Source organism: Gymnoscopelus microlampas, assembly GCF_963454915.1.
Source record: "Gymnoscopelus microlampas genome assembly, chromosome: 10".
Taxonomy (NCBI): Eukaryota; Metazoa; Chordata; class Actinopteri; order Myctophiformes; family Myctophidae; genus Gymnoscopelus; species Gymnoscopelus microlampas.
This window is the reverse complement of record NC_139947.1, coordinates 17351951-17640308: the sequence shown is the minus strand read 5'-3', so window position 1 is coordinate 17640308 and position 288358 is coordinate 17351951. Positions and strand designations below refer to the sequence as shown.

Genomic DNA, 288358 nt, shown 5'->3' with positions numbered 1-288358 from the left:
TGCGGCAGCTGGCGGTGAAGCTGAAGGCAGGATCATTGCCGTAAATAACTATACCATGAAAATAGCAATTGAGCTTTGATATTTTTGAAGGTTCCTCTTAAAGGGGGTTTTATTTATTTGTATTTATTTTTTACCTGGGCTGTATTTTTAGATCATTTGGACCACATGGACCATGATTGTGTTTGAAAAAAGTGATTGGAATTCTAATCAGAAACTGCAGCTTGGTAGGCTGCAGATAACCAACACACCAACATTTAGCAAGCGGAACATTGATGCAACATACGTAACGACAGATAAACATCGGCCACTGCCATCGGTGAATGTCAACTGATCTGCCGATACACCAGTGGCAGTCAACCAGATACAGTATATTGGTGCGTCCCTAATCCCTATATGTATTAAACACACGCCATGGACAAACACACCACGGACACTGGCAAATGTCACTTTGCAGCTTTTGCATAGAGATGTACACAGATATGTGTAACTAGCTCATAGCAAACATCTTCAGAATCACATTAAAACTAAGAATAAGTTAACTATAACTAAAACATATACAAAATGTAGTAACTAGAAAAGTGCGATCCCTGCCAGGTCGAGTTGTCTACCAAGGGCTGTGTTGCGACCTTTGGAAACAAGACCGCAAGGACTTTCATCAACGACCTGTTAAAAGGAATTATCCTTACCTGTCATAGTGCCACCATGAGGCCGATTTGAAACATTTGGGGTGGCAGATCTTCCTTGGCCTACTGGGAGCGTGTGAGCAAAGTTTTATGGCAATCGGACACTGCGTTCTGTTCTGGAAACCTCCCGCAAACTTTGAAAGCCAATCATGGCCAATCGGAAAGGAATTTGAAAAATCTGATCGCTGATCTACAAGCTCATTTATCTACAAGCTCATGTATCTAGATAGATAGCCAGAGCCTGCAGTCACTTGTAGATCGGCTATTTTCAAAAAGATCTTGAAAAGAAAAAGTGAAATATTTGGAATATATTTATTTTTTTAAATCAGAATGGGGTCTGCGGGGGAATATTTGGGCCTTGACATGCAAATGTTGTGACATGCAGAACTAGTTTAAACAATAAGAAAAATAGGAAGCAAGCCCAAATAACTACACTTTAAAAACAAGGCCAAAAACCTGCAACCCGCAACTATCAATATTTACAAGCAACTTTACGAAAAACAAGCCCAAAGTTGCTTATAATAAGCTGACATGGCAACACTGCTCCTTCTGTGGCGAGGAAAGTGGTGGTCACTCCTCTCCATAGACAAGTGATGATGAACCTTGTGCACATTCTCATAACACAGCAGCGAAATGCCGCTGGGAATTCAGCCTTACATGTATGATATTGTGGTTTATCTTGCACAAAGGCCAATGTTCACAGTAACCACTATAAAGACTGTATAAAGCTTTCACCAGATTAAAGTGTTTTTCATCCAGTCGTTTTGATGTTCATGTTGTGCGCCCATAAAAAAAGAAAAGTCCTTTGGTTCAGTTTGTAAAAGGTCGTAAAAAGAAAATCTGAAAATACTAGCTTAGTGTTAGTATTTTAAAGCTAGATATTACAGGTGCACAAACTGAGAATACTAAAGTGATATAACACAGGGGTTACCAATCTGTTTCATGCAAGGACCCCCAAATAGTGTTAGTTTGTGGCGGTGGCCCCCTATTACAACATTTTGAATGTAGTTGGTACAATGTAAGTTAAGAAGGGAAGGCCACGCCAGATAACAATCTCCTCCCCCTCGTAATCACCTCCAATCTGCTTGATATCAACTCCTCCCTTATCTCCTCCTCCCAAGACAATCAAGGGTTGTATTTATACCTCGCTGTGCTCACCTGCATTTGTGCTCAGTTTTCTTTTTAGAAACGCTGCACACGCTGCTTGTCAGATTACTCGCTTTAAAAAGCATTGTTCGCTCGTTCGTAGACGTACCTATTGAAGTCACAATGGAACAAGATCCCCTGTTCCATATGGCCTCTGATGATGACGAATTCTCTCCGAAAGAGAATCCTCCAGCTCTACCAGCCCCGGCGACCACCGCTCGGCCGCCATCTCAGGTCGGCCGTGGTTCCGCCATCCATCGCTCCAACTCACATCGACCAGCCAGCGATCCAGACCCTCCCGTCTCTCTGTGCGCTCTCCCCAGCCGTACCATCGCTCCCGTTCCCGTCACCGCTCCTCAGCCACAGCTCCACCACCCCAGAACACCAGGTCAGTTGATCCCCCATTCCCTCCATTTCTGCTTGGACCGTAGTCTCCAGAAAGCCCTACAGGCGTTGTTCCTGTGCAGCCTCTAAGGCAACGTATTCGAGCTTTACAAATCTGCTCTGTTGATGTACTCCTCCCCTTCCGCACTGTCATCCCAATCCTTTGCACACTCATCCACTTCCCTCCCTCCCTCCCTCTCCCCTCCCATCCAGCCTACTCAGTCCATCCCCACAGTTGGTGACCACAGTTTCTGCCATATCAAGCCATTCCTTCTGCTGCTGTTATCCAAATGCCCCCCCCCCCCCCCGCTCCCCCTTCCAGTGTCACTCTTCCATCCCTTCCCAAGCTCCCGCCTCCCTCGTTACCATCCAAGGCCCTTCCATTCCCAATCCATCCAACCCACCCGTTCCTTTTGCGTCTCCTTCCCCTTCCTTCACACTTTCCTCAGCCCTGCCAGCCCCCATGACACCTACTGCCATCGCCGCCAATCCCATTCCCGTCTCTTCATCATTCCGCCATCCTCCAGGGTATGGACATAGACTTAGCCCCATTCATTAAACCCTCTGCTTCCTCCCACCAGCCCAGGACCGTCGATTGCGGGGGAGTGTCAATTACCCTCCGTGACCTCCATTCCTCCCATCCTCCACAACTTTAACCCCAACCAAATTTGTCTTAGCCTTCTCCATTTACCGCAATGTCATCTGCTCCGTTTCTCCGACTCGCAGGCAGGAGTTGTGCGATTACCTCCAAGTTGTGATGGACCTGCCCGTCCGATTTGAAGGTTCTCTTTTCTACCAGTAACCCCTCTTCACGTCATCTCTTCGCCACCCCATCATCTCCACCCCCCACGATCTCATTCCTAGGCCCCTTCTCCCCCACCTTCCCTCACGCCCATCATCCCTCCATCCATCCGCCCCTTCATCCCTCCACACCCATCCTAATTCATCACTGTACTCTTCTCCTCCTCAGCCTAACAACCAACTAACATTCAGACCTTCATTCCTCCCACAGCTATTCATTGGTATCTATACATTAATTGCTTCCTTACATTCAAAAAATACAACCCAACTGATTCATTGTTTGAAGGTGTGGTCTTTACTAGTGAAAAAGGCATTCTGAGCTTTTCACCTTTTTTTGTTTGTTTTGAAAAAATCTGAAAATGTTTGACTGTTTGTTTTTAAACTAGCACAAGAATCTTGTTTGAAAGAATTGAGTTTGAATTTGAATTAACTGGTGCCCCCTGGTGGCTGCGGCCCCCACATTGAAAACCTGTGACATAACATCACAACAGCGGCGTTCAAGAGTTGAGCTGCCTAGCTGGTACAATGAGGTCTTACTGGTGTTGTCTGAGCAGAGTTGGGCTGTTTTGACACCTGTAACCCCGCTTGACTGGGGGCTACTATTGCCCACGTCCTTATAAGTGACAAGGTCAGGCCAATTTGTCACATTACATGGAAAACATTGTTAAGCGCAGTTGGACAGAACAGGAAGAAATATTGCAGCGCACGTAACCTGAGTGTCATTACATTCCTGACGAATGTGCACTTGTGCAGCCACACGTGCACACGCCGGCGCACGGCTGAAACCCAGAGAAAGGTCGCATAACATCTACCAATTACTGCCATTTGTTAGCTCAGAGATAAGGCGAGGAAGAGAGGGAGGAGACCAAAGGTTTGGGGGGAGACATTTACTGCTGATATGATATGATAAAATAAAACTCTCTCTCTTGCTCTCTCACTCACTTTGCTCCACTCGTTCACCCTCTCGATCTTTCGCTCTCTCAATCTCACTCGACCTCTCTGTCTGCGCCTGAGCCCTGCTCTGTTTTGTCTAGTGTTTCTCTCGCCTTTTCTGTCTTTAACCCCCCCCCCCCACCCCCACCCCAGCTCCTTCCATCACTTCGGCCCTGACCGGTGCATCAGTTGAGCATCGGCACCCCCCCCACACATTTTTCCCTCTCTCATTTATTTCAATTTGTCATGCTATGCTGTCCTCCCTCGATGCGGCTGGAACGTGGGGGTGGTGGTGGGGGTGGGGGGGATATGGGAGAGGCAGTCTGGGAGAAATTGGCGTCTCCACTCACGCCTTAATGAAACATTTAGATGCAAGCGCAGCGATGCCTCTGCATTAAGGGCTTTGGGGTGGAAGGAGGAGAGAGAGAGAGAGAGATAGAGGGTGGGGGGATAAGTGGTGGTGATGAAGGGTTGGAAGGGAAGGAGGGCGGTCTGAAGGACCTGAGAGATGGGTGGAGAGGGGCCGAGCCGGGCCGTAATAACCCTTAAATTCGGGTCAGACAGGTAAACCTGGAGATAATCAAGCCTGGCACCTTCCCTCAATGGAGCCGCTTTTATCACTTCAAAAGGATTTCTGGAGCCATTTCAAGGTGTGTGTGTGTGTGTGTGTGCGTGCGTGCGTGCGTGCGTGCGTGCGTGCGTGCGTGCGTGTGTGCGCATGTGAGATGTGTGCGGGCCTGTGTGCATGCCTGATGCTTATGTACGTTCCTTTTCATCTCCCGTGAAACCTCGGGACTCATATTTTTCCTTGACTGCAATGAATATTGACATTTCTCATCTCGGCTGAGATTGGGGACGGTTAGCAAACTTCCTTTAAATTGTCCCTCAGCTTAGAACATTCTACATATCCTCCAGTGCTAAAGTGAGGGACACATTACCTGCAAATGATGACTGACTGCTGGAATAGGATGTAGTTTGCCCCCACAGGAATTGTGTATGCGAAAGGACAGCTCATCATTTGAAACGATACATCTCTAGAATATGAAATGGAGCAGAAATTCAAAGCATGGAACACATTCCTCTGTTTCTGCCTGGTGTTGTGTTTTAAAGCAGAGGATTGTACTGAAACGTTTGGGGACCTGAACTCACTTTTCTAAAGTATATTTTACCCCTTGGGCGCTCATGGTTTTGCAGTGCATTATAACATTGCCATTCAGATCACAGCTAATCAAATTCATCCAGTATAGCTTGTTCCCTCATGAGATGCCCTCTGCTAAGTTTAGACTCTGGGTTAAATTTACAGCGAGCCCACTGGCTGTCAAACAAGTTTATTTGCAATGAATCTGCCCACAACACTTGTCACTTTAGATCTATTGGTTAATGTAGGCTGCTGGAGCCCCTGGGCTTTGTGCTATTATTTATCTCTGCCCAATAAGTGAATATGACACGCAAAGATAAACGCCTGTATGCGTGCATGCAACAGCACACGAAGGCATACAGTACATAGTGCAAAGGTAACCATCTGGAATGCAAAACCAGGTCTCTCACGTGAGAAACCAGATAGAGATATTAGGTTTCTTGTCTGCAGGAAAGATTACTATGCTACATTCTTCCACCTTTAAGCGAGCCCCCAGTGTAACCATCTGTAATACTTCCTTGGCCAAGGCAGGCTACACAATCACACAAACGTGAACGCGTGCATGCTCGCCCCCATCTGCACTCATACGTATGCGAAACATTTGCACGTTTGCAGTTGTGCACACGCAAAGAAAGACACACACATCACAGAGAAAGTCTGTAGTCACAGTTACTTTGGCAGATTCTTACTGGGGCAATAGCAACAGTGACTTCCTAAACTCCTAAAGACAGGAGCGCCCCGGCGTGGCTCATTGAACTTGATTTATGACGACTCATGACTCATCAGAAATGCAGCAGCGAAGAGCGGCGCGAGATAAGAGCAGGATCCCGCAGACATCGAACGGCTCGGAGTGAAAAGTGTCATTACGAGCCGCGGCGCGTCAGCATCGGCTTGTTATATTTATATTCTTTTAATGAATGCCTTCTTAACTCGTTCCGCTTGTTCTTTTGTCATCCACAGATACACAGTATCTGTGAGCTAATGGCCGCCGGAGCCTGGCAGCCTGCATAACTCTCATCGGTTTGACACGGTACTGTCACATCCGGACTGGGATTCATTAATTCACACGACCACAATCAATGACTAATCTTTGTAACAGATTTGCAGTCTTGGGCACTTCATTTTTTTCCTTCACTTTTTGTCGCACCCCTCTGTCTGTCTGTCTGTCTGTCTGTCTGTCTGTCTGTCTGTACTTTTGTAGCTCAAAGGAGGAGAGGTGGACAGTTATGATAGCAGGTCACTTATACTGGCAAGAAAGAGCAGTAAGAGCGAGATGCCGTCGCAACGCTGCCATGGCAGCGTCGGGGTCGGTTTGGGATCTCGCTGTCTCTCAGAAAGAGTGTGTGTGTGTGTGTGTGTGTGTGTGTGTGTGTGTGTGTGTGTGTGTGTGTGTGTGTGTGTGTGTGTGTGTGTGTGTGTGTGTGTGTGTGTGTGTGTGTGACACAGAGGGTCCCAGACTTTGTGAAAGTGCTGCCCAGCTTTGATGAGTAACCTAATGCAATATATCAGGGCAAGATGGAATGCCTTCAAACACTTGGGGTTGGGTCATGTCGATCATGCATCCATGTACAAGCATACATACACACACACACACACACACACACACACACACACACACACACACACACACACACACACACACACACGCACACACATGGACTACCTCCAGTCTGCTACCATTATGGGACACGATTCAAATGGTGCAGTGGGGATGTTCATTTGATTTTGAGCGGGTAGAAATTAAAGCAAAATGCAATTAAAGTGAAATTAACACTTAGGATTTGTGTAGGCAGGTCTTCCATCACCCAGTCTTGGTGTTCTTACGTCGCACCTGCGACATCTAGGCCACCACAATTAATGACATGAAATGTCATCATGTCTATACTCTTCATTTCTCCCACCACAGATTCCAACTCCCTCTGTCTCACTTCATAGCTTATTGCCATCTAAGAGCAGCATGGAAGATAACAGCATCGCTTTAACAACTTATCAGTCACTGTAATGAGACCAGAGAGAGAGAGAGAGAGAGAGAGGGGGGGGGGGGGGAGAAGGAGAGATGTACAGAGAGAGAGAGAGAGAGAGGAGAGAGATGAAGAGATAAATGGAGAGAGAGGGATGGAGAGAAAAACAGATACAAAGAGAGATGGATGGAGGGAGGGAGAGAAAGAGTGAGACAGATAGATAGACAGACAGACAGACATATACAGAGAGTGAGAGTGAGAGAGAGAGAGAGAGAGAGAGAGAGATGGACAGGGAGAATCAGAGTGAAGGGCTCTTGCCTTTTAGTTGCCTCTTCTATCTGTCAGGGGGCTCAATCAATGTGTAATTACCTTGGATGGATATCATAAATAACATGATGCCAAGGGGCCTCTCAAGGTTATCCACCTAATTGTCTTATTTATAAATATGAAGCAATGGGTGAACGTGTCTGCCACAGTGAATAGCGCTAACAGCTGATTAACATGATATATTTCCAATTTACAGTCTAATATCTAATTTATGCTCCGTCATGCAACGGTGCCATGCACCGAAAATAGCAGATCCACAGAGCTTGCGGATCGACAATTTTCACCGTCATACGACTAAGCTTAAATCCAGCTCAAGAATCAAAGAGGGACAGGGTCAATGGGAGTAATATATGTCTGACTTTGCCTAATAAAACTGATAGTAAAATTCAGATAGTTCTAGTCACAATGATACAGTAAGCTGTGGGTTGCAATCAGGCGGCAAGGAATCTCCGCTGGAATTGAAGATCACTTCCGGGTTCTTTTTCAGCTTGCTGTTCCTATTAATGGCCCAGCAGTCGCTACTTCACCACAATACATTATAATCTCAATACAAGTCAATGAGGGTTTGGGCGAACTTTACACTTGATTTTATTACCTTAGTAAACCTTTTCATAAACACTTTATGTTTTCAATCGCTAGTTTAAAGTATTTTTAAATCATCATGTTATGTGTTTAGTAAATTATGGTTCCATTAATTTTAAATTAATGATAAAGTAGGGTGTGTTTCTAGTGTTTGAAGTGAAGTGAAGAACCTCACGGCGGTTGCAGCCAATAGCAGTCGTTTCCGGTAGCATATGGGACCGGATATAGAATGATGGCGGATTTGAAATCGCTGAAAAACAGGCTTCAAAACGGGTCTGTAGAAACCAATGACGTCACTTTGTCCATTCTTTTTTACAGTCTATGCCTGCAATGCTAGGTTTGAGTAGAGCGGAGATGTCCATGGTGCTGAGTACTGCTAAGGTGAGCTCTGTCCATGGTTCTAAACCACCGGAGCTGTGAGCTGTCCATGATGCTGAGTAGTGCTGAACAGGTGAGCTCTGTCCATGGTTCTAAACCATACAGCTCCCTTATCCATGGAACAAATCATTGTTTATCATGCTTTTAATGTCATACCAGGAGAGACAGTCTTTTTTCCAATCCTCATTTCAACATTTAATGTTCACTTCAGCTCAGAAATAACCAGACCATTAATTATCCATTTTCCATTTATTAACCATTACCATATATGCAATGATATTGCATTCAAGTTTGGCGGTGTGACTCTGCTCTTGTGATATTAAAGATTCCTTGTGCAAATGACCCAGGTCCAGAAATGGGTTAAAATAGACTGAATCACCCTTTTCAATAAATAGATACATAGTGAGTTAAAATGGATTAAATCATATTTCAATATGAATAAATAAATAACTGTTAAAAAGTCATCAGGTGACAATTCATTCAGTCATTCCCTCACTACAGTAAAAGATACACAGAAACCCCCTCAGATCAGATCATTGTATCAGCTTGATTGGCATTAAGCTGTGGCCCAATGAGATGAGAGACAACGCCCTGTCTGAACAAGGGCCTGTTGCCTGTGTGTGCAGAGACACCAGGTGGAACGAATTCCAGCTAATCAGAGAGAGAGCAGAGAGGAGTCACTTCAGCAAACTTTTGCTTGGGAACAGTCTCCTTGTCTCTTGCACCAGAAAAACGTCAGTTTAAGAACATATAGAATAATAATACCAGTTGTGTACATCAAAGCACAACATTAATGACTTGAACTCTTTGTGAGAAGAAACATTGAGTCATCTAGACAGCACTGGTGTGCTGATGCTGATTTCATTTGCAAACCTTGGTGAGTGACAAACAGTGTTTGGATGGATGCATGAGCTGCTAGGTAGCTAACATGTTAAGAGTGAAGTCCCAGCACTGCTGGTGACTAGGCTGTTTGTTTAATGAACAGTCAATTTAAAGTTTATTTTGTGTTCAGTTAACAAACGTTTTGCACCAAGTGTATTATAATTTCATTCAATCAAAAGAATGTGTTCTCAATGTCACTCATTTTTGATTTATAGTGTCTCACTCACATGGTATTTTGCTGGACCCTGCTGTTACTAATTTGAGTGTAAGGAATACACCACCAGGAGAGGAAGTTTATTTTGTTTTGTTTGGACTATTGTTGAATTGTTATATGAATGTGAATTTGAAAGGTTTAATGTATTTATTTCCAATAAGTATTTTGAAGTGAAACCGTATATGCAGTATTGTGTTTATGGTACATTAACACAGAGATGCCTCTGGCCTTGCTTTATGCAGGTCAGGTTTTTTGTTTGGATACATTTGTTCTGATTCAGCCCGACTCTGGTCCACCAAGGATGGCGAGCTAACCTAACCCAAGAAGATTGGAAGAACCCAGAACGTGATAGATATCTCCTTGGACAGACCCAGAGCCGTAGCCCTGGTCCCCAGTGTGGTAGGAATTTGTCACACACACACTGCCCTGCAAGGAGCAGTGCGGTATTTAGCGGTGATACACACTATCTTCTGCCCTGCCAGTAGTGCAGAACTGGACATTGACACACGCATACTCACCACACCCTCTGCCCTGTGAGGAACAGTGCAGGTCTTGACAGTGGACACACACACACACACACACACACACACACACACACACACACACACACACACACACACACACACACACACACACACACACACACTAAGGTTCAGACACTTTGTGTCTTGGGACTATTCTGTAGCCACTTAGTGGTGTATAAGTTAATTGTCAGTGGATGTGTTTTTGTTTTATTGTCCTGGTTAATTGTGAAGTGTGATATTTTTGGATTCACATCCTAATTGTATATTTGATTGTGAAATATTGGAAACTGAACTGGTTTAATACTGCAACTAAGTTGCATAAGGTATAGTCAGTCAGGAAGTTGGGTGCACCCTCAGATTAGAAAATCCTAAAGATTGAGAGATCCATTGATACCTCATTTATTGCCTATTGTCTATGTTTGTGCGCATTGTTATATGTTTGTCTTTTATTCTCTACTTCATTCAATATATAAAATTGAGCCGGCCAACTCAAAGTGATCTGCATCTGGTCTCATCATTTACCCTTCTGGCTCCAGTAGACGAACCTATAGTAACTATAAACCCTCCATTGTAATTAGGTAATTGTATTACACTACCTTTTCGACACAGGTGTTACACAAACATGACACAGATCTTCAATCACAAAACCCCCAGAGCAGAGCATAAATACAGTTTTACATAAACATTGAACCTTCAATGCCTAATTAAACTACCACATACTGTATCATAGTACAATCCATAGAACCACAGTACAACACAGAATCATAGTATAATCCATAGAACCACAGTACAATACACAGAATCAATCTATAACAATATGAACTAAGTGCCACAGGGAGGAGGCCGGGGAGGTGGAGGGAATTTGAAACCTACAGCTGTACAACCTGCAATGACAGCTAAGCATGTAGAATGAACAGAGAGCAGAAGCTGCTTAAATGACCCGCCAGTGTTGCACTGTGGGTATGAGGGTGTGAGTGAGTTGGCTTGTAGCGAATGAGAATGCCGAGAGGTTGAACGTTCTGCCTTAAAGGAGTACAAGTGTATAAGTGACTGGGGGGGGGTCCGGGGAGTGTGAATGAAGTATATAAACATTCTGCCTTCCGTGTCTACATGAACTATCGTTACACTGAATTTGTAGTATGTTATCTGGTAGACTTCTCTCATCCCTTCCCCTTCCATCATTAGTTATAGTTACAGTATGCTAAACTGATTGATGACAGCTAACTTTTAGTTAGTTGGCAGACGATAATATGAATCAACCAACAGCTGTTCCAAGGCTATTGGCTAGTTCATCCATCCATCCATCTTCAACTGCTTATCCGAAGTCGGGTCATGGGGGCAACAGTTCCAGCAGAGAGCTCCAGCCTTCCCTCTCCTGCGCAACATTAGCCACTTCCTCCTGGGGGATCCAGAGGCGTTTACAGGCCAGTGTGGAGACATGCTGGGCTAGAGATTGACTGTTTTCACATCAGGTAAAATACAGCTCAATTACATTGCAGTGTGTCTCTTCCCAGTGGGACGTGGAGCGAGGACCTCCCTAGGGGAGACGCTCATCCGTACTAGATGCCCGAACCACCTAAGCTGTCTCCTTTCCAAGTGAAGGAGCAGCGGCTTTACTCCTAGTCTCTCCCGGGTGACTGCACTTCTCTCACCCTATCTCTAAGAGAGATGCTGGCCACCCGTCTGAGAAAACTCATTTTGGCCGCTTGTATCCGCGACCTTATGCTTTCGGTCATGACCCCACACTTCATGACCTGGTTGATTTGAATTAATGTACAGTATCATTGCTTGTTGTAAGCCCCCGCAGTTACACAGACATACAATAATGCATGCATACAGCTATGGCATGAATTAAAAATGGGTTGTGGCCCCCCAAAAATGTGGTAAGATTCTTGATCTCACCAACAGTAATGCAAGAGTAGATTCGTAACGGAACCAGCAGACTTCCGGGTCATGGCTTGACTACACACAAGGCAGCCCAGGCAGGTACAGCATGCTACTATAAAGAGGAGAGCACAGCAATTGGAAACACCTACCAATCAATTAACCATGGCACTGCTGAGTCACTCCCACCTGTTCCACCCACAGCAGTACTGACCATGTGAGAGTGCAAAAAAGCTAATGAACAGCTTAAATATGGGAAGATTTGAGAGAAGTGAAAAATCAATCAATTCTTAATGCTCAATGCCCATGTGCAAATTCAGATTGAGTGGTCAAGCCACTGAGGAGACAAATGGATGAGGACAGAGTTGTCATCGTTTTATTGTAAAGGTAAGATAGAATTATAGTAGGATTAATACAAAAGTTGCAAACAAACTTTTATACTCTCAAAAATGTTCCTGTCGGTTACAATGCCATCATAAACTTCCCAAGAATGACAACTAATTAATTATGTAAGTAAACCTTTTTTTTTTTTAAACACACCACCAAAGGCACTTTAAACCACTGACTGCTGGCTATTGATGAGGAAACATATTGCTTGTGCTCTCTTGGGAAGTAAAATGCCTATATTATTTATACTTTTGTTTCTGATAATTTGGTTAGTAATATGTTAAGCTGTGAAGTTAACTTAATTGTGCTGCTCTCCCTCTGCTTGGGGAAAAACATCTAATGTTTCTCTTGGTGTGGGGAAATTTTTAATTGGGTAGTATATTCTGGTGTGTGTGTGTGTGTGTGTGTGTGCGCGTGCGCGCGTGCGTGCGTGCGTGTGTGTGTGTGTGTATGTGTGTCAAAATATTCCCCACAGATCAGCTCAGACAACTGCATTTAAGAGTAATACTAGGCAGAGGAAAATAAACTAACAAGGTTCCCTCAGTAGCTTTGAGCGAAGAAGGAAGAGCCCAGAGAAATGTGGTGTATAGGTGACATTGAGTAAACTGTGTCTGCCTCCAACATCATACAACCAGAGGAATAACCAGCAAAAACTGTCCAAAGCTAACACAGTTCTTTAGCTCAGTTTTTACTTGGAGCCAGGTCTGGTAACTATTCAACCCTACCCCCTCATACACCAAAACAGACATTCACTTAACTCCAAAGTATTAATATCAGACCCCCACTTAGTCAATCAGTGACTCAGTGGGTGAGTCAGGCCGTTGCTCTCCTCACACCCGTCCTAGCTGATCCAGTCTGCAATCACCCCACCCCATCCCCTGGGGGAACCGTGGCGGTCCAATGCCTATACGAGTGGGCTATACGCTGGCCGCAGTGAACAGCCAGCTCTCTTTTTGCTCCGCTGTTCACTGGAGAGTGAAATTAGCCTATGGAGGACCATCCGTATCGCTGGGTCAGTCCAGGCAAATATTGCCTGGTGCCCCCCCCCCCAAAAAAAGAACTCACACAGAGCTCCTTGCTTGTGCAGCCCACCCCCCAATGACCCTCGAGTTACCCCACGCCCGGCCTGCTGTTTTGCCCCCCAAGGGAAAGCCATTTAACCCCCAGCATGGGGGGTGGGGGGCAAAGGCAACATGCTGGGCTAGAGATTGGCTGTTTCACATCAGGTAACTCGGTTGAAAAACTCTGTTTAAATTAAACCCTGTTTGGTAAGCCTCGTAAAGCTCTTCTGGAATGGTTTCATCTCTGTACTGTATATGCTCTCAGATGCATGGATTTACTCTGTTCAACAGGGGTAAATACCCCTCAATTACATTGCAGTGTGTCATGACTGCAATGATGACACAAAGTCCTTTGAAAGTAATGCAATGTATTCAATATCCATTACTGTAGTGGTTGTGGCAGCTCCTGCATTATCAGGATTCGCTCCATATGCAAACCAATGAATGTCTCCCACAGCAGGTTAGCTTATGATGCATGTTGAAAGATTGGCTTGAATAGTTTCTAGGAGTTATCCTGGGATTGGCTTCAGTATAAAACGCTTAGATTTAAATATTGCCAGCTGCACGAGACACAAATGAAAAACATGCAGTGTAGTACACTGTATGTATACCATAGACAATTTCAAATCATTACTGAAGACATATTTATTTTCTCTGGCCTTTGAGCACAGCTAAATCTGGCACCCCAAGACCATAGATTCCACCTCACTGTTTTCTGCTGTGTGTATTTTAACTTGTATTCAATTGCTGCATGTATTTGTTGTATATTTTTGCTGTGTCATTGTTGTTCTCTTGCTGTGTTGTATAGCACTTTGGTTGGCTTCGGTCATTTTAAATGTGCTTTATAAATAACATTTGAGTTGAGTTGAGTGTAGGACATATCCAAACATTGGAGGACCATCCGTATCGCTGGGTCAGTCCAGGCAAATATTGCCCGGTGCCCCCCCCCCCCCCAAAAAAAAAGAACTCACACAGAGCTCCTTGCTTGTGCGCGTGTTGTATAGCTCTTTGGTTGGCTTCGGTCATTTTAAATGTGCTTTATAAATAACATTTGAGTTGAGTTGAGTGTAGGACAAATCCAAACATTTCCATGCCAAGGACCCGCAAATAGCCTCTGGCTGTGGCCCCTTCTTGCAAAATGACTTTAATTAAAAAACGAGGAGATGCGCTGTGAGCTTGTACTGTACATCAATTATTTCAGCTATTAATTGAATGTTATTGAAACTTCTTGACAATAATGACATATTATATATGGTGACCCCTGACAGCCCCCGAAGGAAGACATACAGCATGGTTCATGCCACGTTCTGGTGCTTTGGTGGAGGCCAGTGTTAATCACACTATCCAATCTCATTCAATCCCCCAAAAATACATGTTGGGTCCCTCCCAGTCACCACTGTCTGTGCCAGAAATCCCCAATGTTAACGGCGCAATTACCATGAGTGTCTATTAAAGGGGATATAAAAGATGGCTGAGTGTGATTCACCGCCACACGTAAAAGACCCAATGCTGGAGGTAGCGGTGTTAACTAACATCTTCGAGCAAAGCAGGACAATTAAGCTGAGGTTTTAGAGTACGGGATAAGAGCCTGTCTTTAGAGCCTATTTGTCCCAGAGTGGCTTATAGGATGCAGCGAAAGAACAAAGGGTTTCTGTTGTATGGTCACCATGGTTGAATCAAAAACGACATCTAATATTACATTATTTCTGTTGTGTCTGACATCAGTGCATTTTAAAAATCAAATCTCCATATCTGTGCATTTGTTTATGTTTTGTATGCCATCAGTGCATGTTGATCTCCATTATGTGCATTTGACGTGACATCAGTGCATGTTGATCTCCATATAATGTGCATTTGACGTGACATCAGTGCATGTTGACCTCCATATACTGTATGTGCATTTGACAGGGGCTATATGTGCATTTGACTCAAATGTGCATTTTGACGCTCGATGGTGGGCTTTCACGTAATCTGCTGTAGGGTTGACCACGTTAGATCGTCATGGTAACTCAAGAGGTTAGAGTGAACGACTTCATGCACTCCATATTCGGACATAACGGTCAACCCAGAACTCCATATATGGTCATGGTTGACGTGGAGCTCCTTATATGGATCCTAAGCCCACAGTGGTCCACCGACCTACTGCATTAGATATTAGGCAATTTCAATACAGAATGATAGATAATGTATATCATGTCTTATTTTGGTTAGGTCAGTCATGCTGTGCAGTTAAGTTAAGAATTATTGTTTGATACATTTTTGCTGAAAAAGCTAAACAAAACATTTTTAATTTTAAAGAAACTACCCCTCGCCTCCCTTTGTCTCTCTCACCAACCAACTCGGTCCTTGACATATTGTCTATTGCCGTCGGTGTGGGGATTTTGCATAGACAATAGGGGCGGATGTTCTGACGTGTGCCATTCGCAGCCATTGTCTTTAGCCTTTACACCTCACAACCATTTTATCCTTATATCTCAACTTAACCATCTCTAGCCTCATGTCTTAACACAACCATTTGAACATTATACTTCAACTTAACTATCTCTAAGCTACGACTAAAAACAACCATTTGAACATGCACCTGTCTGTCCCTCCGTTCGCTCGTCTGTCAATCTTCGTCCCCACATTGTGAGCATGAGATCTCAGGAACGTCTTGAAGGAAATTTCATGACATTTTTTGGCACAAAATGTCCACTTGGATTCAAGGAAGAACTGCTTATAAGTAAGTTGTCAAAGGTCAAGTCTCAATTCACTACATACTGTATAGTGGTATGTCTGAACAGATATGGATGTACTGTAACATGGAGGCATACAACCTTGATGCAGCATGTATAGTGTATTCTGTTATAAATAAAATTGTATCATTGCTAATGGCTAGCGAGTGCCTCACAAGAATCTTAAGGATTCACTAATTAGCAAATTAGAATAATTCTCATGTGCAGTTATCAACAAAACTGTTGACAGCTTATCAAATACAGCAGTCTTAAACTTCTGCTCAGAAGCTATTCTGTGTTTACTTGAAAATGGGACCCTATTTTGTCATTCTGGCAGCGTGTTTGTTAAAGGCACAAGACGACTCAATTCCCACATTTCTTTCTGTCTTTGTAAAGCCTTTCTTTGTGACAGCGCAGCATTCATAACTGGCTCTAAGGTCAGGGCTGGAGAGAACAATCAAAAGCACAGATATATTTTGACTCTGCACAGGCAATTAGGCGAGACTTATTAGGTGAGAAGGCTGAATGTTCAAGGTTGCCAGTAATGGATGTAGCACCTTGCCACAAAATGAGGCAATGGGTGGCTAGTCTGTACACAAAAATCAGTTCATTAACATAATGTTTTTTAGTTTTTTCTTGTTTGTATTTTTTTGTTATGACATATCAAATTTTTGGCACCATGTTATTCATGCTTTCGCAAAATAATGTTTGTTGTAAACATGAAGCAAATCTGAATTGAATTGGGGAGAGAGAGAGAGAGAGAGAGAGAGAGAGAGAGAGAACAGAAGAGAATGAGCTGTTGTTGTCCGTTTCAATAGCACCTCAGAAATAAAGAATCCACCTTTCGTGGAATGTTCCCTGCAAATGTCAGGGCCATCCTCCGGGAGCCTTGAAGGACGCCGCCTCTTTAGAAGCAATACTGGCAGTAAACATACAAGTGGAGCCGCCTATCTGCTTCTGCCATCGGAGTGTACCACAGGGTGATAATAATGTGAAATGGCACAGGAAGTAGATGAATGTAATTTTTTTCCTTTCCTCTCTTTCTTAGAAGGCTTGGCGCCTGTGAGGTGTCACGGTATCGTAGCCTTAACCCTCGCTTTCTACCCTGAGATAGGATCCTGATCCTTAATTTATGTTCCGTCGATGATGCAAAGCACCAAAATGTGCAGAGCTGCAGTACAAGCTGACAGTACGTCGCAGCACGTTGTGAGCTTGTAGATCTGCTATTTTTGGCACAGACCGCGGTACGACAAAGTATAAACAGGCTCTACGTTCCCTTTCATGAACCCCCTGCCACCCACACACACACACACACACACCATTTTATGCACAATTTATCATTCTGAATCCCCCCTCTCCCTCCCCAGTCTCTCTCTCTCTCTCTCTCTCTCTCTCTCTCTCTCTCTCTCTCTCTCTCTCTCAAAAGTGTGTGTGTGTGTGTGTGGGGGGGGGCCTGCATCGCGAGCTTATCTCATTCAACCTTTTTAAAGCTGCTTCAGAGATTGGAACGCCCTAGCCTGTCCTCAAATATGTTTTTGACTCGCAAAGTCGATTTGAGTTACTCCCAGATGTTTTTCTTCCTTCTTTCTTTCTCCCCCCTCCCCTCCCCCCCAGTGCTGTTTTTATATTCTCTCTTTGTCATCGGCCACAAATTATTCATGAAACTTATTATGAAGACACGGTTGTGTAGTAGTGCAGCTCAGGTCAACCGCATGAACCCTAGCGTTCCTATTCTGGGGCCAAACATTTGGTGAAAATAGATCGTTGTGAGCTTTCAGATCGGCTATTTTCGGTAAAGAGATTTGGTGTTGAGGGAAATACTAGTGGACTTAGTATAGATCCCTGGGGGACCATGGGCAACTAAGCATACTGTATAGGGTTTAAGTTTACAGTAACTATAGTGTCTGGGGCTCAACGCCAGTCTCAGCATACATACTTCTCCATATTTAATACATTTTATGATTATGGCGTGGCGAGGGTCTGTCTCCCTCTGTGTTACTTGGGAGCAAATCTCACGATCCGCTGGACCGATCAGAGACACATTTTTGTGCACACTGCCAGTAGGCCACAGAAGTACTTCCACTATTCTTTTTTCTTCACATATTTCACTTTAATTGGCCGCATTTTTCACATATTTAACTTGGCCACATGAAGTCTGACATCCACACTGGAGCCAAGCCGTTCCCATGTGGATTCGGAGATCCACATGATTAGTTTTTTTCATAAATGAATGCCCTACTTTATACTTCGTCTGATAGTGTTGCACAAAAGTAGCTGAAATAAAATAGCAGAACTACAAGCACATAATGTGTCACAACGCGTTGTGAGCTTATAGTTCTGCTACAGGGACGGCAGGTTGAAAGTGGTTAAGTCTGTCTGTGGGTTTAATATTGTATTTAACAAATTAAATGTATCAACAAGAGCTTGTGACTAAATCATAACAACATTTTATTTATTGGAACTCAGGTTATTTGATCAATTTCCTGATAAGTAACCGTTTTGGACATACTAGTTTCCCACTTGACAGCGATGATATATTGTCTTCTATACTCTGTGTGAAATTCATTGCTTTCTTCATATGGGGGGATAAACAGCATTCAGTGTGTGGGCAGGACCAAGGTATATAGGCTAATTGTTTTCTCTAGTTTCTGTTCTATCAAACAAAACACAGCTGAATATATTGAACTGTGGCAAAATCGTTGATAGACAATTACAGTGTCAAAGTAACGCATCTAAATTTCTTTGTACTTAGACCTATTTTAGCATGCAAGGGCAAAGTGAGTTTCCATGGATACTATTCTAATTAGACACAATTAACTGTGTGTGTGTGTGTGTGTGTGTGTGTGTGTGTGTGTGTGTGTGTGTGTGTGTGTGTGTGTGTGCGTGTGTGCGTGCGTGCGTGCGTGCGTGCGTGCGTGCGTGCCAATGAGTTGGTCGTACGCACCTATCCCTCTCTTGGAACTCGTTCCCATACGCACCTACCCTCTCCAGGCATAGGCAAAACCAGTGGTTCTTACAGTGGGGTCCAGGGACCCTCAGGGTTCCAGATGAGGGGGTTCAAGATGGACCCTTAGAGGTCTGTAACTCTGAGAGCTTAGCAATGGATCCATTTGGTTCCATTTATATGCTCTCCGAGTGAAGGGGGTCCTGGAAATAAAAAATAGTGTGATAACCGCACTGAGCTAACCTACAGGGTCACCAGTCCCATTGTCATAATTATCATCATCTCAATTGCAATTATCTTAATTGTCGTCATCTCCTCGTTAGCTGCTTGTTAGCTAATTGACTCAGAGAATAACTGTGGCTCCCCCTGCGCACGACAAAAGCAACAGCCGGAGATGAAGAGCAGACATCTGCCTGTTGAGAGAAGGGAGGATGACAAGCTGCGGTCGGCTCGTCCGTCAGCATAGCTATCGTCTTGACAACTGTACAGTCATCTGCATGAAAGACACTGCATAACGCTAGATAGATACACACAAATGGGTGTACACACGCACACACGCACAGACGGACGTGTGCGTGTGTGTGTGTGTGTGTGTGTGTGTGTGTGTGTGTGTGTTTGTGTGTACCCTCAATACCCTCATACCTGTCAAACTACTTCTCCAAAGTGAGTGACACCCACAACACCAGAGGGTACCTTGATCTGGTACCACCCAAATTTAGAACAAACTTGGGAAAGTTCTCATTCTACTGCCCTGCCACCATCCATTAAAGGACAATGTGTAACACTGGTTTCTTTCTTGGCAGGACAACCGTAATCCTTTTGTTAGGACACGTGAGCTTGTAGAGCTGCTATTTTATTTTCTGTGCACAACTAATTATAGGCATAGGCATTACTCTCTAACACTAACACCTAAACCTCACCTCTAAATGCCCAATCCTGACCCTAACCAAAACCTGAATATTTCCCTAACTGTAAGCCTAACTTGTTTGTGTTGTGAGGACCAGGAAGATGGTCCTCACAATGTCTATTTCTCAGATTCTACTATACCTGTGAGGACAATTGTTCCTGACAAGGATAGTAATACAAGTACACACACACACACACACACACACACACACACACACACACACACACACACACACACACACACACACACACACACACACACACACACACACACACACACACACACACACACACACACACACACACACACAAAGCTAAATATATGACAATGAAGGGGACAGTGTTAGAAGAACAGTAATTACAGCTATCAGATCTGTGTTGAAATTCAGTTGAATATGAATATGACAAATGTCATCAATTAAAACACAGAAGAGGTCACAGCCATCCATTTAATGACATGACAATGCCTTTGTGGTCATTTACTTTAAGTTTCCATATGGGGCTGCAACTATATCGATAATTCTCTTTTCGATGAGTCAAATAATCGAGAAGCGAAACTTTTTTATATCAACAAATCGATAAACCGTTGTTTAATACGTAACCGACCGTACAGCGGTGTCGTGTAAATGTTTTATTTTTTATTAGCAGCTCACAATGTGTCGTGATATATGGCAATTTACATTTTGTTTTTGCCTATAACAGCAAAATAGGGATAGACTTTTAATTGTTTTTTTTAATTGAATGATCAATTATCAATACATTTTTTATAATCGATTAAATTGATTTATTTCATTAACTGTTGCACCATCAATAGCAGATCTACAAGCTCACGTGTTGTAATGAGACCATCATAAAATATCTCCCATATGTAAAAACAAAATGTCTGCCATCCCTATGTTGGGCATGTAATCCAGAAACTGCAGAAAGTGCAGGAATTGCAAAAATTGCAGATCCACAAACATCGCGATGTGACTCGTTGTGAGCTTGTAGATCAACTGTTTTTTTTGTGCTATTTTGTCGTACAACAAACTATACAATAGGGCTTTAAGTGGTTAATGTAGTGTAACTGGTAGCTCAAGCTGAATATACCATACTCCAAGCAGCTTACACTAACCTGCTGCTCTTCATTGTTTCATGGAGTCTTGTCCAATGCTGCCACTGTTTACAATGTTGTAATTAGTCGTTGGACAGTTAGGGGAAGTTATTTCTAAACACATGATCATTCTTGACTATAAGCACCACTCACAGAAGAACAAAGTCAAATGCCAGCTTTCTTTATTTTCATTCTGGTGTGAGCAAAGATGGACATATCTGGTGTATATGGTGTATCTGTGCAGGAGAGACAGAAAGCTGTGGATGACACTGCTGTTTCCGTGTGTTGTTGAAGGCTTGTTTAAGAATAGATTTGAGTTATTACAGAACTATTACAGCAATGAACATTGTGCATTGCTGTGTTGTGGATGATGTACTGAGATGATTTGGATTCCGCAAATCTTGTTTTACTGACTGCGTTGGTTTGTATCCTGTTTATTACTGTTGGTTTGTAACATCTTGAAATTTTGATAAAGTATTCAATTCTCTCTTTCCCTCCCCCCCCCCCCCCCCCCCCCCCCCCCCTCTCTCTCTCTCTCTCTCTCTCTCTCTCTCTCTCTCTCTCTCTCTCTCTCTCTCTCTCTCTCTCCTCCTCCTCCCTCTCTCCCTCTCTCTCTGCTGCAGTCTGGCTGTATATCTGTGGTAATAAGGCCTCGTGGGAGTTCAGTATATCTGGGGTCTGGGAGCTGTCTGTATGAAATGAAAAGGACCCTCACAACTCTTACTGCCCTACTTTCTGAAAGACAACCCTGCTAGCGTGTGTGTGTGTGTGTGTGTGTGTGTGTGTGTGTGTGTGTGTGTGTGTGTGTGTGTGTGTGTGTGTGTGTGTGTGTGTGTGTGTGTGTGTGTGTGTGTGTGTGTGTGTGTGTGTGTGTGTGTGTGTGTGTGTGTGTGTGTGTGTGTGTGTGTGTGCCTTTGGATGTGCACGGGTGTGTGCATGTAGGGAGTGTGAATGCAAATGTGTGGGCAAATATACAGTAGGCCTACTCGTGAACTTGGGCACATATTTGGTGTGTGTGCGTGTGCGTGTGCGTGTGCGTGTGCGTGTGCGTGTGCGTGTGCGTGTGCGTGTCTGTGTGTGTGTGTGTGTGTGTGTGTGTGTCCACAGCTAATCTCTCAACCTACTAGGCTGATGGCAAATTCCCCTTTCAGGCTGCCATTAGGCCATGGATCTCAATTCCAAAATAGTTTCATGGGTCAACAATGTTATCTTTGTGAATTAATAATAACAGAGCAATCAGTCCTTCAGGCTATTGGATAGGCGTCCTGCGAGGCTATGTATGGACTAATCATTCAGGCATAATCTGAATGATATACACCAGTAGCCAATTCCAATGCTCTTGTACCTCAGCTCAAGAGATGTAGCAATACCAGTCGCAGGCACGCAATGCGCTGGCACAAGCCAAAAGACTGCAGACTAAAATTACACTTTGCAGTTGATAATATATGCTTGTCCAATATATATTTTTCAGCAAATCCCTGAATTAGTCACACCAACATTGTTTTTTTTTTGGTTCATAGGTTCTGTATTTCTAAAATAAATAGGAAATAGAAAAGAGACAGAAAGAACAACAAACAACTAACTACAGTAGGACCACATCCAAACCAATCATTCGCAACAAGAGAGGGTCCTGCTCTTCGTGTGAAACAGTTTTCCTTTTAGTCGGGGACTCTGGGAGTGAATGTTGGGCAAACCCTGACTCACATTTCAAACCGTAAACTGTGATTGACCGGTGATACAAACAGATACGTAAAATACGGACTCAGTGTGCAGGGTGATGATTTTTTACGGATGACAGATAAAACGAAACACAACAAAACAGATACAGTGTGCAAGAGCCACACAAGACCAAGTCTCTCTCTCTCTCTGTCTTCCCCACACATGCAGCTTTTCTGTCGTGAACTTCTCTTTCCCTCTCTCCTTTTCACCCTATCTCCCTTTTGATCGTACACATTTTCCGTCTCGTTCACTCTCTTTCACTCTCTCCGCCTCTTTTCCACACGTTTATCTCAACACAGTGTTCTGCCATCCGTCTGTGAGCTGCTTCATTTTCACATCTGTCAATGTCTTATCTACAGTAGCAGAGTGACGCCCACGCTTGCCATTTTAAGACAAACCTCATCCTCGCCCACGCGCTCACAATCAGTGCATTTGTCAAATGTAAGGCCTACATATGGATTTGATTGGGTGATCACTGATCAGCACAAGAACGAACACCAATAAGACCACACACTGCCATGATCTGTCTCCTACTTGTGACATTTTATTTTGTTGTGACAGGTAGCTGTTCCCTGTCTTGTCTGTTCACGCTGCGCTTATTCTTAATATCCTTCACCTGTGTCCTGTTGGCTCCAGCCAATCATGTGTTGATTGTGTGTATACATACTGTAATACTGTATACAGTGTAGCCTCTGTTTCCAGTGTTTTCCAACCAGTTTGTAAAACTAAGTTCCTGTGAGTACCAGTTTTGTCTCCGTCTAGTTTGAGTGTGCTTTTTCTAAGCAGTTCCTCGGATTCTGTTTTTTTGTTTTGTTTATTTATTTATTTTGCCTGTTCTTTGTTAAAGGTAGGATAAGTGCATTTAAGTGTTAAATAGCTCTATATTCTGAGTGGGCCATGTTTTTTTAGTAAATGAGAGGCAGTTCCGCGTTCGTCACAGAAGCGGGCGTGGTTATAGCACAATATACATATACATACATACATACAGTAGCAGTAGTGTGTGATCCTCAAACCTGGTCTGGATCTTTTATGTGAACTTGGGAAGCAATTTCTGGTTAGTTCCAACCTTAAATTGACTTTCTTCCTGAACTGCACCCCGACCAGACATGTTTCCCTCATTTATCAGCTTCAATTTAGAATATTCAGGCTCCCATTTTGCCAACTCGTCATCACTTCCATCACTTCCAATTTCACATGGTTCTGCTGTGTAATTTTGTCATGTTCCAATTTATACATCAACAGCTCCCTTTGCAAAGTCTCTGGGATCACACAGCAGGTGAAATCACCATATTTTTACCCACATTTTCAATTGACAAACCTTTTCAGAAGAGTTTTTACATAAAAAAAAAGGTTATCAGTCACCTCCTCAATATCAAAGTTCTCAGCAATCTAATAATTGTTCCTTCGTACACTGCATACAATCTCCACAATTGAGCCTGTTATCTATAAATAAAGGACAATCAATATTGCAATAGATTTAAGTTTGAGAATGGTAAAAGATAAACACAAAAAAAACATATTCCAACCGATTCCCATATGGGTACTGCAACTCAAACGAAGCTAAATTGTAACTGGGGGGAAAAAAATGCTGATAAATGCTCTTCGTGAAGTTCTCTCATCTGATAAAATTGGTATCCCAACCTGAACATTTAAATGTATTTTCTGTTTACTAAAAAGTTGGAAGAGGAGGAGATCCCTCACTCTATACTATATAGAGATTTACCTTTTTTTAAAACATTATCCAAACTGCATAACTCTTGCAGTCATCACATTTTATTGTCCTGGATGACAATGACGATCATAAAATCCCAATAATCAACAAACAGTATACCTTACAGTATACCCATAACTCAATTACTCTCCCTCACTCCCTCACAACCATGATACCTCTTGGAGCGATTTAGAGAGCAGATCAGAACAGGCAGACACAGAAACAGGCACAAACATAGACAATGTTAACCATTGTAATATAATATATAAACAAATTCTGGATAATGACCTGTCTTCTGACTCGATCCCACCCAGTGGGATATCGGGCATCAGAGGGACACTCCGTTAGGAGCCCCAGCTGGGCTGAACAAACAACCAGGGCAGCCATTTAATTAACTTGCACACTACCTATAACTTTTGCCTTTCATCTACTAGCAAGATTTTCATTTTTCCAGTGCCCTTTAAAAATTCATTCACTGCCAGAGTAAATAAATAAATAAAAAGCCACTGCCAGCGATTCTTCGTTTTCCTTACCTTTTCAACTAGTCACAGAATATTTATCTCCAGTATGATCGATCCCCTGATCGTTGCTAAACACAGAGGCTTTCTCTCTGCTTCCGTGAGAAAAAAATAAATGTCATCGCGACCCCCGTTCGCTTGTTATAGGCCGTTGAATATAGCATGTCTCATCAAAAATGCAGAGTGAAACCAGGGAGGCGAGAAAAAGGCGTTTTTCCAAATCGAATAACAAGGAAGTGAATGGTGGAGGAAATCTTGCGATCACGTGATCTCCTGGATCTGTGTGTGACTGAGGATGAAATGGTCACTCATATCATAGCGAAGATACCATCTAGTGTAAAAACTAAAAACACACAGCAGGCGTCAAAAGACGTCTTTGGCGGTCTGGGCTTTTGATTTACAAACGTTAAAAGATGTCTTTGCCAGGGAATGAGTTATGCCTGATTTAAACAGTACTTAGTTGTGCAGTGGTGTCGCACAACGCAAATACAGTTGAAGATCCACAAGCTCACAACATGGCGTGTTGTGAAGCGTTGTAAGTGTGTGGGTCTGCTATTTGCTGTGCGTGACACTGGCGCGCAACTAAGTATAACTCAGGATTTACACTGGTGGTAATTAGACTGACTGGAATAGTTCTTCTTCCAAGTAATACACTCAGGCCTGGAAGAACAACACTTCACCTGTGACCCAAAATGTTCACCCGTGTTTGTTGAATAACTACACTGCTGTGCATTACCACCAGCTTCGCAAATTAGTTTTTTTATGAGTCACAATTCACTCAACGGCCAAAACTGCTGCTGCTTCAGGCGTTTGAATTTTTGGTTCATTTATATATGTAGCAATACTATCTGGCACACAGTTTTTAAGTTGTTCGAGTGCTATTATCACACTGTTCTTTAAAAGTTTGAACTTATGAAAACACCAGCAATTGAACTGAACAACCAAATCCTGTACAGCATTGGGGAATGTGCAGGATATGAGGAGAGAATAATAATTTAGTATCTGGATTATATTTAATGTACAATAAAGGTATGCATGTATATAAATATATTTGCATATGTATATTAGTGACTTAACTGTGAGGACACAACAGTAGCAGTAGTGTGTGCTCCCAGCCCCAGGACTCTGTCGACGTCTCAAACGGAGAGAAAACCAGGTCTGGATCTTTGCTGTGAATTTGGGAAGCAATTTCTGGTTAGTTCCAACATTAAATGGACTTTCTTCCTGAACAGCACCCGACCAGACATCTTTCCCTCTTTTATCAGCTTCAATTTAGAGTATTCAGGTTCCAATTCTGCCTCCTCATCACTTCCGTGATCACTTCCCATTTCACTTGGTTCTGCTGTATCATTTTGTCATGTTCCAATTTAAACATCAACAGCTCCTTTTGCCAAGTCTCTGGGGCAACTGCAGGTGAAATCACCATATTTTACCCACATTTTCAACTGACAAAAGCCAATATTCCACAACTTTACTTTTCAGACGTTTTCAAATGGTCATCATTCACCTCCTCAATATCAAAGTTTACATCAATCTTTAAAAATTGTTCCTTCGTACATTGATCCAGTGAACTCCTCTGAACGCGTCTGAATAAAATTTCCACGATAGAGCCTGTATTCAAAGCCACTTATCTATAAGTAAAGAATGTTCAAGAAGAATGGTACAAAACTGGATTCCAATCCCCCAAGTTACCTTATATTGCTACCTAACTCAACCCTAGTCCTCAAGTGGTTCAACCTGTTCTCATGCTGCGTACCATACTGCGCTCTCATGGTGGCTCAAGCCCTCTTCTGACGGCGAACCTGCCTTGTCAATGTATTTTACTGCCAAAACTAAACTGAAAAACTGGACATATGCCCCCCACCCAGAGCCAACACAGGCTGGGTCTGTGATAAAGAGGACGTCACATACAACATAAAATCCCAGTGTTAGTCGAACTTCAAAGAGTGTGCAGATGCAACCAAATGGACCTGTACGGGTCCATTTGGTTTCATACCGTGTGCGTCTGTTGAGTTAAATTAATATACGTAAAATGGAGTGTAAGAAAATTAAAGACACGATAGAAAGACTTTTAAAGACTTGAATACGCATACCTATGTGTGCAGGCCTACAGTAGCCTAAGTTTCATCTATGTGTGCTTTATTGGTGATGTACTGTGTATACGCATTACGCACGTATGTGTACGCACACGCATGCATGCACTTGTGTGTGCATGCACGTTTGCACACCTGTGCGTTCGCTGTGTTTCTGCATTCACAGATGACCTTGTGTGGACGAGGCCGTGCATACTTTGTGTGTTTATGCGAGTGCATCCAAGTGCACCACATGTGTGGTGAGTGGTGATTAGGCAGTAATGGCAGGCCTGTCACACAGCCAGCAGGCAGTCTGCTGCTTTTCCTCACAGTAGGAGGCAGCAGTGGACAGTAACAAAGTACATTTACTCGAGTACTGATGTACTTAAGTAAGTACTTCACTTGAGTATTTTTTGGATACTTGGGAATTTCACTCCACTACATCACATGCTTGTAGATCAACTATTTTCCCTAGTATTGATATGTTTTGTACTTTGTAATTTATACTTTTGAATACTTAATACTTTTTTAAAAGCAAGTACTCCAGTACTTTAGCTGAAGTTAAAATTTGACTGAGAAACATTCACTTGTATTTGAGTAATATTTGACCAGGAGTATCTAGGCTTTACTTTGACTCAACTGGGGTTGAGTACTACTACTCCACTACTTTTTTTTCCTCACAGCAGGAGGTGGAACCATGACTAGCATTACACTGTACCAGCCTCATCCCCCAACCTAGAGCTCACCAGAAAGCCAGGCTTAAATCGCCTTCTTACTGTATACACTTCACCCTCCATGGATTATTGGCTCAACAAAGTGGTCATGTTGCTGAAAGAAAAAAGATAAACGGTGTGGTTGTGTGCAGTGGGTTTAAAAGGAGAAATTCAAGGAGATGCCTAAATTATGGCCAAAGCGAAAGGCTACACAACACTTTTGTGGTATTCTAGTCATTGTCCTCCAAAGTCTCCATTCATGTAACTTGGAATGGCACATGAAAGGGGTTTATGTACAATCTAGACAAGCAGACAAAGTGCATATTTTCCATCAGTCAGACATTGACTGATGGAGCACAGTGGTTTTCAAACGTTTTGTGCCCGAGGCAAACCAAAGGTCAAGTCAAGCCTCTATAACACGTGTCAGATCGTCTCTTATCACTATGTAAACCTTTATTATTTTTACTACATGTTTATACTTTTTTAGGATATACAGTTTGTCTCTATCTGTTTTGGGAAATTAATGTATTTGATGTAGATAAATAGAGAAAAGAGTAGGGGCCCTATTTTTATCCTATACTTCTTTGTAATTTTTTACTATTTTTAAAATCATAGTCAAATAGTTCAACTAGCCGATCTACATCGACACATTGTGAGCTTGTAGATTGGCTATTTCAACTATTTGAAAATGTTTTTAAAAATTGTAAAAAATGGTAAAAGAAGTAAAGAAGTCTAGGGATAATGGGTAAGGCACTGGCGAAAATAGGGCCCCAGATCTACAACCTCAAAATGTGTCACATTATGGGGTTGTACATATGACTTGTTTAGCTTTTTTAAATAATATTTTGAATGATTAATATAACAATTACTGAAATTCTTAAAAAAAAAAAGATTTCCTTCCCCACCTGACATACCCAAAATAAGGACGCCAGGTTGAAAGTGGATACAAATGAACCGTTGTTGAAGACATTCATCTGCCTACAAGCCGTGCAGAGCGTTCAGGGCATGAAAGCTAATGATCAGTACTAGGGTTGATGAGTCATCTCCTCCCAGCATTCTTTCGCCCTCGGTGATTCTTCATCACCTGTCTTAACAACAGAGCAAAAGCATGAGAGGAGACAAAAGTTTAGCCCTGTTTTACGATTTGTCATTATCCGCTCCATCGGAGCCGGCTGCAGTGTCTCGTCAGAGTCTGTGCTCGCTGGCTAGAGAACAAAACAGAGAGGGTCATCTACCCAAAGACCTCTAAATTGCGAACTGCAAAATAAGATTGGTTTAAGATTAAGATTAAGATACGCTGTTTTGCCTTTAAAAAAAAGTTTGGTTCAAAACTTTTCTGAGCATGACTTTGATTCAGGTGGGGTTCAGACAGGGTTGTTGGCATCATAGGTTTCTGCAAATCACAATTTAGATACGCAGAAGATGGACGTATTTTTTCTTACTCTTAAAACATTGCATGTCAACGTAACTACATGACTCCATGACGGCCTGAGACGACAGCTGACAGCCTGCCTGCCTTGAAACATAGAAATGCTACCCATCAATGGTTTGCAGAAACGTACAACTACGATGTTTCTTATCTGGCGAATGAGCTGGGTTGAAAGGTGTGCTATGGGGGTGCTGACTGAAGAATGACAGGTGGGGAGAAGTTCTCTGAACTTTATGAGGGAGAGGAGAGGAGAGGAGAGGAGAGGAGAGGAGGACGCTAGCTGAAGAGGGGAATAGGATGTAGTTGGTCATTAACCACTTGGACCCTCACGTCCCTATTCTGGGCTTGTCATAATAGGAGAACATGCAATGAAAATAGGCAAAGAGTTGGTGAAAATATGCGAACATTCGGAAAGATCAGCTAATTTCTCAATTTGATGTACAACAACAACGTATATGGAGTTTAAGTGGTTAATAGTCAACCAGGAGACACTGCAGGGGATTGCAGACAACGGAGACAGTTTGATAATTCAATCTGTCAAGCACCCGCTACAAGCAGGACCAATTAACTGGAGAGGAGGCATTCTTGACCGCCAGAACCCCCCCCCCCCTCCCATCACCGTTGTAACATCCATGCTGTGTTAAGCCAATATCTACACCAGTTAAACTGTCACTCCCAAAGAGGTCGGTGGAAAGATGAAAGAAGAAAGAGAGAGAGAGAGAGTGTGTGTGTGTGTGTGTGTGTGTGTGTGTGTGTGTGTGTGTGTGTGTGTGTGTGTGTGTGTGTGTGTGTGCGTGCGTGCGTGCGTGCGTGCGTGCGTGCGTGCGTGCGTGCGTGTGAAATTACCAACTCGGCAATGTCAATGCCTGCTCTAATAATGGGGTGGTTATAGACAGATGCCCAAACAACAACAAGAACAAGTAATTGACAGCTAATTGCAAACGCTTGACAGGTGTACAAGCTTTCCAACAAATGAGTCTTGAGTGATTTCTTTCTCTATCTTATCTACCCCCCTCCCCTCCCCTCCTCTCTCTCTCTCTCTCTCTCTCTCTCTCTCTCTCTCTCTCTCTCTCTCTCTCTCTCTCTCTTCTCGCTCTCTCTCTCTCTCTCTCTCTCTCTCTCTCTCTCTCTCTCTCTCGCTCTCTCTCGCTCTCTCTATCTCACGTTTTAAGTTGCTCTCTATAGAGGGCCCCTAAGTATGCGATTGGGGGTTGATGGATGGATGTTGTGTTCATGATTACATATGTTTTTTTGTATGAAATTGACCCCTCCCACTCATTTCAGAAATCAATTACAGACAAATAGTATAGAGAATATCAAACCCTGTTTGATGCTCATTGTCACCTGACTCACATATCATTTGCAGTTAAATTGGTGGAACATTCATGTTTCTGCATTCTGCAACAAACCATGACATTTGTAGCATTTGTCGGAGTGAAATTGCTTTTATTTCTGCATTGTTTAGAGACCCTTCAATGTGTGAGCACTATGAAAGTACTGTATGAGCTATGGTTCAAGAGTTATACGCCAAAGCATAAAGCGGCCTGTATAGTGCCACCATGAGGCAGATTAATTAGAAATATATATTTTGATTTGACACACCTTTTAATTCTTATCTTAGGATGAAACAAAAATGGAAATGGAACAAAATGATGACTGCTTTGCAGCACATACTCAACCATTTACCCTGTTGCTGGTTGACAAGGCCACTTACTCTGATCTGGCACTTTTTAAGTCGCTCTGTATAAAAACGTCTGCAAAGTGCCTAAATTGTAAATTGTATTCATAGTGACTAATAAATGCTGCGTGTATGTTGTACAGATGGGATTTATAAATGCTGTATTTTTTATGTCATCAATATGACATTATAACACATTTGATTACATGGAGTCATCAGTTTGACGTCAGAGATTCACAGGGAAGCCACACTGTTATTTAAAACTTAATGTGTTGGTCGCTCTGCCAGGTCAACCGTAACATAGCTTGGAATAATAGATGTATCAACGACTCTGACCTCTAATGACACTTTTAGAGTATGGTTATTGTACTGATTGCACTGTGAACACTGTCCCTTTTCTTTCGCATTGCACTGATTGAAATGGACACTTTATTCGATTGGCATTGCACTGATTGTAATGGACACTTTATTTGTGTTGAGGCGGGATACGGTGAGACACTGTAACCTTGTGTTGTTGTTTTTCTGCATTCTGTATTGACAGTGCTTCTTGTTTTTCTTGCCTTGTATTGCTGTATACGACAGTACTTTCCTTATACTCTGTACCTGTAACTCTGTAACTCTTAACTGCTGTGCTGCCTCTATCTATCTAATGTGAATTACATTGCGTTTACTTGTGTATGAAATGTAATATATTTGACGTGACTATAAAACATACAGTAACACACCGTCACACTCTTTTAATCAGTGTTTCTCAATGTCAGGTACAGGGACCACCAGGGGTCCAACTTGAACCCTTATGGGTCTGTAACTCCTGAGAGTTAAACTGTCAGGATCCTTGTATCTTGTGTATAATTTCCTGTTATCCTTGTACTTTTATTGTGTAGTATTGTTCCTAGTGTTTCCTGTCTGCCCTAGTGTTTGCTACCTGTCTTGTCTCTCCTCCCTGTGATTACTTGTTTCTCCACCTGTGTCCTGTTAGTCTCCCAGCCAATCCCTGTGTTGATTGTAGTTATGTTTCACCTGTGTCTTGTTAGTCCTGTGTCTATTTAAACCTCCCTGTGTTCAGTGTTCTTTTGTCAGATTATAGTTGTTGTGTCCTGCCATGTATGTCCTGCTGTATTGACAACTAATAAATCATCTTTGAACTTGATCTGCCTGCCTGCCTGCCTGCCTGGTGCTGCACTTGGGTCCAAACACTTGTCTCACATCGTGACATAATCAGATTTTACAGTGCAGGTCCCAGAGATACATTTCTTTGTCAAACAAGGGTCTGTGGCCTAATGCATGTAGATACTGTCAGGTGGAAACCTCATATGTCCAAAACTTTACTTTTCAAATGCAACACACTTTGAGCTTGGAGATTGGCTATTTTACACTGTAGTATGACAAAGTACGGTATTCATTTACAACAAAATATTAGAGGTTTCTACCTGACGGCAACAATATCAAACTAGGGGTCCTTTGAACAGAAAAAGGTTGAGAATCACTCTTTTAACTCATCTCCTTGGCTTTTACATCCATCTGCTTTCCTGGCAGAGCAAAGAAAGCAGGGGGAGGAAGCGGAGCTGCCCCCCACACACACACACACACACACCAATTACCTTGGCCCTACATTCAGCTGCATCCAGAGGCCTCTCGCAAACACACAAAAGACGCTAATTAAATACTTAAAGTGGCAATGTATGACTGAGCAGCCAAACGCACGCGGTGGCACGGGGGCGTGTGTGGGGGAAGTAGACATGCCGCGAGCAACAGAAAGACATCTTTTCATGCTCAAAAGAGAGGGAGAAAAGAAATATGTGTACCTTGTCAGTGGAATTGCGTTGCTAGGAAACAGCTTGTGTCCAAGTTTATTTCCCCGTCAGTTACTGATATTCACAAACACTTTACCGGGAAATATACTTGGACTAATTTTAAATGTTTATGTCGTCAAGTGTGAAAGGGTCCATAGAGCACCCTTATTGGGCAAGGAAAAATGCAAGTTCTCTGCTCAATATATATTTTTTATATTATACTTTATTATTATTCTTGATTGAGCAACCAGCAAATTATATCACATTAAATTGTGTGGCTCAAAAATAACAACAACAAAAACAAACCTAATTCTTTGGACATTTTTATGGAGTAACTTCCACTGACTGACAATCATTTCTTAAGAAGTGATGTATTCAGCTTGTAGTCAGCTCCCCTAACAACAATCAAATATGCTTTAAAAGTATTTATTCTAGTTTTTGTCACAGGTATTCCAGTTAGACACTAGTGAGCAACATACATTGACTCCAGGCAGTGTTTCTATTTCTCTACTTATGCTCTAGGTCAAATTATCGAGATAAAAAGGTTAGCATAGAATTGGATGCATATAGCAGAACTCAGTAAAGAATGAACTGAACACTGGGAGTGTTTTTACCTAATGTGACTCTGGCCTGACTCTGGACTGCATCGCCAACCCGTTCTCACTCCCAAGGCGTCACATTTTGCAGCTCTGTCAGTAGCCCTGAAACGTCAAGTTTTGACATGACGGGCACCCTGAAAGTCAAGTTTTGACATGACGGGCACCCTGAAAGTCTTGACATGACGGGACGCCATGGCGACATTGCATGTTGACAAAACTATGCCTGAACCTAACCCTAATCCTAACCCTAAACACACAAAAATATACCTAAACCTAACCCTAATCCTAACCCTAACCACACAAAAATATGCCTAAACCTAACCTTAATCCTAACCCTAACCTCACAAAAACTATGCGGAGAGAGAAAAAGGAAAGTCATTCCGTCGGTGGATTTTGATCACTGGAAGTTGAGGTTACTAGCCAAGCAATTCTAACTGATAAGCCACCAAAAGTAGTTGGCCAACATCCCGTTTTGAGTAGTATTTGAGGCTTCAATGCGTGCCGTTTAGTTTTTGTAGTCCTCTAGTCACGCATTAGGGAGTGAAAATGATAGAGCGGCAATAACTGATGCCTATCTGTGAGAATAGGCACACTAGCATGACTCTGGATGCATTGCATACTAATGTGACTGCATGGCATACCAATGTGACTCTGGACTGCATGCCTCTTACAGAGCCACACTATTCAAAAAAAAATGTGGATAATACCTAGGCCTCTAATAGGTACAGGGTATGGAGGAACCCAGGGTATGTGTACCCTGTGCCTACTGGCACAGGGTACACAGGTGGCATTAGCCACATTAACTTTTTTACACTATTACACAGAATTGAATTAACACTTGCTTTGAACTTCCTTTCGAACTACAGAAAGCTTCTTAATAATGAGTTGTACAGTACTTGACTGCAGGAGAAGGGATGCACATGGAAAATGCCTCAACAAGACGCAAAATGGATTGGCTTTGCTATGAACTCTCATGTGAGACAGAGCTTGGGAAAGAAAAGAGGAGTATTATAGAGGAGCCTTGATAGAGGTGGAGCAGGAAAAGAAAGGCGGTATAGACATGGACTGGGGGTTACTAAAGAGCTGGAGCTTTAGAATGTGGAAGCACGAGTGAGAGAGGGTGTCATTGTGGAGCAAGATCTGGCAGCAACAGAGTCTTAGTGAAGCTGACTTTTTTGGGTTAGCTGGGAAAGGACCCTAACCCCCTCCTCCTCCCCCCCCCCCCCCCCCCCCCCCACACACACACACACACACACACACACACACACACACACACACACACACACGTTAGATTTGCAAACTTTTGGGGGGGACGCGCATTCCTTCTATATCCCCTTATACCCACCCATTACCATGGCCAATCTATACTAGATCGATAAGAGATACAGTACATGCCTAATCATTACAATTTATAATTTAAACAGACGTAAAAGTGTGAGATCAGAGTAAAATGGCATGAACCATGGTGTTTATTATGCTTGGTTATGTACACATTATATTTGTGTTTGGAACTGGCTATTTTTCCTGGGAATACTGCAATGGATGTGATGTGTTTAATGGGTCCAAGTGGCACAACTGAGATACTGCTTTGTAAAGAAAACAAACATTGTGAAGAATCCGTTAGTGTTCTAGCTGAATGGCATTATGGTTGTTTCATACCTGAAGCATGACTGGAGCATTTGAGAATAAATCCTGCAGTGAAACAGTCACTATAAACACAGCCTGTTATACAATACAGATTACCCCTAGCGTAGGCAGGCAACAAATAACTATACTGTTAGACTTCACAAAGTAGAACACTAATAATACTTCTCACAGATCCAAGTGATTTGATATGAACAAAATGAATTAAACCATCCTTGAATGAAACTTGCCCTGGGATTGTAGTATGCACATTATGTACGGGCCTTCCACAAAAATGATGTAAATAACAATATACATCCACTCAAGTCACTCACATACAGTAACTTTGATAGAATTACAATGGAAACACTTCTAAAATGCCTCACCCTGAAGATTTATATTCAGTAGATTTGTACTAATAACAGCTCCATCCAAACTTCTTCTATCCACGCCTGGACTAAACATCAAACAGGAGATTTAGTGATTTTCAATGCAATGATAATCAATTATAACATGCAACGCAGCACATTAACAAGTATGGAGAAGAATAGGAGTGTGCTACCAGCAGGCACACTAATAAACTCTAATGGGTTGTTTGAGACAATTACACTGTAGTAAAACCGCTTACAGTTTTACTATTTTTTACAACATTGTTTTTATGGGTCCAAGTCACACAACTGAGATATATATCTTTTTTGTAAACTACTGTACATAAACTGCAACCGGAGTGATGCAGTTTATGTATACCGCGTTGTCCTTATTCATTGGCTGGAATCTGACTGTATAATTACAGTCAGATTCCACACTGTATCAAGTGCAAAGATAATCAACGAAATGGTTGAAAAATAAGAGTTCACAACATTTTGTATTAATGGAAGTGATTGAAATTCCTTCAGAAAAAAAGCATAAAACAGTGGCTCAGGAGGTTAGTGGCCACTTGGGTATAGGAAGGTTCCCGGGTTCCCAGTTCAGGTCCCCCTGGGTTAGTGTTGAAGTGTCCTTGAGCAAGACTCTGGAAACCTTAACTACTCCTGATGAGCCGGTTGGTGCCTTGCATAGTTGACTCTGCCATCGGTGAGTGAAAGTGTGAGTGGAATGGATGAATGTAATGCACATCGTAAAGCACTTTAGATAAAGGCATGAATGCACCATTTACTAGTCAACTAGAAAAGTCTTGGTTGACTAAAAACAAACTGACAGATTAATTGATTATTCGACAGAGAGGACATCCCTATTTTTGTTACAATCTGACATTAGATTTGTGGTCCCCACCCCCACTCATATTACATTTTGCCCGAATCTCCTGAATCTTATCACCTGGGGAGCTTTGACATCAAACAAGTATCAGACCCTAACCCAAGCTGTCACGGACTGTCTCCCTGTATCTCCCCTCTGGCCTCATCTCCTGTCTCTACATTTCCTCTCCTATTTCATTGTCTCTCTGGGTCTCCCCTTTGGCCACTTTCCTGTCCCACATTCCTAAACACCTGTGGCCTGACCTGTTAGCCCTTGTGTATAAAAGCCCTGTCCTCTGTCAGTCAGTTGTCCATTCGTCTGATGTCAGCCTGTTTATATCCTGTGAGTAAATCGTCGTAAATCTGTCAGGTGGAAACCTTGTAGGCCTACTGTATGTCCAAAACTTTTCAAGAAAATGAAAAGAAAAAAACCTGCAATGGATCCAATTAAGTTATTATTTAGTTATAAATATAACAGATCTACAAGCTTACAATGTGCGCATCACACATAATATCGGCTATTTTTACTACTTTTGTGTGACAATGTTATGACAAAGTGAGGCATTCAATTTATGGGGGGAAAAACGTTTAAATAAGTATAGATAAGGTACAAGGGTTCTGCACGACAGTAATGCTTTCTGCTACTTGTTATACTCTCTTTGAGTATCCCTGATGCTTTTTATTATGTGCCTGTTGATATTACTGCTGTAACCTGTCTGTACCTGTTTTACCTGGGTGTTCCTGTGTTTCTGGGTGACTGGAGCAATAAACGTGGATTACCTACTCTCAGTGGTGGACAGTAGTAACAAAGTGCCTGTACTTGAGTACAGTACTTAAGTACATTTGTTTAGTAAATGTACAAATATTCTACTTTTCTCCGCTACATTTGTAGTCACTTTTAGGTCAGCTATTGGACACATGGCACATGCTTCTTCACAGAAGGAAACCAATCACAGTACCCACTCTCAACTGGTGTGTGCTGTAAAAGTGGAAATATGTCTGCACAGAAGGTAATCCAGAGTAAAAGAGGCTGTCCCTCTTTCACTCGAACAAAAGGCGATAATGGCGGTGGCAACGTGCTGAGTCTGACCGGCTCAATGAGTCTGACAAAACGGTCAAACTAGAACACCCACAGCCATATGTCCCAAGGCAATGTTTGACATTCTGGAATGAAATAGAATTCATATGTAGTGTTTTCAAATGTTTACTGTGTTTTCTGTCGTTTTTCATCCGCCCCTGGTTACTGCCTACCTGCACTTGGGTCCAGCTAAAAACAGTGACGCAAACCCTAACCTTATTAAACCAATTGTGTCCCCAATTAGACATGCATCCCCAATCACCAGCTTTAATGTCCAAAGATTCATCCCGAATTGTGATCCATGTTGCACGCACGCACGTACGCACACACCGGAACAGAGGAACCATGTCTTCCAGTAAAAGGACCAAAGAAGAGTTGGCCCACCGATACACATCCCAGAGGGACGGGATTGAAGTTGCAAGTTCACAGACATCCTCCCTTTGTGTGTGCGTGCGCGAGTAGGCACACACGCACACGCACACGCACGCGCACGCGCGCGCGCGCGCGCTCACACACACACACACACACACACACACACACACACACACACACACACACACACACACACACACACTGTGTGTGTGCCATAGACTGTATAAATGAATGGACAATGCCACTCCCCTGCTTTCTACAGAACGAAAATGAAGTCGATAGTTCAGGAACATGCATTCCTCCATCGTCAATATATACAGTTGGCCACGCCGGAACTCAAACGCTTGAGACCAGACACGTGACCAGCGAACCGGAAAACAACCCCCAAAAATGCTATTGGTTGGGTAGCTTGTCAATCAAGAGCGGGGGCGGGGAATGAATGCTATTGGTTGTGTAGGTTGTCAATCAAATCATCCCGCCCCTCCTGGAGCATAGCCTACTTTATCGTCAATTTTAGAATAAATGGGACCATAATTTAGCAAAACGCATATCATGATGATTGAAAGGAGACTTTAAACTAGCGACTGGAAGCATATAGAATTTATGACAATTTTTATTACGATACGAAAATCTAGTCTAAAGTTTGTCAAAAACCCATTCACTTGCGTTAAAATAAATTCTTTCTGACACTGCAGGTCGGCGCAGGGTAAAACAGTGCCTCACTCTGGCCATTCATAAGCTTCCGTGTTGGCCTCATCGTAAATATCCAAGCCTTGCCCCTTGGTGTGTGCGCAGAGAGTCTCTGTGTGTGTGTGTGTGTGTGTGTGTGTGTGTGTGTGTGTGTGTGTGTGTGTGTGTGTGTGTGTGTGTGTGTGTGTGTGTGTGTGTGTGTGTGTGTGTGTAACAAGAGGATTTAGCCTCTTGAAGCAATACTGTCAAAACCATAAACATTCATTATAAGGTGTCATGAGTCCTGTAATGATGATCAGCACCTCCCAGTACAGACCTTGTTTCACCACCGCAAACAGTCAGACACTGCTTGATTAGAAGAGTTTTACAATATCGTCGGTGTCGGGTGGAAACCTTGTATGTCCAAAACGTTCACTTTTCAGGAGATGGGATAAAAAGAACCTGTCTTCCAATGAATCCAATGTAGTTCTTATTTAGTCACAAGCTCTTGTTAATACTTTTCATTGGTTTGATATGTATAAAACCCACAGACAGACTATAATCACGTTCACTTCACTTTAAGAAATCAGAAATAGCTGATCTATTTCTGCTACTTTTGTGTGATAGTGTAGTATGACGGAGTAGGACAAAAACAGAAGTTGAACTGGAGATACAAGGTTTCTACCCGACAGCAACGGTTCGCTTTGCCTCTGACTTGACCAAAGCTTAGTGATAATTAGCAACTCCAAGAAATATGCTACAAACGTGTGAAAGACTAGAACAAACGCACTAATGTTCGATAGCTGCCTATGTTTGCTGGTTGATAGGTAAGCACTCAGACACTGGAATACTGGTGAGAGTAGGCTAGTATTAGGACCAGGCTTATAATAATGTAGATTCAACATCATTATTTAATATACTTCACAGTACAGATGAAACAGATGCATAATGATGGAATGGAACTCATGGCTGTATGATGGAAATGGGTGCAGTACGTTAGTCCGACAGCGCATTCCTCCGACAGCGCAGCGCTCCGACGTTTCAATACTAAACCCGAACCAAACCCGCACCCTAACCCTAACCGCACGCGGATGCCACATAGTCGGAGAAAAGGTCTGTCGGATTATCGCATGCCTCCCGATGGAAATGATGATGGTAATGATGATGATTTTATAAGGTCAAACTAAGCATCAAAGCAGGAACACAAAGGTAACAACTAAACTCAAACTAGAACACCAGACTCCTCAGCATGCCTGCAATCTCAGCATGTACTTGCATTAGGTGCAGGTGGTGCTAACCAACTCTACCCAATTCAGGTGTGTCTATCGAGTGACCAGTCTCAGGCTCCACCCACCCAGTACTGGGCAGGAGGGGGATGTAAATGCAGTCCATTTACCAGTCCATCCCTTTTCTTTTTTCATTCACACAGTTTCTAACTGAGTTAGGTGTATCTTTGTACAATAGGCAGCTGTATGGATGGATGGGTATATTTATGTATATGTATGCTATTTCTACACTTTTGAGGAAGCTTTGGCACTACAGGCAACCAGGCTTACGAACAATAGACACTAAAGTCTTGTTGCATGTCTTCCTACTACACACACACACACACACACACACACACACACACACACACACACACACACAGGCAGCTGTGCACGTACGGGCGAACACCTTCACAAACATGACCGTTATTAAGGCTGCACCTACAAACACAGCACCTTAAACACGCAAGCAAGCACGCACACACACATACTACTAAACGCATCCCAAACACACTTTATCATTTACACATCAACAAATACAAACACGTCCTCTCTCTCTCGCGCGCGTGCACGCACACACACACACACACACACACACACACACACACACACACACAGTCACTATCTGCTGGATGAACATAAGTCTTACCCATAGAATTCCTATGACAGTCATTTTAGACCGGGAACACCAAAGGCGTAACAAAGTTGAATAAACCACTCAAAATTCTATGAAAATGGTGATCAGCAATTTTATGTCTTAAAATAAATAGTGTGGAGGAACTCATAAGGTCTTAAGTCAATCCGATGAAACACATGAATATTTATGATTCATGACATTCGTAAATCGGTACGAATTTGACCCGAACACTGGCAGAATATTCAATATATGTTCATTTCTTAACAAGCTATTTCAAGAATCCTTTTGTACCTAAGCATCTGGAAAAAGCTATAGAGAATTTGGAGTGTGTAACCTGAGGTGAGTAATGATTTTGGGGTCAATAGCTGCTGATATTGTTTGCTTGTGTGGCTCTGTAGTCTACTCTTTTGCTTAACTTTAATCTACATCGACATTCAGGTGTAGTATTATGCCAATTGTTTCCCCCAAATTGATCCCAAAGTTTCTATTATAGTGAATAACAAACAGGCCGAGACATTATTTCTTTAGAAATAATTTTTGCTCGAGTGTATCAGTTGAGATTCTAATATTCCATCACTGAGCCAGAGTGGTGCAGTCGTGCGTCGCTTACCAAGCCTAACCCTCTCCCATGGCAGCGGGAATTAGCACGACTTGTCCCCTATTGTCCTCAATGACCCATCGAGTACACAACCATCTGATCTGTTAACCATCTACTTTTGCTCTTTAAAAGCAAAATGTTTAAATAAATATAAAAATAAACACACACACATACAGTACACACACACACGCACGCACACAGACACACAGACACACACACACACACACACACACACACACACACACACACACACACACACACACACACACACACACACACACACACACACACACACACACACACACACACGAAAATTAAATGAGTCTGCAGTTCTGACTGCAAGTTTTGGTCATCACAACTGTATATACACTGATCTAAAAGACTAGAAGTCTGTCTGTCTGTCTGTCTGTCTGTCTGTCTGTGTCCTGAGCTAACCTTGCATACCGCTGGACCGATCAGCGCCAAATTTCTTGTGTGTGCTGCCAATTTCTTTAACGAAAGTCGTCTGAGTGCTAACTGGCGTCCCAGTTCTCAATATCCCGACTGGTCGTCAGTTAGGCGTGTTGTACAGAAATGAGAGATGGTTTTAATTTAAAGCAGAGGAAAGGAAAAGAGGACAGCGGAGGCTTTGAGGTGTCATCATGGCGTCCGTTGTCTTGTGGGGCCTTACATAATGAGCTGTGCAGTCCCAGCCTCAACCGAGCGAAAGTAGAGGATGTGTACATGCGCACACACGCACATGCACGCACACAAGCACGCACACGCGTGTGCGCACACATTATTGCTATACTTGTGAGGGCCAAATGTCCCCACAAGTATAGTAGAATTTGAGTAACAGTAAGAAAAAGATTCGTGTTTGGGTTAGTGGTTAAGATTAGTAGAGGTTAGGTTAGGGTTAGAGTTATGCCTGATTTATACTTAGTTGCGTGCTGGTGTCATGCATCGAAAATAGCCTACAAGCTCTCAACACATCGAGCTGCGAGGCGTTGTGAGCTTGCTAAAGGGTTAGTGTTAAAAATGACCCAAATAATTGTTAAATTGGCATTCATAAAATCGCCGTCGATGTTGATGTCCTCACGAGTATAGTATTACAAACGTGTGTGTGCATGTACATGCACTGTGTGCACATGCACTGTGCGCAAATATGCACAGTCAGGCGTACACACACAATTCTGTGTTTCTTTATTGGTTTAATAACGGTGGATTGGGGACATTGGTGGAAATACAGTCTTCTTTGTGATAGCTGGAGCCAGCGGATCACAACAACACACATATACAGTACTGTGCCAAACATGCACAAGTGTGTGTGTGTGTGTGTGTGTGTGTGTGTGTGTGTGTGTGTGTGTGTGTGTGTGTGTGTGTGTGTGTGTGTGTGTTTGTGTGCACGCTCGCGTGTGCGTGCGCGCGCACGTGCATGTGTGTGTGAGAGAGAGAGAGAGAGAGAGAGATGAGGGGGGGGGGTTGCAAGTACTGCAAACACAGGCACACACACACACCACAGCCAACAAGCGCACGTATAAGCAGCAACCTGTTATAATTCTCCTTCCTTTGAAGTTAAGAGGGCAAACATGACTTACCCAGGATTCCGTGTAATCTAATAATAAACTCGAGCATTGACATGCACTCATCTGTGTCACTGCTGAGCTGCCGTGCCCAAAACCTAACCCCAAACATCTGAAGGACGAGGCGAACACACTCCCCAGAACACATTAAGGACAGAGACTCTCACTATCTCCCTCTCTACAGACCGGGGGACGGCTGTAGGTAACAAATCAAACAAGGAAGTCGAAACCCCAAAACATTTAAATGGAAGTGAGGACGCCTCCTCACAATGCCGGCCCCCTTATCTCCCCTCAAACACCTGCCATGTCGGCTGCGACTTAGCCTCTGATTACAGCTGCAGCCATTATGCTGTAATTCGGCGAAAAATTATTTCCAAAATAAATAAATATAGGCATAAATAACATGCGCAGAGAGACAGCCATACAGAGGGGGTGGGGAGAGAGAGAGAGAGAGAGCATAAATAGTGAAATATTCAAGAGAAATATTCACTGGGAACATGGTGTGCTGAAACTGGAATGAATAAGGAGACAAGCAGGTGAGAATGGAAGTCAAAGGAAGCTCTCTCTCTCTCTCTCTCTCTCTCTCTCTCTCTCTCTCTCTCTCTCTCTCTCTCTCTCTCTCTCTCTCTCTCTCTCTCTCTCTCTCCTCTCTCTCTCTCTCTCTCTCTCTCTCTCTCTCTCTCTCTGCATTCAGTCTAGATCTACACTTCTACAGAGCCTAGCCTGGTAAACCATCCCGATCACGTGAATTCACATAATCGTGTGTCTCCTGCAGACCGGTCTGGCCCCAAACACAGGATGGGTGTTTCGCTGAAACCAATAAGTGCAAGAGCCAATCAGGCTGCGCTCAGGGGTTTCCATTTGAGCACTGTCAGGGTTACAGACCTATAAGGGTTCATTTGGTTCCTAACTATCAATCAGGTTGAATATCAGATATCAAATATCTGAATACTGAAACCAAGAAACTAAAAACTGTCTGGGGTGCTCACAAAAGCCTGACTAGACGTTGAAATAACCCCAAACATGTTTGAAAGTGAAATATCCCTTTAATGAGAGCTAATATCTCACAATAACAGCTCCCCGAACGCACCCACCTTATTTACCTTACCTGTAACCTAGCAACAGCCAGCTGTTAGTATCAAAGCAGCTTTTGTTTGCTTTGCTTTCTAATCACACATTTTAATAATAAACTGTGGTGTAATTGCAATACATGAGAGGGACTGATGTGACCTTTTGAATGCACTTCAGTTATTCTGGGGAGGTTAAAATGGAGAGAACTGATTAGGTCAGAGGGATTTTAAAGGATGCTGCCGGTGTTTTTTCTTTTTTATTATTATTACTTTCTTTTCCCCCCATTTGGATCCTTAGACATAATCCATCATTGTCAAAATGTGGATGAGTAAAAACAATAAATAAAAAAGTGCTTCCTAATGTCTAAAACGACATACACTGCATTAGATTACACAATACAGTATACTGTATGTTTTCAGACTAACATTACTCTGCATATTCACAATTGCACCCCACTTACATCATGCACCCCACTTACATCATGTACAATGTTAAAATAGTGAATACAAAGAGCGATACTAGTCTTGACAACAAATGGAAAATTTCATAAGAATCGTTCACTTTGTGATACAAGCATTTAGCACAAAATACTCCGTAAGGGCCACTCATATGGAAAAAAGTGCTGGCCACTCAAGAATCCAAGATGGCGACCATTATTTCAAGATGGCCAACACCTTAACGTAGCATAGTGCTATAATCTTTCAGGTTGTGATACAAAGATGAAATTTGGCACAAATACTCTGTAAGGACCACTCGTATGGATAAAGGCACTGGCCTCTCAAAAATCCAACATAAAAGTAGCTTCTATACCACCACTTTGCTGGGTCCAGGATCATTGGCACTTGATTGATCTCATGAAAGAGTGGAACATTGGTGTCAAGCATGGTGTAGCCATCATGTTGAGGAACATGATGGGTTGGAGGTGATACTAGGGAATAAAAAATTGTCTTTCTGAAGAAGACCACATTTCTTCCAATCAGTTTGTCTGATGACTAACATTGGCGTTTGCTATTTTGGGGGGATTGATTTCTGATTAAGGCTGAGGGACTATCCTTTTACCAACTTCATCAAGGTATACTGCACATTCAGGTATGAGATATAACTAGGTTTGGGTGACTTACACCTAGTCCGATCATTCATCCAGTGCCTTTTAAGACCTGTGTGATCTGTACACTTCCGGGGAAGTATACATGAACAGTTAAAATATATACTTCATACAGTATTTGTGAGATGTCATCAAACCTCATTGAATGGAATATGATTTGTACAGGCGCTGAGCGTGCAGGAATCAGTTATTATATGATCCCTTATTATCAATATACATGACTTTGTTTTGAATTTATCTAATCCAAATGTGATTAACATGTTAGGGTTGATTGAGGGAAACTGTTCCTAAAAGTATCACTTCCTTGTATCACCACTAAAATATACTGTATAGGAGCAGAGGATGGATGCAGTTGAGCATGATATAGCACGATATTGAAGCAGTGACTGTGAGTGCAGAGGAAATTGGACTCACTGTCAAAACAATCCTACCACAAAAGGGATTCATGAAAATGCTTCATGTGTTTTTAGTTTTTTTTCCCCAGGTGTTTGTCATCCACCTTTCTCTCTGTGTCTTTGCCTTCTCCCAGCATTGCCCATTCAAACTAACTCCAGTACAGCCATGAGCAGAGTCTACTTCCACAGAGATTGGCCTCCTATCCCTAGCGCTGACTGGTGTCATACGGATAGCAATGCTGCCCTCTGCTGGCCATGTAGGCCTACAGTCAAATCCAGCAATAAGCGATTTCTGACCATTAGAAGCAAGTAGACCCTGAAACACAAAAGTTTAGTTATGACTTATGAGCTGTGCAGTTCATGAAAGAAGCTGCATGAACCACTTTCAACCAGGCGCTCCTATTTTTAGGGACAATTATTCATTATATAGTAAAAAAAACAGAAAATAAAATAAAAAATAGCAGATCTACAAGCTCCCAGCGTGTCACGATGCGACGCGCTCTGAGCTCTTTTTCTCAATTCACTGCACAACAAAGTAGTACTTAAAGTTGTAGTTCACACATCCGAACTTTGTCAGAAATATAAATGTTTGATCAATAATGAACCCTGTCAAGCCTGAAGTAATGCGCTGTGAGCTTGTAGATCTGGATTTTCCCCCCAAAAAATGATAAACTTGTTAAAAACAAACAAAAACATGATTTTGTGTGGAGTGCGGGATGGCATCTTCCCTGCTGTGACAAACTAGCTGTGCGGGCATTGTGGTCAACTAGCACTGTGACCGTCTATCTACTTTGACCAAATGGAAATAGTGATTTCCTTTATAAACAGTATAAGTAGCCTTGGGAACTAACAGTTCCCGAGCCGTGTGGCCCATAGGTCAGGAGCCTATCTTCTGTTTCCTTAGCGTGAGTCAGCTTGATGTAGCCCACAAGTACACCCCCTGGACATGCCGCTAGTATGTCGCAGGCACTTACCCCCAATACAACCCTTGATGCTGAGCACCAAGCAGGGAGACATTGGGTTTTATATTATTTTTATAGTCTTTGGTATGACTCGGCTGGGGATTAAACCCTGACCTCCCAGTCTCAGTGTAGACAATAACCACAAGGCCACTGAGGTGATCTTTATGAATACTTATAAGTAAAAGAGTGCTTCACAAGAATATTCACTTAAAAATATATACCGGTAATTATTTTGCATAGATAATCAAGGAGAGCTACTATACAATGTTGACATTCATTTCACGTTTGTGCCTCAGCACTGGCCCATCTACCTTACAATTTGAATCCACTGTCGAATGTTTGCCGGAGTGTAAGTTCCATCACTGTTGCCAGATTGCGCGCGAGCAACAAGCAACCAGCTTGATGCAAAAACACCGCCCTGCGCATGCGTCGCCGCACTTTTCCCAACCAATTACACGCCACTTCACGCTTACAACTCCTGGACATGGCAACCCCGGCAACCCGGCCCCCCATCCAAATACTGTCTGTCTGACTCTTTGGGAGGGTTGAACGCAGCACGCGCCGTCTCGCTGGGCTGAGCGTGCTGCTTCATCAATCTGTGCCGCACATTCTGCTCCTGCAAGAGCCTGTGTGAATACATAGATAGATGAACGGGTGAAATGTGTCCGTCTCTCAGTTTGCTTTCGTTTTCGGTTTGCGTCTGGAAACACTGTTGCTCTCGCTTTTGGTTTGCGTCTCCAAAACATCTACAGCCCACTTCACGAGAGCCTCGCGCCAGCGACTAGACGGAAGGGTCGCGTAGCGACCCGCACCTCTATTTTTTTTACACTCAGAGATAAACTGACACTGAGGATTTTGCTGATGTGAGAGATGTGATTACATGAACAAAGACAGTTCTCTCCTCCGCGTCATCAGTGCCCACACCCTAGGTGGGGTTGGTGAAAGGGCCTTTCTGTGTGGAGTTTGCATGTTCTCCCCGTGTCTCCTAGGGTAGGTACCCTCACAAAAAACATGCAGTAATCCTGGTCACTATACTGCCTCCCCCTGGCCAGCCGGGGCGCCTGATGGAGGGGAAGGGAACTGGTTGGAATAACGTGTTCCTTCCACGCGCTACGTCCAACCAGGGAAACTCTCCCCTGTCTGGTGATAAGAAGGTCAGTTGGCTCTCATGCATTGAAGGAGGCATGAGCTCGGCCCTGGCCTCCCTAGGTTGGCAGAGGGAAGGTAGTGCCCAGGATTACACGCTTAGGCATTGGCACTGGGTGAAAAAATAGGGGTTACAAAATCGTGGGATAAAAATGTAAGGAAAAGAAAAACAAAGACAGTTAAAGCCATTCACTTGCACATCCCTCTGTGGTTCAACTGAACACAGGGAACATTTGATTAGTTATGTCATGATATGGCATTGTTGTGCATCAGTCAGACAGTTTTCAAGCATCATGAGTCCTTGGTCTTTGACTAAGATCTTTTGAATCCTGAACTGACATTATTGAGCAGACGTTTTGCACATTATAGAGTTGTAAATGAGAACTTGTCTATTGTGCCACATCCAATGTATTATGTATTAAGATTGACTGAGCAGGAGAAAGTAGGAAAGACAGACAGTACGAGAGGTGAGATGGAGACAGTGTGGGAGAGACAGACAGAAGGAGGGCTGAGAGGGATACAGTGTAGGAGAGACAGACAGTAGGAGGGCTGAGAGACAGACAGTGTAGGCGAGACAGACAGTAGGAGAGCTGAGAGGGAGACAGTGTATGAGAGACACAGCAGAGAAGGCAGTATATAATCTAACCAACCACCTGGTGGTTGTGTAATTCTGTGTCTTAATCACTACACCATCAAATCGTATTCACTGTGCTAGTCTTCCTTTGTAGTAGTGAGATGAAATAAAAAATCATGTTGGCTTTATTGTTTTTTTCTGAAGAGAACAAAGATGGCTCCATTTCAATCCACGATGAATTAATGATGGACGTACAGTATACTGTGTTTGTAGCTATACAGTAATGCCAGATGCGTAGGGGGAATGTCGACTACAATAGCCTGTGATATGACCACACTGACCGTTAAGAGAAATTCACAAATGTATTCTTGTTGTTTTTGCCATAAAACGCTGTCTCTCTCCGTTTCATAGATGAGCTACTTGCAGCAGACTTTTATCTGATGCCTGGGGGGGTGCAGAGGGGGATGTTTGTCGTTGGGTTTGTCAAGAGGTGGAGGGTGGCATTTCCTCAACTGAGTGGCTTCCTAATCACACATTACTAATCTGGCCCCTGAAAACAGTCACTCACGTTCGCTAGTTTCCTCCTTTTATTTGCCAACCAGCCTAGCGAGCATGGGGATAATAACGCAACCACGTCTCTGGTCACAATGAAGGAACAAATCCAAACTCAAATCTCATAACCTGAAAGCAGCGACTCGCTATTGATTTCTTTCATAAACCTTGCTCGACCTTCTCTCTCTCTCTCTCTCTCTCTCTCTCTCTCTCTCTCTCTCTCTCTCTCTCTCTCTCTCTCTCTCTCTCTCTCTCTCTCTCTCTCTCTCTCTATCTCACCCTCCCTCCTGTGTCTCGACCTAGCATGTTTGCCTCGCCCACGAACTCTCTTTCGCTCTCTCTGAAGAGTAATTACTCACTCTTTTATTTTCTCCCGCGTCTCTCCGTATCGGCCTACTCATCTCTGACAGCGGTGCAGCTCAAATTAAATTCCCCCATCTGATAATGAAAGTCATTAGGTCCCACTGGAACTCTCTAGAAGGCCAAACAAAGCCTCACTGTGGCTTGTGTAATATAACCCCCCCAGGAAGGAACAATGGACAGCTGAGCAGACAGACGGGGAGAAAAGAAAAAAAAACACTTGATGTACTCTCTGGGATCACACACCTGATCCCTCTTTCTCTTGCTGATCCACTTTCAACCTGCATCCCTATTTTGGGCATGTCATAGGTGTATATTGAATATTTTATTAGACAGAAAACGTAAAACAGCACAAGTACAGTCAAACACTTTGTCTAAAAGGATAACACCAAAAAAGTCCTTGCGGTCCTGTTTACACTGGGGTTCTATCTCACAAACACGTCACATCGGCTATTTTCACTGTGCAACAACAGTGGTCAATCAAATTCACCCATTTGCACAAAATGATGTTCCTGACTGCACATGTGTTGCATTGGAATAAGCCATTATTTATTAGTTATTAACACATTAGAACCGGGAAAGCATCTTCGATTTTTTGCGTTGGCTATTCTAAAATAGCAGACATACAAGCTCGCATGGCTCGCATTGAGAGCCATGCGAGCTGCTATTTTTTTACATTTTTGAAAAATCTTGAAAGTGCAGTACTACTAATTTTGAAGGCATTTGTAGAATTGCCATCAGGTCTTAGGTATCTACATTGAGAGAGAAAGAGTTGCATCAACGAGGGGTCTGAAACACTACAGGTCACATGGCAAGTGTTACTTTTGCAATCGTCTTGTTCTTGTTATCTCTGAGCACACTGAAACAAATTCCAAATCAAATGTAAATTGGTTTTGGCCATCAATTATTGATTATATTGAATGTTAGCCTTTATGAATATTCCTTGTTTACACGATCCGCCTTTGCCCAATGGAGTGAACAGAGATGATGCAACGCAAAACTCTTTCCATCTTAATGGCTCTGGGTTGGTGCAGTTACAGTATTCTCTTTGATGTCACGTGATCTTATGAACAGCCTCCATTTTAGTGTTTACCACATGAGGCCAGGCCAGTAGCAAGACCACCACTTGTTTGTGTTGTCTGTCTGATGCAATATTAAACAGCTGACCATGGTAAATATCATCATTCACTGTTGGGCCAGAGCACTTGACATTAACGGCGATGTTGAACTCTTGGGTAGTAGTCTGTATAGCTACCTGGCCGTGATATACAGTAAGTCCAGATACTGTTGATCATCTTTATCTGTTGTTTCTGTGCTCTGTGGAAGAATGGAATGGCTACTTCGGGTTCCTCCATCACAGAGAACAAAGTTCAACATTGATTTAACAGGCTAAAACAGTGTGGGAGAGGAAGAAGCTGGATTCTTTTTAGGGCGTCGTTCCTAGTGGCCAAGCCATATGGAGAGGCTCTGTGAGTGGGGCTGATCAATCTGGGGCCAATCTCACAAACCAAGCCAAATGTCTTGCGCACACTACCAGAAGGCCAAGGAAGTAAATACCCAAATATTCGTAAAATACTGTATTGTGAATATATATATCTTATTTTTTGTGTGTGAATATTTTCCACATTTTGTGCTTTCTTAATCTCAGATCCTGTCCCTCCATATTTGGGCAAGACTGATGTCATCAATATGATGTCATCGACACAGGACGTCAGAGATCCAGATGGATTATTAGACCTTGTTTAATATTATTTTATACTTAATTGACCAAATTCGCAAGGCCCCTCCTATCTTCACTCTACACTAAACGTTTTTGCCGAAAATAGTCGATCTACAAGCTCACAGCGCATGTTAGCCCCATAATAGGGACGCTAGGGTTCAAGTGCAAAACAAAGCTCACTGCTTGAAAACTAGTTACAGAACTCCAGAGTCAAAGTAGGTGAAACACACACCTGTGTTAATAATGAGGTTCCAGACAAATAAATGATGGTGATCCTTTCCTGCACTGTATCAGCACTAGGAAGCAGCCTGCCACCCTACTTAGTTTTCCCAAGAGCAAACTACAGGGCAGTGATGGAAGTAAAAGTATCAATACAACAATGTAGAAATTCTCTGTTAGAAGTAAAAGCCTATATACAAGACTGAATGTGGTTAATGTATGTTTTGTAATAATCATAAGAATCTGCAAAGTAGAAAGTAACTTGAGTTTTCAAATAATTGTAGTGGAGTAAAAATACAATATTTGCCTCTGAGATGTAGTACAGTACGACAGTACAGTACTTGAGTAAATGTACTTACAAGTTACTGTACACCACTGCTACAGAGCTCATGCTGTTGCTGGAAGCCACCCTTGAAATATGGTCTGTGTGTGCGTGCGTGCGTGCGTGCGTGCGTGCGTGCGTGTCTGCATGGAACCAGCTTGTTTCCCGATAGGGCCCCCTCAATGTAGCACACCTGTGGTGTTTCAGGGTGGCCGTAGTTTAGTGGGTAGAGAAGGCGTCTGGTAATCAGAAGGCCACCGGTTCCACCTCCCAGTCCACCCAGTATATGTGTCGAATTGTACCTGAGCAAGACACTTAACCCCCCACCCTGGTTGTCATAGCCATGGCCAACCCTCTGCGTGGGAGAGTGCTAAAGTTAAATACAATGCTGTCTGGAGACTATCTCTAACCTCTACAGTTCAACAAAAAACTGTTGTGGTGGTAGCATTTTAGTTGAGAAATAGGCCGTTTCATATTTCAACATCTATAGTTTAAAAGTTTGTTGACAATATTCAGAAGCTTCTGTGTTGTAGTAGTATAAGTCTGTCATGACGCAATGAAGCTAGTCAAAATGTGCAAATGTACTGTGGCAAATATCACAACAACTACAGTAAATGGAAAACAATTATCATATAAAACAAAGTCGAGGTTGATACAAAAAAAATGTGGAAAATCAACCTGAGTAAACTCACTGTTAATTTGTTGCAGCGAATTTACAGTTTTCATTGGTGTTGAAATCAATACTGTATTAACTTATGTTGAGATATCAAAGAGAAAGCAAACCCATAATCATGTTTTTTTCTTTCAACATGTTTTTGTTTCCTCCATCTCAATATAAAACCACAGAATCACAGAAGAAACCCTTGTGTATAGCAGCCTACAATGTGTGTGACAGTGTATAAGAGAGGCCGGTTTTGTTTATGCTTGTGAGCTCAGTAATTTCCTTTAAGTGCAAATCCCTCACCAGTTCTAAGGGTGTGTGGCTGCGCATGTGATCGATGGCCTTGCCAAGTTCCAACATTCAAGCTCATTTAAATGTGCGGTTAAATGAGATGACATTTGGTATTTTCACCACTACTCAGTTTAACCTATTTATTCAACACAGTTACACATGCGGGTATTTTGACCTATGTCATTTAGGTTGAGTTATTGCCGGAGGGTTGCACGTGAATTCATCCCAGCTTGGGGAAAACTGTTAGCACATGCAGAAAATGAACTTTAGTTGTTGACAGAGGGAACAAGGGATTTATGGCTGTTGTGGTTTGCAGCTATATATGGCTAAATCAGGTGTTCTCAAAGTAGGGTCCCGGGACCCCCAAGGGGTCCTTGAAGGGGTTCCGGGGGGGTCCCCAGCTAAATTAGTTAAAACAGCATTAAAATCAACCCTTTTTTATACTTTGGCTATAATTCAAAAATAGCCAATCAACAAGCTCACGCATCGCAATGAGACATATTGTGAGCTTATAGATCTTCTAATTTTGAAAGATTATTATTATTTTTATTTTTTTTTAATTACTTTTGGAATAATCTAGAATTGTTTTAACATAAATCTTCTCTTATGATGGTCTCTGGCACAAAAACTTTCAAATAGGGGTCTGCGGCCAAATACATATCAATTTGGGGGTCCGAGACATGAAAATGTCCACTGGTAGAATTTTGCAGCTTTCTATTCTGATTCATCATGCCTAAATGTGCCTTCAGACCAAATGTGACAAAAATAATCGTGTTGCAGGAACCATGTCGCTCTATTCAAGTGACATTTTGCTAATTTGGTCACGCCAGCATTGGATGTTGCTCTATTCGCCTCTGTGCTTGGTTTGAACATTGTTTAACTTGTGCAATCGTGCATAATACGGTTCTATTCTATTGCTTGGGGCGAAGATGTGAAATGTCACGCTATACTGCGTCTTTACATTACATCACGTTCAGTCTGAACACACCTTAAAGTCCCCCTCCAGACATGTTTTGTATGTAAAGTAAAAAGAAACCTCTGCTACTCATTAATATGTTGTTTTCCCAGGAAAGAAAAAGTAGAGAAAGGTGTTAAGTTCTGAACATAACAATCTGCATACAAACAGAAAAAATAGGGTGCCAACTGGAACCGAAACGGGTTATTAAGGGCTATGCCATATATGAACCATTTTTGGTTCCAGAAAAAAACTTTCAGATCAAGGTTATTACGACTCAAAGAGGAGATGAAACAAAGTTGTATGTGGAGGGGGACTTTAAAGAAGGCAACACATGATAAGCGCAAAACCGCTGTGTTGTTGCGTACTGCCTGCATTTTCCTCATTGCTGTGCACGCAGGCAAAACAACAGTAAACACAAACCTAATCTGCATCACCCGCTCATCATCTCATCATTTGCTGCCTTGCCATTTGGCTTTACACCCAAACTAGCATTTTAGCGAGCAGTTTACTGCTCATTATGTGTTGCCTGCTGAAGGAAGCATGAGCCATACGAGACATATTACCAGTATGCAAGCATGCTGTTCTGTACTACACACTACAGTTGTGTACTTAATGCAGCTCTGTCTGTGTTAATAAAAAACACAGTCTTCCTATAGCCTACTTAAAGCTGCAATCTGTACTTTTTATGTCCTACCCGGGATTTGAAATCCCATGGGGAGACGGAGACCAAACATCAACCACTCATCCAAGAGGCAATCCCGGATTTTCAAGGGGGACACATTGTATATGGTGCTCATGAGCTTGGAGCAGTACAGCCTGACTGTCTACCTGACGCCAGGGTCTAAATGTCTTAATGAAAGAATAGGGAGACCACATCCAACCACTTCAGATGTGCTAGATATGTTGTATTAACATACTCTACAATACAGACGTTTTATTTATTCAGAGTTCCGGATTGCAGCTTTAAAGAAGGATATGACGAACTAAACCTGTTCAACTAATAATCCCACTCAAAAACTAATTTGCATCTGGCCTTTCCCAGCAACAGAATGATCAGGCTTAATGAATAAAAACAAGGGAGACGGCTACGTGTAAGTGCTTGCGTGCGTGTGTATGTGTATGCGCGCATTCATGCATGTGTGTGTGTGTGTGTGTGTGTGTGTGTGTGTGTGTGTGTGTGTGTGTGTGTGTGTGTGTGTGTGTGTGTGTGTGTGTGTGTGTGTTTGTAATACAATACTTGTGAGGGCCAAATGTCCCCACAAACACAAAAAAATATTAATTGTGTGGACCATTTTCATGTTCCTCACAAGAGAAATGGTTGTTTTATGGTTTAGGCTTACAATTAGGAAGAGTTTCCCGGTTGGGGTTAAGATTCGGCATTTAGATGCTAGGTTTAGGGGTCAGGGTTGGAGTTATGCCTGATTTATACATAGTTGTGTGCTGGTGTTGTGCGCTGAAAGTAATAGCAGATCTCTCAGATCGCTTTAGGATTAGGGTTAAAATGGTTAAAAATGGCATTTATAAAATTGTGACACAAGCATGTGTGTGTGTGTGTGTGTGTGTGTGTGTGTGTGTGTGTGTGTGTGTGTGTGTGTGTGTGTGTGTGTGTGTGTGTGTGTGTGTGTGTGTGTGTGTGTGTGGCTCTGCATCAGTGGATTGTTTGTGGGGCGTTGTGTGGGGGAGCAGTGCACCTCACACCTTCAGGTTCATTAAGCCCGACGATTACACATTCATGAATTTGCCTCTAAAATGGCATTTGCCAGGCTGAGTGCACCGGCTCCTGTCAACCTTAAGTGCTGGGTAAAATACTTTTAATTGGTCTAAGTCTTTCGCCTGGTCGATTACAGGGTCTGGCTTACTGGCAGCTTCGGCACAGAGAGGAGAGGGACCCCCCCTCTCTAAGGCCGATCGCGTAGCGGAAACAGCCGACCTACAAGCTCACAGCACCTTGCGTCGGCGGCTCGTTGTGAGCTTGTAGGTTAGTCCTTTTTTTGACACGCACGGCCGTCATTTGACGGAGAATAAATTAAGCATTAAAGGCCTTGGAGATGGCAGGCTGGCAGAGTGGAGGTCTGGCTGTGGAGGAAAAGGTCATGGTAATCACCAGAAAGGTTGGCTCACGAAATAATTAAAAGGGAGAATAATTGGTTGGGAGTTGAGGATCTGCACGTGCATGTACAATCCTGAGTGTTAGTTTAACTCAGGGAGTGTACAAATGTAGAATAGTGGATCAGGGGGTTACGGGCGTTGACCTTGTAGTACATGCTGAGAAATACCATTGGATAATTTTCTCCCATCTTTTAGTCATGTATACAGGTTAGATAGATCCTACAGACAGACGGGCGGACGGACGGACGGACGGACGGACGGACAGACAGACAGAGACTTGACCAACAACCGACTGACCTTTACTGGTCAATATTCTGTATTGCTGCACTGACTTCAGTGACGATGAAACAAAGATACAGGTTAAGGGTAAAGAATAACCATCTTCTTAGTCATGTAACACTAGTAAAATAGGGTGACAATATAATATAAAAGACAGTATAAAGATGAAGATGAATAATGGATTGCCTCATGTTCTCCGATACTAGCATTCATTTACACTCCATGTAACACCATTAAAAACTTCATCAGCACCTACAGCCACCAGCATCTTGGCAAGAATTCAGTGGCAGATGACGAAATTATGTGGATGTAATGCTTGTAAAAAACCCACGCATTATTGAATAGACTAAATGAAATGGCTAATGTCTGCAAAACTACCACTCCACTCCGCAAAAGAGAATCATTTAGAAAAGTTGACGTTTGTTCTTTTGCCGGGGATTGGAAAATGCGAGGTGATATGGCAATAGTTGTGGCAGAAATTACCATAGAGTCCCGCTACGCTCACATTACGAACAAGAAACTGAACTGATGGTTGTTGTGACAGCCCTGTAAATATAGCATTCTCCTATGGTTACCAAAGAGGTAGCACTTTACCATCAGAGATAAAGCTGCAACCCACAACATACAAAGAGTATGTTATTAAAACATATGATCAGATGTGCTAGATTCAAGCACATCTGTAACTGCTCATGGGGACTGAATTGAAATTCGTGGGATCAATAAAGGTCTGCCTGCCTGTCTGTCTGTCTATCTGTCTGTCTGTCTGTCTGTCTGTCTGTCTGTCTGTCTGTCTGTCTGTCTGTCTGTCTGTCTGGTCTCCCTACTCTTCCATTGAGAAATTCAGACCCTAGTGTTGGGTGGGACACTAGTAGTAGTGTATACGACAAGTAGTAACTGACAAGTAGTAGTAGTGTCTGAAGCTCAGACATTTACTACTACTTTTGAGTGGTAGAAACATGGTCTCCAATAACAGGTGTAATTAAACACTCTGGATTTTACTGTGTAACCACCACACTATCACACATCAAGGCAAATCACATTATCGTATCTGCTTTAACAAATGGCAAGAGCGTTGACTGTGAACATGATATAACCAGAGTTATGAGATGAGAACTGCAGGCATGCTAATGGTTGGGAGGGTCGATACAGCATGGCATTTAGTCAATGTCTAACAAAGGAATACAGCGAACACCAAATGCCATAGGAGCACGACGGCTGAGTTAATTGTGGGATACTTTTATCCTACTGTATGTTGAAGGCCTAATTAGGTTGCGGCTGACGGGGATAAAAGGATAGGTGGCTGAATCAATGTTTACCAATAAGAAGAAAGGAAGGAGACACAGCAAACAGTGTTTTTCTTTTCCGTTTTGATCGATTCGGCTGGAGTGACAGCTATACGGGTTTCATCAGGCAAAACAAGCTGCCACAGATAACTGTGTGGGTATGCTTTTAATTCATCACTGTCTGGATAGGATGCTGCAAGTAAGCACAGACCTGTGTGTCACTGTTCGGAGGCAACAATGGGCTCAAATGCATCAAGATGTATTCTTATAGGGGGGACCTGAATGTAAATATAATAAACCAGAATATATATATTTTTTTAAATGTTTCTAAAATAAAGTAAAATACATGTTCTGGGGAGCATTAGATCAGTGCTACACAAACTTCCCCTCCATACATTAAATGTACCCTATTTGAGAGTTGTTGCATTGTCAGGTAGTGTGTGGCAGAAATGTAATACCGTATGTGACCGTAACCGCTGCACTACTTCCAACATGGCTCTATCTGCTAAACCAGGGGTTCCCAACCACCGGACATGTACCACCGGTCCGCGAGAAGGTGGCCGTGAATTCCAAGTTTTCCTGGCCGTGAATCTATAACCTTGTGTCACCAGGATTTTCCAAAGAGCGGAGAAAAGTTGAGAATGAAGATACCAAGGATTCGTCAGTGATGTCACTGTGGTTTATAAACAGCTTTGTCCGTGCTACTTCCTGTTTCATAACATTATTATTATTCTATGTCAACATTCAAATACAACTATCGAAGATGTAACCCAGGTAAAGAAATGCGTTACAAGTTGACAAGTTACGTTAAGTTTTTCACCTGTCCAAAGTAATTTCTGATACAGACATAACCTTTTTTTAATCGTTGTTAAAGCTGCACTGATTCAGCATGTCAGAGCCTGGGAAACTTACTGGACCCATCTTGCAGATGCCAGTAAAACTTGTGCCATCCTCATCCACTGTGGCTGCAAAAGTCATAGTGGACACAGAAAATGCAGCTTGATATATAGATGTTGTCTGATAAAACATAAAACAACAGTCATCACCCTGAGGAATCAAAAGGACTAAGCACATGCAATTCTGTGTGTGTGTGTGTGTGTGTGTGTGTGTGTGTGTGTGTGTGTGTGTGTGTGTGTGTGTGTGTGTGTGTGTGTGTGTGTGTGTGTGTGTGTGTGTGTGTGTGTGTGTGTGTGTCAGTCTTTACAGTGCTGTTCTGTTGTTGTAGTAACACCAAGACAAATTCCTAGTAACCATTTAAATATATTGTTCAAATTCCATACACCTTTGACTATTATGATCGTATTTGGTAGCACTTTGTAATAACTATACACTATTAAGCATTAGTAAATATTCATGCTGAGCATTGCTGTTGGTGTATACTGTACTTTGGGTTCTATAGTTATATTATTATATTGTTTCAATTAAATTACATCTGTACACATTGTTTGTTTTCTCCAGTTTTATCTTAACTCATTCCTACAACTTTACACTCAATCTGGATGAAACTTTGTTAGATAACATGTTTGGTATAGTGGCCATATTTGTAATAAGCAAGTCTGAGTGCTCTGGATGGATTCAATCATAAATATGAGCTTTCCAATGTGTTTCTAATGCTAAAAAAGAATAAACTAGACACTAAGTTTGCCAAAAATGACAAAGATTAAGGTAAGTAAAACACATTTTCAGATAGTTGCCATCTTTAAAATAATATGCAACATAGAGGTCCAGCCACACCCAGTCATAAAGATAAGCATTCCAACATGTTTCTAATTGTCTATAAACATGATTTAGGCACCACGTTTGCATTTATAGCTTATCTGGTTAAAAAGTTATAGCCAAAACCTTTTTCAGGTTGCGGCCATATTGGTTTTGGCCACTATAATGACCCGGAGCATTATTAAAATATCCATATGGCCCTGGTCTGTAATACATTGTCATTTTTTGGGGTGTTTTTTTTGCTGTCATAAAATATCAAATTAGAAATTTTACACTTTGCTGTTTTCCTAAACATTAGTATTCTGAACATTTTGAGCACCTCCGAAAATCTGTAGCTCCAAGAACAGTTGAGATATTCTCTCCTAAATTAAGGCATACATATCTTAGCCAGGTCCTCTACAATTTTTTAATTAAGTTTCATTTCCATGACCCTCTACCATTACGCTTTCGTAAAAGTTTCGTAAAAAACGATTAGGCCAGAACTGCAGAAAACGGCGGAAGAATAATAATAAGTAGAGAAACAAGAGGGGACCATTGCATTACGTGCTTGTCCCCCTAATTACAAATTTGTACTCGAATAGATACTTAAAAAACACCCATCCCTGTTTGGAGGCAAACATTTCGTAAACGCAGCCACTGACAAAAGCATGAAACTCCAATCGAGAGCGAAGAACGCCACGCCGTTTTGTTACTCACAAACGTGGACAGAATCAGTTTAAGGCCCTATCACAGGAACAGCTCACATCTGTTGTCACAATGGGTGGCACTTACACATAATGTCTATAATCAGCCTATTTAATGCCTTCATTTAGGGAGCAACACAGCAGCAGATATGAAACAGATGGTGGATCCGCAGGCGCATTCTAAACATAACTACCCCTGGTATTATGGAGATCAGAGCGTGCTGGAAAGCTCCGTGTGTATGGATACTTTGACTTATAGAAGCAAACATTGGCGGGCGTGGCAAGAGGGCCCAGAGAGAGAGAGAGAGAGGGGGGGGAGAGAGAGAGAGAGAGAGAGAGAGAGAGAGAGAGAGAGAGACAGAGAGAGAGAGAGAGAGAGAGAGAGAGAGAGAGAGAGAGAGAGAGAGAGAGACTAACTGGAGGTTGTGTACAATAAATCATGGCTAACAGGAAGGTCTGGACTAACTGCCCATGGAAAGGCCTTACTCACGTTCATCCATATAAATTGAGTCGACATTTTCGAGCGCAGTCAAAGCAGTGATCTTTGCTCCGCTCGTGACCTTGGTGCTTCAGAAGAGACCTGTTTAGTGTTATCGTGTTATATCTAGTGTTATTCTTATTTAGGAAGTACACCGTAAAACACTGTGGATAAATGGATAGATTAACACTGTGTTAATCTATCCATTTATAGTTATATCCATTTACCATTACAGGTCCATTTGTTTACATGTGTAGCTTCTTAACCACTTAGTCCCTATATACTTTGTTGTACGACAACTAGCAAAAATAGCCAACGTGCAAGCTTGAATTGTTTTGAAATTGTTTTGCCTTTTTTTTTATCTTAAAAAATGTTCACCCATAATGACAAGCCCAAAATATAGGGACACCAGGTTGAAAGTGGTTAAAATGACACAGTGTCTGTTCTGTTGTTGCTCTCTCACTCTGCCCCCCCCCCTGTATTTTTGTTATGTACTCAGCTACTGCAGCTGTGTAGAGATGACCACCCTCTTCCATAAGCGACGCACGCGCACGCGCACGCACACGCACACGCACGCACTCGCACTCACACTCTCTCACACACACACACACACACACACACACACTTACTTGCTTATGGCTGTCCATCGATTTCGATGATGACGTTGCTCCAGGAATGGGTTATTGAGGGGGATTGCGGTTGTGCCATTGCATGTGACTGTGCAGGCCAATGCGTGACCCGCATGGTTTGCCACATGTGGGGCAGATGAAGTCCACACATGAGAGGGGGGCCCCTGCAGCACGCTGGTGTCGCTGCACACGTTGCTGCTTTCTCCTCTCTGTGGTCTGCTCCTGGAGGTGTGCGATCCCCTCGTGACTGGTGGTGCGCCAGGTATGGCGATCAGCAGCCAGGTCTTCTAGTGCCGAGGGTTGGATAGCACAGCGCTTCAGGAGGGTTTTTATGTGGTCCTTGTAGCGTTTCCGCTGTCCCCCGGGAGACCTACAGCCTTCCTGGAGTTGGCCGTAGAGGATCTGTCGGGGGAGCCTCTGGGTGGGCATGCGGATTACATGCCCCACCCAGCGCAGATGTCTTTGCGCAAGGAACACTTGAATGCTGGGTGTTTGGGTCCGGTCATAGATATCCACATATGGGACCCTGTCCTCCCAGGTCAGACCCAGGATCCGTTGTAGGCAGCGGATGTGGAATCTCTCCAGGATTCTGACGTGCCTTTGGTACAGGGTCCAGGCTTCCGAGCCATATAGCAGTGTGGACAAACAGACTGCTCTGTATACAGCTGCCTTGGTGGAAACTGTCAGGTTTCTACTGAGGAAGACCCTGGTTTTGAGCCTGCCGAATGCAGCAGAGGCTAAGCCAACACGGACCTGGATGTCATGGTCGATGTTACATGTGGGGGACAGGACGCTTCCGAGGTAAGTGAAGTGTGGAACGATGGTGAGCTGCTGGCCATCAATGTTGAAGACAGGCACTTCTGACTGGTGGGTAGAGTGTTGCATAATGACCTGGGTTTTTGATATGTTGACCTTGAGTCCTAAGGCACTGTATATGGATGAGACCACGTTAAGTGCACGTTGCAGAGAATCTGGCGTGTGGGCAAGGAGAGCACAATCGTCAGCATACTGAAGTTCAAGGATGGTTTGTTTTGTGGTTTTGGTGAAGGCCTGGAGGCGCCGGATGTTGAAGAGACTGCCGTCCAGCCGGAACTGTATGTGAATGCCGTCTGTGGGTCCCAGAGCTTTGTGGGAGAGGAGAGTGACTGCTGAGAGGAAGAGGTTGAAAATGACAGGGGCTAGGACACACCCTTGCCTGACCCCCACTTTCACGTTAAAAGAGGGGGATAGCTGGCCTCCGACGCGAACACAAGCTTGCATTCCTTCGTGCAGTTGTCTCAAGGTGTTGAGGAACTTTGGCGGGATCCCCAGCCTTCCCAGTAAGTCCCAAAGGAGATTCCGGTTGACGGTGTCAAACGCCTTGGACAGATCGTTAAAGGCGATGTACAGATCCTGGTGGTGCTCCCGGCACTTTTCTTGTACCTGCCTGGCTACAAAGATCATGTCACTAGTGCTGCGATCTCTTCTGAACCCACACTGGGACTCAGGCAGGATGTTCTCGGAGATGTGAGCAACTAAGCGAGAGAGCATGACCCGGGCAAGTACCTTTCCAGCAACCGCAAGCAGGGAGATTCCTCTGCTGTTTCCAACGTCGGCTCTGTCACCTTTCCTCTTGTAGATGGTAATGATGGTGGCATCCTTCCATTCCTGGGGGATGGTTTCAGAGGACCAGATGATGTTCATCAGTTGGTGGAGCCGACGGGTGAGGAGGTAGCCACCATGCTTCAGGACCTCAGCTGGGATTCCGTCGGGGCCTGGGCTTTTGTTATTTTTCAGGCCCTTGATGGCTTTGTGTACCTCAGTGAAGCTAGGCGGGGAGTCCATATGTTCAACAGGGGGAATTGTTGGGAAATTGGCAAAAATGTCTTGGTCAGAGGGGTTTTCGGAGTTGAGAAGAGTGTTAAAGTGCTCAGCCCATCTATTTAGGATCTGGTGTGTGTCCTTGTAGAGGGTGACTCCGTCTGCCGATCTGACTGGGGTTATGTTTTTCCTCTGTGGACCATATATGGATTTGATGGCATCATAGAATCCATGGGAGTTGTTGGTGTCAGCATAAAGTTGGATCTCGCTGGCTTTCATGATCCACCAGTCATTTTCCATGGCTCTGAGGGTACGCTGGACTTCGGCTCTGATGGAGGAGAGTCGAGTCTTTAGTGTGATGGATTGTGGATTGGCCAGGTAAGCAGCGTGGGCTTTGTGTTTTGCCTGGAGGAGTTTATGGATATCCGGTGCACTGTTGTCAAACCAGTCTTGGTGTTTACGCCTGGTGAACCCTAGGGATTCCTCTGCTGCCTGTTGGATGGCAGTCCTTATGGTGTTCCAGCAGGTGTTGATGTCAGCGTCCAAGTGGGTATCAGGGATTGCAGACAAGTTTGCTGCAAGCTGTGCCCTAAGCTGGTCTACAGAGTGCCTGGATTTGAGTGCTTCACAATTGAGTCTTTTGTTTGGTGGTGTTTTCTTCAGTTGGGGACGGATTTCAATCTGAAATTTGGCTCTGATCATTCGGTGGTCAGTCCAGCAGTCCGCTCCACGCATGGCTCTGGAGATTAGCACCTCTTTCCTGTCTCTACGACGGGTGATGATGTAGTCGAGGAGGTGCCAATGTTTGGAGCGAGGATGTTGCCAGGAGGTCTTGAATTTATCCTTGAGCTGGAACAGGGTGTTGGTGATTGTTTTGCCTTTTTTTTTATCTTAAAAAATGTTCACCCATAATGACAAGCCCAAAATATAGGGACACCAGGTTGAAAGTGGTTAAAATGACACAGTGTCTGTTCTGTTGTTGCTCTCTCACTCTGCCCCCCCCCCCTGTATTTTTGTTATGTACTCAGCTACTGCAGCTGTGTAGAGATGACCACCCTCTTCCATAAGCGACGCACGCGCACGCGCACGCACACGCACACGCACACGCACACGCACGCACTCGCACTCACACTCTCTCACACACACACACACACACACACACACACACACACACACACACACACACACACACACACACTCGAGCACCACTCTCCACTCCACCTCTCCAGTGCACACGATCAAAGTCTCTTTACAGAGGCTGGACAAAAGCAAAAAGCCATAATAGAAAATAACAGCCGCTGTAGGATGACGGCTGCATTCGGAGGGAACGTTATTGTCGCCAGTTTGTCAAATAAAGTGCACATCAGGGAGCTGACAAACAGACGCACACTGAGGGGTTATGGCTGCAATCAAAGCCATTGATAGAGATTGAAATAAAGCACATATTTGGGAGCGCGGAAAAATTGCAACATGCACTTGCACACACGCACACACGCACACACACACACACACACACACACACACACACACACACACACACACACACACACACACACACACACACACACACACACACACACACACACACACACACAAACGAGGCTATGGCATTATAGAGGTGTGCAATTATTCAGCATGCATGAATACTTTGTAAATGACCGCTATTAACATCCACATATGGCTGTGGGCATGTGTGTGATTTTTCCATCTGTTTTGTGGCCTGAAACAAGTTGACAGAGGACATAATGTACTGCAGCAATAGTATGCATAATGTACTGCAGTAATAGTATGCATAATATACTGCAGTAATAGTATGCATAATATACTGCAGTAATAGTATAGTATAAAGTTTGCTGCTAAACAGTGTATAGCTGTACTATCAGGGAATGTTCTACTAGTATCTAGGCATACAAGTTGCAAAGCAATTTAAGTATGGCATTGGACGATGGATGGACACAGACAAACAACACACAAACCAAGGGGAGAATGAGAGGGGAAAAGATAAAGGACTGCTTTTAAAGCCCTGAGAGCACTGGACCCAGGTGCTCCAGATCAGAGCTGATGGCTCTCCCAGCTCCACCTAGATACCTGCAACACAAACCAAACAGTACAGTGACAAGTAGCCTACTGGCAGACATATGGGAGGGCTGTCAGAATAGTATGTTGGTACACAAAAGTCAGTGTGCTACTATTGCATTTAGTTTACTAAGGCCAATGCAGTGATTCTCAACCTTTTTTAATTTTATTTCAAGGACCCTCAGTTTGTTTTGCATTAGGCCACAGACCCTGCTTTTGACTTTTGTACACTGTAAGTTCCTGGGGGCCTCCAGAAGTTAAAAAGAACCAGTGGACTAGTGCAGTAGGGAGACCCGCCCCACATATACATACGAACTTGTGTTTTTCAGACATTTCTTTTTAAAACAATAGACCCCTTAACAGACGACGTCACACTGATAAGAACCTGTATGCACACGCAGGCCGGCACCAAAAGAAACCCATTCTGTCATGTCTCCCTTGGATGTGCGTCACGCGCCTCACTAGCCAACACACAAGGAGGTTGAATGTACTGAAACCAGCGCACCCCGAAACAATATGTTGGGAATTGATTGCATGAAACAATCACCTGTGCGTCCAGTCTCAATGTTGGTAAACAAATAATTGGTCGATACCGTGCAGCATTCACCCCAGTGGTCTAATTTGGTGACATCTGCTGGTAGCTCTGTGTCATTACAACGTTTGTCGATAGGGAAGGACTGGTGAAAAATGAATGCAGCAGGGTCCTGGTACCTCGGGATACTTTGGAATGCAACCTGTCGTCAGAAACTGTATTTTTTAATGGTAAAATACATAATTACATTTCCGGTTCCTGCGTCATTTTGCGCGAGTGTCACAGTGGATGAAATCAAGTTATTAGTTTGTGTAACAAACTAATAACTCATGAATTTAAGTAGACATTGGGTTGTCTTTATGGGATTTTTAACAAATGCAGAGAGTTATATAAATGCAGATAGTGATGGATCTCCTCGCACAAGCTATCCACATACACCTTTCTCTTCTAGCGCATGCGCAGTCAGCATACAAGTTGCACCGGGCACCACCCTTCGTGGTGCCCGGTGCTTGGACCTGGTTCTGTGGCGTTTTGTCAACAGGGGGGGGGAGCAGCGCGTGCCCTGCTTCTAAATGTTGTCGTTTTTCGTCGTTTATTTTTTTTCCCACGCCGTTTGGTGTGTCCCCCCCAAGGTTGGTGCCCTGTGCTTCAGCACCTCAGGCCCGTTGGATAAGCCACCACTGATCCTGGCAGGTTTTTAAAAATATTATTCTGTGTTGAATGTTTTGTGTGTTGCAGGTACTCAAAGACAGCCTGTGCCAGGAAACCAATTCTTGATTGAGATTAAATGACGTGCTGGTCTGCAATTAATTACTGGTTAGCTCGGATACGTAAAGCAATATCTACTGGATCGCCATACTGTATACGTGGTAAAAATCTGTCATTGTACGCTGTAGGACTACAGATTAATAACACTGCAGTCACTTCTCCTCGAGGCCATCAGGTATGTAGATGTGATCTTCAGAGGAACAGGCAAGCTGTTGTCGAAAATGTCCTTTAAGTTGACGAGCCGTCATTTACAACGCATCAGAGGCAGGCCGTGTGGCTGGCAATTTCCTTCAGCTCCGAGTCCTGCTGCTGCTCATGCTCAGTAGTAGAAAAAAATGCTATTCTAATTAACATCCCCAGTGACCCGAAAATAAACATTTATTTTCCCATCTCTACCGCGCACAGTGGAGGATTTCTTGACATTGTCCCTTTGATAGCTTCTGATTTCCATTTTCATGTTTTTTCACCCTTTGCTCAACACTCCCCCCCCCCCCTTAATCTATGCATAGAATTCATGCATAATTAATTTTGAATTTACCACTGTATAAGTCTTAAAACACCAAAACAAATCCTGTGATAATGGAGCTGGGTGAGGTCTCCCTCATTTGAAATTAATAATCAGTCCCTCCCCCCTTTCCCTGGCTTTCTATCAGTCTTCCTCTCTCTATCGCTCTGTTTCTCTCTCTGGATGCGTCAAATGAAAGCGTAACATATGAGGGCAGGAGGACAACAAAGCTAGTTACGATGAAGCGCTACATGGTTCACTAAACACATTGATAATGATTGTATTTTCATACATTAAACTTATAGACAGCTATAGATCCATAGAGAGACAGGCAAGAGAAAGATTGGTCATCAACCGATCCATATATTGATTAAACATAGATAGATAGATAGATAGATAGATAGATAGATAGATAGATAGATAGATAGATAGATAGATAGATAATCTGTTAAGACATATGTAAGGCATATAAAGGTGCAATAAGGCAAAATCCATTTTCTGCTGAAAACGCTTGTATATTTCATTATGGTTGTGTGTTTACTGTTTATCAGATGAATTGATTGGCAAAAATACATCTACAATACAAATTATTATCTTGAGCCCTAAATAAACCTTACTTTACTTGGTTCGGGCCAAGGTCGGGCCAGGCAGCCATGAGAAAGCAATCTCTGCTCGGCCTTCTTCAACTGGTGGCGATGTAGCTCTCACCTTGGGAACCTTGGTTCCCGGGATATGTGGCCAATAGGTCAGCACCCCTTAAGATGCTGAGTGCAAGGCAGAGAGGCATTGATGGGGATTTTTTTTTTTAAAGTCATTGTTATGACTCCCCTGTGGATTGAGCCCCGACCTCCCCATTCTCAGGGTGGCACTCCAACCTCAAGGCCACTAGTGCTGGGTGAATACACACATTCACTTTGTTCACATTTATTCCAAGGAGGAGGTAAGCAGACGTCTACCTGCAGCAGACCACCATCAGCTCCACAGACTGAGTTGTGAGTGAGCCCCAGCTAAGTCTGTTTGGACTTATAGAAACCAGGCTCTGTGTGTCAAGAGGGTTCTTATATGAGAACAAATAGGCCTAGCATCATTGTACAATAGGCATATAATGAATGCGATTTAGTCTGCGTGAAAGTTTTAACACTCCAGTCAGACAAAGCTTTCTATGTTTTCCTTCTAGTTTCTCCCACAGGCATTCCTCGGAGTGGAAAGGCAGAAGACTGACTAATATTCTAAACAGAGCACAGAAAATTACCCACATGTTGAAAGGGGAAAAAAGGAGAAGAAAAAGGAGAAAATAACTTGGAACTGAAATTAGTGCAGTCAAGTGTCAAGCGAGCAATTAACAAGGCTCTCCGTGCCTATAGCTTTAATGGAGTGGATGATTTATCAGGCGTATTAAAAGCTTAAGACTTCCCACACCAGGGCAGGGGCTATTTGTCAATCAATGCTGGCCCTGGCTCCTGTCAACACAGGTCGCTTTAGCTGTCGTTCTTTAAATGTTTGGTTTCTTTCTCGCTTGAATCCTCAAATGCCATTGTGGGTTGGATTTTGAATAGGAGATGCACAAGAGTGTGGGTCCGAGTGATCCTAAATCGATCCTAAATCGTTGTAGGTCGATCACACAGGTATCCTTTTTGTCCAATCCTCCTATAGCAGGGAGAGGTTAGGCCACATACACGCTGTGACACACCAAAAAGGCATGACTATACACACTACGGGAGATTGGGAGACACATTGGGAGAGCATTATATTAATGATGTCACATGCACACTCATATGTACATGTGTGCTGTGCTGTGCGCACACACACACACACACACACACACACACACACACACACACACACAGACACACACACGCGTTGACTTTTAAAATACTGATGATAGGACATTATCCTGTTTCATAATATGAAACAGGATAATGTGCTATCATCAGTATTTTAAAAGTCAAATTCAACAAAATTAGGCCTACTGACGGACAAAATATTCACCCAACTCACTACCACCCACACAATACCCACAGAATAAAGATTTCCCAAAAGTGGTGGGACGCACACACTCGCGAGTATATGCACACATGTGCACTTGCAAGGCAGTTGTCCTCAGTGAACCTACTCAAAGCGCTGAGGGGTCACCGCCCTCATTCACCCTACACCCTGTTAGCATGCCAGAAGTGGGTGCATGCCATAAAATAACTGCTAAAACTCTAAAAACTACTAAAACTACTGTATAAAAGTCTATACTTTTTTCTCTCTTACGCACGCACGCACGCACGCACGCACACACGCACACACGCACGCACGCACACACGCACACACACACACACACACACACACACACACACACACACACACACACACACACACACACACACACACACACACATGCATGACCCTACTTGGCAGCTTTAACTTGTAATATCAGTGAATAAAGTTGATTCTGAGTGAGCCAACACTCCAACGTACAGTAAGTCAAACAAACTACACACTGGAAAACGGCGGCACTGCCCACAACCTGTAAATCGATGCGCCTGGAGTATCGATTTGCGTAGGCTACGGCGCGTATGAAGCACAGGTGTGAGAGAGTGAGGGTAAAGGCAGAGAGAGAGAAGGTAGACTGAGAGAGAATAAAGTTAGACTAAGAGAGAGTGAAGGTACATTGAGAGAGATAGAGAGAAGGTAGAGTAAGAAAGGGTAAAGGTGAATTGTAAAGCTTATATTTCGTACTGTCGTACATCATAGGACAGCACGTCGCATCCGTGATGCGTTGTGAGCTTGTAGATCATCTATTTTCGGCATGCAACACCGCCGTTCGATGGAGTATAAGTTAAGCATAAGAAGGTGGCGGGGAGGGCATACTGTAGATCAGTGGGTAGAGAGGACATCTGGGAATCGGAAGATAACTATGCGTGGAAGTGTCCCTGCACAAAACACTTAGCAGCTCCCCTGTGCACTAATCAAAGACCATGTGAGCCGTCATCAGCTGGGTGAAGCTGTAAAAGCCATTGCTCCTCCCCTGGGGACCAGAACATACTCCCTTTCCCCCCAGAGGAAAACAGTTAAAGCATAGTGAAACCCTGAGCATTCATTTAACTCAATTCTTTTTTTACTGTGTGGAGTGGGGGGAGGACGAGCGCAGAGGAGGCAGAGAAAAAGGATTACAGGAAGTCGTTGTGGCGGGCAGATTAAAGAGTAGATTGAACATCACTTGTAATATAACTGCTCTTCACTTGGCCTCTGACAACCATAAAAGTTGTGAGAGGGAGCTCCATCAAGAGAGGTCGACTTATATTAGAGGTGAGAGTAAAATGTGTCTGCAGATTCCAACGCAATATCCAACGGAGAAAAGTGCTGACAAGAACGGTCTTTAGAATGAAAGATCGGGCCTCTTTTCCTCGGACCTTTATGATTCTAATGAGACAGAGTTGGAGCGGTGACGGCTGTCGAGAACGGCGTGGTAATGTGTGTGCTTGCAGCAGGTTGGGGAAAAAATAATACATAGGCAAACGTAGAGAAGGCATTTTCTTTCTTCCCCTTTGCATTTTCAGCGCCTTCTACTTCCCATTAATGTGGGCATCTCCAGTCAGCACACAGCACAGAGCGAATGGAAAACGGACGCGGAGCATCTCGTTATATGCTTCGACTGGCGTCAGCATTGCCAAGCGGCTTCCAAACAACCATCGCTGACAGACGGGGACCATTTTTAGGTCTGCCATTTGGGCCAAAGCAGCAGGTGTTCGTCTATTGTTTGGCTACATTACATGGTGGCGTCCTGTTAAGTTGTGGGGGGGGGGGTTTATTGATAGTTTCACACCGGATCGATGAACAGTGTTTAGAGGAAAATGAAGGAATGAGGAACAACTGCAGCAGCTAATGAAGGACATATAAGTATTTATCCCATTAAGACCTGAGGCCGATTCTACAAAACTCTTCAAACTGTTTTCTGAAAAACAGATGCTTCTATATTGGTGGTTCTCAAACTTTTTCATGTCAAGGATCACCCAAAAATATATGTTTTTGGCCATGGACCCCCATCTTAAAATATATTTTTCCAGGGACCAACAGAAGCAACGATTTGAGTTAAAAATGTTCGCTTTTGAAAATATATACATTCAAAGATTTGCAAAAATGTTCTCAGATCTACAAGCTGGGCCGAGTACAACTTGTTACAGCCAAACTTCATTTGCAAGCATGACCTTATAAGGAAGTTCCGTGGAACATTCAGTTAGTCTGGCATCGATAGATAGGACAGCTCCGTCCAGTTACGGGCATGCTTAGGTACTGCGTAGCCTGTGTGGAGAGAGGCTCTTACGTGCGCTTTCGGGAAACACCTAGGACTATTTGGGGGGCTTTGGAATAGAAAAGGTTGGGAACCCCTGATATATACTACTATAGTAAAATACACTTTACACATAAAAAGATTGCCCATATGTTGCATGTGTATCACTTCCTCATCCTTAGTCACAGGATTCATTATCAGAGGTATATTTGTCAGCCACAGACCCCTGTGGATGATTATTTTCCACGTGACAAATCTTCACAAAGTGAACGAAATGAGCTTTGAAGGGAGTTTTGAAGGAGGCAGAAAGCAAGCTAAAAAGTGCATAGAGGGATCATAATTAAAGAAAAAAAAAAGCTTGAAATGTCGGTTCCGCTAGCTTAAAGTTCTCCCACCACCACGTCATGCAATCTGCCTTTCTAATTCCCCAAAGGCCTCCAGGCCAATTTTCTGCTATGCTGGCACTAGGCTTCCAAGGAATTGCTTATGTTAATATGCCGGATAAAATAACCTCAGCAATTAAGCAATTAATGTGTTTGGAATTCATTGTGGGTTTTTTTTTCTTGTCAGATATTGGCATTTTCGTGCCTCCTCGACCGAGACAGAGACGGGAAAATAAACAAAAAACTCCTGCTTTAGTTGACTTTCTTCTCTTCAGAGCCTTTGATGGAGCCATACTTCACTCAGTACACACTCACTCGTTTGGTTTGTTTTTTATTATTTGCAGAGTGATTTAAAAAAGGGAAAAAGAAAACACGTCAACATGATTAAATATACAGTGATAGAATGATTGAAAAACACAATCAAGCGACAAATTTATGCAGGTGGGATAAATATAAATATGTGTGAAGCCCCGGAAATTACACACAGGACATCAAATTGTAATTGTGGGGTTGTTGTTTGTTCATGTTTCTTTGTCTTTGTTTTCTTTCTCTGAGTTCTGAGTTCATGAAAAACTTTGAAAAAGATCAGATCCAGAAGAACACAAAATAAATCTTCCGCTAATAGGCTACTGTAGAAAGTAAACAATACTAAAACTGAATTCAGATAATGATGGTTAATTTATAACATTTTTGAAAATCACCAGTTTTACTATCCATTGCCTTTTATCCCTGCATTTTAGTTATACCACTAGGAGGCACTGTGGTTAAACAGGAGCACTAGTTGCACATGGCAAAATGCACAGGTTATTTTGCTTAAAGGTCCGTTCTCACACTATTAGATTAGATTAGATTTATTGGTCCCCGTGGGGAAATTCGTCTTCACTGACTGTACATTACATAAAAAGACCATTACACATCACACAAGACAGACAACAAGCAACAAGACAACTGGTGTCAATAGGACAGATTTTTCAGCGGGGCCTTTTGTTCAGGACCTCGATAGCTGCAGGGACCAGGCTTTTCCTAAAGCGGGCCCTGTTAAACGTGAGTGTTCTGTACCTGCGCCCTGAGGGTAGGAGATTGATGAATTTGTTGAGTGGGTGGGTGGTGTCTTGAACTATGGAGTTAGCTATGCGTGTGATGGATCTATTGTTCAGTTCTGTGAGGTTGGGTGTAGGGAGACCGATGATTTTAGCAGCTGTATTTGTGATGCGTGTAAGTTTGGCCTACAGAAAGCATTGTGAAGAAACATGTAGAACAGTACAGAAGGATGGGTTGAATCATACTTTGATATAGCAATAGCAGGAGGTGTGGGGCAACATATAGTCCTTTAAGTTTACGGATGGCTGACAGGCGTTGTTGACTTCTTTTTTGAATGTCTGTGGTGTGCTGATCAAAGGAGAGTTTATTGTCCAGGGTAATTCCTAAATATTTAAAAGTGTCCACTGTTTCAACTGTTTGGGTGTTTATGATGGTGGGGGGCTGGGGGGAGGGGGGGCTGATCAGTAGTTCCTTTGTTTTATTTACATTGATTTGAAGATGGTTGTCTGAGCACCACTTGGTGAAAACGGAAACAGTGTTATGATAGTCCAGAGTAGATTGATTTCCATCGGAGAGGAGTGAGAGGATGGCTGTGTGGTCAGAGTATTTTATGTATGATGTTATGGGTGAGTTGCTGATGCAGTCATTGGTGTAGAGAATGTACAGGAATGGGCTCAACACACATCCCTGTGGCACCCCGGTGTTGGTGGTGAGCATAGGGGATGTGGTCGAGCCCACCCTTACTGCTTGCAGTCTGTCTGTGAGGAAGTTGTGGATGAGGTGGATCAGCTGGGGGGGTGTTGAGATGATGTAGCTTCTGGATCAGCAGGTGTTTCTGTAGGGAGTTGAAGGCAGAGCTGAAGTCCACGAAGAGAATCCTGGCGAAGTTGTAGGTGTATTCCTTGCCTTTTTTTCCTGTTCCGTGTCAACTATGTCCATTACTATAATGACATAGTTTAAAAAAATGTTCTAAGTCAAGTGAACGGCAGAGTTCACACCACACCTATAATAAAGACAATGGTGAACGATATAGTTAATGTTATAGTTATAGCGCTCAGTGTGAACGGCCCGTTACACAGAGAACAAGCTGCTACATCAGGCATCTCATATTATGCATCTCATGCCATAACCGTAACATTGGGCAATGGTTCTCAAACTTTTTAAATTTCAACGACCCTCATTCTTTTACCGTAGGCCTATGTATTAGACCCCCATAACTTTGAGAGTGTACACATAGAACCAAATGGACCATTGTCACATCAATTTGATTCCATTTTGTACACTCTCAGAGTTATGGGGGTCCACAAAAATGACAATATCGGGAGGCAGAAAAAGGCCAATATCTGACCAAAAAATATATACACAATGATTTTCAAACAAATGAATTGCTTAACTGCTGAGGTAGATTTGATTCCTTAGCTATCAATTTAGATGGGTACCACCTTTAACACCCTCCCCGGACCCCACTTTGAGAACCACTGACATGGGGAGCAGTGTTTACACCCAGAGGTTCACCTGGCATGCCAGGAAAGTCAGTAGTGTTTGTCAGAGATGCAGGTGGGATCTCTAAGGGCAGATTCAGACTGGGTCCGATTGATTCAAATCGGTCCCGAGTACGATTGCCCTCTCCCCGCTGGCCAGCATTCACATTGGCCATGATTCTTACGTACCCAAGTACACTTAACGCTGTGGACTATGGATCTTTGGAAGCTAGGCTAGAGAATGTCATGTGACAGAAGAAGAGTCACAGTCAGAAGTTATGCCGAATAATAAAGTTTGACTGTGTTCCTGACGTTGTCTTGAGTTAACAGAGCAACAATACACAACCAACGCAGTGTGCGCTGACGGTCTTTGGAAACATCGCAATGTAACGTCGTCTGTAATTAATTATCGCCAGACAGTGACATCACTGACGCATCCTTGGTATATTATAAGTAGCATATGCCATCAAATGTACCATCTAACAGTGATGTCACGCAGTAATCCTTGGTATCTTTAAACAGCAAAGCGCAGTCAATGGGGAGAATGCTGGCACCCACGGTAAGTTGTTATGAAAAAATCACACCCTGTGTGAAGGTAGCGGCGCCTTTGAATACATTATGTCATCGATATGTGTTTATAATGTGTTTATAGCCATGTGTCATGTGAAGCTTGACCAATCACTTTGTTGACGGGTCTGACCAATCAGAGCGTCGACGACAGATAAAGTTAAATTGAGGATCTAACTTTAAATAACTTACCTAGAAGGAGACTTTAGCCAAATAAAAATATATACAAAAAAAAACATGAGGAAATAAAAAATAAACCTTGACATCATAGTGATGTCATGAATAGTCCCCTTGCCTGACAAATCACAACCTTGACGGGCCTGACCAATCAGAACCTTGACGGGCCTCTTTCTATTCGTCATATTAACTTTAAATAACTTACCTAGACGGAGACTTTAGCCAAATGAATAATAAGATGAAGTCATTGTCATCGTTTATATAGACATCGAATTCTATATTCATGACATCATAGTGATGTCATGAATAGTGACCAATCACAACTTTGGCGCACCTGACCAATCAGAACGTTGACGCACCTGACCAATCAGAACGTTGACGCACCTGACCAATCAGAACGTTGGCGCACCTGACCAATCAGAACGTTGACGCAAAAGCCAGGCATAGAGGGCTAATATCCGCTCTATACCTAAAGGTATAGAGCGGCTAGCGCCGCTAAAAATCCAGGCACCCAATGTGTTAATAACGGCGTTGCTTTCATGTTGATCTCTGCCGTCGTGGAGATGATGTCATATTGATTATCAGTCTTGCCCAGATATGGAAAGGTGGTGGCTTGCACACATGGGTGTCGGTAAGGCATGCATGGCTACGGTTTGTGTTGTTGAGTGAGGTAAGAGCAGAGCTCTGCTCGGTCTGTATAAAGTGTTGAGCTACTGCAGACTTCCAGAGATAGAGCGATAGAGACCATACGAAGATAGAGAGAGTATAAAGACACATTTGCAAGCTCCTTCAGAACCTGCAACTTCGGTCTTCATCACAGTCCAAAAGGAGCAGCTTTGACGATACACCGCCACTCCTGGAAGGAGCGAGTCCGAAATGACGACTGGACAGATCCCCTCTGAAGCCGATCAGCAGATCACCACCAGCTGTGTCATCGGCCATGAACATGGACACGCTGACACACCGACATCCTACGGTCATCCACAGTTCACCAAGACGGTCACTCAACCAGGCGTAAAGGCCCATCGGAGGACTCACACAAGAAAGACATCTCACATCTGTCAACTGTGTGACAAGAGTTTCAGTCTGTTATCTCTCCTGAAGATACACCAGAGTGTTCACACTGGAGAAAAGCCATACCACTGTCAACTGTGCGACAAGAGTTTCAGTCAGTTAGGTGGCCTGAAGTCACACCAGAATGTCCACACTGGAGAAAAGCCATACCACTGTCAACTGTGCGACAAGAGTTTCAGTCGGTTTAGTAGCCTGAAGTCACACCAGAATGTCCACACTGGAGAAAAGCCATACCACTGTCAACTGTGCGACAAGAGTTTCAGTCAGCCTGAAGTCACACCAGAATGTCCACACTGGAGAAAAGCCATACCACTGTCAACAGTGCGACAAGAGTTTCAGTCAGTTTAGTAGCCTGAAGTCACACCTGAGTATCCACACTGGAGAAAGACCTTTCATCTGTAAAGAGTGCAACAAGGCTTTCCGTCGGGCAGGTTACCTGAAGTCACACCTCGTTATCCACACTGGAGAAAAGCCTTTCCTCTGTAAGCAGTGCGACAGGAGTTTCAGTCAGTTGGCTCACCTGACGTCACACCTGCATATTCACACTGGAGAAAAGCCCTACCACTGTAAGCAGTGCGACAGGAGTTTCAGTCAGTTATGTGAACTGAACACACACCTGCGTGTCCACACCGGAGAAAAACCCTACCTCTGTAAACAGTGCAACAAGAGTTTCAGTGTATTAGGTAACCTGAAGATACACCTGCGCATCCACACTGGAGAAAAACCATACCACTGTAAACAGTGTAACAAGAGTTTCAGTCAGTTAGGTCACCTGAGGAGTCACAAGCATACAACCTTTCCAATTTAACTCTTTCACTGCCAAGAACAACTTTTACGATTTTTTTCCAAAGGTCCAGCCTGCCAAATACTACTTTTACTGTGTTTTTTGTTTTGGTTTTCAGTGGTTCTCCACCAGATGGCGCTGTTCTCTAACACGCGAGTGACCATTTTTATCCTCTAGTAACACAGATCCAGGAGATCACGTGATCGAAAGATCCCCACCACCATTCCCGTCCTGCTTAGCGTATTTGGGGAAATGTCTGTAACTTTATTTTTTTTTCCTCCCTGCATTTTTGACGGGACACGCTATATTCAAACGGCCGGTAACTTGCAATGACTTTTTTTTTTCTCGCGGAAGCACAGTTAAACTCTCCGTGTGTAGCAACCGTCAGGGGATCGATCATACTGGATATAAATATTTCTGGGACCAGTTAAAAGGTAAAGGAAAACCAAAAATCGCTGGCAGCGATAAAGTATTTAATCTGGCAGTGAAAGAGTTAATCCTAGACACCAGATTGCCTTTTTTTGTTTCCTTCTTAATTTTTCACACTCGTGCTACTAAAACACTAGCAAGATTATTATTTCATGCATTCAAGTAGAACTATCAGAAGGTATCTCAGGTACAATAATGCGTCACTCACATGATATAATGATATATAATGATATATGAATAGCAGTCCACTTCCTTCTTTTGGTACACATTGCAGCGTACCGTACCCGAGTACTCATCAATCGGACTCCAGACTACCTCCCCCAGGCGTTCCCGGGAACAGTACGCAGCGTTCACACTAATCACAACATCTGGCAGGTGGTCCCGAGTGTGCACCCGGCACCATAGTCTGAATCGGCCCTAATAGGCCAGTAATGTACAAAGCACACATCACATTGTGAGCTTGTAGATCTGCTATTTTTGCTTTTTCATTTATGTTTGGAAAGAAAGGAGAAAGTAAAAATATCACCTACTGTATGACAGGCCCTAAATAGGGACCCAGGTAGAATGTGGTTAAAATATATTAGGGTATATAATTTCCCTCTGTATTGGAAAGTGAGTGTGCACAAAGTACGGATGTAGTACTGCAAAAACTAGATTAGTATAGATAATCGCTAAGAAAATATTTGATATTTGCAGCCAAACTGAGAGTGAAAGGGAAGACGGAGGGAAAAGAGTGGCATACGTTTCAGAATAATGTAGTACAAAGTGAGGCAAGGAGAGAGATGGGAAATTGCAGAGAGACTCTTGAGTGCACTTTGTGAGCTGAAAGAGCAGGTGAGGGTGGTTGAAAGTGTTTCATCATGTCGTGGAGCTGAGCCACACCAACATGAACAAAAAACACCTGCAACACTCAGCTACAACATGACCCAACTAGCAATTTATTTTTGTTATAAGGTACAAAAGTATTGGCATCAAAATATACCTACTTAATACAAAAAGTAGTCATAATGCAGAATGTCCCATTCCACAAGTTATTTAAAAAGTTGTGAGTTTGTATATTGGCTATTCTCAAGAAGCCAGAAGCCAAAAGTATAAAAATAGGGCTCAATTGGTCAATGTATGTTTTTTTTATCTAAATCTTTAAAGTAACTAGATAATTGTAGTGGAATAAAAAGTACAATATTTGCCTCTGTGATGCAGCGGAGTAACTGGAAATGTTCATTACTTTCCACACCACTGCCAATTAGAAAGGGGCGCTTCGCAGAGAGCAGATCTCCAGGGTAGCATACAACGGGAGGCATACGATAATCCGACATCCCATTTCTCCGACTATGTGGCATCCGCGTGCGGTTAGGGTTAGGGTTCGGGTTTGGTATAGGGTTAGTATTGGAAACGTCGGAGGCATGCGCTGTCGGAGGAATGCGCTGTCGGACTAACGTATAGCACGCGCATACAACATGCATACACAAGGGAACATACTGTATGCATTTATATTTTTCTATACAGTGCAATGTAGAACGTAGTGTGGCTCATTAACCACTTACCCACATGAACCCAAGCATCCCTATGCTGGAGCAAACATTCTGAAAAAATCCCACCCTGTGTGAAGGAAGCGGTGCCTTTGATGAGTGGCCTCCTGGTGGCGCTATAATAGGGCGGGCGGGGCTTTAGCAATTAATGCTCGTCCCTATTGGTGGTGTAAGTCCACATACCAAATTTGGACTTGGTGGCATGCTGCAAACTGGAGTTATGGCTGTTTGTAGCCCAGCCAATGACAATATAGAGGGGGCGGGGCTTCAGCAATTACAGCTTGTCCCTATTGGTGGTCTAAGTTCACGTGGTAAATGTGTATTTGGTAGCATGCTGCAAAGTGGACTTATGGTTGTTTAAAGCCCAGCCAATAGGAAGACAGAGGGGGCGGGGCTTACTACATTTCAGTTCGTCCCTATTGGTGGTCTGAGTCCACGTACCAAATTTGTACTCAGTAGCATGCTGTGAACTGGAGTTATGGCTGTTTAAAGCCCAGCCAATGGGAAGACAGAGGGGGCGGGGCTTATGTAATTACAGTTGGTCCCTATTGGTGGTATTAGTTGGACTTGGTGGCATATGCTGCAAGCTGGAGTTATAGCTGTTTAAAGCCAGTGGCCTCCTGGTGGCGCTATAATAGGGTGGGGCGGGGCTTCAGCAATCAATGCTCGTCCCTATTGGTGGTCTAAGTCCACATACCAAATTGGGACTTGCTGGCATGCTGCGAACTGGAGTTATAGCTGTGTAAAGCGCTGTTTAAAGCCAGTGGCCTCCTGGTGGCGCTATAATAGGGCGGGCGGGGCTGCAGCAATTAATGCTCGTCCCTATTGGTGGTGTAAGTCCACATACCAAATTTGGACTTGGTGGCATGCTGCAAACTGGAGTTATGGCTGTTTGTAGCCCAGCCAATGACAATATAGAGGGGGCGGGGCTTCAGCAATTACAGCTTGTCCCTATTGGTGGTCTAAGTTCACGTGGTAAATGTGTATTTGGTAGCATGCTGCAAAGTGGACTTATGGCTGTTTAAAGCCCAGCCAATAGGAAGACAGAGGGGGCGGGGCTTACTACATTTCAGTTCGTCCCTATTGGTGGTCTGAGTCCACGTACCAAATTTGTACTCAGTAGCATGCTGTGAACTGGAGTCATGGCTGTTTAAAGCCCAGCCAATGGGAAGACAGAGGGGGCGGGGCTTATGTAATTACAGTTGGTCCCTATTGGTGGTATTAGTTGGACTTGGTGGCATATGCTGCAAGCTGGAGTTATAGCTGTTTAAAGCCAGTGGCCTCCTGGTGGCGCTATAATAGGGCGGGGCGGGGCTTCAGCAATCAATGCTCGTCCCTATTGGTGGTCTAAGTCCACATACCAAATTGGGACTTGCTGGCATGCTGCGAACTGGAGTTATAGCTGTGTAAAGCGCTGTTTAAAGCCAGTGGCCTCCTGGTGGCGCTATAATAGGGCGGGGCGGGGCTTCAGCAATCAATGCTTGTCCCAATTGGTGGTGTAAGTCCACATACCAAATTTGGACTTGCTGGCATGCTGCCAACTGGAGTTATAGCTGTTTAAAGCCCGTGCTCAAACGGACACAGTGGCCTCCTGGTGGCGCTATAATAGGGCGGGGCGGGGCTTCAGCAATCAATGCTCGTCCCAATTGGTGGTGTAAGTCCACATACCAAATTTGGACTTGCTGGCATGCTGCTAACTGGAGTTATAGCTGTTTGAAGCCCGTGCTCAAACGGACATCCGGGCTCAGACGGACATAACGGACAAACGGACATACGGACGGACATAGTCAAGAGTAGAGCGGCTGGCACCGCTAAAAATAGCAGATCTACAAGCTCACAATGCATGGCATTGCAACAGGTTGTAAACTTGTAGCGGACCTACAGTCTATATTCACCTTTTTCCTAGGCTGTGTTTTCCACTTCCTGTCGATTTGATCCAATGAAATCCAATGAAACTGGTCAGATGACCAATGATATCCAATGGAATCGACAGGAAGTGGAACACACACAGCCTAGGAAACAGGTGAATAGGATGGTTTGGCTGATTTATGCTCCATCGCGCGATGGTGTTGCACGGCAAAAATAGCCACCATGTGTTGTGACCAATTATTATTATTGTCTTTCCCTGGTGTCCCTATTTTTACAAAACAGCAATGTGTCTTAATGTGTCACATGGTGATATGATGAAGTAAGCCTATAGGGCTTAACAGTGGTGTAAAATAACGAAGTACATTTACTCAAGTACTGTACTTTATACACTTTTGAGGAATTTTTACTTTAATGGAGAATTTCCCATTTTCAATAGTTTTGCTTCTACTCCACTACATCTCAGATGCAAAACCTTAGTTACTACTTTGCAGATAAAAATTATTAAATTATAAAACATACATTAACCACTTTAGCCCTATTTTATACATAGGATATTTGAAAATAGCCGATCTACAAGCTCACAACGCGACACGTTGTGAGCATATGTAGATCTGCTATTTTTAAACATTTTAGTGCTTTTACTTTTGGTAATTTAAGTATAATTTGATTAGCCTGGTAAACCCTCCCTCCAGAAATCTCATTTCGATTTGATTTCTGGAGTGAGTCTGGCCTGAACGCCCATTGTGGGGGTTTCTAGTGCATTACCAAATAACCGAGCCTATCAGCGTCGTCGCTCATCGTTCTGTGATTGACAGCGACAGATGGCCAATCAGGTGGCGAGTTCGAGTGACCCCTAATGAGGCCGAGTGCAGCCTGAGTGCAGCCGACAAAAGACGAACGGCAGCCATTGTTGTTGTCCGAGTGCCTTCACGTCTTACTTTTGTTTTTAAAACGGTCTCAAACTTCTTTTTTGAGGCACGGAATTTACTATTAAGATAGATAGAATTTAGTTGTTTAACTTCATATATGTGGTCAATTAATCATGACAGAGCCTATTTAAAAATATAAATTTAGAGAACCGGCAGGGGCGGGGAGTGACACGCATGTATCCCAATAAGGCAACCTATTTTGGGCATGGCCGTCTCAAAAGTCCCGTTGCGTCACATAGTCTGGAGGTGGTAAAAATGAACTGCTGATTGGCTGAAGGGGAAAAACGATCATTGGCTGAAGGGGTTGTCAGTCAGCGGTATTACTCCCGCCCAACTCCAGCCCACAGCCAATATTGCAGAATGGGCGATCAGGCCAGACTCACTCCAGAAATGAAATGGAAATGAGATTTCTGGAGGGAGGGTTTACCAGGCTATAATTTGATACCAATACTTTTGTACTTTTACTCAAATAACATTTTGAACACAGGCCTTTTACTTGTAATAGAATACTTCTACATTGTGGTATTGAGACTTTTACTTAAAGACGGGGTGCCGTGATTTTCAGTGAACCCCCCCCCCCCCCCCCCCCCTAAAACATAATCATCAGGTATTATGGTTAAAATTAGGTTTTTATGTGGACACGCCTCCAGTTCATTAAGTATACCTGGTTCTCACCTTAGCACCTCCTCCACCACCTTAGCACCACCCACCTGTCCTAGTCCCTCCTCCTCCTCATGCCCACACCTGTTGTGTTATGATAATGAGGGGGAGGGTATGTTTTTACTATGTCACTGTTTTTCTATTTGCACGTTTGACCCTCAAGGTTTCAGCCTCCAGGAAGAAACTCCAAATAGTCAGAGAAGACATAAAACACCATGAAACCACCACCAGCTTAATGAAGTTCTATCAACCTCATAGACACATGAAAAACAGAAAAAGTGCAAAAACATGGCACCAGCTCTTTAAGTAAAAAAAAAACAGTACTTTTTCCACCACTGGGGCTTAAGGAGTTAAGGAAATGCCCTCCCCCTCTGTTTTTCTTTAATTTCTTTTTTTTTTCTATACAAATCAAACCCTGGTCATCTCGTATAGGAGCTTCCGTCTCCTCCTCAAATTCATTATGACAATACTGTCCATCTATCCCTCTCTTTCTCTCACCTCCCTCCCACTCTCATCCCACTATATCTTTCTCTCCTCCCATCCCCCCGTCTCTCCTGACGTTCTCTCTCCATCTCCCTCCCTCCCTCTCACTCTGTCCTTTTATCTCTCTGACACACACCACTTGTAATGTCCTCTTTTTTTCCATGTCACCTTTCCTCTCCCCTCATCCATCCATCCATCCATCATAGTGGCTCTTTTCCTCGTCTCAATTCCTCCTCATCTTCCCCAGTGGGGTGGAATGTAACTCAAGTACTGTACTGAAGTACAAGTTTGAGGTAGTTTTACTTTACTTGAGAATTTCCCTTTTTCAATGCTTCATACTTCTACTCCTTTGTCTCAGTGGCAAATATTGTTACTGCACTACAATTATCTATGTGACATATTTACGTAGTTCCTAGTTACTTTGTAGATTTATATTATTATTACAAAACATACATTACAGTTTTTCACAATTGTTAACACACAAAAAGCGAAAATTCTGCACAATTTTCACAACCTTAACTTCATGTACTAATCGCTCCACCCAATTTGGCACTACTTCACACTCCCTTATCTGCATTAGACTCTGACTTTCCTTCTTTACACTCTGATGTCAATTACATTATCACCTTGTTGTCCAAACACTACACACAATGTTCATTTGTTGCACACACTTCTCACATAAAATCTCAAAGCATCAATCTACAACACACCTTGTTGTCCAAACACTACACACATGTTCAGTTGTTGCACACACTTCTCACGTAAAATCTCAAAGCATCAACCTACAACACACAAATAGTCAAATCTCTAAACATTCAGGTCTGGTGAGCAATTTGCACCACCGGGCTGCTCCAGTGCGTGAGTGCTTCCAGGACCACCCACATTTTTCCGTTCTGTACCTTCGACCTTATTCTCCTTTCCTGAATCCCATTGAGGAGTTCTTCTGAGCTTGGAGGTGGAAGGTAAATGAACGGAACCCACAGAGCCGGGTCCCACTTCTCCAGGCCATGGAGGAGGCTTGTGGCGACGTCACTGTTAGGGTGTGAATCTTCTGCTATCTCACGATTCGATTCGATTCCGATTGTTGGGGTCACGATTCCGATTCTTTTCCGATTTTTTCAAAACAAACGATTCTCGATTAGTAAAATATGTTTTTTTCCAATTCAAAATCGAAAAATGTCATTATACAAAAATCGTGAAAATCGATTGCAGCCCTAGTCACTGTTGAGGTCTGTCAGGGCTTCATGCGCCACTCGAGGCGTTTCTTCCAACACTGCTTGGACAGGGAGAACATTGCCTATGATGTGGATGGCCCTCTGGCCAGACATGAACCGGAGGCATGATGCCTAAATCATGTAGAGAAATAAAACGTTTTTGGCTGCATATTTGTGTTTTGTTTTATGTTTCACTATGAAAAAAGTAGGCCTACACTGAGTCATTTTACAAAAGAAATTGTCAATGTCATTCATATGGTGTGTTCCATTTCTATGATTGTGTTTTCAATTTTGCCCTGCAGTGTGCTGTAAATGTTTGGTAGTGTGCAGCACATGCTTAGTTGTGTGTACTCAATGAATGGTATGTGTGTGTCATTTGAAAATATGGCTGTGTGTACCAAATGAAAACACGAGTTCCATTTTGTGAACAGTTAAATGGCAGTTAGATGGCAAAGAGTCATCTTGCAAAGGGAGTGTAGGGTTTAGCATTAATGTATGAGGTTTGCAGTTTTGTGTGTGTAGTTTTGAGAAAGCCGTTATTGTTTTGAGAAACGTGTGTTAACAATTGTGAAAAACTGTAACTGCTTATGTCCTATTTTATACTTTGCCTTTTTGAAAAAAGCCAACGTAGAAAGGCTGATCTACAAACTCATGGCATCGCAAGTTCGCAACGCGATTCTGTATTCTATTTTCAGAAACTTTGGGTACTTTAACTTTGGTACTTCAAGAATATTTTGATGCCAATACCTTTGTACTAATAAAGGCCCTTTGCTTTGTGACAGAGCGTTTCTTTGTGGTATAGCTATACAGTACTTCTACTTGAGTAAAACATCTGAGTACTTCCTCCACCATTGATCTTCTCCGTCCCCTCCACCTTCCCCCTCGTGGATCCGGCCTTCCTTCACTGCCCCGCTGCCTCCACCCCCCCCCCCCAGCAGACGTACAGAAGGATGGAGAGATGAATCAAAGGGGGGGGGGCAGAGGAGGAAGCTCCACCTCTGCGCTGTTGTGATATCGAACGCCCCTCGCCCGCCGTCGGCACCACGCTAATTGATTGCGGTTACACTGGGCCACTTGTCGGGTCTGCCTCGCTTTCATTCTCCTTCATTCCCCTCAAGCTCCTCACACACATCACGCACACATACACACGTTTGTATTACTATTCTTTTTTTTGTGCCATTTTTAACCCTAACCCTAAGCCTGTATTATATTTAGTTGCGTGTTACGCGCTGAAAATAGTTCATCTACAAGCTCACAACACATCGCATTGTTGTGAGCTTCTAGGTCTGCAATTTGCGGAGCGCAACTAAATATCAAGCATAACTCCAACCCCAATCCTAACCCTAGAACCTGAAACTTTTCCTAAATGTAAGCCTCACTTTTCTTTCTTTTTTTTGCAAAGAGAGAACCATTTCTATTGTGAAGACCAGGAAAGTTGTCCTCACAATGTCTATATCTCAAATTACTATTCTCATGTGGAAATGTGGCCCTCACCAGCCTAGTAACACGCTCACTCACGCACGCACGCACGCATATTCACATGCACTGTCTCGCTCTCTCTCGCGCGCTCTCTCTCTCTCTCTGCTTACATTTTTCTTTCTATCTGTGGCGATAGAAGAGCTACAGCGAGCTTGACGTTAATGATCAATTTAACAAATACATATTGAGCACAGTTCCCGGGAGAAATTTGTAATCAAGAAGCACATCGATCCCCGGCGCATTATTCTGTACTTGGCCATGATTGCCACTAAGAAGACGTGCAGTGGCGCTTGATTGTAGCACGATACATCACAGAATAAAAGAGTTTGGATTGGGATAAAGGGGGAGACAATGAGTAAGGCTTGGTTTGAATTGAGTTTCTTGGAGGAAAACTAAGAGCGAGGCTCTGAGTGAGACATTTGTCATAGGCTACTGATAAACCTGAAGCTGAGACACAAAGTTCTGATGGGGTTTGGTGCAATGTGATGTATCACTGTGTTATTTGTGTAGTGTGGGTGTGGCAAGAAAACGCAAAATAAATACAAAATCTTGTGATGTTTACCACGTATAGTGGTGCGAATACAAAAAAGCTTGCCCCAAAACACGCTCAACCCGGGTCAAATCCGGCGACCTCGGAGCAGTCCACCAGATGCACCAGGTACTCCTAAACTTAACCTCGGTAAAACTAAAACTAAAATGGGGGCGAGTGTGTTTTGGGGCGAGCTTTCCAGTTACCAGTGGTGCTAGCTGCAAAGACATGGGTTTCCAGTTCACAATCATCCACTGTCTCCTCTCTCTGTCCTGTCTTTCTCCACTAGCAAGTAAAAAAACTGTGCACGTATGCACGACCGCACGCGCACAAACACACACACACACACACACACACACACGCACACGCACACAGCAGATGTGCCACACGCAGACACACACACACACACACACACACACACACACACACACACACACACACACACACACACACACACACACACACACACACTCACGCGCACATGTTTTGTGCATGACGCAAGATGGCCAAGGAAGACACAAACAACACCATAGCCTATCAATCATGAAAGCAAAATACAATCAACCCCAATTTGGAATTGCATGTTGAGGAGCCTCTATACTGCACCTCCAAAATAACTTTAATTTCTGACCATAAGGGGCAACACAAATGCAAAAAGTTGCACGTTGTATAAATGTTATTTCCCCAGCAGCTTCCTTGAGTCCTGACGGCTGCAACCCACAACTTACACAGGCCCGGCTAGGGAACCCAGCCTGGCAGAGATATGCACTCTGTGGAGGGCACCTTTCTAGTTAGTTAGTTAGGCCTATTATGAGAATAATGCAACATAAATTAAACGCTAAACAGTCCAGACTTGAAATATGACCATTGAAACAAATATGAATATTGAATCGGATGATAAGCAATTCCATCCAGCCAACTCGGACGGCCCCTGCCTTGTTTTCAAAGTGATGTAAAAAGTAATGCATGTAAAACCATTGTTTAGTGAGTTGAAAGTGAAACAAAACAAGTGCTCTCTCTGGTCCATCCAGTATAGCACTATAACCGCCTCAGAGCAATTCTGACAGACTGCTCTCTAGTGGGTGTCAGTGTATCAGCCTTCTTATTTTCTCTTTTTGTTCACCCAATTCTCCAGCCCACTCAGGACTTTGCAAACGCAAATTGAAAATCTTTTTCTTCTTTTTTTTTCACTATGACATACTGTATAATAGCATTTTCAAAATGACCTATAACCTTTTCCCCATGCATGTTTATACCGAGTGTATTGATAAATTCAACACTGGTTCTTGAGGGGGTTCCAGGGGGTCTGAGGATTAAACTGTGTTGATTGAGGCCCCATAGATTAAAACAAACAAAAAATCAATTGTATGCACACTCCGCTACAGTGATTCTAAACTTTTTTAATTCCAAGGACCCCCTGTTTGATATGCATTAGGCCACAAGTCATCATTTGATATTGTCTTTATCATCATGAGTGTTAATTTAACTTGAGAGTGTACAAATGTACACTCTCTGAGTTAATTGAGTCATTATTACACGCCAGAAGCGATGCGTATAAACAATACGAAAAAGCGACACGATTATTTCACATGAAATGTTTATTTTGGTGAAGCCTCCATTCATACGGGTTGATGATTTTTATTTGCGCTGAAAAATCAACCTCTTTTCGGAAAAGTAACTATGTTGGTTCATCGCCTCGTTACAATCGCGCTCAGTGTAGGCCATAGCCGCGGGAAGACCTTTTAGGTTAGGGGTGCGGTATGCGCGCCTCATGCACGCGCGCTGTGCGCGCGTGCATGAGGACCCCCGTGCGCGCAATTTTTTTACGCGGTTCTGGGCGGGTTCGGTTCGTTTTTCCCACAGTTTTTGGTGTCTTTACTTCGGTTTTAGGGTTAGGATTAGGGTTAGGTTAGAGTTATGTTATTTAATTCATATTTTTGCCTGATTTTACCGATTTATTATCAAAAAAATATATATATTTTTTTTTTGATGGGGGGGCGGGTACCTGGGGGGAGGGGGGGCGGCCGCCCCCCCCCGCACCCCTACTTCCCGCGGTACTGGTGTAGGCTACTCATAATACACAGCATGTTTCAATTAATGCAAATTAATCGCACAAAATAATCAATTTCTTTCGAACTCTCAATCATTTAACTGGGGATCTCCTGGAGCCACTCAAGGACCCCTGGGGGACCCCATGATGAGAACCAGTGGTATACTACATACTAGATGTGTATTTGTTCCATTGTATGTGTTGTTTTGTGGGTAAAGCATTGTGTAGTGTGTGTGTGTGTGTGTGTGTGTGTGTGTGTGTGCGTGTGCGTGTGCGTGTGCGCGTGCGCGTGCGCGTGCGCGTGCGCGTGCGCGTGCGCGTGCGTGCGTGCGTGTGGTGTCACTGTGTGTGCATCTCTATGCAGCATCTGCATATGTGGATATCTGCATCCCTCTGCGGGCTTCCTTCCACTAAACAGCCCCTCCGCCGGCGCTACGGAGAAGCAGACCGCATCTGTCATCTCCACCACAGCCAGCTCCGCCGCCAGCTGTGGTTTCACAGCTAATACAGCAGCGTGCCGGGAGCCGCCGCTAAATCGGGACCCCTGCTGTCGAGGCTGGATCAACAGGGGCCCCTGAGGGCCCCTGCTTTTTTTTTAAAAAGAAGAAGGAGAGAGGGGGGGGGGGGGGGGGGGGGGTGGTAGAACTGAACAAATACGAATAGCAGGCCTCAACTCAGCAGAGAGCGCATCACAAAGCTAATGGAGCGTTCGCACTGTTTAGACTTACATAAGGGATTTTCTACTTCTTTGTTTAAAGAGGCGTGTGTACTCATGTATGTCTGTGAGTGTGTGTGACTGACTGACTGTGTGTGTAAGTGTACGTGAATGTGTGCGTGTGCGTGTGTGTTTGGGCGCTACATGGACTTACATTTTTGGGTCTACTACTCGCACATACGTATATTTTGTGCAGCACACCATGTAGCTTGTACTGTATATCTATGTGTGAGTGTGCACTGGTACTGAAGCCCTGGATGTCACCTCACTCTGTCTGCATGAGTGTACGTCACTCTGTTTGTTACCCCCCCACCCCCCATCTCAAATCACAGAGGAGGACACAATGCTTACTCCAGCAGTCATCACTGCCCCCCCCCTCCTTCCCCCTCCCTGGCAGGAGTGGACCCCATCCACTCGCGCCCTTAGACCAGATGTTCCCAAACACACTAGTGTGCATGAGATCTAGGTGTGCCTTGGGATATAGTAACAATCACACAGTATTACTGCAATGTATACAATTATACAAGAAGTTGTGAATAATTTGTATAGCTTGTTTCCCGTGACATGCAGCAAATTGTCATGGCCAGACAGGAATAGGACAGAGGACTCGTTGCCAGGCATTAGAGCCCATGTGGTATGCGTCTTAACACATCGGGTCACCCGTTTTCCTTGCATTTTTTATGAGATAACACATGAAAGATTTATAAATAGTCTGTAATAGCTTTGACTACATACAGTACAAATGTACCTGAATTTTAAGGGCGTAAAATTGTAAGACGCCCACATTTATTTGTGTGCTCTTCACAGTCACACAATTACATACGTTTAAGCCCTATAGAGCGTGCCAACGCGTCGTCACCATGGGGGGCGTTGGCATTGGGCGTGGCATTGGGCAATGTTAAGTCAACCTGGTTTTTACCCCTCAAAGATGTCCGCAGCTACTAAAAGACACTTGTTGACGCCCCTTTCCGGAATTTTGGCACGCTCTATACTTCCTCACATGACGAATAGCAAAAATAACCAATCTACAAGCAAAAATATTCAAACGTTCTCCTATAATGACTTGCCCAAAATACACCAGGTTGAAAGTGGTTAAACGAGTAATTCATCCAAAAAATGAGTTATTTTCCATCAATTACACACCCCATGAAGCCTTGAATCCATGGAGATTTTTTTGGTTTTATTGCATTCCTGAGCCAGTCATTTGAACAACAGTGGAGTTTCCGGTAAGAGACTCAGTTGAGTCGCCTACTGACCATGCCACCTGGTCATCATCGAATTATTGTCTCAGGACAAAAACAAAATAAACTCCAAGAATTCAAGGCTTCATGGGGTGTGTAATTGATAGAAAATAATAATTTTGGGTGAACTACTCCTTTAAGAGAGAAATATATGTCTTTCCATTCTCGTTTTGAAAGGGGGAAAAAAGGATAGCCTGACCACTTCACCGGACTACTGTACTGTGTCTGGTATCCACTCAAAATATTAATCACTTGAGGTTTAATATGTTTTTCAACTTTTAGCATAAGGTTGAAACCAGTTCAAGTGTCATATATATATATTTTTTTTTATGGAATAAAGAGCTGCCTGGATGCAGAGGAATGCTGTATAATTTGTTATAACAGTTGAGGTTCTATCACATGCGCTCCTGTGAAAAACTGCAACACAGTGAGAAGACTTGCCATAATGTGTCAACTCATCACTTCGTCTCTGCTAACCTGTTTATGTAGCGAGGTGTCAGAAGCTCAACGATGTCAGGAACAGAATGCAAGTGTGTGTGAATATTTATATGCCAGACATTTGTTCTTATCAAACTCCTGTCCCAGCATAGAGTTTCACCTGGCAGTGAGGAGAAGATGAAAGAGGTTTTTGGATAGATGGCTGCTGTTGCTGTCATTCTCTCTATTTTTCATCACCCAGTTGTGTAATCTCCTTAATGCATAATCATACACCCCGTTATCACAGAAGAGACCACAGCAGCTCCATAGGTTGGTTTTGCAATGAGACAAAAATGACACATTCCATGCCGTCGTGTGTGTGTGTGTGTGTGTGTGTGTGTGTGTGTGTGTGTGTGTGTGTGTGTGTGTGTGTGTGTGTGTGTGTGTGTGTGTGTGTGTGTGTGTGTGTGTTTACGTGGTGGGGGGGGATTCTTTTGTCCCACAGCGCTTAGCCAGTTAGGCACACTGTCTCTGAATAATTACTACAATAATAAATACTCTGGATTAAACTTACGTTATTCATCTCTTCTCTTTCATCCTTGTCACCTGTTCTTTTATTGACTTGACGTTGTTTTCTTGTTTTGTTTTGTGTGTGTGTGTGTGTGTGTGTCTGTGTGTGTGTGTGTGTGTGTGTGTGTGTGTGTGTGTGTGTGTGTGTGTGTGTGTGTGTGTGTGTGTGTGTGTGTGTGTGTGTGTGTGTGTGTGTGTGTGTGTGTGTTGTTTTGTTTGTTGTTCAAACCCAGAGGGATTTAGCGGTGCACTGACACCGTGCTTTGCCTGTGGAACTGAACTGTTTGACTCAAGGCAAACTGAGTCGTTCCTTTTTTCTCTTTTCTCTGTGCTGAGTGTAATCCTCACAGATAAAGCATCCTTGTCCAACACAGCCAAGTGTAGCAGTTGCTTAGGCAACAGACTATCCCATCTAATCCAAGCAGTTCTTGTGCTCCAGAGGGAGTTTGAATACCTGTCTGACTGCAAGGCTTCCACATAGCTCTCAAGTTATTAGCCTTAAATGTTGTGAATGTAATTTTACACAATGTTCTGTGAAAATCATTTACTGACATTTTGAAGTGTCCAACTACCTAAAACTGCAGATAGCTTATCACTATAAATTCAGTTCAGAATCAACTTTACATTCTTAACGTTACTCCCAATTATCTATACAAAAGTTTTATCGACTGCATTACAACCCTATAGGACATAACAATTTTTTGTCTTCGGTGACGTTCTCGTTGCCCACCTCGGATTGAAATTATGGGGCTTGATTATCTGGCCCAGTGCTGTACAATCTTCCCTAGGGTGCTGGGAGCAGCAAAGGGTTGTGGACATTGTATTGATTTATATAAAACTCAATGTTCCCTCCGTTACCTAGACCTCAGTGTGTCACGACCATGAGAGTGATAGGAGATTGTACTAATGTGAAAGGGAGAGAAAGGGCCTTGTTGCCAAATAAGATGAGAGTCAACGACCTGAAAGTCTTCACACTCAGTCTTCTTCACATACAGTTTTGGAGCATCAAGAGCCAGGTTCTGAACTACAGTACATTGGCAGCTAGATTTAAAACAGTGTAATATGTCATTGTATGTGCTAGAGTTACGATTGAAAGTAATTTGGACACAGCTTTGCCATTTTCCATTTACAGTATGCATAATACAGAAATCACACACCAAAAAAACCTCAGTTTGAGATTTTCTCTTTCTAAGGGACAGATGGATCTTTGACAATATTGCTGGAGAGGCAGCTGGGATGCCTGATTAGTTCCAGAAAGCACAATCATAACCTAAATACAGTGACACCACCCTTTTTCAGACAAATGAAATATTGCATTACAATTTGGAATAAAGTAATTTACACAACTTGAAATGTAAAATATCAAGTCAGTCCACTTTCCCTGCTGTAGATCAACCTACAGGCAGGGCTGGCCTGATCTGCTAAACAAACATTTATTTGTTTGTTTGTTTGTTCGTTTACTTATTGATTTATTGCCAATCAATTCATCTAATAAACAGCACACACAACCATAACAATTTATGTAGTATGGTTCACTCCTCCCGGATATTATTAACTTCCTAAAGTTTTTCAATCCTACAGTTATAATACTGTAGGATGTTTGAGTCATGGGGTCCTTGAATTTAAATAAAGTTTCAGAACCACTGTGCTACATTAATTGGAACAGAGCCTTCATTAGAATCATTGGTAACACCTGTGAAGCAAGTAAGTGTGGGAATCTAGGTGACTGGTGCACCCACTGCACCTGACCTGGTCATATGACCAGGAAGTATAAAAGCCAGCTCCTCCCATTAGAGAGCCATTTGTCTCTGCTGTAGGCAGCATGGTTCATGCAGGGAGAAGGAGAACACATGGTAGGCCAAAAACTGAACCTTGTAGATCTGCTACTTTGTGCGACCCTTTTGTTTGTTGTAGCTCATGCTAATGTTTAGCTTATTGTTTGAGCACATGTTACTACTGGCTTTTGTTTGTTTGGTTGCCTATTTTCTGTTGAGCACATGGAGGCTTCCCATGCTCTTTAGCACTTTAATTTAGCCAACATCATTGTGTTTTATTATCTTATTTTAATGCATTTATTTATTATTTCAGTTTTACAAATGAAGTGACCTCCTGGTGGTGTCTGTTCTGTTTTGTCTGCCCTACCTGGAGACACGGGTAAAGCAGTATACATTTTATGCATTGCCTCTTTGTGGATTTTAATGTATTTTAGTTTGCAACACAAAGTAGGTTTTAAGCTGTTTTGTTCTTTTAATGATTTGAATATAATGTTTTATAGTGTGATACTAGGGCTGGCAACTAATGCGTTTTGTTTGTCTCCTTAAAGGGACCACACCGGCCACTGTTTTCCACTATTAATTTACTCTTTTTGTTTTGTTTATTTGAGCCATCTAGCCAAGGTATACTGTAGGCATAGGTTTTAACATTTACCCATATTGGCATATTTTAACTGTTTCTCTCCTGTTTTGTTACAGTTTAATTCGTGTAACCCTGTTCAAGGCCGGGTCTGCCCTTCTGCACACGGCTTTTCCTCTCAGCTTGGGACTGCACTGGGGACCCTTTAGTTTTATTGGTGTGTATTGATATAACCTGGCACTGCATGTTTTGTATTTGAATTTTGTATTTATATTGCATGATTTCTTTGAGGCCAGGCCTGTCCCCTTTTCTTTTCCCCTAGTTATTTTGGTATTCACTGTGTGCACGGGCCGACCCGCCCTTCCTTATAATGTGAGAGGTAACTGTTAGATTGCCATTTTTATACTAAATACCTTGCCTTAAGGACCTTAATTGTCGTGCTAGTTTGTAATAGACAGTGATGTGTTTTGTAATTTTATGGTAATAAAGTTGTTATATTTGTCCACAAACTGCCTCTAGTAAAATAATTGTTCCTGTTTAAGGGAAGTTGAACAGTATAAGGTTTAGGGGTTCCTCCTGCCCCCTCCACAAGCGGGAGGTGGCGTAGTCAGGCATATTACAGTGGTATTACTCAGTTACTACATAAGGAAGGGGCCGAACTTATTTCCAATATGGCTGCTGTGCATAGAGTGTTTAATATTGTGACACATTTGAATATATCGGTGCCAAATCTTACTGGCTGGGGCTTGGGGGTAGTTTTTGACCAAAACAGAGGGCCCCATATAGACTTTTTGTTTCGGGTCCCCAAACATCTTGGCCCATGCAGTCAGCACTGCCTACAAGTGTGCATGTTGAGCAAAGAGACAACGTTGTATTTTGACCACTAAATTGCAAATTGTGTAATGATTTCATTATAATACAGTGTATTGAATCATTCTTGACAGAGTGACATATAAACACACAGGCAGTGTCATTTCAATAGTTTTGCAATAACTTTGTATTTCATACGCTTTATATACCCCATAACCTGCAAGCAGGTTTAAACATTCACTCCACTAAATAGTGAATATATGCAAAAACATCACCAGTTTTATCCAATCTTGGCAGTACACCTGGTCTGTCTAATTTGTGGAAAGATCACATTGTCCTAATTCTACTCCAGTACTACTGTAGGCTCACAGATTGCACTTAGCTTTCATGAGTTTGGTTGCAAATGGGTGCACTGCCTCATGTGTCTCATATGCACTTGTTCTCTCATATGACCATAATATAGTGCTACAGCAGACATACAGAGGTTCCATTACAAAGACTGGCCTGACATGCTTTGATGGAAGATGCTCTCCTCCCTTATGAATTCCCTGCTTTCAACCATTTTTACGAGACATCAAAGGATCAAGTAGCCTAAGCGTTCATGCCACGGTGTAACAGTATATCAAACAACATATAGCCTATTTGAAATCTCCTGTTATTATTCATGTAAAGGGAGCTATACTTTTGCGCATATATGATGAAAGGGTGGTCTTAGGGAAGCACAAACTCACTTGTGAGAAAATAGTGCATCCTTAATGTGGAGCTATGGTGCCATCATATGGCTATCGGAGGTACTGTAGTAAGGGAGAACATTCAGGAGCAGTGTTTTACTTACATTAAAAAATTAAAAAATATAATATCTGAAACCACAGGAGATGGCTCAGTAGATATATGTAATGGATGAGAAGAGGATCATAATCAGCGGTGCTCTCAAATGAACACTAGATCTAATTAGTTCCTTAAAATATCTCAAATAGCCTTTAGCATAATATTTTGGGGGTGAATTGAGGGGCTGGAGAATGGGAGAGATGTCTGTTCAAATTGGTGTCTGGAATGAAGCTGCCCCAACCTTTTAAAAATAGCCAAAATAGAGGGAATATGGCATATGAACTTCTCCCCATCGCCCTCTACACTTGAGCTTGTAACAGGTTTCATTAAATTATCTGAAGAGCGCTAACCTATTTACTTTCTGTTTAACTTGTCACAAAGTGATGAGCTGAACAAATCTTACAACAACATCTGCTGTTGGGGAATGAATATGGATTGCTGCATATGTTGCTATGGAAACCACTTTCTTTTTTCATTTTTGCACGGGACCAGCTGAATTATCATCTGGGCCTTACCTTCTCATTTGAAAATAGGCCTAATGTACTGTTCTCACTGCACACTAAATAGTATGATTCAACAGTCAGAAGAACGCCTTTCTTCAACCATGACTCAGGAGACGTTGTTTGTAGTCAACAGGTTTTATGGCTTCAGAAGGGTGAAACTACAACACAACAAACACATACAAAACAGTGCTTAAACTCCTTTCCTTCAAAAATAGCAATGCAATAAAAGAATACAGTATATTATAGCAACTATAATAATTAGACATTATATCAACAGCCAGAATGACTACACAGGCATTATATCAACAGCTACACAGAATACAATACACACAGTGTTAGAGGCCAATCACATGTTATGCAGTTGAATTAAACAAACTACACCCAAATGTGCAAATTCACAATTATCAAAATACCAATGAAGATATCTCTACACACAAAGTATCATATATACAGTACATACCAACGATGCTCTTGAAAAGAACAAAATATAAGTAGTACACTTGGAGGACTTCTGACAAGTAGCTGTGCATTCAGCAGACTGACTGGCATCTGACTGACTGAGCTCTGTGTGTTGATGAGTACCACCTGATTTTGGTTGAGTTGATTGCTTTGCTTAGAAGGACACTGGAAATACAACATCAAAATAAAAGCTCTCCTTTTTAAACATCAGCCACTAGGGGTCTTCAAATGCAAATAGACTTAACAAAACAAACCATTACTACAAATTAAAGTTACAGTACATCTGTAACAGAACACCTAAAAATAGGCCTGTGTGTTGATAGCATACCCCTTTATTATTATTATTATTATTATTATTATGTTGCAGCATTAGTAGTAGTAGTAGTAGTAATAGTAGTATTAGTCATTATAGTGGTAGTAGTATAGGCTCTCTTTATCAATACCAGACTAGGCTGCAAGGAACAGAACTTTAAAGAGCAACACACAGGTTCAGTTTGTTAATGTTACACTTTTGGCCTCACAATGAGTATGTTGAAGGGAAAAAAGGGGGCGGAAATGAATGAATGAAAAACAAACAAGCAAACAAACAAACAAACAAACAAACAGAAAAAAGGCCTTTATACTAGCAAGTGAGGAGTAGTGTAGGGGGACATGTCACCTTGCCATAGCACAGTAGGTTGGAACTGTACACTTACTAGTCAGATTAGTCATCAGTCTGTCTGTTGCAATCAGACAGAAAAAGAGGTCCAAGTACAGAGACAACTCAGGTCCAGTTTACTAAGTCTGGAGGTTTATTACATGCCGTTTGAACTAGTAAGATGAGTGTCATTGATTGATTCCCAAAAAAAAGGAGCAAAGTGTGTCCCTATCAGTTCAATAAGGGACTGGTCTTTTAGTTTCCAGATAAGGGACGATTCCTTATTTCAAGGGAATCAGAATCAGCTTTATTGTCACATCACAGGTTTACAGAAGTAAGATAGTGGGTGAAATTTGTTTTCGTGCCTAGTTCCCATCATATCGTTATTTCCATAGAAAAAAAGAAAGGGAAGAAGAAGGGGGGGGGAACCCTAAGTGACCGTGTCCTAAAATAAGTGTGTTCAGAATCTCTCTCTCTCTCACACACGTACACTTGCACAGGCACTCTCGATCCATCTTTATCTTCCTCTCTCGGGTGCTGCTCTCCAGAGGTAATATGCAATTACAACTATCCAACCCGTTGACAATAATTGTTTGGGGATTTGCTTGAGATTATGAAAAGGCATGGGGCTTTTGTGGGGTGTTAACAATGGATTCTGATTAAATAAAAGTTCAATTTACTGAGAAAAAAATCTCTTTTACGTTGTATTCATTGAAATTTGATTTTAGGAAAAGGTGACAGACCTACTACAGACATTGCAGCATGCAGGTGTCATGACTACCAACATAATGCACTCAGTGTTTGAAAGCAGATCAAGAATCAATGAAGCTGTACAGAGCTTCACCATTAGGTGGCAGCCTCAAATCACTGCTAAGATTCCGTCTTTACAGCCTGACCTGACATGTGCAAAATGTCATGGAATGGGAATGTATCCGGTTTTGACATTGGAGGAGGAAACAGCAGTCTCAAATAGGGATACGGCAGAAGATTTACAGAGATGATGAGAGCAATAAATAGAGCAAACCCTTCCTCGCCAGGAGACGATCAGATATGTAATGTTAAAGCATCTAGGGGAAGTTATTTCACCTATGTGTGGGAGGAGGAAAGATCACCAAATGCATGGAAAGAGTCTGCAGTGATTCCTATCTAAACCCTCTAGCAATTAGGCCAACAGCATATGAACTTGAGAAGAGAGGCATGTTGGCAAGTTATCAGAGTGGTTTTAGAAAAGGAAATAACATCATGGATTCGGTGCTAAGGCTAGAGACTGAAATAAGACAGGCCCAGGCAAATAAAGAGTCGAGTAATTGTTGATTGTTTACACTGAAAAAGCATGACATGATGTGGAAGGAAGGGCTGTTAATTTAGCTGCAGAAGATGGGTGTTGGTATCAGGGTTTTTAACTGGATGTATTGTCCTTGGGTCAGACATGTCAAATAAGTATATGGTGGTACTCCTCAATGCAGTGTAATAATTAGTCCATTAATGTTGATCATTATGATTAATCATTTATTTTTAAAAGGTACCAGTAGATATAGCTATAGTGACCTACAGTATACCAGTAGATATAGGTCACTGTTTGCAGATGATGGGGCCTTTTGGAAAAGAGGAAGGAGCATGTAATCAGTAGTACAAATAACATGAGGTGGTGGAGTGGGGTTATAATTTGGGGTGTATAGGTTCTCAGTTGATAAAACACGAACAGCATTTTTCACCAGGAAAATAATCTAGGAATATAGTACATTTTCAGGTAGGTGACAAAATTTCAGGAGAGAGCACTGAAAATGCATTTTCTGTTCAATAAAGAGCTGGAGAGTCCGGGGAGACTCTTTTTACTGAACAAATACTCTATAGCAATGAGTACTATCAGAATATAGAGCTATGTAACACTTATTTTAACACAAATAAATCACTTACCCTACCTTAAGTACGGAAAAAAAAATCTGTACATATTTTTAAGAGAAGGAAAATGAGGGCAGTCGAGCAGTACACATCCCCGAAAGTCGAATGTTTGCCAAGAGGCTACGCTATCTACTAGCCCAGGGCTTCTCAAACCTTTTTTATATATAAATCAAGTGTGGCGACCTCACACTTGATTTATAGTAGAATTTTAAAGTTGAAATAAAGCATATTTAAACATAAAGCATACATTGGTAGCCTTGATAAGGAATATTTATTCAAAAATATACTTACAACACTGTGATTCCTGCTGATATTGTGTCCTATCAACGCAGTTTAAACGTTACAGTACAAAAAGGTTGTAAATGTAAGCATATAGCCTATATTTGTAGCCAGATCATAACGAAAGAAAATAGAAAAATAAATGCATTTACAGGCTATGTTTTCTTTTTTTTAAAGACTTAATGGCAAGGATGTGTTTTTTCTTTTTTCAGTTGTCAATGTGTGACCCCACATTCACTGTCCCTAAACCTTACTTGGTGTCCTGCATGGCCCATAGTATGAGAAAGAAGAAAAGAAAGAAGAAAACTTGCGTAATGTAGTCTAATAGTTCTGTAAGCATGTAATACACATACATATATGCTACATATACACAAAAAAAGAAAGGGTATTAACAACATGTAAGGCACACAAATCCCTCTGTAGTTATGAATCATGTTACTTCTTTTTTTTCAATCGCTAGTTCGTTTAGGCTACAGCATTTTACAGCATGACAATTTAGCCTAGATTTGGGTAAATTCCTGTACATCAAACAGAAGCACTCAACAGGCCAATTTAATTTCAACTGTGGAAACACTGCTATGGTCAATGATCAGTGGTCAATGGTGTATCAAGCATCACTGTAGTGTGGATGTAGGGAGAGGGATCTGGGCTTTGTAGTAAATACATTCTGAATCAGAACCACGTGGGAGCTGGGACTCAGAGACTGTAACTGCATCAATATGATGTGAGGACCGGTACTCTGAACTGCTCAGCTGGATTTCCTCATACTGAAACACAAAGTCAGAAAGATATTGCAGTAGCAGCAACATTTGTAGCAATTAGAAGCAGTTGTGGTAGTAGAAGCAGTAGTAGAAGTAGTCGTAGTAGTTGATGTATGAGGTTGCAGGCTACATGTATTAACATTTGACAAGGCAGGTTAAACGGTATACATAAAATGTCTAAGACAATGAATCCTGAAATGCATCAAACCTAAAATCACCATCATAAAATATAATTAAAAAACGTACATCAACCAACAGCAGGTAACTCCAATGAGCATGCGTTTCTAGTAGTAGTAGTAGTAGTAGTAGTAATGGTGGTATTGGTTATATTCAGGCTTAAATGGCTCCACACAGAAATCACAGAGCTCCTAGTATTAATAACATATGTATGGAAGACAAAAAATTCCACTGACCACAGCGGGCATGGGGTTTCCAGGTGACTCAGTGGTGCCAGATGAAGGGTCACTGTCAGGGTGAATAGGTCTGTTGTTGTGACATCGAGCTGATAAATAAACACCTTCAAACACATAACAGGCAGCTATTAATAATTACATGCAGCATTGCTGCTCCACCGCATTTACTGTGGTCAATACGTAATGTCTTGACCACAAATTTGTTCTAAGCTCCATCTTCAAGGTTCATTGTCAATCATACTGATAAATATCTTAACATTAATAATATACTTTAAGTTAACAATAAATGATATACCATATAGGCTACATGCATAACAGTGTGTCAAATATTAGAGTGACATCAAAATAATAATCTGCACTCTCAGAATAGATTTCAGAACTTATGCTAAAGCAGCAGTCATTGAAATAGACCCCTCAGGCCTCCGTCAGGGGCCGAAGCAATGACTGCTGCTGTGGCTTATTAAATGCTCCGCATTTTTAGCTGATAGATCGGCTTCTTTTAGCTCACGACACTGGCACGCAACTAGGTATGAATCAGGATTGAGGCACATTTAACAGGTTTGATTATTGTTGGAATTAAATGCAGTGGTGGAAGAAGTACTTGTCTTTTTTACTTAAGTAAATGTACCAATAGCGCAATGTAGAAATAGAAAAAGTCTTGTATTTAGAATTTTACATGAGTAGTCAAAAAAAATGAGTAGTCATTTTTTTCTCTCAAAATATTACAAAATGTGTCAAATGTTCAAATATAGCCAATATAAGTCACATTGTGACACGTGAGCTTATAGAGCGGCTAACCAAAGTATAATTGGCTTAAGTGGTTAATGTATGTTTTATGGAATAATAGATTATTGAAAAATTTGAAAACACTCAAGTAAAGTAAATGTACCTCAAAATTGTACTTACAGTACAATGTAGTTACTGTAGTTACCAAATCTAAACCCTACTCATGACACTAGTGTTCAAAAGTTCCACTGACCTGCTATTACAGTGATTAGAATGCAGTTGAGAGCCAGAGACATGAATGTGAGCAGACTGTTTGACCACAGAGTGAAATCCGCCTGAGATTTCAGCTTGTCAGCTGAAAAGTTATTTCCTCCTAACAAAAGAATGAGAAAATTACTGTTTTATATGTGTTACTGACAAATAACAATCCTCTTTGATTTTGTGGACCACTTTTCAGAAGCTTTGTTTGCAATCAATGATGATCATTGTCAATTATTTTGAGATTCTTCAGAACTGTATTAATCAGGGGTGAAGTCTACTGGATTGAGCTGTGTTTTAAAATAACAAGTACTGGTTGGAGATAAAACAATGTTTAAGTCAAAAGTTTCATTTCATTTTGTTTCGCAAATGGTATCACAGTACAATACAATTCCTAATTCACTCAGTCAGGACGCTTGGCATGCTTACCAGAGACAAGATGGAAGGTTTCCTTCAAAAAGGTGGTGTCATTTCGGCGGGCAGTGCAGTAGTACAACCTCATCTCTTCCACAGTCACGTTATGAATGAGCAAACGGTTCCCCAGCTTCAGAGAGTACCTGCCTTTGAAAATCTGGTTGAAATAAAAAGGGTCCTCCACATTTTTATTGAATGATTTCAGGATTGGAACAGAGGACTCTCCCAGTAGTTGTGTGTGCCACACAACATTTGATTGATCCAGAGAACAGTTCAAAATGGTGTCTTGTCCTAGTTCCACAGGGACATTGGTCAACCCCTGAGTGTGGACAGAGGTCATAAAAAGACCAAAGAAAAACAACGGAATATACTGTATATGTTTCTGCATGTTATTCAGCATAGAAACCAGATCTTAGCAGGGGGTGGTGTGATTTCCACCCAGAGCACAGCTGTCCTACTGTCTGTCTCTCCTAAACTGTCTCCCTCTAATATGTTCTTCAGTCTCTCTCCTACACTGCCTCCCTCTCAGCTATGGTCTGTCTATCTGTTCCTGTTCCATGTGATGCAATCACAAACAGCCCACTAACTCTCTTTGAAAGTGAAGTGAAAGCAGCTTCTTATTCAGAGATTTGAATATTATGTTTTTGCCCCTGTCTGTCTGTCTGTCTGTCTGTCTGTCTGTCTGTCTGTCTGTCTGTCTGTCTGTCTGTCTGTCTGTCTGTCTGTCTGTCTGTGTCCGAAGATAATCTTGCAAACCGCTGTATTGATCACCGTCAATCATTTTGTATACACACACAGAAATAATTTACAAGACATTCAAATAATTTAATTACATTTCAAAATCACATTTCACATGCACAATCACATACTTTACTTAAGCCCTGGCCACATACCCAGAGCTGGATCCTCAAACGGGCGTGTCGAGCCCAGGACCAAATTTGGCCGACTGTTGGGCATTTTTCCAGAGCTCAACATTTAAAGCATTCTAATCTAATTTAAAATGATCAGTGTGATCAGCGGAATGTGTTTGGGGGGGCCCAGAGGTGGTCTCAGGCCCAGGGGTGCACAGACTCTGGATGCGGCCATGCACATACCCACATTGCCCATACGGCAATCTCTCAAAAAAGGACTCCAGCACGATAGTCAATACAATCAGTCCTAGTGTCCGCTTTACAATATACTGCACAAGATATGAAAATGTTTGTGGAACTATCTCATAAGTAGACACTACTTGCAGTTTTGCAATCTATGATGGGAAACTGATGACAAAAGCATAAAAAGAGAGAAGTATGTATAGCTTACAGAAGCAGTCTGCTGACAGGCAAGCGTTTGGAGTGTCACAAGGAATCTGTGTCCACAGAGAGACACATCACAAGGTTGTTGGTTTTCTTTCCCTGAGGCTATCAGTTCCCTGAGCAATGACAATAAAACAAAACAAAACAAAACAAAAAACAGCCATGTCAAACACTTTCAATCTGTAAACACCCCTTCTTGCTCACAACGGAACACGTGTGGAACATCTGTGTTTAACCTCTTTCTTTTTGGGACAAAACCCCCTCCATATGTACTTGCACTATATACTATACTATATATTCTGTATATCCCGGTAGCTAAATCATACTCCCATCATTTCTGTACATTCAATTGCTGTTAAATGTTTTACCTTTACTTGTCTTATCTTAACCTGTATTATATTTTATAACCAGTATTATCTTGTTATATATTGTTTTTGTTAACACGGTTTGTGGAACATGTAACAACATTTTGCTGAAAACGTATTTTTCAGGTCATTACACTAATACAATATAGTTAATATGATGTTTCTGATGGTGATGATGATGACTGGTTAAATGAGTTCCATTGTATGACATTATTTGTTCAAATCAACGGCTACTGTGGTGGAACAGTGACTAAGCTACCACTTGGGAAGGGTTATCTTGTTTAAGTATCTAGAGTTGTAGATTGGTACCAATTAGTTTGCAGCGGCCCATCCACTATAGGGGGTGATGTGGAGTCTGAAGAGGTGAGTTTTCAGACAGAAAATGGGTTGCGAGTTTGCATTCCTGACTGTGAGAGCACATGCATGTTGGAGTGAGCCTGCAGGGAGACCAGCAAGGAGGGAGTTACAATAGTTAAGCAGACAGACTCCTTGAGGAATATACAGTATAGGTCTGATCCTTCGGATGCACAATAACATTAACTTTGGATGAAATATACTGTACAATCTAACTGGCAATCACAAATAAAATGCAGTCGGGACCTTTGCAGCTCTTTAGTCATGAAGCACCATAAAATAAGAAATATTAGCCTGTATCCTAGGATGCAGTGGAACAGCTATTTTATCAAGGGATGTTGATATACTGATCATTGCACAATTCCATTGTTAAAAAACATGAAAATCCCCACACATGCGCGAGCGCGCACAGGCACGCACGCGCACATGCACACACACACACACACACACACACACACACACACACACACACACACACACACACACACACACACACACACACACACACACACACACACTTAAAATGACGTCTGTCATCATGTTAGGTCATAAATTACCAGGTTTTCAAACAAACCATGCGACATGGGGAGTAAATCCCTTTTCCTTAATCCCAAAGTCACAGAGCAATGAGGTGTAAAAGTCATGGCAAGTGGAATCTGCGACATAAACACATCAATGTAGGCATTTTTAGCAGACAAACAGCAAAGCTCTCTTCTTCCCAGAATGCATATGGTTCAGGAAGTGTTTAGTTCCACAGAGCGATGGGAAGGGAAAGTAGGTACAGGAGGGAGTTGTATTCTATAGACGCGCTGCCTCCAGGGGTTGTCGTCTTTACTTCTGGTGTGGGTTTCTCTGTGGATACCACTGCTGGTTTCACTGTTGGTTCCTCTGTCGTGGGTTTTTCTGGAAAAATAAGTCCAGTAAATGACTCAAAAAGCAGTGTGATACAGAAACACTTCCGTTTAAACAGAGGATATCAATCTGGTTCTCAATTTAAACAAACATACTGAAAATGCAGTTTTAGTATTTTGTTAGAATTAATTTAAACATTTGTTCTATGAATATGTGTTGCTAATTAGATTTTTTTAAATGTAATTCTTATATGTATTTTGTTGATTGTTTGTCTGCATGTAAACAAACACACACACACACACACACACACACACACACACACACACACACACACACACACACACACACACACACACACACACACACACACACACACACACACACACACACACACACACACACACACACACCTGTGACAATGAGGTTTAATACCCAAGGCAGGACTTCAGCCTTGGGTATATTACAGTCGTAGAGCCCGGTGTCATTCAGACTGACGTTCGTCAGAACCACAGAGAAGTTCCCCTCTGTGTAGAACTGAGGAAATGTACAGGTTCGGTTACTGAAGCGCGGGTCCTGAAGAGATAGATCAGGGTTCCCTTTGATGATGTCATAGAGGTTATGGGTTTCGTTGTAGCGCCAGAACACGTTGAGGTCTGATGAAGGCTTGTAGGAACAGGCACAGGGCAGCAGAATGTCTTCACCTGCATGTACTATCTTCCTTTCACAGTGGACTACGCACGCACGCGCGCACATCAAGAACAACACACACACACACACACACACACACACACACACACACACACACACACACACACACACACACACACACACACACACACACACACACACACACACACACACACACACACCAAGAACAACAGGTTTACAACAGAAATAATGACTGTATAGCAGACTATACAGTACTGTACTGGAATATGTACTGTTTTGTTGTTAACCACTTGAATCCCAGCATCCCTATTCTGGGGGGAACATTTGCCAAAAATAACAGATATACAAGCACAGGAGGAAGCTCGTTAGCTTGTATATTGGCTATTTTCAGAGAAGAGAAGTGTTTGTTACCTGAGTTCAACAGCAGGAAGAACAGAACCCAGACACGGTCAGTGCTGTGAGATGAACATATATGTCAGTCACATCCAAATCAAGGTTATTATATCAATATTGTTTCTTGTCGTCTATCTATTGCCTACAGTGTGTCTAAACATGTTTAATTAAAAAAATCATGCAGTTTCTTTCCATGGAATCTGAGCACAATTTTGTTTTGTTTTGGCACTGACCTCATGGTTCCATTTATGTTTTTATGCTTTTGTGTTTTTATGACTGTTGTCCTGTTGTATGATGTATTTTAATACCCTATGATCCTTGCCAAAAAACAATGTCTGTAACTGTCCAGTAATTATGAAGTATTATAATACTTAACCGTATAAGTAATTTTAAAATGCTTTACAATGTTTTATGATTATTGTCATAAAGTATTACAAGTATTTATGAGTTCTTACAACTATAATTATACTGTGTTATAAGCAGATTATAATGCATATAAGTATGTTTATAATGCATTATAGACATATGGACGCATAGTAAGTGTTAAAACTCTTTTATGCACCATTTCCATTAATCATCAACTGTACGTCAACATCCAAACACTTAAATAAATGTAAGACGATTAGAATTGTTTAACTTATAGCCATTGCATCGCATTTGCTACTGAGACCTCTTGAATGGCATTTTCGTTTTATAACCAAATGTATAACCAAAGATGCCAATACTGGTATGGCAGGTATCTGTAACACTGTTTGGCATTTAGAAAATGCCTCTTTCATTTACAGTGATAGAAGAAGTCCATCATAGACTCATCCATTTCGACCACATCATCATTGAACTGACGAAGACGGGCTGAAGAAGGTTAAAGATGGAGAGGAGCGAGTCACAGAAGAGGACCCATTCCGGGTTGTTAACCCAAACTATACAGTTATAAGTTCACCAGTAGAGTAAGCTCATTTCCAACTTCACAAGCAATCAAGAAGTGCAAGAAACAAGTAGAAAGGTGTGCTCAGTAGAGCGCAAATGTATGCTGTTAAATTTCCATTTTGAGGCCTGAAAGAGTAGCACGGCATATGATTAGCAGTTGTACATCGTCTCTAATGTCTTCCTCCCTCTCTCTGATACACATTCATTGTCTATCTCCATCTTTCTCCCTGGTCTGGGGCATGCGATGAGGTGAATGAATGTTTTGGGGTGGTGTGGGAGTAGCAAACATACATTATCACAGTGCAACCAGAGTAGACACTAGACGGAACATATCAAAATGGATAAACATAAAGTTACAATGTTATAGACCAGTGGTTCCCAGCCCGCATCAGAACCCACTTGAACATCTCAAAAGCGTTCACAGCCCTCTCATCTGATCACTTAACATGGCAGTGATGTGCAAATTTCAATATTGATAATAATAAAATATTTAATTGTATTTAGATGAGCAATATTATTCACTATGCATTTTTCTAAGTTTTGTTTAGATTATATTTAACATACTGTAGTGTATAACATTGTCATTTAACCTTTAATAATCACTCTAAATATACTGTTGTGTTGATTTAATGATCCATTTCCATGCTTTACATGTTCTGTTGTTTTATGTGTTCTGTTCTGTTCTGTTCTGTTGTCTTGTCTTGTCTTGTCTTGTCTTGTTTGTTCTGTTGTGTATCCTGCCTTGTTGTTTACTTGTTTTGTCATATCTGATATTGTTTGTTGAATTGGTTGTTGTAATTGCTTTTTGTTGTAATGTTTATTTTTCCCCTCTGTTTTTTATTTATTTTGTTTTGTTTTTTTTAGAAAATGTGTATACAGTGTATCATGTACTTAGGATCCCCTCGAAAACGAGATGCTACATCTCAAGGGGCTATTCCTAATAAAGAATTTCAATAAACAATATTTATATTATGAATATTGGTATTTTTATATTATTCTCAATACTATTCAGGAGCTGGATCTACCATAATTTTGTTCTGCTGTGTATATCATTTGTATGACATTAAACTTAACCTAAAATTTGAACTTGAACCTTGATAAGTCTCAGACTTACCCAGCAATGGTTGGGACCTCCATCTTGTCAACCTGGTAAAGTTCACTGTAGTTTGCACACAGTAAAAGACAGGAATGAGATTCACAGGTTCTGTAAAACCTTCTATCCCACACTGCACGTGCAATATAGGAACAGAACATTGCTATGACATGTGATTGATATCATGTCTTTTATCATGTGCCTTTTGACCACACAGAATTTCCCTATGATGGTTATGACTGGTTTGCCTCCTACCTTACAGGTAGTCGGTTCTCAGTAGCTGTGGGCCCACATGTGTCAGATTCTGTTCCCCTTTCCTGTGGTGTCCCCCAGGGCTCGGTCCTTGGACCAACTTTATTTACACTTTATATGCTACCACTAGGACACATTATTAGTACTTCTAAAGGCATGTCTTACCATTTTATGCAGATGGTATCCAATTGTATTATTCTTTTAACACAAAGAGCCCTCCTGATTTTAATTTTAACTTTTTACTAGAGTGTATGTGTGTCATTAAGGCCTGGATGTCAAAGTTCCTAAGGTGGTTGATGTTATTGGTTCCCTCAGAGACAATGTGCGCCCCAACCGCAGAAACCTTGGTGTTAACTTTGATCAGTCCATGCATCTTGACAGACACATCAAATCAGTTACCCGGACATGTTTCTTCGACCTTATGAACATTGCGAAACTCAGGTCAATTGTCTCCCTCCCAGAACTTGAGATGATTATCCATGCATTTGTCTCCTCACGCTTGGATTATTGCACTCTTCACCTGCCTCAATAAATCAACCATGGACCGCCTCCAGCTAATTCAGAATGCTGCTGCCAGACTGTTGACCAGGTCCAGCAGAAGGTGCCACATCATCCCAGTCCTGGCCTCTTTACACTGGCTTCCTGTACATTTTAGGGTCCATTTCAAGGTCCTGGTGCTCACCTACAGAGCTTTGCATGGTCAGGCCCCGGAATACCTAACCGACCTGGTCCCACGTTATGTGCCAGGGAGGGCCCTTAGGTCTGCTGAACAGGGTCTGTTAACAGTTCCCAACACTCATTTAATTACAGAAAGTGACAGAGCCTTTCAGGCTGTAGCTCCCAAGCTTTGGAATGCTCTTCCACATGTCATGAGAACTTGCAGCCTCTGTGGACATTTTTAAGAACAACCTTAAAACGCTATTATTTGAACAAGCTTTTGCAGATGTTACATGATTGTATTTTCACGTTTGTGTTGTTATTTGCCGTACTGCTTGAGATGAATTGTACAGGCTTTTTTCTGTTCTACCTATTTTAATACCTTGTTTTGTTTTTAATCTCTATGTATGTGAAGCACTTTGTGAGTCCTCTCTGTGAGAAGTGCTATATAAATAAAATGTACTTACTTATTTACTATGAATGGTAATAGTCAGTAACATGTCTGTCAACCTGAATGAAGTACAGACTTTGTACAGATTGTAACTTTAGTCTCCCACCTGCCGGGAAGTCGGCAAGAGATGCTGTGGTTTAAACAAAGCCCTCGTTCTTAAAATCTACTTATCAAAAAAGAAAAATAACTTGAAAATGCTCCAATTATTTCATATATTTTAGTTGTCGGAAATATGATCAAAACAAAAATTGGATAGAGATGTCAAGGTCAAATTCAATGGCTTACAATGGGGAGAATTCCCCCAAAAGGGGGCAAATTGGCGGTGACGCACTTACTAAGAGAAACGATTCGCAGATAGTAAAAACAATTAAAAGAATGCTTTTCGAAACGCTTCCGCCTTCCGGTGAAAACAAATGGAATTCTGGGTAATGCAGGACTACGCAAAATACATGCAGTGACGGTAGTGACCAGCAGAGGTTGCTAAAAATCCTTATTTGTGGACCTGCCTTGTTTTGCTTTAACCTGCAATGTCACAGAGAAATACTTGATTACCCACAGCGCTAAAGCGTAACCAGTAACTTAAACATATCTGATTGGTGGAGCTTGTGTTACTATGGAAATGTTGGATGGTGTTTCACCGGGAGCCTGGTTGGCATGATTCCAGGCTCAAAATCTTAATATAAAGATTTTCTGAAATGTCTATGCACAAATGAATGGGCTTTCTATCTGTAGAATCAGTCGGGAATGCCCCTCGTATACGAATGCCTCCTCTCTAGGAACGCCTCCTCTTTTTTACCCTTGTGCAGCCCTGTTATGGCGCAAGTGACTTGTCTTCCTTGTGCTTCATCAATATGCCTAACCCTAACCTTAACCTCACAGAAACTATGCCTAAACCTAACCATAACCCAAACCTTAACCGCACAAAAGCAATGCCTAAATAAACTTTAACCTCACAAAAACTACACCTAACTTTCCCAACAAAAGAGTTACGACGACTCTTAATTTTTAATCTTCATAATTGCTCCTCACTAATGCTCATGATAATATATATACTTGGTCAGAGTCTCAGTATTAACGCGAGAACAATGGCTTTTATTTCAGCACGCTAACTTTCCAGGAATAGAAAGCCTACAGTTTAGCTTGGATTCCCCATCGATGATGTCACTGGTAGGCGAGTTTCTGAACTGTCCACAGCCCTCCTCTGAGACACAAACCAAGTAGACAAAAATGGTATCACATTACCATGAGCCAATTGTGGACCAATTTACATGAAGATAAGTTGAAAAACGATTAGGTCCTCCTTTAACCGATTTTAATCACAGGGCAATCTGGGAACCCAGACCTAACTGAAAATGAAAAACAGCGACCTCTGCTGTTTGTTCTAGCTCAGAAACGTAGAGCAGAATCTGTTCTTGAGAGATTAATCACAGGGTGGTTCCTCGGTGATAAATCTATGTGTGGTCCTATGAGGCCGTCTTATGGCCAAATGAACGTGGTACACATTTGCTGATGTGGTAATGTTTAAAGAGAAGTCTCTCTCTCCCTCTCTCTCAGAGACTCTCACGCAGTGTTGCCATGTCGGCTCACAATAAGCGACTTTGGCCTCCTTTTTCTGTAAAGGTGCTTGTAAATATTGGTGTTTTTTCTAGGGTCTTGTTTCTTGTGTAGTTTCTTATCTAGGCTAGCTTCTAATTGCTTTTGGTTATTATTATAAACTGTGGTTCTCAAATATTTTCATGAAAATGTTTTGTGCCAGCCAGGCCAGGAAGCATTGTGTTGTTGGAATGTTTCCAAAAAAATATTCCAAATCTTCCAAATTTTATTGCAAGAGTTATTGAAAATAGCAGATTGGCTATTTTCAAATGCGATGTTTAACGTGCTCGTGTGGCCTAGTTGCTTCTTTTGTGCTTGTTTTCATAGACCTGGTTGCTTATTTCTCTCACAAAATATGGCAACGCTGCTCGCACGGCGCCCATGTTGCCCAGAACACACACTCTCACACAGCACATCGACTACAGCAAACTCTATCTAGTACAGACCACAGGGAGCACGCTATACCTCTCTTCTTTGCTGTTTTGTTGCAATTTTACAGTTATTATGCCGCGAATAAACCGGAAACGACGGTGGACGACAGGAAAACGACGGAAAAAAAAACGCGTGGCAGCAGGTAATGTGTTGATGTCCAAACTTCAACCATGTGTGTGTGTGTGTGTGTGTGTGTGTGTGTGTGTGTGTGTGTGCGCGTGTGCGCGCGCGCGCGTGCACTCCAGTGAACAGCATTTATCTATTAACCCTTCCATTGTGTTAGGGTCTTTTTTGACCCGTTTTCAAGTTTGGATAGGTAAAAAGTACCCTTTACATTTCTTTATTGGAACGAGGCTTCATGATATCCTCAGAAATAGCCATTTTAACGCAACAAAATTATTTATCATCATTTTAATTAATTCTGATGGTCTCAAAACAAAAAAGTGACACTTGTGGTGTTAGGGTCCGGAAAGAAGTGTGGCTCAATTCCCCCCCAAATTGTCAATATTCAATGTTTACATGTTTGAGAGTGAGAGAGACTTGTCCTCAATTAGCATTTGCTATCAGGAGTAAAATAAAGTTTGAGTTTATGAAAAATAACTTACTTTTTAACCTTCTATGGTATACGGGTCATTTCGGACCCTAACACCACTAGTGTCACTATTTTTTATAATTTTAACATTTTTTTAAAGTTAAAAAACAAAAACAAGTATTTTTTTTATTTTCATTTTTTGGAAGTGTGTTCTAATTATTATTCTTAATTATTATATTATAGCTAGATAACAGCATTATACATTGTCTTCATTATACAAAAACCTGTCAAGTGAATTTTAACATTTTTATAATAGAAAACGAAATATATTGAAAGGTGAAACCCTAGCCCTAACCCAACATAATATTTTAAAAAGTGTTTACATGGATATGAATGCATTACAAGTCAGCTATGAGGTGGGAGAAAAAAAAAAGAAAACACATATTCTTTGAGTATTTTGGGCTGATTTAAATCACGGGTCAAATTTGACCCGCTAACACCACAAGTGGATGCAGTTTTCTAACACAATGCAAGGGTTAAGATACATTCTTAATGTTATTAAAACAGTTAAAAACGTTTTTTATTACACAAACATAATTTGTGTTGTCTAGCTTCGTTTAAATGCTTAATTTATAGTTTTAATGTGCAAATGAATAGTTTTTCAATGGCTTCTTTTTACTCTAGAGGGTACTCTATTGCTGCTCACGGAACACAACTACACAGGTTTGTTTTCTACAGTTTGATCTTAACTCATTCCTACAACTCTACACTCAATCTGGATGAAACTGTGTTACACATGTTTGGTATAGTGGCCATATTTGTAATAAGCAAGTCTGAGTGCTCTGGATGGATTCAAACATAAATATGAGCTTTCCAATGTGTTACTATAAACTATACCCCAAGTTTGCCAAAAATGACAAAGATTAAGGTAAGTAAAACACATGTTCAGATGGTTGCCATCTTTAAAATATGCAACATAGAGGTCCAGGACTCCAGCCACACCCAGTCATACAGACATCTGGTCCTAAAGTTATAGCCAAATCCTTTTTCAGGTGGCGGCCATATTGGAGTTGGAGTTTTTTAGCAGTTTTGTCATAAAATAAGAAATAACATACATTTTCGTTACGCAACATAAATGTTAAGTGACGAGGGTCTCATTAATAATATAATGTTTGATGATGATTTAATGATGATGATGATTTAACTATACTGAAATGGGCTATAAATATGAAGTAATGAGTCTCACAACACCGTGAAGAATCCAAAGATATAAATATGAAGTGCATTTTTTATGTTGTTTTTTTTGGTTAAAGTAAAGTCTGTGGGTTTTATGAATATATAACTAATAAAAAACTAGCTTGTGCCTAAATAATAACTCTATTGGAAGCTTATTCTTTCCATTTCCTGAAAAGTAACGGTTTTGGACATACAAAGTTTCCACCTGACAGCGACAATATATACTGTATATAATTACTTGTAACTAAAGATAAACATATCCAACTATCTTCACTTCTCAGCTCGGCGCCTTGAGGACAATCGGCAGAGAATAAGACGGAAGCAGTTATTAGAGAACCGCCAGACCTCAGGTATATACTCTCTAAAAATACTACCCTTCCATTAACAAATGTGTACAGAAATACTTTTCTGCCTACTGTATTTAAACTATGTTGATAAGACACACAATCAACAGAAATCACAGTCTCGTAAATGTATTGTATTTTCTAAATTAATTCCTATACAAGCCTACCATCGTATGCTTTAATTTTTAAATATGCTTTATTTCAACTTTGAAACCCTAACCCCTGATCTAATCTAACCACAAAAGCCATTTTATTTTCATCATAACACTATTCTGGGATGGTACAGTGGTAAAGTGCCTGGCCTGAGAAAAAGATATGGCTCGCAACTCACTTTTGTGCTCCAGGTTTTATTCAAACAAAACAGCTCATGATACGACGTATCATGAGCTGTTTTGTTTGAATAAAACCTGGAGCACAAAAGTGAGTTGCGAGCCATATCTTTTTCTCATTATTACTGTTTTTACAGTTAAAGCTCAGCACCAAAAGAACGGAGGATGTGCGTTATTTGTTTTTTCTGAAAGTGCCTGGCCTGCCCACCACCACGGAGGTTGTTAGTTTTAATCCACCGTGGTGCATCCGGCTTGGTCAAGCGTCTATACGAACAACATCATTGGCTCTTGTTTTTCTAATACATTCATTTGTCATCTGCTATTTATGCTTCGGGCAAGTGACCTTATACTTGTCCAAAGGGCTTTTGAGGCCTTAGTGTCATCCCATGAATATTTCCTACAAAATAGTTTATTTTGTATAGAGTTTGTGAGATATGCTGCCAACAGACACAAAAACAAACATAACCTCCGCCCTGCCTTTGTCCTGGTACTGTTAAATATCAGAAGAAGACTTTACACCCTCTACAGTTTACAGTTTAGGCATTTAGCAGACGCTCTTAATCCAGAGCGATTTACAGTAAGGCAAGCTCTGAAAGTATATTTTCACATGGATATTTTCTATGATTAATTGGGTATATGATAAAAACACAACTATCCCCAATACACCATCATTGAAACTGTCCAGTTAAATAATTTAAGGTTATATATATATTAGGGCTGGGACTCGATAAAAAAAAAAATCTAATTAATTAGAGGCTTTGTAATTAATTAATCGCAATTAATCGCATTTTAATCGCATATCAATATTTGACCTGAGAACAGTGAAAAGCATTGTCGCTGCAAACCGACAATCACAACAAATGAGGTTGTGTGTCTGTCTGTCTGACTGTGCTTATATGTTGTGCGTTGCATCGCGTTTAGGCCTCATAGCGGCCCGAACATCTAGTTAATTACATTTTCTCCAGTTACAGATGTTATCAAATGTAACTCAATATCAAACAACACAATCACATACCTAAAAGAATCGCCGGGTTGATGTGTTTATTTTTGGCTTATGACGCAATGCTAAGATGACCCTATGGTATTTTCATGCTCCGAATGACACTTTGAATCGTCAAATGTCAAGGGGCAGCCCTACTGCAGTATTTACATAGCCTGGTTCCAGACCATAGACCCCGCCCACTCTCTGAGTGGACTGCTTCTCTTGGTCTGGTGTCATAATGTGAGCCTATGGCTTTTCACGTCGAAGAAAAACCTGTCAAATCAGAGTCGGAGGTGGGAGTGGTCTAACGACAAGCCAATCAGCAAATATCTGTTAAAACAAGCTGTGCGATGACATCAGATGTAAAATGGTGCATTTATATAGCGCTTTTGTCCAAAGCGCTTTACATTGATTGTGCCATTCACACACACATTCATACACCGATGGCGGAGGAAACCATGCAAGGCACCAACCTACTCATCGGGAGCAATTAGTGGTTCAGCGTGTTGCTCAAGGACACTTCGACACTAACTCTGGGGTAGCGCCCCATCGAACTGGGAACCTTGCGGTTTCCAGTTCACTCTACCCGGCCACTCTACCCCTGAGCCACTGCTGCAAGATGTAGGCGGATCCGTGGATCTCTTGTGATTGGTTTAGGGAAATTTGAATCCCCTCCCCCTGGTAATCGCGGACACTGCAGCCAATGTCAGACTGAGGCTCCACGTAGCTTCAGGCTGATAATCAGGCTAGTATTTACAGTAAACGCGTACATGCCATTTACTGATTTTGCACTTGTAATTTATTCTGGATATGAGCATCTGAAAAATGCCTAAATTGTAATTTGAACATTGTAATCAGCAGGACAAGTCAGTTACCAGGCAGGCTGGGAATCGGCTTGAATCTCCTGATGGCCAAACTGGACCTGGCAGTTGCTGTTGATGCCCTGCATAACAAATATATAGTGTATTAGAGGTTCGGGCCGCACACCTACGTCACACAGATCTCTGTATCTGTCATCAGAACATGCCCATATATGGGAATGCCCCCTTTTGTGCCATTTATACAGTATGGAGCTGGCTGATTTGTTTGCGCCTGATCCCATGATGACACAACTGAGGTTAGACAACGCACTCCATATTTGGGCGGAGCTGCACTCGGAACTCCTTATATGGCTATGGATGAGTCACGGTGACACGAGCATGACGTCAGAGGTCCGTCACTGGGGTGTGAACCCCAGACAACTATTCAATTCAATTCAATCTTTATTTCAGATCCAAAGGATAGTCTAAAAGCACACCAGATGCGAATTGATGCAGGAGTGAGCCCCTACCAATGTGACCAGTGTGGGAAAGGATTCGGCATGAAGTCTTCTCTCAGAATCCACCAGAGAAGTCATACAGGAGAGAAACCCTACCAGTGTGATCAATGTGGTAAAATGTACAGTCAAATGGGTAACTTAAATGCACACCTAAGATTTCACACGGGAGAGAAACCGTACCTCTGTGACCAATGTGGAAAGTGTTTCCGTGATGCTGGGAGCTTGGAGAGTCACAACAGAATTCACACAGGAGAGAAACCTTACCACTGTGACCAGTGTGATAAGAGTTTCAGTACTTTTGGGAGCTTAAGGCATCATCGCCAAGGTCACACTGGAGAGAAGCCATTTAAATGTGTATGTGGAAAGAGTTTTAGATGCCGTTCAGAATTAAAACTTCATCAGCGTATCCACACAGGAGAGAAACCTTTTGATTGCAAAAGATGTAAAAAAACGTTTAGATGGAAACAAAATTTTAGGACTCATCAGTGCAACTAAACAGGACAAACCTTACAACCATGAACCATATTGGGAAAAGCTTTCATGCAAAGTCCCACATCAAACTATGCCATACTGTAAGATACTTAACACAATGTATTAGACACACACTCCCTGATGCTACACAATACAAATTTAATTCTGTCCCTTAATAAAAAATGTATCTTGGAATTCCTTGAAAATGTAAGCAGACCAATTATTACAATCAAAGTAAATGTCATCATCTTCATTATGAAGGGGCCTGCAATCACGATCCATGGACGCCCGAACTGAATTTGTTCTGGTTAAGATGCCACTGGAGACAAAAATATTACTCTTTTATTGGTGAAACAAATTGCTGAATTTGATGCATCTTTTCTAGGTTCATTTTGCCTTGGTAAATACAGCTTAAGTCTCTCTATAGTGGTGCCTTTATCTTTTCATTACATGAGAAACACTTCCACTTAATTCCATGTCATGCCAGGAGTGCTGGACTCTCATCTGCATCACATGTAACATGTAGCAGCAAACAACTAATTCATTATCAGTACATGCATGTGCTCAAACATTGAAATCATACATGAACTTTGATAAATTGACTGCTTTTAATGTTTACAATGTTACAAAACCCACTAATCCATCATGCCACTGTCTACAACACTTACAATAGCACCTAGCTGGAAGGGGAACAAGGTATATGTCTCTGTTTAATGCTTTTGTTGGACTGTTTTCATGGTCTTATTGTTATCTGAGTGATCTTATTGTTGCCTTTTATTATCTGAGGGTTATTGCTATGGTTGGTACTTTTTGTCCAGCATTTTTCTGATAAGATGGTTTATGTATTATGTAGGTTAGTTTTGTAATGTAGGCCCATGGATTGTGTGGGAAAACATATTGAGCCATTTGAGATTTGATGACATTGATGGATTATTGTATTGATTTATGTTATGTATTTTATGTTTTCTTTTGTAGTTTCTACGTTGATTTAATAAAGTGCGACAGGGGGGAAAACAGGGTATTATTATTATTTTCTGTTATTTAATTATTATATATTTTTTCATCTCTTAACCCCTTTTTAAGCCTTGTATGATGATCTGAAATGTAGTGGGTGCATTTTATTGTTGGACAATGTTTTCCTCCGGTCCCCAAGCCACTTAGCAGGCAATAGAGCGTCGCAGTTCCGCCACTTCCTGGTGCCGGAAGTAAATACTCGATGCATTTTTCCCATTGACTTTTCCAAAAATATTTATATCAATCAATTTAAGCCTAGAATCAAGCCATCCAGGATACTGGTGAATCATGACCATAAAACCTTTTTTTCTGTGATTTTTTAAATTTTATATTTAATGATATGATATACTTTATTTAATAAATACCCTTTGTTTTGCCGTTTTCAAAAAGGTTTTTTCACAGAATCAAACGTTTTATGGTCATGATTCACCAGTATCCTGGATAGCTTGATTCTAGGCTTAAATTAATTTATATAAATATCTTTGTAAAAGTCAATGGGAAAAATGCATCGAGTATTCACTTCCGGCACCAGGAAGTGGGCGTGAACTGCGACGCTCTATTGAGGGACATTGACAGTTATCAGCTGTGGGCTGACGGACACTCGGGCGTGGCCCCCACGACCCAATACCTGAGCGAACGACGTCATCAACGGCCAACGACAGAAGGAACCGAGGGCGAGCACTCACACGATAGAGACATCAGTCAGACTTCACCCTTTTAATGGCCAGCCGGGACCGCTACACGTATATATACTTGTGCGCCACTACATATTTATATATATTCTATTTATTTATTCCATAAATATATTTCATAACAATTGGGTTTGTGGTCAGGGGGGGCTTAGGGGGAGCAGCATGTAACATGTAGCAGCTAACAACGAATTCATTATGCTCAAACATTGAAATCATACATGAACTTTGATAAATGGACTGCTTTTAATGTTTACAATGTCACAAAACCCACTAATCCATCATGCCAAGTCCAAACGTGCAAAACATATAATTCCACTCCATGCAAGGACTGCTGGGTTTCCTGTCAGCATCACATGTATCTGTCAACATCAAATTCATAATTAGTACATGGTGTGGTCAAACATAGACCTTACCCAGATTGCTATTAATGTGTTTACAGTGTTACAAGACCCACTAATAAATCACACCACTCCAAACTCGTCTGTAGGGACAATAAAAAATCTATACCCTGTATAATTATGTAGGCATGTAGTTAGTGGGTATGTTTGTATTTATTTCTCTTGATAGTTTTCTGGACTAGAAGCCGAAGAGTTTGGGCAGCGTAGCAGTGAACCTACTTCGCACTACTGAGCCGAGCCAACCGATATGCCTTTATATGTGTGTGTGTGTATGTGTATATGTATATGTATATGTGTATTTATGTCTGTCTGTCTGTCTGTCTGTGATTGTTTGTTTGTCCCTTTAATGCCCCATACATGGAGATGCCTGGTGTCATCAGTATATTTGGGCATTCCCCCTTTTGTGCCCATATATATTGAGGTTGTTCTAGAGCTCCATGATTCTGACTGATTTGTTTGCGCCTGATGTCATGACGACACATTGAGGTTAGACAACACACCATATTTGGGCATAGCTGCATTGGGAACTCCTTATAGCTGAGTCATAGTGACATGAGCGTGAAGACATATATATGGAGCTGACTGATTTGTTTGTGCCTGATACACATTGAGGTTAGACAACACACTCCATATTTGGGTGTAGTTGCATTTGGAACTCCTTATATGGTTATGGCTGAGTCCTAGTGACACAAGCGTGATGACGTGGTCTGTCTGTCCACACACCCCCACATTAGCCAATCCTAATATAGGATACACATTTTTCACATTATTTTGATTCTATGTATAACCATAGGTGAAGTATGTACAAGCCTTTGGGCTTCTAAACGTCTGAAGAATAATGTTTGAGTAATCTTTTCAGCCACCATAGTTGTTTTGTCTGTTGGACAAAAAGCAACATTAAAAAATATTTCCATTTGTAAATTATTATGTATCTTGTGATTTGTTTCACCTGTGTATGAAATGTGCTATACAACATAGTTACATACCCCCCGCATCATATTTTCAGCCATCATAGTTATTTTGTTTTATATCTGTTTAATATCAAAATCCTGTATACTTGTATATATCCTGTGATCCCCCCCTTCTATGAAATGTGCTATAAAATACTACGGTTGGACTTGCCTTGGCTTTGGTTGTAAACCTAATTCTATCCTGTTGCTACTGACTCAAAGATACATCATTTTGTTGACTTTTAACTGCAATGTCATTCAAATGGGAATATTCAGTGACTTAACTGATATGGGAAGGTGTTGAGATTAGATTAGATTTTTTTATGTAATGCTTATAATCTGCATTTGTCTGCATGTAAACAGCTTAGTTAACTTTTAGTTTGTTTTGAATTGTTTCCCCTTCTAATTCAGTTATCGTTTTTTAATGCATTATTTTCTAGTTTATTTATTTCAGAAATGTTAGTTTACGTTATTTTGTTAGTTTTCGTTAACTATAATAACCTTGCTCTATAGTAGACTATACAGTACTGTACTGTAATATGTACTGGAGACTGTTTTGTTGTTAACCACTTGAATCCCAGCATCCCTATTCAGGGGGGAACATTTTCCAAAAATAACAGATCTTCAAGCATAGGAGCAAGCTCGTGAGCCTGTATATTGGCTATTTTCAGAGAAGAGATTTGGTGTAGATCAAAAAAAGAGTGCGACAAGTACAGTGCAGTAAGTGGTTAATATGAATTGAGTAGTTTCTAATCAAGTGTCTGAGTTCTTATCTGAGTTCAACAGCAGGAAGAACAGAACCCAGACAAAGTCAGTGCTGTGGGATGAACATAATGTCAGTCACATAATACATCCAAATCACTGCTCAGGGTTATTAAGACTATAGAAATATGGTTTATTGTCATTATCTATTACAGTGTGCCTAAAACAACAGTTTTTTCCCATGGAATCTGAGCATTATTTCCAAGAGGTTTGCTTTGGCACTGACCTCTGTCATAGTTCCATTAATGTTTTTATGCTTTTGTGTCTGTTGTCCTGTTGTATGAATATTCTAATACACTATGATCCGTCCGACTCAACGCTGGGCACTGCACTCCCTCGGGTTGTTGTCTGTGACACGCGTGCCAAATTGTATTACATGGATTACAGACGTACGGTACGTACTGAGATTCCATGCATTTATTGTAATAAGATCAGGAGAAAGAACAAAAATATACTGGAAAACTATCAAATTGAAGCTGATACATTTGTACTCCTGATTGAATGAAATTGGCAACACACCTGTAATGTGTTTTTAAAAGACCTGGAGAGACGGGGAGACCCCTGTTACTGAACAAACACTAGTTTATAGACAGGTTTCACACACAGAGAGAGAGAGAGAGAGAGAGAGAGAGAGAGAGAGAGAGAGAGAGAGAGAGAGAGATTAGTGCACAGTGCGCACGCGCCGGCCTCGTATTTGGACAACACAACACAGACAGCTAATCGGCTAGTAGCACTAGCTGCTACCTCTTTCTTTTCTTCCTCTTCTTTGCAAGGCATCCTGCAACAATTATGCGAAAAAAAGGACATCATTGACGAATGACGAGACGGAAAAGGCATAGGCATGTGGCAGGTAATGTGTTAGCCTCTGACTGAGACTGTTTTAAGACGTTTTAGACCAGGGTTCCTCAGCATGCCATCTCTCTGTGTGTTGTGTAGCCCATGGGTTCTCAAAGTGAGAACAAAGTCCTTGAGGGAGTTCCAGGGGGTCCCCAGCTAAATGATAGATTAGGCACCAAATGGAGCCTTATGGGTCTACTCTGTAAACTCTGAGTGTAGGCTACAAATGGAACCAACGGGTCCATTTGGTTCCATTTGTACACTCTGAGTTAAATTGACATAGATTTTACGATATAAATTGGGGTCCAAGAGAGAGAAATGCCATTGAATGGGGGTCCGTAGCCCCTAATGCATATCAAACTGGGGGTCCTTGACATTTAAATGGTTGAGAATCACTGCTAGAGCCGTAAAAAATCTTCTCTTATGGGGGTCCATGGCATATCTTTTCTAATGGGGGTCCGTCCGTGGGCTAATAAGTCTCAATTTGGGGGTCCGACATGAAAACGTTTGAGAACCACTGGTGTAGCCTGAGTGTGTGTGTGGGGAGGGAGGGAGGGAGGGGGCAGGGGGGGATTACTGCCGCTACAAAGTCTTTGCAGATCACAGCTGACAATTGACAAAACAAATATTATCTATTATCGGAGGTATTATTAATGTTATTGGTTTCATCGGGATGACGTATATAGACTCCGGGCATAGCGACGTAACATGGTCGCCACGCCCTTAAATCGTGCCACTTCCGCCGCCATGTTGAGGGAGTAGATTGACAGCTGCCACAAGTGTAGAGTAGTGTAGTCCTGTAGTCCTGTGTTTGTTGTCCAGCAAGTAGACGGTGTACATTATTATCTATCTCTAACTTGTCTGTTGCTCTAATTTAGCAATGGTACGACAGTGCTGCATTATCGGATGCAATGCCAAGGTTTCAGACGTTAAATTAAAAAAGTTAAATTGCACACATTTCCAACCTGGAGGAAAAGCTGTTGGAGATCAGATGTCGAGATATCAAAGAAACGGCTTGGCATGGGTATCTTAAATACAATGAGATTGAGCTATCAGCTAAATTGTGTTTCTCTATGTGTCCAGTCTGAGAAACGTAGTGTAACGTGGGTGCAGGCTCACGGTCACGGTGGCTGAGTAAACAGCTGTCTGTCTGTCAGCAAGAGTTAAGACGTCGGAGATATCAAATAAATGTAGTATGGCTTGGGTGTCAGCTGACCAAATAACATAACCTTCAACAACATTCCCAAACACATATAAGCTCAAACGAGCATGACAGCACACAATCAAACATGTAAACATCTGTTGGAGGCGAGAGGATCAGCATCAGCGTTGCCATGTCGGCTTATTATAAGCGACTTTGGGCTTCTTTTTCTGTGAAGTTGCTTGTAAAATTAGTAGTTTTGTATGGCTTATTTATAAAGTGTACTTGCTTATTTAGGCTTATTTAGGTACTTGCTTATTTAGGCTTATTTAGGTGCTTGATTATTTAGGCTTTTTAAAAAAAACAAAAAAAATTAAACCAGTGGTTCTCAAATCTTTTCATGAAAATGTTTTGTGCCAGGGAGCATTTGTGTTGTTAGAATGTTTTAAAAAATATTCCAAATATTCTTTATTTTATTGCAAGAGTTTTTTTTAATAACCTATGTACAAGCTCACGTGAGCTTGTAGATCGGCTATTTTCAAGTAGTCTATGTATCTAAGCCACTTCTTTTGGGCTTGTTTTCATAGACCTGGTTGCTTATTTCTCTCGCAAAACATGGCAACACTGATCGCAGGTAGCGTGCCTTTGCGTCTGCATTCAGCTTCTCTCTGTATGGTAACTCTCTGTCACGCATTGCCAGGTCCATCTTCTGTCCTTTACCAATAAATTCGCTGTAGTTCAGGACACGTCGTGACTCGTGGGTAACTGTCAATGTTGTTGATACGAGCTGTTGTTATGGAGCTCCCTTAATATGGCCACCGGAACTACTTCAGCCTAAGCTTGGCCACGCCTTTTGCCCGGAGTCTATACTTATTGTGCGCCACTACATATTTATATTTTATTATTTATTCCATAAGCCTTCACCAGGGGGTGCTGACGACCCCCCTGGCGCCGTCACTGGCCTTGGATCAAAACGAGGGGGAAGTGCGACGCTACCACCACACATTCTTACTCACATATTTACATATGGATAATTAATGCTCATTACAGGCCTATATATTTATTTTACTACTCGAGCACTATCCTATCCTATATTACATTAGCTCCGTTCCGTGAGCAGAAATAGGACATCCGGCTTTCAAGCTAGCAGAAATAAGGTTTCCGGTTGCCTTCAAAATAAGATGGTGCATTTTTTATGTTTTTTAAAAGACACAAATCTATTTTAAAAATACATTTATGATGTATGCCTTTTAAATGACTCATACTAAAACACTTCTAAGTGGCAAAAAAAAAAAAAAAAAAAGACACTTGTATTTAGAAAATACATTTATGATGTACAGTATGTCTTTTTAAATGACATACCGTTGACTTTAGTGGTGGAGGTGTAATAACTCCGAAAAAGAACGACTGTCCGTATCGGTGGGGAATGGACCCTTGGGTTTGCATGGGCCCGTTTTAAGGATATATCTTTTGGTGTTGGCGTCCTCAACATTTTCACAGAAATTGGCCCGATCAGTCGGAAAGCACTCCAGGGGAGTGCTGTCATCATCCATGGTCTCAATTTCACCCATGGCATGAGGAGAAGATCTGCTGCTTTCACTCCCAGTGTCCACTTCTTCCACTTGCAGTGTGGGTGAGGGGAGGGGGAGCTGCTGGTCCAACACCGGGCCCGCATCCTCTCCTAAGGAGCAGCTAGCATCTGCCGAGTCCCTATCATCATCATCATCATCGTCACTAAGAGACAGAGAGAAGGACTCTCAAGTAGGGCTCGGCGGCTACTATAAGAACCATAAACAATTTAATAAATCATTTTCTTGTAGACAGTGAGTGACACCGACAGTCATACCTGTTAATCTGGCTCCTGTGTTCCCTTGACCCAGATGCTGGTATGCAATGATGTCGGGTTCAGGCTCATCTACAGGTGGACGAGGAGTAGGTCGAACAAAATAGCCATCTAATTTGGGAAGTTTAGCATTTGCTTGTTCCCTTTTTTCCTTTTCCTTGCGCTTTTTATTACCACTTTTGTGTTTATATGCATTTCCACTCATGATTAGGCCGTGCCGTAAACAATGCTGAAGGCTACCTGTCCTGGCTTGTGTTGACAAGTGATTGATGATGACGTACAGGTCACGGGTGGCAATATACATACATTTGGAGATAAGATAATGAAAGCGATTGTGATTCATTTGTATATTTGCATTACTGTGAGTGAAAATAAACCGACAACACGCAACATAACATTTCAATATTATTTTAATGATGATAATGCTTTAAATGAGAGGCGTAGAGGCGGAGCACGTCCATGTGAGATCTGACGGCCCGGGCCCTCCAGGGTCGCGGGCCCGTAGGCGGCCGCCTCCCCGGACGCTCCGCCACTGTCATGAGGTGTCAACGATGATGAGTGATTAAATTGTATTTGTCTCTGCCACTGATCAACGAGGCCATAATCAAGTCCAGAATGAATTAGCATTGCTCAGGTGCCACACCCAATAATGGGTGTGGCTTAGCCTACAGTTGGCTTAAATAGTTCACCTTGCTCTCTGACAATTCATTTATTTTCAAAACTGTTGCTGGTAACTTGTCTGTGATATGTATCATGGTGTTTTATGGCAAGCGTGTAGAGGGGGTCTCCCCGAACGCGTGCGTATGTCACAAGTGTTGGCATCCCCAGCCGTCTCCGGTCCAGTGTCCACTATTGTCTGAAAACGGCACTTTTCTGACCTCTGACCTCACTGGACGGTCCGCCACACTTTTTTCTACACCTCTCCCGCTTAGCGGATAGTGTGGCGGTGTAGAGGGGATCTCCCCGAACGCGTGCGTATGTCACAAGTGTTGGCATCCCCAGCCGTCTCCGGTCCAGTGTCCAATTTCTATAGGCTATGCACTCCTTTGAACAGCATTTATCCATTTAGATACATTTTTAATGTTTTAAAAAAAGTTTTTGTTACACAGAAACATAATATGTGTTGTATAGCTTCGTTTAAATGCTTAATTTATACTTTTAATGTGCAAGTGAACCGTTTTTCAATGGTTTTCAATGGCTTCTTTTTACTCTAGAGGGTACTCTTATTCTGAAGAGATCGTCGACCGGAAGTTATTTCTGCTCACGGAACACAGCTAGAGCCAGCTCTACTCCAGTCGACGCTGCTTCTCCACAGACACATTCTTCCACTTCTACAACGACCAGCAACACCTCTTTGCCATTGCACCGTGTCTTCTGCTTCCCAATTCCATTCAGGTCAGTACCACGCTAATAAACTAACGCTGTACCTCATAATAACACGCTTTTGCACCGTGTCTTCCGCTTCCCCACTCCATTTTCTACCACTTACCCCACCGAAATTCTAACGTCGGCCACCACCCCCCCTCCGCACACCACTGTTTGTTTACTCCCCCCCCCCCCCCCCCCGCCTCAGTGTCTGTCGACAACATTCCTCGCGCCCTCCATCCCTGCCCCCAAGCCAGCCCCTGTATCGCCCCATGTATACTATGCACGCTTTGCTCACCACACATGCCAGAATGTATTTACAAAACACATTCACACCAACGCAATTTACACACATCACCTCACACGCACTCTTAGCCCCTACGGAACCTCTCCCTCCGCTATGTAGCTCCGAGATGAGGTCCCTCTTTAGTTTCTGCCGTATGCTGTAGGCCTTGTCGCACATTTTCCACTTTACATGTTTCTTACCCCTTTCTGCACATCGTATCCAAAAAGTAAAGCATTTGCGCCACTCTCTCATATGTTTTAAGTTTTAGCTGGCAATAAAATCTATCTAACGAGTTGAAGAAAGTATTTAATTTGCCTCGGTTTTCATCCGGTTCCATGTTTTTAAGACATTGCGCAAGAGTTGCGCCCGTAGACATAACATTACTGATTCCCCTACTGGTCAAATGTTGAATTGCATCTTCTAATGCAAAATATTATGGAACCGGATGAAAACCGAGGCAAATTAAATACTTTCTTCAACTCGTTAGATAGATTTTATTGCCAGCTAAAACTTAAAACATATGAGAGAGTGGCGCAAATGCTTTACTTTTTGGATACGATGTGCAGAAAGGGGTAAGAAACATGTAAAGTGGAAAATGTGCGACAAGGCCTACAGCATACGGCAGAAACTAAAGAGGGACCTCATCTCGGAGCTACATAGCGGAGGGAGAGGTTCCGTAGGGGCTAACGCACTCTGTGCCCCCCCCCCCCCCCACTTACTGCACCTTTTGTTTCAAAGTTTCACTGCACAGCTCCAGACTTCTTTCTTCACTCTTGCTTTCAGTTGCTTTCTCTATTCCCAAAATCTGTGCTCAAATTCATGTCTTCACTGTTTGCCTCACTGCCTGTTAAGTATTGTTTTAGCCATTACTTTTAAGCCATTGTTTTCTTGGCCCCTCCTTCACTTTGTCATTCCTAATTTTTACCAGGTGCTCGAAGAGCGCCTGAGTCTACAAACAGCCTCAGTAGACTTTCGCCACCTGAGTGCTTAGGTGTCGACACCTAAGCACTCAGGGGTCGACACCTAAGTCTCATTGGCTGTCCTGGCTGTCCTTCACACTTCCCCCCCGTTTAAGCCAATGGGGAGTAAGTGTCCTTTAAAGCACCCGCCTCTCCTCCTTTGCAGGAGCGAGAGATTTGCAGCAGAGTCAGAGAGAGGGAGAGAGCCCCCCCCCCCCACACACACACACACACACACACACACACACACACTAGAGATGCCGCGATCCGATTTATCAATGAAAAAATGTGGATCGGATCGGATTCCAGCAAAATGACCGATAAAACGCTCCGATTAAAGCACTCCATTCCAGTAATCCGCTCCAGCACTTTGATTGCCATTAAAACCAAATACATGATGTTGCTCACATGTTGCAAACACAGCAGCTATAGGTGAGGGCGGCCCCAGCTAAACAACAGGCCGCTCGATGTTCGTTTGTATGGAAGAATTTCACTGAAGATGTGGACAAATACAACGGTGGGGTGACGACGGTAGTTGACGAGCTTAGCATTGTTAAGCGTCGTGGTTGAACTTGCGTCATGGTTGAACTTACACCTGGTGTTTGCATTTCTCCATTTACAACTCGTACATCTACATAAACGTTCAGATTTCAAATATAAAGTGCTTATCTCATGGCTACGGGTGTTAGAATTATATACGGGCCCTCATAAGCACCCGTATCGTCCGTATCGTTCAATACAAAGCTTTTTGATCCGATTGGTGGCCATTGTCTCCGTTTTTTTTCCAACCGCGGCTGTAGCGGTTGGGGGGTGTATGCACTCTGATACATTAGAACTCTATGAGGAAATGGCCGCCGATTGCATTCAAATGCTTTGTATTGAACAATACGGAATATACGGGTACTGAGACCCACCCGAAATGAAGTGTAACATCCGTGGCCATGGGGTAAGCACTTCATATTTTACATCTGAACGTTTATGTAGATGTAGCCTTACAGGCTGTAAATTAACAAAGTGTAAACGCCATGTTGCAGTTCAACAAAGACGTCACAACGTCGTGTCGCTGTTTATTTGCAGTGCTGGAAAGTAACTGAGTACATTTACTCAAGTACTGTACTGAGCTTGTAGATCTGCTATTTTCAAAGATTTAGTACTTTCACTTTTGGTACTTTACGTACATTTTAATACCAATACTTTTGTACTTTCACTCAAGTTAATTTTGAATTCTGGCCTTTTACTTGTAACAGAGTATTTTCATATTGCAGTATTGGTACTTTTACTTAAGTAGAGAATTTGAGTACTTTTTCCACCACTGCTTATTTGGGCTTGCTTTCAAGATTCTTTTTGAAAATAGCTGATGTAATTGGCCTCAAGTGGTCGCGTTGTGAGCTTGTAGATCTGCTATTTTCACAGATTTAGTACTTTTACTTTTGGTACTTTCAGTACATTTTGATGCCAATACTTTTTTGTACTATTAAGTTATTCTTTGGCCATGTTCACACTGACCTCAATCTTCGCCATTGTTGGGAAGACCCGTGTGGTGTCACAAAATGTTGCCACCACTTACATAAAAACCATTATAGCGTTTATTGTCGCAGATTCAATGTTGCCAGGTTTGGCGAGAGAAACAAGCAATCCGAAAAACAAGTAATCAGGTCTATGAAAACACACACACACACACACACACACACACACACACACACACACACACACACACACACACACACACACACACACACACACAGCACCTGGTAGGATATGACTTCAAGTCATTTCTTTCTTGTTCCTTTGCTGTTTGTTGCTCTGCAAAGCACTTTGCGCTGCATTTATGTCACGGAAGCTGCTACATAACAAACACCATTCTTACTTTACTATTACACATTACAAGGTCTCAAACCACACTTACAGTGGCTGACAATGTTCCCTACTTTATAGTTTACCTACAAGGACGCCACTCCACATCGGGAGAGCCACATACCGTGCTTTTCATGATGAAAAAGAAAAGTCGATTGTGTTATCGACGCAAGTGTCCCCGCGTGGTAAAGGCATCAGGTAATGCACTACAATACCACCACCCTCTTTGTCAGTGCCTCCCACTCTGCACTCCTCTCCATTGCATGTCATCAGTTCTTCCATTGCACTTCACATTACACATGGTGCCACAGTCATTGCAAACATTTACACAAGCCAACACATTTCTTTACCCCTGCACTACACACTACACATTACCCACACATTCCATGTTTCACACAACGCTGCCACACTCACTACACTCGGATGCCTATGCAATTGCCTTCACCTTCATGTCACACTGATACAGTAGGTGCCGTGCAGCAAACTACATGCATCTTCAAACATACATTCACACATACATATATATAGATATATGTACACAGCTCTGTGGATACATATCTATGTGTGTTTGTATGGCTGTGTGTTTTTCTGTGTCTTCACCCACACCACTATCGTCTTCCCTCAGCTCAGCCCAGACGAAAAAAAATACAACCTCTCAGCTCCGCCCAGGCAGAACAAAACACAACCACACATTACTTCTTCACATAATAGCATTACTGCTTATTACAGGCCTATACATTGCTTAATGACTCCGGCAAAAATTACACACATAACCTGCTTTACACACACCACCCAAACTCACCACACATGCAGTCAATCAATTTCTTCTGCAATTAACGTGCCATACTGTTCATACCACCTCACTTCACAGCTGACAACCACGACGTCAGTCCACCAGGCCTACTTCCCACACCTTCATTGACGCTGCCTGACAGCCAAGGTAATGGCTTATGTTCTTCTCATCACTTCCACACACTCTGTCCACTCAACTCTATCTCCCACCTATAAACTCACATCACCAACATGCGCTCAGCCCAGCCAGAACAACACTACACCACACATTATTTCACAACTAATTGTGGGCTCACTGCAGCAGCAGCGAGCACACTATAGATATCTTCACTATTTATTTATTCTCCCCCAAAAGTATGGCACCTAACTACTCCCACATACTTTCACTTAGAAACTCCATTCAAACTTTAAAAAATCCAGCTTACTGTGGACATGTGTGCTTGTACTTTTCTTTTTGAAATAATTTGTAGTTTTTGAAATATTTAACTTTAAGCACCCAAAGCATTTCCAATGGGTTTTGCTAGTGGGGAGAGAGAAGGACAGAGGAGAAATGCCCCGTGTTTTCACTGTGTCTTTGGGGCGGTGTAGCCGTCCCCTATAAGTGAGTTTTGGACACCGACCAAAAGATTTGTATACCCCCTAACCCTTCCATTGTTAATGCAAATCGATACTTTTGCAAAGTCAGCCAATCCCATTACAGCTAGTGGCATCACCACTAACTGTAATGTGATTGGCTGACTTTGCAAATTCAGGACTGTGATTGGCTAGCGAAATACATGACACATGTGCAGCCCTATGAATAGCAGTATGGACTTTAAAAAAAAGTCATTTATCCTTTTTTTAAAGTGAGTCATGTTGTGATGACCACACACCGCCCACTTCACACTGGGTGTGATTTTTAGCGGCGCTAGCCGCTCTATACCTTTAGGTATAGAGCGGATCCTGCTCTATACCTGACTTTGTCCGTCAACGTTCTGATTGGTCAGGTCCGTCAACGTTCTGATTGGTCAGGTCCGTCAACGTTCTGATTGGTCAGGTGCGTCAACAAAGTGATTGGTCAAGCTTCACATGACACGTGGCTATAAACACATTATAAACACATCGATGACAAAATGTATCAAAGCGCCGCTACCTTCACACAGGGTGTGATTTTTTTACACTACAAATGTTTATTTTACATCACCAAGTTTGCACAGGTCTGCTCTCTGATTTAATCCAAAGATCTAAGCTCTGTGATGTATATATTTCGAGTTAAGACCATTAATATCAACCCATGTGTCTTCACACTCTAGCAATCATTACACCTGGTGCAGCAAACTACATGCATCTTCAAACATACATTCACACATACATATATATAGATATATGTACACAGCTCTGTGGATACATATCTATGTGTGTTTGTATGGCTGTGTGTTTTTCTGTGTCTTCACCCACACCACTATCGTCTTCCCTCAGCTCAGCCCAGAAAAAAAAAATACAACCTCTCATCTCCGCCCAGGCAGAACAAAACACAACCACACATTACTTCTTCACATAAAAGCATTACTGCCCATTACAGGCCTATACATTGCTTAATGACTCCGGCAAAAATTACACACATAACCTGCTTTACACACACCACCCAAACTCACCACACCTGCAGTCAATCAATTTCTTCTGCAATTAAAGGGATAGTAGGGAGTTCAGACATAATCAAAGAAAAAAACTATTGTCAAACACACCGCCCCTCCAGCAGTTCTTTTCCCCGACCACCAGGGGGTGACGCAGGGCGGACTTTTTAAATGAGTCATGCCCAGAATAGGTTGCCTTAAGCGGATACAATTCGCGGAAATGCCCGACCCTACGGTTCTCTGAATTTATATTTTTAAATAGGCTCTTTCATGATAAATTGACCACATAGATGAAGTTAAACAACTAAATTCTATCCAAACGATTTTTTAAAAGTAAATTCTGTGCCTCAAAAAAGAAGTTTGAGAGCGTTTTAAAACCGAAAGTAAAAAGTTGATACGGGCACGGACGCGCACGGACACGCACATGCGTGCGTTAATTTACGTCCCGGTGATAAACAACATGAATATAAACAGAAGGGAAAATACGGATTTCAGATAGAGGACTGTGTGTCAATGCAGGAAAACACCCCAGCACCATTATATAGTGGCTGATAGAGGGGAGAAAATGCAAAATATATATATATGAATATTTTTTTAATTTAGGCTTAATGATCCCTACAATCCCTTTAACGTGCCATACTGTTCATACCACCTCACTTCACAGCTGACAACCACGACGTCAGTCCACCAGGCCTACTTCCCACACCTTCATTGACGCTGCCTGACAGCCAAGGTAATGGCTTATGTTCTTCTCATCACTTCCACACACTCTGTCCACTCAACTCTATCTCCCACCTATAAACTCACATCACCAACATGCGCTCAGCGCAGCCAGAACAACACACCACCACACATTATTTCACACCTAATTTACATCACCAAGTTTGCACAGGTCTGCTCTCTGATTTAATCCAAATATCTAAGCTGTGTGATGTATATATTGCGAGTTAAGACCATTAATATCAACCCATGTCTCTTCACACTCTAGCAATCATTACACCTGGTGAAAGCTAGCCTGTCATTCATTGGCTGCTCAGTGGTGCAGCAAAGTAACTAAGTGCATGTACTCAAGTACTATGCAAGTGCTTACAATGCACAATACAATGTTGAGGTACTTTTACTTTACTTTCTATTTCTGTTACGTCTACTCCACTACAATTACAGCATATGACAGCTTTAGTTACATTACATTTTTGATTATTAATACAAAACCTACAGTAACCACACATAGCCGATCTACAATGTGACGCGTTATGAGCTTGTAGATCTGCTATTTTCTGAACATTGAGTACTTTTATTTTGGTACTCAAAGTATAAAAACTAGGGATGCACCGAATATTCGGCCACCGAAACATATTGGCCGAAAATGGTTAAAAAATGCATTTTCGTCTTTCGGCCGAAAGGGTTTTAACGCTGAAAAAATATCACCGAAAGACACCGAAACATATCGGCCGAAAGACACCGAAACATATCGGCCGATATCACCGAAAGACACGGAAACAATGCTATTTTCAAAAAATCTTGGAATAAAATGTGGAATATTATTATTATATAATTATATAAATGTTTACATTTTACAATCTTTCAGCAGTCAGTCTGGAATTAATGTATGGATTCAAAAGTGCTGAATAAATGTTTTATGGTACTCATAATAGTAGGGTTGTCCGATATTGGCTTTTTTACCGATAACCGATATACCGATATTGTCCAACTCTTAATTACCGATACCGATATCAACCGATACCGATATATGCGGGGATTATTGTGATTAGGGTAAGCTCAAATTTCATATCACACACACCATATACAGTAAGAACTCCTGTAACTTATTTATAAAGCAAAAAAAAAAATATTTTTTTTTTTTTCAAAAACCGATACCGATATTTTCCCGATATCAATTTTTATGCTAATATCGGCCGATAATATCGGGAGGCCGATAATATCGGACATCCCTACATAATAGTGATTATTATTTAAGTTAAGTTTTGCCATAATCATGTATTTTGCCATTAATCAGGTAGCTGATCAACATTGGTAAACAAATAAATTCATTATATATATTTATGATATTCGGCCTTTCGGTATTCGGTTTTCGGCCAACTGTTTTCTGTTTTCGGCGTTCGGTTTCGGCCAAGAATTTCCCATTCGGTGCATCCCTAATAAAAACGTAGCTAAAACGTTTGTACACTACATGCTCCAAACCCCCCCCCCCCCTCCCCCCACACACACACACCCCATACTCCACTGCCACTCCCCCCCCCCTCTGTCATACTTCGACTATTCAAAAAAAGATGATCTACAATGTGATGCGTTGTGAGCTTGTAGATCTGATATTTTGGGAAAACCTTTTTGGAAAGTGTGAGTACAGGGGGTGGCAGCGGCTGGATGGCAACTGCGAGGTTCCCAGTTCGATCCCAGGCTCCCCCAGAGTTAGTGTCGAGGTGTTCTTGAGCAAGACGCTGAACCCCTAATTGCTCCCGATGAGCAGGTGCCTTGCATGGTTTCCTCCGCCATCGGTGTATGAATGTATGTGTAAATGGGTGAAATTTTAATTGCAATAATTTTGTACATTTCAAGCTCCAATTTAACACTAATGGTGTGTATTGGTCAACATGACCTCACACAACCCCCCCCACACACACACTGTAAACCATCGGAAATAGCTCATCTACAAGCTCACTGGAGCCAGGGGGGAGCACCTCACACCCATCACTCCTGCCCCCTATACCCCTCCATCCCCCCTTACTACAATCAGCTATGCAAGCAGGTGTGTAACTGATGACAATTAGGAAAATGATAACAGGTGCTCCCAACCTGATCAAACGGAGGCACATCTACACCCACAACGCAAAGACAGAGATACCAGGTCAAACAGAATTTGTACTTTTTATAACTACAGTGTTTTGGCTTTAAAGCGAGCCCACATTGTTTCTTTATAGGAACAATATTTTCTAGTTACATATATATCATTACTGCTCCATACAGGCCCACATGGTATGTTCCACCCAAACCAGCCCACATCACCCACCTGCACTGAATCAGCACGCATCTCAGATCTATATACCATTACTGCTCATTACACTACCTCATATACAACTGTCTTCACTTCTCAGCTCAACTCCTAGCAAAGAAGACACCCCGGCAGGAGCAACTATGCCAGGCACAGAGACGGAGACGCGCATTGAAGGAGGCAGAGGCCACAGGTAACTACTGATATTTTCGACGCAAATCTATTTCATCAGCTATGAACCTCATATACTGTACATACCACAGCACTTCTCAGCTGCCAACCAACACATCACCAACATGCACACATAAGTACACTGTCTGTGTGTGTCTCTTCCCTTATCAGCTGCACACCATGCACACAGTCGCCAGAGAACGCACCAGGCTACTGACACAGAACAACAACACCATGGACCAGCCGTCCTCTGCTCTTGCATTGTGCTTAACATTACACATGTTGCCACACTAACTGCAACCTATCCCTTTAACCGATACATTGCTTTCACCTCCAGATACATCACCACACACTACATACACAGCAACATGCGTGTGCGTGCATGTACTTCTGTGTCCACCCCCACACCCCTATCTACATTTTGCAGCCCACCACAAGCTAGCGAGAACACCAGCCCCCCACTCTTTGACGCATATATCGCACAATCACCATTACTGCTCATTACCGCACCTCAGATCTATATACCATTACTGCTCATTACACTACCTCATATACAACTGTCTTCACTTCTCAGCTCAACTCCTCATTGAGTACTTTTATTTTGGTACTCAAAGTATAAAAACGTAGCTAAAACGTTTGTACACTACATGCTCCAAACCCCCCCCCCCCCTCCCCCCACACACACACACCCCATACTCCACTGCCACTCCCCCCCCCCCCCCCCTCTGTCATACTTCGACTATTCAAAAAAAGATGATCTACAATGTGATGCGTTGTGAGCTTGTAGATCTGCTATTTTTGGAAAACCTTTTTGGAAAGTGTGAGTACAGGGGGTGGCAGCGGCTGGATGGCAACTGCGAGGTTCCCAGTTCGATCCCAGGCTCCCCCAGAGTTAGTGTCGAGGTGTTCTTGAGCAAGACGCTGAACCCCTAATTGCTCCCGATGAGCAGGTGCCTTGCATGGTTTCCTCCGCCATCGGTGTATGAATGTATGTGTAAATGGGTGAAATTTTAATTGTAATTATGTTGTACATTTCAAGCTCCAATTTAACACTAATGGTGTGTATTGGTCAACATGACCTCACACAACTCCCCCCCCCCCCCCCCCCCACCCACACACTGTAAACCATTGGAAATAGCTCATCTACAAGCTCACTGGAGCCAGGGGGGAGCACCTCACACCCATCACTCCTGCCCCCTACACCCCTCCATCCCCCCTTACTACAATCAGCTATGCAAGCAGGTGTGTAACTGATGACAATTAGGAAAATGATAACAGGTGCTCCCAACCTGATCAAACGGAGGCACATCTACACCCACAACGCAAAGACAGAGATACCAGGTCAAACAGAATTTGTACTTTTTATAACTACAGTATTTTGGCTTTAAAGCGAGCCCACATTGTTTCTTTATAGGAACAATATTTTCTAGTTACATATATATCATTACTGCTCCATACAGGCCCACATGGTATGTTCCACCCAAACCAGCCCACATCACCCACCTGCACTGAATCAGCACGCATCTCAGATCTATATACCATTACTGCTCATTACACTACCTCATATACAACTGTCTTCACTTCTCAGCTCAACTCCTAGCAAAGAAGACACCCCGGCAGGAGCAACTATGCCAGGCACAGAGACGGAGACGCGCATTGAAGGAGGCAGAGGCCACAGGTAACTACTGATATTTTCGACGCGAATCTATTTCATCAGCTATGAACCTCATATACTGTACATACCACAGCACTTCTCAGCTGCCAACCAACACATCACCAACATGCACACATAAGTACACTGTCTGTGTGTGTCTCTTCCCTTATCAGCTGCACACCATGCACACAGTCGCCAGAGAACGCACCAGGCTACTGACACAGAACAACAACACCATGGACCAGCCGTCCTCTGCTCTTGCATTGTGCTTAACATTACACATGTTGCCACACTAACTGCAACCTATCCCTTTAACCGATACATTGCTTTCACCTCCAGATACATCACCACACACTACATACACAGCAACATGCGTGTGCGTGCATGTACTTCTGTGTCCACCCCCACACCCCTATCTACATTTTGCAGCCCACCACAAGCTAGCGAGAACACCAGCCCCCCACTCTTTGTCGCATATATCGCACAGTCACCATTACTGCTCATTACCGCACCTCAGATCTATATACCATTACTGCTCATTACACTACCTCATATAAAACTGTCTTCACTTCTCAGCTCAACTCCTCATTGAGTACTTTTATTTTGGTACTCAAAGTATAAAAACGTAGCTAAAACGTTTGTACACTACATGCTCCAAACCCCCCCCCCCCTCCCCCCACACACACACACCCCATACTCCACTGCCACTCCCCCCCCCCCCCCTCTGTCATACTTCGACTATTCAAAAAAAGATGATCTACAATGTGATGCGTTGTGAGCTTGTAGATCTGCTATTTTTGGAAAACCTTTTTGGAAAGTGTGAGTACAGGGGGTGGCAGCGGCTGGATGGCAACTGCAAGGTTCCCAGTTCGATCCCAGGCTCCCCCAGAGTTAGTGTCGAGGTGTTCTTGAGCAAGACGCTGAACCCCTAATTGCTCCCGATGAGCAGGTGCCTTGCATGGTTTCCTCCGCCATCGGTGTATGAATGTATGTGTAAATGGGTGAAATTTTAATTGTAATTATGTTGTACATTTCAAGCTCCAATTTAACACTAATGGTGTGTATTGGTCAACATGACCTCACACAACTCCCCCCCCCCCACACACACACACACACTGTAAACCATTGGAAATAGTTCATCTACAAGCTCACTGGAGCCAGGGGGGAGCACCTCACACCCATCACTCCTGCCCCCTACACCCCTCCATCCCCCCTTACTACAATCAGCTATGCAAGCAGGTGTGTAACTGATGACAATTAGGAAAATGATAACAGGTGCTCCCAACCTGATCAAACGGAGGCACATCTACACCCACAACGCAAAGACAGAGATACCAGGTCAAACGGAATTTGTACTTTTTATAACTACAGTATTTTGGCTTTAAAGCGAGCCCACATTGTTTCTTTATAGGAACAATATTTTGTAGTTACATATATATATCATTACTGCTCCATGCAGGCCCACATGGTATGTTCCACCCAAACCAGCCCACATCACCCACCTGCACTGAATCAGCACGCACCTCAGATCTATATACCATTACTGCTCATTACACTACCTCATATACAACTGTCTTCACTTCTCAGCTCAACTCCTCGCAAAGAAGACACCCCGGCAGGAGCAACTATGCCAGGCACAGAGACGGAGACGCGAATTGAAGGAGGCAGAGGCCACAGGTAACTACTGATATTTTCGACGCGAATCTATTTCATCAGCTATGAACCTCATATACTGTACATACCACAGCACTTCTCAGCTGCCAACCAACACATCACCAACATGCACACATAAGTACACTGTCTGTGTGTGTCTCTTCCCTTATCAGCTGCACACCATGAACACAGTCGCCAGAGAACGCACCAGGCTACTGACACAGAACAACAACACCATGGACCAGCCGTCCTCTGCTCTTGCATTGTGCTTAACATTACACATGTTGCCACACTAACTGCAACCTATCCCTTTAACCGATACATTGCTTTCACCTCCAGATACATCACCACACACTACATACACAGCAACATGCGTGTGCGTGCATGTACTTCTGTGTCCACCCCCACACCCCTATCTACATTTTGCAGCCCACCACAAGCTAGCGAGAACACCAGCCCCCCACTCTTTGTCGCATATATCGCACAGTCACCATTACTGCTCATTACCGCACCTCAGATCTATATACCATTACTGCTCATTACACTACCTCATATACAACTGTCTTCACTTCTCAGCTCAACTCCTCATTGATTACTTTTATTTTGGTACTCAAAGTATAAAAACGTAGCTAAAACGTTTGTACACTACATGCTCCAAACCCCCCCTTCCCCCCACACACACACACACCCCGTACTCCACTGCCACTCCACCTCCCCCTCTGTCATACTTCGACTATTCAAAAAAAGATGATCTACAATGTGATGCGTTGTGAGCTTGTAGATCTGCTATTTTGGGAAAACCTTTTTGGAAAGTGTGAGTACAGGGGGTGGCAGCGGCTGGATGGCAACTGCGAGGTTCCCAGTTCGATCCTGTGCTCCCCCAGAGTTAGTGTCGAGGTGTTCTTGAGCAAGACGCTGAACCCCTAATTGCTCCCGATGAGCAGGTGCCTTGCATGGTTTCCTCCGCCATCGGTGTATGAATGTATGTGTAAATGGGTGAAATTTTAATTGCAATAATTTTGTACATTTCAAGCTCCAATTTAACACTAATGGTGTGTATTGGTCAACATGACCTCACACAACTCCCCCCCCCCCCCCCACACACACACTGTAAACCATCGGAAATAGCTCATCTACAAGCTCACTGGAGCCAGGGGGGGAGGACCCCACACCCATCACTCCTGCCCCCTATACCCCTCCATCCCCCCTTACTACAATCAGCTATGCAAGCAGGTGTGTAACTGATGACAATTAGGAAAATGATAACAGGTGCTCCCAACCTGATCAAACGGAGGCACATCTACACCCACAACGCAAAGACAGAGATACCAGGTCAAACGGAATTTGTACTTTTTATAACTACAGTGTTTTGGCTTTAAAGCGAGCCCACATTGTTTCTTTATAGGAACAATATTTTCTAGTTACATATATATATCATTACTGCTCCATACAGGCCCACATGGTATGTTCCACCCAAACCAGCCCACATCACCCACCTGCACTGAATCAGCACTCAATCCTCTGCTCTTGCATTGTGCTTAACATTACACATGTTGCCACACTAACTGCAACCTATCCCTTTAACCGATACATTGCTTTCACCTCCAGATACATCACCACACACTACATACACAGCAACATGCGTGTGCGTGCATGTACTTCTGTGTCCACCCCCACACCCCTATCTACATTTTGCAGCCCACCACAAGCTAGCGAGAACACCAGCCCCCCACTCTTTGTCGCATATATCGCACAGTCACCATTACTGCTCATTACCGCACCTCAGATCTATATACCATTACTGCTCATTACACTACCTCATATACAACTGTCTTAACTTCTTAGCTCAACTCCTCGCAAAGAAGACACTCCGGCGGGAGAAAAATAGCGAGTCAAAGAGACGGAGACGCGCATCGAAGAAGGCAGAGGCCACAGGTAACTACTGATATTTTCACATTAACCCCTATAACACATTGCAGTCACTACACGAAAGCTAAGGTATGGCAAGGTTAGGGTTGCCAACCCCCAGAGATTAAAATAAGGGAAACCTATCCTGGGCGCTTGGCAAAGCCGCGCGTCCGAATTTTTTTTTTAATTCTAAGCCAATCATGTGCGAGAGCTCTACAAGCTATGGGGCAGACACCGTATCATAGCAACACTGAAAGCGCTAACTCCCATTGCTTGTGTCATGAGTCAATGAGCCAATAAGCTGGGACCACTTTCCAGACACCCAGCATACTGAGCATAGCATACTCGCTCGCACGGCTCGCTGACACCATGCCAGTCAGACACAGCAACGAGAGGGGAGAGTCAGTGAGAGTTGTGAGAGCTGGACAGCAGAATCAGAATCGGAATCATTTCTCAAATAAATCGCCCTGTCATTCATATTGATTCCCCGACTTCAAAATACGCCCAACTTCTTACTTTTTAGTGTGATGTCTCATGCTACTGCGCGCACCAGTGAAAGTGCACGCTCGAAAATAATTCATTATTACTATACAAACATGTCGCCCTTCGGGCCGGCCTCGCACTGTAAAATTGCGCCCATTCAATTTAGGATCGCGATGGGATGTCACATTACAGCACACAACGTGTGTGTGTGTGTGTGTCGTCAAGCCACGATGCACACCCCTACTAGTGCTGGCCGCTCATACATCCACTGTTATGTTCACTAAAACTCATGCTACGAACAAAACATTGACTTTAGAAGCACTGCTTTCTTGCACAAACTAAACATCATGTCATGGAGAACACGCCGGGAGGGAGACAGAGAGGGAGGGAGAGACCGGCTATGTAATGCACGCTCCCCTAATGTTACAGCGATGAGCATGTACATCGTTTACTTGGAGGGTGTCTCTGGCCGATCTGCGCTACGTGTGCCGAACTTGTAATAATTCTACAAAGCTCTGTGTGGTAAGCCCAAAATCGTGGTGAGGCCAAAATCTCTTCTGCCCGGTTCTCCTCAGTGCCTAGGGCAATTGATCTGAATTTGCACACAGCCATTGACCATTACCATGTGCACAGAACAGCGAAGCATGTTTGTTGTCATGTGCGCATATCCCCCCACGGGTATGGACTAGTTGTGTGTAAAACGCAAGCTTCATCACCATACAATACCATTTGATTGCAAGAGAATAAGACAGTAATTGTAGCAAAGAACCCCCACACACTAATTATTACATACTTTAAAAAAAATGCAAGCCACTTCACAGGGAAGAGGAATGCGCCAGTCAAGGGTTTCTATTCTATAAAGCTACTTTTCTCTGGAACAATCTGCCCATTGAAAATAAGTAATAAACTAAATCTGTTTTATTTTAAATCTCTTATTAGAATCACTTTTATCATCTTGCTTTTAATGAGAAACGTTTCCCTGTCATTGTTTTAATGTTTAAAATAAATTTCTAATTGAAGCTCTTTGTGGAGTTCTTTTATGCAGTCATTCATTCAAACTCACAGCTATCATGAGTTCAGTGGTGCAAAGTATATCCACACACAAAGACAGCACGAAGGTATTATTTTTTGGCAGATTTGTTAGAATTAAATCAATCCATGCTGATGAATATAAAAAAGAATAATGAAGAACAGATCTTTGCACAGATCTCTGAGTCAAGACAGTTAAGATAATGATTGCATTCCACAAGTGTATTTCTGTCGTAACTTTTGACTTGACTTGTGGTGCTATAATCAAAAACAATTCAATATTCTATCTAATCTCATCTACTTTGCCTTCATATTCCCACTTATCACCTACATACTTTTTTAAAATTATATATATCATTTTTATCCCACGATTTTGTAACCCATTTTTTGACCCAGTACCAATTGCCTATGTCATCCTGGGCGCTACTCTCCCTCTGCCAAATACTAAATAGTGCGGAGAAGACGCAGTTGGTCGCTTCTTTGGTGGGACCCTGGTAAGGGAGGGCTTACTGTCACTGCACTATAGCGACTGATACTGGTTGGCCAGGACACGATTCTCTGCCTGTGTTATGTCCTCTCAGTTACAAACTACTCTTTCACTGTCAGGTGAAAAGCAGCAGCTGGCAACATTATATGTATCAGAGGAGATAAGTGGTTGTGTACAGTACTCCCTCCCCACACCAACTGTAGGGTTAGCAGTGACAGGTAGTCAGGTACTACACATACTACATAATGTATGCTAGTTAAGTCATCTATTACATATCTATGACGTATGATTGCAAATTTGATGCACGGTTTCAGCCTGACCCAAGACCCATTGACTTGACCGGTATGTACATGTAATAATATTATTTCAAAAAGTATTAAACAATGTGGATGAACTTCTCACTAGAGTATTTCAACTTAACTTCACTAACCGAACGCTAACATACAACTAAGATTTCAACAGTGCTAAGAGACACATGTTGAGGTTAACTGAGTAGTGGTGTTGGGGTCTAATCCAGTCCAGGAGTCCATGTTCAAGTCCCAGTCCTATTATTACTTATATAGGAGTTTTTTTTTAACCTATCACCTCATTAGTCCTGCTCCAATCAATCAGCTGAGCTCATTGACAGTCCCTTTTAAAAGGACTCCTCCTCCTTCCTTGTCTCACTCATTCTCATGCTCTTTGTTCAGGTCACACACACACACACACACACACACACACACACACACACACACACACACACACACACACACACACACACACACACACACACACACACACACACACACACACACACACACACACACACACACACACACAGAGAGAGAGAGCTCAGCTCGGCTCACTATTTCACTAGCTTTTCTCAAACAAGCTCAACATCAATCGTTTCGTGCAGCTTTTCAACTAGCAGCTTCACTTCTTCTGGATGCACCGATGGCTTGCCTCGCTGCGTTCTTGGCCCTGCATGCTTCCAACAGATATAGTGCTACTGCTTGTTACTGCTTTTACTAATTAGAATGTTATACAAGTATAGCCTAATCATGATTGCTATAATGTTACTGCTACATCTAATTCCATTTAGCTTCTGGTGCTACTAGGCTATGCTATAAGTTTAGCCACAAGCTTAACTGTGTGTCCCAGTAGCTTTTTGGTAGCCTAGCTACATCTCAGATTATTGCTTCTCTATGTAGCTCGACAAAACTACATCAGTACTTTTTTCATTGGTATGAAAAAGGCACAACACATTTGTTCTCAGTACACTTTTTCTCTTCAGCAAGCAACAAGTAGGTGTGCTCTCTGCTCCGTGGCATACACTCACAGAGCCTGCAAGCGGCGGCTCGATAGCTTTTCTCAATCATTGTTAGGGTTCGTTTTTTTGGCGAGAGATCAAAGTTCAGAGAATTGTCTGCGAGTAATATATTATAGGTGAGTTTGAAGTGATCTCAAGATTAAACCAGTAAATTCAAACAAAATAATTATTAGAGGTAGAGTAGGTCATTGTGGAAAACTGTATGAACTGCCTGATCACACAGCAATGTGATGTGATGTCTGTCACCTCTGAAAGCTTGTTTTAAAAAAGATAAAATAAAAAAAGTTGGTCACAAAAAAAGAGGTAGAGTAGGTCATTGTGAAGTGGATTCCATTGAACTGGTGAACAAACATACTATAGTTTTGTTTGTTTTTTGCGAGAGATCAAAGTTCAGAGAATTTTCTGTGAGTAATATGTCATTATAGGTGAGTTTGAAGGGATAGGTGGGCACTAGGGACATCTGAGCACCTCGATGTAAAATTGTCTGTTTTGTCCAATAATTTGAAGAATAACAAGTCTGATAATGATGTACCATGCATGTTCACATCTAGTATACTTTACATTACTTAAAGGGACTACACCATGAATTTTAACTTTTCCTTTTTTTGTGTGTTTTTGGTCTCCCCTACGTCTCTTCTATCTAGGGTTTTCTGTAAATTGGTCTCAAAACAGACCAAACTGATTTTCACCCGAACGTGAAGTCACGTTCGGTACAATCCCTCTCGTTTTTTCAGTTACAACTAATTTTTTTTTTTTTTTACCTTTTCCACACAGAACCAGGAGATAACATGCATACAAACTGGTTCAATAGCGCCCGTGCCAAACAGGACAATGTGGTATTGCAGATGAAAGTGCTTTATAAGCCAGAAAGAAGTTAGTTGGAATGAGTATATCTGATTTGCGCTTGATATCATGACGACACATTGAGGTTAGACAACACACTCGATATTTGGGCGTAGCTGCATTGGGAACTCCTTATATGGTTATAGCTGAGTCATAGTGACATGAGCGTGAAGACGTGTATATATGGAGCTGACTGATTTGTTTGTGCCTGATGCCTTGACTACACATTGAGGTTAGACAACACACTCCATCTTTGGGTGTAATTGCATTTGGAACTCCTTATATGGTTATGGCTGAGTCATAGTGACACGAGTGTGATGACGTGGTCTGTCCGCCCACCCACCCTCCCATTAGCCAATCTTGATATAGGATAAGTATTTTTCACATTATTTTGATTCTATGTATAACCATAGGGGAAGTTATGTACAAGCCTTTGGGCTTCTAAACTTCTCCTGAAGAATAATGTTTGAGTAATATTTTCAGCCACCATAGTTGTTTGGTTTGGTTTTGTCTGTTGAACAAAAAGCAACATTAAAAAATATTTCCATTTGTATATTGCTGGCTGCCCGATTGTGACCCAATCGGGCAGCCATGATGAAATCCCATATCCTAGCTAGAAACACCTATATTACTGCTACTGTTAATTTGTAACCAATAACATAGAGATACAATTCATCAAGTTTAAATTGGCTATCATCTAAACTTTGGACAGCAGAAGGAAAATACTGTACATTCAAAAATATACTTTTATGCCTCAAAAGCAGTTTTTGTTGAAAACTTCTGCTGAGGTGAAAGGATCATTCTACTCTTCCATAGGCAGAGAGAGGACCCTACTGAGCATGCACAGAAGAAGTTTCATCCCTCTAACTTATTTCTGTCTGGAATTATGGAGTGTTACAATTGCCCCCTGTTACTTATGACCCGTCTCCCTACAAGTGTTCAGGGTTATTAAAACTATAGAAACTAGACCATACACGTATGGAGAAATGTTAACTTCCTGTTAATTTTGCTATTTTTATTAGGAAGAAACCCCGAACTGGATCCACAGATCTGGATCTGTGGAGCAGCTGAAATCAGCAGACTTCTAGCAGTGGAGGCAACTGCAGTGGATGAGACAGCACAGGCAGCAGCAGCACCCACGCCACTCGATGAAGATATAGAAGCAGCCAGTACGTTTTGTTCATAAAAATAAAGACACACAGACATTATTATGTAGGGGGAATTCTTTTTTGAATTAAAATGTTACGTTTTTCAGAACTTAGGTCAGGATTTAGAAGCCGTTTTTAGAATCGGCCGTGTGCGTGTGCGTGTGTGCACTACAGTATGATTGAAAAAGGAGTGCTCGTTTTCTTCAAGTTCACCTCCCACGCTGCCCTTTGGCGGGGCCCCCTCCAAAAAAAGAAATAACGTCTCTGAGGCACCGAGACTAGGGGGGGCGATGATTTACGATTCTGTCCCTATTGGTACATAACTCGGACGGCGCTGAGTCGACTGGAGGTGACTTCGCAACGCTCGGCACGGCGACCCGCTTGCTTTAGCTTGCCCGGCGGTGCCTCTCGTGGCTCAAGTCACCTTCAGGCGGCGTGCCTCCGTCGGTGAAACCGAGTGCACCTTTTTCAACTGACTTTTCCAGTCGTACTGTTTACTTTAAAAGGTTTTCTTAAAAGGTTTACAATTTTTCTGAAATTGTCATTTCAGAAATGTGCAGATCTGTATACACTTTTAATGTATGTTGGACTGTTTACTGTGAGAAAACAATGTTGCAAAAGCTAATCATCTGGGGACCACAAAAGCATTTGAGAACCCACAGTTTGAGAACCACTGCAGTAAAGTGATCATAATTCTGTGATCAATAGTGACACCCGTCTTTGTAAAACACTTATTGACACCCTCTGCTCACTGTTTTGCATTCAACCTTCATAACAACCCATGTCACATCATCCCTATTCTATTCCTTCATTCCAGACCAGTCTGTGCAGTCCAGCCTGCAGGTGAAGATGAGTTCTCCAGCACCAGCCATGACTGTTTCTCACCAGGAGGTGATCGGGTTCCTGTTGAATAGAAACGGTAAGTTTCATGCTCGCTTTTTGTTCTTTCTTTTTTCTGTCCTGTTGTAGCTGCTACCCAATAAACTTTCACTATACAATTAGTATGGCAATATTATAGCGACCATCATCAAAAGGAAATGTTAACAATACTGAACATAAGTCCCATTGTTCTGAGATCATATACATACCATGATCAATAAATACCATGTCTACAGTCATGAAATTCCTGGAAATATTTTGAAATGAGAAAAACTATTTTCCAGACCTGGAAAAGGTTTGAAATTAATCTAATATTTTGGAAAATGTTTGGCTATGTATTGTTTTTGGCTATTGATTTTGTTCATAAATATGTCCCTAAATGTCAAACATTATCAGAAACTAGACCATACCCGTGGGGGGATATGCGCACATGATTTGGCAACCCGGGAGCCAGCGAACACAAAAACGCTGATAAACAGCTGACATTTGGGGAAAGCGAAAAACGGGCTTCGCTGTTCCGTGCAAATGGTAATGGTGAATGGCTGTGTGCAAATTCAGATCAATTGTTCCAGCCACTGAGGAGAACCGGGCAGAAGAGATTTTGGGCTCACCACCCACACAGAGCTTTGTCGAATTATAGGAGGATATTTAAAGATAGGATAAGTGATTTTCTTTGGTTAAAATAAGTGTTAAATAGCTCTATATTCTGATAGTACTCATTGCTATAGAGTGTTTGTTCAGTAACAGGAGTCTCCATTAGCGCTGTCGATTTTCCTCTATAATCCCGCTTGAATGTCAATGTTTTATAATGTTTTGTATTTGAAAATATTTGAATATTTTATATAATATATCATTTATTGTACAATGATAAACACCCACGTGCACACATGCAAATGCTATAATAACAGGCTAAACAAAATGATGAAACCAACTATATTAGTCAACTCTTTGACTGCCAGAGTATTTTCATAAAGTACTTTTTTTTTTGTTATTTACATTCAAATAGTTTGTCTGGCTGCGGTTTTAAACACACGACAGATCGACCAGCAGAGAGCAGCAGATCGACCCCCCCCCCCCCCCCAAACAGGCTCAAACAGTCCAAATGTCATATCCGGATATGACGTTTTCGCCGCTCGCCGATCGGGTTTCAGATCGTTAGTTTACACGATGACAATAACTGTTCGTCATCCAGACTAAAGAAAATAGACCTGGAGCTCTCCGTTCGTTTTTTATATCGTGTGAAAAAACGCGCTGCGAGGCGTTGTGAGCTTGTAGATCTGCTATTTTTGGCTAAAGTTCTCCTCAGAAAAGGGATTCTAGGGTTCAAGTGGTTAATGTAAAAACAAAAATCCTATCACACAAAAATTTGGCGGACCCCCTGTAGTAACTCTGAGGACCCCCTAGGGGTCCCGGACCCCCTGTTGAAGACCCCTGATATACAGAATATACAAGAGTGGGGAAAGAACACAACCTTGGGGTGAGCCGGTGGATGATGTTAGTTCTCCAGACAATTTACCATTCACCCGTACCCTCTAAAGTCGGACGTAAGGATACGTAACGAGCGCCGGCGCTCCTTGCGTTGTCGTTTCTCCCCCTCCGTCACTTACGGCTCCAGTTTTTCCGTCCGTGCAGTCGACATTCACCGCCAGCCCGACGTGTACGTTCAACTGCGTTGCCTGTAGTACCAGTGGCGCCCGTTGGCAGTATAAGGAAAAAAGGTTTTCCTCGGGACCCACGTTGGTGGAAGTACTTGAGTAAATGTACTTAATTACTTAGCCATTCCCTAAAGTTAAACACACACATACAAATAATATAGCACAGTGCAGTAGGGCAGGGGTTTTCAACTGATTTCGACCCAGGGACCACCATCCTGACTAAAAGCAACCTGGGGACCACCACTATTGTGCGTGGCGGGTCCATCATAGACCCACCCCACACAATAGTGGTGGGGGGTTCATGCACCACAGGGAGCTGGAGAAAATAGCTATAATATCAATATAATATCTAACTAGAAAAAGTGCTCCTCGGAGCACAACTCTCCGCCAGAAGACTTGTGTTGGGAATGTTCTATCTGTATAAGTGTCCTATCCGTCCTGTCTGTATAAGTGTCCTATCCCTCCTGTCTGTGTAGCCAATCAGATCACAGTATTTCATAGTATTGTCACGTGTCTCCCACTCGGTCACCGTATGGACCGAGTGGGAGTGAGCGAGTGGCCGGATTTTCGGTATTGGAATCTGGCTTATGACTCTTTCAAAGTGACACATGTATTTATAGGCCGCTATCCGTCCTGTCTATGTAAGTGTCCTATCCGTCCTGTCTGTGTAAGTGTCCTCTTCCGTCCTGTCTGTGTAGGTGTCCTATCCCTCCTGTCTGTATAAGTGTCCTATCCGTCCTGTCTATGTAAGTGTCCTATCCGTCCTGTCTGTGTAAGTGTTCTATCCGTCCTGTCTGTATAAGTGTCCAATTATGTATCCTATCTAATTGTTACAGTATCCACCATTTCTCAGCCATTTCGTGATGGTTCCTGTCTTACCTCATTTTGAAAGTGGCGCAGACACTTTCAAAATGACGCCATGTATTTATAGACCACTATGCGTCACTAGCCAATCAGATCACAGTATTTCACCGTATTGTCACGTGAGGCTTGACCAATTGGTGTGTCATATTTAGAAAGTGAAAACAATACTCTCCTGGCGGAGAGTAATAAAATACAGCAATTTTGTTTGAATATGATGGAATATGATTAAGGATTACTGTGATTATGGTAAACTCACATTTCATATCACACACACACACACACAATACAGTAAGAACTCCTGTAAGTTATTAAAAGTTAAAAAAAAAAAAAAAAAAAAAAAAAAGAATTTGGCCAGGGACCACCTGCAATACCCCCGCGGACCACCAGTGGTCCGCGGACCACCGGTTGAAAACCCCTGCAGTAGGGGACAACCATTGTTGTGGACTAGTTTGTGTCTTTTATTGGGTTGTTTCGGCTAGATGCTACAATGGTAGCTTCATGTTGTTAGCTGTGCTGTTGCCAGGTTTTGTGAGAGAAATAAGCAACCAGGTCTATGAAAACAAGCCCAATAGAATCGACTAGGATATAGCAGATCTACAATATATGTTTGAGAATCACTGGTTTAAATAATAATTGGTCCAAATAAGCAACTATACTTTAGAAACAAGCCCAAACAAAACCGCAACCACCAATACAAAAATGCTTGTTTGTTTACAAGCAACTTTACAGAAAAATAAGCCCAAAGTCGCTTATAATAAGCAGACATGGCAACATTATGGTACGGTATACATAATCTCGCAACTGCCATCTAGTGGATGAATAGGTGTATTACGCCTGTACGCTTTAAAATAAATAAAATAGCCCCTAAATAAGTGAGCGACCATGCATGTGTCCGTAAAGAACGGACGGAATCCCTCACCCCCTGACGCACGTTTCAGACCCATCTAGAGACTTTGAACGGGCCTTAAGCCAAAGTTGTTAACTCATTTTTCAACTAGTATGTGTGGCTGAAGGGTGTTAAAGGCTGATGAGAAGTCAACAGAAAGCAGCCTAGCATGTGTCTTGCTAACTTCCAGGTGTGATAATAGAAGGTCCAATAAGGTGCAAATTGCAAGGGGTCCAGGCAATCTCTGTATCTGTCATCAGAATGTGCCCATATATGGGAATGCCCCCTATTATATAGTATATGGAGCTGACTGATTTGTTTGCACCTGATGCCATGACGACACAACTGAGGTTAGACAACACACTCCATATTTGGGCGTAGCTGCATTTGGAACTCCTTATATGGTTATAGATGAGTCACGGTGACATGAGCATGACGTCAGAGGTCCGTCACTGGGATGTGAACTGTTCAATTCAATTCAATCTTTATTTCAGGGTAAAAACAAAATATATTCAGCTTTGGCCGTATGACCCATATGAGCTCTGAGTTAACCCTATTGAACCCAGCTTGCATGTTATTTCAAAACAATGTTTTTCATGAATTATGTTTTCTTTTTTTGTCTCCCCTCATTCTTGATCCTCCACAACTACCAGTGAAGAACCATGCCTACCGTGACCAGTGTGGGAAAAACGTCTTCAAACACAAGAGAACTCTTTCAGGCGCGAAACCCTACTACTGTCACCAGTGTGGGAAATGGTTCAGACTAAAGGATAGTCTAAAAGCACACCAGATGCAAATTCATGCAGGAGTGAGACCCTACCAATGTGATCAGTGTGGGAAAGGATTCGTCTCTAAGTGGACGCTCAGAACCCACCAGAAAATTCATACAGGAGAGAAACCGTACCGCTGTGACCAATGTGGAAAGTGTTTCAGTACTGCTGGGACCTTAGAGAAACACAAAAGAATTCACACCGGAGAGAAACCCTACCAATGTGTCCTGTGTGATAAAAGATTTGGCATAAAATATTCTCTCCAATTGCATCTCAGAAGTCATCAAGGAGCGAAACCCTACCAGTGTGATCAATGTGGTAAAATGTTCAGTCAAAAAGGTTACTTAAATACACACCTAAGAATTCACACGGGAGAGAAACCGTACCGCTGTGACCAATGTGGAAAGTGTTTCAGTGCTGCTGGGAGCTTAGAGAGTCACAAAAGAATTCACACCGGAGAGAAACCCTACCACTGTGACTTGTGTGGAAAAAGTTTCCGTGTTCTTGCGAGCCTAAATTATCATACTCGCCGTTGCCATACTCACATTGGAGCGAAGCCATTTAAATGTGTATGCGGAAAGAGTTTTGCATCCTGTCCAGAATTAAAACTTCATCGGCGTAACCATACAGGAGAGAAACCTTTTAAATGCAAACAATGTGGAAAAATGTTTAGATGGAAACAAAATTTTAGGACTCATCAGTGCAACTAAACAGGACGAACCTTACAACCATGAACCATATTTGGAAAAGCTTTCATGCAAAGTCCCACCTCAAAATATGCCATACTGTAAGATACATAACACAATGTCTTGGAATTCCTTGAACATTTAAGACAGACCAATTATAACAACCAAAGTCCTCACTAAATGTCATCATCTTCATTATGATGAAGCTTAGCCGAGGGGCCTTTAATCATGATTCATTGAAGCGTGAGCTGAATTTGTTTTGGTTATGGACTGGAGACAATGACAATCTGCAAGACAATGGGAAATCTGAAAGAACAACAAATCTTTTATTTGGTGAAACGAATAACTTAATTTTATGCACCTTTGTTCATTTTGTCTTTCATTACAGCTTAATATCTCAGTTTAAGTCCATGACTGTCTCTATAGTGATGCCTTATCTTTTCATTACATGAGAAAAACTTCCACTTAATTCAATATCAAGCCAGGACTGCTGGGTTCTCATCTGCATCACATGTAACATGTAGCAGCAAACAACGTATTCATTATTGGTACATGGATGTGCTCAAACATCAACAAATCATACATGAACTTTGATAAATAGACATTACCTGGATTGCTATTAATGTTTACAATGTTCCAAGACCCACTAATCCATCATAGCACTCCAAACTTGCAAAACATATAATTCCACTCCATGCAAGGACTGCTGGGTTACCTATCAGCATCACATATATCTGTCAACATCAGATTGCTATTAATGTGTTTACAATGTTACAAGACCCACTAATACATCACACCACTCCAAACTCGTCTGTAGGGACAAACAAACAATATAATTATGTAGGCATGTAGTAGGTATATTTGCATCTATGCCTCTTGATAGTTTTCTAGATAGTTTTATGTACTAGAGGCCAAAGAGTTTGGGCCGCATAGCGCTGCACCGCTGATCCAACCGTTATGCCCATATATATAGATAGATAGATAGATAGATAGATCTATCTTTGTATCCGTCAGTCTTTGTCGCTTTAATGCCCATACATGGAGATCCCTGGTGTCATCATATCAGCATGATACGTTTTTGGCTACTTTATTTCGGTTTTAGGTTCGGGGTTAGGTTAGGGTTATGTTATTTAATTCTGATTTTACCAATTTATTATCATTATTATTATGTTTTTCCCGACTTTTTTTTCCGCCTCCAAACTGCCGCTCTAGGCGGCCGCCTAGGTCGCCTGTATGGACGTGCCGGCCCTGCATCATATACCCATATATGGAGGTTGTTTTAGAGCTCCATGATTCTGACTGATTTGTTTGCGCCTGATGTCATGACGACACATTGAGGTTAGACAACACATTCCATATTTGGGCGTAGCTGCATTGGGAACTCCTTATTTGATTATAGCTGAGTCATAGTGACATGAGTGTGAAGACGTGTATATGGAGCTGACTGATTTGTTTGTGCCTGATGCCATGACTACACATTGAAGGTTAGACAACACACTCCATATTTGGGTGTAGTTGCATTTGGAACTCCTTATATGGTTATGGCTGAGTCATAGTGACACGAGCGTGATGGCGTGGTCTGTCCGCCCACCCTCCCATTAGCCAATCAATCTTAATATAGGATACACATTTTTCACATTATTTTAATTCTATGTGTAACCATAGGGAAGTTATGTACAAGCCTTTGGGCTTCTAAACTTCGCCTGAAGAATAATGTTTGAGTAATATTTTCAGCCACCATAGTTGTTTGGTTTTGTTTTGTCTGTTGAACAAAAAGCAACATTAAAATTACATTTGTATATTATGTATCTTGTGATATGTTTCCCCTGTGTATGAAATGTGCTGTACAAGTAAAGTAATAACCCACTAAGAAGTCTCTCTCTCTCTCTCATAATGAAAAGCATTCTAATCTTAATTAGATTTTGTTTTATTTAAATGTATCTTTACTTCATAATTTTGTGAAATATGTTCATTTTCTAACATAAAGGTATGTAATCACAGACAAAAAAAATCTGCTTGCATTGTTAACACAATGTTACAATTGACCCCAATCGGGCAGCCATGATGAAATCCCATATCCTAGCTTGAAACACCTATATTACGCCTACTGATAAATTGTAACCAATAACATAGAGATATTAGAGATTATAATCTTTGTTTGTCTGCATGTAAACACAGTTTAGTTTACTTTTAGTTCGTTTAGATTTTATTCCCCTTCTAATTCTAATTCAGCTACTGATAAATTGTAACCAATAACATAGAGATACAATTCATCAAGTTTAAATTTGCCGTCATCTAAACTTTGGACAGCAGAAGGGTTTGTTAGAATTAATTTAAATATGTATTCTATTGAATATATGATGCTAATTAGAGTTTTTCATATTATTATAATCTTTGTTTGTCTGCATGTAAACACATTTTAGTTTACTTTTAGTTCGTTTAGATTTTGTTCCCCTTCTAATTCAGTTATCGTTTTTTTTTTTCTTCTAGTTTCTTTTTATTTCAGTTAACGAAAATGTTTTCAAACATTTTCCCTATTCTGGGAAAATAACAGATCTACAAGCACAGGAGCAAGCTTGTGAGTCTGTATATTGGCCATTTCCAGAGAAGAGATTAGGTGTAGATCCAAAAAAAAGAGCGCACCAAGTAGGCTACAGTGCAATAAGTGGTTAATCAAGTGTTTGTGATATTCTTATCTGAGTTCAACAGCAGGAAGAACAGAACCCAGACACAGTCAGTGCTGTGAGATGAACATATATGTCAGTCACATTAATACATCCAAATCACTGCTCGGGGTTATTAAAAGTATAGAAATATTGATATCTATTGCCTACAGTGTGCCTAAACATGCATGTTGAATTAAAATAATCATGACGTTTCTTTCCATGGAATCGGAGCATTATTTCCAAGAGGTTTGTTTTGGCACTGACCTCTGTCATGGTTCCATTTATGTTTTTATGCTTTTGTGTCTGTATGACTGTTGTCCTGTTGTATGAATATTATAATACACTAGTGATCCATAATTGCCAAAAAACGATGTCTGTAACTGTCCAGTAATTATGAAGTATTATAATACTGTATAAGTAAAGCTGATGGTCATAAAGAATTACAAGGATTTATGAGTTCTTACAACTGTAATTATACTGTGTTATAAGCAGATTAAAATGCAGATGTAGAGTAAGCTAACTTCTTAGCTCCAACTGCAAGAGACTTGAATTTGTACTTCCATGTACTGTTGTTCTCATGTCTTAATAAATAAAGTAGGCCTACATCAATCAATGAATCAGACAAGTAGAAAGGTGATGTATGAAGTTACATTTAGACCTAGAGCCCTGAAAGAGTAGCACGTCGGCATGTGATTAGCAGTTGTTCATCGTCTCTAATGTCTTCCTCCCTCTCTCTGATACACATTCATTGTCTGTCTCCATCTTTCTCCCTGGTCTGGATGTGAATGGGGTGGTGTGTGAGTAGCAAACAGCACCATGCAATGAGAGGAAGGGACATACTGTACTAAAGGATTCTTATTCTTAACATATTACAATGTTATAGACCAGTGGTTCCCAGCCTTTTCTGCATCAGGCCCACTTGAACATCTCAAAAGCGTTCACAGCCCTCTCATCTGATCACTTAACATGGCAGGGATGTGCACATTTTAATATTGATAATAATCAAACATTTAATTGTATTTAGATGTGCAATATTATTCACTATGCATTTATCTAAATTTTGTTTAGATTCTATTTATATAATGAATATTGGTATTTTTATATTCTCAATACTATTCAGGATGTATCATAGTTTTGTTCTGCTGTGTATATCATTTGTATGACATTAAAGTTCAAAACAAAACAAAACAAAACACGTTTTTGTTTTAACCCCTAAAGCACTTACCCTACCTTTAAGCTAAAAGAGTCACGTGTTTGCGAGAGAATCAAGAATCACTTTATTTGTCAATTACTTACATAAAGAATATGAAACAAATACCGTTCTCCTCAGCCTCACAGAGACAGAGAGAGCGAGAGAGAGAGAGAGAGAGAGAGAGAGAGAGAGACGTTCCCAAACTTCCAATATTTTGCTCTGTACGCGCATGCCCAAAAGGCTCGCCTTCTACTGCGCAGTGCGCACGCGCCGAGCTCGTATGGCGCCCACGCCTAGAGAATACACACACACACACACAGCTAATCGGCTAGCAGCTACCTCTCTTCTTTACTGTTCTTTGCAAGGCATCCTGCAACAATTTTGCGGGAAAAAAAGGAAATTATTTTATCCGAGACGGAAAGGGCATGTGGCAGGTAATGTGTTAGCCTATTGGATCAAAACGGTCATAATGAAATGACCGTTTTAGAGTTAGTTCAAAATAGTCTTTGCACTTTGGCGTCCGTTACATCTACATAAACGTTCAGATTAAGTGCTTACCCCATGGCCACGGATCGGATGTTACAATTATGTCCGGCCCCTCTTAAACCATGGGTAAACAAGCTTTTAATTTAATTTAATTCAGTTGTGACCTGGGTTACATGTATATTGTCAACATCAAGAAGGAGGGAGAACTTAAAGCTGCCGCAATTAACATTCATAAGTGAGATGTCATTTTTTTGCGTTGTGCAATGATATTATTATTAACCCTGATGCAGTGGCTTGATGTGTGATGAGCTTTCAAACTGGTATTGCGGGTTCTCGTTTTTGTAAATACTAGGATTATCAAACAACACCCTCGTCAGTTGATGTTTGAATATGTATCATTGCACCCCTGTTGCTCAAATAATTAAGATATGGGATCATTTTAAAGGTAATGGACATCTACTATACGTATACGCAGGTAGCCTAGATTCTGTGTCTCCCCATAGGGAGCCACTATAACACCTCTGTTAGAGGGGACTCCTATGGGGAGACATAGGAGTCCTCCTATGGGGAGACATGTACCTGTCTCATTTTTCATGGCCGCATGTGCTCAGCTGTGCTGCTCATCCCACAAATGAAGGTTACACACACAAACACACACACCTACATCCATGTCAAATCAAAGTCCTTATTATTAAATTAATTATTCTATTCTTTCATTCCAGACCAGTCTGGGAAGTCCAGCTTGCAGGTGAAGATTAGTTCTCCAGTGCCAGCCAGGACTGTTTCTAGTAAGACTCTCTCTCTCTCTCTCTCTCTCTCTCTCTCTCTCTCTCTCTCTCTCTCTCTCTCTCTCTCTCTCGTGTGTCATCATTCACAAATATTTAAAACTTTGTGTTTTTTGCCCCTCATTGCTACTTCCAAAAGCACATTTTGCCCATAACTGCACCATAAAATAACATGATTTTGTTTAAAAAAAAATATCACAACACATCTCAAAATATGCTAGCAGCTTAATTGAAATATATTTTGATATGGATATTTTCTATGGTTAATTAGGTGGGAAAGTTCTCTAAAGAGTTTGCAGTGCCCCACAAATATGTAGATATATGTGGATATATTTGATAACAGGACGGGCCTACACTTCTCACCATAGTAGTCACTCTATTAAAACAATAAACATGATACTTCTGAACAGCGCTCTGGGAAACCATCTCTTCTCTCTGTGGTAGCACCAATCATCTGACTAACCTAGCCTCTACTACCTTTAACATAGAACCGACTGACTGTTAACATGACTGATATCAAGAGAGAGGGGGAACTTACAGCTGCCGTAATTAACAGTACAAGAATATAAACCCTGGTGCATCAAAATTATGATCAGGGATCAATATGAAGATGGACAATATTTGGGCTTCCATCATGCACAGGCAGCTATACAATCCAAGGTTCTACCAAAGTTCAACACTTTTGAAGCTTGGGGATGTTATTTTGGGTCCTGCTCTGTTAACTCTGATATACATTGAATCTTTATCTACAACCCATGTCGCATCACATTTCTTTCTATTCCAGTCCAGTTTGTATAGTGTCCAGCCAGCAGGTGGAGATGTCTTCTCCAGTGAACTTCGTTGAAGTTAAAGACCACCTGGACGTACGTTTTTCTTTCTTTCTTAAACACCATAAATTAAGTTGTTTTTGTTACTATAAAATGTACAAATACAATAAAATGCTATGTAGTAGATAGATTTTGTCAACCTTCTTGCCATATTTATAAAACATGACAAACCTGTGTCTCTGGGGTAGAAAGGAGATTACATTTGGTTTGAAGGGAGTTGTTCTTTCTACAATTCAGAGATGGAAAAATTTGCATATTTTGGTTGAGTTTGAGTATTTAATCTGTCAACATTTTGTGATCATTCATTATGCACTTAAGTGTCTTTAGAGCCTGCTGAGAAACGATCTGGCCACGTACATACACTTTAAAGGAGTAGTTCACACACACACACACACACACACACACACACACACACACACACACACACACACACACACACACACACACACACACACACACGCAAGCCAATACTGCACACATGCGCACACACAAACACACACACACTTGACGTCCGTATGTCCGTCCGTATGTTATGTCCGTCCGTTTGAGCACGGCATTTAAACAGCCAGAAGTCCAGTTTGCAGTATGCTACCAAATACAAATTTGGCATCTGGACTTAGACCACCAATAGGGACAAGCTTTAAATGCTGAAGCCCTGCCCCCTCTGTATTCTTATTGGCTGGGCTATAAACAGCCATAACTCCAGTTTGCAGCATGCCACCAAGTCCAAATTTGGTTTGTGGACTTAGACCACCAATAGGGACGAGCTGTCTTACTTAAGCCCCGCCCCTCCATCATCTTATTGGCTGGGATTTAAACTGCCATAAAGCCAGTTTGCAGCGTGCTATAGGTCTCAAACTTGGTGGGTGGTCCCACAGACATCCTACTTCATCAAAAATGACCACTTCTGGTTTTACCAGGAAGTGCTTGTAGAGAACCGACCCTACCTCTCAAACACAAGGTTGCACAGACTTAAAATGTCTAAGACACACTTAAAGACACACTTAAAATGTCTAGTTCATATATAGCCCAATTAAATAAACTCATCAAAGGCACCGCTTCCTTCACACAGGGTGTGATTTTTACCAAGTCTGTGGCAGCGGCACTGGCGCCTCTACAATCTCAGGGAATGAAGATCCTGCCTTATCTGGACGATTTGCTGGTGTGCGCACCATCCCGGGGGCAGGCAGCCGAAGATACAGCACGGCTCCTGTCTCACGTGGCCCGCCTGGGTCTAAAGGTAAATACAGTAAAGAACTGCCTAACGCCATCCCAGACCACCACATTCATTGGGCTTGCCCTGAGTACTACAAACATGACAGCATGTCCATCCCCCCGCCGGGTGGACGACATCCTGAAGCTCTTGCCCGCGTTCCGGAGAGGCAGACGGCTGCAGCTCCTCATGTTCCTCAGCCTTTTGGGCAGACTAACTTCCGTCGCAGCCGTTGCGGTCGGACAACACCTCGACCGTGTACCATATCAACCACCAGGGCGGGACCAAATCCGCTCGGCTGCTACGGATGTCCACGGACCTCCTTACGTGGGCAGCCCCCCGTCTGACGAGCCTTCGGGCGATGTACATACCGGGAGACGTAGGGGTGTGCCGATACACTAATTTCACCAAACGATACGATACGATATTTGGCTCACAACTTCGATACGATTTCGATACGATACGCACTTTTTTTATTATGAAAATATATGGGCGAGAAAAAAAGCAAATGCAAACAAATAATTCTGTTTTTGCATTATTCAGACATGCAAACTTGTAGCTTTTCAGCTACAATAGCCGTTTTGAATCCAAATAGGGCAATAGTGTGACACCTGACCCGAAAAAACAACAACATGTTGTCACCTTTTTCACCTTGGGGCTGTTTGCATGCCTGATTATAATGATTGTAAATCCCCCTGGCGGAGACGTCCAGCCCTCTGGGTCAGGATGCGCTGGCGCACCCTTGGCCGGAGGCGCTCCTATACGCTTTTCCGCCTCTTCCTCTGATACGTCAGATCCTTCAGAGAGTCATGCTGGAGGGTCACACCATACTGCTGGTGGCCCCCTTCTGGCCGGGGAGGACGTGGTTCTCCCTGCTCCACAAGCTTTGCCGCGGGGCGCCATGGCGCCTCCCCGACAGGACAGACCTGCTCTCACAGCTAGGAGGTCGGATCCTGCATCCCGATCCTCGACGGCTTCAACTGTGTGTCTGGCTACTGGAGGGCCCGAACCGCTGCTGAGCCGCTGTGCAGGGCCGGTCAGGCACACCATCTTAAACGCTAGAGCGCCAGGCTACAATATGACAACAGGTGGAAGCTGTTTTCCGACTGGTGTAGCGGTCGGAACGAAGACCCAGTGCACTGCTCCATACCTACCATCTTGGAGTTTCTACAGTCCCTCCTGGGTAAGAGCCGATCTCCCTCGACCCTAAAGGTCTATATGGCAGCCATTTCGAGCTGACGCACTAGAATAGACAATGCCACTGTAGGGAGCCACAGTCTGGTGTCCCTCTTCCTGAGGGGGGCTCGGAGGCTACATCCTCCGAGAGCCCCAGCATGGGACCTGACCACTGTATTGGATGCCCTATGCGGGCCTCCCTTTGAGCCTTTGGCGCAGGCAGGGCTGAAGTGGGTCTCTCTTAAGACCGCATTCCTCCTGGCGATTACTTCGGCGAAGCGCGTCGGGGAGCTGCATGCCCTGTCCGTTAGCGAGTCCAGTCTGAGGTGGAACTCAGACGGGTCAGGTGACACCCTATGGCGCACCTCAACCAGCCCATAAGGCTGGCCCGGTTCAACCCTCCGCCGGGGGAGAGGTCCGACAGGAACAGGATGGAGCTGCTGTGCCCAGTCCGGGCCCTGAGGGCTTATATCAGAGCAACCGCCCATACTCGGCGGTCCGAACAGCTGTTCCTCTGTCACGGCGGCCCTAACAGAGGGGGCGCGCTTTCCAAGCAGCGCCTGTCCCACTGGGTTGTGGACACAATCAGCCACGCCTATGGGGCGAGTGGCTGTCCCATCCCACCTGGCATACAGTGCCACTCCACCAGGAGCGTCTCCACGTCATGGGCCGCCCTGAGAGGGGTATCCTTGGAGGACATCTGTGCCGCTGCCTCATGGGCATCACCGGGCACATTCTCTAGATTTTAGGTGAATGTTGCCACTCCCCATCCACTGGGCGTGGTCCTCTTGCCAGAGTCCGGTTCTTCCGTCTAAGGTTTGTGACCAGGATTCCTCGCGACTCGTTTGGTATGAGTCATTCAGTGCTTTAAGCACCGCCTCTGGCGGTTAGCAGGGACGAAATAGAACGATAGTTACGTATGTAACTACGGTTCTATGAGTCCCGAATGACCGCCAGAGCGCTCTGTCGCTCAGAATCCTCGTGTTCATGCGAGAAGATTCTGTAGGGACTGACCCCCTGGTGACACCGGAAGATGGCATTGGCTTAGGAATGTGGCATTCCTAAGCCAATAATTTGATTCCCGTCTCCTACCAGCTAATGTATCCGGTAGGAGACACAAAGTAGATTATTTGTGTCTCCTACCGGATACACACATGGTCATCAAATTATTGGCTTAGGAATGCCACAAAAACAAAAATAAATCTATGAATTCAAGGCTTCATGGGGTGTGCAATTGATAGAAAATAAGTCATTTTTTGGGTGAACTCCTCCTTTAACTCTTCCCTGCCAACGACGTCTTTGGACGTTTGTAAATCCAAAGCCCAGACCGCCAACGTCTTTGGACGTTTCTAGGGATTTTTTGTTCACTTCCTGGTTAACTTATATGGGAAAACGACTTCTTTTGCATGCATTTTTGGCAAGACATGCTATTTTCAACAGCCTATGAATAGCCAACGGGGGGTCGCGATGCCCCCATGATTAGCAACGATCAGGGGATCGATCATACTAGAGATAAATTCTGTAATATATTTACAGAATTTGAATGTGCATACACTCATTAAAATCATTGCATATGGGAGTGTGGTTTCCCAGCATATACCACACCTGTTTCTTCGGTTGCCATTCAGAATTTGTCATGTCGTATTTGCCAGGCTGCTGCTGAAGCGTTTAACCACGGTTTTGAGGCATAAATTAGCTGAATGGATGAAAGAACCGCAAATGGAGCTGCATAGGAATCTATGGCCAGTGAAGTGTCTACTGATGAGTGACAAGTCAACCACGGACCAATCCAAGCGCTGGTTAAACTTTTGGATGTGCATGGCAGCTTTGGATGAAAATGACTTATGATCGTAAAATGAGGACCCGCCATACGATAAAGCCAGATCAGCTATAATGGCCATGTGTCCAATTCTTCTCTGCGCTAGGGGTACACCTCACAAATGAGGCTCTCAGTGATGGCAGTAGCAGGAAAGAGGAAAGGAGAGCCTGTGACAGGGGCCGGAACGCTGTTCCCAGGTTTCGCGTGGTGACACGGTGACAACACTCGAACCATTAGGCCTATCAGATTGGATCTGGGATGGCGTGGTACTAGCGGCTGCTGGAGGACCTGCAGTTGCCGCTGGGGGAAACCCTGTAGTTGCCGCTTGAAAAAACCTGCAGTTGCCGTAGACGAACCGGAAGATCCTGGATTTTTGCTGCTATTTTCAAGAGCGTTGATCCTGATGATCGATTGATTCTTTAAGTCTTAGCAGTGTAGACACAATGAAACGTTGTTAGCTTTGCCGGACGATGACTCAGACGGAGTACTTTTATTCTTTTTGGCAGCAGCACTGGGACCAGCAGGGCGACCTGCCGTGCGTTTTTTCGCTGGGCCTTTGCCTTTATCAACATTCCCGGTGGTGAGTGTTGAAACAAGTTGTCCTTGGTCGTGATCGCCAGCACGGCTCGCACGTCGTAGTTTACGTCAGGTGTTATTAGTGAATGTACAATGTGGAGGCGTGACCAAAGTCATTTTGCTATTGTGGGTGCGGTAATGTGTGCACAGGTGCTGCGTGTTGTAACGGCCCGGAGTTATGCATGGATGTGTGTGGGCGTTACATTCAGCAAAGCAACGAGAGTGTGGCTGCCATTCCCTTTATGATTCAAAAACATCACATTGAAAGGAGGGATTATGTGACTGTGAGTAGGCTCGTCACCCAGATGTCTGTGATTGTAGAGATTGTGACAATTAAAATGGCCCAAGGGTCATGCCCATGGGTCAACTAAGGTATTTAGGTGTATGCCATAACGTTGCCATTAATGTACAATGCAGCACTCCACTGAACCCAAGACGGAGATGAATGGCAGTGCAATATATTGCAATGACATGATGCAAACGCCAGACACATCAGGTAATGTACAACTCAAATTCAACCTGTTTCACTCTGTACGTGTGTGTCTGCGCGTGTGTGTCTGACTCTGCGCTTATCTGTTGTCCCTCCTCCATTGAAGCATCGCGTTTGTCATTCCATGCGTAGCCATGTGCATGACATTTCTTACATTTCTGCCTAATAACATATTCACTCAATCTAACAAAAAACACAACGACCAGCACATAGCCTACATTGGTTCTCTTCTTATTCACCCATTTTTCCAACACATTGTGTTTCACACAACGCAGCCTAAATCCATTAGCACACTCACATGACTATGTCATTGTCCATAACTTCATGTACGTCACGAACAGCATAGTAGGTGTAGTGCAGCATACTACTTGCATCTTCCATTCAAACACAATCACCTTCAAAACACCAACGTAAGCATGGACCAGCGCCCTTTATTGCAGCTTCCAGCCACTAGAGCTTTGTGTTGCTTTTTAGCGGTGCCAGCCGCTCTACATTTGACCGTGTGTGTTGGTCCGTGCGAGCACGGCAAAGATGCAACACATGCGCCACTTCAAGACATCCACACACACACGCACGCACACACACACACACACACACACACACACACACACACACACACACACACACACACACACACACACACAACCCAGCACTGCACACACGCGCGTAACATGCGGTCCTGCAAGGCGCACCATTGCAACACATGCACCACTTAAAGACATGCACACACACAAGCCAGTACTGCACATGTGCTCGTGCTCACGCACACGCACACACACACACACACACACACACACACACACACACACACACACACACACACGTAACATGCGGTCCTGCGAGGCGCACCGTTGCAACACATGTGCCACTTAAAGACATGCACACACACACACACAAGCCAGCACTGCACACGTGCGTGCACACACACACACACACACACACACACACACACACGTAACATGCAGACCTGCGAGGCGCACCGTTGCAACACATGCGCCACTTCAAGACACCGTGAAGGCGCACCGTGAACACACACACACAAGCAAGAAAACATGCGAGCCAGACCTGCACACGTGCATGCGCACACACACAGACACACACAGAACTCCCCACACTCCCCACCATGAATCACACACAGGTGCAAGATCTCTATGATGAGCTGAGGGGTTGCCTATGCCAGGTGTCAATCATTGTCAATTAAGAGTCAAGGCAGTCACAACAGTACCCTGCCTCCACCAGGCCTCACACTACAACAGCACCGACACCACAAAAATATTAGTTAAAGACAACAATTGTTTGCCACCACTTCCCTGTCTCTGTGTCTGCTTTTGGGTACCCACCCTGTCAGCTATGACAGATCACTTTTTGCCACTCACCTTGGAATGCATTTGGCCCCACTGCTATATACCTGCACCACCTAACACCTGGGTGTGATTTGCTTCCAGTGGCGCTGTTCAGTAGCCTTGAAATGAATTTACAGGGATTTAACATTGTTTCTCTAGTTCATATATAGCCCAATTAAATAAGCTCATCAAAGGCACCGCTTCCTTCACACAGGGTGTGATTTTTTCCCTTTTCTGTGCACCCCCCGCCACACACAATTTCACGTGTGTGTGTGTGTGTGTGTGTGTGTCTGTCTGTCTGTCTGTCTGTCTGTCTGTCTGTCTGTCTGTCTGTCTGTCTGTCTGTCTGTCTGTGTGTGTGTGTGTGTGTGTGTGTGTGTCTCTGCTTATGTGTGTGTCTCATTTCAAACAGCAATGGAAGCAACACGCCTTCAGGTGCATTACATTCTGCCTGCACGTTTGTATGCAATTCTCTGTCGAGACACACACCACTAACGTCATTCCTCTGCTCAGTGCAGCCTCCAGAAGCACCCACCACACATAACTCCTGACATATATTCCCTTCTCAGCCCAACCTCTTCAAACAACGCCACAGACAAAGCAACAACGGCTGGAGACGGCAGAGGCCAGAGGTAACTACTTCACTCCATCAACACACAAACACCACCACACATTAGCTCTTACATTTCTTACATGGAGCACCACTGCCCATTCAACTACCTCACATCCACCTCTCTTCGCTTCACAGCTCAACGGCTGGAGAAACGGCAGCAGACAGCGGCACAGAGACGCTCTTTGGAGACGGCAGAGGCCACAGGTATCTACTCATGTTTTCCCATTAACCCTGTCACACATAGGACTTACTACACTGCCAGCTTGACTATTACAACAACAACAACACACATATTACATGTATATCATTGCTGCTCATTCAACAACCTCACATCCAACTCTCTTCACCTCACTTCTCAGCTCAACGGCTGGAGAAACAACGGCACAGAACAGCTCACACACGCTCATTGGACACGGCAGAGGCCACAGGTAACTACTCATCTTTTCGCATTACCCCTGTAAAACATACAATTCACTAAACTGACATATTCACAAGAACAACATCCACACCACAACACCACCAAATATTACATATTCCATGTCTACCATTGCTGTTCCTTCAAGTACCACACATCCAACTACCTTCCCTTCTCAGCTCAACACTTCACAGCTCAGCGCCAGACAGCGGCACAGAGACGCTCTTTGGAGACGTCAGAGGCCACAGGTATCTACCCATGTTTTCCCATTAATCCTGTCACACATAGGATTTACTACACTGCCAGCGTGCCAATTACAACAACACCACCACCACCACACATTACATGTATATCAATGCTGTTCATTCAAAAACCTCTGCTTACGTGCTCCTCTTTTCACACATCAATGGAAGCAACACACCTTCAGCTGCATTACATTCTGCCTGCACGTGTGTATGCAATTCTCTGTCGACATACACACCACTAACGTCATTCCTCTGCTCAGTGCAGCCTCCACAAGCACCCACCACACATAACCTCTGCCATATATTCCCTTCTCAGCCCATCCTATTCAAACAACGCCACAGACAAAGCAACAACGGCTGGAAAAACAACGGCAGACATTGCGACAGAAACGCTCATTGGAGACGGCAGAAACACCACCACACATTAGCTCTTACATTTCTTACATGGAGCACCACTGCCCATTCAACTACCTTACATCCACCTCTCTTCTCTTCACAGCTCAACGGCTGGAGAAGCGGCGGCAGACAGCGGCACAGAGACGCTCTTTGGAGACGGCAGAGGCCACAGGTATCTACTCACGTTTTCACATTGAGCATGTCACACATAGGACTTACTACACTGCCAGCTTGACAATTACAACAACAACAACAACACCACCACACATTACATATTACATGTATATCATTGCTGCTCATTCAACAACCTCACATCCAACTCTCTTCTCTTCACAGCTCAACGGCTGGAGAAACAGCGGCAGACAGCGGCACAGAGACGCTCTTTGGAGACGGCAGAGGCCAGAGGTAACTACTTCACTCCATCAACACACAAACACCACCACACATTAGCTCTTACATTTCTTACATGGAGCACCACTGCCCATTCAACTACCTCACATCCACCTCTCTTCGCTTCACAGCTCAACGGCTGGAGAAACGGCGGCAGACAGCGGCACAGAGACGCTCTTTGGAGACGGCAGAGGCCACAGGTATCTACTCATGTTTTCCCATTAACCCTGTCACACATAGGACTTACTACACTGCCAGCTTGACTATTACAACAACAACAACACACATATTACATGTATATCATTGCTGCTCATTCAACAACCTCACATCCAACTCTCTTCACCTCACTTCTCAGCTCAACGGCTGGAGAAACAACGGCACAGAACAGCTCACACACGCTCATTGGACACGGCAGAGGCCACAGGTAACTACTCATCTTTTCGCATTACCCCTGTAAAACATACAATTCACTAAACTGACATATTCACAAGAACAACATCCACACCACAACACCACCAAATATTACATATTCCATGTCTACCATTGCTGTTCCTTCAAGTACCACACATCCAACTACCTTCCCTTCTCAGCTCAACACTTCACAGCTCAGCGCCAGAAAGCGGCACAGAGACGCTCTTTGGAGACGTCAGAGGCCACAGGTATCTACCCATGTTTTCCCATTAATGCTGTCACACATAGGATTTACTACACTGCCAGCGTGCCAATTAGAACAACAACACCACCACCACACATTACATGTATATCAATGCTGTTCATTCAAAAACCTCTGCTTACGTGCTCCTCTTTTCACACATCAATGGAAGCAACACACCTTCAGCTGCATTACATTCTGCCTGCACGTGTGTATGCAATTCTCTGTCGACTTACACACCACTAACGTCATTCCTCTGCTCAGTGCAGCCTCCACAAGCACCCACCACACATAACCTCTGCCATATATTCCCTTCTCAGCCCATCCTATTCAAACAACGCCACAGACAAAGCAACAACGGCTGGAAAAACAACGGCAGACATTGCGACAGAAACGCTCATTGGAGACGGCAGAAACACCACCACGACACAAACACCACCACACATTAGCTCTTACATTTCTTACATGGAGCACCACTGCCCATTCAACTACCTCACATCCACCTCTCTTCGCTTCACAGCTCAACGGCTGGAGAAGCGGCGGCAGACAGCGGCACAGAGATGCTCTTTGGAGACGGCAGAGGCCACAGGTATCTACTCACGTTTTCACATTGAGCATGTCACACATACTGTAGGACTTACTACACTGCCAGCTTGACAATTACAACAACAACAACAACACCACCACACATTACATATTACATGTATATCATTGCTGCTCATTCAACAACCTCACATCCAACTCTCTTCTCTTCACAGCTCAACGGCTGGAGAAACAGCGGCAGACAGCGGCACAGAGACGCTCTTTGGAGACGGCAGAGGCCACAGGTATCTACTCACGTTTTCACATTAAGCATGTCACACATAGGACTTACTACACTGCCAGCTTGACAATTACAACAACAACAACAACACCACCACACATTACATACCAGTAAGACTCCCTAATCGGGAGATAAGCGACCGTAGGTCACATGTATACAGAAGAGGGCTGTAACGGCGATTGGTTCCTAGTTGTGTGGGCAATGTATAGTTTTGTTTGGTGGTCTAAGAAATGTGGTGGCAGGCATGTTGATGACATGAGTGTACACATACTGTGTAGTGTGTAGCAATTTGCGTGTTTTTAGGGGCAAAACTGTAGGAGTAGTGGGCAAAAATGTGTTGTGAAAAGCGGCCTGAAGGTGGCGCTAGAAGAGGGCCATGTGAGAAATTAGGGGTGGGGTGTCCGCGTTGCCTTGGCGGACGAATAGGTACCGGCCGCGGCTCTCCCGGACGCTCCTAGCCCGAGTTACGGCATTTTATGTGAGCTGCAGTGGCAGGGGGTCCTCCACTGGGGGCGCCACCACTTTTGCATCCGTTCTGGAGCACCAGGAGTGGGTGGTCCCCGGGAATGCCCCGTGAGCAGCTCCGTTGGGGTGGTCATTTGGTCATTTGTCCACATGTGCTCATTTTTTACACTTGGGGGTCCCCGAGGCAGCTGGGGGTCCCTGGAGCTCCGGGGGTCCTTGGAGGGTGTAGTTTGGCAGGTAAGGAGTGTGTGTGCAAAATCTGGCATGGATCGGGGCAACGGGTGCGGAGATATGAGCAGGGCAAAAGTGTGACGTGACGGAGGGACGCACGGACACCTGGAGCAGGTTTCTATAGTAAATGCGACCTACGGTCGCAATTACATGTATATCATTGCTGCTCATTCAACAACCTCACATCCAACTCTCTTCACTTCACTTCTCAGCTCAACGGCTGGAGAAAAAACGGCACAGAACAGCTCTCACACGCTCATTGGAGACGGCAGAGGCCACAGGTATCTACCCATGTTTTCCCATTAACCCTGTCACACATAGGCTTCACTACACTGCCAGCTTGACAATTACAACAACAACACCACCACCACACATTACATATTACATGTATATCATTGCTGTTCCTTCAAGAACCTCACATCCAACTCTCTTCACTTCTTTTCTCAGCTCAACGGCTGCAGAAACAACGGCAGAGAACAGCACGCAGATGCTCATTGGAGAAGGCAGAGGCCACAGGTATCTAACTACTCATGCTTTCCCATTCTGCAATACTTTGAAATCACTACACTCCCATATTCACATTTCCCACATCGCCACAAAAACACCACCAGCCATTAGTTATTACATTTATTACATCACTGCTGCTCACAACGGCAGACAACAACACGCACATGCTCAATGGAGATGGCAGAGGCCACAGGTAACTACTCATCTTTTCCCATTACCCCTGCAATACATAGCATTCACTAAACTGGGCATTTACATACACTAAACAAGCATTTACTTGCTCACCTGCTGCAGGTCTTTCAGAATATCCAGCACAGTGTTGGGGCTTTTATCATCTCAGCCCTGGATTTTCTTTGCAGTATTTGGATCATTAAACATTGCACTGTTCAGCTGACAGTCCATGCTGTTGCCGCTCAGTCCGTGTCTAACTATAAGCTATATACTAACGTAACCTCACATGCTGCAACTTATTTTCGGTAGAGCAATGTTAGATGCACCTTTATTTCGTGTCGCCAGCATGTTATGAAACCTCCCTCTGATATACAGTAGCTCTGGTTCAGAGCATTGCAGGGAGTTCTAACCTGGTGCTACAGAGTCAGACAGTCCGTCTGACACAAGGTGCAGATTCAGAAGGCTCCGACACATCTCCACTCATGGGCTTAACACAGTTTATCTTCCCACTGTTTGTTTTAAGAACAAAGTATTTTCTTTTTAGGGCCGGGCCATGTCTCTCTCTTCCACCCCACGGCCACAGACAGCGCACATTTCTCCTCACGAGTCAATGAGGAAACCTCACACAAAAAGTGCTTCTGACAAAACCAGCTAACTCCACCATTGGATCCCCAAATGTTCTGCTAAACCAGCGAAGTCCATCGGAGTTAGCTGGTTTTGCTGACTCCAGGCTCCACCCCCTTTTGACCTCCAACCTCATTGTGAGCTTGGAGGTCCATTCAGCTGTTCTATTCAATGATGAACAAAACCTCCTAACTCTTTTTTTTTTCATTTCCTGAAAAATGAACATTTTGGAGTTAGATGGTTCCTGCCGGACAGCAGAGATATATTAAATGTATATCATTGCTGCTCATTCAACTACCTCATATCCAACTATCTTCGCTTCTCAGCTCAACGTCTTGAAAAGAACCGACTGTCACGTGAGCGGAAACGGTCATTAGAGAGACTCCACACAACAGGTACAATAACAAGGCTACTCATGTTTTTCCATTAGAACTTAACTTTCATAACAAGCTTGTGTCATCATTGTCTTAAATAATATTGAATAATCGCAATAATACACCTGAGTTTATGCTAGTATCCTAAATTGCCACCATTGGGCTGATCTATGGCATTCAGCTTTGTGCCTCGTACTCTACCTACAACCTCAGAACCCCAGTGCCGTTCATTAGACTGCCTGTGTCCTGTGTAGGGATGCCAGAAACTGACCATGATCAAATTAGAAAATCGGACAGCCCTGGCGAGTAACTTTCGATTATTGCCCCCCCCCCCTGCAAAAAAAGACAAATGGAATTCCGTTATTTTCTTTTACTGGAAGGCACTTTTGCATGCACATGGTACAAAAGGACTCTACAGCTATAACAGTAGGCTACAAAACAATAACAAAAAATAAACCACCATCATGTAGCCTGTATTAGCAGCATTGAAATCAATTCAAATCAGGGGTTCTCAAAGATTTTTAAACCACAAGCACCTATTATGAGGGATTTTTTTTACTGTGTTAATCAACAAAGTAGGCATCATCACAGTCCCCTTCATGTTGGTCGTGACTTTTTTATCTTTTTTTTAATTTGTTCATCTTTAGTTGTGTTCTGTATATTGCCAATCAATCAATCCCACGTGTGTCTGAGACTGAGAGGGGAGACGGAGGGGGGCAGTGTGTAGCAGCACTCTGCGCAGACTGCGCTGCTGGCTTCCTCCACTCCACTTAAGTTTACAGTAAAACAAACTGGTGGTGTGAGCAATGGCCATTACAATTATTAATACTATTACTATTAATAGTATTAGCCTATATTTTTGTTGAAAGTAAGCCATAGGCCTACAAATATTTTAAAGATATATAAATAAAATCTAATTTTAACATTTACTACATCAACACAAAACACCACCACACATCAGCTCTTACATATATTACATGTATCACTACTGCCCATTCAAGTACCTCACATCCAACTATCTTTGCTTCTCAGCTCAACGGCTGGAGAAACAACGGCAGAGAACGGCACGAAGACGCTCATTGGAGACGCCAGAGGACGCCGGTAACTACTCATGTTTTCCCATTAACCCAGTAATACATTGGATTCACTGCACTGACATATTCACATTTTCTACATCAATACAAAAACACCACCACACATTAGTTCTTGCATATATTAAATGTATATCATTGCTGCTCATTCAACTACCTCATATACAACTATCTTCGCTTCTCAGCTCAACGTCTTGAAAAGAACCGACTGTCATTAGAGACATCCAACACATCTGGTACAATAACTACTCATGTTTTTCCATTAGAACTTAACTTTCATAACAAGCTTGTGTCATCATTGTCTTAAATAATATTGAATAATCGCAATAATACACCTGAGTTTATGCTAGTATCCTAAATTGCCACCATTGGCCTGATTATATTGTAAATATTGTAATACTGTAACGAATATTCGAAAAATCATAAAATCTCTCTCAATGCTATTGCAGCAAGTTATGCTAACGTCAGCGTATGACGTATGGGTCTTGCATAACACTGTTGTAATAACGCATCCGTAAACACCCACATAGTAATGCGCATGCGTGTAACCTCTCGAGTTTATTTTGCCTGAACTAGCTTGCAAGCTACGTATTATTTCAGTCAGATAACTCATGAATAGATTGAACCAATATTTTATTATAGAATGAGAATACAAGTGTGAATAATTATGATATTTTATCTTGGGCTTCAGGCTCTGCTAAATTTTTCTCCCTGCTCAGCACAATTAGACAACCATCATTAACCATTAATAGCAGGGAGATAGATATACAGTACAATAACAACCCCCAACACGCAGAAACAAGAACGCCCTACGGTGAACTATCACCGATACATCCAAGCAGATATCCCGCTTGACTCCCAGAGGAGACACAGTGACGAAGTGCAGCAATGCAATTCTGGATCATGCTAGGATATTTTAACATTACGTGAACTCGATGTTAGGCCTTGGCTGCATTCGCCGATAGGGCACTAGAGGAATATGTGTGGGGTGAAACTCTTTGTGACCAAGCTGATCCCATTCTTCTCCCCCAAAAAGACACGAAGATAAGCGTCTGGGATCAGCAAGGACATACTAACTTATTGTGAACTATGAGAGGCCTTGGCTGCACTCACCATTAGGCCATCCCTCTAATGCCAACTAGAGGAATGTTCTACTTTACTGAAACTATTGTTACACGAGCTCTGTGTTTATGCAACCAACTGCACTTCACCCAGCAATTCCTCTAGTGCCTACTAGAGGAATATTCTACTTTACTGAAACTATTTTACATGAGCTCTGTGTTTATGCAACCAACTGAACTTCACCCAGCAACCACCAGATATGCATAGTAATAACATATGTATTACCACTCAGATGCAGTAATTACAAAGTACTTGCACTCATTAAATTCTGAGCCAGCAAAATCTCTGCTCGGTTTAGGCGCACATAACGTTCATAGGCAGCTGAGGACCACCGGCCCAAGGATTTTACTTACTATCTTTTCCTTGTGGCTTTTTTGAGGCCGTTGAGCAGCAGACTAATGGAAGGATGGCTGAGAATACTACATGATGAAGGGTCCAGGCACCGAAGATTACATTGAATGCCAGCTAACTTGGCTTTAATTGAAGAGGGTTGAAGCTTACGGGATTCTGAGGAATGCACTTTGAAAGCGCAAGAATGTTGACTGGGGATAGGCTTAATTGAAAAAGTTAAACAGAAAGAGGAAAAGAAAAACCATGCTGAGTCATATGCTTTTTGACAAGCCTTTCCTCATGATCTTGGCAGCTGAGCTCTAAAAAATCTTGCAGACAATCGTTTAAATTTAAAATTGAAATGCAACGAGCTGGAGGTGAATGAGGGAAATCTACGACCAGAAAATCATTTAAAAGATGAAGAACAAACGTCAGTTTGTATGTGTTTGATAAAATCCCACTAGCGCCTCTCATAATGAATCAAAAATATGTGGGCTACTGCGACACCCTAAAGTTAATTTGATGGCATAATAAAAATGTCCACGCCATTTCACCCTGAAAAGATGCCACTGAGAAGGGTGAAGTGGCATCACTCTGCTTTACCCAACCAAGCACCTGCGCCAGCAGCTTTTATCATTTGGATTGCGTTGTCGACAGAGGCATAATTAAGGGGAAATGGAAATAAAGTAATTGCGTCGTTAATGCTTGGAACTGGGCCGTTATGATGGGCGGAGAGGTCGACAATCAGATGCTTTTTTCCTGAATATTTGCGTGTTGCTACTCCTATAGGGCTTACTCTGAAAAGGGAAAATGGTGAATTATGGAAACCTTTGTCAGCTTCTTTTTTAATAAGCTCATGTACAATTTTAGGGAGCCAACACAGACGGGGCGGCCATAGCTGAGTGGTTAGTGAGCCCGCCTAGGGAGCCAGAGGCCCTGGTTGCCCCAGGTACGATTCCAGGCCAGGCCAGCAAATGTGTTGATGAAATGAAATTTGTCCCTGAGCAAGACTCTTAACTCCTAATTGCTCACAGGCCCTCATTGGAAACAAGACCGCAAGGACTTTCATGAACGGACCTGTTAAAGGAATTATATCCTAGACCAGCCAGAAACCCTTGAACTAGACCAGTCAATAATATAATATGATTAACAAAAGGATGGTTCTTGAGGGCCTTGGGCAAAGCAGGGACATTAACAGGGGTAGATGGGTGCTCCTTTATTATTTAGCTGATTTTACAGGGCGGACTCTCCGCAGGCAGACGGATCTCGGGTGACTGTCCCCGCACCAACAGCAGACATGCATACATTTACAGAATTTGAATGTGCATACACTCTCATTAAAATAATTGCATATGGCAGTGTGGTTTCCCAGTATACACCGCACCTGTTTCTTCGGTTGCCATTCAGAATTTATCGGGGTCGAATTTGCCTGGGGCTGCTGCTGAAGCGACTCGTGTTTGACTACGGTTTTGGGGCATAAATTAGCGGAATGGTTGAATGAGCCACAAACGGAGCAGCATAGAAATCTATGGCCAGTGAAGTGTCTACTGATGAGTGACAAGTCAACCACAGACCAATCCAAGCGCTGTTTAAACTTTTGGATGTGCATGGCAGCGTTGGATGAAAATGATTTATGATACTCGTAAAATGAGGACCCGTCATACAATAAAGCCAGATCAGCTATAATGGCCATGTATGTGTCCAATTCCTCTGTGCGCTGGGGGTACATCTCACAAATTCAGTCTCTGTAGACTCCAAAAGCTGCAATGAATTCAGCTAAAGTCAGGGTTTTTGACAGCCTAGGATCAGAGTCCTTTAACACAAAAGAAACGTCTCCATAGTCCACCAGTCTTCTATCAGTAGCATCTGCGTTGATGAGAATCTTGACCAGGTTAATGTCATGCCCAATCAGAAAAGCAATTGAATTATTAACCACTTAAACCCCATATGGGTAACCGGAGTCCCACAGGCCTCAATACTAAAGTCAGTAAATAAAAATGCGAACTCGAGACCGGTCTCGAGTACTACAACCCTAGTCCAGGGACAAATGACAGGAGGAAGAACAGAGACTGAGGTGAGCTTAAGTAACCTTCCTAATTGAACAGCTGATTGGCACGTCAGCGTATGACTTATGGGTCTTGCATAACACCATTGTAATAACTCATCCCTAAACACCCACATAGTAATGCGCATGCGTGTAACCTCAAGTGCTACGCATCATTTATAGGCCAAATTGAACATGTGTTTGCTATTTTGTAATGTTCAAGGTGTCTTCAGGATACAAACTCTTGAATTCAGCAAAATAAGTGGCCAAAATGTATTGGTGAAACTGAGGCACTGTCTGTCCTGTTTTTAAAGTTAATGGATGAGTGAATGTTTGGATATTGTGTGTGTGTGTGTGTGTGTGTGTGTGTGTGTGTGTGTGTGTGTGTGTGTGTGTGTGTGTGTGTGTGTGTGTGTGTGTGTGTGTGTGTGTGTGTGTGTGTGTGTGTGTGTATGGAAGGTGAATCAGACTTCTCCATTCATTGCACTGACTCAAGTTTATATATTTGTAGGCCAAATGTGCTATTTTGTTCAAGGATTCTTTATTATTACATCTTGTGTACATGAGAGTAACCATTTTGTTCTGGTTCCTCTGCTACATTGTAGCAGCAATAAAAAGTAGCAAAAGAAATGCACACACGTATATATGTATGTACTAGAGGTTCGGGCCACTACGTGGCCCTCACATCTAGATCTAATAGCCAACAATATAGGCTATATGCTATTTATTACTATAAATATTGTGGTCATGCACATGGCTACATATTTAATGACAAACGCAACGCAACAACAGAGGACGGCACAGAAGAACACCACGTACAGAAGAACATGTGTGGTCGGTGACACAATCTCTCTGTCTCTATGTCTGACACCCACACACTGTCCGACTGGCCGCGCACGTGAATATTTTGTTCCGCGGTGGGCATAAAAAAAGGTTAAGCGAGTCCTTAATGCACATGCACGTGCTTATTTTGTGAGTTTGAAGTAAGGCTGAACGATTAATCGTTTTCAAACCGAAATCGCGATTTGAAACCACGCGATTAGCTAATCGCAAAGGCCGCGATTTTTTAATTTTTAATTTTTATCATAATAAATAATTTTAATATTAATATTAATCCCAGAGCACCCGCGGGACTTGTCTCCTTCTATCCAGAGTGGCTGCCTCTCTCTATAGGGAGCGAGAGGGCAGCGCCCCCCCCCTCTCTCTCTCGCTCTGTCCCTCTCATAGTGTATCGCCGTCGGCTGCGAGTATTTAAAGTTTGTCGAACGGCCGTGTCGCGCGTAGCGGTAAAACATTATTTTCGGTGCGACACAAGTAGTGTAGTAGTAGTGTTGCTCCTATCTATGTTTGTTTCTGTAAGTGTAACTTATATTTTTCCCATCATTATTAAACTATTTCTGTTGGATGCTGTGATCTGATGTAAACAATACGATGCACAGCACTTCCTGGTCAGTGTTGCCAGGTTTTGTGAGAGAAATAAGCAACCCTGTCTATGAAAACAAGCCCAAAACAAAAGAAGCGACTATGAACTGTATCTTTGTCACTTATGTACAGTGGTGGAAAAAGTACTCAAATGTTGTACTTAAATAAAAGTATCAATACTGCAATGTAGAAGTACTCTGTTACAAGTAAAAATCCCAAATTCAAAATTGACTTGAATAAAAGTAGGCCTACAAAAGTATTGGTATCAAAATGTACTTAAAGTACCAAAAGTACTTATGTTTGAAAATAGCAGATCTACAAGCTCACAACGCGTCGCATCGCGGCGAGTTGTGAGCTTGTAGATCGACTATTTTCAAATTACCTATGTATAAAATAGGGCTAAAGTGGTTAATGTAGGTTTTATAATATTATAATTTATATCTGCAAAGTAACTAGTCACTAAAGTTCTCAAATAATTGTAGTGGAGTAAAAGTACAATATTTGCCTCTGAGATGTAGTGGAGTAGGAGTTAAAGTATTGGAAATTAGAAATACTCAAGTGAAGTACAAATACCTCAAAATTGTACTTAAGTACAGTACTTAAGTAAATGTACTTGGTTACTTTCCACCACTGCGTTATGTATTCTGAGTTTTTCACTTCCAAGGAGTAGCAGTAATACAATGTACAGTAGGAGAGGACTTTGGCTTGTGAGACAAAAAAGTGTTACATTTTAGTTGAATGTTAATCTACATAAGCTAAATACTGGATATCAGTAAATATGCTTCTGGAGCCATAAGTGAAAGACCTACTTATTTCACTGCTGTGAATTGTTTACACAAAATGGTAATTATTTGTTTAATTTTATTTTTATTTTTATTTATTGAACTTAATTTCAGAAATTTCTCTTCTTGAGCCATAAGTTAATGACTTAACAAGTTCAATGTTGGGTTGTTTACAAAAATAAGCTATTTCTATTCCAGCTAAATGTTTGAATATATACATGGGAAAAAAGTACTTGGAAGATACATGTTGGAAGCAATGAAGCAATTCATATCTTTTAGTTCTCATCCTTATTTATTAGAATCTAGAACAGTAAATAAATGGTATGCCATTTGGTAATGTTCCATTACTTCCAATTACTTTTTAAACGTACACAGTGAATACTAAACTGAAGCTTGACTTTAAAAAAATGTTTAAGATTTTTTTTATTTTATTAAAAAATCGCAATCAAATCGCAATCGCAATATCGGTCAGAAAAATCGCAATTAGATTTTTCCCCAAAATCGTTCAGCCCTAGTTTGAAGCGAGACACACACACACACACACACTCAGACTCTTGGAAGTCTACATGAGGAATTTGTTAAAAATGCATACTCGGCAGACTGTGGTGTGAACTGGGGATTTTGATCCTCAGACAACTACTTTCCACCCATTCAGCTATTGCAGTATGAACCATATGAGCTCGGGGTTCACCCTATAGAAACCAGCTTGCATGTTATTTAAAAACAATTCATTTTTCATGAATTATGTTTTTTTTTTTCCCTCTTTCTCGATCCTGCCCAACTACCAGTGAAGAACCATACCTACTGTGAGAAAAACATCTACGCAAGCCAGGCATTCGATGATTACCAGAGATCTCTTACAGGCGAGAAACCCTACTACTGTCACCAGTGCGGGAAAAGATTCAGTACAAGCTCCAAACTCAAAGGTCACCAGAAACTTCATACAGGAGAAAACCCCTACTGCTGTGATCAGTGTGGGAAAAGGTTCAGCCAAAAGGAAAATCTAAAAGCACACCAGATGCGAATTCATGCAGGAGTGAGAGCCTACCAATGTGATCAGTGTGGGAAAGGATTCTACTTTGAGTGTAATCTCAGAATCCACCAAAGAAGTCATACAGGAGAGAAACCCTACCAATGTGACCAGTGTGGGAAAGGATTTGGCATAAAATATTCTCTCAGAATGCACCTCAGAAGTCATACAGGAGCGAAACCCTACCAGTGTGATCAATGTGGTAAAATGTTCAGTCAAATGGGTTACTTGAATACACACCTAAGAATTCACACGGGAGAGAAACCGTACCGCTGTGACCAATGTGGAAAGTGTTTCAGTACTGCTGGGAGCTTAAAGAGTCACAAAAGAATTCACACAGGAGAGAAACCCTACCATTGTGACCAGTGTGATAAGAGTTTCAGTGTTTCTGCAAGCCTAAATTATCATACTCGCCATTGCCATACTCACATTGGAGCGAAGCCATTTAAATGTGTATGCGGAAAGAGTTTTGCATCCCGTTCAGAATCAAAACTTCATCAGCGTACCCATACAGGAGAGAAACCTTTTAAATGCAAACAATGTGGAAAAATGTTTAGATGGAAACAAAATTTTAGGACTCATCAGTGCAACTAAACAGAAGAACCTTACAACCATGAACTATATAAGGAAAAGCTTTCATGCAAAGTCTCACATCAAAATATGCCATACTGTAAGATACATAACACAATGTCTTGAACATTTAAGACAGACCAATTATAACAATCAAAGTCCTCACTAAATGTCATCATCTTCATTATGATGAAGCTTAGCCGAGGGGCCTTTAATCATGATTCATTGAAGCTTGAGCTGAATTTGTTTTGGTTATGGACTGGAGACAATGACAATCTGCAAGACAATGGGAAATCTGAAAGAACAACAAATCTTTTATTTGGTGAAACGAATAACTGAATATTATGCATCTTTGTTCATTTTGTCTTTCATTACAGCTTAATATCTCAGTTTAAGTCCATGACTGTCTCTATAGTGATGCCTTATCTTTTTATCTTTTTTTTGGAGGTTGTTTTAGAGCTCCATGATTCTGACTGATTTGTTTGCGCCTGATGTCATGACGACACATTGAGGTTAGACAACACACTCCATATTTGGGAGTAGCTGCATTGGGAACTCCTTATTTGATTATAGCTGAGTCATAGTGACATGAGTGTGAAGACGTGTATATGGAGCTGACTGATTTGTTTGTGCCTGATGCCATGACTACACATTGAAGGTTAGACAACACACTCGCATATTTGGGTGTACTTGCATTTGGAACTCCTTATATGGTTATGGCTGAGTCATAGTGACACGAGCGTGATGGCGTGGTCTGTCTGCCCACCCTCCCATTAGCCAATCAATCTTAATATAGGATACACATTTTTCACATTATTTTAATTCTATGTGTAACCATAGGCAGTGGTGGAAAAAGTACTCGAATATTTGACTTAAGTAAAAGTACCAATACTGCAATATAAAAATACTCTGTTACAAGTAAAAGTCCAGAATAAAACATTTACTTGAGTACAAGTACAAAAGTATTGGCATCAAAATGTACTTAAAGTACCAAAAGTAAAAGTACTAAATGTTTGAAAATAGCCTAGGTTTAAAATAGGTTTAAAGTGGTTAATGTATGTTTCATTATATCATAATTTATATCTGAAAGGTAACTAGTAACTAAAGTTTTCAAGTAAATGTAGTGGAGTAAAAGTACAATTTTTGCCTCTGAGATGTAGTGGAGTAGAAGTAAAAGTATTGGAAATTGGAAGTACTCAAGTAAAGTACAAATACCTCAAAATTGTACTTAAGTACGGTACTTAAGTAAATGTACTTAGTTACTTTCCACCACTGATCAGTGCAACTAAACAGGACAAACCTTACAACCATGAACCATATTGGGAAAAGCTTTCATGCAAAGTCCCACATCAAACTATGCCATACTGTAAGATACTTAACACAATGTATTAGACACACACTCCCTGATGCTACACAATACACACATTTAATTCTGTCCCTTAATAAAAAATGTATCTTGGAATTCCTTGAAAATTTAAGCAGACCAATTATAACAATCAAAGTAAATGTCATCATCTTCATTATGAAGGGGCCTGCAATCAAGATTCATGGACGCCCGAACTGAATTTGTTCTGGTTAAGATGCCACTGGAGACAAAAATATTACTCTTTTATTGGTGAAACAAATTGCTGAATTTGATGCATCTTTTCTAGGTTCATTTTGCCTTGGTAAATACAGCTTAAGTCTCTCTATAGTGGTGCCTTTATCTTTTCATTACATGAGAAACACTTCCACTTAATTCCATGTCATGCCAGGACTGCTGGACTCTCATCTGCATCACATGTAACATGTAGCAGCAAACAACTAATTCATTATCAGTACATACATGTGCTCAAACATTGAAATCATACATGAACTTTGATAAATTGACTGCTTTTAATGTTTACAATGTTAGAAAACCCACTAATCCATCATGCCACTGTCTACAACACTTATAATAGCACCTAGCTGGAAGGGGAACAAGTCTGTTTAATGCTTTTGTTGGACTGTTTTCATGGTCTTATTGTTATCTGAATCTTATTGTTGCCTTTTATTATCTGAGGGTTATTGCTATGGTTGGTACTTTTTGTCAAGCATTTTTCTGATAAGATGGTTTATGTATTATGTAGGTTAGTTTTGTAATGTAGGTTATGTAGGTTAGTTTTGTAATGTAGGCCCATGGATTGTGTGGGAAAACATATTGAGCCATTTGAGATTTGATGACATTTATGGATTATTGTATTGATTTATGTTATGTATTTTATGTTTTCTTTTGTAGTTTCTACGTTGATTTAATAAAGTGTGACAGGGGGGAAAACAGGGTATTATTATTATTTTCTGTTATTTAATTATTATATATTTTTTCATCTCTTAACCCCTTTTTAAGCCTTGTATGATGATCTGAAATGTAGTGGGTGCATTTTATTGTTGAACAATGTTTTCCCCCGGTCCCCAAGCCACTTAGCAGGCAATTGAGGGACATTGACAGTTATCAGCTGTGGGCTGACGGACACTCGGGCGTGGCCCCCACGACCCAATCCCTGAGCGAACAACGTCATCAACGGCCAATCACAGAGCAAGGAGGGCGCGGTGCCCTGTGAAACAGCCGCTTCATTCAAATAGCAATTGAGGAAGGAAAAGGTTGAGTATTGTTTGTGGCAGCGGTGCAAAGCGAGTGCAGTGGGGCGGACAGAAGGAACCGAGGGCGAGCACTCACATGATATAGACATCAGTCAGACTTCACCCTTTTAATGGCCAGCCGGGACCGCTACACGTATATATACTTGTGCGCCACTACATATTTATATATATTTTATTTATTTATTCCATAGATATGGACCCCTGGACCCCCCCTGGCGCCGTCACTGGCCTTGGATCAAAACGAGGCGGGAAGTGCGACACTACCATTCTTACTCACATATTTACATATGGATAATTAATGCTCATTACAGGCCTATATATTTATTTTACTACTCGAGCACTATCGTTATCATTCACTCATTCACTTCCGTTATCATTGTTTCCCTTCCATTCTTTCGGACTAAACACAACCACAACATATGTCACTAACCACACAAGCCACAAAGTGCGCGATTAATTTACAGATGGCGTAGGGCAGGCTACTTTTCATTGCTCACCACACATTTGCCTCCTCGGAGCATAATTAATTGCGACCAGCACAAACTCACCACATTACGTGGAGACCCTTTCGTTCCCTTTAGCGTGCCCACCGCCGAGCAGCCTCTAACACTGCCGGTCGTCACTCAGTCAGGATTGCCAGGTTTCGCGCGAGAGAAACAAGCAACCCGCTACATCAATTTTGATGAGAGAGATCAAAGCTAAAAACGTGGCGAATGCATTCAAATAGCCTAGTGAAATTGGAACATCTACAAGCTCATGAGGGGTGTGAGCTTGCCTTGTAGATCTACTCATGGCTTTAATAGCTACACTAATGATGCCCAAATAACTAATACTCCAGGCACATACATACATATTGGTCAAATAGAGATGGTAAAATCAGGCAAAAATAAGAATGTATAATTAAAAACCCGAATTAAAGGTAAGGTAAGTGATTTGCGTTGGTTAAAATAAGTGTTAAATAGCTCTATATTGTGATGGTACTCATTGCTATAGAGTGTTTGTTCAGTATTAGGAGTCTCCTTGTCTCTCGTGCTCTTTATTAAACAGAAAATGCATTTTCGTTTCAGTTTCAGTTTCATTTACAATTTTATCCAACCAGGACCGAGAACTCAATCAGGATACAGATTAAACCAGTGAAATTGGAAGTGAGAAAATTGGAACTAAGAAATGAGCAGGCAAAATTGGAACTGGAACACTATACAAATGAAGCTTAAAAATGGGTACTTTCTCCTGATTGGCTGAGATTTTGACACCTACCGAAAAAAATATTTTCTGTTTATTAAAGAGCTGGAGAGACAGGGAGACTCCTGTTACTGAACAAACACTCTATTACCCAGGGGGCAAAACCCTGTTTTTTGGAAATAGTGCACCCGAGCGTTGTAAAAGGTTGTTCACCAGAAATGATATCTAGGACCTTCACTGATCACAACCAGGATGGACAACCCGGTCAACTAGCTGCTGGAAAGCCACAGGGTGGGTTTAAACATATGCCACCCCAATCTCTGAAAAGGCAAATTCGAATAGGGCAAAGAGAGACAAAAAAGCCTATAACTTGATAATGATCACTCTAATCTTCACCAAAATAGAGGTATGAACCAGCAGTCTACCCTACATCACCAAAGAGTCAGAATGCAAGTTACATAGACAAATACTGAAATATTCTCCTTTTAACATAATTTTAATTTAGGCGGAAATGTATTTTTGTGATTAGGACTCCTTTACTTTCTCACATATACAAGAAAAAACATAAATTCATGTCAAATAAGGTGTTACTGCATTGCTTAGGATGATATTAAACAATAACCAGTTATTGGTGTAGCACTCCTTAATAGTCTAAGCAGCCTCAGCTCATACCCTAATATACTACCCTATATACTACCAGCGAGAGGGTAACTGGGTAGGACATCTTTGTGAATCAGCACGGATGCTACCATACCTAACTGCAGCAGGGCACTACAAATATGGGCAGCAATCTTTGCCTCTGTATTTGGCAGAGATGAAGGAACTACCACGGACAGCTCCAGAGGTACATGAAGCACTGATGGCAGGTGCATTTGTTGGGAGAAGAGCTGATGGCAACCACAATGGGGTCTCCCCTGACATGCTTCTGGAGCAGACCTATAATGCAGATGCCAAGGAGGCAAGTGGCCTGGATGGCATTACCCTAAATCCTGCTGCCCGAATGAAGTGGGTCTACACAAAACCACTCACTGCAGCTATCTCTGCAGAGCTGAAGTCTATGCTGCATCTCCATTCCTCCAGCCCACACCATGAATCTGGTTTGAGTCGTGTCACCAGGGATGCAGAGATGGTAGTCAAGATCATGGCAGCAGTAGAGGCCAACCCATTCACAAGAGCCTCAACATCCCTGATCAACATATCAACTGGACAGTGTGCCGATTCCACAGTCAAGGACAACCTGACGAGCGTGAAAGTAATCGGTCTGAAGGCACTGTCTGATTCACTGTCCAGTGATCAAAAGAAGACACATATTGTGAAACTTAACACCTTCCATACACAAAACATGAAGCAAAAGAAGTCTAGGGGGAAATCCTCTACACCTGGCAAGAGCAAGGAAGTTACTGCCCTTCTGCGCATGACACAGATCATCGCCAGTGGTGGAGAACTCGACATTGTTGACTTCATAGGCAACCATGAATGCAGTGACTTTCCCCCATCCCTCTTCCAGGAAGATGGCAGTATGAGAACAGGTACCAAGGCAAGCCTAGTGAAGATCCTGAAAGAGGAGACCAAAGTGACCAGCATCCCTGATCTACCTCAAAATTATAAAAAGACAGCAGTAGTCGTTGATGCTATGTGTGCGATTCGACACTGGTCTTTTCACAAAGGTGAAAGATTTGGAACCATTGCTGAGCGATACAAACACCTGCTGCTGAATGATGTGCCTGCTGGCACTGAGATCATACACTTCTGTTGTGACAGGTACAGTGGATCCAGCCTTAAGTCAGCTGAACAGGAACAGAGATACGGCCCATCAAAATCAGCAAGAGCATATGAAGTAAGTTAGTGAGCAGTACACAGCTCCTGATCCAAAGGAGTTCTTTGCAGTGTCAACAAACAAAACAAACCTTCTGAGCTTCCTCTGTGAGAAATGGTGTGAGAATGAGCAACTGGAGCCTGCCCTTGGCCCAACCCATCTCTATTTGGGTGGTGGATTCAAAGAAGAGACGAAGAGTGTGGTGCTCACAGACGGTTCGGTTATGGATGTCCCTGCTCTGGAATCCACACAGCAGGAGGCTGACACTAGACTAATACTCCACACACTCTACAGTGTCAAGAATGAAGGCGTGGACAGAGTTGTCATCCATGCGAATGACACCGACGTCATTAACTTATATTATGGTGCAACACACCTCAGTGACCTCCCAGAGCTGTGGGTAAGAACAGCCCAGAATGCATACCTGCCTATACATGCAATGGTAGCGGCATTAGGAATTTCACAGTGTTGTGCCATGCCCCTTGTCCACAGTCTGAGTGGTAGAGATATCACTAGTTATCCATATTTCACTGGAAAGGCTTGGTTCAAGAGCAGCATGAGTATGGATATACCTGCACTTGAAGAGTTTGGTGAGAACCCTGATGATGCCATAACAGATGAACCTCCTCAGTCAGGCAAGAGACCTCACAATAGCTGTATACACATCCACAGCTGATCACTTTGAGGGTGCAGATCTGGGCAAGCTGAGAGCATACAAGTTCTTTAACAACAAATCTACGCTCTTGAAGCTACTGCCTCCAACAGAGCATTCCTTTCTCCTGCACCTGAAAAGGGCTGCTCTGGCAACAGTGATTGACAAGAGTGCACACATTGCCAAACCACAAATTCCCTCAGTTGCAGAATATGGTTGGTCTGTGAATAAGGGAAAAGTAGTTCCCATTCCATCTACACAGCCAGCCTGGCCTGTGTCAATGGACAAACTTATATCATGTAGATGTGTCAAAGGCTGCCAGAGGAACTGCTCATGCTCAAAGAAGGCCGTCCCATGCTACATAGGATGCCGTTGCCAGGGACTGGCAACCAAATGCAACAGGATACAAACTGCCACATTTGAGAGTAGTGACAGCAGCAGTGACTCTGAATAAAACCCCAAAAATCTTTAAAATAGCTACAAGGACATAATGCAGAAGGAAAAAGCCAATTTATTGTGAAATATGTGTTTTTTTCTGCCAATAGTTGTATGTCTGAAGAAATCCGATTTGCAAATAAACTGTAATAGTTATATCCTCACAACTACTTGTTATTGTTTAATAGCATCCTAGGCAATGCAGTAACAGCTTATTTGACATAAATGTATATATTTCTTTGTAAATTAGAGAAAGTAAAGGAGTCCTAATCACAAAAATACAATTTCCGCCTAAACTAAAATGATGTTTAAAGGAGAATATGTCAGTATTTCTTTTGGTAAATTGCATTCTGACTCTTTGGTGATGTAGGGTAGACTGCTGGTTCATACCTCAGCTAATTTGATGAAGATAAGAGTGAGCATAATTAAGTTATAGGCTTTTTTGTCTTTTTTTGCCCTATTCGGATTTTGCCTTTTCAGAGTGGGGGTGGCATATGAATCCGTGTACGTAGCGTTCAATTGATATCCGTTCTCAAATCCCAAAATCGAAAATCGGAAATTGTCCGTTCAGTTTCTATCCGTTCTTAAGTCCCAAAATCGAAAATAAGAAATTGGCTTCATCTCATGAATGGAAAACGGAAATTGACCCGTTTTTTAATTTAATTTTTTTGTTAAACACAATTTTTGCCAAGATATCAAGTATTACTTTACAAGCCCGTATCTTGCGTTCAGTCTATTATTCAATGTGAAATCAAAAATCAAAAATCGAACATTGGCTTGATTTTCAATTTTAGCCTTTCATCTACATGAATGGAAAACGGAAAATTACCTGTTTTTTAATTATCGATCATTCATATGCATTATTATACAAAGTTACGGATAGGGAGGGGGCGGAGCCGAGACTCCACCCCCTCCCTACGCGCCATCTTGGTGAGGTCCGGTGTTACGAATTGACTGCCTCCCGGTTTGACTGGGGTCCTGCGCGTCCCCGACGGCAGATGTTGTTTGAGGAAGTGGGTGGAGCTTACTTCGTCCAAGCTTAACGTCGTTTGTATCAATGAATAAAGCATTACATCCATCCCATTGTTTGTGGAATCTTACTTGTATGAAACAGTAAAGACATGCAGACATAAAAAACAGTTGGAATAATGAAGAATAAGAAAATCTACAAAAACATCTGAAAGTGTCGAGTGGGATTCGATCCCACCTCCACAGTTGACAAAAATCCATAGTCCTGCGCCTAACCTGTCACGCTATGAAACACTGGAAGAATGTCCAGGACACAATGTGTATAGACTGGTGTTTGTCCACATATGAACCGTCAGACACAACTTGAACCGATCTACCAGAGCCTAGACCCATTTCATCTGGTTGCTCATATAAGCTTAATATTGACTAATATAAGCGCTCCGTTCACATGATAGTTTAATAGCTGTAGAAACAAGTCAATGATGTTGGTAGTCCCACCATGAATCACAAACTCTTGTGTAAAGTCTGACAAGTGCATAATAGCCTGAGAATATTAATAATCTTAGTAATCTTTGAATTACTAAGGCTGCTGTGCACTGCAGAGCGTAGAACAGCACCATCTGCTGTAGGTCCTATGTTAAGACAGCAGCACCACCACTTCAAATGGTAGCCTATTATTATAGTGATATTATTAGTGATATATATTATATCACAATGCATTTATCAAATAAATATCAAGCCCATTAACCTGGACTCTACACACCTCTTCAGTTGTGCATTAATGCTATTTTATATTTATATTGAGTTCTAACCACTCAATTACATGGCCACAACTTTGTGTGCGAAAATGTCATATGACCATGACCGTTTTATTTTATTGATTTAACCAGTAAAATCACATTGAGACCATAGTCTTTTTTACGAGTGTGCACTGGCCAAGAAAAGAGGCAAATAAATGTTACACAGCTCTGCCAGTAACAACAAATACATGACATGACAAAGACAAACAAATAACATTCGTAATACCAAGAAAAACCTACTACCAGGGAGGCTCAGAGAGAATCTAAATAGCTAACCATTAACAGACTAATTGTGGAATAATCTATGATTATGAAAGATAATTGTGGATTATTATTAATGATATAGTAATGTACTTAGTTTCAACTGTCCTGTTGGAGAAGACAATGTCCCATTTAAGTGAGTCTAGCAAGCTCACAGTAGACCCCCTGGTGAGGTAGCAGCTTCAAAGAGCTCCTTGCATACCAAGCGGGGGAAGGTTGAAGATAAGGGACAAAGGCTTTGTGTGGCAAGGGACAGTACAGTACCAAGAGCAATGCCTCATGGGAGAAGATCTGCCTGCCCTAAAGGCGGACCTTATGTGTGAAGTTGATATAATAGCTTGTCTTGGGAGAAAGCCTTTAGATTCGATTGAGCGGTGCTAGGGTATGGGACCTAGTACAGCTTGCTAACAACTTGGCGAGAGAATGGATGGACTAAAGTAAGTGAGAATTAACTATGTAACGATTATAACTCTGATGTGTTCATAATGGGATGAGGATTCACGTCATTTAATATTGTTGTTCTCTGTGTTTTGTTTTCTTACAGGTTTAATAACCTAACCGGTCTGTCTAAGTGATGTAACTAACGTCTGTTTATACCATAGCCTGACGCTGACTTAATGAACCAGCGCCAGGTCTATCTGTAACTGACCATGTAACTTATGTATTCGATTTATGTATTATGTGTGATTTAGTGAATAAATATCTAAAAGACAACTGATTTGAGTGATTAGCTTAGAACACCAACCTCTCTCGACCCCCTTTTTCATTGGGCTTTAGCAACCGTAGCCACTGCTCAAGGCAGGAAGTACGTGATTTGCTAGAAAAGTGAACAGTTATTAAACTTTAGAGTCTCTTATATAAGAGACATCTATCAGTACAAGTTATTAAACTTTAGCAGTCCCCGGAGGGGACTTACAACTGAGTTTTAAGCAATTAACCGTGTTATACAGAGGGTATAACACAGTATTAAACTGTGCTGGCCTTTAATAAGGCCTTCAGAGTTGTGTATTACTAAAGTAATACACCTTTGTGTTATACAGAGGTTTAACACAGTACTAGTTTGTCTGAGAGGGACAACTAGTGTTGAATGAATCACTTGGAAAGTTATAACCCGTGGTAGCCTATATGATAGCTTGATGAAGTATTAGGCCCTGGAAGCGGATGATATAATTGAGTGATGCTGTGTTGTTGTAAAGATATGACACAGATAAAGCCGTGGTAGCCTATTAGGCGCTTGAAGCGGAACGTATAACTATACTGTCTCTTTAAGATGAGGAGTTAGTTGCAACAAAATAATTATTTGGCCTGGTATGGGACAGGTTTAAATAGGCTCACAGAACTAACGCTGGCTTAATGAACCAGTGCTAGTAGTGTGTGAACAAAGGGGACAAAGGGCCTCAACTAACACAAACTGAAGGAAGTCATCTGTCCACGGAGGCGAAGGGGGATACACGGAGCCGGCGGCCTACACACGACGCTAGGACCGAGGCAGTAATACCGTACGGGCCTGAGGAACCTACCGGGACAGAGACTCAATCAGGTTGCTATGAACAAAGCCCCACAGTTCTGCGAAGACCGTGGAGAACAAAGACTTTAGAGTGAAACGCTGCGTGCTGACGATTCTATTGTCTGAGCTAAGATAAGGAGTTAGGAGGTTTAGCGAGCTAACCACAGGGTTTGTAGCTGAAGGCTACCGTTAAAGGTGTTTAGCGTTAAACCAGGGGTGGGTTCAGCAGGCAGCCATCTGTCCTGAGAGCTTTCTTAGCGTCACTAGTTTACAGCAAGCTAAGTAGCTCTATTGTCTAGCATAAAGTGCTAGCTGCTAGCTAACTGCCACTGTTGGGTGGTGGGGGAGTAAAATTAGCATCGTCTCAGTGCTAAGCTAACCGCCAAATTCTAACACGCCTTGAGAGGAGAAGTAGTTAGGTTTGGTTAATAATCTAATCATAGATGCTTGCTTTAAGCCGATTAGACAAACTTTAAAATAGTATTCATGGTTTAACTAGGCTTTATGAGAGACCAGACACTGCAATATAGCTAAAAATTAGACTAAAGACAGTGATTATGAGGTGATCTTATAATTGGGAGTTAAAGGCCATTGTTTACTGATAAGGGGTGGGGGAGGTTTTCTACCACTAGTGTAATACCATGTTCAACCAGACTGTATGATAGACTAAAACTGTGAGCAACTAGATGATTAGTTACGATAGCAGTGGATTAAGTCATCATTGTGGGTTAAATGCTATTATTTACTTTGGTAGAGCTAAATAAATCCTGCCAGTATTAATTAACAAAATAACTAAATGTGAATAGACCATTAACAAGCTTCTTGCATAGAATGCTACAGGGTGGGTGCTATTACAGGTTAAACACAGTGTTAATTAATTATTGTTGTTATGAGCTAAAGGCTGAACAACACTCTACTTGCTAAAAGAACTGACGATTGCTTTCACAGCCTATTGAATTAAGACTAACCGAAAAGCCTAAACCTAAAGTCCTATAGCCAAGAAGGCGAGGTAAAAAAGGGGAATATGGCAGGATTAGCTGATTTGATGGAAGGGGTGAAGGCAGCAGAGTCAGACTTTGGGTGGGAAGCAGAGTTGGCTGAGGACCAGATGTCGTACCTTTGGCTCCAAATATCAAAGCCAGAGCTAGCCACGAAGAGAGAGAATCTGAGGACGGTTTTTACCAGACTCTATGAGATTACAGGTGATTATATCACCAAGCTAATAGAAAGTTGCAGTGACACATCTGAGGTTTACAAGATGATAGATGCTTGTGAACAGAGGTTTGTAGAAACAGACCAGCAATTTGAGACCTACTTTTGGTCCCACCATGTGGAAAAGCAAATGCACGATCTGGTCCAGGAATTAGTGCAAGCTTTAGATGAGGCTGAGAAAATCAGCTCACTGGCCGTGTCCAGCACAGCGCAAAATAAGAAGGGGCGTGTGTTATCTAGGAGACTCGGTTATCTTGAGGAAGCAGTGCTGGGGTGGAAAGGCCATATCTCTAAGCTTAAGGAAACAGAGATGTGCAATAAATACCAGCAGCTGAGGGAAAGAAAGGTAGCCCAGTTGACCAAGTGGTCAAAAGCCAGATTGTGTGAATCCCCTGCTGTGAGTGTAGAGCAAATGTCTAACCCAGCAGCAGTCCCGGTCGTAACTGGAGAGGGGGTTGGAGTCACCAGTCCTACAGATGAGCCGGCCGCTGCAGAGGGGGGTTGGAATGTAATTCCCACTGGCCAAGCCGCTGGACAAGCAGCCATTGATGGCATCACTCCAGGGGACGAGGCAGAGACCTCACTCTACGCTGCAGAGGGAGGTGAGAAGATTACTCCCACTGTACAAGCAGCCGTCGCTGCTGCCATGGGAGTCGTTCTAGATGCTTCCACTGCTGCACCAGGAGACGACGCTGAGAAGGTTCCAGAGGGAGCCGTGCTAGGCGCCAACATCACAGATGAGCAGGCGGCCAGCAGAGCAGTCTCGATGGACACCGCGGCGGAGGGAGACCCCACCAATCCACTCATCGCAGAGGAGGTTTGTCCAAGGGGAGCCGTGCCGGAAGACCATCCGGAGGGAGTGCCAGCGGAGGTCGAACCAGCTCCAGGGGACCACGTTGAGAAGGAAGACCATCCGGAGGGAGTGCCACCGGAGGTCGAACCAGCTCCAGGGGACCAGGCCACGGGTGACGTGGCGGTCGAGGCAGAGGCGTCAATCGTGACAGCCACGGAGGAGGACCCACTCAACACAGAGGGGTACCATCAACCAGAGGCCGCAGGAGAGGCGCCGGCGAGGGCGTCAGAGGACGTCGTCACCGAACCACTCATAGCCGAGGAGGTTGTGACAGCTGGAGGAGAGGACGTCGCCACCGAACCAATCAACGCAGAGGGGTGCCAGCCACTGGATGTCGCAACTGGAAATGCTCCACCAGGAGAGGCGCTGGCGAGGGCGTCAGAGGACGTCTACACTGATCCACTCATCGCGGAGGAGGTCCAAGGAGTAGCTGCTGGAGAAGGAGCCATGGCCAGCCAGCTGGGTGGTCCTACGGAGCCCCCGGGTAACCAAGGTGGCAGGCTACCTGCTGAAAGCGGCGTTTCCTCTGAGCCTCCAGTTCACAACGGTGGCAGGAGGCAAACCTTGGTGGGCAGACCAGTCGAGGTAAAATTATGCGGTGGCAGGCTACCAGCTGAAAGCGGCGTTTCCTCTGAGCCTCCAGTTCACAAAGGTGGCAGGCGAGCAGCTAAAAGCAGACTGGTGGCGTTCGAGAAGGGCGGCGTTTACCCCAAGCCCGGCAGGCCTGGGAGCAGGCGACAAGCCAAATCCGCGTGTCACAAAGGTGGCAGGCCTGGGAGCAGGCGACAAGCCAAAGGCAGACCAGAGTCTGTCCGAGATCGGGGGCTGGGCGCCAACCCAGCACCCCCAAAACCACTCAGAAGGAAGTCTGAGTGGGTGTGGCCTGACATGCGAGCGCCCGCTCGGAAAGAGAGGGGCGGGGTGCTACGCCAGGTCATTTCAGTTCTTACCGCCAGGATCCAGGCAAAGAGAATGCTTCGTCCTGGTGGGGCTGGAATAATTAGAAAAAAGAAGGTGAAGATAAAAGATAAGCCTTCTTCACCCTCTGTTGAGGGGAGCAAAGCCCCACGCTCTTTCTTGGCAACAGCTGAGAAGAGGCCCCAGGAGGGAGCTGCTAAAGAAGCAGTCCCACTGGCGGCTGGTGGTGCCAGCAACGTGACACTGGCGAACGAACTGACACTTGCGCTGCCACCCTCAAAGTAAGGGAGCAGTGCGGACGAGAAGCGAAAAGAGGCCAGCGCGGTGTCTAAAAAATCGAAATGTCTTATTTGAGCGACTGTTTACATAGGAATTTCGAGATATACTTTGTAAATGAATGTATCATTTCTAGGATTTGCAATATTACCACAGAAGAAATAACTTAACGCATAATGAAATGTATTAAGCTACTTGTAACTTCCAAAACTATGCCACTAAGTCCAAAATGCAAACAATGGTTGGAAAGTTCTTCCGCCCAACAAAATGTATTCTTTACTGATGTTTGACTCATGATCTGAGTAACCAAACCGTTTGAATTATTATTTGTTGATTGTATAAGAAGCATTTTGTATGTGTGCTTTAAGGTGAAATTGTAGATCAACTATTTTAATGATCTTTTAACCCTTTTGCCCAAATTGCAATGTCAGTTACCATGGCAAAATGCCCTAAAATAGGACATTGACTTAGTGGGAGGAGAGAAGAAAAGACACATCACGTGGGTGTCAAACAAATGGGCCCTGGAGGGTTCATGCTTAAATGTAGATAATAACTACAATTAAAGTTAATTTGTCCTGGGATTTAGGTAAAATCTCAGGGATAAACTAGTGGAAAAGAATTGTTGCTAAATTGAATTGGTCATGATTTACTATGAAGTAAAGTCAATTTGAGATCAAATATTAGCCACAATGTCCAAAAAGTATTTCAAACAAATTGAGAACATTAAGTTGAACTGTTAATTGTTTCAGTGTATGGGTTTGGAGCCACTTAGAGACAATGTGTGAAATGTGTGTTGAGAAGGTTTACAGAGAGCCATACTAAACAATTGTTTTACCGAGCCGTTATCTAAAGAGCCAAAAAGCTCACGAGGAATGTTCTGTGTGTGTCCTGGATCCTAGATCAGACACACAGGTGGCAGGTGTGGAATAATCTATGATTATGAAAGATAATTGTGGATTATTATTAATGATATAGTAATGTACTTAGTTTCAACTGTCCTGTTGGAGAAGACAATGTCCCATTTAAGTGAGTCTAGCAAGCTCACAGTAGACCCCCTGGTGAGGTAGCAGCTTCAAAGAGCTCCTTGCATACCAAGCGGGGGAAGGTTGAAGATAAGGGACAAAGGCTTTGTGTGGCAAGGGACAGTACAGTACCAAGAGCAATGCCTCATGGGAGAAGATCTGCCTGCCCTAAAGGCGGACCTTATGTGTGAAGTTGATATAATAGCTTGTCTTGGGAGAAAGCCTTTAGATTCGATTGAGCGGTGCTAGGGTATGGGACCTAGTACAGCTTGCTAACAACTTGGCGAGAGAATGGATGGACTAAAGTAAGTGAGAATTAACTATGTAACGATTATAACTCTGATGTGTTCATAATGGGATGAGGATTCACGTCATTTAATATTGTTGTTCTCTGTGTTTTGTTTTCTTACAGGTTTAATAACCTAACCGGTCTGTCTAAGTGATGTAACTAACGTCTGTTTATACCATAGCCTGACGCTGACTTAATGAACCAGCGCCAGGTCTATCTGTAACTGACCATGTAACTTATGTATTCGATTTATGTATTATGTGTGATTTAGTAAATAAATATCTAAAAGACAACTGATTTGAGTGATTAGCTTAGAACACCAACCTCTCTCGACCCCCTTTTTCATTGGGCTTTAGCAACCGTAGCCACTGCTCAAGGCAGGAAGTACGTGATTTGCTAGAAAAGTGAACACTAATACAAAACTAATAAGAACAATATATCATAATGATAATTATGACCATAATGGCCACATGGATGGAAATAGGAAGTACAAGGAGGACAAATAAGCTCTGATAGTCATTTATTTATTAAGGGTTGTTACATCGTCAATATAGCCTACTATGCTAAATAGCACAATCAAAATCAGCTATTCAACAAGCATGTACAGTGTACACATACAAGGAGACAGTCTTCAAACATCGTTCTCTTGCAGTAGGCTACACAACAATCAAATGGAAGAAACCAAAAAAGAAACCTGAGTGCCACACAGGCTGTATATGGGACAAGTGCATGGAAGCATATTGCACATAACTGAATATAAATATAATATATATGTGTATTTCTTTTCAGTTTTGTCAGTTTGTCACTGCTTCTACTACTCCACACAGGCAAAAATAAGAATGTATAATTAAAAACCCGAATTAAAGGTAAGGTAAGTGATTTGCGTTGGTTAAAATAAGTGTTAAATAGCTCTATATTGTGATGGTACTCATTGCTATAGAGTGTTTGTTCAGTATTAGGAGTCTCCTTGTCTCTCGTGCTCTTTATTAAACAGAAAATGCATTTTCGTTTCAGTTTCAGTTTCATTTACAATTTTATCCAACCAGGACCGAGAAGTGATGACACTAAGAAATGAGCAGGCAAAATTGGAACTGGAACACTATACAAATGAAGCTTAAAAATGGGTACTTTCTCCTGATTGGCTGAGATTTTGACACCTACCGAGAAAAATATTTTCTGTTTATTAAAGAGCTGGAGAGACAGGGAGACTCCTGTTACTGAACAAACACTCTATAGCAACAATGATTACTATCAGAATATAGTATTTTAACCTTTTAACAAAATACTTTTTGTTTTAACCCAAAAATATCACTTACCCTACCTTTAAAACCAAAAAGAAAGTAACGCGCGCGGGTCACGCATGCACATGCGCTTGTGCATGTGGGCTGGTTTTAAGTTGTGCTTGGGCTGGAAACTCTCATTCAGATCTGGCAACCCTGCAGAGCACACAGGGCATCTACAGCGGTCACAACTGCGAGCGAGTGGGGAGAGAAAGCCACATCATATTTTGGAGAGGGAGGGACAGAAAGACAGAGAGAGAGAGAGAGAGAGAGAGAGAGAGAGAGAGAGAGAGAGAGAGAGAGAGAGAGAGAGAGAGAGAGAGAGAGAGAGAGAGAGAGAGAGAGAGAGAGAGAGAGAGAGAGAGAGAGAGAGAGAGAGAGAGAGAGAGAGGAGAGAGAGAGAGAACGGCTCGCCTTTTACTGCACAGTGCGCACGCGCCGGCCTCGTATTTGGACAACACAACACAGACAGCTAATCGGCTAGTAGCACTAGCTGCTACCTCTTTCTTTTCTTCCTCTTCTTTGCAAGGCATCCTGCAACAATTATGCGAAAAAAGGACATTATTGACGAATGACGAGACGGAAAAGGCATAGGCATGTGGCAGGTAATGTGTTAGCCTCTGACTGAGACTGTTTTAACACGTTTTAGACCCTTATTTTTAACTCTATGTTTAGACCAGGGTTCCTCAGCATGCCATCTCTCTGTGTGTTGTGTACTGTAGCCCATTGGTTCTCAAAGTGAGAACAAAGTCCTTGAGGGAGTTCCAGGGGGTCCCCAGCTAAATGATAGATTAGGCATCAAATGGAGCCTACGGGTCCATTTGGTTCCATTTGTACACTCTGAGTTAAATTGACATAGATGTTACGATATACATTGGGGTCCAAGAGAGAGAAATGCCATTGAATGGGGGTCCGTAGCCCCTAATGCATATCAAACTGGGGGTCCTTGAAATTTAAATGGTTGAGAATCACTGCTAGAGCCGTAAAAAATCTTCTCTTATGGGGGTCCATGGCATATCTTTTCTAATGGGGGTCCGTGGGCTAATAAGTCTCAATTTGGGGGTCCGACATGAAAACGTTTGAGAACCACTGGTGTAGCCTGAGTGTGTGTGTGGGGAGGGAGCGAGGGAGGGGGCAGGGGGGGATTGCTGCGGCTGCTGCCGCTACAACGGTGTGCGAGAGTGATTTAGACATAGATATATATAAAGGCTAGATGGCTCAAGGGGGCAGCGCAAGCGTAGCTCAACCGCGGCCATCTTGCGACGGTCACTCATAACATTATGTCTATGGTGCATATACTTTGAAATAACCATAGCGTGCTCAATTTTCATCCGATTTTCAAACGGTTTGGTGTTTTGTAAACACCAAAGATGTAGTTATGATACTGCATACTTATAATTATAATCATGTTTTTTTTTTTAATACAATAATATCATAACTACATCATTGGTGTTTACAAAACACCAAACCGTTTGAAAATCGGATGAAAATTGAGCACGCTATGGTTATTTCAAAGTATATGCACCATAGACATAATGTTATGAATGACCGTCCCAAGATGGCCGCCATGTGGCGACGTCGTACTCCATTGGCCAGCAGCGCGGGTGAGTCATCTAGCCTTTATATATATCTATGGATTTAGACACAACGGTGTCTAACCGAGACTAGAGTTATACTTCTCCACACAACGGTGTCTAACTGAGAGTTATACTTCTCCACACAACGGTGTCTAACCAAGAAAGTCCATGCAGATGATTATTGTGCGCCACTACATTTTATATATATTTTATTATTTATTCCATAAATATTTTTCATAACAATTGGGTTTGTGGTCAGGGGGGGCTTAGGGGGAGCTAAGCCTTCACCAGGGGGTGCTGACGACCCCCCTGGACCCCCCCTGGCGCCGTCACTGGCCTTGGATCAAAACGAGGGGGAAGTGCGACGCTACCACCACACATTCTTACTCACATATTTACATATGGATAATTCATGCTCATTACTCATTGGTGTTGGCGTCCTCAACATTTTCACAGAAATTGGCCCGATCAGTCGGAAAGCACTCCAGGGGAGTGCTGTCATCATCCATGGTCTCAATTTCACCCATGGCATGAGGAGAAGATCTGCTGCTTTCACTCCCAGTGTCCACTTCTTCCACTTGCAGTGTGGGTGAGGGGAGGGGGAGCTGCTGGTCCAACACCGGGCCCACATCCTCTCCTAAGGAGCAGCTAGCAGCTGCTGAGTCCCTATCATCATCATCGTCACTAAGAGACAGAGAGAAGGACTCTCAAGTAGAGCTCGGCGGCTACTATAAGAACCATAAACAATTAATAACTCAGTTTCTTGTAGACAGTGAGTGACACCGACAGTCATACCTGTTAATCTGGCTCCTGTGTTCCCTTGACCCAGATGCTGGTATGCAATGATGTCGGGTTAAGGCTCATCTACAGGTGGACGAGGAGTAGGTCGAACAAAATAGCCATCTAATTTGGGAAGTTTAGCATTTGCTTGTTCCCTTTTTTCCTTTTCCTTGCGCTTTTTATTACCACTTTTGTGTTTATATGCATTTCCGCTCATGATTAGGCCGTGCCGTAAACAATGCTGAAGGCTACCTGTCCTGGCTTGTGTTGACAAGTGATTGATGATGACGTACAGGTCACGGGTGGCAATATACATACATTTGGAGATAAGATAATGAAAGCGATTGTGATTCATTTGTATATTTGCATTACTGTGAGTGAAAATAAACCAGCAACATAACATTTCAATATTATTTTAATGATGATAATGCTTTAAATGAGAGGCGTAGAGGCGGAGCACGTCCATGTGATCTGACGGCCCGGGCCCTCCAGGGTCGCGGGCCCGTAGGCGGCCGCCTCCCTGGCCTCCCCGGACGCTCCGCCACTGTCATGAGGTGTCAACGAGGATGAGTGATTAAATTGTATTTTTTTCTGCCACTGATCAACGAGGCCATAATCAAGTCCAGAATGAATTAGCCACACCCAATAATGGGTGTGGCTTAGCCTACAGTTGGCTTAAATAGTTCACCTTGCTCTCTGACAATTCATTTATTTTCAAAACTGTTGCTGGTAACTTGTCTGTGATATGTATCATGGTGTTTTATGGCAAGCGTGTAGAGGGGGTCTCCCCGAACGCGTGCGTATGTCACAAGTGTTGGCATCCCCAGCCGTCTCCGGTCCAGTGTCCACTATTGTCTGAAAACGGCACTTTTCTGACCTCTGACCTCACTGGACGGTCCGCCACACTTTTTTCTACACCTCTCCCGCTTAGCGGATAGTGTGGCGGTGTAGAGGGGATCTCCCCGAACGCGTGCGTATGTCACAAGTGTTGGCATCCCCAGCCGTCTCCGGTCCAGTGTCCAATTTCTATAGGCTATGCACTCCTTTGAACAGCATTTATCCATTTAGATACATTTTTAATGTTTTAAAAAAAGTTTTTGTTACACAGAAACATAATATGTGTTGTATAGCTTCGTTTAAATGCTTAATTTATACTTTTAATGTGCAAGTGAACCGTTTTTCAATGGTTTTCAATGGCTTCTTTTTACTCTAGAGGGTACTCTTATTCTGAAGAGATCGTCGACCGGAAGTTATTTCTGCTCACGGAACACAGCTAGAGCCAGCTCTACTCCAGTCGACGCTGCTTCTCCACAGACACATTCTTCCACTTCTACAACGACCAGCAACACCTCTTTGCCATTGCACCGTGTCTTCTGCTTCCCAATTCCATTCAGGTCAGTACCACACTAATAAACTAACGCTGTACCTCATAATAACACGCTTTTGCACCGTGTCTTCCGCTTCCCCACTCCATTTTCTACCACTTACCCCACCGAAATTCTAACGTCGGCCACCACCCCCCCTCCGCACACCACTGTTTGTTTACTCCCCCCCCCCCCCCCCCCCGCCTCAGTGTCTGTCGACAACATTCCTCGCGCCCTCCATCCCTGCCCCCAAGCCAGCCCCTGTATCGCCCCATGTATACTATGCACGCTTTGCTCACCACACATGCCAGAATGTATTTACAAAACACATTCACACCAACGCAATTTACACACATCACCTCACACGCACTCCTAGCCCCTACGGAACCTCTCCCTCCGCTATGTAGCTCCGAGATGAGGTCCCTCTTTAGTTTCTGCCGTATGCTGTAGGCCTTGTCGCACATTTTCCACTTTACATGTTTCTTACCCCTTTCTGCACATCGTATCCAAAAAGTAAAGCATTTGCGCCACTCTCTCATATGTTTTAAGTTTTAGCTGGCAATAAAATCTATCTTAACGAGTTGAAGAAAGTATTTAATTTGCCTCGGTTTTCATCCGGTTCCATGTTTTTAAGACATTGCGCAAGAGTTGCGCCCGTAGACATAACATTACTGATTCCCCTACTGGTCAAATGTTGAATTGCATCTTCTAATGCAAAATATTATGGAACCGGATGAAAACCGAGGCAAATTAAATACTTTCTTCAACTCGTTAGATAGATTTTATTGCCAGCTAAAACTTAAAACATATGAGAGAGTGGCGCAAATGCTTTACTTTTTGGATACGATGTGCAGAAAGGGGTAAGAAACATGTAAAGTGGAAAATGTGCGACAAGGCCTACAGCATACGGCAGAAACTAAAGAGGGACCTCATCTCGGAGCTACATAGCGGAGGGAGAGGTTCCGTAGGGGCTAACGCACTCTGTGCCCCCCCCCCCCCCCCCCCCCCCACTTACTGCACCTTTTGTTTCAAAGTTTCACTGCACAGCTCCAGACTTCTTTCTTCACTCTTGCTTTCAGTTGCTTTCTCTATTCCCAAAATCTGTGCTCAAATTCATGTCTTCACTGTTTGCCTCACTGCCTGTTAAGTATTGTTTTAGCCATTACTTTTAAGCCATTGTTTTCTTGGCCCCTCCTTCACTTTGTCATTCCTAATTTTTACCAGGTGCTCGAAGAGCGCCTGAGTCTACAAACAGCCTCAGTAGACTTTCGCCACCTGAGTGCTTAGGTGTCGACACCTAAGCACTCAGGGGTCGACACCTAAGTCTCATTGGCTGTCCTGGCTGTCCTTCACACTTCCCCCCCGTTTAAGCCAATGGGGAGTAAGTGTCCTTTAAAGCACCCGCCTCTCCTCCTTTGCAGGAGCGAGAGATTTGCAGCAGAGTCAGAGAGAGGGAGAGAGCCCCCCCCCCCCCCCCCACACACACACACACACACACACACACACACACACACACACACACACACACTAGAGATGCCGCGATCCGATTTATCAATGAAAAAATGTGGATCGGATCGGATTCCAGCAAAATGACCGATAAAACGCTCCGATTAAAGCACTCCATTCCAGTAATCCGCTCCAGCACTTTGAACCATCCCACTCCCAGCACGTTGGCTCCAGCCAGTGTTGCCATGTCGGCTTATTATAAGCGACTTTGGGCTTCTTTTTCTGTAAAGTTGCTTGTAAAAATCGGTAGTTGCGCGTTGCGGTTTTTGGGGCTTATTTCTATTGTGTACTTGCTTATTTTGGCTTGCTTCCAATTATTATTTAAACCAGTGGTTCTCAAATATGTTTATAAATGTTTTGTGCCCAGGGGAGCATTTGTGTAGTTAGAATAACATTCCAAATTTTATTGCAAGAGTTTTTGAAAATAGCCATGCATAATTGCAAATAGGTTTACAGTGCTCATGTGCCGTGGGCCCGTGGCCTAGTTGCTCCTTTTTGGCTTGTTTTCCTAGACCTGGTCGCTTATTTCTCTCACAAAATATGGCAACACTGGCTCCAGCATGTAGCGGCCGGGCCATGTGATAGCACCAGTGTTTGTTATTATCACGGCTGGAGGCTCCGTGTCTCCGACACAAAGCAGAGCTACAGTACGAGCAGAAAGCAGCGATGTCAGCCGTATGGGAGTATTTTGTGTTAAAAGGACCCAACAGCCCAGTGCAAGTCGTGTCTAAAAGACGTCCCACGCGGTGGCAACGTCAATACACGGTACAACACGACCAACCTAATTAATCATCTTATAAAACACCATAAAGCTACAGAAAAGAAAAGGCGACCACACGCTGGCCCCCAACAACCAACGTTGGAAGATACATTTGAAAAGCGTGAAAAACTCCCAAGAGAGAGCAAGAAGGCAAAAGAAATAGCATAGCACATTGCCCAGTTTATAGTGCTGGATGACCAGCCATACGATGAACGGCTATGTTGCGCGAGAGAGACCGAGACAGGACGCTAATGATTGCCATTAAAACCAAATACATGATGTTGCTCACATGTTGCAAACACAGCAGCTATAGGTGAGGGCGGCCCCAGCTAAACAACAGGCCGCTCGATGTTCGTTTGTATGGAAGAATTTCACTGAAGATGTGGACAAATACAACGGTGGGGTGACGACGGTAGTTGACGAGCTTAGCATTGTTAAGCGTCGTGGTTGAACTTGCGTCATGGTTGAACTTACACCTGGTGTTTGCATTTCTCCATTTACAACTCGTACATCTACATAAACGTTCAGATTTCAAATATAAAGTGCTTATCTCATGGCTACGGGTGTTAGAATTATATACGGGCCCTCATAAGCACCCGTATCGTCCGTATCGTTCAATACAAAGCTTTTTGATCCGATTGGTGGCCATTGTCTCCGTTTTTTTTCCAACCGCGGCTGTAGCGGTTGGGGGGTGTATGCACTCTGATACATTAGAACTCTATGAGGAAATGGCCGCCGATTGCATTCAAATGCTTTGTATTGAACAATACGGAATATACGGGTACTGAGACCCACCCGAAATGAAGTGTAACATCCGTGGCCATGGGGTAAGCACTTCATATTTTACATCTGAACGTTTATGTAGATGTAGCCTTACAGGCTGTAAATTAACAAAGTGTAAACGCCATGTTGCAGTTCAACAAAGACGTCACAACGTCGTGTCGCTGTTTATTTGCAGTGCTGGAAAGTAACTGAGTACATTTACTCAAGTACTGTACTGAGCTTGTAGATCTGCTATTTTCAAAGATTTAGTACTTTCACTTTTGGTACTTTACGTACATTTTAATACCAATACTTTTGTACTTTCACTCAAGTTAATTTTGAATTCTGGCCTTTTACTTGTAACAGAGTATTTTCATATTGCAGTATTGGTACTTTTACTTAAGTAGAGAATTTGAGTACTTTTTCCACCACTGCTTATTTGGGCTTGCTTTCAAGATTCTTTTTGAAAATAGCTGATGTAATTGGCCTCAAGTGGTCGCGTTGTGAGCTTGTAGATCTGCTTTTTCCACCACTGCTTATTTGGGCTTGCTTTCAAGATTCTTTTTGAAAATAGCTGATGTAATTGGCCTCAAGTGGTCGCGTTGTGAGCTTGTAGATCTGCTATTTTCACAGATTTAGTACTTTTACTTTTGGTACTTTCAGTACATTTTGATGCCAATACTTTTTTGTACTATTAAGTTATTCTTTGGCCATGTTCACACTGACCTCAATCTTCGCCATCGTTGGGAAGACCTGTGTGGTGTCACAAAATGTTGCCACCACTTACATAAAAACCATTATAGCGTTTATTGTCGCAGATTCAATGTTGCCAGGTTTGGCGAGAGAAACAAGCAATCCGAAAAACAAGTAATCAGGTCTATGAAAACACACACACACACACACACACACACACACACACACACACACACACACACACACACACACACAGAGCACCTGGTAGGATATGACTTCAAGTCATTTCTTTCTTGTTCCTTTGCTGTTTGTTGCTCTGCAAAGCACTTTGCGCTGCATTTATGTCACGGAAGCTGCTACATAACAAACACCATTCTTACTTTACTATTACACATTACAAGGTCTCAAACCACACTTACAGTGGCTGACAATGTTCCCTACTTTATAGTTTACCTACAAGGACGCCACTCCACATCGGGAGAGCCACATACCGTGCTTTTCATGATGAAAAAGAAAAGTCGATTGTGTTATCGACGCAAGTGTCCCCGCGTGGTAAAGGCATCAGGTAATGCACTACAATACCACCACCCTCTTTGTCAGTGCCTCCCACTCTGCACTCCTCTCCATTGCATGTCATCAGTTCTTCCATTGCACTTCACATTACACATGGTGCCACAGTCATTGCAAACATTTACACAAGCCAACACATTTCTTTACCCCTGCACTACACACTACACATTACCCACACATTCCATGTTTCACACAACGCTGCCACACTCACTACACTCGGATGCCTATGCAATTGCCTTCACCTTCATGTCACACTGATACAGTAGGTGCCGTGCAGCAAACTACATGCATCTTCAAACATACATTCACACATACATATATATAGATATATGTACACAGCTCTGTGGATACATATCTATGTGTGTTTGTATGGCTGTGTGTTTTTCTGTGTCTTCACCCACACCACTATCGTCTTCCCTCAGCTCAGCCCAGACAAAAAAAATACAACCTCTCAGCTCCGCCCAGGCAGAACAAAACACAACCACACATTACTTCTTCACATAATAGCATTACTGCTTATTACAGGCCTATACATTGCTTAATGACTCCGGCAAAAATTACACACATAACCTGCTTTACACACACCACCCAAACTCACCACACATGCAGTCAATCAATTTCTTCTGCAATTAACGTGCCATACTGTTCATACCACCTCACTTCACAGCTGACAACCACGACGTCAGTCCACCAGGCCTACTTCCCACACCTTCATTGACGCTGCCTGACAGCCAAGGTAATGGCTTATGTTCTTCTCATCACTTCCACACACTCTGTCCACTCAACTCTATCTCCCACCTATAAACTCACATCACCAACATGCGCTCAGCCCAGCCAGAACAACACTACACCACACATTATTTCACACCTAATTGTGGGCTCACTGCAGCAGCAGCGAGCACACTATAGATATCTTCACTATTTATTTATTCTCCCCCAAAAGTATGGCACCTAACTACTCCCACATACTTTCACTTAGAAACTCCATTCAAACTTTAAAAAATCCAGCTTACTGTGGACATGTGTGCTTGTACTTTTCTTTTTGAAATAATTTGTAGTTTTTGAAATATTTAACTTTAAGCACCCAAAGCATTTCCAATGGGTTTTGCTAGTGGGGAGAGAGAAGGACAGAGGAGAAATGCCCCGTGTTTTCACTGTGTCTTTGGGGCGGTGTAGCCGTCCCCTATAAGTGAGTTTTGGACACCGACCAAAAGATTTGTATACCCCCTAACCCTTCCATTGTTAATGCAAATCGATACTTTTGCAAAGTCAGCCAATCCCATTACAGCTAGTGTCATCACCACTAACTGTAATGTGATTGGCTGACTTTGCAAATTCAGGACTGTGATTGGCTAGCGAAACACATGACACATGTGCAGCCCTATGAATAGCAGTATGGACTTTAAAAAAAAGTCATTTATCCTTTTTTTAAAGTGAGTCATGTTGTGATGACCACACACCGCCCACTTCACACTGGGTGTGATTTTTAGCGGCGCTAGCCGCTCTATACCTTTAGGTATAGAGCGGATCCTGCTCTATACCTGACTTTGTCCGTCAACGTTCTGATTGGTCAGGTCCGTCAACGTTCTGATTGGTCAGGTCCGTCAACGTTCTGATTGGTCAGGTGCGTCAACAAAGTGATTGGTCAAGCTTCACATGACACGTGGCTATAAACACATTATAAACACATCGATGACAAAATGTATCAAAGCGCCGCTACCTTCACACAGGGTGTGATTTTTTTACACTACAAATGTTTATTTTACATCACCAAGTTTGCACAGGTCTGCTCTCTGATTTAATCCAAAGATCTAAGCTCTGTGATGTATATATTTCGAGTTAAGACCATTAATATCAACCCATGTGTCTTCACACTCTAGCAATCATTACACCTGGTGCAGCAAACTACATGCATCTTCAAACATACATTCACACATACATATATATAGTAAGGTTGTGCGGTTTAACGGTTTAACGGTTTAATACGGTTTTATAAAATCTTGACGGTCCGTCAGCCAAACCGCATGTCACGTGACATGTGCGTTGCGCTTATGTTAAAAAGTGTTTACGTGTATGACATATGTACACAGCTCTGTGGATACATATCTATGTGTGTTTGTATGGCTGTGTGTTTTTCTGTGTCTTCACCCACACCACTATCGTCTTCCCTCAGCTCAGCCCAGAAAAAAAAAATACAACCTCTCATCTCCGCCCAGGCAGAACAAAACACAACCACACATTACTTCTTCACATAAAAGCATTACTGCCCATTACAGGCCTATACATTGCTTAATGACTCCGGCAAAAATTACACACATAACCTGCTTTACACACACCACCCAAACTCACCACACCTGCAGTCAATCAATTTCTTCTGCAATTAAAGGGATAGTAGGGAGTTCAGACATAATCAAAGAAAAAAACTATTGTCAAACACCGCCCCTCCAGCAGTTCTTTTCCCCGACCACCAGGGGGTGACGCAGGGCGGACTTTTTAAATGAGTCATGCCCAGAATAGGTTGCCTTAAGCGGATACAATTCGCGGAAATGCCCGACCCTACGGTTCTCTGAATTTATATTTTTAAATAGGCTCTTTCATGATAAATTGACCACATAGATGAAGTTAAACAACTAAATTCTATCCAAACGATTTTTTAAAAGTAAATTCTGTGCCTCAAAAAAGAAGTTTGAGAGCGTTTTAAAACCGAAAGTAAAAAGTTGATACGGGCACGGACGCGCACGGACACGCACATGCGTGCGTTAATTTACGTCCCGGTGATAAACAACATGAATATAAACAGAAGGGAAAATACGGATTTCAGATAGAGGACTGTGTGTCAATGCAGGAAAACACCCCAGCACCATTATATAGTGGCTGATAGAGGGGAGAAAATGCAAAATATATATATATGAATATTTTTTAAATTTAGGCTTAATGATCCCTACAATCCCTTTAACGTGCCATACTGTTCATACCACCTCACTTCACAGCTGACAACCACGACGTCAGTCCACCAGGCCTACTTCCCACACCTTCATTGACGCTGCCTGACAGCCAAGGTAATGGCTTATGTTCTTCTCATCACTTCCACACACTCTGTCCACTCAACTCTATCTCCCACCTATAAACTCACATCACCAACATGCGCTCAGCGCAGCCAGAACAACACACCACCACACATTATTTCACACCTAATTTACATCACCAAGTTTGCACAGGTCTGCTCTCTGATTTAATCCAAATATCTAAGCTGTGTGATGTATATATTGCGAGTTAAGACCATTAATATCAACCCATGTCTCTTCACACTCTAGCAATCATTACACCTGGTGAAAGCTAGCCTGTCATTCATTGGCTGCTCAGTGGTGCAGCAAAGTAACTAAGTGCATGTACTCAAGTACTATGCAAGTGCTTACAATGCACAATACAATGTTGAGGTACTTTTACTTTACTTTCTATTTCTGTTACGTCTACTCCACTACAATTACAGCATATGACAGCTTTAGTTACATTACATTTTTGATTATTAATACAAAACCTACAGTAACCACACATAGCCGATCTACAATGTGACGCGTTATGAGCTTGTAGATCTGCTATTTTCTGAACATTGAGTACTTTTATTTTGGTACTCAAAGTATAAAAACTAGGGATGCACCGAATATTCGGCCACCGAAACATATTGGCCGAAAATGGTTAAAAAATGCATTTTCGGCTTTCGGCCGAAAGGGTTTTAACGCCGAAAAAATATCACCGAAAGACACCGAAACATATCGGCCGAAAGACACCGAAACATATCGGCCGATATCACCGAAAGACACGGAAACAATGCTATTTTCAAAAAATCTTGGAATAAAATGTGGAATATTATTATTATATAATTATATAAATGTTTACATTTTACAATCTTTCAGCAGTCAGTCTGGAATTAATGTATGGATTCAAAAGTGCTGAATAAATGTTTTATGGTACTCATAATAGTGATTATTATTTAAGTTAAGTTTTGCCATAATCATGTATTTTGCCATTAATCAGGTAGCTGATCAACATTGGTAAACAAATAAATTCATTATATATATTTATGATATTCGGCCTTTCGGTATTCGGTTTTCGGCCAACTGTTTTCTATTTTCGGCGTTCGGTTTCGGCCAAGAATTTCCCATTCGGTGCATCCCTAATAAAAACGTAGCTAAAACGTTTGTACACTACATGCTCCAAACCCCCCCCCCTCCCCCCACACACACACACCCCATACTCCACTGCCACTCCCCCCCCCTCTGTCATACTTCGACTATTCAAAAAAATATGATCTACAATGTGATGCGTTGTGAGCTTGTAGATCTGATATTTTGGGAAAACCTTTTTGGAAAGTGTGAGTACAGGGGGTGGCAGCGGCTGGATGGCAACTGCGAGGTTCCCAGTTCGATCCCAGGCTCCCCCAGAGTTAGTGTCGAGGTGTTCTTGAGCAAGACGCTGAACCCCTAATTGCTCCCGATGAGCAGGTGCCTTGCATGGTTTCCTCCGCCATCGGTGTATGAATGTATGTGTAAATGGGTGAAATTTTAATTGCAATAATTTTGTACATTTCAAGCTCCAATTTAACACTAATGGTGTGTATTGGTCAACATGACCTCACACAACCCCCCCCACACACACACTGTAAACCATCGGAAATAGCTCATCTACAAGCTCACTGGAGCCAGGGGGGAGCACCTCACACCCATCACTCCTGCCCCCTATACCCCTCCATCCCCCCTTACTACAATCAGCTATGCAAGCAGGTGTGTAACTGATGACAATTAGGAAAATGATAACAGGTGCTCCCAACCTGATCAAACGGAGGCACATCTACACCCACAACGCAAAGACAGAGATACCAGGTCAAACAGAATTTGTACTTTTTATAACTACAGTGTTTTGGCTTTAAAGCGAGCCCACATTGTTTCTTTATAGGAACAATATTTTCTAGTTACATATATATCATTACTGCTCCATACAGGCCCACATGGTATGTTCCACCCAAACCAGCCCACATCACCCACCTGCACTGAATCAGCACGCATCTCAGATCTATATACCATTACTGCTCATTACACTACCTCATATACAACTGTCTTCACTTCTCAGCTCAACTCCTAGCAAAGAAGACACCCCGGCAGGAGCAACTATGCCAGGCACAGAGACGGAGACGCGCATTGAAGGAGGCAGAGGCCACAGGTAACTACTGATATTTTCGACGCAAATCTATTTCATCAGCTATGAACCTCATATACTGTACATACCACAGCACTTCTCAGCTGCCAACCAACACATCACCAACATGCACACATAAGTACACTGTCTGTGTGTGTCTCTTCCCTTATCAGCTGCACACCATGCACACAGTCGCCAGAGAACGCACCAGGCTACTGACACAGAACAACAACACCATGGACCAGCCGTCCTCTGCTCTTGCATTGTGCTTAACATTACACATGTTGCCACACTAACTGCAACCTATCCCTTTAACCGATACATTGCTTTCACCTCCAGATACATCACCACACACTACATACACAGCAACATGCGTGTGCGTGCATGTACTTCTGTGTCCACCCCCACACCCCTATCTACATTTTGCAGCCCACCACAAGCTAGCGAGAACACCAGCCCCCCACTCTTTGACGCATATATCGCACAATCACCATTACTGCTCATTACCGCACCTCAGATCTATATACCATTACTGCTCATTACACTACCTCATATACAACTGTCTTCACTTCTCAGCTCAACTCCTCATTGAGTACTTTTATTTTGGTACTCAAAGTATAAAAACGTAGCTAAAACGTTTGTACACTACATGCTCCAAACCCCCCCCCCCCCTCCCCCCACACACACACACCCCATACTCCACTGCCACTCCCCCCCCCCCCTCTGTCATACTTCGACTATTCAAAAAAAGATGATCTACAATGTGATGCGTTGTGAGCTTGTAGATCTGCTATTTTTGGAAAACCTTTTTGGAAAGTGTGAGTACAGGGGGTGGCAGCGGCTGGATGGCAACTGCGAGGTTCCCAGTTCGATCCCAGGCTCCCCCAGAGTTAGTGTCGAGGTGTTCTTGAGCAAGACGCTGAACCCCTAATTGCTCCCGATGAGCAGGTGCCTTGCATGGTTTCCTCCGCCATCGGTGTATGAATGTATGTGTAAATGGGTGAAATTTTAATTGTAATTATGTTGTACATTTCAAGCTCCAATTTAACACTAATGGTGTGTATTGGTCAACATGACCACACAACTCCCCCCCCCCCCCCCCACACACACACACACTGTAAACCATTGGAAATAGCTCATCTACAAGCTCACTGGAGCCAGGGGGGAGCACCTCACACCCATCACTCCTGCCCCCTACACCCCTCCATCCCCCCTTACTACAATCAGCTATGCAAGCAGGTGTGTAACTGATGACAATTAGGAAAATGATAACAGGTGCTCCCAACCTGATCAAACGGAGGCACATCTACACCCACAACGCAAAGACAGAGATACCAGGTCAAACGGAATTTGTACTTTTTATAACTACAGTATTTTGGCTTTAAAGCGAGCCCACATTGTTTCTTTATAGGAACAATATTTTGTAGTTACATATATATATCATTACTGCTCCATGCAGGCCCACATGGTATGTTCCACCCAAACCAGCCCACATCACCCACCTGCACTGAATCAGCACGCACCTCAGATCTATATACCATTACTGCTCATTACACTACCTCATATACAACTGTCTTCACTTCTCAGCTCAACTCCTCGCAAAGAAGACACCTCGGCAGGAGCAACTATGCCAGGCACAGAGACGGAGACGCGAATTGAAGGAGGCAGAGGCCACAGGTAACTACTGATATTTTCGACGCGAATCTATTTAATCAGCTATGAACCTCATATACTGTACATACCACAGCACTTCTCAGCTGCCAACCAACACATCACCAACATGCACACATAAGTACACTGTCTGTGTGTGTCTCTTCCCTTATCAGCTGCACACCATGCACACAGTCGCCAGAGAACGCACCAGGCTACTGACACAGAACAACAACACCATGGACCAGCCGTCCTCTGCTCTTGCATTGTGCTTAACATTACACATGTTGCCACACTAACTGCAACCTATCCCTTTAACCGATACATTGCTTTCACCTCCAGATACATCACCACACACTACATACACAGCAACATGCGTGTGCGTGCATGTACTTCTGTGTCCACCCCCACACCCCTATCTACATTTTGCAGCCCACCACAAGCTAGCGAGAACACCAGCCCCCCACTCTTTGACGCATATATCGCACAATCACCATTACTGCTCATTACCGCACCTCAGATCTATATACCATTACTGCTCATTACACTACCTCATATACAACTGTCTTCACTTCTCAGCTCAACTCCTCATTGAGTACTTTTATTTTGGTACTCAAAGTATAAAAACGTAGCTAAAACGTTTGTACACTACATGCTCCAAACCCCCCCCCCCCCTCCCCCCACACACACACACCCCATACTCCACTGCCACTCCCCCCCCCCCCCTCTGTCATACTTCGACTATTCAAAAAAAGATGATCTACAATGTGATGCGTTGTGAGCTTGTAGATCTGCTATTTTTGGAAAACCTTTTTGGAAAGTGTGAGTACAGGGGGTGGCAGCGGCTGGATGGCAACTGCGAGGTTCCCAGTTCGATCCCAGGCTCCCCCAGAGTTAGTGTCGAGGTGTTCTTGAGCAAGACGCTGAACCCCTAATTGCTCCCGATGAGCAGGTGCCTTGCATGGTTTCCTCCGCCATCGGTGTATGAATGTATGTGTAAATGGGTGAAATTTTAATTGTAATTATGTTGTACATTTCAAGCTCCAATTTAACACTAATGGTGTGTATTGGTTAACATGACCACACCCCCCCCCCCCCCCCCCCCCCCCCCACACACACACACACACTGTAAACCATTGGAAATAGCTCATCTACAAGCTCACTGGAGCCAGGGGGGAGCACCTCACACCCATCACTCCTGCCCCCTACACCCCTCCATCCCCCCTTACTACAATCAGCTATGCAAGCAGGTGTGTAACTGATGACAATTAGGAAAATGATAACAGGTGCTCCCAACCTGATCAAACGGAGGCACATCTACACCCACAACGCAAAGACAGAGATACCAGGTCAAACGGAATTTGTACTTTTTATAACTACAGTATTTTGGCTTTAAAGCGAGCCCACATTGTTTCTTTATAGGAACAATATTTTGTAGTTACATATATATATCATTACTGCTCCATGCAGGCCCACATGGTATGTTCCACCCAAACCAGCCCACATCACCCACCTGCACTGAATCAGCACGCACCTCAGATCTATATACCATTACTGCTCATTACACTACCTCATATACAACTGTCTTCACTTCTCAGCTCAACTCCTCGCAAAGAAGACACCCCGGCAGGAGCAACTATGCCAGGCACAGAGACGGAGACGCGAATTGAAGGAGGCAGAGGCCACAGGTAACTACTGATATTTTCGACGCGAATCTATTTAATCAGCTATGAACCTCATATACTGTACATACCACAGCACTTCTCAGCTGCCAACCAACACATCACCAACATGCACACATAAGTACACTGTCTGTGTGTGTCTCTTCCCTTATCAGCTGCACACCATGAACACAGTCGCCAGAGAACGCACCAGGCTACTGACACAGAACAACAACACCATGGACCAGCCGTCCTCTGCTCTTGCATTGTGCTTAACATTACACATGTTGCCACACTAACTGCAACCTATCCCTTTAACCGATACATTGCTTTCACCTCCAGATACATCACCACACACTACATACACAGCAACATGCGTGTGCGTGCATGTACTTCTGTGTCCACCCCCACACCCCTATCTACATTTTGCAGCCCACCACAAGCTAGCGAGAACACCAGCCCCCCACTCTTTGTCGCATATATCGCACAGTCACCATTACTGCTCATTACCGCACCTCAGATCTATATACCATTACTGCTCATTACACTACCTCATATACAACTGTCTTCACTTCTCAGCTCAACTCCTCATTGAGTACTTTTACATGACATGACCTACATGACCTCACACAACTCCCCCCCCCCCCCCCCCCCCACACACACACTGTAAACCATCGGAAATAGCTCATCTACAAGCTCACTGGAGCCAGGGGGGGAGGACCCCACACCCATCACTCCTGCCCCCTATACCCCTCCATCCCCCCTTACTACAATCAGCTATGCAAGCAGGTGTGTAACTGATGACAATTAGGAAAATGATAACAGGTGCTCCCAACCTGATCAAACGGAGGCACATCTACACCCACAACGCAAAGACAGAGATACCAGGTCAAACGGAATTTGTACTTTTTATAACTACAGTGTTTTGGCTTTAAAGCGAGCCCACATTGTTTCTTTATAGGAACAATATTTTCTAGTTACATATATATATCATTACTGCTCCATACAGGCCCACATGGTATGTTCCACCCAAACCAGCCCACATCACCCACCTGCACTGAATCAGCACTCAATCCTCTGCTCTTGCATTGTGCTTAACATTACACATGTTGCCACACTAACTGCAACCTATCCCTTTAACCGATACATTGCTTTCACCTCCAGATACATCACCACACACTACATACACAGCAACATGCGTGTGCGTGCATGTACTTCTGTGTCCACCCCCACACCCCTATCTACATTTTGCAGCCCACCACAAGCTAGCGAGAACACCAGCCCCCCACTCTTTGTCGCATATATCGCACAGTCACCATTACTGCTCATTACCGCACCTCAGATCTATATACCATTACTGCTCATTACACTACCTCATATACAACTGTCTTAACTTCTTAGCTCAACTCCTCGCAAAGAAGACACACCGGCGGGAGAAACAAAGCGAGTCAAAGAGACGGAGACGCGCATTGAAGAAGGCAGAGGCCACAGGTAACTACTGATATTTTCACATTAACCCCTATAACACATTGCAGTCACTACACGAAAGCTAAGGTATGGCAAGGTTAGGGTTGCCAACTCCCAGAGATTAAAATAAGGGAAACCTATCCTGGGCGCTTGGCAAAGCCGCGCGTCCGAAAAAAAATTGTAATTCTAAGCCAATCATGTGCGAGAGCTCTACAAGCTATGGGGCAGACACCGTATCATAGCAACACTGAAAGCGCTAACTCCCATTGCTTGTGTCATGAGTCAATGAGCCAATAAGCTGGGACCACTTTCCAGACACCCAGCATACTGAGCATAGCATACTCGCTCGCACGGCTCGCTGACACCATGCCAGTCAGACACAGCAACGAGAGGGGAGAGTCAGTGAGAGTTGTGAGAGCTGGACAGCAGAATCATAATCAGAATCATTTCTCAAATAAATCGCCCTGTCATTCATATTGATTCCCCGACTTCAAAATACGCCCAACTTCTTACTTTTTAGTGTGATGTCTCATGCTACTGCGCGCACCAGTGAAAGTGCACGCTCGAAAATAATTCATTATTACTATACAAACATGTCGCCCTTCGGGCCGGCCTCGCACTGTAAAATTGCGCCCATTCAATTTAGGATCGCGATGGGATGTCACATTACAGCACACAACGTGTGTGTGTGTGTGTGTGTCGTCAAGCCACGATGCACACCCCTACTAGTGCTGGCCGCTCATACATCCACTGTTATGTTCACTAAAACTCATGCTACGAACAAAACATTGACTTTAGAAGCACTGCTTTCTTGCACAAACTAAACATCATGTCATGGAGAACACGCCGGGAGGGAGACAGAGAGGGAGGGAGAGACCGGCTATGTAATGCACGCTCCCCTAATGTTACAGCGATGAGCATGTACATCGTTTACTTGGAGGGTGTCTCTGGCCGATCTGCGCTACGTGTGCCGAACTTGTAGTAATTCTACAAAGCTCTGTGTGGTAAGCCCAAAATCGTGGTGAGGCCAAAATCTCTTCTGCCCGGTTCTCCTCAGTGCCTAGGGCAATTGATCTGAATTTGCACACAGCCATTGACCATTACCATGTGCACAGAACAGCGAAGCATGTTTGTTGTCATGTGCGCATATCCCCCCACGGGTATGGACTAGTTGTGTGTAAAACGCAAGCTTCATCACCATACAATACCATTTGATTGCAAGAGAATAAGACAGTAATTGTAGCAAAGAACCCCCACACACTAATTATTACATACTTTAAAAAAAATGCAAGCCACTTCACAGGGAAGAGGAATGCGCCAGTCAAGGGTTTCTATTCTATAAAGCTACTTTTCTCTGGAACAATCTGCCCATTGAAAATAAGTAATAAACTAAATCTGTTTTATTTTAAATCTCTTATTAGAATCACTTTTATCATCTTGCTTTTAATGAGAAACGTTTCCCTGTCATTGTTTTAATGTTTAAAATAAATTTCTAATTGAAGCTCTTTGTGGAGTTCTTTTATGCAGTCATTCATTCAAACTCACAGCTATCATGAGTTCAGTGGTGCAAAGTATATCCACACACAAAGACAGCACGAAGGTATTATTTTTTGGCAGATTTGTTAGAATTAAATCAATCCATGCTGATGAATATAAAAAAGAATAATGAAGAACAGATCTTTGCACAGATCTCTGAGTCAAGACAGTTAAGATAATGATTGCATTCCACAAGTGTATTTCTGTCGTAACTTTTGACTTGACTTGTGGTGCTATAATCAAAAACAATTCAATATTCTATCTAATCTCATCTACTTTGCCTTCATATTCCCACTTATCACCTACATACTTTTTTAAAATTATATATATAATTTTTATCCCACGATTTTGTAACCCATTTTTTGACCCAGTGCCAATTGCCTATGTCATCCTGGGCGCTACTCTCCCTCTGCCAAATACTAAATAGTGCGGAGAAGACGCAGTTGGTCGCTTCTTTGGTGGGACCCTGGTAAGGGAGGGCTTACTGTCACTGCACTATAGCGACTGATACTGGTTGGCCAGGACACGATTCTCTGCCTGTGTTATGTCCTCTCAGTTACAAACTACTCTTTCACTGTCAGGTGAAAAGCAGCAGCTGGCAACATTATATGTATCAGAGGAGATAAGTGGTTGTGTACAGTACTCCCTCCCCACACCAACTGTAGGGTTAGCAGTGACAGGTAGTCAGGTACTACACATACTACATAATGTATGCTAGTTAAGTCATCTATTACATATCTATGACGTATGATTGCAAATTTGATGCACGGTTTCAGCCTGACCCAAGACCCATTGACTTGACCGGTATGTACATGTAATAATATTATTTCAAAAAGTATTAAACAATGTGGATGAACTTCTCACTAGAGTATTTCAACTTAACTTCACTAACCGAACGCTAACATACAACTAAGATTTCAACAGTGCTAAGAGACACATGTTGAGGTTAACTGAGTAGTGGTGTTGGGGTCTAATCCAGTCCAGGAGTCCATGTTCAAGTCCCAGTCCTATTATTACTTATATAGGAGTTTTTTTTAACCTATCACCTCATTAGTCCTGCTCCAATCAATCAGCTGAGCTCATTGACAGTCCCTTTTAAAAGGACTCCTCCTCCTTCCTTGTCTCACTCATTCTCATGCTCTTTGTTCAGGTCACACACACACACACACACACACACACACACACACACACACACACACACACACACACACACACACACACACACACACACACACACACACACACACACACACACACAGAGAGAGAGAGCTCAGCTCGGCTCACTATTTCACTAGCTTTTCTCAAACAAGCTCAACATCAATCGTTTCGTGCAGCTTTTCAACTAGCAGCTTCACTTCTTCTGGATGCACAGATGGCTTGCCTCGCTGCGTTCTTGGCCCTGCATGCTTCCAACAGATATAGTGCTACTGCTTGTTACTGCTTTTACTAATTAGAATGTTATACAAGTATAGCCTAATCATGATTGTTATAATGTTACTGCTACATCTAATTCCATTTAGCTTCTGGTGCTACTAGGCTATGCTATAAGTTTAGCCACAAGCTTAACTGTGTGTCCCAGTAGCTTTTTGGTAGCCTAGCTACATCTCAGATTATTGCTTCTCTATGTAGCTCGACAAAACTACATCAGTACTTTTTTCATTGGTATGAAAAAGGCACAACACATTTGTTCTCAGTACACTTTTTCTCTTCAGCAAGCAACAAGTAGGTGTGCTCTCTGCTCCGTGGCATACACTCACAGAGCCTGCAAGCGGCGGCTCGATAGCTTTTCTCAATCATTGTTAGGGTTCGTTTTTTTGGCGAGAGATCAAAGTTCAGAGAATTGTCTGCGAGTAATATATTATAGGTGAGTTTGAAGTGATCTCAAGATTAAACCAGTAAATTCAAACAAAATAATTATTAGAGGTAGAGTAGGTCATTGTGGAAAACTGTATGAACTGCCTGATCACACAGCAATGTGATGTCTGTCACCTCTGAAAGCTTGTTTTAAAAAAGATAAAATAAAAAAAGTTGGTCACAAAAAAAAGAGGTAGAGTAGGTCATTGTGAAGTGGATTCCATTGAACTGGTGAACAAACATACTATAGTTTTTTTTTTTTTTTGGCGAGAGATCAAAGTTCAGAGAATTTTCTGTGAGTAATATGTCATTATAGGTGAGTTTGAAGGGATAGGTGGGCACTAGGGACATCTGAGCACCTCGATGTAAAATTGTCTGTTTTGTCCAATAATTTGAAGAATAACATTAAGTCTGATAATGATGTACCATGCATGTTCACATCTAGTATACTTTACATTACTTAAAGGGACTACACCATGAATTTTAACTTTTCCTTTTTTTGTGTGTTTTTGGTCTCCCCTACGTCTCTTCTATCTAGGGTTTTCTGTAAATTGGTCTCAAAACAGACCAAACTGATTTTCACCCGAACGTGAAGTCACGTTCGGTACAATCCCTCCCGTTTTTTCAGTTACAACTATTTTTTTTATTTTTTTTACCTTTTCCACACAGAACCAGGAGATAACATGCATACAAACTGGTTCAATAGCGCCCGTGCCAAACAGGACAATGTGGTATTGCAGATGAAAGTGCTTTATAAGCCAGAAAGAAGTTAGTTGGAATGAGTATATCTGATTTGCGCTTGATATCATGACGACACATTGAGGTTAGACAACACACTCGATATTTGGGCGTAGCTGCATTGGGAACTCCTTATATGGTTATAGCTGAGTCATAGTGACATGAGCGTGAAGACGTGTATATATGGAGCTGATTTGTTTGTGCCTGATGCCTTGACTACACATTGAGGTTAGACAACACACTCCATCTTTGGGTGTAATTGCATTTGGAACTCCTTATATGGTTATGGCTGAGTCATAGTGACACGAGTGTGATGACGTGGTCTGTCCGCCCACCCACCCTCCCATTAGCCAATCTTGATATAGGATAAGTATTTTTCACATTATTTTGATTCTATGTATAACCATAGGGGAAGTTATGTACAAGCCTTTGGGCTTCTAAACTTCTCCTGAAGAATAATGTTTGAGTAATATTTTCAGCCACCATAGTTGTTTGGTTTGGTTTTGTCTGTTGAACAAAAAGCAACATTAAAAAATATTTCCATTTGTATATTGCTGGCTGCCCGATTGTGACCCAATCGGGCAGCCATGATGAAATCCCATATCCTAGCTAGAAACACCTATATTACTGCTACTGTTAATTTGTAACCAATAACATAGAGATACAATTCATCAAGTTTAAATTGGCTATCATCTAAACTTTGGACAGCAGAAGGAAAATACTGTACATTCAAAAATATACTTTTATGCCTCAAAAGCAGTTTTTGTTGAAAACTTCTGCTGAGGTGAAAGGATCATTCTACTCTTCCATAGGCAGAGAGAGGACCCTACTGAGCATGCACAGAAGAAGTTTCATCCCTCTAACTTATTTCTGTCTGGAATTATGGAGTGTTACAATTGCCCCCTGTTACTTATGACCCGTCTCCCTACAAGTGTTCAGGGTTATTAAAACTATAGAAACTAGACCATACACGTATGGAGAAATGTTAACTTCCTGTTAATTTTGCTATTTTTATTAGGAAGAAACCCCGAACTGGATCCACAGATCTGGATCTGTGGAGCAGCTGAAATCAGCAGACTTCTAGCAGTGGAGGCAACTGCAGTGGATGAGACAGCACAGGCAGCAGCAGCACCCACGCCACTCGATGAAGATATAGAAGCAGCCAGTACGTTTTGTTCATAAAAATAAAGACACACAGACATTATTATGTAGGGGGAATTCTTTTTTGAATAAAAATGTTACGTTTTTCAGAACTTAGGTCAGGATTTAGAAGCCGTTTTTAGAATCGGCCGTGTGCGTGTGTGCACTACAGTATGATTGAAAAAGGAGTGCTCGTTTTCTTCAAGTTCACCTCCCACGCTGCCCTTTGGCGGGGCCCCCTCCAAAAAAAGAAATAACGTCTGAGGCACCGAGACTAGGGGGGGCGATGATTTACGATTTTGTCCCTATTGGTACATAACTCGGACGGCGCTGAGTCGACTGGAGGTGACTTCGCAACGCTCGGCACGGCGACCCGCTTGCTTTAGCTTGCCCGGCGGTGCCTCTCGTGGCTCAAGTCACCTTCAGGCGGCGTGCCTCCGTCGGTGAAACCGAGTGCACCTTTTTCAACTGACTTTTCCAGTCGTACTGTTTACTTTAAAAGGTTTTCTTAAAAGGTTTACAATTTTTCTGAAATTGTCATTTCAGAAATGTGCAGATCTGTATACACTTATACTGTATGTTGGACTGTTTACTGTGAGAAAACAATGTTGCAAAAGCTAATCATCTGGGGACCCCAAAAGCATTTGAGAACCCACAGTTTGAGAACCACTGCAGTAAAGTGATCATAATTCTGTGATCAATAGTGACACCCGTCTTTGTAAAACACTTATTGACACCCTCTGCTCACTGTTTTGCATTCAACCTTCATAACAACCCATGTCACATCATCCCTATTCTATTCCTTCATTCCAGACCAGTCTGTGCAGTCCAGCCTGCAGGTGAAGATGAGTTCTCCAGCACCAGCCATGACTGTTTCTCACCAGGAGGTGATCGGGTTCCTGTTGAATAGAAACGGTAAGTTTCATGCTCGCTTTTTGTTCTTTCTTTTTTCTGTCCTGTTGTAGCTGCTACCCAATAAACTTTCACTATACAATTAGTATGGCAATATTATAGCGACCATCATCAAAAGGAAATGTTAACAATACTGAACATAAGTCCCATTGTTCTGAGATCATATACATACCATGATCAATAAATACCATGTCTACAGTCATGAAATTCCTGGAAATATTTTGAAATGAGAAAAACTATTTTCCAGACCTGGAAAAGGTTTGAAATGAATCTAATATTTTGGAAAATGTTTGGCTATGTATTGTTTTTGGCTATTGATTTTGTTCATAAATATGTCCCTAAATGTCAAACATTATCAGAAACTAGACCATACCCGTGGGGGGATATGCGCACATGATTTGGCAACCCGGGAGCCAGCGAACACAAAAACGCTGATAAACAGCTGACATTTGGGGAAAGCGAAAAACGGGCTTCGCTGTTCCGTGCAAATGGTAATGGTGAATGGCTGTGTGCAAATTCAGATCAATTGTTCCAGCCACTGAGGAGAACCGGGCAGAAGAGATTTTGGGCTCACCACCCACACAGAGCTTTGTCGAATTATAGGAGGATATTTAAAGATAGGATAAGTGATTTTCTTTGGTTAAAATAAGTGTTAAATAGCTCTATATTCTGATAGTACTCATTGCTATAGAGTGTTTGTTCAGTAACAGGAGTCTCCATTAGCGCTGTCGATTTTCCTCTATAATCCCGCTTGAATGTCAATGTTTTATAATGTTTTGTATTTGAAAATATTTGAATATTTTATATAATATATCATTTATTGTACAATGATAAACACCCACGTGCACACATGCAAATGCTATAATAACAGGCTAAACAAAATGATGAAACCAACTATATTAGTCAACTCTTTGACTGCCAGAGTATTTTCATAAAGTACTTTTTTTTTTGTTATTTACATTCAAATAGTTTGTCTGGCTGCGGTTTTAAACACACGACAGATCGACCAGCAGAGAGCAGCAGATCGACCCTGCGCTCACTCGTTCGACCCCCCCCCCCCCCCCCCAAACAGGCTCAAACAGTCCAAATGTCATATCCGGATATGACGTTTTCGCCGCTCGCCGATCGGGTTTCAGATCGTTAGTTTACACGATGACAATAACTGTTCGTCATCCAGACTAAAGAAAATAGACCTGGAGCTCTCCGTTCGTTTTTTATACCGTGTGAAAAAACGCGCTGCGAGGCGTTGTGAGCTTGTAGATCTGCTATTTTTGGCTAAAGTTCTCCTCAGAAAAGGGATTCTAGGGTTCAAGTGGTTAATGTAAAAACAAAAATCCTATCACACAAAAATTTGGCGGACCCCCTGTAGTAACTCTGAGGACCCCCTAGGGGTCCCGGACCCCCTGTTGAAGACCCCTGATATACAGAATATACAAGAGTGGGGAAAGAACACAACCTTGGGGTGAGCCGGTGGATGATGTTAGTTCTCCAGACAATTTACCATTCACCCGTACCCTCTAAAGTCGGACGTAAGGATACGTAACGAGCGCCGGCGCTCCTTGCGTTGTCGTTTCTCCCCCTCCGTCACTTACGGCTCCAGTTTTTCCGTCCGTGCAGTCGACATTCACCGCCAGCCCGACGTGTACGTTCAACTGCGTTGCCTGTAGTACCAGTGGCGCCCGTTGGCAGTATAAGGAAAAAAGGTTTTCCTCGGGACCCACGTTGGTGGAAGTACTTGAGTAAATGTACTTAATTACTTAGCCATTCCCTAAAGTTAAACACACACATACAAATAATATAGCACAGTGCAGTAGGGCAGGGGTTTTCAACTGATTTCGACCCAGGGACCACCATCCTGACTAAAAGCAACCTGGGGACCACCACTATTGTGCGTGGCGGGTCCATCATAGACCCACCCCACACAATAGTGGTGGGGGGTTCATGCACCACAGGGAGCTGGAGAAAATAGCTATAATATCAATATAATATCTAACTAGAAAAAGTGCTCCTCGGAGCACAACTCTCCGCCAGAAGACTTGTGTTGGGAATGTTCTATCTGTATAAGTGTCCTATCCGTCCTGTCTGTATAAGTGTCCTATCCCTCCTGTCTGTGTAGCCAATCAGATCACAGTATTTCATAGTATTGTCACGTGTCTCCCACTCGGTCACCGTATGGACCGAGTGGGAGTGAGCGAGTGGCCGGATTTTCGGTATTGGAATCTGGCTTATGACTCTTTCAAAGTGACACATGTATTTATAGGCCGCTATCCGTCCTGTCTATGTAAGTGTCCTATCCGTCCTGTCTGTGTAAGTGTCCTCTTCCGTCCTGTCTGTGTAAGTGTCCTATCCCTCCTGTCTGTATAAGTGTCCTATCCGTCCTGTCTATGTAAGTGTCCTATCCGTCCTGTCTGTGTAAGTGTTCTATCCGTCCTGTCTGTATAAGTGTCCAATTATGTATCCTATCTAATTGTTACAGTATCCACCATTTCTCAGCCATTTCGTGATGGTTCCTGTCTTACCTCATTTTGAAAGTGGCGCAGACACTTTCAAAATGACGCCATGTATTTATAGACCACTATGCGTCACTAGCCAATCAGATCACAGTATTTCACCGTATTGTCACGTGTCACGTGAGGCTTGACCAATTGGTGTGTCATATTTAGAAAGTGAAAACAATACTCTCCTGGCGGAGAGTAATAAAATACAGCAATTTTGTTTGAATATGATGGAATATGATTAAGGATTACTGTGATTATGGTAAACTCACATTTCATATCACACACACACACACACACAATACAGTAAGAACTCCTGTAAGTTATTAAAAGTTAAAAAAAAATAAAAAAATAAAAAAAGAATTTGGCCAGGGACCACCTGCAATACCCCCGCGGACCACCAGTGGTCCGCGGACCACCGGTTGAAAACCCCTGCTGTAGGGGACAACCATTGTTGTGGACTAGTTTGTGTCTTTTATTGCGTTGTTTCGGCTAGATGCTACAATGGTAGCTTCATGTTGTTAGCTGTGCTGTTGCCAGGTTTTGTGAGAGAAATAAGCAACCAGGTCTATGAAAACAAGCCCAATAGAATCGACTAGGATATAGCAGATCTACAATATATGTTTGAGAATCACTGGTTTAAATAATAATTGGTCCAAATAAGCAACTATACTTTAGAAACAAGCCCAAACAAAACCGCAACCACCAATACAAAAATGCTTGTTTGTTTACAAGCAACTTTACAGAAAAATAAGCCCAAAGTCGCTTATAATAAGCAGACATGGCAACATTATGGTACGGTATACATAATCTCGCAACTGCCATCTAGTGGATGAATAGGTGTATTACGCCTGTACGCTTTAAAATAAATAAAATAGCCCCTAAATAAGTGAGCGACCATGCATGTGTCCGTAAAGAACGGACGGAATCCCTCACCCCCTGACGCACGTTTCAGACCCATCTAGAGACTTTGAACGGGCCTTAAGCCAAAGTTGTTAACTCATTTTTCAACTAGTATGTGTGGCTGAAGGGTGTTAAAGGCTGATGAGAAGTCAACAGAAAGCAGCCTAGCATGTGTCTTGCTAACTTCCAGGTGTGATAATAGAAGGTCCAATAAGGTGCAAATTGCAAGGGGTCCAGGCAATCTCTGTATCTGTCATCAGAATATGCCCATATATGGGAATGCCCCCTATTATATAGTATATGGAGCTGACTGATTTGTTTGCACCTGATGCCATGACGACACAACTGAGGTTAGACAACACACTCCATATTTGGGCGTAGCTGCATTTGGAACTCCTTATATGGTTATAGATGAGTCACGGTGACATGAGCATGACGTCAGAGGTCCGTCACTGGGATGTGAACTGTTCAATTCAATTCAAAATCTTTATTTCAGGGTAAAAACAAAATATATTCAGCTTTGGCCGTATGACCCATATGAGCTCTGAGTTAACCCTATTGAACCCAGCTTGCATGTTATTTCAAAACAATGTTTTTCATGAATTATGTTTTCTTTTTTTGTCTCCCCTCATTCTTGATCCTCCACAACTACCAGTGAAGAACCATGCCTACCGTGACCAGTGTGGGAAAAACGTCTTCAAACACAAGAGAACTCTTTCAGGCGCGAAACCCTACTACTGTCACCAGTGTGGGAAATGGTTCAGACTAAAGGATAGTCTAAAAGCACACCAGATGCAAATTCATGCAGGAGTGAGACCCTACCAATGTGATCAGTGTGGGAAAGGATTCGTCTCTAAGTGGACGCTCAGAACCCACCAGAAAATTCATACAGGAGAGAAACCGTACCGCTGTGACCAATGTGGAAAGTGTTTCAGTACTGCTGGGACCTTAGAGAAACACAAAAGAATTCACACCGGAGAGAAACCCTACCAATGTGTCCTGTGTGATAAAAGATTTGGCATAAAATATTCTCTCCAATTGCACCTCAGAAGTCATCAAGGAGCGAAACCCTACCAGTGTGATCAATGTGGTAAAATGTTCAGTCAAAAAGGTTACTTAAATACACACCTAAGAATTCACACGGGAGAGAAACCGTACCGCTGTGACCAATGTGGAAAGTGTTTCAGTGCTGCTGGGAGCTTAGAGAGTCACAAAAGAATTCACACCGGAGAGAAACCCTACCACTGTGACTTGTGTGGAAAAAGTTTCCGTGTTCTTGCGAGCCTAAATTATCATACTCGCCGTTGCCATACTCACATTGGAGCGAAGCCATTTAAATGTGTATGCGGAAAGAGTTTTGCATCCTGTCCAGAATTAAAACTTCATCGGCGTAACCATACAGGAGAGAAACCTTTTAAATGCAAACAATGTGGAAAAATGTTTAGATGGAAACAAAATTTTAGGACTCATCAGTGCAACTAAACAGGACGAACCTTACAACCATGAACCATATTTGGAAAAGCTTTCATGCAAAGTCCCACATCAAAATATGCCATACTGTAAGATACATAACACAATGTCTTGGAATTCCTTGAACATTTAAGATTATTATAACAACCAAAGTCCTCACTAAATGTCATCATCTTCATTATGATGAAGCTTAGCCGAGGGGCCTTTAATCATGATTCATTGAAGCTTGAGCTGAATTTGTTTTGGTTATGGACTGGAGACAATGACAATCTGCAAGACAATGGGAAATCTGAAAGAACAACAAATCTTTTATTTGGTGAAACGAATAACTTAATTTTATGCACCTTTGTTCATTTTGTCTTTCATTACAGCTTAATATCTCAGTTTAAGTCCATGACTGTCTCTATAGTGATGCCTTATCTTTTCATTACATGAGAAAAACTTCCACTTAATTCAATATCAAGCCAGGACTGCTGGGTTCTCATCTGCATCACATGTAACATGTAGCAGCAAACAACGTATTCATTATTGGTACATGGATGTGCTCAAACATCAACAAATCATACATGAACTTTGATAAATAGACATTACCTGGATTGCTATTAATGTTTACAATGTTCCAAGACCCACTAATCCATCATAGCACTCCAAACTTGCAAAACATATAATTCCACTCCATGCAAGGACTGCTGGGTTACCTATCAGCATCACATATATCTGTCAACATCAGATTGCTATTAATGTGTTTACAATGTTACAAGACCCACTAATACATCACACCACTCCAAACTCGTCTGTAGGGACAAACAAACAATATAATTATGTAGGCATGTAGTAGGTATATTTGCATCTATGCCTCTTGATAGTTTTCTAGATAGTTTTATGTACTAGAGGCCAAAGAGTTTGGGCCGCATAGCGCTGCACCGCTGATCCAACCGTTATGCCCATATATATAGATAGATAGATAGATAGATAGATAGATAGATAGATAGATCTATCTTTGTATCCGTCAGTCTTTGTCGCTTTAATGACCATACATGGAGATCCCTGGTGTCATCATATCAGCATGATACGTTTTTGGCTACTTTATTTCGGTTTTAGGTTCGGGGTTAGGTTAGGGTTATGTTATTTAATTCTGAGTTTACCAATTTATTATCATTATTATTATGTTTTTCCCGACTTTTTTTTCCGCCTCCAAACTGCCGCTCTAGGCGGCCGCCTAGGTCGCCTGTATGGACGTGCCGGCCCTGCATCATATACCCATATATGGAGGTTGTTTTAGAGCTCCATGATTCTGACTGATTTGTTTGCGCCTGATGTCATGACGACACATTGAGGTTAGACAACACATTCCATATTTGGGCGTAGCTGCATTGGGAACTCCTTATTTGATTATAGCTGAGTCATAGTGACATGAGTGTGAAGACGTGTATATGGAGCTGACTGATTTGTTTGTGCCTGATGCCATGACTACACATTGAAGGTTAGACAACACACTCCATATTTGGGTGTAGTTGCATTTGGAACTCCTTATATGGTTATGGCTGAGTCATAGTGACACGAGCGTGATGGCGTGGTCTGTCCGCCCACCCTCCCATTAGCCAATCAATCTTAATATAGGATACACATTTTTCACATTATTTTAATTCTATGTGTAACCATAGGGAAGTTATGTACAAGCCTTTGGGCTTCTAAACTTCGCCTGAAGAATAATGTTTGAGTAATATTTTCAGCCACCATAGTTGTTTGGTTTTGTTTTGTCTGTTGAACAAAAAGCAACATTACATTTACATTTGTATATTATGTATCTTGTGATATGTTTCCCCTGTGTATGAAATGTGCTGTACAATATAGTTCCATACCCCATAATATCAATGTCCAGCATCATCTTTTTAGCCATCATAGTTATTTTGTCTTATATTGGTTTAATTAAAATCAACCCGTATACCTGTATATATCTTGTGATTTTTGTCCCCCTTCTATGAAATGTGCTATACAATACTATGTTTGGACTTGCCTTGGCTTTGCTTTTAAACCTGATTCTATCCTGTTGCTACTGACTCAAAGATATATCATTTTGTTAACTTTTTAACTGCAATACCATTCAAATGGGAATATTCAGTGACTTAACTGATATGGGAAGGTGTTGAGTCTATCCCACACCCGTAATACGCACCTGGGAGGATAATGTGGTGAAATGGCCCAAAATAAATTACAGCCAAATGTGTTCATACTGTAATTAATGGGAAATCTGAAAGGCTCAGAAGCATACCAATAGCATAACAATTAGGCTACTTTTAATGCAATAAGTCAGTGTTACAAATGTCCCTGTGACTGGAGCAAATGTAACGTGTTTGGGGGCAATTGTAAAAATAAGTAATAACCCACTAAGAAGTCTCTCTCTCTCTCTCATAATGAAAAGCATTCTAATCTTAATTAGATTTTGTTTTATTTAAATGTATCTTTACTTCATAATTTTGTGAAATATGTTCATTTTCTAACATAAAGGTATGTAATCACAGACAAAAAAAATCTGCTTGCATTGTTAACACAATGTTACAATTGACCCCAATCGGGCAGCCATGATGAAATCCCATATCCTAGCTTGAAACACCTATATTACGCCTACTGATAAATTGTAACCAATAACATAGAGATATTAGAGATTATAATCTTTGTTTGTCTGCATGTAAACACAGTTTAGTTTACTTTTAGTTCGTTTAGATTTTATTCCCCTTCTAATTCTAATTCAGCTACTGATAAATTGTAACCAATAACATAGAGATACAATTCATCAAGTTTAAATTTGCCGTCATCTAAACTTTGGACAGCAGAAGGGTTTGTTAGAATTAATTTAAATATGTATTCTATTGAATATATGATGCTAATTAGAGTTTTTCATATTATTATAATCTTTGTTTGTCTGCATGTAAACACAGTTTAGTTTACTTTTAGTTCGTTTAGATTTTGTTCCCCTTCTAATTCAGTTATCGTTTTTTTTTTTCTTCTAGTTTCTTTTTATTTCAGTTAACGAAAATGTTTTCAAACATTTTCCCTATTCTGGGAAAATAACAGATCTACAAGCACAGGAGCAAGCTTGTGAGTCTGTATATTGGCCATTTCCAGAGAAGAGATTAGGTGTAGATCCAAAAAAAAGAGCGCACCAAGTAGGCTACAGTGCAATAAGTGGTTAATCAAGTGTCTAATCAAGTGTTTGTGATATTCTTATCTGAGTTCAACAGCAGGAAGAACAGAACCCAGACACAGTCAGTGCTGTGAGATGAACATATATGTCAGTCACATTAATACATCCAAATCACTGCTCGGGGTTATTAAAAGTATAGAAATATTGATATCTATTGCCTACAGTGTGCCTAAACATGCATGTTGAATTAAAATAATCATGACGTTTCTTTCCATGGAATCGGAGCATTATTTCCAAGAGGTTTGTTTTGGCACTGACCTCTGTCATGGTTCCATTTATGTTTTTATGCTTTTGTGTCTGTATGACTGTTGTCCTGTTGTATGAATATTATAATACACTAGTGATCCATAATTGCCAAAAAACGATGTCTGTAACTGTCCAGTAATTATGAAGTATTATAATACTGTATAAGTAAAGCTGATGGTCATAAAGAATTACAAGGATTTATGAGTTCTTACAACTGTAATTATACTGTGTTATAAGCAGATTAAAATGCAGATGTAGAGTAAGCTAACTTCTTAGCTCCAACTGCAAGAGACTTGAATTTGTACTTCCATGTACTGTTGTTCTCATGTCTTAATAAATAAAGTAGGCCTACATCAATCAATGAATCAGACAAGTAGAAAGGTGATGTATGAAGTTACATTTAGACCTAGAGCCCTGAAAGAGTAGCACGTCGGCATGTGATTAGCAGTTGTTCATCGTCTCTAATGTCTTCCTCCCTCTCTCTGATACACATTCATTGTCTGTCTCCATCTTTCTCCCTGGTCTGGATGTGAATGGGGTGGTGTGTGAGTAGCAAACAGCACCATGCAATGAGAGGAAGGGACATACTGTACTAAAGGATTCTTATTCTTAACATATTACAATGTTATAGACCAGTGGTTCCCAGCCTTTTCTGCATCAGGCCCACTTGAACATCTCAAAAGCGTTCACAGCCCTCTCATCTGATCACTTAACATGGCAGGGATGTGCACATTTTAATATTGATAATAATCAAACATTTAATTGTATTTAGATGTGCAATATTATTCACTATGCATTTATCTAAATTTTGTTTAGATTCTATTTATATAATGAATATTGGTATTTTTATATTCTCAATACTATTCAGGATGTATCATAGTTTTGTTCTGCTGTGTATATCATTTGCATGACATTAAAGTTCAAAACAAAACAAAACAAAACACGTTTTTGTTTTAACCCCTAAAGCACTTACCCTACCTTTAAGCTAAAAGAGTCACGTGTTTGCGAGAGAATCAAGAATCACTTTATTTGTCAATTACTTACATAAAGAATATGAAACAAATACCGTTCTCCTCAGCCTCACAGAGAGAGAGAGAGCGAGAGAGAGAGAGAGAGAGAGAGAGAGAGAGAGAGAGAGAGAGAGAGAGAGAGAGAGAGACGTTCCCAAACTTCCAATATTTTGCTCTGTACGCGCATGCCCAAAAGGCTCGCCTTCTACTGCGCAGTGCGCACGCGCCGAGCTCGTATGGCGCCCACGCCTAGAGAATACACACACACACACACACAGCTAATCGGCTAGCAGCTACCTCTCTTCTTTACTGTTCTTTGCAAGGCATCCTGCAACAATTTTGCGGGAAAAAAAGGAAATTATTTTATCCGAGACGGAAAGGGCATGTGGCAGGTAATGTGTTAGCCTATTGGATCAAAACGGTCATAATGAAATGACCGTTTTAGAGTTAGTTCAAAATAGTCTTTGCACTTTGACGTCCGTTACATCTACATAAACGTTCAGATTAAGTGCTTACCCCATGGCCACGGATCGGATGTTACAATTATGTCCGGCCCCTCTTAAACCATGGGTAAACAAGCTTTTAATTTAATTTAATTCAGTTGTGACCTGGGTTACATGTATATTGTCAACATCAAGAAGGAGGGAGAACTTAAAGCTGCCGCAATTAACATTCATAAGTGAGATGTCATTTTTTTGCGTTGTGCAATGATATTATTATTAACCCTGATGCAGTGGCTTGATGTGTGATGAGCTTTCAAACTGGTATTGCGGGTTCTCGTTTTTGTAAATACTAGGATTATCAAACAACACCCTCGTCAGTTGATGTTTGAATGTGTATCATTGCACCCCTGTTGCTCAAATAATTAAGATATGGGATCATTTTAAAGGTAATGGACATCTACTATACGTATACGCAGGTAGCCTAGATTCTGTGTCTCCCCATAGGGAGCCACTATAACACCTCTGTTAGAGGGGACTCCTATGGGGAGACATAGGAGTCATCCCACAAATGAAGGTTACACACACAAACACACACACCTACATCCATGTCAAATCAAAGTCCTTATTATTAAATTCATTATTCTATTCTTTCATTCCAGACCAGTCTGGGAAGTCCAGCTTGCAGGTGAAGATTAGTTCTCCAGTGCCAGCCAGGACTGTTTCTAGTAAGACTCTCTCTCTCTCTCTCTCTCTCTCTCTCTCTCTCTCTCTCTCTCTCTCTCTCTCTCTCTCTCTCTCGTGTGTCATCATTCACAAATATTTAAAACTTTGTGTTTTTTGCCCCTCATTGCTACTTCCAAAAGCACATTTTGCCCATAACTGCACCATAAAATAACATGATTTTGTTTAAAAAAAAATATCACAACACATCTCAAAATATGCTAGCAGCTTAATTGAAATATATTTTGATATGGATATTTTCTATGGTTAATTAGGTGGGAAAGTTCTCTAAAGAGTTTGCAGTGCCCCACAAATATGTAGATATATGTGGATATATTTGATAACAGGACGGGCCTACACTTCTCACCATAGTAGTCACTCTATTAAAACAATAAACATGATACTTCTGAACAGCGCTCTGGGAAACCATCTCTTCTCTCTGTGGTAGCACCAATCATCTGACTAACCTAGCCTCTACTACCTTTAACATAGAACCGACTGACTGTTAACATGACTGATATCAAGAGAGAGGGGGAACTTACAGCTGCCGTAATTAACAGTACAAGAATATAAACCCTGGTGCATCAAAATTATGATCAGGGATCAATATGAAGATGGACAATATTTGGGCTTCCATCATGCACAGGCAGCTATACAATCCAAGGTTCTACCAAAGTTCAACACTTTTGAAGCTTGGGGATGTTATTTTGGGTCCTGCTCTGTTAACTCTGATATACATTGAATCTTTATCTACAACCCATGTCGCATCACATTTCTTTCTATTCCAGTCCAGTTTGTATAGTGTCCAGCCAGCAGGTGGAGATGTCTTCTCCAGTGAACTTCGTTGAAGTTAAAGACCACCTGGACGTACGTTTTTCTTTCTTTCTTAAACACCATAAATTAAGTTGTTTTTGTTACTATAAAATGTACAAATACAATAAAATGCTATGTAGTAGATAGATTTTGTCAACCTTCTTGCCATATTTATAAAACATGACAAACCTGTGTCTCTGGGGTAGAAAGGAGATTACATTTGAGATGGAAAAATTTGCATATTTTGGTTGAGTTTGAGTATTTAATCTGTCAACATTTTGTGATCATTCATTATGCACTTAAGTGTCTCTAGAGCCTGCTGAGAAACGATCTGGCCACGTACATACACTTTAAAGGAGTAGTTCACACACACACACACACACACACACACACACACACACACACACACACACGCAAGCCAATACTGCACACATGCGCACACACGAACACACACACACTTGACGTCCGTATGTCCGTCCGTATGTTATGTCCGTCCGTTTGAGCACGGCATTTAAACAGCCAGAAGTCCAGTTTGCAGTATGCTACCAAATACAAATTTGGCATCTGGACTTAGACCACCAATAGAGACAAGCTTTAAATGCTGAAGCCCCGCCCCCTCTGTATTCTTATTGGCTGGGCTATAAACAGCCATAACTCCAGTTTGCAGCATGCCACCAAGTCCAAATTTGGTTTGTGGACTTAGACCACCAATAGGGACGAGCTGTCTTACTTAAGCCCCGCCCCTCCATCATCTTATTGGCTGGGATTTAAACTGCCATAAAGCCAGTTTGCAGCGTGCTATAGGTCTCAAACTTGGTGGGTGGTCCCACAGACATCCTACTTCATCAAAAATGACCACTTCTGGTTTTACCAGGAAGTGCTTGTAGAGAACCGACCCTACCTCTCAAACACAAGGTTGCACAGACTTAAAATGTCTAAGACACACTTAAAGACACACTTAAAATGTCTAGTTCATATATAGCCCAATTAAATAAACTCATCAAAGGCACCGCTTCCTTCACACAGGGTGTGATTTTTACCAAGTCTGTGGCAGCGGCACTGGCGCCTCTACAATCTCAGGGAATGAAGATCCTGCCTTATCTGGACGATTTGCTGGTGTGCGCACCATCCCGGGGGCAGGCAGCCGAAGATACAGCACGGCTCCTGTCTCACGTGGCCCGCCTGGGTCTAAAGGTAAATACAGTAAAGAACTGCCTAACGCCATCCCAGACCACCACATTCATTGGGCTTGCCCTGAGTACTACAAACATGACAGCATGTCCATCCCCCCGCCGGGTGGACGACATCCTGAAGCTCTTGCCCGCGTTCCGGAGAGGCAGACGGCTGCCGCTCCTCATGTTCCTCAGCCTTTTGGGCAGACTAACTTCCGTCGCAGCCGTTGCGGTCGGACAACACCTCGACCGTGTACCATATCAACCACCAGGGCGGGACCAAATCCGCTCGGCTGCTACGGATGTCCACGGACCTCCTTACGTGGGCAGCCCCCCGTCTGACGAGCCTTCGGGCGATGTACATACCGGGAGACGTAGGGGTGTGCCGATACACTAATTTCACCAAACGATACGATACGATATTTGGCTCACAACTTCGATACGATTTCGATACGATACACTTTTTTTATTATGAAAATATATGGGCGAGAAAAAAAGCAAATGCAAACAAATAATTCTGTTTTTGCATTATTCAGACATGCAAACTTGTAGCTTTTCAGCTACAATAGCCGTTTTGAATCCAAATAGGGCAATAGTGTGACACCTGACCCGAAAAAACAACATGTTGTCACCCTTTTCACCTTGGGGCTGTTTGCATGCCTGATTATAATGATTGTAAATCCCCCTGGCGGAGACGTCCAACCCTCTGGGTCAGGATGCGCTGGCGCACCCTTGGCCGGAGGCGCTCCTATACGCTTTTCCGCCTCTTCCTCTGATACGTCAGATCCTTCAGAGAGTCATGCTGGAGGGTCACACCATACTGCAGGTGGCCCCCTTCTGGCCGGGGAGGACGTGGTTCTCCCTGCTCCACAAGCTTTGCCGCGGGGCGCCATGGCGCCTCCCCGACAGGACAGACCTGCTCTCACAGCTAGGAGGTCGGATCCTGCATCCCGATCCTCGACGGCTTCAACTGTGTGTCTGGCTACTGGAGGGCCCGAACCGCTGCTGAGCCGCTGTGCAGGGCCGGTCAGGCACACCATCTTAAACGCTAGAGCGCCAGGCTACAATATGACAACAGGTGGAAGCTGTTTTCCGACTGGTGTAGCGGTCGGAACGAGGACCCAGTGCACTGCTCCATACCTACCATCTTGGAGTTCCTACAGTCCCTCCTGGGTAAGAGCCGATCTCCCTCGACCCTAAAGGTCTATATGGCAGCCATTTCGAGCTGACACACTAGAATAGACAATGCCACTGTAGGGAGCCACAGTCTGGTGTCCCTCTTCCTGAGGGGGGCTCGGAGGCTACATCCTCCGAGAGCCCCGAGAGCCCCAGCATGGGACCTGACCACTGTATTGGATGCCCTATGCGGGCCTCCCTTTGAACCTTTGGCGCAGGCAGGGCTGAAGTGGGTCTCTCTTAAGACCGCATTCCTCCTGGCGATTACTTCGGCGAAGCGCGTCTGGGAGCTGCATGCCCTGTCCGTTAGCGAGTCCAGTCTGAGGTGGAACTCAGACGGGTCAGGTGTCACCCTATGGCGCACCTCAACCAGCCCATAAGGCTGGCCCGATTCAACCCTCCACCGGGGGAGAGGTCCGACAGGAACAGGATGGAGCTGCTGTGCCCAGTCCGGGCCCTGAGGGCTTATATCAGAGCAACCGCCCATACTCGGCGGTCCGAACAGCTGTTCCTCTGTCACGGCGGCCCTAACAGAGGGGGCGCGCTTTCCAAGCAGCGCCTGTCCCACTGGGTTGTGGACACAATCAGCCACGCCTATGGGGCGAGTGGCTGTCCCATCCCACCTGGCATACAGTGCCACTCCACCAGGAGCGTCTCCACGTCATGGGCCGCCCTGAGAGGGGTATCCTTGGAGGACATCTGTGCCGCTGCCTCATGGGCATCACCGGGCACATTCTCTAGATTTTAGGTGAATGTTGCCACTCCCCATCCACTGGGCGTGGTCCTCTTGCCAGAGTCCGGTTCTTCCGTCTAAGGTTTGTGACCAGGATTCCTCGCGGCTCGTTTGGTATGAGTCATTCAGTGCTTTAAGCACCGCCTCTGGCGGTTAGCAGGGACGAAATAGAACGATAGTTACGTGTGTAACTACGGTTATATGAGTCCCGAATGACCGCCAGAGCGCTCTGTCGCTCAGAATCCTCGTGTTCACGCGAGAAGATTCTGTAGGGACTGACCCCCTGGTGACACCGGAAGATGGCATTGGCTTAGGAATGTGGCATTCCTAAGCCAATAATTTGATTCCCGTCTCCTACCAGCTAATGTATCCGGTAGGAGACACAAAGTAGATTATTTGTGTCTCCTACCGGATACACACATGGTCATCAAATTATTGGCTTAGGAATGCCACAAAAAACAAAAATAAATCTATGAATTCAAGGCTTCATGGGGTGTGCAATTGATAGAAAATAAGTCATTTTTTGGGTGAACTCCTCCTTTAACTCTTCCCTGCCAACGACGTCTTTGGACGTTTGTAAATCCAAAGCCCAGACCGCCAACGTCTTTGGACGTTTCTAGGGATTTTTTGTTCACTTCCTGGTTAACTTATATGGGAAAACGACTTGATGGATGAAAGAACCGCAAATGGAGCTGCATAGGAATCTATGGCCAGTGAAGTGTCTACTGATGAGTGACAAGTCAACCACGGACCAATCCAAGCGCTGGTTAAACTTTTGGATGTGCATGGCAGCTTTGGATGAAAATGACTTATGATCGTAAAATGAGGACCCGCCATACGATAAAGCCAGATCAGCTATAATGGCCATGTGTCCAATTCTTCTCTGCGCTAGGGGTACACCTCACAAATGAGGCTCTCAGTGATGGCAGTAGCAGGAAAGAGGAAAGGAGAGCCTGTGACAGGGGCCGGAACGCTGTTCCCAGGTTTCGCGTGGTGACACGGTGACAACACTCGAACCACTAGGCCTATATCAGATTGGATCTGGGATGGCGTGGTACTAGCGGCTGCTGGAGGACCTGCAGTTGCCGCTGGGGGAAACCCTGTAGTTGCCGCTTGAAAAAACCTGCAGTTGCCGTAGACGAACCGGAAAATCCTGGACTTTTGCTGCTATTTTCAAGAGCGTTGATCCTGATTATCGATTGATGCTTTAAGTCTTAGCAGTGTAGACACAATGAAACGTTGTTAGCTTTGCCGGACGATGACTCAGACGGAGTACTTTTATTCTTTTTGGCAGCAGCACTGGGACCAGCAGGGCGACCTGCCGTGCGTTTTTTCGCTGGGCCTTTGCCTTTATCAACATTCCCGATGGTGAGTGTTGAAACTAGTTGTCCTTGGTCGTGATCGCCAGCACGGCTCGCACGTCGTAGTTTACGTCAGGTGTTATTAGTGAATGTACAATGTGGAGGCGTGACCAATGTCATTTTGCTATTGTGGGCAATGTGTGCACAGGTGCTGCGTGTTGTAACGGCCCGGAGTTATGCATGGGTGTGGGTGGGCGTTACATTCAGCAAAGCAACGAGAGTGTGGCTGCCATTCCCTTTATGATTCAAAAACATCACATTGAAAGGAGGGATTATGTGACTGTGAGTAGGCTCGTCACCCAGATGTCTGTGATTGTAGAGATTGTGACAATTAAAATGGCCCAAGGGTCATGCCCATGGGTCAACTAAGGTATTTAGGTGTATGCCATAACGTTGCCATTAATGTACAATGCAGCACTCCACTGAACCCAAGACGGAGATGAATGGCAGTGCAATATATTGCAATGACATGATGCAAACGCCAGACACATCAGGTAATGTACAACTCAAATTCAACCTGTTTCACTCTGTACGTGTGTGTCTGCGCGTGTGTGTCTGACTCTGCGCTTATCTGTTGTCCCTCCTCCATTGAAGCATCGCGTTTGTCATTCCATGCGTAGCCATGTGCATGACATTTCTTACATTTCTGCCTAATAACATATTCACTCAATCTAACAAAAAACACAACGACCAGCACATAGCCTACATTGGTTCTCTTCTTATTCACCCATTTTTCCAACACATTGTGTTTCACACAACGCAGCCTAAATCCATTAGCACACTCACATGACTATGTCATTGTCCATAACTTCATGTACGTCACGAACAGCATAGTAGGTGTAGTGCAGCATACTACTTGCATCTTCCATTCAAACACAATCACCTTCAAAACACCAACGTAAGCATGGACCAGCGCCCTTTATTGCAGCTTCCAGCCACTAGAGCTTTGTGTTGCTTTTTAGCGGTGCCAGCCGCTCTACATTTGACCGTGTGTGTTGGTCCGTGCGAGCACGGCAAAGATGCAACACATGCGCCACTTCAAGACATCCACACACACACGCACGCACACACACACACACAACCCAGCACTGCACACACGCGCGTAACATGCGGTCCTGCGAGGCGCACCATTGCAACACATGCACCACTTAAAGACATGCACACACACAAGCCAGTACTGCACATGTGCTCGTGCTCACGCACACGCACACGCACACACACACACACACACACACACACACACACACACACACACACACACACACACACACACACACACACACACGTAACATGCGGTCCTGCGAGGCGCACCGTTGCAACACATGTGCCACTTAAAGACATGCACACACACACACACACAAGCCAGCACTGCACACGTGCGTGCACACACACACTTGCTTGCTTGTGGTTGTCCATCGTGTCCGATGATGACCATCTTCTCCTATTTGTGAGTCCTCTGGTGGCTGAATAGTCCGATCCTGGATCCACAGTTGCGGTTGCAGACCGGGCATGTAAAAGCGATACTGACGGGAGCAGGGGTGGCTTTGCGGGCATGCCTCTTTGCACGCTTTGCTGCACGGTGTTCTGTGCGCTGACTTTCCATATACTCTACTCCCTGTGCAGAGTGAGAACGCCAGAGGTTGCGGCAGGAAGCGAGTTCCTCCAGTGAAGAGGGTTTGATCCGGCCTCTCTTCAGTGTGGTCTTCAGTTGGTCCTTGAATCGCTTCTTCTGCCCACCAGCACTGCGTTGGCCAAGGTGTAACTGGCCGTAGAGGACTTTGCGCGGGAGTCTATGGCTGGGCATACGAATGACATGCCCCAGCCACCTGAGTTGATGTTGGTTCAGGATGGACTCTATACTGCAGCTGCCTGACCGTTCCAGTACCTCTGTGTGTGGCACTCTGTCCCTCCAAGTGATGCCGAGGATCTTCTGAAGACACACACACACACACACACACACACACACACACACGCGTAACATGCAGACCTGCGAGGCGCACCGTTGCAACACATGCGCCACTTCAAGACACCGTGAAGGCGCACCGTGAACACACACACAAGCAAGAAAACATGCGAGCCAGACCTGCACACGTGCATGCGCGCACACACACAGACACACACAGAACTCCCCACCATGAATCACACACAGGTGCAAGATCTCTATGATGAGCTGAGGGGTTGCCTATGCCAGGTGTCAATCATTGTCAATTAAGAGTCAAGGCAGTCACAACAGTACCCTGCCTCCACCAGGCCTCACACTACAACAGCACCCACACCACAAAAATATTAGTTAAAGACAACAATTGTTTGCCACCACTTCCCTGTCTCTGTGTCTGCTTTTGGGTACCCACCCTGTCAGCTATGACAGATCACTTTTTGCCACTCACCTTGGAATGCATTTGGCCCCACTGCTATATACCTGCACCACCTAACACCTGGGTGTGATTTGCTTCCAGTGGCGCTGTTCAGTAGCCTTGAAATGAATTTACAGGGATTTAACATTGTTCCTCTAGTCTAGTTCATATATAGCCCAATTAAATAAGCTCATCAAAGGCACCGCTTCCTTCACACAGGGTGTGATTTTTTCCCTTTTCTTTGCACCCCCCGCCACACACAATTTCGTGTGTGTGTGTGTGTGTGTGTGTGTGTGTGTGTGTGTGTGTGTGTGTGTGTGTGTGTGTGTGTGTGTGTGTGTGTGTGTGTGTGTGTGTGTGTGTGTGTGTGTGTGTGTGTGTGTGTGTGTGTGTGTGTGTGTGTGTGTGTGTGTGTGTGTGTGTGTGTGTCTCTGCTTATGTGTTTCTCATTTCAAACAGCAATGGAAGCAACACGCCTTCAGGTGCATTACATTCTGCCTGCACGTTTGTATGCAATTCTCTGTCGAGACACACACCACTAACGTCATTCCTCTGCTCAGTGCAGCCTCCAGAAGCACCCACCACACATAACTCCTGACATATATTCCCTTCTCAGCCCAACCTCTTCAAACAACGCCACAGACAAAGCAACAACGGCTGGAGACGGCAGAGGCCAGAGGTAACTACTTCACTCCATCAACACACAAACACCACCACACATTAGCTCTTACATTTCTTACATGGAGCACCACTGCCCATTCAACTACCTCACATCCCCCTCTCTTCGCTTCACAGCTCAACGGCTGGAGAAACGGCAGCAGACATCGGCACAGAGACGCTCTTTGGAGACGGCAGAGGCCACAGGTATCTACTCATGTTTTCCCATTAACCCTGTCACACATAGGACTTACTACACTGCCAGCTTGACTATTACAACAACAACAACACACATATTACATGTATATCATTGCTGCTCATTCAACAACCTCACATCCAACTCTCTTCACCTCACTTCTCAGCTCAACGGCTGGAGAAACATCGGCACAGAACAGCTCACACACGCTCATTGGACACGGCAGAGGCCACAGGTAACTACTCATCTTTTCGCATTACCCCTGTAAAACATACAATTCACTAAACTGACATATTCACAAGAACAACATCCACACCACAACACCACCAAATATTACATATTCCATGTTTACCATTGCTGTTCCTTCAAGTACCACACATCCAACTACCTTCCCTTCTCAGCTCAACACTTCACAGCTCAGCGCCAGACAGCGGCACAGAGACGCTCTTTGGAGACGTCAGAGGCCACAGGTATCTACCCATGTTTTCCCATTAATCCTGTCACACATAGGATTTACTACACTGCCAGCGTGCCAATTACAACAACAACACCACAACCACACATTACATGTATATCAATGCTGTTCATTCAAAAACCTCTGCTTACGTGCTCCTCTTTTCACACATCAATGGAAGCAACACACCTTCAGCTGCATTACATTCTGCCTGCACGTGTGTATGCAATTCTCTGTCGACATACACACCACTAACGTCATTCCTCTGCTCAGTGCAGCCTCCACAAGCACCCACCACACATAACCTCTGCCATATATTCCCTTCTCAGCCCATCCTATTCAAACAACGCCACAGACAAAGCAACAACGGCTGGAAAAACAACGGCAGACATTGCGACAGAAACGCTCATTGGAGACGGCAGAAACACCACCACACATTAGCTCTTACATTTCTTACATGGAGCACCACTGCCCATTCAACTACCTCACATCCACCTCTCTTCTCTTCACAGCTCAACGGCTGGAGAAGCGGCGGCAGACAGCGGCACAGAGACGCTCTTTGGAGACGGCAGAGGCCACAGGTATCTACTCACGTTTTCACATTGAGCATGTCACACATAGGACTTACTACACTGCCAGCTTGACAATTACAACAACAACAACAACACCACCACACATTACATATTACATGTATATCATTGCTGCTCATTCAACAACCTCACATCCAACTCTCTTCTCTTCACAGCTCAACGGCTGGAGAAACAGCGGCAGACAGCGGCACAGAGACGCTCTTTGGAGACGGCAGAGGCCAGAGGTAACTACTTCACTCCATCAACACACAAACACCACCACACATTAGCTCTTACATTTCTTACATGGAGCACCACTGCCCATTCAACTACCTCACATCCACCTCTCTTCGCTTCACAGCTCAACGGCTGGAGAAACGGCGGCAGACAGCGGCACAGAGACGCTCTTTGGAGACGGCAGAGGCCACAGGTATCTACTCATGTTTTCCCATTAACCCTGTCACACATAGGACTTACTACACTGCCAGCTTGACTATTACAACAACAACAACAACACACATATTACATGTATATCATTGCTGCTCATTCAACAACCTCACATCCAACTCTCTTCACCTCACTTCTCAGCTCAACGGCTGGAGAAACAACGGCACAGAACAGCTCACACACGCTCATTGGACACGGCAGAGGCCACAGGTAACTACTCATCTTTTCGCATTACCCCTGTAAAACATACAATTCACTAAACTGACATATTCACAAGAACAACATCCACACCACAACACCACCAAATATTACATATTCCATGTCTACCATTGCTGTTCCTTCAAGTACCACACATCCAACTACCTTCCCTTCTCAGCTCAACACTTCACAGCTCAGCGCCAGAAAGCGGCACAGAGACGCTCTTTGGAGACGTCAGAGGCCACAGGTATCTACCCATGTTTTCCCATTAATGCTGTCACACATAGGATTTACTACACTGCCAGCGTGCCAATTACAACAACAACACCACCACCACACATTACATGTATATCAATGCTGTTCATTCAAAAACCTCTGCTTACGTGCTCCTCTTTTCACACATCAATGGAAGCAACACACCTTCAGCTGCATTACATTCTGCCTGCACGTGTGTATGCAATTCTCTGTCGACATACACACCACTAACGTCATTCCTCTGCTCAGTGCAGCCTCCACAAGCACCCACCACACATAACCTCTGCCATATATTCCCTTCTCAGCCCATCCTATTCAAACAACGCCACAGACAAAGCAACAACGGCTGGAAAAACAACGGCAGACATTGCGACAGAAACGCTCATTGGAGACGGCAGAAACACCACCACGACACAAACACCACCACACATTAGCTCTTACATTTCTTACATGGAGCACCACTGCCCATTCAACTACCTCACATCCACCTCTCTTCGCTTCACAGCTCAACGGCTGGAGAAGCGGCGGCAGACAGCGGCACAGAGACGCTCTTTGGAGACGGCAGAGGCCACAGGTATCTACTCACGTTTTCACATTGAGCATGTCACACATAGGACTTACTACACTGCCAGCTTGACAATTACAACAACAACAACAACACCACCACACATTACATATTACATGTATATCATTGCTGCTCATTCAACAACCTCACATCCAACTCTCTTCTCTTCACAGCTCAACGGCTGGAGAAACAGCGGCAGACAGCGGCACAGAGACGCTCTTTGGAGACGGCAGAGGCCACAGGTATCTACTCACGTTTTCACATTAAGCATGTCACACATAGGACTTACTACACTGCCAGCTTGACAATTACAACAACAACAACAACACCACCACACATTACATATTACATGTATATCATTGCTGCTCATTCAACAACCTCACATCCAACTCTCTTCACTTCACTTCTCAGCTCAACGGCTGGAGAAAAAACGGCACAGAACAGCTCTCACACGCTCATTGGAGACGGCAGAGGCCACAGGTATCTACCCATGTTTTCCCATTAACCCTGTCACACATAGGCTTCACTACACTGCCAGCTTGACAATTACAACAACAACACCACCACCACACATTACATATTACATGTATATCATTGCTGTTCCTTCAAGAACCTCACATCCAACTCTCTTCACTTCTTTTCTCAGCTCAACGGCTGCAGAAACAACGGCAGAGAACAGCACGCAGATGTTCATTGGAGAAGGCAGAGGCCACAGGTATCTAACTACTCATGCTTTCCCATTCTGCAATACTTTGAAATCACTACACTCCCATATTCACATTTCCCACATCGCCACAAAAACACCACCAGCCATTAGTTATTACATTTATTACATCACTGCTGCTCACAACGGCAGACAACAACACGCACATGCTCAATGGAGATGGCAGAGGCCACAGGTAACTACTCATCTTTTCCCATTACCCCTGCAATACATAGCATTCACTAAACTGGGCATTTACATACACTAAACAAGCATTTACTTGCTCACCTGCTGCAGGTCTTTCAGAATATCCAGCACAGTGTTGGGGCTTTTATCATCTCAGCCCTGGATTTTCTTTGCAGTATTTGGATCATTAAACATTGCACTGTTCAGCTGACAGTCCATGCTGTTGCAGCTCAGTCCGTGTCTAACTATAAGCTATATACTAACGTAACCTCACATGCTGCAACTTATTTTCGGTAGAGCAATGTTAGATGCACCTTTATTTCGTGTCGCCAGCATGTTATGAAACCTCCCTCTGATATACAGTAGCTCTGGTTCAGAGCGTTGCAGGGAGTTCTAACCTGGTGCTACAGAGTCAGACAGTCCGTCTGACACAAGGTGCAGATTCAGAAGGCTCCGACACATCTCCACTCATGGGCTTAACACAGTTTATCTTCCCACTGTTTGTTTTAAGAACAAAGTATTTTCTTTTTAGGGCCGGGCCATGTCTCTCTCTTCCACCCCACGGCCACAGACAGCGCACATTTCTCCTCACACGTCAATGAGGAAACCTCACACAAAAAGTGCTTCTGACAAAACCAGCTAACTCCACCATTGGATCCCCAAATGTTCTGCTAAACCAGCGAAGTCCATCGGAGTTAGCTGGTTTTGCTGACTCCAGGCTCCACCCCCTTTTGACCTCCAACCTCATTGTGAGCTTGGAGGTCCATTCAGCTGTTCTATTCAATGATGAACAAAACCTCCTAACTCCATTTTTTTTTCATTTCCTGAAAAATGAACATTTTGGAGTTAGATGGTTCCTGCCGGACAGCAGAGATATATTAAATGTATATCATTGCTGCTCATTCAACTACCTCATATCCAACTATCTTCGCTTCTCAGCTCAACGTCTTGAAAAGAACCGACTGTCACGTGAGCGGAAACGGTCATTAGAGAGACTCCACACAACAGGTACAATAACTAGGCTACTCATGTTTTTCCATTAGAACTTAACTTTCATAACAAGCTTGTGTCATCATTGTCTTAAATAATATTGAATAATCGCAATAATACACCTGAGTTTATGCTAGTATCCTAAATTGCCACCATTGGGCTGATCTATGGCATTCAGCTTTGTGCCTCGTACTCTACCTACAACCTCAGAACCCCAGTGCCGTTCATTAGACTGCCTGTGTCCTGTGTAGGGATGCCAGAAACTGACCATGATCAAATTAGAAAATCGGACAGCCCTGGCGAGTAACTTTCGATTATTGCCCCCCCCCCCCCTGCAAAAAAAGACAAATGGAATTCCGTTATTTTCTTTTACTGGAAGGCACTTTTGCATGCACATGGTACAAAAGGACTCTACAGCTATAACAGTAGGCTACAAAACGATAACAAAAAATAAACCACCATCATGTAGCCTGTATTAGCAGCATTGAAATCAATTCAAATCAGGGGTTCTCAAAGATTTTTAAACCACAAGCACCTATTATGAGGGATTTTTTTACTGTGTTAATCAACAAAGTAGGCATCATCACAGTCCCCTTCATGTTGGTCGTGACTTTTTTATCTTTTTTTAAATTTGTTCATCTTTAGTTGTGTTCTGTATATTGCCAATCAATCAATCCCACGTGTGTCTGAGACTGAGAGGGGAGACGGAGGGGGGCAGTGTGTAGCAGCACTCTGCGCAGACTGCGCTGCTGGCTTCCTCCACTCCACTTAAGTTTACAGTAAAACAAACTGGTGGTGTGAGCAATGGCCATTACAATTATTAATACTATTACTATTAATAGTATTAGCCTATATTTTTGTTGAAAGTAAGCCATAGGCCTACAAATATTTTAAAGATATATAAATAAAATCTAATTTTAACATTTACTACATCAACACAAAACACCACCACACATCAGCTCTTACATATATTACATGTATCACTACTGCCCATTCAAGTACCTCACATCCAACTATCTTTGCTTCTCAGCTCAACGGCTGGAGAAACAACGGCAGAGAACGGCACGAAGACGCTCATTGGAGACGCCAGAGGACACCGGTAACTACTCATGTTTTCCCATTAACCCAGTAATACATTGGATTCACTACACTGACATATTCACATTTTCTACATCAATACAAAAACACCACCACACATTAGTTCTTGCATATATTAAATGTATATCATTGCTGCTCATTCAACTACCTCATATACAACTATCTTCGCTTCTCAGCTCAACGTCTTGAAAAGAACCGACTGTCATTAGAGACATCCCACACATCTGGTACAATAACTACTCATGTTTTTCCATTAGAACTTAACTTTCATAACAAGCTTGTGTCATCATTGTCTTAAATAATATTGAATAATCGCAATAATACACCTGAGTTTATGCTAGTATCCTAAATTGCCACCATTGGCCTGATTATATTGTAAATATTGTAATACTGTAACGAATATTCGAAAAATCATAAAATCTCTCTCATTGCTATTGCAGCAAGTTATGCTAACGTCAGCGTATGACGTATGGGTCTTGCATAACACTGTTGTAATAACGCATCCGTAAACACCCACATAGTAATGCGCATGCGTGTAACCTCTCGAGTTTATTTTGCCTGAACTAGCTTGCAAGCTACGTATTATTTCAGTCAGATAACTCATGAATAGATTGAACCAATATTTTATTATAGAATGAGAATACAAGTGTGAATAATTATGATATTTTATCTTGGGCTTCAGGCTCTGCTAAATTTTTCTCCCTGCTCAGCACAATTAGACAACCATCATTAACCATTAATAGCAGGGAGATAGATATACAGTACAATAACAACCCCCAACACGCAGAAACAAGAACGCCCTACGGTGAACTATCACCGATACATCCAAGCAGATATCCCGCTTGACTCCCAGAGGAGACACAGTGACGAAGTGCAGCAATGCAATTCTGGATCATGCTAGGATATTTTAACATTACGTGAACTCGATGTTAGGCCTTGGCTGCATTCGCCGATAGGGCACTAGAGGAATATGTGTGGGGTGAAACTCACCTTGTGACCAAGCTGATCCCATTCTTCTCCCCCAAAAAGACACGAAGATAAGCGTCTGGGATCAGCAAGGGCATACTAACTTATTGTGAACTATGAGAGGCCTTGGCTGCACTCACCATTAGGCCATCCCTCTAATGCCAACTAGAGGAATGTTCTACTTTACTGAAACTATTGTTACACGAGCTCTGTGTTTATGCAACCAACTGCACTTCACCCAGCAATTCCTCTAGTGCCTACTAGAGGAATATTCTACTTTACTGAAACTATTTTACATGAGCTCTGTGTTTATGCAACCAACTGAACTTCACCCAGCAACCACCAGATATGCATAGTAATAACATATGTATTACCACTCAGATGCAGTAATTACAAAGTACTTGCACTCATTAAATTCTGAGCCAGCAAAATCTCTGCTCGGTTTAGGCGCACATAACGTTCATAGGCAGCTGAGGACCACCGGCCCAAGGATTTTACTTACTATCTTTTCCTTGTGGCTTTTTTGAGGCCTTTGAGCAGCAGACTAATGGAAGGATGGCTGAGAATACTACATGATGAAGGGTCCAGGCACCGAAGATTACATTGAATGCCAGCTAACTTGGCTTTAATTGAAGAGGGTTGAAGCTTTCGGGATTCTGAGGAATGCACTTTGAAAGCGCAAGAATGTTGACTGGGGATAGGCTTAATTGAAAAAGTTAAACAGAAAGAGGAAAAGAAAAACCATGCTGAGTCATATGCTTTTTGACAAGCCTTTCCTCATGATCTTGGCAGCTGAGCTCTAAAAAATCTTGCAGACAATCGTTTAAATTTAAAATTGAAATGCAACGAGCTGGAGGTGAATGAGGGAAATCTACGACCAGAAAATCATTTAAAAGAAGAAGAACAAACGTCAGTTTGTATGTGTTTGATAAAATCCAACTAGCGCCTCTCATAATGAATCAAAAATATGTGGGCTACTGCGACACCCTAAAGTTAATTTGATGGCATAATAAAAATGTCCACGCCATTTCACCCTGAAAAGATGCCACTGAGAAGGGTGAAGTGGCATCACTCTGCTTTACCCAACCAAGCACCTGCGCCAGCAGCTTTTATCATTTGGATTGCGTTGTCGACAGAGGCATAATTAAGGGGAAATGGAAATAAAGTAATTGCGTCGTTAATGCTTGGAACTGGGCCGTTATGATGGGCGGAGAGGTCGACAATCAGATGCTTTTTTCCTGAATATTTGCGTGTTGCTACTCCTATAGGGCTTACTCTGAAAAGGGAAAATGGTGAATTATGGAAACCTTTGTCAGCTTCTTTTTTAATAAGCTCATGTACAATTTTAGGGAGCCAACACAGACGGGGCGGCCATAGCTGAGTGGTTAGTGAGCCCGCCTAGGGAGCCAGAGGCCCTGGTTGCCCCAGGTACGATTCCAGGCCAGGCCAGCAAATGTGTTGATGAAATGAAATTTGTCCCTGAGCAAGACTCTTAACTCCTAATTGCTCACAGGCCCTCATTGGAAACAAGACCGCAAGGACTTTCATGAACGGACCTGTTAAAGGAATTATATCCTAGACCAGCCAGAAACCCTTGAACTAGACCAGTCAATAATATAATATGATTAACAAAAGGATGGTTCTTGAGGGCCTTGGGCAAAGCAGGGACATTAACAGGGGTAGATGGGTGCTCTTTTATTATTTAGCTGATTTTACAGGGCGGACTCTCCGCAGGCAGACGGATCTCGGGTGACTGTCCCCGCACCAACAGCAGACATGCATACATTTACAGAATTTGAATGTGCATACACTCTCATTAAAATAATTGCATATGGCAGTGTGGTTTCCCAGTATACACCGCACCTGTTTCTTCGGTTGCCATTCAGAATTTATCGGGGTCGAATTTGCCTGGGGCTGCTGCTGAAGCGACTCGTGTTTGACTACGGTTTTGGGGCATAAATTAGCGGAATGGTTGAATGAGCCACAAACGGAGCAGCATAGAAATCTATGGCCAGTGAAGTGTCTACTGATGAGTGACAAGTCAACCACAGACCAATCCAAGCGCTGGTTAAACTTTTGGATGTGCATGGCAGCGTTGGATGAAAATGATTTATGATACTCGTAAAATGAGGACCCGTCATACAATAAAGCCAGATCAGCTATAATGGCCATGTATGTGTCCAATTCCTCTGTGCGCTGGGGGTACATCTCACAAATTCAGTCTCTGTAGACTCCAAAAGCTGCAATGAATTCAGCTAAAGTCAGGGTTTTTGACAGCCTAGGATCAGAGTCCTTTAACACAAAAGAAACGTCTCCATAGTCCACCAGTCTTCTATCAGTAGCATCTGCGTTGATGAGAATCTTGACCAGGTTAATGTCATGCCCAATCAGAAAAGCAATTGAATTATTAACCACTTAAACCCCATATGGGTAACCGGAGTCCCACAGGCCTCAATACTAAAGTGAGTAAATAAAAATGCGAACTCGAGACCGGTCTCGAGTACTACAACCCTAGTCCAGGGACAAATGACAGGAGGAAGAACAGAGACTGAGGTGAGCTTAAGTAACCGTCCTAATTGAACAGCTGATTGGCACGTCAGCGTATGACTTATGGGTCTTGCATAACACCATTGTAATAACTCATCCCTAAACACCCACATAGTAATGCGCATGCGTGTAACCTCAAGTGCTACGCATCATTTATAGGTCAAATTGAACATGTGTTTGCTATTTTGTAATGTTCAAGGTGTCTTCAGGATACAAACTCTTGAATTCAGCAAAATAAGTGGCCAAAATGTATTGGTGAAACTGAGGCACTGTCTGTCCTTTTCTTTTTAAAGTTAATGGATGAGTGAATGTTTGGATATTGTGTGTGTGTGTGTGTGTGTGTGTGTGTGTGTGTGTGTGTGTGTGTGTGTGTGTGTGTGTGTGTGTGTGTGTGTGTGTGTGTGTGTGTGTGTGTGTGTGTGTGTGTGTGTGTGTGTGTGTGTGTGTATGTATGGAAGGTGAATCAGACTTCTCCATTCATTGCACTGACTCAAGTTTATATATTTGTAGGCCAAATGTGCTATTTTGTTCAAGGATTCTTTATTATTACATCTTGTGTACATGAGAGTAACCATTTTGTTCTGGTTCCTCTGCTACATTGTAGCAGCAATAAAAAGTAGCAAAAGAAATGCACACACGTATATATGTATGTACTAGAGGTTCGGGCCACTACGTGGCCCTCACATCTAGATCTAATAGCCAACAATATAGGCTATATGCTATTTATTACTATAAATATTGTGGTCATGCACATGGCTACATATTTAATGACAAACGCAACGCAACAACAGAGGACGGCACAGAAGAACACCACGTACAGAAGAACATGTGTGGTCGGTGACACAATCTCTCTGTCTCTATGTCTGACACCCACACACTGTCTGACTGGCCGCGCACGTGAATATTTTGTTCCGCGGTGGGCATAAAAAAATGTTAAGCGAGTCCTTAATGCACATGCACGTGCTTATTTTGTGAGTTTGAAGTAAGGCTGAACGATTAATCGTTTTCAAACCGAAATCGCGATTTGAAACCACGCGATTAGCTAATCGCAAAGGCCGCGATTTTTTAATTTTTAATTTTTATCATAATAAATAATTTTAATATTAATATTAATCCCAGAGCACCCGCGGGACTTGTCTCCTTCTATCCAGAGTGGCTGCCTCTCTCTATAGGGAGCGAGAGGGCAGCGCCCCCCCCTCTCTCTCTCGCTCTGTCCCTCTCATAGTGTATCGCCGTCGGCTGCGAGTATTTAAAGTTTGTCGAACGGCCGTGTCGCGCGTAGCGGTAAAACATTATTTTCGGTGCGACACAAGTAGTGTAGTAGTAGTGTTGCTCCTATCTATGTTTGTTTCTGTAAGTGTAACTTATATTTTTCCCATCATTATTAAACTATTTCTGTTGGATGCTGTGATCTGATGTAAACAATACGATGCACAGCACTTCCTGGTCAGTGTTGCCAGGTTTTGTGAGAGAAATAAGCAACCCTGTCTATGAAAACAAGCCCAAAACAAAAGAAGCGACTATGAACTGTATCTTTGTCACTTATGTACAGTGGTGGAAAAAGTACTCAAATGTTGTACTTAAATAAAAGTATCAATACTGCAATGTAGAAGTACTCTGTTACAAGTAAAAATCCCAAATTCAAAATTGACTTGAATAAAAGTAGGCCTACAAAAGTATTGGTATCAAAATGTACTTAAAGTACCAAAAGTACTTATGTTTGAAAATAGCAGATCTACAAGCTCACAACGCGTCGCATCGCGGCGAGTTGTGAGCTTGTAGATCGGCTATTTTCAAATTACCTATGTATAAAATAGGGCTAAAGTGGTTAATGTAGGTTTTATAATATTATAATTTATATCTGCAAAGTAACTAGTCACTAAAGTTCTCAAATAATTGTAGTGGAGTAAAAGTACAATATTTGCCTCTGAGATGTAGTGGAGTAGGAGTTAAAGTATTGGAAATTAGAAATACTCAAGTGAAGTACAAATACCTCAAAATTGTACTTAAGTACAGTACTTAAGTAAATGTACTTGGTTACTTTCCACCACTGCGTTATGTATTCTGAGTTTTTCACTTCCAAGGAGTAGCAGTAATACAATGTACAGTAGGAGAGGACTTTGGCTTGTGAGACAAAAAAGTGTTACATTTTAGTTGAATGTTAATCTACATAAGCTAAATACTGGATATCAGTAAATATGCTTCTGGAGCCATAAGTGAAAGACCTACTTATTTCACTGCTGTGAATTGTTTACACAAAATGGTAATTATTTGTTTAATTTTATTTTTATTTTTATTTATTGAACTTAATTTCAGAAAAAAGCTTCTCTTCTTGAGCCATAAGTTAATGACTTAACAAGTTCAATGTTGGGTTGTTTACAAAAATAAGCTATTTCTATTCCAGCTAAATGTTTGAATATATACATGGGAAAAAAGTACTTGGAAGATACATGTTGGAAGCAATGAAGCAATTCATATCTTTTAGTTCTCATCCTTATTTATTAGAATCTAGAACAGTAAATAAATGGTATGCCATTTGGTAATGTTCCATTACTTCCAATTACTTTTTAAACGTACACAGTGAATACTAAACTGAAGCTTGACTTTAAAAAAAAGTTTAAGATTTTTTTTTTTTTATTAAAAAATCGCAATCAAATCGCAATCGCAATATCGGTCAGAAAAATCGCAATTAGATTTTTCCCCAAAATCGTTCAGCCCTAGTTTGAAGCGAGACACACACACACACACACACACACTCAGACTCTTGGAAGTCTACATGAGGAATTTGTTAAAAATGCATACTCGGCAGACTGTGGTGTGAACTGGGGATTTTGATCCTCAGACAACTACTTTCCACCCATTCAGCTATTGCAGTATGAACCATATGAGCTCGGGGTTCACCCTATAGAAACCAGCTTGCATGTTATTTAAAAACAATTCATTTTTCATGAATTATGTTTTTTTTTTTCCCTCTTTCTCGATCCTGCCCAACTACCAGTGAAGAACCATACCTACTGTGAGAAAAACATCTACGCAAGCCAGGCATTCGATGATTACCAGAGATCTCTTACAGGCGAGAAACCCTACTACTGTCACCAGTGCGGGAAAAGATTCAGTACAAGCTCCAAACTCAAAGGTCACCAGAAACTTCATACAGGAGAAAACCCCTACTGCTGTGATCAGTGTGGGAAAAGGTTCAGCCAAAAGGAAAATCTAAAAGCACACCAGATGCGAATTCATGCAGGAGTGAGAGCCTACCAATGTGATCAGTGTGGGAAAGGATTCGACTTTGAGTGTAATCTCAGAATCCACCAAAGAAGTCATACAGGAGAGAAACCCTACCAATGTGACCAGTGTGGGAAAGGATTTGGCATAAAATATTCTCTCAGAATGCACCTCAGAAGTCATACAGGAGCGAAACCCTACCAGTGTGATCAATGTGGTAAAATGTTCAGTCAAATGGGTTACTTGAATACACACCTAAGAATTCACACGGGAGAGAAACCGTACCGCTGTGACCAATGTGGAAAGTGTTTCAGTACTGCTGGGAGCTTAAAGAGTCACAAAAGAATTCACACAGGAGAGAAACCCTACCATTGTGACCAGTGTGATAAGAGTTTCAGTGTTTCTGCAAGCCTAAATTATCATACTCGCCATTGCCATACTCACATTGGAGCGAAGCCATTTAAATGTGTATGCGGAAAGAGTTTTGCATCCCGTTCAGAATCAAAACTTCATCAGCGTACCCATACAGGAGAGAAACCTTTTAAATGCAAACAATGTGGAAAAATGTTTAGATGGAAACAAAATTTTAGGACTCATCAGTGCAACTAAACAGAAGAACCTTACAACCATGAACTATATAAGGAAAAGCTTTCATGCAAAGTCTCACATCAAAATATGCCATACTGTAAGATACATAACACAATGTCTTGAACATTTAAGACAGACCAATTATAACAATCAAAGTCCTCACTAAATGTCATCATCTTCATTATGATGAAGCTTAGCCGAGGGGCCTTTAATCATGATTCATTGAAGCTTGAGCTGAATTTGTTTTGGTTATGGACTGGAGACAATGACAATCTGCAAGACAATGGGAAATCTGAAAGAACAACAAATCTTTTATTTGGTGAAACGAATAACTGAATATTATGCATCTTTGTTCATTTTGTCTTTCATTACAGCTTAATATCTCAGTTTAAGTCCATGACTGTCTCTATAGTGATGCCTTATATTTTTATCTTTTTTTTGGAGGTTGTTTTAGAGCTCCATGATTCTGACTGATTTGTTTGCGCCTGATGTCATGACGACACATTGAGGTTAGACAACACACTCCATATTTGGGAGTAGCTGCATTGGGAACTCCTTATTTGATTATAGCTGAGTCATAGTGACATGAGTGTGAAGACGTGTATATGGAGCTGACTGATTTGTTTGTGCCTGATGCCATGACTAAACATTGAAGGTTAGACAACACACTCGCATATTTGGGTGTACTTGCATTTGGAACTCCTTATATGGTTATGGCTGAGTCATAGTGACACGAGCGCAGTATTGGTAAAAGTACCAATACTGCAATATAAAAATACTCTGTTACAAGTAAAAGTCCAGAATAAAACATTTACTTGAGTACAAGTACAAAAGTATTGGCATCAAAATGTACTTAAAGTACCAAAAGTAAAAGTACTAAATGTTTGAAAATAGCCTAGGTTTAAAATAGGTTTAAAGTGGTTAATGTATGTTTCATTATATCATAATTTATATCTGAAAGGTAACTAGTAACTAAAGTTTTCAAGTAAATGTAGTGGAGTAAAAGTACAATTTTTGCCTCTGAGATGTAGTGGAGTAGAAGTAAAAGTATTGGAAATTGGAAGTACTCAAGTAAAGTACAAATACCTCAAAATTGTACTTAAGTACGGTACTTAAGTAAATGTACTTAGTTACTTTCCACCACTGATCAGTGCAACTAAACAGGACAAACCTTACAACCATGAACCATATTGGGAAAAGCTTTCATGCAAAGTCCCACATCAAACTATGCCATACTGTAAGATACTTAACACAATGTATTAGACACACACTCCCTGATGCTACACAATACACACATTTAATTCTGTCCCTTAATAAAAAATGTATCTTGGAATTCCTTGAAAATTTAAGCAGACCAATTATAACAATCAAAGTAAATGTCATCATCTTCATTATGAAGGGGCCTGCAATCAAGATTCATGGACGCCCGAACTGAATTTGTTCTGGTTAAGATGCCACTGGAGACAAAAATATTACTCTTTTATTGGTGAAACAAATTGCTGAATTTGATGCATCTTTTCTAGGTTCATTTTGCCTTGGTAAATACAGCTTAAGTCTCTCTATAGTGGTGCCTTTATCTTTTCATTACATGAGAAACACTTCCACTTAATTCCATGTCATGCCAGGACTGCTGGACTCTCATCTGCATCACATGTAACATGTAGCAGCAAACAACTAATTCATTATCAGTACATACATGTGCTCAAACATTGAAATCATACATGAACTTTGATAAATTGACTGCTTTTAATGTTTACAATGTTAGAAAACCCACTAATCCATCATGCCACTGTCTACAACACTTATAATAGCACCTAGCTGGAAGGGGAACAAGTCTGTTTAATGCTTTTGTTGGACTGTTTTCATGGTCTTATTGTTATCTGAATCTTATTGTTGCCTTTTATTATCTGAGGGTTATTGCTATGGTTGGTACTTTTTGTCAAGCATTTTTCTGATAAGATGGTTTATGTATTATGTAGGTTAGTTTTGTAATGTAGGTTATGTAGGTTAGTTTTGTAATGTAGGCCCATGGATTGTGTGGGAAAACATATTGAGCCATTTGAGATTTGATGACATTTATGGATTATTGTATTGATTTATGTTATGTATTTTATGTTTTCTTTTGTAGTTTCTACGTTGATTTAATAAAGTGTGACAGGGGGGAAAACAGGGTATTATTATTATTTTCTGTTATTTAATTATTATATATTTTTTCATCTCTTAACCCCTTTTTAAGCCTTGTATGATGATCTGAAATGTAGTGGGTGCATTTTATTGTTGAACAATGTTTTCCCCCGGTCCCCAAGCCACTTAGCAGGCAATTGAGGGACATTGACAGTTATCAGCTGTGGGCTGACGGACACTCGGGCGTGGCCCCCACGACCCAATCCCTGAGCGAACAACGTCATCAACGGCCAATCACAGAGCAAGGAGGGCGCGGTGCCCTGTGAAACAGCCGCTTCATTCAAATAGCAATTGAGGAAGGAAAAGGTTGAGTATTGTTTGTGGCAGCGGTGCAAAGCGAGTGCAGTGGGGCGGACAGAAGGAACCGAGGGCGAGCACTCACATGATATAGACATCAGTCAGACTTCACCCTTTTAATGGCCAGCCGGGACCGCTACACGTATATATACTTGTGCGCCACTACATATTTATATATATTTTATTTATTTATTCCATAGATATGGACCCCTGGACCCCCCCTGGCGCCGTCACTGGCCTTGGATCAAAACGAGGCGGGAAGTGCGACACTACCATTCTTACTCACATATTTACATATGGATAATTAATGCTCATTACAGGCCTATATATTTATTTTACTACTCGAGCACTATCGTTATCATTCACTCATTCACTTCCGTTATCATTGTTTCCCTTCCATTCTTTCGGACTAAACACAACCACAACATATGTCACTAACCACACAAGCCACAAAGTGCGCGATTAATTTACAGATGGCGTAGGGCAGGCTACTTTTCATTGCTCACCACACATTTGCCTCCTCGGAGCATAATTAATTGCGACCAGCACAAACTCACCACATTACGTGGAGACCCTTTCGTTCCCTTTAGCGTGCCCACCGCCGAGCAGCCTCTAACACTGCCGGTCGTCACTCAGTCAGGATTGCCAGGTTTCGCGCGAGAGAAACAAGCAACCCGCTACATCAATTTTGATGAGAGAGATCAAAGCTAAAAACGTGGCGAATGCATTCAAATAGCCTAGTGAAATTGGAACATCTACAAGCTCATGAGGGGTGTGAGCTTGCCTTGTAGATCTACTCATGGCTTTAATAGCTACACTAATGATGCCCAAATAACTAATACTCCAGGCACATACATACATATTGGTCAAATAGAGATGGTAAAATCAGGCAAAAATAAGAATGTATAATTAAAAACCCGAATTAAAGGTAAGGTAAGTGATTTGCGTTGGTTAAAATAAGTGTTAAATAGCTCTATATTGTGATGGTACTCATTGCTATAGAGTGTTTGTTCAGTATTAGGAGTCTCCTTGTCTCTCGTGCTCTTTATTAAACAGAAAATGCATTTTCGTTTCAGTTTCATTTACAATTTTATCCAACCAGGACCGAGAACTCAATCAGGATACAGATTAAACCAGTGAAATTGGAAGTGATGACACTAAGAAATGAGCAGGCAAAATTGGAACTGGAACACTATACAAATGAAGCTTAAAAATGGGTACTTTCTCCTGATTGGCTGAGATTTTGACACCTACCGAGAAAAATATTTTCTGTTTATTAAAGAGCTGGAGAGACAGGGAGACTCCTGTTACTGAACAAACACTCTATAGCAACAATGATTACTATCAGAATATAGTATTTTAACCTTTTAACAAAATACTTTTTGTTTTAACCCAAAAATATCACTTACCCTACCTTTAAAACCAAAAAGAAAGTAACGCGCGCGGGTCACGCATGCACATGCGCTTGTGCATGTGCGTGCATGTGGGCTGGTTTTAAGTTGTGCTTGGGCTGGAAACTGTCATTCAGATCTGGCAACCCTGCAGAGCACACAGGGCATCTACAGCGGTCACAACTGCGAGCGAGTGGGGGAGAGAAAGCCACACCATATTTTGGAGAGGGAGGGACAGAAAGACAGAGACAAAACGAAACTTTTCCTCTACAGCGGTCACAGCCGAGAGAGAGAGAGAGAGAGAGAGAGAGAGAGAGAGAGAGAGAGAGAGAGAGAGAGAGAGAGAGAGAGAGAGAGAGAGAGAGAGAGAGAGAGAGAGAGAGAGAGAGAGAGAGAGAGAGAGAGAGAGAGAGAGAGAGAGAGACTCGCCTTCTACTGCACAGTGCGCACGCGCCGGCCTCGTATTTGGACAACACAACACAGACAGCTAATCGGCTAGTAGCACTAGCTGCTACCTCTTTCTTTTCTTCCTCTTCTTTGCAAGGCATCCTGCAACAATTATGCGAAAAAAAGGACATCATTGACGAATGACGAGACGGAAAAGGCATAGGCATGTGGCAGGTAATGTGTTAGCCTCTGACTGAGACTGTTTTAAGACGTTTTAGACCACGGTTCCTCAGCATGCCATCTCTCTGTGTGTTGTGTAGCCCATGGGTTCTCAAAGTGAGAACAAAGTCCTTGAGGGAGTTCCAGGGGGTCCCCAGCTAAATGATAGATTAGGCACCAAATGGAGCCTTATGGGTCTACTCTGTACACTCTGAGTTAAATTGACATAGATTTTACGATATAAATTGGGGTCCAAGAGAGAGAAATGCCATTGAATGGGGGTCCGTAGCCCCTAATGCATATCAAACTGGGGGTCCTTGATATTTAAATGGTTGAGAATCACTGCTAGAGCCGTAAAAAATCTTCTCTTATGGGGGTCCATGGCATATCTTTTCTAATGGGGGTCCGTCCGTGGGCTAATAAGTCTCAATTTGGGGGTCCGACATGAAAACGTTTGAGAACCACTGGTGTAGCCTGAGTGTTCTTGTAGACAGAGTGTGTGTGGGGGGAGGGAGGGAGGGAGGGAGGGGGCAGGGGGGGATTACTGCCGCTACAAAGTCTTTGCAGATCACAGCTGACAATTGACAAAACAAATATTATCTATTATCGGAGGTATTATTAATGTTATTGGTTTCATCGGGATGACGTATATACTTATTGTGCGCCACTACATATTTATATTTTATTATTTATTCCATAAATATCTTTCATAACAATTGGGTTTGTGGTCAGGGGGGGCTTAGGGGAAGCTAAGCCTTCACCAGGGGGTGCTGACGACCCCCCTGGCGCCGTCACTGGCCTTGGATCAAAACGAGGGGGAAGTGCGACGCTACCACCACACATTCTTACTCACATATTTACATATGGATAATTAATGCTCATTACAGGCCTATATATTTAGTTTACTACTCGAGCACTATCCTATCCTATATTACATTAGCTCCGTTCCGTCAGCAGAAATAGGACATCCGGCTTTCAAGCTAGCAGAAATAAGGTTTCCGGTTGCCTTCAAAATAAGATGGTGCATTTTTTATGTTTTTTAAAAGACACAAATCTATTTTAAAAATACATTTATGATGTATGCCTTTTAAATGACTCATACTAAAACACTTCTAAGTGGCAAATAAAATTAAAAAAAAGACACTTTTTTTTGGAAAATACATTTATGATGTACAGTATGTCTTTTTAAATGACATACCATTGACTTTAGTGGTGGAGGTGTAATAACTCCGAAAAAGAACGACTGTCCGTATCGGTGGGGAATGGACCCTTGGGTTTGCATGGGCCCGTTTTAAGGATATATCTTTTGGTGTTGGCGTCCTCAACATTTTCACAGAAATTAGCACGATCAGTCGGAAAGCACTCCAGGGGAGTGCTGTCATCATCCATGGTCTCAATTTCACCCATGGCATGAGGAGAAGATCTGCACTTTCACTCCCAGTGTCCACTTCTTCCACTTGCAGTGTGGGTGAGGGGAGGGGGAGCTGCTGGTCCAACACCGGGCCCGCATCCTCTCCTAATGAGCAGCTAGCATCTGCCGAGTCCCTATCATCATCATCATCATCATCATCGTCACTAAGAGACAGAGAGAAGGACTCTCAAGTAGGGCTCGGCGGCTACTATAAGAACCATAAACAATTTAATAACTCATTTTCTTGTAGACAGTGAGTGACACCGACAGTCATACCTGTTAATCTGGCTCCTGTGTTCCCTTGACCCAGATGCTGGTATGCAATGATGTCGGGTTCAGGCTCATCTACAGGTGGACGAGGAGTAGGTCGAACAAAATAGCCATCTAATTTGGGAAGTTTAGCATTTGCTTGTTCCCTTTTTTCCTTTTCCTTGCGCTTTTTATTACCACTTTTGTGTTTATATGCATTTCCACTCATGATTAGGCCGTGCCGTAAACAATGCTGAAGGCTACCTGTCCTGGCTTGTGTTGACAAGTGATTGATGATGACGTACAGGTCACGGGTGGCAATATACATACATTTGGAGATAAGATAATGAAAGCGATTGTGATTCATTTGTATATTTGCATTACTGTGAGTGAAAATAAACCGACAACACGCAACATAACATTTCAATATTATTTTATTGATGATAATGCTTTAAATGAGAGGCGTAGAGGCGGAGCACGTCCATGTGATCTGACGGCCCGGGCCCTCCAGGGTCGCGGGCCCGTAGGCGGCCGCCTCCCCGGACGCTCCGCCACTGTCATGAGGTGTCAACGATGATGAGTGATTAAATTGTATTTGTCTCTGCCACTGATCAACGAGGCCATAATCAAGTCCAGAATAAATTAGCATTGCTCAGGTGCCACACCCAATAATGGGTGTGGCTTAGCCTACAGTTGGCTTAAATAGTTCACCTTGCTCTCTGACAATTCATTTATTTTCAAAACTGTTGCTGGTAACTTGTCTTTGATATGTATTATGGTGTTTTATGGCAAGCGTGTAGAGGGGGTCTCCCCGAACGCGTGCGTATGTCACAAGTGTTGGCATCCCCAGCCGTCTCCGGTCCAGTGTCCACTATTGTCTGAAAATGGCACTTTTCTGACCTCTGACCTCACTGGACGGTCCGCCACACTTTTTTCTACACCTCTCCCGATTAGCGGATAGTGTGGCGGTGTAGAGGGGGTCTCCCCGAACGCGTGCGTATGTCACAAGTGTTGGCATCCCCAGCCGTGTGTCCAATTTCTATAGGCTATGCACTCCTTTGAACAGCATTTATCCATTTAGATACATTTTTAATGTTTTAAAAAGGTTTTTGTTACACAGAAACATAATATGTGTTGTATAGCTTCGTTTAAATGCTTAATTTATAGTTTTAATGTGCAAATGAACCGTTTTTCAATGGTTTTCAATGGGTTCTTTTTACTCTAGAGGGTACTCTTATTCTGAAGAGATCGTAGACCGGAAGTTATTTCTGCTCACGGAACACAGCTAGAGCCAGCTCTACTCCAGTCGACGCTGCTTCTCCACAGACACATTCTTCCACTTCTACAACGACCAGCAACACCTCTTTGCCATTGCACCGTGTCTTCTGCTTCCCAACTCCATTCAGGTCAGTACCACGCTAATAAACTAACGCTGTACCTCATAACAACACGATTTTGCACCGTGTCTTCCACTTCCCCACTCCTTTCATGTCAGTACCACGCTAATAAACTAACGCTGTACCTCATAACAACACGCTTTTGCACCGTGTTTTCCGCTTCCCCACTCCATTCAGGTCAGTACAATGCTAATAAACTAACACTGTACCTCATAACAACACCCTTCAGAGCATCCTACTTTAGCACAGCTGTGTTTCATCACAGCCATTCACGTTCACTTCTGCTTCCCCACTCTATTCAGGTCACTGCAATGCTAGTCTCGCGTAGCCAGACCCAACTGAAAATGAAAAACAGCGACCTCTGCTGTTTGTTCTATGTCTGTTGGGTCTGGCAGGAAGCAAACGTAACACCAGTGCGCAAGGAAACCGGGGTTTGTGTCTGCCTTCAGCGCATCACTTCCGGTTGGTGCGACTATGTTTTCATTCCCACTAACAATATTTCTACACGGAACACTAACACCACTTCTCCCAGAGAACATGGATGGTTTTGGTTATAAGCCCACTTGTTTCTATGATGAAAGAGTAAGTTAAAATGTGAATATCTTTCCGTGGTTTTGTCTGCTCCGAGGACGCTATTGTTAAATTAGTTTCGGTTAGTTTCGAGGGGGGAAGGGTGGACGGACACGTGAATCCCGCCCACTACATTTGATTGGGTAAAGCGCGGCCTGCTTCCTGATCTGAAGGCACACCCACTTGAAACCAATGCGCACGGGTTGTCAACACGGCTACCGACAGATTCCAACGCAGAGCAGAATCTGTTCTTGAGAGATTACTACAATGCTAATAAACTAACGCTGTACCTCATAACTTCTACCACTTACCCCACCGAAATTCTAACGTCGGCCACCACCCCCCCTCCGCACACCACTGTTTGTTTACTCCCCCCCCCCCCCCCCCCCCCCCTCAGTGTCTGTCGACAACATTCCTCATTCCTCCAAGCCAGCCCCTGTATCGCCCCATGTATACTATGCACGCTTTGCTCACCACACATGCCAGAATGTATTTACAAAACACATTCACACCAACGCAATTTACACACATCACCTCACACGCACTCTGTGCCCCCCCCCCCCCCCCCACTTACTGCACCTTTTGTTTCAAGGTTTCACAGCACAGCTCAAGACTTCTTTCTTCACTCTTGCTTTCAGTTGCTTTCTCTATTCCCAATCTCTGTGCTCAAATTCATGTCTTCATTGTTTGCCTCACTGCCTGTTAAGTATTGTTTTAGCCATTACTTTTAAGCCATTGTTTTCTTGGCCCCTCCTTCACTTTGTCATTCCTAATTTTTCCTTTGCTGTTTGTTGCTCTGCAAAGCACTTTGTGTCACGAAAGCTGCTACATAACAAACACCATTCTTACTTTACTATTACACATTACAAGGTCTCAAACCACACTTACAGTGGCTGACAATGTTCCCTACTTTATAGTTCACCACGCCTCCCCACAAGTTCAGGCCACAACCACCTGCACGTCCACAACCACGCCAAAAACACACCACCACCACCATTGCCACTACACCGCTTACAATAGGCCAACATGGCAACGCATCACATTCCAATCACTACCAGCTGTTCACCCCGGCAAGCCACCAACAGCACGCAACATCACAGACACGACGAGCAGCACCACCAACAACACATGCCTCCATGACGACCTCACACGCAGCTTCAGCGCACAACGGTAATCATTTACCCACACTAATCGTTGTTTATTTATTGTTACCATTAACTGTTGTTTCTTTATTGTTACTTATTCTGCCCTTAATGACCGTAAACACACTGTCTTTAACAGTACTTTCGCCTGCTATTTCCATCTCCCATCGTTGCACGCCTATGCGTCCAATAACTGATCCACAAGCTCCTAAGACGTAACTTCACCTACTGCTTCTGCCCTTTCTGCACTTTGCAAAGACAACGCACTGTTTACAGCCACGTTCAGCGTCTCAAACTCTTTGACTTTCTACTACTTTTCACGTCACTCTACTCCACATTCACGACATTCAGCTGCCCCCACCCCCACCCAGCTGCTACACTCTCGCTGCATTATTGGTTTGCACATTTACCTGCCCACTCTCACTCAATTGCTCCATTGCCTACACATTAACAATTCCAACTATGCTCCACATTGACTTGCATTGCACGCTGCAACATTGGTGCTCTCACACTCACACTCTTAACACACATACACACGCACACTACCCTCCTACAGCCAATACACAACACATCACAAAACCCTGCAGTATCAGACTCACCTTCCTGTTCAATTGCCTCACTGGAGCTTTCTTTGTGTTCGTCTACCTGCTAAAACACTGACTTTCACAGCCCTTCAAGCAAACAATGTCAGTCAATGGGGAGCATATTTGTTATTACCCATTTCCAACCAATGCCACAACTGCTTTAACTTTGTTGCACACCTTTGCACTTACAACACACCAAGCTATCATACACACAACTCACACTTCCAGCACAGTGCTCTTATCATGTAAGTGCAACCCCCCAAATTGGTATGTTTGTGTGCATGGGGAAACCATTGTTTGCTTACTGCCTCTCACCCCCCCCCCCCCCCCCCCCCGCAGCTGTATGTGTCCTTCACATTCCTCATACACTCTCATCCCTACCCCCTTCATGCTTCACCTCTGTGGCCTGCTACTGTATCTTTGAGTCAGGGACCTTCACATGCAAATGTCTCTGCTTCTTTCCCCTAATCACTCACCACCACTGCTGACATCTACACTGTAACACCCCTTCTAATATTTCCCCCGACAATTATTGTGCCTCACACATTTCTAACCTTCCTTTTCCAGAACATGCTGTCATTGAAGGTGACCCGGCCCCATCTACATCCAGTGCTGCAGCACAAACATCTGACCAACGTCACACACAGCGACGGACTGGCCCAGATGCACGTCAAAAGGCTCGCACTGCACAAACACCTGCCCAGCGTGAAACACGGCTACGGGCGCGCAGAGACTCATATCATCAGGCTCGCGTTGCACAAACACCTGACCAACGTGACACACGGCGACGCACTGGCAGAGATGCACGTCAACAGGCTCGCACTGCACAAACACCTGAGCAGCGTGAAACACGGCTACGCGCTCGCAGAGACGCACGTCATCAGGCTTGCGCTGCCGAAACACCTGACCAGCGTGAAACACGGCTACGGGCCCGCAGAGAGTCATATCATCAGGCTCGCGCTGCACAAACACCTGACCAACGTGACACACGGCTACAGGCCCGCAGAGACTCATATCATCAGGCTTGCGCTGCACAAACACCTGCCCAACGTGACACACGGCAACGCACTGGCAGAGATGCACGTCAACAGGCTTGCACTGCACAAACACCTGACCAGCGTGAAACACGGCTACGCGCTCGCAGAGACGCTCGCACTGCACAAACACCTGACCAGCGTGAAACACGGCTACGCGCTCGCAGAGACGCACGTCATCAGGCTCACGCTGCCGAAACACCTGACCAGCGTGAAACACGGCTACGGGCTCGCAGAGACACACATCAACAGGCTCGCACTGCCGAAACACCGGCCCAGCGTGAAACACGGCTACGGGCTCGCAGACAAGCACATCATCAGGCTCGCGCCGCACAAACAAGTGTGTTCTAATTATTATTCTTAATTATTATATTATAGCTAGATAACAGCATTATACATTGTCTTCATTATACAAAAACCTGTCAAGTGAATTTTAACATTTTTATAATAGAAAACGAAATATATTGAAAGGTGAAACCCTAGCCCTAACCCAACATAATATTTTAAAAAGTGTTTACATGGATATGAATGCATTACAAGTCAGCTATGAGCTGGGAGAAAAAAAATATATAATATATGATATAAATATAATATAAATATATAATTACTTGTAACTAAAGATAAACATATCCAACTATCTTCACTTCTCAGCTCGGCGCCTTGAGGACAATCGGCAGAGAATAAGACGGAAGCAGTTATTAGAGAACCGCCAGACCTCAGGTATATACTCTCTAAAAATAATACCCTTCCATTAACAAATGTGTACAGAAATACTTGATAAGACACACAATCAACAGAAATCACAGTCTCGTAAATGTATTGTATTTTCTAAATGAATTCCTATACAAGCCTACCATCGTATGCTTTAATTTTTAAATATGCTTTATTTCAACTTTGAAACCCTAACCCCTGATCTAATCTAACCCCAAAAGCCATTTTATTTTCATCATAACACTATTCTGGGATGGTACAGAATGAGAAAAAGATATGGCTCGCAACTCACTTTTGTGCTCCAGGTTTTATTCAAACAAAACAGCTCATGATACGACGTTTCGACCCTTTCGGTCTTTTTCATACTTGAAAGTTGCGAGCCATATCTTTTTCTCATTATTACTGTTTTTACAGTTAAAGCTCAGCACCAAAAGAACGGAGGATGTGCGTTATTTGTTTTTTCTGAAAGTGCCTGGCCTGCCCACCACCACGGAGGTTGTTAGTTTTAATCCACCGTGGTGCATCCGGCTTGGTCAAGTGTCTATACGAACAACATAATTGGCTCTTGTTTTTCTAATACATTCATTTGTCATCTGCTATTTATGCTTCGGGCAAGTGACCTTATACTTGTCCAAAGGGCTTTTGAGGCCTTAGTGTCATCCCATGAATATTTCCTACAAAATAGTTTATTTTGTATAGAGTTTGTGAGATATGCTGCCAACAGACACAAAAACAAACATAACCTCCGCCCTGCCTTTGTCCTGGTGCTGTTAAATATCAGAAGAAGACTTTACACCCTCTACAGTTTACAGTTTAGGCACGCTCTTAATCCAGAGCGATTTACAGTAAGGCAAGCTCTGAAAGTATATTTTCACATGGATATTTTCTATGATTAATTGGGTATATGATCAAAACACAACTATCCCCAATACACCATCATTGAAACTGTCCAGTTAAATTAATTTAAGGTTATATATATATTAGGGCTGGGACTCGATTAAAAAAAAAATCTAATTAATTAGAGGCTTTGTAATTAATTAATCGCAATTAATCGCATTTTAATCGCATATCAATATTTGACCTGAGAACAGTGAAAAGCATTTTTTTCAAATGGATTTTGGCATATGTCTTTAAGTACAAGTACTCAAGAACTGTACTTAAGTAAAATTTTGAGGTATTTGCACTTGACTCTCGAGTATTTCCAATTTCTAATACTTTTACTTCTACTCCAGTAACTCCACTATATCTCAGAGGCAAATATTGTACTTTTTACTCCACTACAATTTTTTGAAAACTTTAGTTACTTGTTACTTTGTAGATTTCGATTATTATTATAAAACATACCATGTAACCATGTGAAAGTAGCAGATCTACAAGCGCAACGCATTGTGAGCTTGTAGATCTGCTATTTTCCACCACTGGAGGCTGGTAAAGGGTGTCGTTGTTACTGTTGTTTTATAGTAGTTTAATTAATTATTAATAAAAATTGCGCGCATGTGACCCGCACCGCATCGTGGAACTCCCTCAATGTTAGTTGGAGTATGTACAGTATGAATTTACCATTATGTTATATTGTTGTGTTAGCACAGTAAGTGCGGAACAGTTTTCAATTACCTTATGTGCACGCAATGTACTGAATTCTTCATTCAGTGCACAGTGATTGTAAGCAAAATGGGAAAACCATTTAGTAATTGAATAAAAACAAATACTTCTTCCACCAGTGTTACCTATATACATTTGTGTACAGGACAATTGAACGTGCTAGACGAGAAGAAAGAGCATCTACCCATCAATGTAGTTACATACAAAGGTGTATTCTGATGGAACCTGACGTCTGAACAATGCAATGTTGATACATTACACAAGAATGAGAATGGTGCTGCATTGACTAGCAGTATACACTTATACTGTATGTTGGTCTGTTTACTGTGAGAAAACAACACACACACACAGAGTAAACAGAGACGGCATATGCCACATGCTGCTACAGTGAATCATCGGTCGCTGCAAACCGACAATCACAACAAATGAGGTTGTGTGTCTGTCTGTCTGACTGTGCTTATATGTTGTGCGTTGCATCGCGTTTAGGCCTCATAGCGGCCCGAACATCTAGTTAATTACATTTTATCCAGTTACAGATGTTATCAAATGTAACTCAATATCAAACAACACAATCACATACCTAAAAGAATCGCCGGGTTGATGTGTTTATTTTTGGCTTATGACGCAATGCTAAGATGACCCTATGGTATTTTCATGCTCCGAATGACACTTTGAATCGTCAAATGTCAAGGGGCAGCCCTACTGCAGTATTTACATAGCCTGGTTCCAGACCATAGACCCCGCCCACTCTCTGAGTGGACTGCTTCTCTTGGTCTGGTGTCATAATGTGAGCCTATGGCTTTTCACGTTGAAGAAAAACCTGTCAAATCAGAGTCGGAGGTGGGAGTGGTCTAACGACAAGCCAATCAGCAAATATCTGTTAAAACAAGCTGTGCGATGGCATCAGATGTAAAATGGTAAATGGTGCATTTATATAGCGCTTTTGTCCAAAGCGCTTTACATTGATTGTGCCATTCACACACACATTCATACACCGATGGCGGAGGAAACCATGCAAGGCACCAACCTACTCATCGGGAGCAATTAGTGGTTCAGCGTGTTGCTCAAGGACACTTCGACACTAACTCTGGGGTAGCGCCCCAGCCCGGGATCGAACTGGGAACCTTGTGGTTTCCAGTTCACTCTACCCCTGAGCCACTGCTGCAAGATGTAGGCGGATCCGTGGATCTCTTGTGATTGGTTTAGGGAAATTTGAATCCCCTCCCCCTGGTAATCGCGGACACTGCAGCCAATGTCAGACTGAGGCTCCACGTAGCTTCAGGCTGATAATCAGGCTAGTATTTACAGTAAACGCGTACATGCCATTTACTGATTTTGCACTTCTGCATCTGAAAAATGCCTAAATTGTAATTTGAACATTGTAATCAGCAGGACAAATCAGTTACCAGGCAGGCTGGGAATCGGCTTGAATCTCCTGATGGCCAAACTGGACCTGGCAGTTGCTGTTGATGCCCTGCATAGCAAATATATAGTGTATTAGAGGTTCGGGCCGCACACCTACGTCACACTGATCTCTGTATCTGTCATCAGAACATGCCCATATATGGGAATGCCCCCTTTTGTGCCATTTATACAGTATGGAGCTGGCTGATTTGTTTGCGCCTGATCCCATGATGACACAACTGAGGTTAGACAACACACTCCATATTTGGGCGGAGCTGCACTCGGAACTCCTTATATGGCTATGAATGAGTCACGGTGACACGAGCATGACGTCAGAGGTCCGTCACTGGGGTGTGAACCCCAGACAACTATTCAATTCAATTCAATCTTTATTTCAGATCCAAAGGATAGTCTAAAAGCACACCAGATGCGAATTGATGCAGGAGTGAGCCCCTACCAATGTGACCAGTGTGGGAAAGGATTCGGCATGAAGTCTTCTCTCAGAATCCACCATAGAAGTCATACAGGAGAGAAACCCTACCAGTGTGATCAATGTGGTAAAATGTTCAGTCAAATGGGTAGCTTAAATGCACACCTAAGAATTCACACAGGAGAGAAACCCTACCACTGTGACCAGTGTGATAAGAGTTTCAGTACTGTTGGGAGCTTAAGGACTCATCGCCAAGGTCACACTGGAGAGAAGCCATTTAAATGTGTATGTGGAAAGAGTTTTAGATCCCGTTCAGAATTAAAACTTCATCAGCGTATCCACACAGGAGAGAAACCTTTTGATTGCAAACGATGTAAAAAAACGTTTAGATGGAAACAAAATTTTAGGACTCATCAGTGCCAGTGGTGGAAAAAGTACTCGAATATTTTACTTAAGTAAAAGTACCAATACTGCAATATAAAAATACTCTGTTACAAGTAAAAGTCCAGAATAAAACATTTACTTGAGTACAAGTACAAAAGTATTGGCATCAAAATGTACTTAAAGTACCAAAAGTAAAAGTACTAAATGTTTGAAAATAGCCTAGGTTTAAAATAGGTTTAAAGTGGTTAATGTATGTTTCATTATATCATAATTTATATCTGAAAGGTAACTAGTAACTAAAGTTTTCAAGTAAATGTAGTGGAGTAAAAGTACAATTTTTGCCTCTGAGATGTAGTGGAGTAGAAGTAAAAGTATTGGAAATTGGAAGTACTCAAGTAAAGTACAAATACCTCAAAATTGTACTTAAGTACGGTACTTAAGTAAATGTACTTAGTTACTTTCCACCACTGACCATAGGGAGGTTATGTACAAGCCTTTGGGCTTCTAAACTTCGCCTGAAGAATAATGTTTGAGTAATATTTTCAGCCACCATAGTTGTTTGGTTTTGTTTTGTCTGTTGAACAAAAAGCAACATTACATTTACATTTGTATATTATGTATCTTGTGATATGTTTCCCCTGTGTATGAAATGTGCTGTACAATATAGTTCCATACCCCATAATGTCAATGTCCAGCATCATCTTTTTAGCCATCATAGTTATTTTGTCTTATATTGGTTTAATTAAAATCAACCCGTGTACCTGTATATATCTTGTGATTTTTTCCCCCTTCTATGAAATGTGCTATAAAATACTATGTTTGGACTTGCCTTTGCTTTACTTTTAAACCTGATTCTATCCTGTTGCTAATGACTCAAAGATATATCATTTTGTTAACTTTTTAACTGCAATACCATTCAAATGGGAATATTCAGTGACTTAACTGATATGGGAAGGTGTTGACTGTTGAGTCTATCCCACACCCGTAATACGCACCTGGGAGGGTAATGTGGTGAAATGGCCCAAAATAAATTACAGCCAAATGTGTTCATACTGTAATTAATGGGAAATCTGAAAGGCTCAGAAGCATACCAATAGCATAACAATTAGGCTACTTTTAATGCAATAAGTCAGTGTTACAAATGTCCCTGTGACTGGAGCAAATGTAACGTGTTTGCGGGCAATTGTAAAAATAAGTAATAACCCACTAAGAAGTCTCTCTCTCTCTCTCTCTCTCTCTCTCTCTCTCTCTCTCTCTCTCTCTCTCTCATATAATGAAAAGCATTCTAATCTTAATTAGATTTTTTTAAATTTAAATGTACCTTTACTTCATAATTTTGTGAAATATGTTCATTTTCTAACATAAAGGTGCAATAAGTGGTTAATCAAGTGTCTAATCAAGTGTTTGTGATATTCTTATCTGAGTTCAACAGCAGGAAGAACAGAACCCAGACACAGTCAGTGCTGTGAGATGAACATATATGTCAGTCACATTAATACATCCAAATCACTGCTCGGGGTTATTAAAAGTATAGAAATATTGTTTCTTGTCATCTATCTATTGCCTACAGTGTGCCTAAACATGCATGTTGAATTAGAATAATCATGACGTTTCTTTCCATGGAATCTGAGCATTATTTCCAAGAGGTTTGTTTTGGCACTGACCTCTGTCATGGTTCTATAATTTTGTGTCTGTATGACTGTTGTCCTGTTGTATGAATATTATAATACACTAGTGATCCATAATTGCCAAAAAACAATGTCTGTAACTGTCCAGTAATTATGAAGTATTATAATACTGTATAAGTAAAGCTGATGGTCATAAAGAATTACAAGGATTTATGAGTTCTTACAACTATAATTATACTGCGTTATAAGCAGATTAAAATGCAGATGTAGAGTAAGCTAACTTCTTAGCTCCAACTGCAAGAGACTTGAATTTGTACTTCCATGTCCTGTTGTTCTCATGTCTTAATAAATAAAGTACATCAATCAATCAATCAGACAAGTAGAAAGGTGTGCTCAGTAGATCACAAATCTCTGCCAAGAGGCACACCCTAATAATAATCGCGATGTATGAAGTTAAATTTAGACCTAGAGCCCTGAAAGAGTAGCACGTCGGCATGTGATTAGCAGTTGTTCATCGTCTCTAATGTCTTCCTCCCTCTCTCTGATACACATTCATTGTCTGTCTCCATCTTTCTCCCTGGTCTGGATGTGAATGGGGTGGTGTGTGAGTAGCAAACAGCACCATGCAATGAGAGGAAGGGACATACTGTACTAAAGGATTCTTATTCTTAACATATTACAATGTTATAGACCAGTGGTTCCCAGCCTTTTCTGCATCAGGCCCACTTGAACATCTCAAAAGCGTTCACAGCCCTCTCATCTGATCACTTAACATGGCAGGGATGTGCACATTTTAATATTGATAATAATCAAACATTTAATTGTATTTAGATGTGCAATATTATTCACTATGCATTTATCAAAGTTTTGTTTAGATTCTATTTATATAATGAATATTGGTATTTTTATATTCTCAATACTATTCAGGATGTAACATAGTTTTGTTCTGCTGTGTATATAATTTGTATGACATTAAAGTTCAAAACAAAACAAAACACGTTTTTGTTTTAACCCCTGAAGCACTTACCCTACCTTTAAGCTAAAAGAGTCACGTGTTTGCGAGAGAATCAAGAGAATCACTTTATTTCACTTTAATTACTTACATAAAGAATATGAAGCAAATACCGTTCTCCTCAGCCTCACAGAGAGAGAGAGAGAGAGAGAGAGAGAGAGACGTTCCCAAACTTCCCATATTTTGCTCTGTACGCGCATGCCCAAACGGCTCGCCTTCTACTGCAGTGCGCACGCGCCGAGCTCGTATGGCGCCCACGCCTAGAGAATACACACACACACACACACACACACACAGCTAATCGGCTAGCAGCTACCTCTCTTCTTTACTGTTCTTTGCAAGGCATCCTGCAACAATTTTGCGGAAAAAAGTAAATTATTATTATTAGAGTTAGTTCAAAATAGTCTTTGCACTTTCGCGTTTGGCGTCCGTTACATCTACATAAACGTTCAGATTAAGTGCTTACCCCATGGCCACGGATCGGATGTTACAATTATGTTCGGCCCCTCTTAAACCATGGGTAAACAAGCTTTTAATGTAATTGAATTCAGTTGTGACCTGGGTTACATGTATATTGTCAACATCAAGAAGGAGGGAGAACTTAAAGCTGCCGCAATTAACATTCATAAGTGAGATGTAATGTTTTTGCGTTGTGCAATGATATTATTATTAACCCTGATGCAGTGGCTTGATGTGTGATGAGCTTTCAAACTGGTATTGCGGGTTCTCGTTTTTGTAAATACTAGGATTATCAAACAACACCCTCATCAGTTGATGTTTGAATGTGTATCATTGCACCCCTGTTGCTCAAATAATTAAGATATGGAATCATTTTAAAGGTAATGGACATCTACTATACGTATACGCAGGTAGCCTAGACTCTGTGTCTCCCCATAGGGAGCCACTATAACACCTCTGTTAGAGGGGACTCCTATGGGGAGACATAGGAGTCCTCCTATGGGGAGACATGTACCTGTCTCATTTTTCATGGCCGCATGTGCTCAGCTGTGCTGCTCATCCCACAAATGAAGGTTACACACACAAACACACACACCTACATCCATGTCAAATCAAAGTCCTTATTATTAAATTCATTATTCTATTCTTTCATTCCAGACCAGTCTGGGAAGTCCAGCTTGCAGGTGAAGATTAGTTCTCCAGTGCCAGCCAGGACTGTTTCTAGTAAGGCTCTCTCGCTCTCTCTCTCGCTCTCTCTCTCTCTCTCTCTCTCGTGTGTCATCATTCACAAATATTTAAAACTTTGTGTTTTTTGCCCCTCATTGCTACTTCCAAAAGCACATTTTGCCCATAACTGCACCATAAAATAACATGATTTTGTTTAAAAAAAAAATATCACAACACATCTCAAAATATGCTAGCAGTTTAATTGAAATATATTTTGATATGGATATTTTCTATGGTTAATTAGGTGGGAAAGTTCTCTAAAGAGTTTGCAGTGCCCCACAAATATGTAGATATATGTGGATATATTTGATAACAGGACGGGCCTACACTTCTCACCATAGTAGTCACTCTATTAAAACAATAAACATGATACTTCTGAACAGCGCTCTGGGAAACCATCTCTTCTCTCTGTGGTAGCACCAATCATCTGACTAACCTAGCCTCTACTACCTTTAACATAGAACCGACTGACTGTTAACATGACTGATATCAAGAGAGAGGGGGAACTTACAGCTGCCGTAATTAACAGTACAAGAATATAAACCCTGGTGCATCAAAATTATGATCAGGGATCAATATGAAGATGGACAATATTTGGGCTTCCATCATGCACAGGCAGCTATACAATCCAAGGTTCTACCAAAGTTCAACAACTTTTGAAGCTTGGGGATGTTATTTTGGGTCCTGCTCTGTTAACTCTGATATACATTGAATCTTTATCTACAACCCATGTCGCATCACATTTCTTTCTATTCCAGTCCAGTTTGTATAGTGTCCAGCCAGCAGGTGGAGATGTCTTCTCCAGTGAACTTCGCTGAAGTTGAAGTTGAAGACCACCTGGACGTACGTTTTTCTTTCTTTCTTAAACATTAAATTACGTTGTTTTTGTTACTATAAAATGTACAAATACAATAAAATGCTATGTAGTAGATAGATTTTGTCAACCTTCTTGCCATATTTATAAAACATGACAAACCTGTGTCTCTGGGGTAGAAAGGAGATTACATTTGGTTTGAAAGGAGTTGTTCTTTCTACAATTCAGAGAAAAATTGTATATTTTGGTTGAGTTTGAGTATTTAATCCGTCAACATTTTATGATCATTCATTATGCACTTAAGTGTCTAGAGCCTGCTGAGAAACTATCTGGCCACGTACATACACTTTAAAGGAGTAGTTCACACACACACACACACACACACACACACACACACACACACACACACACACACACACACACACACACACACACACACACACACACACACACACAGCCAATACTGCACACATGCGCACACACGAACACACGCACACACACACACACACTTGACGTCCGTATGTCCGTCCGTATGTTATGTCCGTCCGTTTGAGCACGGCATTTAAACAGCCATAACTCCAGTTCGCAGCATGCTACGGAGCACACATTTTGTACATGGACTAAAACCACCAATAGGGACGAACTGAAATTAATTAAGCCCCGCCCCCTCTGTCTTCCTATTGGCTGGGCTTTAAACAGCCAGAAGTCCAGTTTGCAGCATGCTACCAAATACAAATTTGGCATCTGGACTTAGACCACCAATAGGGACAAGCTTTAATTGCTGAAGCCCCGCCCCCTCTGTATTCTTATTGGCTGGGCTATAAACAGCCATAACTCCCATAACCCAAATTTGGTTTGTGGACTTAGACCACCAATAGGGACGAGCTGTCTTACTTAAGCCCCGCCCCTCCATCATCTTATTGGCTCGGATTTAAACTGCCATAATGCCAGTTTGCAATGTACTATAGGTCTCAAACTTGGTGGGTGGTCCCACAGACATCCTACTTCATCAAAAATGACCACTTCTGGTTTTACCAGGAAGTGCTTGTAGAGAACCGACCCTACCTCTCGAACACAAGGTTGCACAGACTTAAAATGTCTAAGACACACTTAAAGACACACTTAAAATGTCTAGTTCATATATAGCCCAATTAAATAAACTCATCAAAGGCACCGCTTCCTTCACACAGGGTGTGATTTTTACCAAGTCTGTGGCAGCGGCACTGGCGCCTCTACAATCTCAGGGAATGAAGATCCTGCCTCATCTGGACGATTTGCTGGTGTGCGCACCATCCCGGGGGCAGGCAGCCGAAGATACAGCACGGCTCCTGTCTCACGTGGCCCGCCTGGGTCTAAAGGTAAACACAGTAAAGAGCTGCCTAACGCCATCCCAGACCACCACATTCATTGGGCTTGCCCTGAGTACTACAAACATGACAGCATGTCCATCCCCCCGCCGGGTGGACGACATCCTGAAGCTCTTGCCCGCGTTCCGGAGAGGCAGACGGCTGCCGCTCCTCATGTTCCTCAGCCTCTTGGGCAGACTAACTTCCGTCGCAGCCGTTGTTCCGCTGGGTCTGCTGTCACTGCGCCCCCTGCAGAGGTGGCTGAACAGCTTTCACTTAGACCCCGAGCGTCACAGACACAGGAAAATAAGGGTGTCGAAACAGTGTCTCCTCGCCCTACGCCTATGGAGGGACAGGGCCTACTTATCAAGGGGTGTCCCTATGGGGTCTGTCCCATTCCGTAGGGAGACTGTGGCCACCGACGCCTGCCCCTTGGGCTGGGGCGCGGTGTGGCAGGGCAGAACGGCTCAAGGACGGTGGTCCACGGAAGACCGTGCCGACCACATAAATGTGCTGGAGCTGTGAGCGGTGCACCTGGCCCTACAGCATTTTCTGCCATTTCTAGGGGACAGGCACGTCCTGGTGCGGTCGGACAACACCTCGACCGTGTACCATATCAACCACCAGGGCGGGACCAAATCCGCTCGGCTGCTACGGGTGTCCACGGACCTCCTTACGCGGGCAGCCCCCCGTCTGACGAGCCTTCGGGCGATGTACATACCGGGAGACGTAGGGGTGTGCCGATACACTAATTTCACCAAACGATACGATACGATATTTGGCTCACAACTTCGATACGATTTCGATACGATACGCACTTTTTTTATTATGAAAATATATGGGGGAGAAAAAAAGCAAATGCAAACAAATAATTCTGTTTTTGCATTATTCAGACATGCAAACTTGTAGCTTTTCAGCTACAATAGCCGTTTTGAATCCAAATAGGGCAATAGTGTGACACCTGACCCGAAAAAAACAACAACATGTTGTCACCCTTTTCACCTTGGGGCTGTTTGCATGCCTGATTATAATGATTGTTTAAAAAAAAAAAAAAAAACTTTTTTTTTTCCCCCCAAAACAATATATTTTTTTTTTCCCCCAAAATGATACATATCGTCACGAAAACGTATCGTGATATATCGCGGGACGATATATCGGCACACCCCTACGGGAGAGCGAAACCACGTGGCAGGCTTAGGAATGTGGCATTCCTAAGCCAATAATTTGATTCCCGTCTCCTACCAGCTAATGTATCCGGTAGGAGACACAAAGTAGATTATTTGTGTCTCCTACCGGATACACACCCGGTCATCAAATTATTGGCTTAGGAATGCCACAAAAACAAAAATAAATCCATGAATTCAAGGCTTCATGGGGTGTGCAATTGATAGAAAATAAGTCATTTTTTGGGTGAACTCCTCCGTTAACTCTTCCCTGCCAACGACGTCTTTGGACATTTGTAAATCCAAAGCCCAGACCGCCAACGTCTTTGGACGTTTCTAGGGATTTTTTGTTCACTTCCTGGTTAACTTATATGGGAAAACGACTCCTTTTGCATGCATTTTTGGCGAGACATGCTATTTTCAACAGCCTATAAATAGCCAACGGGGGGTCGCGATGACCCCGTGATTAGCAACGATCAGGGGATCGATCATACTAGAGAAATTCTGTAATATATTTACAGAATTTGAATGTGCATACACTCTCATTCAAATTATTGCATATGGGAGTGTGGTTTCCCAGCATATACCACACCTGTTTCTTCGGTTGCCATTCAGAATTTGTCATGTCGTATTTGCCTGGGGCTGCTGCTGAAGCGTTTAACCACGGTTTTGAGGCATAAATTAGCTGAATGGATGAAAGAACCGCAAATGGAGCTGCATAGGAATCTATGGCCAGTGAAGTGTCTACTGATGAGTGACAAGTCAACCACGGACCAATCCAAGCGCTGGTTAAACTTTTGGATGTGCATGGCAGCTTTGGATGAAAATGACTTATGATCGTAAAATGAGGACCCGCCATACGATAAAGCCAGATCAGCTATAATGGCCATGTGTCCAATTCCTCTCTGCGCTAGGGGTACACCTCACAAATGAGGCTCTCAGTGATGGCAGTAGCAGGAAAGAGGAAAGGAGAGCCTGTGACAGGGGCCGGAACGCTGTTCCCAGGTTTCGCGTGGTGACACGGTGACAACACTCGAACCACTAGGCCTATCAGATTGGATCTGGGATGGCGTGGTACTAGCGGCTGCTGGAGGACCTGCAGTTGCCGCTGGGGGAAACCCTGTAGTTGCCGCTTGAAAAAACCTGCAGTTGCCGTAGACGAACCGGAAAATCCTGGACTTTTGCTGCTATTTTCAAGAGCGTTGATCCTGATGATAGATTGATGCTTTAAGTCTTAGCAGTGTAGACACAATGAAACGTTGTTACCTTTGCCGGACGATGACTCAGACGGAGTACTTTTATTCTTTTTGGCAGCAGCACTGGGACCAGCAGGGCGACCTGCCGTGCGTTTTTTTGCTGGGCCTTTGCCTTTATCAACATTCCCGGTGGTGAGTGTTGAAACTAGTTGTCCTTGGTCGTGATCGCCAGCACGGCTCGCACGTCGTAGTTTACGTCAGGTGTTATTAGTAAATGTACAATGTGGAGGCGTGACCAATGTCATTTTGCTATTGTGGGTGCGGTAATGTGTGCACAGGTGCTGCGTGTTGTAACGGCCCGGAGTTATGCATGGGTGTGTGTGGGCGTTACATTCAGCAAAGCAACGAGAGTGTGGCTGCCATTCCCTTTATGATTCAAAAACATCACATTGAAAGGAGGGATTATGTGACTGTGAGTAGGCTCATCACCCAGATGTCTGTGATTGTAGAGATTGTGACAATTAAAAGGGCCCAAGGGTCATGCCCATGGGTCAACTAAGGTATTTAGGTGTATGCCATAACGTTGCCATTAATGTACAATGCAGCACTCCACTGAACCCAAGACGGAGATGAATGGCAGTGCAATACATTGCAATGACATGATGCAAACGCCAGACACATCAGGTAATGTACAACTCAAATTCAACCTGTTTCACTCTGTACGTGTGTGTCTGCGCGTGTGTGTCTGACTCTGCGCTTATCTGTTGTCCCTCCTCCATTGAAGCATCGCGTTTGTCATTCCATGCGTAGCCATGTGCATGACATTTCTTACATTTCTACCTAATAACATATTCACTCAATCTAACAAAAAACACAACGACCAGCACATAGCCTACATTGGTTCTCTTCTTATTCACACATTTTTCCATCACATTGTGTTTCACACAACGCAGCCTAAATCCATTAGCACACTCATATGACTATGTCATTGTCCATAACTTCATGTACGTCACGAACAGCATAGTAGGTGTAGTGCAGCATACTACTTCCATTCAAACACAATCACCTTCAAAACACCAACGTAAGCATGGCCCAGCGCCCTTTATTGCAGCTTCCAGCCACTAGAGCTTTGTGTTGCTTTTTAGCGGTGCCAGCCGCTCTAAATTTGACCGTGTGTGTTGGTCCGTGCGAGTGCGGCAAAGATGCAACACATGCGCCACTTCAAGACATCCGCACACACACACACACACACACACACACACACACACACACACACACACAACCCAGCACTGCACACACGCGCGTAACATGCGGTCCTGCGAGGCGCACCATTGCAACACATGCACCACTTAAAGACATGCACACACAAGCCAGTACTGCACATGTGCTTGTGCTCGCGCGCACACACACACATAACATGTGGACCTGCGAGGCTAACCGTTGCAACAAATGTGCCACTTAAAGACATGCACACACACACACACACACACACACACACACACACACACACACACACACACACACACAGACACACACAGACACACGTAACATGCGGTCCTGCGAGGCGCACCGTTGCAACACATGTGCCACTTAAAGACATGCACACACACACACACAAGCCAGCACTGCACACGTGCGTGCATACACACACACACACACACACACACACACACACACACACACGTAACATGCAGACCTGCGAGGCGCACCGTTGCAACACATGCGCCACTTCAAGACACACACACACACACACACACACACACACACACACACACACACACACACACACACAAGCCAGCACTGAACACATGCAAGCCAGGACTGCATACGTGCGCACGCACGTGTGCGCACACACACGTAACATGCAGACCTGCGAAGCGCTGCACACGTGCAGTGCACGCGAGCAAGCTAGGACTGCACACGTGCGCGCGCAGGTGTGCACAGACCTGCGAGGCGCACCGTGAACACACACACAAGCAAGAAAACATGCGAGCCAGACCTGCACACGTGCATGCGCGCACACACACAGACACACACAGAACTCCCCACACTCCCCACCATGAATCACACACAGGTGCAAGATCTCTATGATGAGCTGAGGGGTTGCCTATGCCAGGTGTCAATCATTGTCAATTAAGAGTCAAGGCAGTCACAACAGTACCCTGCCTCCACCAGGCCTCACACTACAACAGCACCCACACCACAAAAATATTAGTTAAAGGAGACACACCATGAATTAAAAAAAATATTTGATATTTAATATCATATGGTGTATGTCCCTCAAACCATTTTCAAAAGGTTTGAGCCTAAATCAACACTCAGATATACTCATCCCAAGTCAATTCTCTCAGGCTTATAAAGCACTTTCAGCTGCAATACCAAAACGTCCTGTTGGGCAGAGGGGTGCTACTGAGCAGAATTGCTCAGTAGCACCCCTGTCAAAATACATGGGCAGAAAGTTTTGTGAGGTAAGCAAACTTGCCATTCTGAGATGGCCTGTTCAGACACGCCCATTCTCAAAATCTCTGAAATGAGAATGAATGACTGAATGTTAAAAAGAAAAAAAATTGGGGTACAAGAGACACTGGGGAGCCCAAAAAATACCAAAAAAAATAAAAAAAAGTGAAATTCATGGTGTGTCTCCTTTAAAGACAACAATTGTTTGCCACCACTTCCCTGTCTCTGTGTCTGCTTTTGGGTACCCACCCTGTCAGCTATGACAGATCACTTTTTGCCACTCACCTTGGAATGCATTTGGCCCCACTGCTATATACCTGCACCACCTAACACCTGGGTGTGATTTGCTTCCAGTGGCGCTGTTCAGTAGCCTTGAAATGAATTTACAGGGATTTAACATTGTTCCTCTAGTTCATATATAGCCCAATTAAATAAGCTCATCAAAGGCACCGCTTCCTTCACACAGGGTGTGATTTTTTTCCCCTTTTCTTTCCCATTAACCCACATAGGACTTACTACACTGCCAGCTTGACAATTACAACAACAACAACACCACCACCACACATTACATATTACATGTATATCATTGCTGCTCATTCAACAACCTCACATCCAACTCTCTTCACCTCACTTCTCAGCTCAACGGCTGGAGAAACAACGGCACAGAACAGCTCACACACGCTCATTGGACACGGCAGAGGCCACAGGTAACTACTCATCTTTTCGCATTACCCCTGTAAAACATACAATTCACTAAACTGACATATTCACAAGAACAACATCCACACCACAACACCACCAAATATGACATATTCCATGTCTACCATTGCTGTTCCTTCAAGTACCACACATCCAACTACCTTCCCTTCTCAGCTCAACACTTAACAGCTCAGCGCCAGACAGCGGCACAGAGACGCTCTTTGGAGACGTCAGAGGCCACATGTATCTACCCATGTTTTCCCATTAACCCTGTCACACATAGGATTTACTACACTGCCAGCGTGCCAATTACAACAACAACACCACCACCACCACCACACATTACATATTACATGTATATCAATGCTGTTCATTCAAAAACCTCACATCCAACTCTCTTCACTTCGTTTCTCAGCTCAACAGCTGCAGAAACAACGGCAGAGAACAGCACACGCGTGTGTGTGTGTGTGTGTGTGTGTGTGTGTGTGTGTGTGTGTCTCTCTCTGCTTATGTGCTTCTCATTTCAAACAGCAATGGAAGCAACACACCTTCAGGTGCATTACATTCTGCCTGCACGTGTGTATGCAATTCTCTGTCGAGACACACACCACTAACGTCATTCCTCTGCTCAGTGCAGCCTCCAGAAGCACCCACCACACATAACTCCTGACCAGTGTTGGTTTATATTACTTAGGAGAGTAATATGTTGCTTATTACTTATTACTCCTTTGAAAAGTAATAATATTATATTACTTATTACTTGGAATCAATGGTAATATATTATATATTACTTTATATTACTTTCCCCGCGCCCCCCGCAAAAGAAAAGACGTGTACAGTTTTTAGCCTTTTAGAACTGAATCCAATTTAATGGAACAATAGAACATTGGTTCTCAAAGTGGGGTCCGGGGACCCCCAGGGGTACCTGAGGGGGTTCCAGGGGGTCCCCAGCAAAATGGAGGATAGTTAGGAACCAAATGGACCCTTGTGGGTCTGTAACTCTGAGAGTGTACAAATGGAAATGGACGGGTCCATTTGGTTCCATTTGTACACTCTCAGAGTTAAATTAACATTGATTTTACAATCCTCTCATTCATCCTCTGGTGTTTCGGTCAGCGTAACATTCTTGTGCATTGTTTCGATATGCTTCAACAGGTTAGACGTTGTATTTTTTGCTGTGGAAAGTATTTTTCTGCCCACGCAAAGTTTACAACGGACATTAATATTCTTGGGATCTTTGACACCCACATATTCAAAATAATGTCGATATTTCCAGCCGTGAAAAGTGTAAACACCATCCGCTGCCATGCTGTCAGTGTTTGTGTTGGTGTGTAGTGTGTTCTTCTTTCTGTGTGTTACCCGGCGCCGCTCGCATATGTTAAACCCTGAAACAGGGGAAATCTCAGTAAGAATGTAGACACAGTGTTTGTTCTCTGTCAGCAGCATTGAGAATCTTTACTTTCAATTTAGTTCAGAAATATTTACATAGTCACAATAATGTTCCTTTTTCCAACTTAACACATTTCTTTTCACAGGTAGGTACACTGGTAAAGATAATAACATTTATCTTCTTTTCACAGGTTACACTCAGTCAGGTAAACATTCAGGTATCATTGTATTCCCATTTATCTTTTCTTTTTCAACAGGTCAAACTCAACAGGTAACTATAGAGGTAAATAAACATCTCTTTTTCAATAACCATGAATTTAATCATATTAAAGTGCAAAAACACTGTAAACACAAACAATCATTTTCTCTTGACTTTATAATACTGCTTGGTGCTTTATTCTCTTGGAGAATGAACATAACTGCATGTAAGTTACCCACACACCCATTAGCAATCTTGTACACTGCATGTATCATGGCTACCTGCTCTATTGTGCAATCATGGCCACCTGCTGCATTCTGCAGTGAATCAATGCATAATCCAATCCATTAAACTAATGCTTTTAAAACACTCAATATTCGGTCACAAAGTTACTCAAACCATAAACAAAACATCATGATAACACTTTCAAACATTCATGAGCAGAAATGCCCGTTTTGTACCTGAAACAGGGGAAATCTCAGTAAGAATGTAGACACAGTGTTTGTTCTCTGTCAGCAGCATTGAGAATGACGCAACAGGCCCACATTCCCACAGATCCCCTGCTCCCTGCAGACGTGACCAATCGATTACCAACACCAAAACTGTGAACTAGTAGAAACTAGTAGATAACAGATTCAGTGATCTCTTTTGTCTCTGTTCACCTTTTAACTTTTTAATCACTTTCACATGACTTGTTTACATTTATTTAATGTCACAAAACGGTTTCAGCAAGATTTATTTGCTTTTAAATGTATACTTATGAACTTTAACTTATTCATTTATTTAATGAATTGTCTTGACTGGATCACACTGGATCACTATTATATCACTATCACACACTCCCCTGCAATATTAGATGTCGTCCCGACATCACATCTCCATTTGTATGGAACGGTCCAAAACCTAGTTTAGGTCTAGTATCCCTGCATAAAGAAGGGTTGGTACATCTGGAATGGGTTTGGCCATATTGCCATGGGTTGAACTTGGGGCTGATACCGATAAAGCACTTCATTGGCATGTGCTGCACTATAGCATGCTGGGGTACCAAGTTGGTCATATGTAAAGATTCTAGGGGCTTGTCTTTCTCTCCTTGGCCTGTCATGTACTTGTCCTCCCTCATCTTCGCTTGAACTTTGACATGGGGATATGGGGTTTTCATACTGGGCTTGTTCAACTGGTTGTACATCATCATTCTGATTTTCATCTTCCAACAGCACATAGTCATCCTGTGTCTCAGACTCATCTGTGTTTGTTACAGGTCTTTCTCCAACCATTTGCTCGTCAGCATTCAACACAGGTGTCCCCTGGTCAATGTCCTCTTGGGTGTCACTGTCGACATGCTCCATGACCCTTTCTGCATTGGGCACTTGAGGCTGCACCATCGGCTCATAGCAATACCCCCATTCATCTTCGTCACATTCCTCTTCCTGGCTTACATTTTCTGCGACTGTTTTTGTCTTTCTTTCCTTTTCCTTAGGTGTTGCCTTTGGCTGGACTTCCAACGGTAAGCACACACGGTAGCAACAAATTGCGATGCAAGACTCTCACTCTTCCTTTTCCCTGCTCAGGTTTGATTTCGTAGACTGGGATGTCATTTCCAACCTGGCGGATCACAACATGGATGTGCTCTTCCCAATGATTGCGAAGCTTTCCAGTGCCTCCTCTTGGTGTCATGTTTCTGACCAGGACACGATCACCGGGATGCAACAATGAGCTTCTCACTTTTTCGTCATAGTGTCTTTTACTTCTGTCTGTTGACGTCTTTGTATTCTCTCGCACTATTTCATATGCTTCCTGCATTTCTCTTTTCCATTTCTCCATGTATGTTCGATGGTCTGCTTTTCCTGTCTCAGAGGTAAGACCAAACAGGAGGTCAATGGGTAACCTTGGGGACCTTCCGAATAGAAGGTAAAAAGGGGAGAAACCTGTGACCTCGCATCGTGTGCAGTTATACGCATATATTAACTTGTTCAGGGATTCTTTCCAGTTTGTCTTCTGCTCATCATTAAGTGTCTTTAGCATTTGCAGCAATGTTCGGTTAAAGCGTTCGACTTGCCCGTTTCCCTGCGGGTGATAGGGTGTCGTTCGCGATCCTGCCACGCCACAGTTCTTTTTCAGCTGGGCGAACAGCTGATTCTCAAATTCGCCACCTCGATCATGGTGTATGCGAGCCGGCATCCCATACTTAAGGGCATAATCGTTGAATATTCGATCAGCAACTGTTTTGGCAGACTTGTTGGTGGTGGCATAAGCCTGTGCAAAACGAGTAAAGTGATCAACAATTACTAATATATATTCGTAACCGCCTTTACATTTGTCCAAGTGGAGGAAATCTATCGACACAAGTTCAAACGGCTGTGTGGTGACAATACTGGTTAGAGGTGCCCGTGTTTCTCTGCATGGTCTCTTTTGTTTCAGGCACAGACAAGTTCTAGCCACATAATGTTCAATTTCTTTTTGCATGTAGGGCCAAAAGAATCTGTCTCTGATCAGCGATGTTGTTCGATCAATGCCTTGGTGGCCCATATCATCGTGCAACTCTTTCAGTACCGTGGCCTTATATTTCTCAGGCAGTACAAGCTGTGTTTTGTTTGATGTTTTTCTGCGGAGAATGCCATTGTCATCAATATGAAGTCTTTCCCATTCACGCAGTAGACACTTGCTTGGCTTACTGAGGGCATGTCCCGGTGGCTTGCTGTCCCTCACTTTGCACTGCATTATTGGACCAATACTCTCATCATCTTGTTGCGCTTGCTGAATCTTTTTAATTGAGAATGGTTTGTGCGTATCTTCACTCAGTGCTGTGCATTGGAGATCGGTAAGTATCGGGCAGACCCATGGTGAGTTGTAGTCTTGAATCTCAACAGCTTGGTTTGTTGCAGCCACACAATCTGATGTCAACTCTTCCGTACACTGTTCCATCACCTTCTCCATATTCACAGGCATTCTCGACAGACTGTCGGCATCCACATTTTCTTTCCCTGGGCGATATCTGATGGTAAAATGAAAGTCAGCGAGCTCTGCTACCCATCTATATCCTGTTGCATTGAGCTTGGCACTTGACAGGACATAAGTGAGTGGATTATTATCAGTGAACACAGTGAAAGTTGGCGCGTAATACAGGTAATCTCTAAATTTTTCAGTGATTGCCCACTTCAAGGCAAGGAATTCTAACTTTCCTGAATGTAAATGATAATTCCGTTCAGCAGTGTTCAGTGTTCGGGAGCCGTACGCTATCACACGGAGTTTACCATCTTGTTGTTGGTATAGAACTGCCCCGAGGCCTTGATTTGACGCATCGGTATGGAGGACAAATGGCAGTGAGAAGTCTGGGAAAGCGAGGACAGGTGGCTCAACCAGACAAGCGATTAGCCGTTCCAATATGGCTTGATGTTCTTCAGTCCAGACAATTGGTTTGCTTGATGGCACTCCTTTATTCTTCCTTGTAACCTGCCTTGTGTTTGTCTTAAATTGCGACGCAAGTAGTAGCTTAGTAGGCCCATAACAGTTCGTAACTCTCCTACGTTACTTGGTCTCTTATCTTTCAAGGCTGTTACAGCAATGGTGTCAGCTGGATCGACTTTACTACCTTCGGCTGAAACAACTCTTCCCAGATAGCGGACCTCGCGTTTAAACAACACACACTTGCTGGGTTTTAGTTTGATCCCATATTTCCTCAACAGCCGAAGCACTCTTCTGACATGATTTACATAATCCTCAAATGACTGGCTGTACACAAGTGTGTCATCCAGATAGGGGATACAGATGTTGTCTCGCACGTCTTCCAAACACTCCTCCATACAGCGCTGAAACACTGCGGGTGCATTCATCAACCCGAATGGGATCCTTATCCATTCGTACAGACCCCATGGAGTCACAAATGCAGTCAACGGCCTACTGTCTTCATCCACAAAGCCCTGATGGTAGGCCTTTCCTTGGTCTAGTAATGAAAACCACGAGTTGCCTCCAAGACTGTCAAGGATGTCCTGCACTCGTGGAATTGGTTGTCTATCAGGGTGGGTCTTTTTATTTAGTTCCCTGTAATCTATGCAAAGGCGTAGGCTTCCATCTTTTTTTCTTACACAGACAACCGGTGAGGCATAAGGTGAGTTGGATTTCTTCACCCATCCTTGTGCAATCAGATTGTGCAGGTAGTCTTTCATTTCTTTATATAACGGCTTTGGCACTGACAGGTAAGTACGCGCTACAGGCTCCATATCTTTCAATGATATGCTCAACTTCAATTTCCCGATACATCCAATGTCATCATCTGATTCAGAGAAAGAGGAGCGTTCTTCATGAAGCATATTCTGTATTACTTCTCGTTCATGCTCACCCAGGTGGCTGAGGTCAATTGGTGGACTCCATTGAGTGTCAGTAACTGGCTCACCCTCTGCATTCACTTGACTCACTGATACTGGCGGTTGGTGTTTGGGTTTCTCTAAAACAGTAGCTGGATAAACAGCCTGAATCTGCTGTAAGGTGCCCACAACAGTTCTTCCAGACAACTCAATATCATGATCAGTGGGGTTTTGAACATCAAGAACAATGTAAGGTGGAGCACCACTTCTGAGGGTTACCAAAGTCTCACAAAACTCTAGGCCTTCAGCCCACTGAGGATTTATATCAGGCTCAAATACAAGTGTGGTAAATTTCTTCAATGGCCATGTCTGTGCTTTACAGTCAATCTGAACAGAGGTGCGTTTTGGGACAGTTACTTTCTCTTTTGTTGTCCTCACAACATAGTTACATGACTGTTCTGCAGTCACCAGATCAATGAATGCTGTGACATTTTCTCTCTCAAGACTTGGGAAAGCCGCTCTCAATGTCTCATGCAAATGTCCTCTTTTCATAGTATCAATTCGTTCTGTAGCACTAGTTTTTATTATTTGCTCAATGACATTAAAGCCTAGGATGGGCTGTGAAAGACATCCGCCTTTCATTACTAGCATGGGGACAACAAGTTCTGTGGGGTCAGTTCCCTCTGCGGCTAATCCAAAAGTGACCTCAATGAAACCCTTATACGGCATGCTCTCTCCATTAGCAGCTGTGATCTCCAAATCATCAGGGGCGTCCAGTAGTTCAGACACATCTCTTAATCTTTCATGGGGCAAATATCTGCTTTTCCACTTTTCATCGACAATACAAACTTGGGAGCCTGTATCCCATAATGCTCTGGTTTTATGGCCTTGTATGTAACATTCAACTATACAGCGTTTTCCAACCAGACTAACAAGACGAGGACGGCTGTCCGCTTTCTCTGTGCAGGTAGCATTTACTTTTGGGTGAGCATGCTGGTTGCACCGTTTTCTATGTCTTGGCCAATGCTCAACTTGACAGGTTTTTGAACAGTAAGTGTCATTTTTACATGATGCACACCTCATAAATCTTTGGTCTTTCCCAGGGGCTCCACAGTTTGAGCAATGTTGTTGGGACATTATATTGTTGCCAGTTACTCCCAGTCCCGTGGGGGTAACCCCTACCCATTTAAAGGACCCTCTTTGTCTTGTCTGGTTCCTCTCGCCCTGCAGCCTGCGGCGAAATGTTCACTACTACCACATCTGTAGCAGTGGGTGCAATATTCATTTCCACTTTCCTGGCAGCCAATACATTTGTTCTGACGGGCCCGATTCGGGGTCTGAAATTGCTGTGGCAAGAACCTTTGCTGATACTGCGCTCTCTCTTCTCTTCGTCCTGGGGTAGGCCAATAGCGTTGTGGGGGATACTGAAACTGGGGAGGGGGAATGCATTCTTGCGCTACGGGAGAGGCCAAATACTGTGCTTGTGCTGGGTTAGGCTGGCGGATTGACTCTTTGATTTGTGCAACTTCAGCACCTATGTTTTTCAATAATGCCATGTCAGAACGCATTTCTTTTAGTTGGTTTAGTACATCAGGATGAGTTTTGTTGGTGGGCTCTGAATTTGGGTTTTTTATTTTTTTATCTGTGGAGGTGTCATCAGACTGGACTGTGTGCACAGTGGTTGGCCGCTGTTGGGTAAGTAGTTTCTTTTTATTCTGTCTTTCTGTTTCATTTGCGCATGCAATGTTTAGTTTTTCAAGGAGCAGCTCATCACTAGTTTTTGTTTGTTGCAGGTAAGGTTGGAGGTCACTTTTAATGCTATCATTTTGCAGGCCTGTGAGGACGGTATGGAGAAACATGCTCTGTACAAGGACAGGATCATATTTTAGACCAGACTCTGCTTCCTGTGAAGCAAAGAGTATTTTTTGTCTTAAATCTAGGGCACGGATAAGGAAGTTTTGTGGCGTTTCCTTATTACTTTGGACCTCTGACGTGAGCTGTTTATACAGTTCTGTTGCTCCCTTTTCTTGGTAATGGGACCTGAGAATTCGCCTCAAAGTCGGTAGTGTGAGGTTGTTTTTTCCCTCCAGGTAGCTACGTAACTGTAGGCCTGGTGCAATTGCCCTGATCACTGCATCAACTATTTCAATTTCAGGAAATCCCTTGTTGATACCTTGCTCAATTTGGTGGGCTAGACTGGAGAATGTAAGTTTATCTTTTTGCCCCGGTTCCCCAATCTGGCCTGATATTTTGAATTCTCTGTTCCACTGTAATGACAGACGGGGTTGGGGGGCAGAGGCAAGGTCCTGCTTAACAATATTATCTCCCCCGCCCACTGAATTTTTGTCTCCACTGGTTTGGTTTGATTTCTCCTGTAGTGATAATGCTAATGCCAATTGTAGTGTCTCTACCTCTTTTTGCAACCTCTCAGTTTCTGAGAGTTGAACGACCTGCTCTTGCACCAAACCTGCCTCTTTTCCATCAGAGGCTTTTTGTTTTTGTTCACTTGTTTGAACAACCTGTTGTAACTCAGCAATTTTATCTTGCAGCCTAAGTAGCTCTGCCATACCCTGGTCCTCAAGTTTAAGTAACTCTTCTCTCTCTAAGTGTCTTGTGACATGGGAGATGAGAGAAGAACGACTTTTCCCTTTTACATCTTCAAGTGTTAAACCAGCAATCATTAGAAAATCACAAACTTCAATCAAAGCATCTCTTTTCAATGTGTATAGAGCACCACCAATTTCTAGGATCAAATCCTCTCGTGCTGAGGAATCCCTTTCTTTGTCTGAATCAGACATCTCAGTCTCGGCCCTGTGGAGAATGTTAGTGCGATAAGGTACCTTTACTTCGTAGAATAGGCCACACAGTTGTGAGTTTCACTGTGATGCAGAAGCTTCTCTACACAATAGGCAACACAGTTGGTTGACCCGTCGATGTCTGTGGTGCAGAATCTTCTCCCCACAGAATAGGCAACACAGTTCTTTGACACGTGGACAGCCACGTGGTGCAGAACCTCTTTGTAGAAACGGCCAAACAGTTCTTTGACACACGGACGTTGGAGCGGTGCAGCACCTTCTTGCAGACTCGGCAACACAACTCTCTGACACGTGGACGTCAGCGTGGTGCAGCAGTTGTTTTTTTTTCAGAATAGACAACACAGTTTATGGACCCGTGGACGTCAGTGTGGTGATGAACCTTCTCTTTGCAGAGTAGACGCAGCTTTCCTGGCACCAGTGGTTGACCTCAGATTGCATGCAAGTCTCTCTACGCAGTTGTTGAACCACCACGCACTATCGTCCACCCTGGTTGTAGGTTGTTGATGAAAAAGAGCTGAATGTTGGTCGGGGACGTCTATCTGGGACAGCTGGTCCTCGCCACATTCTTCTCGCTGGGGCCTCCATATGTTAAACCCTGAAACAGGGGAAATCTCAGTAAGAATGTAGACACAGTGTTTGTTCTCTGTCAGCAGCATTGAGAATCTTTACTTTCAATTTAGTTCAGAAATATTTACATAGTCACAATAATGTTCCTTTTTCCAACTTAACACATTTCTTTTCACAGGTAGGTACACTGGTAAAGATAATAACATTTATCTTCTTTTCACAGGTTACACTCAGTCAGGTAAACATTCAGGTATCATTGTATTCCCATTTATCTTTTCTTTTTCAACAGGTCAAACTCAACAGGTAACTATAGAGGTAAATAAACATCTCTTTTTCAATAACCATGAATTTAATCATATTAAAGTGCAAAAACACTGTAAACACAAACAATCATTTTCTATTGACTTTATAATACTGCTTGGTGCTTTATTCTCTTGGAGAATGAACATAACTGCATGTAAGTTACCCACACACCCATTAGCAATCTTGTACACTGCATGTATCATGGCTACCTGCTCTATTGTGCAATCATGGCCACCTGCTGCATTCTGCAGTGAATCAATGCATAATCCAATCCATTAAACTAATGCTTTTAAAACACTCAATATTCGGTCACAAAGTTACTCAAACCATAAACAAAACATCATGATAACACTTTCAAACATTCATGAGCAGAAATGCCCGTTTTGTACCTGAAACAGGGGAAATCTCAGTAAGAATGTAGACACAGTGTTTGTTCTCTGTCAGCAGCATTGAGAATGACGCAACAGGCCCACATTCCCACAGATCCCCTGCTCCCTGCAGACGTGACCAATCGATTACCAACACCAAAACTGTGAACTAGTAGAAACTAGTAGATAACAGATTCAGTGATCTCTTTTGTCTCTGTTCACCTTTTAACTTTTTAATCACTTTCACATGACTTGTTTACATTTATTTAATGTCACAAAACGGTTTCAGCAAGATTGATTTGCTTTTAAATGTATACTTATGAACTTTAACTTATTCATTTATTTAATGAATTGTCTTGACTGGATCACACTGGATCACTATTATATCACTATCACACATACGGGTCATGCGCTACGTCATAACTGTGCGCAGGCTGCGTGCTAAAAAGAATAGATCTGCAAGCTATATAGCATCTCTGTTGAAGTAGGTTGATAGCTTGTAGATCTACTCTATTTTTGCATGCTGCTACAGCTTGCCTCTACGAGAGACGGAGAGAGTACATGAATGAATGAGAAAAAAAATGACGCTCGTCATCAGTAACGAGTAACGAGGCCTTTTTTGACCGAGTAATATGGTATTATATTACTGTAATATATTATTTTTAATTCGTTACTGCACAACACTGCTCCTGACATATATTCCCTTCTCAGCCCAACCTCTTCAAACAACGCCACAGACAAAGCAAACACAGACAGAGACAAAGAAAAAACGGCAGACATGGCGACAGAAACGTTCATTGGAGACGGCAGAGGCCAGAGGTAACTACTTCACTCCATCAACACACAAACACCACCACACATTAGCTCTTACATTTCTTACATGGAGCACCACTGCCCATTCAACTACCTCACATCCACCTCTCTTCGCTTCACAGCTCAACGGTTGGAGAAACGGCGGCAGACATGGGCACAGAGACGCTCTTTGGAGACGGCAGAGGCCACAGGTATCTACTCACGTTTTCAAACAACGAGAGAGAGAGAGAGAGAGAGAGAGAGAGACAATAGATTGATGGGAGAGAGAGACAATAGATTGATGGGAAAGAGAGACAATAGATTGATGGGAGAGAGAAAGAGAGACAATAGATTGATGGGAGAGAGAGATGGAAACAGAATAAGATGTATATCATTGCTGCTCATTCAACAACCTCAGATCCAACTCTCTTCTCTTCACAGCTCAACGGCTGGAGAAACAGCGGCAGACAGCGGTACAGAGACGCTCTTTGGAGACGTCAGAGGCCACAGGTATCTACTCACGTTTTCACATTAACCCTGTCACACATAGGACTTACTACACTGCCAGCTTGACTATTACAACAACAACAACACCACCACCACACATTACATATTACATGTATATCATTGCTGCTCATTCAACAACCTCACACATTCAACACCACCACACATTAGCTCTTACATTTCTTACATGGAGCACCACTGCCCATTCAACTACCTCACATCCACCTCTCTTCGCTTCACAGCTCAACGGTTGGAGAAACGGCGGCAGACATGGGCACAGAGACGCTCTTTGGAGACGGCAGAGGCCACAGGTATCTACCAGGGTTCCCGCGGGTCCTTAAAAAGTCTTAAAAAGTCTTAAAAAAAATATCGGGAATTTAAGGTCTTAATTTGTCTTAAATTTGACCGTAGGTATTAAATTTGAAGTTGATGTTTTTAAGGCTCATGGGAAAATGAAAGCCATAAACATCTGTGCGTATTCTAGTGTTCAGTTTTCCATAAAGATGTATCGGTAAGCTCCATCTCTCTCCCATTGAGTTGAGAGATTTTGAGAGAGACGCACGCACTGTATTATTCCATAGGCAATAGCCCCGCCCTCCCCTGTTTCACTCCGTCTCTCATTCACCCTGCTGTAGCTGATGAGCATGTCTCGTTTGCCCGGCCGTCTGCTCTGCTGGATGTTGCTCGTTAATTCATTTGCTCCAGGTGTCTGTGTAAGCTCAGAAGCCCATCTAAGTGGGCATTGGGCAAAATCATAGCCTCTGCGACCGTTTTGTTTCACAAAGATGGCAGTAGTTGAGTGCTGTTTGGCAGTACTTGTTGCTACAGAGCATGCTAACGAGTGCTACGTGCTAACAACGAACGGATGTCACCGGTTACAATTTGGAATCGAAACGAGGAACGCTTTCCCCTCAGCTGTCATCAGGCAACAGAGTTTCAAGTGATAGGAAAAATGTTTGACTGATCAGAAGTAAATCAACTTGGATGCTGTTGTACACACACACACACACACACACACACACACACACACACACACACACACACACACACACAGTGCAGTGATTCTCAAAGTGGACCCCCAGGAAGTTCCAGGGGGTCCCCAGCTAAATTATAGATAGTTAGGAACCAAATGGACCCTTATGGGTCTGTAACTCTAGTGCAGGGGATTTGGCGGACCCCCTGTAGTAACTCTGAGGATCCCCTAGGGGTCCCGGACCCCCTGTTGAAGACCCCTGCTCTAGTGTACAAATGGAACCATTGTACAATATAAATTGGGGTCCCAGTGCTATAAATGCCATTAGGGGTCCGTAGTCTAATGCATGTCAAACTGGGGGTCCTTGAAGTTAAAATAGTTGAGAATCACTGCTAGAGTCGTAAACATCTTCTCTTATATGGAGGTCCTTGGCTTATCTTTTCAAATGGGGGTCTGCGGGCTAATAAGTGTGAATTTGGGGGTCCTTGACATGAAAAAGTTTGAAAACCACTGGTGTAGGACACACACACACACACACACACACACACACACACACACACTCAAGCAACCTAATGCTTGAGACACACTAATTTTATTGATTTTTAAAGGCCTGATCTAGAAAAATACAAATGTCTATTTTAAAAAGGGTGATGTTTATTTTATATCACCAGCCAGAGATAAGACGAGAATCAATCTCTAATAGGCTTATACAGTAAACAACACACTCACAGCCTTTGATAAACAAAATATATATACTGTATGCCCATAACCGCTCTATGAGCTTGTAGATCTATTTTTTGGAAAAATCGTGGGTCTTTGAATATGTATATACAGTATATATATTTTTAAACTCAAATCTTTGCTTCTGGGGGATTCTACATGTGTTCTAAATCCTAACAGTGTTTTGAAAAACCTTATGTTGCTATCAGTGGTTATCAAAAATTATGTATTTGGCCGTGGACCCCATCTCAAAATGTTTAGTTCCAGGGACCCCCAGAAGTTGTAACAGAGTTAAAGATGTTCGCTTTAAAAATATATATATTCAAAGATTTGCAAACTTTTTCACGATTATTCAAAAATGGCAGATCTACTAGCTCACAGCACGGCGCTATGAGGTTGTATATCTGCTATTTTATAATAGCCAAAGAAATCTTACAATGACACACAGACAGGGCCGGTGTGTCCATACAGGCGACCTAGGCGGCCGCTTAGAGCGGCAGTTTTGAGAGACGGGAAAAAATAATGATAATAAATCGGTAAAATCAGAATTAAGTAACATAACCCTAACCTAACCCTAAAACCGAAATAAAGTAGCCAAAAACGTATCATAATCCGCCCAAAACCCGGAAAAGTTTGCGCGCGCACTTTGCCCCCGCATGCGCGCATCAGAGGAATCTCGCCTAGAGCGCTGATCAGCCTAGAACCGGCGCTGCACACAGATGCGTTCCCGGTCTTAATGGGTTAATAGAAGTTTTACCACCCGCTGGCCCGCACTCCCATTAGCCAATTTCAATAGGAAGACATTGTTGTGACATTTATTTGGGTCTTAAATTACATTTGTTGAGGTCTTAAAAAGGTCTTAAAAAGTCTTAAATTTGACTTTCCAAATGGTGCAGGAACCCTGTCTACTCACGTTTTCCCATTAACCCTGTCACACATAGGACTTACTACACTGCCAGCTTGACTATTACAACAACAACAACACCACCACCACACATTACATATTACATGTATATCATTGCTGCTCATTCAACAACCTCACACATTCAACACCACCACACATTAGCTCTTACATTTCTTACATGGAGCACCACTGCCCATTCAACTACCTCACATCCACCTCTCTTCGCTTCACAGCTCAACAGTTGGAGAAACGGCGGCAGACATGGGCACAGAGACGCTCTTTGGAGACGGCAGAGGCCACAGGTATCTACTCACGTTTTCCCATTAACCCTGTCACACATAGGACTTACTACACTGCCAGCTTGACTATTACAACAACAACAACACCACCACCACACATTACATATTACATGTATATCATTGCTGCTCATTCAACAACCTCACATCCAACTCTCTTCACCTCACTTCTCAGCTCAACGGCTGGAGAAAAAACGGCACAGAACAGCTCACACACGCTCATTGGACACGGCAGAGGCCATAGGTAACTACTCATCTTTTCACATTACCCCTGTAAATCATACAATTCACTAAACTGACATATTCACAAGAACAACATCCACACCACA

General features: G+C 42.8%; 5 protein-coding genes and 4 long non-coding RNA genes across 17 annotated transcripts; 8 read left to right on the top strand and 1 right to left on the bottom strand.

Moving 5' to 3' along the window:
• Nucleotides 1–97039: 97039 nt before the first annotated feature.
• LOC311053601 (uncharacterized protein) lies at nt 97040–100159 on the bottom strand. Its single transcript, XM_084069213.1, has 4 exons — nt 99662–100159; nt 99228–99347; nt 98249–98352; nt 97040–97841 (listed from the first exon to the last, which is right to left on the bottom strand). The coding sequence occupies exons 1-4, from the start codon at nt 100044–100046 to the stop codon at nt 97689–97691; spliced, it is 762 nt and encodes a 253-aa protein (XP_083925339.1). The 5' UTR covers nt 100047–100159; the 3' UTR covers nt 97040–97688.
• Nucleotides 100160–109004: 8845 nt separating this feature from the next.
• Nucleotides 109005–115359, top strand: LOC311053743. The gene is made up of 4 exons (XR_014601673.1): nt 109005–109121; nt 110196–110234; nt 111029–111097; nt 113674–115359. It is a non-coding gene; the product is annotated as an uncharacterized lncRNA (long non-coding RNA).
• A 3442-nt stretch (nt 115360–118801) lies between these two features.
• Nucleotides 118802–222071, top strand: LOC311054400 (uncharacterized protein). 9 transcript variants are annotated; one of them, XM_084070336.1, is made up of 15 exons: nt 118802–118857; nt 123043–123223; nt 126374–126490; nt 127164–127232; nt 129362–129430; nt 131811–131900; nt 133467–133556; nt 135120–135209; nt 204233–204322; nt 205886–205975; nt 207547–207636; nt 209011–209100; nt 214223–214369; nt 215158–215259; nt 219310–222071. In XM_084070336.1, exons 3-15 carry the CDS (start codon nt 126427–126429, stop codon nt 220134–220136), a joined length of 1908 nt encoding a protein of 635 aa, XP_083926462.1. In that variant the 5' UTR covers nt 118802–118857; nt 123043–123223; nt 126374–126426; the 3' UTR covers nt 220137–222071. The 9 variants fall into 9 exon arrangements, with proteins under 9 accessions (XP_083926462.1, XP_083926463.1, XP_083926464.1 ...); XM_084070337.1 differs by lacking the exon at nt 129362–129430; XM_084070338.1 differs by lacking the exon at nt 205886–205975.
• On the top strand, nt 152316–154113 carry LOC311054042. Its single transcript, XR_014601710.1, has 3 exons — nt 152316–152424; nt 153199–153264; nt 154046–154113. It is a non-coding gene; the product is annotated as an uncharacterized lncRNA (long non-coding RNA).
• On the top strand, nt 166561–176867 carry LOC311054401. Its single transcript, XR_014601721.1, has 3 exons — nt 166561–166632; nt 167644–167712; nt 174191–176867. It is a non-coding gene; the product is annotated as an uncharacterized lncRNA (long non-coding RNA).
• A 2797-nt stretch (nt 222072–224868) lies between the features above and the next one.
• On the top strand, nt 224869–237421 carry LOC311054111 (uncharacterized protein; the record flags this gene model as incomplete). The annotated part of the gene is made up of 18 exons (XM_084069991.1): nt 224869–224977; nt 225688–225753; nt 226537–226615; nt 227588–227755; nt 231419–231497; nt 233974–234036; nt 234153–234221; nt 234377–234445; nt 234612–234680; nt 235177–235245; nt 235410–235478; nt 235595–235663; nt 235822–235890; nt 236057–236125; nt 236639–236707; nt 236872–236940; nt 237110–237178; nt 237345–237421. Exons 3-18 carry the CDS (start codon nt 226571–226573, stop codon nt 237419–237421), a joined length of 1191 nt encoding a protein of 396 aa, XP_083926117.1. The 5' UTR covers nt 224869–224977; nt 225688–225753; nt 226537–226570.
• A 1102-nt stretch (nt 237422–238523) lies between these two features.
• On the top strand, nt 238524–247708 carry LOC311053604. The gene is made up of 3 exons (XR_014601654.1): nt 238524–238595; nt 239608–239676; nt 246187–247708. It is a non-coding gene; the product is annotated as an uncharacterized lncRNA (long non-coding RNA).
• Nucleotides 247709–251364: 3656 nt separating this feature from the next.
• On the top strand, nt 251365–262104 carry LOC311053570 (uncharacterized protein). The gene is made up of 5 exons (XM_084069180.1): nt 251365–251494; nt 254365–254545; nt 257400–258206; nt 258518–258586; nt 261982–262104. Exons 3-4 carry the CDS (start codon nt 257403–257405, stop codon nt 258548–258550), a joined length of 837 nt encoding a protein of 278 aa, XP_083925306.1. The 5' UTR covers nt 251365–251494; nt 254365–254545; nt 257400–257402; the 3' UTR covers nt 258551–258586; nt 261982–262104.
• Nucleotides 262105–266150: 4046 nt separating this feature from the next.
• On the top strand, nt 266151–285827 carry LOC311054110 (uncharacterized protein; the record flags this gene model as incomplete). Its single annotated transcript, XM_084069990.1, has 8 exons — nt 266151–266219; nt 266981–267065; nt 271347–271425; nt 284552–284659; nt 284776–284844; nt 285074–285142; nt 285379–285447; nt 285772–285827. Exons 2-8 carry the CDS (start codon nt 267015–267017, stop codon nt 285825–285827), a joined length of 501 nt encoding a protein of 166 aa, XP_083926116.1. The 5' UTR covers nt 266151–266219; nt 266981–267014.
• Between the last annotated feature and the right edge of the window lie 2531 nt (nt 285828–288358).

Excerpts from the sequence above, each read along its gene's own strand:
- LOC311053601 (XM_084069213.1), bottom strand. The coding sequence starts at position 100,046 with ATGCTGAATAACATGCAGAAACATATACAGTATATTCCGTTGTTTTTC. Across the intron at positions 99,348-99,661 it reads AACCTTCCATCTTGTCTCTG|GAGGAAATAACTTTTCAGCT; the intron begins GTAAGCATGCCA and ends TTCTTTTGTTAG. Across the intron at positions 98,353-99,227 it reads TCTAATCACTGTAATAGCAG|GTGTTTATTTATCAGCTCGA; the intron begins GTCAGTGGAACT and ends ATGTGTTTGAAG.
- LOC311054400 (XM_084070336.1), top strand. The coding sequence starts at position 126,427 with ATGATGAAAAAGAAAAGTCGATTGTGTTATCGACGCAAGTGTCCCCGC. Across the intron at positions 204,323-205,885 it reads GAAGGAGGCAGAGGCCACAG|CTCAACTCCTCGCAAAGAAG; the intron begins GTAACTACTGAT and ends TTCACTTCTCAG. Across the intron at positions 207,637-209,010 it reads GAAGGAGGCAGAGGCCACAG|CTCAACTCCTCGCAAAGAAG; the intron begins GTAACTACTGAT and ends TTAACTTCTTAG.
- LOC311053570 (XM_084069180.1), top strand. The coding sequence starts at position 257,403 with ATGCTGTCATTGAAGGTGACCCGGCCCCATCTACATCCAGTGCTGCAG. Across the intron at positions 258,207-258,517 it reads GGCTCGCGCCGCACAAACAA|CTCGGCGCCTTGAGGACAAT; the intron begins GTGTGTTCTAAT and ends TTCACTTCTCAG.